The sequence below is a fragment of the Scyliorhinus torazame genome, chromosome 17 (assembly GCF_047496885.1).
Source record: "Scyliorhinus torazame isolate Kashiwa2021f chromosome 17, sScyTor2.1, whole genome shotgun sequence".
NCBI classification, from domain to species: domain Eukaryota; kingdom Metazoa; phylum Chordata; class Chondrichthyes; order Carcharhiniformes; family Scyliorhinidae; genus Scyliorhinus; species Scyliorhinus torazame.
Window position 1 is genome coordinate 171,771,130 of NC_092723.1, and position 288,358 is coordinate 172,059,487.

Consider the following 288,358-nt stretch of genomic DNA (forward strand, 5'->3'; position numbering starts at 1 on the left):
TATGGTGTGATGCACCCCGCACCAGACAAAAATAGACTCACATTCACCACATCAGCAGATGTCACAGGCTGTGGTGTTCTGTAATAAGTTGGAGCTTGTTGAATGATGGAGCCTGGTGGAGAATTCATTGTTTGGAATTATACAATAGAACCATTGATCGATTGTAGTACAGACAGAGGCCATTCGGTCCATCAAGCCTGTGCTGGCTCTCCGCAAGAACAAGTCAGCTAGAATCACTCCACTCCTCTTTCCTCAAAGCGATGCAAATCTTCTTCCCTTCATACACGTATCTATTTTCCCTTGGAAAGTCACGATTGAATCTGCCTCAACCGCAGGAGGGGGAGGGGGTGGTGGAGGGTGTGTGTGGAAAATCCGTTCCTTCACGACTTTAAACAACTCAATCATATCTCCTCTCAATATTCTCTTTTCTAAGGAGAACAATCCTAGCTTCTCCAATGTGTGCGCGCGACTAAAGTCCCTCCTCCTTGGAACCATTCCAATAAATCTTTCTGCACCCTTTCTATGACCTTCACATCTTTCTTAAAGTGCGGAGCTCGGAATTGAACACAATATCCCAGTTGATGTTGAACCGATGTTTTAGACAGGTCCGTCATACCCTCCTTGCTTTTATACTCTGTGCTTCTACTTATGAAACCCAGGAGCCCCTGTATGTTTTTTAACCACTTCCTCAACCTGCCATTGCCATTTTCAATGATTTGAGCTCTCTTCTGCCTGCACCCTCTTTCGAACAGTATCCATTAGTTTATATTGTCTCTCATTGTTCTTCTTACCAAAATGAATCACTTCTATGGGTTTAATTTCAAATGCCAGGTATCTGCTCTTTCCACCAGCCTGTTTATATCCTTTCAAAGACTACAGCATTATCTGTGGCTCATTCCTGCAGAACAAAGTTCTGTGTTCATAGTTTATCAAAGAATTTACAGTTCAAGTTCCACTCCAGGGTTTCAGCACAAAAAATCCAGCCTGCGCCCAAGTACTGAGGGAGCACTGCACTGGGAGGGGGGGGGGGGGGGGGGGGGGAGTGGGGAGTGCTGTCTTCCGGACCTGACAATAAACCAAGGCTCTGTCCTCAATGGGTGTAAAGGATCCCATGGCACTGTTTCGAAGTATAGCAGAGGTCCCGGCCAATATTGATCCCTCAATCAGCATCACAAAAACAGATGGTCTGGTCATTATTGTATTGCTGATTGTTGGAACAGCTGTGCACAAACATTCTGACGAGTCATACAACTAGGGTGATAGCGATGGCTTTAAACTCGTAGTAGCAAGGGATCACATGAGGAAGATGTAGCAAATTAAAAGCAAAGGACAAGGCAATATAACAAGGTAGCAACACGATAATGGAATCAAATTGTGGCAGTAAAGGACAGAACATATAAACTTAAGAGTGCAACAGCAGATAAGGCCAGAGATTGCAAAAAATAGTTTAAAAATCAGAGCTAAAGGTTTTGCACTTAAATGCCTGTCACATTCACAATAAAACAGATGACTTGTCAGCACAAATAGAAATAAACATGTAAGATTTGAGAGTCGTTACAGGGACATGGTTGCAAGGTGACCAATGCTGGGACCTGAATATTCAAAGATGTTATGTGCCTGGGAATACATTCTTGCTGGTTCTACATCACATGATATGTAGTGGCATCAGCAGAGTGTTTTCATGGGCTTTGAGTAGGTTACCCTCTTGATTGCATTGAGCAACACCCTCAATAAACCTCTCATCATGTTTTACAAGAATCCAGAGCATGGCACCTCCATGCCTTTTCTCTTTGTGGCAACAAAGAAATATAAAAGGAAATAAAACTGGCGACGAGGATTGAGGCAGGAGAAATCAACGGGAAGGAGTTTCTCATCAACTGATAATGGGATGGCACCAGGGACATCGGAAGATTCTGGGGACCGGACTCGCGCGCACACATACATCAGGTGACGCACTGCCGGCGATTTGACGGTTTAACAAAAGTTTTTGACAACAATTGTGAGTAACAAGACCGGCAGTCGGGGAAGACTTGCTTACGCTGGAGTAAGTGGGGTCGCAGCTTTAGCAAATGTGCATGTGGGGAAGCTAGACGGGCTGCGGGGAACGGGGATTTCAATGTCTGCTGACTCTGCATGGGTCACTACACGGGCAAAAAGTGTAGGAAGTGTAGACCCTTCAGAGCCGGTTTCCAAAAATGGCGGGAAAATTGGGCATCGTGGACATGTTTGATGAGGATTATGAAACATGGAATTCATATGAAGAACGATTCCAATTGTTTTTACTATCTAGTCAGACACCAGAGGACCTAAAGGTCGCAACATTTCTTAACTCAGTTGGCGTAAAACGTTTATGCTGCTACAGAATCTTGTCCGACCAGCAAAACCAAGAGATATGTCCTTCAGTGAATTAATGAAAATCTTAGAGGGAAATTTCTCTCCTAAACTGTTACTGATTGTAGAAAGGTTCCCATTCCACCGCCATAGTCAGGAAGAAGGTGAAACCATTTTATAGTTTATAGCGTCTTTGAGATGATTGGATAGATATTGTGAATTTGGTTCAACACTTGATGATACTCTTCAAGACAGGTTGGTTTGTGGGTTTCGCAGTGAAGCAGTTCAGGGGAAGCTGCTTACTGTAACTGATTAAACTCTGAAAGCTGCTGTATAAGTTGTCACATCTTTGGAGCTTGCACCGAGAGAAACTTCACAGATAGAAGCTAGAGCGAAGATCCATAAAATGGATTTGTCAAGGAAAGGGCTACAAAGGTTCGATCATGTCACCGTTGTACACAGTTTGGACACTCAGCAAGGGAATCCTGGAGTAAAACGAATACATGAAAGAACTGTGGTAAGAAGGGCTGTATTGCCAATGTGTTTTGAGCTCACAAAACATCTCCCCCACCAAGAAAGTGCAAGAAGAAGAAATACAAGGAAACAATTTAGTTGTGTCTACAAATTAGTGGTTGAAGCTTAAAATCACTCAAAAGACAGTGAAACCGAGCTACAGCAAGAGCTAACGCTAGGTGTCCTATCAATGCAGAAGATCACCACTGATCTGGGCATATCTAAAACTCAAAATTAAAATGGAAGTGAATTTGGGTGCAGCAATATCGCTAATGCCTGAGACAATTTATCATCTTTAAGACTGTCAAATGTGATCCTAAGCATGTACATTGAAGAAGTTGTACCATTCTAAGGATACATTATGGTGAAAGTAGAAGCAAATGGGCAGACGGCGAAGTTGCCCCTTCACATTGTCTGTGGAAACTTTCCTGCTCTATTTAGCAGAGCATGGTTGGCTAAGATTAGGCTTAACTGGGAAACTGTCAATCAATTAATGAATTCAAAGAGCAATTTAAACAGCTTCTGAAGTATGAGAAGGTGTTTAAAGATTCACTAGGCTCTTTGACTGGAGTTGAACTACACCTAAAAATCAAGCCAGACAGCACAGCCAAATGTCTCAAAGCTAGAACCGTACCATACGTCTTCAAGCCTAAAGTTGAAGAAGAACAAAAAAGATTAGTAAGAATAGGCATCATTGAATCTGTTGCTATAAGTGATTGGGCAACACCAATTGTTCCTGTAATAAAACAGGATGGCTCAGTGTGAATTTGTGGAGATTTTAAAACTAATATTAACCCAATTCTTTGTGTATCCACTGCCGCTGATTGAAGACTTGTTCGTTGGACATTCTGGAGAGCAGAACTTCAGGAAAATTGATCTTTCACAGGCATATCCGCAGATGAATGTGGTTGCCAAATCACAGCCACTAGTTACCATTGTGATGCACAAAGGTCTGTTTAATTACAGAACACCTTCTGGAATAACATCTGCATCTGCTCTTCTTCAAAGATTCATTGATCAAATTCCAAGTGGGCTACCACTTTATGGGCATCATTTTACCCTTTAGATGGATCATTGATATTGTTGCCGCACACTTACGATATCTAGTATTGCATATCCCAGCAGAATGCAAATACTGATGCTTTATTAGAATTGCCATTACAAATCAAGCATGTCCCAGGAAAAGATTTTGTCAATATTTTGTATTTCTCACTTGTGGAGAGTGTAAATGTGACTTTATCTCACGTTCAAAGATATATGAGAACTGATCCAGTGTTGGGGAAGGTGATGGACTTGGTCCAAAAAGAAATATTGTCAGACATTCACAGGAAAAATCCAGACCTCAAGCCCTACTTCACACAAAGACTTGAGTCAACATTATAGAATGGAGTTAGCTCTATTGTGGGGAATGTGCCTGATTATTCCTCTGTGCTTGCGTAGTAGAGCCCTTGACCAGATGCATGAGGACATCCTAGTGTGGTATGGATGAAGGAATTGTCACGCAGTTATTTTTGGTGGCCTGGATTAGATGCTCAAATTGAAGAGAAAGTTGGGCAATGCAAATCTGGTGCAAAAACTAAGGAACATTCCATCATTACAACCATTACATCCATGGGAATGGCCGGCACCTGCCGGGCAGAGAATACACATCAATTATGCTGGTCCACTGGAGGGTCACATGTCCTTAGTGGATATGCACTCAAAATGGCCAGAAGTCACGATAATGATGTCAATGACAACTGAGAAGACCATTGAAAAATCAGATGCAATATTCACAAGATTTGGAACACAGGAGCAGATTGTCATAATGGTGATAATGGTACGCAGTGATAATGGGCGGCACGGTAGCATAGTGGTTAGCACCGTGGCTTCACAGCGCCAGGGTCCCAGGTTCGATTCCCAGCTTGGGTGACCCTCTGTGTGGAGTCTGCATGTTCTGCCCGTGTCTGCATGGGTTTCCTCCGGTTTCCTCCCACAAGTCCTGAAAGACGTGCTGTTAGGTGAATTGGACATTCCGACTGGAGAGAATGGCTGGAAAATCCTCCCCCAAGAAATATTAAAGGTAGGAAGTTAATTGTGCGAGGAGCTTATAGGCCTCCTAACAGTAACAACTCTGTTGGATGGGATATGCAGGGAGAAACAATTGGGGCTTGTAGGAAAAGTACTGTAATAATCATGGGTTATTGTAATCTACATATAGATTGGACAAATCAAATAGCCCGAAGATGAGCTCATGGCTCGTTTGCAGGACAATTTCTTAGAGCAACATGCTTTTCAGCCAACCAGAGAGCAGGATATTATGGTCTGGTATTGTGCAATGACGCAGGATTAATTAATGACCTCATCGTAATAGAGTCCCTCGGTAATAACAGTAATAATCTTCATTATTGTCACAAGTAGGCTTACATTAACACTGCAATGAAGTTACTGTGAAAGGCCCTTAGTCGGCACACTCCGGCGCCTGTTTGGGTACACTGAGGGAGAATTCTGAATGTCGAAATTACCTAACAAGATGTCTTTCGGGATTTGTGGGAGGAAACCGGAGCACCCGGAGGAAACCCACGCAGACATGGGGAGAACGTGCAGACTCCGCACAGACAGTGACCCAAGCCGGGAATCGATCCTGGGACCCTGACGCTGTGAAGCAACAGTGCTAACCACTGTGCTACCATGTCACCCATGGTAGTAATGATCATAACATGATTGAAATTCACATTCAGTTTGAGGGATATCTAAGACGAGTGTTTTAAACTCAAATAAAGGCAATTCTGAGGGTATGAAGACAGAGCTGGCTAAAGTGAACTGGGAAATTAGGTTAAGGGATAGGTCAGTCGACATGCAACGGCAGACAGTTAAGGAGATATTTCACAACACTCAGCAAAGATACAGTCTGGTGAGAACACTTCTAGGAGAAGGATGTACCATCTTTGTTAATTAAAGGAGTTAAAGATAGTATTAACTTGAAAGAAAAAGTGTACATTTCTGCAAAGATTACTGCAAGGTTAGAAGTTTGGACAGAATCTAAAAAACAGCAAAGAATGACTAAAATTGTAATAAGGAGGGAGAAATGAGAAGATGAGAGAAAGCTAGTGAGAAATATAAAGACAGATAGTAAGGGGTACTACAAGTATTTAAAAGAAAAATAACAAGTAAAGTGAGCATGGACCCTCTAGAGAGTGAGTCTGGGAAATTGGTAATGGGAAATAAGGAAATGGGAGATGAATGGACCAGATATTTGTGTCCGTCTTCACTGTAGCAGACACAAAGAACATTCCAGAAGTACTTGTAAATCCAAAGGTGAAAAGGAGGGAAGAACTTAAAACAATTTCAACCACCAGGGAAAGGTTATTGGAAAAACTATTATAATTAAAGGCCGACAATTCCGCAGGAAGTTCCGCGGAGTTCACCCAAAGTCATAAAAGGAGTGACTGCTGAGAATAGTGGATGAGTTGGTTGTTATTTTCCCAAATTCCTGAGATTCTGAAACGGTCCCATTGGAAAATAATGAATATAACTCTTTCATTCAGGAACAGAAAGAGACGGAAAGCAAGAAACTATAGGCCAATTAGTCTAAAATTTGTCAGCGGTCAATGTTAAGAGGTTATTGCAGGGCACTTAGAAAACCTTAATGCAAACGGGCAGTGTCAACATGGTTTTGTGAAAGGGAATTCATGTTTGATTAATTTATTTGAGTTCTTTGCAGAAGTAATGAGCAACATAGATAAAGGGGAAGATATAGATATGGTGTACTTGGATTCCAACAGGTGTTTGATCAGAGTCCGCATCATAGGTACTACTCTAAACAAGAGCTCAGGGTATGGGGATATCAGAGTAATAGAAGGTTGGTTAGCTAACATGAAGCAGAGAGTAGGGATAAATGGGTCATTTTTGAGTAGGTAAGTTGTAAATTGTGGAGTGCCACAGGGATCAGTGCTGCCCCTGGGGCGGATACCACAAAATACTCACTTTTCCCCAAGTTCAACTTATACACCAAAACCGCCCCAAATCTTTGCAGCAAACCCATTATGTCCCCCACCGAAGAGCCTGGCTCCGAAATGTATAACAACAAATTGTCCACATAGAAGGACACCCAATGCTCCACCACCCTCTCACTATCCCCTTCCACAACTCTGAGTCCCTCAACACAATGGCCAAGGGCTCTATTGCTGACGCAAAGAAAAGGGGGTACATGGGGCATCCCTGCCTCGTTTCCCGATGCAGCGGAAAATACCCTGAATTTATATCATTCGTCCGCACACGTGCCATTGGGTTCTTGTACAGCAACTTCACCCATGCCACAAATGAAGGCCCAATCCCAATTCTCCGACACTGCAAACAGATAGCCCCACTCCACCTGATCAACCGCCTTCTCCGCATCCAGTGCGACCACCACCTCCAACTCACTTCCCTCTGCCGGAGGAAGTACCACATTCAGCAGCCGCTGCATATTGAACCACAGCTGTCTTCCCTCAACGAACTCCTTCTGATCCTCCCCAATCACCCTCAATAGGCACACCTCCAGCCTTGGCGTCAGCACCTTTGCCATTATCTTAGCCTCTACATTCAGCAGAGATATGGGCCTGTACGACCCACTACTCCACTGGGGCCTTATCCTTTTTTAGAAGCAACGAGATGGAGGCCTGTCCCATTGTACGCCCTCCCTATCCCGAACTTGAACTACCCCCCTCGCCATTGCCCGCCTACGGAGCTGCCCTGCCAACATACGGCCGGCCTTCTGCCAGATCCATTCTTAATCCGCTGAAATTGGTCCTTCTTGAATGAGTAATTTTTACTCTAGGTCGCGCCTTGTCCTTTTCCAAAGCTGATCTAAATCTTCATCCTTTAAATTTTAAACAGTCATTTGAACCGATCACTTGTGTTTCAACAGCAGGGCGGGAGATACAAGAGTCCTATGTCCTGGAAAGTGACGTTGGCTGTGCAATAGAAAGCTCAGTTTAAGATGAAAGACGGAACAGAGGTTGATGCATGAAAGGGAAGACAGGGTGATTGATGGAGGTCAGAAGTTAGTGACAGCAGAAAAGAAACGTAAATGCCAGTCAAAAAATTATTTACCATTTTTTGTCCTCATTGACTATAATACTTTGTTTAATGCCATCTTTATTGTCTATCTGATGCAACCTTCATAATGACTGATATCAGTGTACGTAAAGGTAATACACCATCTGCACACCAGATGGTGCTCTTCAAGGATGTTATGTCTGTAACAATGCCCGAGCACATATCTGAGATTGGAGATGACACATCAAAGGGGGCTGAAATGGAAACCTCTTTTTACTGGTTGGAAGGATCCTTCGTGAAATGTGTTTAAACTGCAATCTAAAAATGCCCCAAATTTGCCACTCAACTTGCAAATTTGCACAGTGAAGTCATTAAAGAAAGGCTGATTTGAAAAGTGCAAAGATGCACTAATACGGTAACATTTTGAGAACAATTGGTCCAATTAACCACAAGTTAGATTCAAACGAGACATATCAGACAGCCTGGAAAATTGTGTTTGCAGATTATTGATTGAAATGAATGTGCAGTTAAGAGGACAGCCATTGATAAAATAGACAGTAAAAGGAAGATAAAGTAATAGCATTAGATTTTTATTTAAAAAGCTTTAAATGAAAGGGACATGACTTTAAACCTAATGTGAATGCATGAGTGTTATTTCTGCAAATAGAAACAGTGTGTCATCTTCCTGCTGTGGCCAATGGGTCTATATTAGCAGTCGTTGGCTTGTTAGCAAAGCTTTCATGGTTAATTTGAAGTTGGGTTGGGAGAACAAAGGCAAGAGGGGTCCTCGAAAGTCCATGCCAGCAGGGGAGAATAGCTAAATCCTGCACCTCCCCTTCAAATGTGTCATTCCATCCAGCCGTGCAACATTAATACTTTGACATCTTGCTTATCCTTCTCGTTACTGACTCATACATCTGTTATGAGTAAATAGCTAAACTTCCTTTATTAGCCCCAGCTGAGACATTGTTTGCGATTTTGTGTCAATTGGCCCATAACTTGTCTTTTTCTTTTGGTCTCCCTTCCTCTAAGACGCTTTTGGCCATGGGGAAGGGGCGGGTCAGCAGACATCAGTTAGAAGGGAGGTCTGTAGGATCTTTGAGAGCTTTACTGCAACTCTGCTGAAGTTAGCCTCGGGAGGCCCAATATGGCCACAGCAACAACTTACTTTAATGTAGCTTCTTTCTCACAGTAAAAACATCGCAGGAGCCCTAGCAGAGAAAGTCTGTTGCTGAGCATTATGAGGAGACATTCAAAGACGGAGCACTGTGTGCAATTCTGGTCGCCACATTATAGGAAGGATGTGATTGCACTGGAGCGGGTGCAGAGGGGATTCACCAACATGTTGCCTGGGATGGAACATTTAAGCTATGAAGAGAGGTTGGATAGGCTTGGGTTGTTTTCAGTGGAGCAGAGAAGACTGAGGGGCGACTTGGTTGAAGTGTTCAAGATTATGAAGGGGGTGGATAGGGAGCAGCTGTTCCCCTTAGTTAAAGGGTTGGTTTCGAGGGGACACAAGTTCAAGGTGAGGGTTTAGGGGGGATTTGAGGAAAAGCCTTTTTACCCAGAGGGCGGTGACGGTCTGGAACGCACTGCCTGGGAGGGTGGTAGAGGTGGGTTGCCTCACATCCTTTATAAACTACCTGGATGAGCACTTGGCGCATCATAACATTCAAGGCGATGGGCCAAGTGCTGGCAAGTGGGATTAGGCTGGCAGGACAGGTTTTTCATGCATCGGTGCAGACTCGATGGGCCGAAGGGCCTCTTCTGTATTATTATTCTGTGATTCGGTGGGTGAGTACAAACTTGGTCAAAGGGGTGGGTTTGAAGGGGTGGAAACCCATGCAGCTACAGGGAGAACGTGCAAACTCCGCACTGACAGTGCAGTGTTGATATTATTTACACAGTTTACAGCACAGAAGCAGGATATTCAGCCCAACTGCTCCACAACTGTGTTCATGCTCTGAATGCGCTTCCTCCCATCCATTCATCCATCCACATCTTAGCCTACCAAGGCAACTTCCTAGTCATTGCTCCCTCATGTGTTCATTTGGCTTTCCCTTACGTACATGAATTCCAATTGCCCCAACTATCCCAGGTGGTAGCAAGTTCCATATTCTAACCACGCACTGGTAAACCTGTTCATGAATCAACCTATACCATTATTATACCATGCGAGAGGGGGGCGGAGCGTGTAGAATCCAACGGTGAGAAACACTCATAGGATACAAAGATACAGATTTGTTAAGATACACAGCTCCCAGGCCCCAAAAGGGACATCCTCCCCTGCCTGCTCCCAGGCCTGGGTTTTTATACTGTGGATCCTTCCCTGTCCACTTACCGGGGAGTTCATGCTCGTTATGAGTTAATGGGAATCGGATGGTGCACACTCCCTTATTTCCCAGGAGGTCATAATACCCTTTCCAAATCCAGAGAAATGTCCATGTCCTCTGGCTGGTCCATTTGTCCGTTTTGTCTGCTGTTGGTCTTCCGGCATTGACAGGGTTGGCTCAGGAGGCGTATCCCTGATTGGTGAGCAGTACTTCTGTGGCGAGCGTTGAGGCTGGACCGGTGGGGCTGGAGTTCGGAGAGGAGCGGGCATGGGCATGGGTGTGGATTGTCGCGGATCTGTGAGTTCCTGTGGCTTGTCCAAGTTGGAGTCCGAGATGAGATCTGAGAAAACTGTGTCGCACATCATGACCTCCAGGCTGTTGATGGTCAGAGCTTGCAGCAGAGGTTGTGAGTGGGGGAATCCGCGGTATCTGGGTGTCGGCTGTGGGCACTGGCAACTCTTGGAGGCGACCACAGTTTTGGTCCACATGGCGGTTAGATTCCTGGCCCAGTGCCTGTCCAGAGTAAGATACCGGCCTCGTTTTGCACGGCATTATCCCTAGGATTCACGTGGCTCCAACACAGGAACTCTGGATGCAGACGGCATTCCCAGGAGTGAAACTGTGGAGCGGCCTCTGACATCCTGCATCCGCTTCGGACTGCTCTGGACCCTGCTGGACCTTCTTCCTGATGTTTGGATTGACCAGGCTTAACTGCATCCGGAGGCGTTGACCCATGAGTAGCTCAGCCTGTGGTCACATGCGGCGTGGTCCTGTAACTAAACAGAAAATGGGCCAATCGGGTTTCCCAGGTTCTGTTGGTCAGCTCCTTCATGCCCCTCTTAATGTTTGGACCTAATGTTCGGCTAGTTCGTTTGAGGCCTCCTGATATGTGGCCGTCCGCATGCATGGGTTCGGATCCTATCCTCATCGCCAGTGTAGAATGCGACGGGCATTCTGGTTTTTCCTCATAGGATGCATGGTAGGATACAAAGAAAGATTTATTAAGATACACAACTAAACTCCAAGGCCCTGAAGGGTCACCCTCCCCGACCTGCACCCAGGCCGGTGTTTTTGTACTGTGGAACCTTCCCTGTAAAGGGGAATGCTCCGCTCCCAATTACTGGGGGAGTTGATATTCATTATGAATTAATGGGAATCAGATGGTGCACACTCCCTTACTTCTCAGGGGGTCAAAACAGAGTGGAGCCATGATTTCCTCCTCTTCACTCCCCAACTCAGCAGTACAGCTGTTGAGGGGACTGCACTTATTGTGCTCCCAGGAATCTTTGTTGCCATCATCGACTCCAGGGTCAGTAAGCTTGTGCTGTCCTGGACTTCACTTTCAAACTAGGTAAGTCTCGTTCCCCAGCTCAATTCCTTCGCTGCCAAGTCGATGAAATCTTGGACAACCCAACGCCCCAGTCAGCCAAGTCTAGTCACACCATGCTCACTCTTCCTGGTCCCCCTAGTTCTCCAAGTCTCTCCCAGGTTACCTCTTCTCTCTCGAGATGAGCTCGACACAAGCCTCTTAATAAATGCAATGCTGATGTCATCTCTCACACAAAAGGAAAACTCCCCGCAGAAAGCAATCTTCTATGCAATGGGGTAGGAGGAGAGGAAAAGGACTATTATTTTCATGTCTTAAATAATTAGTAGTGAGGCTCATGTTCCATGTGGTGAACTAACGGTCAGTGAGTTCCATTCTATTAAGAAGTTACCCTCTGTTTGTTTAATTAATTTTCGAAGAATCAAAATGTATTTCCTTCATTTCATGTGGTTGAGGAAGCCCGCTGTGTTTGCTCTCCACTGCAGCAACAATATGCTGACAATTTAGCTCTTGTGTCGACATAGCATCTGAGGGCAATTAAGACAATGCTCTTGTTCTTTTATGAGTCATCTTGAGCGAAGATAGTTTGCAAAAACTTCATCTTTTATGAAATCGGGAGGACTTTTCAGGCCCCCGATTCCACGGAAGATCACGCTTAAAACATTTTTCTCTGCGACATCATTTAAGACCACCCAGTAAAAGAATTGTGTGCAGAATGCCAGAGAATTCTGAGGACATTTGGAGAGGGGTGAAGGAAAAGTCCTTTTAGAGAAAGACTTCCTCTTATTTGTGTCCCCCCCCCCCCCCAACCACAACCCCCGCCATTTTGTCCACTTCATTATTTTCCCGTTTGTCCATATCCTACACAACCCCCCCCCCCTGATGAGCTGGGGTAATAGGTGACTTACTTCCAGATGTTAGACCTTGAAGCAACAAAATGCAAGAGGATGGTAAGGGTTAACTTGTCCCCTGACTTTCCTTTACCCTGGGAGATCTATTTTCCTCAATGCTCTCTCTGATGGTCAAGCCATGATTAGTGCCCATGTAGAGAAAAGCTGTGAACTCACTTTGCTATCACCCCTGCTGAGATCAATAACTTTAACCAAGAGATTTGAATTCCCACTGACCGACTGAAAGGATCACACATGATTTCAAGTTAAGACTTTTACTGTAACATACAAACTAAACCAACATCAGCTAAACACGACTTAATCGGGCACTGACATGCTAAACATAGAAAGATATCCCATTCCTTTTTAACTTTTCATGCATGACTAAAAACCCCATGCCACTGTCATACTCTGCAGATTTAACAGGAACCAGTCCAACATCAGTCCCGGCTTCCAGCGGGATTGCTTCCCCTCATTTCACTGAGTTGTAATGTTGAGTGACTGTCAGGAGGCTTCTCTCAGTTTTCGGAGAAGTTCTGAACCAAATACCAGCAGTAAGGGATATTCTGGCAATTAGTTTTCCCTTTGGCCATGCCAGAATGAATCTCGTGGATTCCTTGGATTTTCGCGGGCTGGATCATAAGGCCATAAGACAGAGGAGCATTTAATCCATCGAGCCTGCTCCACGATTCAATCATGGCTGATATGTTTCTCATTCCCGTTCGCCTGCCTTCTCCCCATAACCCTTAATCCCCTTGTTAATCAAGAACCTATCTATCTCTGTCTTAAAGACACTCAGTGATTTGGCTGCCACAGCCTTCTGCGGCCAAGACTTCCACAGATTCACCACCCTCTGGCTGAAGAAACTCCTCCTCATCAAAGTCTTAAAGGATTGTCCCTTTAGTCTGAGGCTGTGCCCTCGGGCCCTAGTTTTTCCTACAAGTGGAAACAAGGGGCGAGATTCTCCGACCCCCCCGCCGGGTCGGAGAATCGCTGGGGGCTGGCGTCAATCCCGCCCCCGCCGATTGCTGAATTCTCCGGCACCGGAGATTCGGCGGGGGCGGGAATCGCGCCACGCCGGTTGGCGGGCCCTCCCCCCGCGATTCTCCGGCCCGGATGGGCCGAAGTCCCGCCGCTAAAATGCCTGTCCCGCCGGTGTAGATTAAACCACCTACCTTACCGGCAGGACAAGGCGGCGCGGCAGGCTCCGGGGTCCTGGGGGGGACGCGGGGCGATCTGGCCCCGGGGGGTGCCCCCACGGTGGCCTGGCCCACGGTCGGGGCCCACCGATCTGCGGGTGGGCCTGTGCCGTGGGGGCACTCTTTCCCTTCCGCCTTCGCCACCGTCTCCACCATGGCGGAGGCGGAAGAGACTCCCTCCACTGCGCATGCACGGGAATGCCGTCAGCGGCCGCTAACGCTCCCGCGCATGTGCCTCCCGGTGATGTCATTTCCACGCCAGCTGGCGGGGCACCAAAGGCCTTTCCCGCCAGCTGGCGGGGCGGAAATTCGTCCAGCGCGGGCCTAGCCCCTTAAGGTTGGGGCTCGGCCCCCCAAGGTGCGGAGCATTCTGCACCTTTGGGGGCGGCGCGATGCCCGACTGATTTGCGCCGTTTTGGGCGCCAGTCGGCGGACATCGCGCCGATACCGGAGAATTTCGCCCAAGTTCTCCACGTTCACTCTATCCCGGCCTCTCAGTATCCTGTAAGTTTCAAGAAGATCATCCCCTCATCCTTCTAAACTCCAATAAGTACAGACCCAGAGTCCTCAACCCTCCTCAGATGACAAGCTCTTCATTCCAGGGATCATTCTTGTGAACCTCCTCCGGAGGCTTTCCAAGGCCAGCATGTCCAGACCAGACACTGACCTTCGTCCAGCATTCTCGCCTGGTAGCTCGCAGATATCTTTTCTCTGCTGACCAAACTAGCTGCTGCCTTTGTCTCTTCTGCGAGGCCTCTCCCTGTCTCTCTTTTCTGTCCAGAAACTTGGAGACTGAAAAGTCTAATCACAGTCAGCACTGCTGCTCTTGCTATTGAGGTGTAATCATCTTGGGCGGAATTCTCCCCCCCCCCACGCCGGGTGGGAGAATCGCGGGGGTGCAGCATGTGTCCCGCCACGCCGCCCCGACGCCCGCACGCGATTCTCCCACCCCTAACCGCCGCGGCGAGAATCACGGCTGTCCGCTGGGAGAATCGCCGCTTGCCGTTTGCAACGGGTGATTCTCCAGCCCGGATGGGCCGAGCGGCCTGCCCAATACGGCCGCCGTCCACACCTGGTCGCTGCCGGCGGGAACAACGCGGGAATGCTGGGGGGGGCGGCCCATGAGGGTGGGAGGGGGGGGGTTTCCTGCACCGGGGGGGGGGCTCAAATGGGGTCTGGCGCGATCGTTGCCCACTGATCGGTGGGCCGTCCTCTCTGAAGGAGGACCTCCTTTCCTCCGCCGCCCCGCAAGATCCATCCGACATCTTGCGGGGCGGCCTCGGGGAGGACGGCAACCGCGCATGCGTGGGTGATGTCATTTACACGGCGCCGTTTTTACCTGGCGCCAAGGCCCGGTGTGCGTAAATGATGCGATGCCGCTCCTAGCCCCCCGGGGGCGAGAGAATAGGGGGCTTGGAGCGGGCTCCGACGCGGAGTGAAACACTCCGGTTTTCACTCCGGCGTCGGCACTTAGTCTCCCGATGGGGGAATTGCGCCCCTTGTACCTACTCCTTGTGAGTCTCGACCTGGGCCTCCTTGTTCCAACGGTTAATTCCAATAATTATCCATTGAGGAAGTGTGAGTCTAAAGCTCGGCAGTAAAGCAAACCCACAGACTCTCCCAGTTCCTCCCCTCCCGAGTATTCGAGCCTTCCCCATTTATAATCGTTTGATATAACAATTAACACAAATTAATCAAAAGCAAATGGGGACGGAGTGGGGGGGGGTGGGGGAGGGGGGGGGGGGAGGGGGGGGGGGTGGCAGGACGGTTAGTCCCTTGAAGGGACACTGTAGCTAAAACCAAATTACAAAGGAAACACAGCAAACTTTAAATTGAAATGTCACTTGTGGGGATGATGATGCACCCTTTCCCTATTTATAATCTTTTGAGAAAACAAGTGAACGAATCAAGGACAAATTAAAAGGATAGCTGCTTAAGTGGATACTGGAAATGTAATTGCGGGGCTCCAGCCCAGCTCCCATGTGCCCGAGCCCAGCCCCCATGGTGCCCGAGCCCAGCTCCCATGGTGCCCGAGCCCAGCCCCCATGGTGCCCGAGCCCAGCCCCCATGGTGCCCGAGCCCAGCTCCCATGGTGCCCGAGCCCAGCCCCCATGGTGCCCGAGCCCAGCCCCCATGGTGCCCACAAGGTAAGGAAAGCATCCACATTTGTACGCTTTTAATCATTAACTCCAGATTTTTTAAATTGTTGGCCTCTGGATTACTAGGCCGACAGTCCGGTAGTACTGACAGCGCCACTGGGAACAGTGGCCATTGCTGGTTCTGCAGTGAGGCCGGGAGGAATGTGTGATGTACTGGAACTGGGACTGGAGGTATGTCTGGTCTGGGGTCTTGTCAGTGCCAGGTGGGCAGGCCCCAGTGTGGGGGTAGAGGGTGAAGGGTGGGGAGGGGTGGTAGTCTGTGGTTCACAGGACAGAGGGAGGGAGAAGGGCAACCTGGAGGCATGCAAAAATCTTGGGGGGGGGTCTTCCACTGGGCCCAGGGGACCCATTGGGGAGGCACCTGCCCCCTTGGCCTCCCCACAGTGAGAGCTGTCTGGGTGGATGCTTGGTGTGTGCCTTTCATCCTGCTGGTTCAATCCTAATAGTGACAATAGGCCCAAGGGTAAGTTGGCCATCCGACAACGCCCCCCTCTGCTAATAAAAGTGCGGTGAGGCGGGGCCAGGCCAACCTACCACATACAATCCAGCCCTTTGTTGATTCAGTTTGGAGAAATGGTCCTCCATTACCTTCTGGGTGAACTTAGCCTTCACTTAAATTACACCTCTTGATTCAGCACAGACTAATTAAGTTTCCCGTCTGTCAGTGTAAGAGATGTCGGGAGAAAAATGGAAACCAGATTTGATTTGGGATTAGTATTTGGGGCAAATCTTCCTCTTTATACGGGAGGTTGGGTAAATTCGCAGATTCCCTACAGTGCAGAAGGAGGCCATTCGGCCCATCAGGTCTGCACTGGCCCTCTGAAAGAGCACCCTGCCTAGGTCCACTCCCCCTGCCTTATCCCCGTGACCCCATCTAACCTGGACATGAAAGGGACATTTTAGCCTGGCCCATCCACCTAAATTGTGCATCTTTCGACTGTGGGAGGAAACCGGAGCACCCGGAGGAAACCCACACAGACACGGGGAGAATGTGCAGACTCCGCACAGGCAGTCACCCAAGGTCAGAATTGAACCTGGGCCCTTGGGTGCTCTGCCACACAGATGAACCAACACGGTTGTGAATGGTACAACGCAGTTTTATTTCATGCAACTATTTACATTGGTAAGCTGTTCACTAAGGTTCGATCATGACCCTTTGATTCTGCGGACCTATTCCTAATTCTATCTTGTGGTGGCACTCACCACATGGTGGATTCTGAGTGGCCTGCAGTGAGCTCTGTGCCCTGAGCCATCTCCTGCTCGAGTGCCCAAGAAGTGTTGTGTTCCCTGTTTTGTACTATGTATGCTCTTGCCTGTGATTGGCTGTCGTGTTGTGTGTGTTGATTGGTCCGTTGATCTGTCCATCAGTATGTATGTATGTATGTGCTATGATGTGTGCCTGAATATCATGACATCCCCCCTTTTTTACAAGAACATGTGCCTACGTGGTCATAAATAGAGATGTGTACTGAGTGTAGCTAAATGTGTGTGTGTGCAACATTTACAGCATGTACATGGGGTTAAACTATATACAAGGGGCGATGTCGGGTGTGACATAACCACGAGGTTGTACCATAAACAAAGAACGGTTGAACGATAAAACAAATTCCTGTAACGATAAGAACAGAAACATATTAACACAGTGGTAGTATGAGTTCAATGTACAAGCAGTCTCATAAGTCCAGTCTAGTAGGTGGGCGACGAATTCGGGTTGACCGCCTCAAGGGTAGGTCTGGAACCACTGGCTGAGGAATGGGCCTGGCCACGGGCGATGACGGAAGAGGCATGGTGGCAGGCAGCTCCATGAAGTCGATGTCAGGAACAACAGGAGGGCGCGGTGTCGGTGTAAGTTCCTGTAGCGAGCGCGGAAGCAGGCGAAGAGCCCGGCGATTGCGCCTGTGAATGGAGCCATCAGGCATGCGAACCAGGAACGAGCGGGGAGCCACGCGTCGGAGAACTTCGGCAGCCACCTTCTGGTAGGTGGATGCGGACTTCGCCTCCAGGGGCCAGGGCAGGAAGATCATTTGCCCGTGTGTCACATGCCCTCTTCTGGCGACCTCGCTGCAGTTGCATCCTGTGCAGTACCGGAGCATGGTTGGTTGTGGGTGCCAGAATGGAAGGCACAGTGGTCCTGAGGGTGCGACACATCAACAGCTGGGCTGGTGAGAGGCCAGGGGCTAGTGGGACCGAGCGATAGGCTAGCAGGGCTAGGCAGAAATCCGATCCGGCAGCAGCAGCCTTGCAGAGGAGCCGCTTGACAATGTGAACGCCCTTCTCCGCCTTTCCATTGGACTGGGGATGCAGAGGGCTGGACGTCACGTGTATTAAACCATACGAGGCAGCAAAAGATGACTATTCCTGGCTGGCGAAACAGGGCCCATTGTCCGACATGACAGTCATCTGAACGCCGTGGCGAGCGAAGGTGGCTTTGCAGGCCCTCATGACAGCGGATGATCCAAATTGTGCAGGCGTATGACCTCCGAAGAGTTGGAGAAGTAGTCAACGATGATGACATAGTCCCTGCCGAGCGCGTGAAAGAGGTCCACACCCACCTTCGCCCAGGGGGATGTCACCAGCTCATGGGGCAGAAGCGTTTCAGGAGCTTGCGCCGGTTGAAACCTGTGGCAGGTGGGGCAGTTGAGCACCATATTGGCAATGTCATCACTGATGCCCGGCCAGTATACCGCCTCTCGGGCCCTCCGTCTGCACTTCTCGACCCCCAGATGGCCTTCGTGTAGTTGGTCGAGGACCAGCTTGTGCATGCTGTGCGGAATCACAATCCGGTCCAGCTTTAGAAGGACACCATCAATGACGGCCAAGTCGTCTCGGACATTGTAGGATCGTGGGTACTGCCCTTTGAGCCACCCTCCCGTCATGTGGCGCATCACACGTTGTAGAAGGGGGTCAGCCGCAGTCTCTCGGCGAATACGGGCCAGACTGGAGTCGTCAGCTGGCAGATTTGCCGATGTGAAGGCCACCTGCGCTTCGACCTGACAGACGAACCCCTCCGAGTCGGGCGGTGTGCTCACTGCTCTAGATAGGGCATCCGCAATGGTAAGGTCCTTACCCGGGGTGTAGACCAGTTGGAAGTGATATCTCCTAAGTTTAAGTAGAATGTGCTGGAGGCGAGGGGTCATCTCATTTAGATCCTTGTTAATGATGCTGACCAGGGAGCGGTGGTCAGTCTCAACGGTAAACCGGGGGAGACCATACACATAGTCATGGAACTTGTCTATTCCGGTTAGCAAACCCAGGCACTCCTTTTCGATCTGCGCGTAGCGCTGTTCTGTGGGGGCCATGGCCCGTGAGGCATAGGCGACTGGGGCCCATGACGCAGTGTCATCCTGCTGTAGGAGTACCGCCCCAATGACGGACTGGCTGGCATCAGTCGAGATTTTAGTGGCACGAGATGTGTCGAAGAACGCCAACACCGGGGCTGTGGTGAGCTTAAGTTTGAGCTCCTCCCATTCCTGCTGGTGTGTGTGTATCCACTGGAACTCCGTGGACTTCCTGACGAGGTGGCGCAGAGCTGTCGTGTGGGAGGCAAGGTTGGGAATGAACTTCCCCAGGAAGTTGACCATGCCTAGGAAGCGTAGCACTGCTTTCTTGTCTGCCGGCTGCGGCATGGCTATAATGGCGCTCACGTTGTCTGCATCCGGACGGACCCCTGACCGGGAAATGTGGTCTCCCAGGAACTTCAGCTCGGTTTGGCCGAAAGAACACTTGGCTCGGTTGAGGCGCAGGCCGTTTTCGCGTATGCGCGCAAAAACGCGCTGGAGACGATAGATGTACTCCTGTGGTGTGGTGGACCAGATGATGACGTCGTCCACGTAGACGCGCACCCCTTCGATGCCTTCCATCATCTGCTCCATGATCCTATGAAAGACCTCGGATGCCGAGATGATGCCAAATGGCATTCGGTTGTAGCAAAACCTGCCGAAAGGGGTGTTGAAGGTACACAGCTTTCGGCTGGACGGATCCAGTTGGATCTGCCAAAAACCCTTCGAGGCATCCAGTTTCGTGAAGATTTTAGCCTGGGCCATTTCGCTCGTTATCTCTTCCCGTTTGGGTATGGGGTAGTGTTCCCTCATAATGTTGTTGTTGAGGTCTTTTGGATCAATGCAGATCCGGAGCTCGCCGGAGGGCTTCTTAACACACACCATGGAGCTGACCCATGGCGTGGGCTCCGTGACCCGGGATAGGACCCCTTGGTCCTGGAGATCCTGCAGCTGCTGCCTGAGGCGGTCTTTGAGTGGCGCTGGGACCCTGCGAGGTGCGTGAATGACCGGAGTGGCGTCCGGTTTGAGCCGAATTCTGTAGGTATAGGGCAGTGTACCCATGTCCTCGAAAACCTCCTGGTTGTGGGCGAGGAGCGATTGGAGCTGTGCCCTGAATTCTGCATCCGGGAAGTCTGATGTGCCTTCTGGAGACAGAGCGTGGACTTGTTGCACGAGGTGGAGAGCCTTGCATGCCTGTGCGCCTAGCAGGGAGTCCTTCGATGAGCCAACTATCTCGAATGAGAGTATGGTCGTGCTTGTGTTGTGTGTCACCTGGAGCTGGCAGGATCCCATGGCCGGGATAACGTTCCCGTTGTAGTCGACCATCCTGCAACGGGACGGCCAAATTGGTGGTCTGACCTTCATGGCGTAGAAGGCTGACCATGCTATGAGGTTGGTGGAGACGCCAGTGTCCAGGCGGAACGTTATGGGTGATCGGTTGACCATTAGGGTGGCACACCATTCATCACCCGGATTGATCGTGTTAACTTGCACCGGCTGGTGCGTTATGGGTGGAGACATTCGGTTCCCATCAATGACCGCAACACGGAAGGCGTCCCGGTCGTCTGTGTCACTGGTCTGGACATCGTCTGGGCACGATTCGTAATACGGAGGTTGAATGGTCCGCACGTCCCTGCGAGGTTGTCGGAGTTGGGGAACATTGACAGGTTGAGCTGCTCAACAGCAAGCAGCGTAGTGGCCCACCTTGCCACAGTGGAGGCATTGTCGGGTTCTTGCGGGACATTGCTGCTTTAAATGTGCGGCTCCACAGTTGCCGCACGTCGTGACGTCATGGCGTTCATTGCGCCACTGCGCATGCGCGGTTTGGTCTTGCGTCGAGCGCACCTGCGCATCACGTCCCTCAGTGTTGCCGTAGGTTTTGGCGCGCACAAGCGCGGGAGGCCTCGAAAAGCGCGTGAAATGTCCGCCCTCGTCCGGGCCGCGGGCCGTGAGGAACTCGATCGCCTGGACCCGTTCGGCCTCGTAGGGCGCCTGCCTCACCGATCCGGCCGCGTAGGACCCCTGTCGCGCCGATTCGGCCGCCTGAAATTGGGTATAACGGCTAGTCGCGTTTTCGTGCAGGACACAGGCTTCGATTGCGGAGGCTAAGGTGAGGCCTTTTATTTTTAAGAGCTGCTGGCGTAGGGTGCCCGAGGTGACCCCAAAAACGATCTGGTCCCGAATCATGGAATTGGAGGTGGTGTCGTAACCGCAGGACTGCACGAGGATGCGGAGATGCGTCAGGAATGACTGAAAGGGCTCATCCTTACCTTGCAGGTGCTGCTGGAAGAGATACCTCTCGAAGCTCTTATTGACCTCGACGTTGAAGTGTTGGTCGAGCTTGAGAAGGACCGTCTTGTATTTGGTCTTGTCCTCGCCTTCCGCGAACACCAGGGAATTGTAAACATGGATGGCATGTTGACCTGCCGTGGTGAGGAGGATGGCGATCTTTCTGGTGTCCGAGGCGCTGTCCTTTTCGTTGTCTTCCAGGAAGAGCTGGAAGTGCTGTTTGAACAGCTTCCAATTAACGCCGAGTTTTCCAGCAACTTGTAGCGGCTGCGGTGTGTTGACGGTGTCCATGGTGCAGGATGGCAGATTCCGGAGGATCTTTAGGTAGGTACCAAATTCACTCCTGGTACTATGAAGTGTTGGGTGCTCTGCCACACAGATGAACCAACACGGTTGTGAATGGTACAACGCAGTTTTATTTCATACAACTATTTACATTGGTAAGCTGTTCACTGAGGTTCGATCATGACCCTTGATTCTGTGGACCTATTCTTAATTCTATCTTGTGGTGGCACCCAGCACATGGTGGATGTCTGAGTGGCCTGCAATGAGCTCTGTGCCCTGAGTCGTCTCCTGCTCGAGTGCCCAGGAAGTGTCATGTTCCCTGTTATGTACTGTGTATGCTCTTGCCTGTGATTGGCTGTCGTGTTGTGTGTGTTGATTGGTCCGTTGATCTGTCCATCAGTATGTATGTATGTATGTGCTATGATGTGTGCCTGAATATCATGACAGGCCCCTGGCGCTGTGAGGCTGCAGTGCTAACCATTGCGCCACCGTGCCCCCCGTTCAAATCCTGGAGTAGGAGTTCAACACGATATTGTTGTGGATTGGAGATATTCTTTGCTGCAGTCCCACAGTGCATTTCTAGCAGTCTGCAGGTGACTCAGATTTAAAAAGGAGTACAGTTGTTTGAATCACCGGGGTACATTAGACAGTTGATTGGTAGTTACTGGAGACTTGCTCATAGCAGTTACTCTGACAGATGCGCCCAAGCCTTCTGTCACTGGCTTTCTGTCAGGCACCTGCTAATAATGTCAGCCAGACTCCCCTCTATAACAGGATAAATCTTGGAATATTTTATAATATTGCTACTTTCTCCAGTACCTGACAGTATTAAATTGTGTGTGTGTTGGAAGATGTGTTTAAAAGGATTAAATGACTTATTGCAGGCAAGGATGCTTTTAGGTCAGTGTGCAGTCTGTGCCTCACAATAGGTTATGCCTTGACTCTGATATTATGATGACTAGAAATTTAAGACTGACTAGTAGCTCCCAGGATCCTGAATATGTAACATATGGTTGGATAGAGGTGGAGTTTATAGCTCAAATCCATAGTTAATGAAACCATTGTCAAATACATTCTTTATAGCTACATATATCATGAAGGTGGTGTTCTGGAGCATATGGATAGTGTCCCGCCATGTGGTTCAGAAGCTTTGGTTTGAGTCCCACTACAGGATTTTGTGGCCATGAAATATGCATTCATAACGTAGCCAAGCAGGTTGAATATCAACTCGTAACGTTGACTCTGGGCACGATCTAATGGCCTCTTCGTGCCTAACTTGGTGATGCGACAAGGCCATTATACCTTGCGATATGGATTTTGCTTTCGCTGTGAGGATGACCAGGTGGTACTGCTAGTCTGGCAGAGGAACTGCCAGGGTGCCAGGCGTGCTGTGCCAAGATACCCGGAGGCCAGGTTGCCCGTGCCAGGGATCGGGGTGCCTTACTCTTAAGAGTTGGGGTGAGGGGAGTGCTGGAGGACCCCTTAAGAGGTAAGTCGGGGCAGTAGCGGGGGCGGGGGGAGATCTGGAGGCTGCAGTGGAGGAGTGTGGGGGGGGGGGGAGGGGTCCTAAAGATCGGGGCAGCATTTAAAAATCCTGATCCGGGAATCATCTTCCTGTACTGGCGAGCTGAGCTCGTCAGTGCAGGAAATTAAGTAAGCACGACCTCGATGGGGCATTCCTGACCGAGGCCAATAAATGTGGCAGAGTCCCATTAGATAGCGGGGCCATTAGCAATGAGAAACACTCCGCTATACATGCCAAAGTGGGGCTCTGTTTTTTGCACGTTAAATCTTGCCCTCTGGTTGTCTTTCCCCACAGATGCTGCCAGACCTGCTGATCCAGCGTTTTCAGATTCCAGCATCCACAATTTGCTTTTATTTCAGAGTTTCTGTTCTCCTGCTATGGGCACTGTACATGCACAAAGACAAGCCCCACTTCTCAAGCTAGAGAGCACAGCTGTCTTGCCGACAACAGCTGTTGTCAGAAAGGCGGATTGAGATATGAATGTTGAAGTGGCAATGGGAGAACAGGCAAACTGTTTCCTGTAACTTCATTCCCGACTGTCCATCAACCTCTGTTATGTAACTAGAACCGTGAGTTTCCCCTAATTATATTTTATTGGAAACCTTGAACGATGCCAAAAGAGCCCAAATATTTGTTGGAAATACTAAACCCAAACCAACAGGCTATTTATTTTATATTTCAATCCTTCCTCAGAGTCACAAAGTCAATCGCAGAAGGTTGACTGGCATAGGTGTCCACCTCTGTGCGTCCTGTTCTGCCACTGAACATTCCACATCAGTCAACTCCAACCAGCCCGTTTTATCAATCAGCCATTTCTCTTCTGCTTCCCTCTCCTACCTTTGCCCTCTATCTTTCCCACTGATAATTATCTCTGCCCACTGCCTGCTCTAATGAAGTGACCAGTTCTTCTAAACTTGTTGGGAGGCCCTGGTCATACAAACAACTGACCCATTTTCTTGGGACTATAAGACCATAAGACACAGGAGAAGAATTAGGCCACTCGGCCCATCGAGTCTGCTCCGCCATTCAATCATGGCTGATATTTTCTCATCCCCATTCTCCTGTCTTCTCCCCATAACCCCTGATCCCCTTATTAATCAAGAACCTGTCTATCTCTGTCTTAAAGACACTCAGTGATTTGGCCTCCACAGCCTTATGCGTCAAAGAGTTCCACAGATTCACCACCCTCTGGCTGAAAACATTCCTCCTCATCTCTGTTTGAAAGGATCGTCCCTTTAATCTGAGATTGTGTCCTCTGGTTCTAGTTTTTCCTACAAATGGAAACATCCTCTCCACGTCCACTCTATCCAGGCCTCGCAGTATCTTGTAAGTTTCAATAAGATCCCCTTTCATCCTTCTAAACTCCAACGAGTACAGACCCAGAGTCCTCATACAATCCTCATACGACAAGTTCTTCATTCCAGGGATCATTCTTGTGAACCTCCTCTGGACCCTTTCCAAGGCCAGCACATCTTTCCTTAGAAATGGGGCCCAAAACTGCTCACAATACTCCAAATGGGGTCTGACCAGAGCCTTATACAGCCTCAGAAGTACATCCCTGGTCTTGTATTCTAGCTCTCTTGACATGAATGCTAACATTGCATTTGCCTTCTTAATTGCCGACTGAACCTGCACGTTAACCTGAAGAGAATCATGAACAAGGACTCCCAAGTCCCTTTGTGTTTCTGCTTTCTGAAGCATTTCCCCATTTAGAAAATAGTCTATGCCTAGATTCCTCCTTCCAAAGTGCATAACCTCACACTTGTCCACATTGTATTTCATTTGCCACTTCATTGCCCACTCTCCTAGTTTGTCCAAGTCCTTCTGCAGCCCCCTTGCTTCCTCAATACTACCTGTCCCTCTACAGATCTTTGTATCATCAGCAAACCAAATCTTTGATGCTTTGTCCCATTTATGGCTTGCACTACAATGCCACCCACCTATTCCAAAGGATACTATTATTTGTCAAGCAAAATATGAAAACCTTCACAAATTTTATTCCATGTTGTTCGTCCAATTAAAAATTTTGATTCAATTATTTCATAACAAGGAATAATTAAGAAAGAGTTAATTTACGCATGTTAGTTGGGCCTTGATGTGGTTCATTGAGAAGTAACGGTGCATCATATGCAGAAATGTCGAATTCCAATCCCCTGCGGCAATCCTTCAGGCTGCTAAGAGTTCCCTAATTGGCTAAGTTAGAGGTTGGATCACAATGGCAGAGAGTGGAAATGGTGGGCGACGTCGCCTTGTCTCTTATCAAAGGGAGAAAGGATCTGACAATTCATTTGTTAGAAATGTAAGCTCTTAAGAAGTTGTGTTTATCTCTCATCCAAGTCACGACACATGCTCGAAGCTACAGGTTCTCATCTGTAAAACAGATGCCCTTGTTCTGAGCATCTCAATTGCTTTGTCTGGGAAAGTGAGCCAACCTCAACGCATCTCACATTCCACAAAGGAGGTGTCAGTTTTTCTTTGTGAATGATTATTCCATTAAGAATCTAATTTTGATGAATCCTACCTGATCTTGAACTGTGGTAAATCCATAACACCGTTGCAACTAATTTGAGGACCTTTGGCAGCGATGTGTACCATCCATAGCAACTTCACAAGGGTTCTTTGGCAGCGCCCCTCAAACCCAATCGAAAGGGCAAAGGCAGAAGGTGTGTGGGGACGACGTCACCTCCCAGTTCCCCTCTATCACACGCACCACCCTGACTTGGAGATATATTGACGTTCCTACATCAAAGCTGTAATCCTACTAAAGGTCACTGCGGTGGCACCGTCACTATATAGGTGGCAGAGGTTTGAGAAAAGGGCCCAATACTAGCTTTTGTAATGTGATGGTGGTTGGGCAGCACGGTTAGCACTGTTGCTTCACAGCTCCAGGGTCCCAGGTTCGATTCCCGGCTTGGGTCACTGTCTGTGCGGAGTCTGCACGTTCTCCCTGTGTGTGCGTGGGTTTCCTCCGGGTGCTCCGGTTTCCTCCCACAGTCCAAAGATGTGCAGGTTAGGTGGATTGGCTATGATAAATTGTCCTTAGTGTCCAAAAAGGTTAGGTGGGGTTACGGGGATAGGGTAGAGGTGTGGGCTTAAGTAGGGTGCTCTTTCCAAGGGCCGGTGCAGAATCGATGGGCCGAATGGCCTCCGTCTGCACTGTAAGCTCTATGATTCTATGAGAATAAATGCTAGCCTTAACCATTGACAACCACATCCCTGGACAGAAAAGTCAAGCGCTTACTGACAAAGAATATTGAACAACAGTTATTGTACTTATGGGAAGGTCTTTAATAATATTCAAATACTCCCCTACTTATGTGGAACCTCTAATTTTGATACCCTCAAACGTATGATTGAAACTTGAGACAATCGATTTCTCCTGCTAATGTATCTCATTACCGACACAATGCCGAAGGAGACCAGATTGCTCTCTTCCTTTGGGATAACATTGGCTTTTCCTGCACCTCAGCAATACAATTGGCAGCCTGGTTTTAGCAAGATTCTCGAACTGCTCCTGAATATTTAAGGAGTATTATTTGTCTCGCATTGAGTTGGCAGTGTACTGTCAAGTTCGTTATCCACCCTGTGCATTATATATTCTGTTCCATTTTAATTTCCATGACAACGGTTTACCCCTCATTTTCCGTCCCATGCCATCTAGTTTTTGAATAGAAGAATAGATATCTTGACTGTCAATCAGAATGGATATTTGATATTCTGAATTGTGTGTGGATTGCGCTCCTTTTGTGCTTTGTGCTGTGTCTTTATTTTTTGTACAGATGAGCAGTAATCAACTGCCTTTGATTAATGCTGGATCTTTGCTGAACCAGCGACGTTTCACTTTGCATACTTGGAAAGTAGAATTCGAACACAACTGGAATCCAGGCCTGGATTGGAGCCCAGGGATTGGGGAAAGAGGAATTACAGCAGCCTCCTGACACACAAGGGGGGTGGGAGTGGCGGAGAGGTTGCCACATTCCTTTTCAGTGACAGCACCCTACCAGAGGCCTTGTGGTGCAGTGGTAGCATCCCTACCGCTGGACCAGAAGCTCTAGGTTCGAGGCCTACGCCGGGACTCGCTGGCCATGAGGGGAGTGTTCAACACCGTTCAACAGGCTGATAATCAGCTGGGGAATCCTTCCACTTCTCCCCCACTATTCACCAAAGAGTAAAAAACAGAGTGGACGAGAAGATACGCTAAAAAACATCAGCACCCATCGACATCAGGCTGTTCAGCTTACCAAATCACTTCCTTAGCCACCAGAAAGGTAGTGGATGCTGGAGAAACATCTCCATGCTTTTGCAGACCCTTTTGTCAATGATTCTCCTCCTGACCCCAAGAACCTTGGCAGGGATGAGTTCTGTGATGGGTGCAACCTCAGTGTAGCAATTCGTATTTCTCCCCACTTTAACTTTTTAAGCCTGGTGACATAATAAATACAGAAAATGCTGGATAAACTCAGCAGGTCTGGCAGCATCTGTGAAGAGAGAAACAGAGTTAACGCTTCGAGTCCACTGACCATTCTACAGAATTGTGCTCCGAGCTGGGATACGTACTAATGGGGGCTGTAAGTTGGAGGGAGGACATTGACATTCACGACTCTCCTCTGGGAGTATGGGAACCCAGAATTGCATCAGATGGGAAAATTCTCCACTATTTAACGAGCCCAAGTGCCTCTCAATCAGGGCTGTCAATCAACAGTGAGCAAAAACATATGCACCAGGAAAGTTATTGTGCAGAATGTCAATGAGCATATTTTGCCAAGTTCAGAGCACCCATTAATGCCTTGACCGTGTAGAAAGCCTTATAGCCCGGACGATTTTCAGCTTAATCAAGAAGACAATCGAGAAACCTGCTGTGCTTCATTCTGAAGACTGATGTGAGAAGGCAGCTTCAATTTTACTTCCTGCTATTTCAAAAATGTAAAGCAGATGTGATGCTTCACCATTGACCGTTACAAGCCCGTTGGTCTGCATGTGGGAGATAGGGCAAAAACCTTGTAGCCCCATTCATCCTGCCCTCGGCTGAATTTGCTCTTGTGTGAGTTGAATGCTGATATTTCCCGTTGTATTCAAATGATTAACCGTTTCCTTTATCGTCTTCACAGACATAGCATCCTCACAATTCACATCTTGCCGCGAACAAAACATTTTCCTCTCTCTGTCGTTAAACGTGTTGTTCATTGCTTTCTTATCGCTGGTCCAGTAATATTCGAAAGACAAATTTTATTAGTGATGACGTGTTACGATTGTGTCAAAATCCACAAACTCTCTATTTATTAAGGTCACAAATTTGTGGACGCACCAAACCTATTTTTCTTAAATATGTCGCAGAACGTTAATTGCTGCAGGTATTTCTGAGCTCATCTTTAATCCGACACCAATAACCTAATGTATGGGAAAAAGAATTCCCGTAAAACAACTCTGCAGATCATTTGAAAATCAATCACTCCAAAAGAAATTTGTGGGGAGGGATTCTCCGATGGCGAGTCAGAGTGTCCGCGCCGTCGCGAACGCCCGCCGGCAGCAGCGATTCAGGCCCCGAAAAGGGGCCGGCAGCGGGGCTGCGAGAAAGGCGGTGGGCGCGGCGCCAGAGCTGCGCCGTCACCGCCCGGATGACATGGCGCCGCGTAATTTTATGTGCGCGATCTGCGCACAGGCCCCGACACAGGAGAGATGGCTGCGCCCCGCCTTGCCACTCCCAGGTTCTGGGACAATGACCTGGAGACACTGCTGATCGCAGTGGAAGAGCGGAGGGCGATCCTGTGCCCAAGACGTGGCCACCGGCACCCGGCCGCCACAGTCAAGCGCAGCTGGCGTGATGTGGGCATCGCTGTTGGCGCTGTGGGGCACACCCCACGCTCGGGAGAGCAGCGCCGCAAGAAGTTCCACGACCTCACGAGGGCAGCCAGGGTAAGTACCCCGAGAGTCCCCACGGGCCACACTTCACCCCTCCCTCTCCCCCACCACGTACCACGCGACCCACATGGGCACCATGCCGCCCTTGCGAGCTGCCATGGCGTGGTGCCCAGTGCCCCTCCCCCAGTCATAATGTTGCCAAGATCTGTGCGTCTTGCTGCTGACCGCCTAATTCTGATGCTTCCCCCCCCCCCCTCCCCGCAGGATAAGACAGCCCACAGCCATCGTGAGTGTGCAAGAACCGTAGGGGGATCACCTGTTCTGCACCTCCTCACCGTTGAGGGGGAACCTCAAACTGGGGAAGCCGCCACCCGGGAGGTAGCGCCATGCCAGGAGGCGCAGGAATAAGTGAGACTCCCCTGCCTGGCTACACTCCCTCAGCCCCTCACCTCCCTCACACTCCACCCCCTCACACTGCCCCCTCCACCCCCTAACCCCCCTCACACTCCACCCCCTCACTGTCCCCTCCACCCCCTAACCCCCCCTCACACTCCACCCCCTCACTGTCCCCTCCACCCCCTAACCCCCCCCACACTCCACCCCCTCACACTGCCCCCTCCACTCCCTAACCCCCCCTCACACTCCACCCCCTCACTGTCCCCTCCACCCCCTAACCCCCCTCACACTCCACCCCCTCCCCCCCACCCCTCACACTGCCCCCTCCACCCGCTAAACCCCCCTCACACTCCACCCCCTCACACTGCCCCCTCCACCCCCTAACCCCCCTCACACTCCACCCCCTCACTGTCCCCTCCACCCCCTAACCCCCCTCACACTCCACCCCCTCACTGTCCCCTCCACCCCCTAACCCCCCTCACACTCCACCCCCTCCCCCCCACCCCTCACACTGCCCCCTCCACCCGCTAAACCCCCCTCACACTCCACCCCCTCACACTGTCCCCTCCACCCCCTAACCCCCCTCACACTCCACCCCCTCACACTGCGCCCTTCACCCCCTAAACCCCTCACACTCCACCCCCTCACACTGCCCCCTCCCCCCTCACACTGCCCCCTCCATCCCCTCAACCCCCCTCACACTCCACCCCCTCACACTGCACCCTCCACCCACTAACCCCCCTCCCACTCCACCCCCTCACACTGCTCCCTCCACCCCCTAACCCCCTCACACTCCATCCCCTCACACTGCCCCTCCACCCCCTAACCCCTCCTCACACTCCACCCCCTAACCCCCCCATACTCCACCCCCTCACACTCCACCCCCTCACACTGCCCCCTCAACACCCTCACGCTGCCCCCTCCCACCCTCACCCTCACACTGCCCCCTCCACCCCCTAACTCCCCCTAACCCCCTCACACTCCACCCCCTCACACTGCCCCCTCCACCTCCTAACTTCCCCTCACACTCCACCCCCTCACACTGCCCCCTCCACCCCCTAACCCCCCTCACACTCCACTCCCTCACACTCCCCCTCCATCCCCTAACCCCCCTCACACTCCACCCCCTCACAATGCCCCCTCCACCCCCTAACTTCCCCTCACACTCCACCTCCTCACACTGCCCCCTCCACCCCCTAACCCCCCTCACACTCCACTCCCTCACACTGCCCCCTCCAGCCCCTAACCCCCCTCACACTCCACCCCCTCACATTGTGCCCTCTGAAGTGTTGGGTGCTCTGAGGTACAGACGAACCAACACGGTTGCGATTGGTACAACGCAGTTTTATTCCATCTAACTATTTATACATCAGACCTGGTGCTCAGCACGTTGTGACTGTGTGCGTGTCTTGCTATGAGGTCCTGGCCCTGTGCTGTCTCCAGATGGACTGCCCAGAAAGTGTCGTGATTCTTGTCTTATACTGTGTCTGCTCTTGTCTGTGATTAGCCGTTGTGTTATGTGTGCTAATTGGTCCATTGGTCTGTCTATCATTATGTATGTCTTATGATGTATGTTTGAATATCATGACACCCTCCACCCCCAACCCCCCTCACACTCCACCCCCTCACACTGCCCCCTCCACCCCCTAACCCCCCTCACACTCCACCCCCGCACACTGCCCCCTCCACCCCCTAACCCCCCTCACACTCCACAACCTCACACTGCCCCCTCCACCCCCTAACCTCCCTCACACTCCACCCCCTCACACTGCCCCTCTACCCCCTAACCCCCCTCACACTCCTACCCCTCACACTGCCCCCTCCACCCCTAACCCCCCCTCACACTGGCCCCTCCATCCCCTAACCCCCCCTCACACTCCACCCCCTCACACTGCCCCCTCCCCCCTCCCCCTCACACTGCCCCCTCCACACCCTTACCCCCGTCACACTCCACCCCTCACACTGCACCCTCCACCCCCAACCCCCCCTCACACTGCCCTCTCCACCCCCTAACCCCCTCACACTCCATCCACTCACACTGACCCCTCCACCCCATAACCCCCCCACACTCCAACCCCTCACACTGCCCGCTCCACCCCCTTACCCCCCACACTCCACCCCCTCGCACTGCCCCCTCCACCCCATAACGCCCCTCACACTCCACCCCCTCACACTGCCCCACCACCCCTAACCCCCCTCACATTCAACCCCCTCACACTGACCCCTCCGCACCCTAACCCCCCTCACACTGCCCCCTCCACCCCCTTACCCCCCACACTCCACCGCCTCACACTGCCCCCTCCACCCCATAACCCCCCTCACATTCCACCCCCTCACATTGCCCCCTCCACCCCTAACCACCCCCCCTCACACTTCAACCCCTCACACTGCCCCCTCCACCCCTAACCCCCCTCACATTCCACCCCCTCACATTGCCCCCTCCACCCCAAACCACCCCCCCCCTCACACTCCAACCCCTCACACTGCCCCCTCCACCCCCTAAGTCCCCCTCACACTGCCCCCTCCACACCCTAATCCCCTCACACTCCATCCCCTCTCACTGCCCCTGCCACCCTCTAACCCCCCCTCACACTCCACCCCCTCACATTGCCCCCTCCACCCCCAACTCCCCCTCACACTCCACCCCCTCACATTGCCCCCTCCACCCCCAACTCCCCCTCACACTCCACCACCTCACACTGCCCCCTCCACCCCCAACCACCCCCCTCACACTCCAACCCCTCACACTGCCCCCTCCACCCCTAACCCCCCTCACATTCCACCCCCTCACATTGCCCCCTCAACCCCTAACCACCCCCCCTCACACTCCAACCCCTCACACTTCCCCCTCCACACCCTAAGCCCCCCTCACACTGCCCCCTCCACACCCTAACCCCCTCACACTCCATCCCCTCTCACTGCCCCTGCCACCCTCTAACCCCCCTCACACTCCACCCCCTCACATTGCCCCCTCCACCCCCAACTCCCCCCACACTCCACCCCCTCACATTGCCCCCTCCACCCCCAACTCCCCCTCACACTCCACCCCCTCACACTGCCCCCTCCACCCCCAACCCCCCTTACACTCCACCCCTCACACTTCCCCCTCCACCCCCTGACCACACCGCTCACACTCCAACCCCTCACACTGCCCCCTCCACCCCTAACCCCCCTCACACTCCAACCCCTCACACTGCCCCCTCCACCCCCTAACGACCCCCTCACACTTCAACCCCTCACACTGCCCCCTCCACCCCCTAACCCCCCATAACATTCCATCCCCTCACACTGCCCCCCCACCCCCTAACCCCCCTAACAAACCACCCACTCACACTGACCCCTCCACACCCTAATCCCCTCACACTCCATCCCCTCTCACTGCCCCTGCCACCCTCTAACCCCCCCTCACACTCCACCCCCTCACATTGCCCCCCTCCACCCCCAACTCCCCCTCACACTCCACCCCCTCACATTGCCCCCTCCACCCCCAACTCCCCCTCACACTCCACCACCTCACACTGCCCCCTCCACCCCCAACCACCCCCCTCACACTCCAACCCCTCACACTGCCCCCTCCACCCCTAACCCCCCTCACATTCCACCCCCTCACATTGCCCCCTCAACCCCTAACCACCCCCCCTCACACTCCAACCCCTCACACTGCCCCCTCCACCCCCTAAGCCCCCCTCACACTGCCCCCTCCACACCCTAACCCCCTCACACTCCATCCCCTCTCACTGCCCCTGCCACCCTCTAACCCCCCCTCACACTCCACCCCCTCACAGTGCCCCCTCCACCCCCAACTCCCCCTCACACTCCACCCCCTCACATTGCCCCCTCCACCCCCAACTCCCCCTCACACTCCACCCCCTCACACTGCCCCCTCCACCCCCAACCCCCCTTACACTCCACCCCCTCACACTTCCCCCTCCACCCCCTGACCACACCGCTCACACTCCAACCCCTCACACTGCCCCCTCCACCCCTAACCCCCCTCACACTCCAACCCCTCACACTGCCCCCTCCACTCCCTAACGACCCCCTCACACTCCACCCCCTCACATTGCCCCCTCCACCCCCAACTCCCCCTCACACTCCACCCCCTCACACTGCCCCCTCCACCCCCAACCCCCCTTACACTCCACCCCCTCACACTTCCCCCTCCACCCCCTGACCACACCGCTCACACTCCAACCCCTCACACTGCCCCCTCCACCCCTAACCCCCCTCACACTCCAACCCCTCACACTGCCCCCTCCACCCCCTAACGACCCCCTCACACTTCAACCCCTCACACTGCCCCCTCCACCCCCTAACCCCCCCTAACATTCCATCCCCTCACACTGCCCCCCCACCCCCTAACCCCCCTAACAAACCACCCACTCACACTGACCCCTCCACCCCCCAACCCCCCCTCACACTCCACCCCCTCACACTTCCCCCTCCAATAACTAACGCCCCCTCACACTCCACCCCCTCACACTGTCCCCTCCACCCCCTCACACCCCCTCACACTCCACCCCCTCACACTGACCCCTCCGCCCCTAACCCCCCTCACACTCCACCCCCTCACACTGCCCCCTCCACCCCCCTAACCCCCCTCACACTCCAGCCCCTCACACTGCCCCCTCCACCCCCTTACCCCCTCACACGCCACCCGCTCACACTGACCCCTCAACCCCTTTACACTCTCACACTCCACCCCCTCACACTGCCCCCTCCACCCCAACCCCCCTCACACTCCACCCCTAACCCCCTCACACTCCACCCCCTCGCACTGCCCCCTCCACCCCCTACCGACCCCCTCACACTCCAACCCCTCACACTGCTCCCTCCACCCCCTAACCCCCCCTAACACTCCAACCCCTCACACTGCCCCCTCCACCCCCTAACCCCCCTCACACTCCAACCCCTCACACTGCCCCCTCCACCCCCTAATCCCCCCTCACACTCCATCCCCTCACACTGCCCCCTCCACACCCTAACCCCCTCACACTCCACCCCCTCACACTGCCCCCTCCACCCTCTAACCCCTCCTCACACTTCACCCCCTCACACTTCCCCCTCCAATCACTAACGCCCCCTCACCCTCCACCCCCTCACACTGCCCCCTCAACCCTCTAACGCCCCCCACACTGCCCCCTCCACCCTCTAAACCCCCCACACTCCACCCCCTCACACTGCCCCCTCCACCCTCTAACCCCCCCCACACTCCACCCCCACACACTGCCCCCTCCACCCTCTAACCCCCCCACACTCCACCCCTTCACACTGCCCCCTCCTCCCCCGAACCCCCCTCACACTCCACCCACTCTCACTGCCCCCCCACCCCCTAACCACCCTCACACTCCACCCCCTCATACTGCCCCCTCCACCCCTAACCCCCCTCACACTCCACCCCCTCACACTGCCCCCTCCACCCCCTAACTCCCCCTCACACTCCACCCCCTCACACTGCCCTCTCCACCCTCTAACCCCCTCACACTGCCCCCTCCTCCCCATAACCCCCTCACACTCCACCCCCTCACACTGCCCCCTCTACCCCCTAACCCCCCCTCACACTCCACCCCCTCACACTGCCCCCTCTACCCCCTAAGCCCCCCTCACACTCCACCCCCTCACACTTCCCCCTCCACCCCCTAACTCTACCTCACACTCCACCCCCTCAGACTGCCCTCTCCACCCTCTAACCCCCTCACACTGCCCCCTCCTCCCCCTAACCCCCCTCACACTCCACCCCCTCACACTGCCCCCTCCACCCCCTAACCTCCTCACACTCCACCCCCTCAGACTGCCCTCTCCACCCTCTAACCCCCTCACACTGCTCCCTCCACCCCCTAACCCCCTCACACTCCATCCCCTCACACTGCCCCTCCACCCCCTAACCCCTCCTCACACTCCACCCCCTAACCCCCCCATACTCCACCCCCTCACACTCCACCCCCTCACACTGCCCCCTCAACACCCTCACGCTGCCCCCTCCCACCCTCACCCTCACACTGCCCCCTCCACCCCCTAACTCCCCCTAACCCCCTCACACTCCACCCCCTCACACTGCCCCCTCCACCTCCTAACTTCCCCTCACACTCCACCCCCTCACACTGCCCCCTCCACCCCCTAACCCCCCTCACACTCCACTCCCTCACACTCCCCCTCCATCCCCTAACCCCCCTCACACTCCACCCCCTCACAATGCCCCCTCCACCCCCTAACTTCCCCTCACACTCCACCTCCTCACACTGCCCCCTCCACCCCCTAACCCCCCTCACACTCCACTCCCTCACACTGCCCCCTCCAGCCCCTAACCCCCCTCACACTCCACCCCCTCACATTGTGCCCTCTGAAGTGTTGGGTGCTCTGAGGTACAGACGAACCAACACGGTTGCGATTGGTACAACGCAGTTTTATTCCATCTAACTATTTATACATCAGACCTGGTGCTCAGCACGTTGTGACTGTGTGCGTGTCTTGCTATGAGGTCCTGGCCCTGTGCTGTCTCCAGATGGACTGCCCAGAAAGTGTCGTGATTCTTGTCTTATACTGTGTCTGCTCTTGTCTGTGATTAGCCGTTGTGTTATGTGTGCTAATTGGTCCATTGGTCTGTCTATCATTATGTATGTCTTATGATGTATGTTTGAATATCATGACACCCTCCACCCCCAACCCCCCTCACACTCCACCCCCTCACACTGCCCCCTCCACCCCCTAACCCCCCTCACACTCCACCCCCGCACACTGCCCCCTCCACCCCCTAACCCCCCTCACACTCCACAACCTCACACTGCCCCCTCCACCCCCTAACCTCCCTCACACTCCACCCCCTCACACTGCCCCTCTACCCCCTAACCCCCCTCACACTCCTACCCCTCACACTGCCCCCTCCACCCCTAACCCCCCCTCACACTGGCCCCTCCATCCCCTAACCCCCCCTCACACTCCACCCCCTCACACTGCCCCCTCCCCCCTCCCCCTCACACTGCCCCCTCCACACCCTTACCCCCGTCACACTCCACCCCTCACACTGCACCCTCCACCCCCAACCCCCCCTCACACTGCCCTCTCCACCCCCTAACCCCCTCACACTCCATCCACTCACACTGACCCCTCCACCCCATAACCCCCCCACACTCCAACCCCTCACACTGCCCGCTCCACCCCCTTACCCCCCACACTCCACCCCCTCGCACTGCCCCCTCCACCCCATAACGCCCCTCACACTCCACCCCCTCACACTGCCCCACCACCCCTAACCCCCCTCACATTCAACCCCCTCACACTGACCCCTCCGCACCCTAACCCCCCTCACACTGCCCCCTCCACCCCCTTACCCCCCACACTCCACCGCCTCACACTGCCCCCTCCACCCCATAACCCCCCTCACATTCCACCCCCTCACATTGCCCCCTCCACCCCTAACCACCCCCCCTCACACTTCAACCCCTCACACTGCCCCCTCCACCCCTAACCCCCCTCACATTCCACCCCCTCACATTGCCCCCTCCACCCCAAACCACCCCCCCCTCACACTCCAACCCCTCACACTGCCCCCTCCACCCCCTAAGTCCCCCTCACACTGCCCCCTCCACACCCTAATCCCCTCACACTCCATCCCCTCTCACTGCCCCTGCCACCCTCTAACCCCCCCTCACACTCCACCCCCTCACATTGCCCCCTCCACCCCCAACTCCCCCTCACACTCCACCCCCTCACATTGCCCCCTCCACCCCCAACTCCCCCTCACACTCCACCACCTCACACTGCCCCCTCCACCCCCAACCACCCCCCTCACACTCCAACCCCTCACACTGCCCCCTCCACCCCTAACCCCCCTCACATTCCACCCCCTCACATTGCCCCCTCAACCCCTAACCACCCCCCCTCACACTCCAACCCCTCACACTTCCCCCTCCACACCCTAAGCCCCCCTCACACTGCCCCCTCCACACCCTAACCCCCTCACACTCCATCCCCTCTCACTGCCCCTGCCACCCTCTAACCCCCCTCACACTCCACCCCCTCACATTGCCCCCTCCACCCCCAACTCCCCCCACACTCCACCCCCTCACATTGCCCCCTCCACCCCCAACTCCCCCTCACACTCCACCCCCTCACACTGCCCCCTCCACCCCCAACCCCCCTTACACTCCACCCCTCACACTTCCCCCTCCACCCCCTGACCACACCGCTCACACTCCAACCCCTCACACTGCCCCCTCCACCCCTAACCCCCCTCACACTCCAACCCCTCACACTGCCCCCTCCACCCCCTAACGACCCCCTCACACTTCAACCCCTCACACTGCCCCCTCCACCCCCTAACCCCCCATAACATTCCATCCCCTCACACTGCCCCCCCACCCCCTAACCCCCCTAACAAACCACCCACTCACACTGACCCCTCCACACCCTAATCCCCTCACACTCCATCCCCTCTCACTGCCCCTGCCACCCTCTAACCCCCCCTCACACTCCACCCCCTCACATTGCCCCCTCCACCCCCAACTCCCCCTCACACTCCACCCCCTCACATTGCCCCCTCCACCCCCAACTCCCCCTCACACTCCACCACCTCACACTGCCCCCTCCACCCCCAACCACCCCCCTCACACTCCAACCCCTCACACTGCCCCCTCCACCCCTAACCCCCCTCACATTCCACCCCCTCACATTGCCCCCTCAACCCCTAACCACCCCCCCTCACACTCCAACCCCTCACACTGCCCCCTCCACCCCCTAAGCCCCCCTCACACTGCCCCCTCCACACCCTAACCCCCTCACACTCCATCCCCTCTCACTGCCCCTGCCACCCTCTAACCCCCCCTCACACTCCACCCCCTCACAGTGCCCCCTCCACCCCCAACTCCCCCTCACACTCCACCCCCTCACATTGCCCCCTCCACCCCCAACTCCCCCTCACACTCCACCCCCTCACACTGCCCCCTCCACCCCCAACCCCCCTTACACTCCACCCCCTCACACTTCCCCCTCCACCCCCTGACCACACCGCTCACACTCCAACCCCTCACACTGCCCCCTCCACCCCTAACCCCCCTCACACTCCAACCCCTCACACTGCCCCCTCCACTCCCTAACGACCCCCTCACACTCCACCCCCTCACATTGCCCCCTCCACCCCCAACTCCCCCTCACACTCCACCCCCTCACACTGCCCCCTCCACCCCCAACCCCCCTTACACTCCACCCCCTCACACTTCCCCCTCCACCCCCTGACCACACCGCTCACACTCCAACCCCTCACACTGCCCCCTCCACCCCTAACCCCCCTCACACTCCAACCCCTCACACTGCCCCCTCCACCCCCTAACGACCCCCTCACACTTCAACCCCTCACACTGCCCCCTCCACCCCCTAACCCCCCCTAACATTCCATCCCCTCACACTGCCCCCCCACCCCCTAACCCCCCTAACAAACCACCCACTCACACTGACCCCTCCACCCCCCAACCCCCCCTCACACTCCACCCCCTCACACTTCCCCCTCCAATAACTAACGCCCCCTCACACTCCACCCCCTCACACTGTCCCCTCCACCCCCTCACACCCCCTCACACTCCACCCCCTCACACTGACCCCTCCGCCCCTAACCCCCCTCACACTCCACCCCCTCACACTGCCCCCTCCACCCCCCTAACCCCCCTCACACTCCAGCCCCTCACACTGCCCCCTCCACCCCCTTACCCCCTCACACGCCACCCCGCTCACACTGACCCCTCAACCCCTTTACACTCTCACACTCCACCCCCTCACACTGCCCCCTCCACCCCAACCCCCCTCACACTCCACCCCTAACCCCCTCACACTCCACCCCCTCGCACTGCCCCCTCCACCCCCTACCGACCCCCTCACACTCCAACCCCTCACACTGCTCCCTCCACCCCCTAACCCCCCCTAACACTCCAACCCCTCACACTGCCCCCTCCACCCCCTAACCCCCCTCACACTCCAACCCCTCACACTGCCCCCTCCACCCCCTAATCCCCCCTCACACTCCATCCCCTCACACTGCCCCCTCCACACCCTAACCCCCTCACACTCCACCCCCTCACACTGCCCCCTCCACCCTCTAACCCCTCCTCACACTTCACCCCCTCACACTTCCCCCTCCAATCACTAACGCCCCCTCACACTCCACCCCCTCACACTGCCCCCTCAACCCTCTAACGCCCCCCACACTGCCCCCTCCACCCTCTAAACCCCCCACACTCCACCCCCTCACACTGCCCCCTCCACCCTCTAACCCCCCCCCACACTCCACCCCCACACACTGCCCCCTCCACCCTCTAACCCCCCCACACTCCACCCCTTCACACTGCCCCCTCCTCCCCCGAACCCCCCTCACACTCCACCCACTCTCACTGCCCCCCCACCCCCTAACCACCCTCACACTCCACCCCCTCATACTGCCCCCTCCACCCCTAACCCCCCTCACACTCCACCCCCTCACACTGCCCCCTCCACCCCCTAACTCCCCCTCACACTCCACCCCCTCACACTGCCCTCTCCACCCTCTAACCCCCTCACACTGCCCCCTCCTCCCCATAACCCCCTCACACTCCACCCCCTCACACTGCCCCCTCTACCCCCTAACCCCCCCTCACACTCCACCCCCTCACACTGCCCCCTCTACCCCCTAAGCCCCCCTCACACTCCACCCCCTCACACTTCCCCCTCCACCCCCTAACTCTACCTCACACTCCACCCCCTCAGACTGCCCTCTCCACCCTCTAACCCCCTCACACTGCCCCCTCCTCCCCCTAACCCCCCTCACACTCCACCCCCTCACACTGCCCCCTCCACCCCCTAACCTCCTCACACTCCACCCCCTCAGACTGCCCTCTCCACCCTCTAACCCCCTCACACTGCCCCCTCCGCCCCCTAACCCCCCTCACACTCCACCCCCTCACACTGCCCCCTCCACCCCCTAACCACCTCACACTCCACCCCCTCACACTGCCCCCTCCACCCTCTAACCCCCCCACACTGCACCCCGTCACACTGCCCCCTCCACCCCCTAACTCCCCTCACACTGCCCCCTCCACCCACTAACCCACCCCTCACACTCCACCCCTTACACTGCCTCCTCCACCCCCTAACCTCCCCCTCACACTGCCCCCTCTACCCCCTAACCCCCCTTCACACTGCCACCTCCACCCACTAACCCCACCCTCACACTCCACCCCCTCACACTGCCCCCTCCACCCACTAACCCCACCCTCACACTCCACCCCCTCACACTGCCCCCTCCACCCACTAACCCCCCCCACACTCCACCCACTCACACTGCCCCCTCCTCCCCCTAACCCCCCTCACACTCCACCCACTCACACTGCCCCCTCCACCCCTAACCCCCCTCACACTCCACCCCCTCACACTGCCCCCTCCACCCCCTAACTCCCCCTCACACTCCACACCCTCACGCTGCCCTCTCCAACCTCTAACCCCCTCACACTGCCCCCTCCTCCCCCTAACCACCCTCACACTCCACCCCCTCACACTGCCCCCTCCACCCCCTAACCCCCCTCACACTCCATCCCCTCACACTGCCCCCTCCACCCTCTAACCCCCCCCCCACACTGCACCCCGTCAAACTGCCCCCTCCACCCCCTAACCCCCCCTCACACTGCCCCCTCTACCCCCTAACCCCCCCTCACACTCCACCCCCTCACACTGCCCCCTCTACCCCCTAAGCCCCCCTCACACTCCACCCCCTCACACTGCCCCCTCCACCCCCTAACTCTACCTCACACTCCACCCCCTCACGCTGCCCTCTCCACCCTCTAACCCCCTCACACTGCCCCCTCTACCCCCTAAGCCCCCCTCACACTCCACCCCCTCACACTGCCCCCTCCACCCCCTAACTCTACCTCACACTCCACCCCCTCACGCTGCCCTCTCCACCCTCTAACCCCCTCACACTGCCCCCTCCTCCCCCTAACCCCCCTCACACTCCACCCCCTCACACTGCCCCCTCCACCCACTAACCCCCCCCACACTCCACCCCCTCACACTCCACCCCCTCACACTGCCCCCTCCACCCTCTAACCCCCCCCCCCACTCTCCACCCCCTCACACTGCCCCCTCCACCCTCTCACACCCTGTGGTGATGTACATCACTGTAAATATACAAGGGGTTAATGTAAATACACTTAGACTAAATAAACACTTGAGGGAGAACCAGAGACATCATGACACACAGACATTCAACCAATAGGTCAGTAAGATAGGACACGACCAATGGGCAGTCAAGACACCCAGAGGTGACGCGACCACAAGGGGGTCAGGGACAGGGCACACATGCTCTTTCTCTTTCCATAGGCGACACTCAGAGAGACAGGGGCAGATCAGAGCATCACACCCACCGCATGGCTTAGAGCTGACTGGTTAGTTAATGATAGTTACTATAGTTAGATTAGCAAGAGAGTTGAACTCAAGTAGGGGAATTGTTAACGGTTCAATAAATGTGTTAAAGCTATCTCCAATCTGAACCTTCCTTTGTCAGAATGTACATTAAGGAAGCAGCTTGTGCTACGTCAAGAGCATAACACGCCACACCCGACTCCGTGTTTCTATCGATACATGCTTTATTGTGTACTCCAGGGCCAGCCGCCGATCGTCCTGGAACATCTCAGACAAGCCACCGCCGTCCAAGTCGACATCCATCCGCCCACAGGGACGCACCCCAGGGAGGGGAAGGAAGACGGACAGAGGGCCCTCTTCCCAAGCCGGGCCACAGGAGACGGACGCACAGAGGACCGACACAAACGACACTGACGAACAGAGGACGGACAGTCAGGACACTGGCAGCCAAGAGACGGACGAAGAGAGGACGGAGAGCCAGGACAGTGATGGACAGAGGACGGCCAGACAGATGATGGATAGACCGGACACGGTCCCGCACATGGGCCGGAGACAACATCCATCGGTCCAAGGCTCGACCCAGGAGATCCCAGACCTGGGGTCCGATGAGGACATGGACCTTGCGTCACTGCTGTCACCCACACCCTCCACCACCGCAGATACACTCACTTCGGTTGGGCACATTAGCGATGAGGTTTCTGGGACACTGACTGGTGCGCACCACACAGCCGAACTGGTACAGCAGGTGGAGGTAGGAGCAGCCGAGGGGCTGGACGGTCGGAAGGGCAGGCCAGGCCCAGCACCCAGCTGCCGCCCAGACGGTTCCCCGGTTCCTGGACTTACCAGACCCACCCACAGACCCAATGCGTTTGGAAACCCAGGGAGTGGACAACGGGATGATGGCTGCCTTCCAGCACCTGCAGAATCAGTTGGAGGAGTCCATCCGCGTCCAGGAGCAGGGAGTGGTGCTGGTCATGGCTGCCACCCAGGCCGACACCGCATGAGTAGCGTCCGCGGTGGAGGCAATGGGGGCAACGGTTTCCGCCATGGGTCAGGTTCTGCAAGGCGTGGGGCTTGATGTGCACGCGTCATCCGTGGCCCAGGACAGGGCTGCCCTCCCACAGGCAGCCATGCGCCAGAGCCAGCTGGACATTGCTGCTGTCCTCCGGGTTCTGGACCAGTCTCAGCAGGCCATGGCCCTGTCCCAGCAGGCCGTCGCTGAGAGCATCGGCGGCCTTGCCCACGTGCTGGATGGCATCGCACAAGCCCAGAGGAAGGTTTCACTGACAGGGATGGCGCACTCCCTGAGCTCCATCGCTGCGAACGTTCAGACCCTGGTCAATGCCACAGCGGGCCTCCAGGACTGGCAGCGCCAGATGTGGGTGGTGCCACGGTGCCTGTGTCCGCTCGCACCACTGTCCCGTAGTGAGGCCCAGGGGCCACTGGGCTCCCTGAGGGAAGAGGAGGTTCTGGGGCCCGTCCCGGTGACTCATGCAAGGGAAGTCCCGGAACACTCGGACTCCCCCCGTTCCGTCCCTGGTGCATCTGGTGGGCAGCGGGCAGAACAGGGTGGCACCACGCTGTCGTGTTGGGTGCTCTGCTCCACAGATGAACCAACACGGTTGTAGATGGTACAACTCAGTTTTATTACTAACAATATTTACAATGGTAAACCGGTTACTGTGGTTCATTCATTACCCTTGAATCTGTGGACCTATCCCTAACACTATCTTGGAGTGGCACTCAGCACATGGTGGATGTCTGAGTGGCTTGCTGTGAGCTCTGTGCCCTGAGCTGTCTCCTGCTGGAATGAGCGGGATGTGTCGTGTTCCCCGTTTTATAGTGTGTATGCTCTTGCCTGTGATTGGCTGTGGTGTTGTGTGTGTATTGATTGGTCCGTTGATCTGTCCATCAGTATGTATGTATGTTTGCACCATGATGTTCACCTGAATATCATGACACACGCCATGCAGCACGCCCGCCGAGCAGCCTGGCCCATCCAAGCCGGGCTGCCCCAGGAAACGCGCGCCAACAGGGAGCCAAGTCGCAGGGCAGGAGTCTCAGCAGTCCGCTGTACCTCTGGGGAAACACCAAGGCTGTACCAAAGGCGAGTGAGCCGCCAAGGGTAGTGACTCTGTGCTTCCGTAGGTACAGTGTGAAGGAGAAGGTCCTGAGCTGGACCAAGCAGAAGCGGGTGGTGAAGTGGGCTGGAGCTGGTATACGTGTATACCAGGACTTTATGGTGGAGCTCATAGATTTCATAGAATTTACAGTGCAGAAGGAGGCAATTCGGCCCATCGAGTCTGCACCGGCTCTTGGAAAGAGCACCCTACGCAAGGTCCACACCTCCACCCTATCCCCATAACCCAGTAACCCCCACCCAACACTAAGGGCAATTTTGGACACTAAGGGCAATTTATCATGGCCAATCCGCCTAACCTGCTGGCGAGGAGGCGGGCTGCCTTCAACTGGGTGAAGCGGGCACTGTACATTAGCAAGGTGCAGTGCAGCATTGTATATCCAGCGAAGCTGAGGGTGACTTACAAGCTCAACGACTTTTATTTTGGAACGGCGGAAGCAGCGGAGGAGTTTGCGAAGGCAGAAGGACTGTGGCAGAACTGACAAATTGAGGAATGGCCATGTGCCGATGTAACCTCAGGACTGTATTTTCTTCTTTTTTGTATCACTGCGTGCGGGTGTATGGGCTAAAGGAGCCAATATTGTATATATTTGGACAAGGGAAGTGATGGGACTTTCACTCGAAAGGAGGGCTCTTTGGGGTGTAGGTGGATATGTGGGGTTTGTGTGCTAAAAGGGGATTTCTGGGCTTTCCTAGGGCTGGGCAATGGGGAAAGGGACCCGGGCGGGGACCTCCACGCTGGCCGGTTTAAGCCAGCCAGTGAACGGGAGTGAGGTGGGGGGAGGGGCTGCGGCCATCGGAGCCTGGCAGAACAGAGTCCGAGTGGTCTAGCCGGGGTGGAAAGTTGGGGGGGAGGAACCGAGGTTGGGGGGAGGAGTTTTACAAGGGGCAGTGGATGGGAGGAGTTGGAGAGGGGGGAGGGGGGGTGTTTACAACTCTTGGGTATCATGTACGGTACTCTTTCAGAGGCTGGATGGCATTGACTGTAGTGGGGGGGGGGGGGACTCTATAGGTCCCCCCCTGGGCGACCATGGGACCATGGGCGGTCCCGGACTCCTTTTTCTTTTTCTCCTTTGTTTTTTGTTTCCACCGTGGGAGGGTTTGTTTTATTGGATGCATATATTGACAGGTGGGCCGTTGTTTGGGGTGGTGGGAGGATAGGATCGTTGTTATTGTTAAGGGGATTGATTTTGTATTTGTTACCATTTAGTGTCTGTGGGTGGGGTGTACATTTTGAAGGAAAATGCGAAAATGGAGAATAAAAACATTTAAAAAAATAATAAAGTCACTGTTACACCAAACCTAGATGCCTCTGGCTATGTCCTGTGCCTGAGGGGTCGTGAGGGGGACCGAGTGGCGCTGGGGTCGAAGTTCGGTACAGCGGTGAGTTTGGGTGTGTGTTCCCTCCCCGCCCCCAACCCCTCGTCATCCTCGGAACACCGACGCCAGCTACCCCACATGGCCATGTGATGGAGTGTCCATGACGCATACAGGGACCACCCAGGTGGAGGGTGTAGATGTGGCCATGACTCAGACATTGTCTAGCAATCCGGAGCTCACAGCTCATCGCAGAGCGGGTTGTCATCATTCAACATGGCACTGATCACACCCGCCGACACAAGCAACTGTGTGAGACCATCCCGTTGTGCCACAGGTGTAAGGTGCTGTGAAAGTGGTGGTGTGGGAGCTAGGGTTGTCGGATGGCGCGAGAGGTGGGGAGTGTGTTTGGGCGGAACGGTGGTGCGAGTGCCTTGCTCAGCGATACCCTCCCCCTAGTTGGTGAAACGTGCGGCGATGAACGCCTCGCGTGCTCGCTCGCCAAGCCAGTGGCATCGTCCCTGTTCTCCGATGGTGGATACATGGTGACGTGCACCCCATCAATCACCCCCTGGACCATTGGTATCCTGGCCAGGGAGGCAAATCCCGCTGCCCGGGCATCCTGGTGTGCACGGTCCTCTGGAAACTGGATGTACCGATCGGCGATGGCATGCAGGGTGTTGGTGACTTGCCGGATGCACTGGTGCACCGATGCCTGGGAGTCACCGGACAGGCCTGGAACCACCCCGTCGCGTAGAAGCTGAGGGCAACCGTCACCTTGACGCCCACCGGGATAGCATGTCCTCCCCCCCATTCCACGTGGTGCCAGGTGTGCTCTGAGCCGCCTGCATCGATGCTGCCAAAGGACCACCTGCTGGGCAGCGGCTCCCGTCATGGCGGCAAACATCGCTGGCTGGTGCCTAAACATTACGATCTGCAGGGGGGGGGGGATGGCGCATTGACACCTCGACAGCCAGGTGCCATGGGATGCATGTGTGCCCCGGTTGGCTGGTGTCGCTACAGACACGCAGGCACCCTGACCCCTGCCCACAGTATCCGTCCACTGCCCAGTTTGCCCGTTCTTCCTCATTGCGCCACCGTGGGCTGGATGTGCCCTCACGGGGGCTGGCATGTGTGTCACCTTGACTCTTCCCAGAGGTGGTCTCCGTCAGCTGTCACCTGTGTGTGAGAGGGGGGGGGGGGGGGGCTGGACACACCCAAGGCCAAGGCGTGTGGCCACGCGGGATGGCGGCACCAGTGGCCTTTGCCCATCAGCATGACCTCAATTTGCAGGCCGGCTGGCATGTCGCTCCCACGGGAAAACCCTCCCCTCTCCCCTTCCCGGAACATGGAGGCTCCCTGCCCCGAACACCCCTCCCCCCGAACATGACTGCATCTTCCCCCCCTCCTTCTCCCCCGCCTCCCTCCTCCTCCCTCCCCACTCTGCCTCCCCCACCCCCCACCTCCCCTCTCCTCCTTCCTCCTTCCCCCCTCCACCTTCCCCCCCTCCTCCCCTCCTCCCCCTCATCCTTCTCTCTCCTCCTTCCCCCCTCCTCCTTCCCCCCTCCTCCTTCCCCCCTCCTCCTTCTCCCCCTCCTCCTCCACCTTCCCCCCTCCTCCTTCCCCCCCTCCACCTTCCCCCCTTCTCCTTCCCCCCTCCTCCCATCCTTCCCCTCTCTTCCCTCCTTCCCCCTCCTCCTTCCACCCCTCCTCCCCGCCCCTCCTCTTTCCCCCCCCTCCTCCTCTCCTCTCCTCCTCCTCCTCCTCCCCCCTCCTCCCCACACCCCACTCCCCCGCGCATGGCGGCACCCTTCCCCAAAACCCTTCCCGCCCCTCCCGCCAGCACCGGCCGTGGACGCCACAACATGCTGCTTCCGAAAACGCTAGCCGCTCACCCCCTCACTCCGCACCGTCAGCCAGCACGACTGGGGTCACGGCGTCGGGACTTCGGCCCGTCCGGGCCGCCGAATGGCGTGGGGCCCGGAGAATCGCAAGACTTAGCACCTCGGGCGATTCTCTGGGATTGCTTCAGGATAATTTTGCACATATTCTCATTCCTTAAACGATATTTATTCCTGTTTATGTGGGCGAGAGCAGGAAATATTTATTTGCAGGCCGGTCACATATACTAAACAGCTACTAATTAAAGCTTATCTTGATCTTTTTGGACACGGCCTCTTCAAAAAATGCATAAATTTCAGTTGCACTGTGTGATTATCTTCTATTGCATGTTTATTGCATGTTTATTGCATGTTTACTGCTGGCATGTGGAAGCCTGACCCACGGCAAGCTGGCAGGGTTAAAATCTCCCAAATAAATAAATAAGAATGACCAGGGTAGTTCAGCTGCATCGCTGCATAGGCTCTTAAAGAGCTTGGCTGCTTAAACTAATTGACAGAGTAGCTTGATCGATATTGACTGGGACATCTTCCCATTTCGCCTGCAGGCATAGCAAACCTGTTACTGGGTTACCAGACAAAGAACTGGAAGGGAGACAGGATTATCTCGAGTTCGGAGGGCAGGCACAAAATTATTCATTTTGTGCGAACTCTGAGATTCAATTTTGGGCTCCTTGCACGAGGGGCATTGCCTTCAAAAGCCTCCTGTTTCTATTTTTTTTCAGCAAATCGAGGATTTGTGTTGGACTTGCCCGTTAGTGATATAACATCAATAAGTAATGCCCCCATGGATACAGAATCATGAATTACAGAAGAGGCCTGCACCGACCCCCAAAAAAACCTACTCTAATCTACACCAACCCCACTTTCCAGCACTTGGTCCATAGCGTTTCCAGCGCTCATCCAAGTACTCTTGACGGGCTGAATGGCCTCCTTCTGTGCCAGAAAGCTTTCCGCTCAATATCATAAAGGAATTAAAATAACATGTTTCCGTTTTCATTACATGTGCTGATTTTCAAAGTTGCCCTGTGAGGTAACATTGAATTCTGTAGATTACATACTTTAAATTTAATTTTACAGAATCTCGGTGGGTTTCTTACCCCTCCCAAAATTGTTACAAGACTTTGTTATAAAATATGCCGCATGATTATAAAGGCTGGGCCTTCACCTTTTGTGAAGGTGTACAATGGCTGCTTACTCTCCATCACCCTTTCAGTAATATTGCACAAAGATATATCTCTGAATCTGCCTATCCTACACCAATAAGAGTTCAATTCAAATTAAACAAACAGAGGTGCAAATGTGTTTATTGAAAATTGGAGCACATGCTAAAGCAGAACACTTTTCCCAGCAGCTGGACCACAGACTGAGCGCTGAAAGACCGTTTTTAAGCACTCTGTAAGTAGTTGTTTATCGTTGGAATAAAATGTTGGGACCGATCGAATGGCCTCGTCATGCCCGACCCGTGACGTGCCAAGGCCATTATATCCCGTGAGAGGCCTCTCGCTGGACTTGCAACGCTCGGGATGCGTCGCGAGATCACCCGAGATGTTGTGATCTTGACCTCGTGCTCACTGGGCAGGATCCCGATTTGCACATTTAAGTCAGCAGTTAGCCTTGCTTAAATATGTTGGCGCTGGAGTCTCCCAAGGCCCGGGATTGAAGGCCAGCGCCCGGGAGATCTTGCCATGGTGCCGTTTAGCACTGGTACACACAAACGTTGTTGGGCTCTGGCAGGTTGGTATCCTGGTGCTCCTGCTGGCTCCTGGGCACCTTGGCACTGCCAACCTGGCACCCTGCACCTGCCAGCTGGGAACCCTGGCAGTGCCACTGGGCACCCTTATATTGCCACCCTGGCATTGCCAGAGCACCCAGGTGGCACTTTCAGGGTGCCATACTTGCAGTGCCTGGGTTAAATCGTACCCATTGTTTCTTATAAGTTAACTGTTGGAGTCAATTCTTGAAGCGATTTCAGGCCCTGAAGCCTATATACATCCTCCTAGACTGCCTATAAAATGACCCACATATTTACCAGAGAACCAATGTCTGTGCAAATTGGGGGCAGTCCATTTCACAGTAAAATGGATATACTTTGCACATGTTTTATGCCCAATAAGAAAAGCGGGCATAACATGTGCCAACTTCTATCCCACTGATAGGTTTTGACAGGTGGAGAAACACAGCTGCTCAATATTTTGCAGGGCATCAGGGACTCATAGTAAATGCGCAACCTATTCGAAGACAGACTTTGCATTTGCTGGCAAGGGCAGCGGGGTAAGATAACCCAGCTGATACATCATCATTTTTATCCTCGTTCGACAAAAGAATCCGGCATCCCCGAGAATTGGATTCCTGCCTGTCCCCCGAGTACAGGGAAGCAGAGATACATTTTGGGAGAATACTCTCCTTACCCCCAGATTAGGCAGCAGCTAATCTCCAGAGTGCATTCACCAGCACAGCAGCAGATGTGGCGCGGGATAAGGCTCATATCTCATTTATACAAAGCTTTAACGGCTCTCTGCAACGTGCAGAGGTCAAGTGCTAAAATGGAACCTTGTTCCCAGAAACAGGCGGGGTGGAAAACAGTCTGAGATTCCACATCAGCACTGCTGAGAATGGAATTGCTCTGAATTGTGTCCGTATAAACTGGCTTACCACAATATCCATTCGTCTGGTTTCGTCAAATGTTTCTTTTTTAAACTTTACCGGGTTAGTAACAGGTGGACAGAGATTTAACATAATTGGCAAAACAGTCAGAGGTGAAATGAAAAGAATATGTTTATGTAGCTAGTTGTTATGATCCAGAATGCACTGCGTGAGAGGACGGTGAATGCAGAATCTAAAACGTGATGTTCCGCACTGGTCACAGAATTGGGCAATTGTCAAGTTTAATTTTGTGCATTAATTCTGAATCCCTTATAATAATCTTTATTATCACAAGTAGGCTTACATTAACACTGCAATGAAGTTACTGTGAAAATCCCCTAGTCGCTACTATTCCGGCGCCTGTTCGGGGACATCGAGGGAGAAGTCAGAACGTCCAATTCACCTAGCAGCATGTCTTTCGGGACTTTGTGGGAGGAAACCGGAGCACCCGGAGGAAACCCACGCAGACAAGGGGAGAACGTGCAGACTCCGCACAGACTGTGACCCAAGCCGGGATTCGAACCTGGGACCCTGACACCGTGAAGCAACAGTGCTAACCACTGTGCTACCGTGCTGCCCTTATAAATGAATCCGTGTAGAGGGATTGTCTCTTGCACTCTATATACAGTCCTAGTGCACCCCTTTTATTACTTTGGGGCATGTGAATTCTCCTCTTGATTGAACATACTTGCTGAATATCACTTCTATCATTAAATTGACTGTGCGAGACATGGAAGATACATTGATAGGCATACACCTCTGATCAGGCAAGAGGATTGACATCAACAGAGAATGCTGGAAAGCAAAGTCATTAATAACATTTAACATATATAAATGATGGGAATCGAGCGGGGGGGGGCGGGGGGGGGGGGGGAGGGGGTGGAGGGAGTGACTCTTAACTCTGGCCTTCACCCCAGGTCAAGGTTACAGCTTGAAACCTAAAGGCTGGGACAGAGATCTACTGCCAGCATTTTCCCCAAACAGCCATTATCCATTGTGATGGTTTAGGTGGGCCAGCCAGTGTTTATCTTAATACCACAAGAGGTTTCACAGGGTGTTAAACATGAAAGAGGAGGCAGTGGAGTGCTACAGAGATTAATGGGACGGACAGCAGTATTTAATTTTCATGCATAAACATACAATGGCGCAGTTAGCTGTCCTGAATCAGCAGACATGTAGTGCAACAAAAGGAGCATTTTAAGTCAACATTACGTTGCACCATATTATTGCAAGTGTCATTTTACATTGCCCTAATTCTACAGTTTGCTAATGGCTAATAAACATCTTGCTGCTTTCCAAGCCCTTCAGATCATTCCGTACATTTTGTCACATCCCAATAAACATCATGGGTTCAGATAACAGACGGGGAGAGCATGCCAGACAGTTTCCCTAACTGTGGCCCATAAACTCCGACTGAACAGGAAAAAAGACATTTAAACTTATTTTTCTTTCTCCCGCTGGGGACAGGTCCGCAGTGTGCGCCTGTCCCTTTGATATTCTGCCCAGCCCAGCTGTTCTGTGCACATGGGGAGAGAGAAAAAAAAGGACACCAATTTCAAGCTATTCAACCACAGGTGGCATCACAGCCAAATATACAATCTGCACACACTCCCCAGTAAGGCTCACCCTGCAGCTATCAGGAGCCACAACCTGACTGATTGGTCCTTGATTCTAAGGACACTCGGAACATTGGGTTATTTCAGGCAGAATCTCATTATTTTAGACAGAGGATAAGGAGGTCTGGGACCTTTTTGTTGTTGCATAGTTCCCTTCCACACTGGGGCAGTGTGCTTCCCAACTGGTCCGGAACCAATGTCATAATTTTTGTCCGAAGGGATGATTATGATTATTAAACAAAATCAAATCTCACCCTTCTCATTGCTGGATCCTGACCAATAATATCCCTCACCACCTAAAGCAGTTTCTGTGATCATTATCACATTGCTGTTTTCTTTAATCGTTCCTACGGTATGAGCTTCCCTGGCAGGGCCAGCGTTTATTGCCCATCCCGAATTTCCCTTGAACTGACTGGCTTGTTAGACCATTTCAGAGGCTAGTTTAGAATCAACCTCTTCGTTGTGGGCCTGGAGTCACGTGTAGACCAGCCCAGATAAGGACGGCAGATTTCCTCCCTGCAGGACATTAGTGAGCCAGATGGGTTTTTACAACAATCAATGATGATGGGATTTGAACCTGGGTCCCCAGAGCATCACCTGGGGCGCTAGAATTCTAGTCCAGTGACAATACCACTACCTCCCCACTGCTGTGTGCAAATTGGCTGTTGCGTTACTTCCATTGCACCAGTGACCCTGGATTTTCCAGTTTCGCCCCCAACTTGACCAGAAATTCCCGCTGAAAGTCAATGGAATTTTGGCAGCCTCGCCAGATTTTCCGTCCCATCGACGGAGCATCATGCTTCGAGCGGCGCAGGAAAATCCCAAACTACACTTCAAAGTACTTCATTGGTTGTCAACAACTTTGGGGCATCCTGAGATGGAAAGGCTTTGGGCGCGATTGAACCACCTCGTCGCGCGTGACTTGGTGACGCGATGAGGCCGTTAAATCTCGCATGAGGCCTCTCGCGAGATTTGCGACGTTTGGGACTCCTCGCAAGATCTAACGAGGTCTTGTTAGATGTCACAATCTGAATCTCGCCCTCACTGGGCGTTATCCAGGTTTACATTTTTCAGTGAGCAGTTAGGCTCACTTACATATGTCTGCACCAGATTCTCCCAAGGCCCGGGAATGAACACCTGTGCCTGGGAGAGCTCACCAAAGCGCCGTTTAGCGCTGGTCCACACAGACCTGAACCAGGTGTGATGGCACCTGGCAGGGGGTCTCCAAGGCCAGAGGTCCCAGGTTAATCGGGCTGTAGGCATGGTGGCATCCTGGTACTCCTGCTGCCACCTGGGCAACTTGGCACTGCTAGCCTGGCACCCTGGCAGTGTCACCTAGATGCTCTGGCAGTGTCTTCCTGGCACTGGCAGGATTCCCAGATGGCACTGCTAAGCTGGCAGAGGCACTGCCAGGGTTCCAGGTTGGCAGTGCCAAGGTGCCTCAATGCCAGGTTGCCCGTGCCGGGTATCGGGCTCAGGGGTGCCCTGCCCTTGTGAGGTGAGGTGGGGGGGGGGGGGCTGGTGCTTGAGGATTCCCTAACAGGTAAGTTGGAGTTTGGATGATCCGGAGGCCATTGTGGAGGGGGGGGGGGGGGGGTGTCGACAGATTGGGTCGACAGACCGGAGTAGCATTTAACAATGGCAAGCTGAGCCTGTCAGTGCAGGAAATGAATGTAAGTGCGGCCTTGTCAGGGAGTTCTTCGCCGAGGCCAAGTCCCCTTTGATATCGAAGTCACTCTCAGCACTGTGGGCCCCAAGAAACACCTCGCTAAACGTGCCCAAGACGGGTCTCTTTTATCCCCCCCCCCCCCGTTAAATCACGCCCTTTATATGAATGTCCTTTCTTTAGAATTGTGAATAAAATGAAATGTTTGCAATTCTTTAATGGATAACTCCACCATTAATTCCACCAGCTTAGACAAAGCGTCATCCAGACTCGAAGGGTTTGCTCCCTTCTCTCTCCACAGATGCTGTCAGACCTGCTGAGATTGTCCAGTATTTTCTGTTTCTGTTTCAGATTCCAGCATTTGTAGTAATTTGCTTTTATCAACCATTGATTGCTGCCCAAAGGTCACTTTTCTTCCTGTTATATAAAGGGTAAAATGTTTGGTGAGGTAGCAACACACAAGAGATTTAGTTGACATTATGGACCAGAGAACAAAATGTAAGTATGTTTTGAGGTTTCTAGAATGTTCTTGGGTTACTCAAGATTTAAGACACGATTATTCAATTTTTATAAAAATTTAGTCCGTACGTATTTCTTCCATTACCTCCAAAAGGTTTTACCGTGGAGTCGGTTAATAATCTTGGACGGGTTTTTCTACCTCCCACCCCCAACTCTGTGGCGGGTTTTATGCCCTTTGGCCAGTGAGTTTCCCGGTGGCGCGGCCGACAATCAGCGCAAATGGCTGTTGACTTCAGCAGGACAGAAGATCCCACCACCGACCAAGAGCGATTTGCCTCTGCCGCCACTTTATACACAGAGTGGTGAGAACACAGGGCACACCATTGCTAAGGGCAGGGGCTGGCGTAGTGGTATTTCCACTGGGCTAGTAAATACAGGGATCTAGGGCAATGCTCCTGGGACCTGGGTTCAAATCCCACCATGGCAGATGGAGAAATTTGAATTCAATTAAAAACATCTGGAATTAAATGTCTAAAATGATAACCATGAAACCATTGTTGTTGAAAACCCATCTGGTTTACTAATGTCAATAATGTGATATGCACATCTGTATATAACTGTACAAATGTGTAAAGCCATTTATTAATGTATGTAATCACAGGTATGACCTCCTGCCAATGGATGGCGTTGGACATGCATCATGTGACTGATGGGACTGGACAGTTGGTGGTAGGATGGATAGTGCCATGCGGAATAGCCTAGCAAGCCACTCGTTCATGGGCAATTAGGGGATGGACAACACGCCCACATCCCATGAATTAAAAAGAAAACACAGGGAGTAGTTGGGAATTGCATAGCTACATTTGGGAGAAGTGAATAGATGGTTATCCTGATAGCTTTAGATGAGGAAGGATGCGAGGAGTCTTGAGTGGAGCAAAAATGCCAACATGGGCTGGTTGGGCCAAAAGGCCTGTTTCTGTGCTTCATATTTGATGTAAATATTATCTTCTTGCCTTTTATTTTCATGTTAATTGTCGCTTGGTAGCACAGAACTTGAGTATTGCTGAAAAAGATACATGCTGTCAAAGCTTTTTATCTTACACTCATCAGGAAATTTCCAACCATAATGGGGGAATAACAATGGATACTTCATGTGAAGAGTGTGCTGATTGGTTGGCTCTGATTGGTGGAGTCAACGTTAATGTTGCCTGAGTTGAAATTTATTTTTCTCTCAGCGAGAAAATCTATTGCTTGAATGTTCAGCCATCCCATTTCACGTTTTCTCACCTTTAGAATGAGGTGAAGAAGTTCTTTCACATTGCCTACCTTTGGTGGGAATTAAAAGCTGCCAACCCTTCAGGATTATCTATGACCCTCCAGGACCTAGTGATGAATTTCCTGGATACTGCTGCAACCGTGGAGGAAAATCATAGAGGCCTTGAATGAAATGTGTTTTTAAAAATTTTCTTGGAACATTTATTACTTCGGGAAAAATGGACTATTTGATTGACAGCCAAGAATCATCAGGTAATGGACAGCCTACTCACTTTCCAATGGGTGTGAGAAGGCTAGTGAGGATGGATATGCCCAATGACCAATGATGGGATTGAGGGGGGTGGGACAGTTGGAAGTGTGATCTCGTGCATTGAAAGCTCCAGGAATATGTCCAACCAGACTGGGAAACCCAAGTGGGAATGAGACAATCAATGAGGGTCAGCATCCAAAACCCAGCTTCGATGGAGATGAAATAGTGTGACACGGAATTACAATGCAAAGCTTGAGATTTCTTCATCTTGCTCCTCAAAACTGGAGAAAAGGTCATTAGAACATCACATTACCTTTGATTATTATCCTTAAACATTTTAGATCTAGAGCATTGGAAAAAACACCAAATTTGATTATTTCTTTGCACACCGCATTTAACAAGTACGTCTTTCCGGACTTGTGGGAGGAAACCGGAGCACCAGGAGGAAACCCACGCAGACACAGGGAGAACATGCAGACTCCACACAGACAGTGACCCAAGCCGGGAATCGGACCTAGGACCCTGGAGCTGTGAAGCAGCCAGTGGGTAGCACTGCATCGGGTGTGCTCCCAGAGACAGCCAGGAATGACCAAACCTGACGGGCACCTGATGTTTTAGTTCATTTACAGTCTTGAGGGTGTAACTTTTCTTTGTATTGTTAAAAAAAACCTCATTGATTTGAAACAATGGCGGGAATGGGGGGGGGGGGGGGGGGGGGGGGGGGGGGGGGGGGGAGAGAAGGTGCCAGGTACTCACTATTGCCCCCACCTAGAGTGTTGTCAGGCACATCTGGATAGAATTCAGTGCAGGATCCAGCTCTGTGACTGGCGGTGTAGTTTCCCCTTCTTAGCTGAACACATTATTATAAAGGCATGTGACCAATCTGCCCCATTTATGATTTGCAAGCACCACACAAGTGCACAAAACCCAAGTGCATGTAAGCTGCACAGCCATTAGCTGATGAACTGAATCTGCCATTATCAGTAGTTAAAGCAGCGAACCTCCGATTCAGTGACTAAAACCAACACACTTAACCCACATCTTTCGGACAGTGCTGACCGGTTGGCTGCTTTAAAGTTTGGTTCCAGGGCTTTAGTAAAAGACCCATATTTCAGTTTCTCAGTTGGTAACCTACAGATAAGCCATGGAAAGCAGCCGCATTTTTTCCTTGTAACACAAAGGTCGAGCAAGTGAGCTGTGCGTACTTTTGGGGACCTTTGCAGGGAGACTTGTCTATTAAAAATGCTTGTGTCTAAATCACTTTTGTTTTTTGATTGCCCTTTTTCCATTGTTGCCCTTTTTAATAATGAGGCTCTATATATTGCTTCAACATGCAAACACAATATCTACTACGAGTTAAACTACACCTAGCAGCTACAATAACCTATACTTAACTTCAGGGCGACTGGCACTGTGCAGATGGATAAGGCCTTTATCTTGATCTCACGTGGCTGGTTTGAAGAAGTGACTCTGTCTCTGCTGGGCTCATCCGTCAGGTAGCGATCGTTGGTCTTGAACTTGGCTGGCTGTTCTTGCTACAGTTGGCTGGCACAGGCCAGATTCAAAGGAGGCAGAACACATGGCTGTGTCCCCTTTTATCCCTCTGGGATTTCACGCTCTTTGGGGCGGTCCTTGATCTTGGACCCAATAGTTCGACAGGGCTCTGATCATTGCCTTCGATTTCGGTCAATAAAGGGGCGGGTGCCTTGGTAGCTGGGCGGGTCCTTAGCGGTCATTGACATTGGCAGTTGGGCTCTCTGAGTAAAGGGAGTGGCGCCGATCACTCCGTGGCTGTATCGGTTTCTTGAGTGCAGTCCTATTGTTCTGGGGAACGGGCCATTAGAATGCAAACGAGCGGGGGTTTCGATCAGGTCTAGCTACCTGCGTTTCAAATACACAGAAGCTCTGTATCTGTCTGAGTCCTGGGTTGGCCATAATTCCCATGGTCCTTTGCAGGTGGCCATCTCAGATGGCTCCACCATTAACCCCCTTTTTACACTTAGAAGGGTCAGTGAAGTGTTGGCTGAGGTCATTTGCAACAGACCTGTGGTACATCGGTGCACCTTTATCAAGTAAAGTGGTGTAAAAGTTGAGAGAAAGCAAAATGGAGATATTTCAAATGTAAAAGCCAGTTATTTTCTCCCAGGCTGTCAGCTTTCAGCGACTTGTCAGCGGTAAACTGCTGGACATCGACACGTGCCAGACAGTCTGGATTGACGGCGTCTAATTCTGAGGAAATAAATGTTGTACTAAAATTGAATCATTTTTGTCCACCTCTTACTTTGTTTCTCGCATCATTTACATTCCCTGTCCTTCCTTGAAAATTCTGGGACTGGAGCACTAATCCAGGTTAATAAGTGTTGAGATAAATTGCTAAATTAATGAATTTTAAATAGCATTGGTGAAGAAATGTTAACCGGGATCATGCCTCTTTCGTATGATCATTGGCTACAATGACCCAGCCAATATTAAGGGCTGGTTGGGCCAGCAATGATTGTCCATCCCGAATTGCCCTTGATTTGAGTGGCAGAGTGAGCAGTTAAGAGTCAATCACATTGCTATGGATCTGGAGTCATATATGTAGGCCAGCTCAGGTAAGGGTGGTAGATTTCTTTTCTTAAAGGACATTAGTCAACCAAATTGATTCTTGGCCATTGTCAGACTTTTAATCCCAAATTTATCAAACTTAAATTTCACCATCACCATCTGTCGTGGTGGGATTTGAACCCATGTCCCCAGGGCCTTGCTTTGGGTCTCTGGATTACTAATCCAGTAACAATACCACTACACCACCACCGCCCACATTATTGCTGAGGCTCACTGTGCACAAGTCAACTCGGTTTCCACATTGCAACACTGCCTGGACTGCTTTATTTGCTATAAAGCACTTTGGGAGGTTCTAAGATCATGAATTTGGTTTCATGTTTTACGTTTAATTTGAGATTTGCTTTTTGGTTCAGAGGCTACGTTAAGGGGCTACGTCTTTAAATTGTTGCTCAATTTATTTGATTTAGTTTAATTGGTTATTTGAATTATCCAAAATAGACCATAAGGCCATGAAAGGTGTTATATGAATGTGGCTGCAGGAATGCCGCACTACCAGAGACTCAGTTTTCTGAAAAATAATAACAAGGTTCAGATGAACACTGACATCTCAGGCCAACACATTTGGTGAGTAGAGTTTTTTTTTCTCTCCCCACTGCCATGGGCAACATTTATTTAAGCAACACTGTGAAAATGATCTTTTTGCAAATACGGTGCAAACTGGCTGGCACACCTGGCCACATACCAGTCACTGCGCTGTAAAACAATTAATTACAAAATGAATTCAGTAATTCCTGTGTCTTAAGCAGGAAGCTGTACATGAAACGAGTTGGAGGTATAGGAGGACGGCCGGTTAGCTCTAATTCCCTGATGCACTCGCCCTTTGAATGCAAAGTTCCGCTGGGAACACCTCTTTTGGAAGTGTGGATCTTTTGGGGTGTGGCTGTCGCTGGCTAGGCCACATCCCTGCTTGCCCTTGAGAAGGTGGCGGTGGAGCTGCCTTCACCCTTATTTGCCGCTTGGACATATCTAAGCTCAGTAAGTCTCTTCCGTTAGACAGGAAGATCTGTGAATCTGAAACAGAACTGCAAACATGTCAACTCTATCAGCATTTAATAGAGAACAACTGCCGGGTTAAGCTTTTGGGGATAGATCCTTTATCAGAATCATTGTGCCTGACCACATACTGAAACATTAATCCAGAGTTTTCAGAACTGTCCGTTTCCAGTAGTTTCTCATTTTTTAATATTCTTTTTTTGTTTTTTCAAAGCTTCATTAACGTAGTTATTTTTGTAATTTGCTTTCCTTCATTCTTCCTTGCACCTTGTACTTCTGTTGCCAGCTTTCACTGTGTAAACTCATCAATCATTGATAGGCACTTTGCCGCACTTCTTAAGACTGCCTGAGGTTTGAATCCCCCCTTTTTCTCTCTCTTCTCTTCGATCTCAGTTCTTCACATCTCCTCTCTCGCCCCCTTCTCCTACAGATGATATGCTGGAGTTGGGAAGTTCAGCTGTGCCCCATCGCCTGGTGGTTCTAAAGGTCATCGCTTTGATCCTGGTGCTGTTCTTAATTAAACCACCCCCCTCTCTCCCCCTCCCCTTTTTTTTTTTGGAAAGCTAAAGGTTTTAGTCCTTGACCGCATTTAATGTTGGTCAGGTCGGTTGATATTGTTTGAAAGATTCAACCATCGCTATCAGTCACCACCACAACAGCAACAAGGGATTGTCAAAGTCATCCTTTGACTTTTTCCCGAAGTTTCTGAAATTACTTTTGAGTGCACGCGTTGCGTAAACTTCCTGCTGATGTTTTTATGGATCTGTTACTGGGCTTTATTCTATGGGCTCTCCTCACTCAGTCCATATCAGCCTACCCACTATTTGCCAACAATAATAAGCGTGTGTATTTACTTAGTTTAAGATTTAATTCATTCCTTCTTTTTATTATTCTTAAAAATGTTGCCGGCTACCAAAAGGATCTTTCATGTCCTTATTTCTACAATTTCCTTTTATTTAAGTAGAACCCAGTTACTGAAGTATGATCCTAATATCACCACTGCTAAACGAACAACCCCTTGAGCCTCATGTTTCTTTTGCAACACTTAATACAATACAGGAATGATTCAGCCTGGACTTCTCACAGGCCTTAACTCTTTGAGTGTTCAATTTCAGCTGGTTGCTAAGATGAGGATCTCCCTTTCAGTTTTGAATGTTAAGAGCCAGGATGTAAAATGTTACAGTCGATCTCTGTTCAATTTGCCTGAGAACTCTTGCTCCCGACTTGGGGTAATTGGTCAGTGCGCTCGAAGTGGCTCATTTTGAAGTCCTAGACTTATCAATAACCAGCATAAGCCCTCAAAGCCCGGAGGAAGCTCTGATGACCAAGTCATCCTTGATACATATAGACCATAGAATATACAGTGCAGAAGGAGGCTATTCGGCCCATCGGGTCTACACCGACCCACTTAAGCCCTCAAATCCGAGACAGCTTTCCGGGGGGGGGGGTTTAATTAAGAACATGTGAAACTGGGAATAGAGGGATACGGCCCCCAGAAGTGTAGAAGATTTTAGTTTAGACTTGCAGCATGGTCGGCGCAGGCTTGGAGGGCCGAAGGGCCTGTTCCTGTGCTGTACTTTTCTTTGTTTGTTCTTTGTTCCACCCGATCCCCATAACCCAATAACCCCTCCTAAACTTTTTAGTCACGAAGGGCAATTTATCATGGCCAATCCACCTAACTTGCACGTCTTTGGGCTATGGGAGGAAACCGGAGCACCCGGAGGAAACCCACGCAGACATGGGGAGAATGTGCAGACACCGCACAGACAGTGACCCAGCAGGGAATCGACCCTGGCGTTGTGAAGCCGCAGTGCTAACCACTTGTGCTACCATGCTGCCCATGATACGAGTCAACTAAACCAAGAAACGAGACAACTAAACCAAGATACGAGACAACTGAACCAAGATACGAGACAACTGAACCAATCAAAAAGTAAGTAAGGCAAAGACAGACTTGCATTTATAGAGTGCCTTCCACAAACTCCAAGATGCCCTGAAGCGCTCGGCACTTTGAAGTGTTGCCACTGTTGTAATGTCGAAAATGTGACAGTCAAATTGCCCATAGCCAGCTCCCACACACAGCAATCAGATAATGACTAGATAGTCATTTTATTTTATGATACTGGTTGAAGGATGAATGTTGGCCAGGACGCCGGGGAGCACTCCCCAGGTCTTCTTCAAATAATGCCATGGGAACTTTGACAACCACCTGATACCACAGTATGGGCCTTGGTTTGTTGTCTTATCTGAAAGATGGCACCTCGGACAATACAAGTAGAAGTTGAGTGATAAAAAGGAAAGATAGAGGTGGGGGTATTGCAGAGCACAGGAGAAGATGAAAGCAACGTGAGAATTATTTAACGGCTAAAGGCATGAGATTAATCCATTCATGCATTGAAATCTCTGTAAGGTTAATTACAGGTGAATCGCAATTAGACAAGGTGTGAAAAGGAATGGGTGTGATTCTATGAGAGTAACCATTTGCCACTAATACACCATCTGCCAGAAATTAGGATAGCTATCTGTACCCACAATTCCTCATAGGTTCTCGTGTGGTAGCAACCTACTTGTCCAGCAGCTTTGAAACAGGTCAAGGGGGTGTGTTGCCTACCATCATCTGTTGCTGCAAACTGCCTAGCTCAGGCAAACTAAACCGCCACTCTGACTTTACATCTTCCAGAGTTACAAATCTTCAAATGCCCCGAGCTACTTCTCCCTTTCCTTCCCTATGGATGCACAACCACTTGACTCCTGTGTCTGCCCAAGGCGAATTCTTCGCAGAGTAACCCAACCAATGCCATATACCATGACCCTCCTCCGCCTGGTTGAACAAATTACAGTAGGGCCTGCCTCGGAGGGGTGTCAAGAATATTGGGCTCTGTTGAAGGTCCTACTTCATTTTCACTGGACTATTAACTGATGGTTTTGGCCGAGGTAGATATGGAGGTATGCTAGGTGGTTCTGGGTTTGGGAGGTGAGCATTTATCAGGCCTCCATCCCTTATGCCCTTGCAAGGCCCTTCCATGCCAAGTGTGAATCAATGGTGAGGCTGTTTGCAGACTCGTATCAAACATAGAACATACAGTGCAGAAGGAGGCCATTCGGCCCATCGAGTCTGCACCGACCCACTTAATCCCTCACTTCCACCCTATCCCCTTAACCCAATAACCCCTCCTAACCTTTTTTGGACACCAAGGGCAATTTAGCATGGCCAATCCACCTAACCTGAACATTTTTGGACTGTGGGAGGAAACCGGAGCACCCGGAGGAAACCCACGCAGACACGGGAGAACGTGCAGACTCTGCACAGACAGTGACCCAGCGGGGAATCGAACCTGGAACCCTGGCGCCGTGAAGCCAAAGTGCTAGCCACCTGTGCTACCGTGCTGCCCTAGTTTCAGCAGAGGAATTAATTCTATATGGCAAGAGAGCCTGTCCCTGGAGGTTAAGTCTTGAATTTTCAAAAAGGGCTGGCAGCAACTATGCTCTATTGCACTTACATGCAGAGCTGGGTCCCAGGAATGTCAAGGCCATCGTAGGGAAATATTGGTATTACATTTCATTTACAGCAAAGGAACTGTGCCAAAGTTTATGCTCCATATGAACCTCTTTCCACTATACATTACGTCAGCCTATCAGCATATCATCCTTTCCCTTTTATGTACTTGTTTTTCCTGCCTTAAAATACATCAACGTTATTCACCTTCACCACTCCATGTGGTAGCAAGTGCCACATTCTCACGGCTTGCTAGGTAAAGAGGTTTCTCTGGAATTCCTTACTGACAGGTTTGTATTTATCACCACCAGTCTTGGACAATATGTAGAAATTAGAGAGAAAATGACATCTTTTTGGCACATCAGCAGATCAAGTGGTTGAGGTGGTGATGAAGAATGAATCAGATGTGTGTTTGCCAATGATGCCCTTTATAAATTTAATAAATTATCAGGACCCGAGTCAGGTTAATGTTTGGTACAAATTATATTAAGAAGTCTTACAACACCAGGTTAAAGTCCAACAGGTTTGTTTCAAACACTAGCTTTCGGAGCACTGCTCCTTCCTCAGGTGAGTGTAGAGCAGCGCTCCGAAAGCTAGCATTTGAAACAAACCTGTTGGACTTTAACCTGGTGTTGTAAGACTTCTTTACTGTGCCCACCCCAGTCCAACGCCGGCATCTCCACATCACAAATTATATTGTCCAACTTGTCAAGGCGTTTTACTGAGGGTAGATTTTTGTGTTCTGCATTCTTCAATGCAAATTGCACCCTCCTCAAACAACCTTATCTGGATTGTGCACTTTCACTTCGTACGTTCTGTCGAGGTGTTGTTTCCACACCTCTGCTGTCTCAGCATGACATATTTGGCTCAAAAAGATGTGTTTAGTCCAAACATGTATATTTCTGGCAAGCAGAACAATGGAACCAATAGACTAGGCAATGTTTACTCTGAGAAATTACCGCTTGAACATGGTACAAGCCACTGCTGAGATAATTGACAATGTTCAGCTGAAGACTGGTTTTGCCAGCATTCTCCTTGCTCGTTAAAGATTGGCTGTGCTAAATCGCCCCTTGATTGGAAAAAAATAATTGGACACACTGGGCGAAATTCTCCGGAAACGGCGCGATGTCCGCCGACTGGCGCCCAAAACGGCGCAAATCAGTCGGGCATCGCGCCACCCCAAAGGTGCGGAATGCTCCGCATCTTTGGGGGCCGAGCCCCAACCCTGAGGGGCTAGGCCGGCGCCGGACTGATTTCCGCCCCGCCAGCTGGTGGAAAAGGCCTTTGGTGCCCCGCCAGCTGGCGCGGAAATGACATCTCCGGGCGGCGCATGCGCGGGAGCGTTAGTGGCCGCTCACGGCATCCCCGCGCATGCGCTGTGGAGGGAGTCTCTTCCGCCTCCGCCATGGTGGAGACCGTGGTGAAGGCGGAAGGGAAAGAGTGCCCCCATGGCACAGGCCCGCCTGCGGGCCAGGACCCCGGAGCCCGCCCGCGCCGCCTTGTCCCGCCGGTAAGAGAGGTGGTTACATCTACACCGGCAGGACAGGCATTTTAGCGGCGGGACTTCGGCCCGTCCGGGCCGGAGAATCGCAGGGGGTGGCCCGCCAACTGGCGCGGCGCGATTCCCGCCCCTGCCGAATATCCGGTGGTGGAGAATGCGGCAACCGGCGGGGGCGGGATTCACGCCAGGCCCCGGCGATTCTCCTACCCGGCGGGGGGTCGGAGAATCTCGCCCTCTAAGTTTATTTTAAAAAAATAAAAATAAAAAGGATCTGTAATAGCGCAGCCCCTTTAAGCAGTTGGGTTCCATGGACCATGTGACCGGCTAGGGGCCAATCACGCATGAGCGTGCGAACCCTGGCCAATAGGGAGTTTGTGCGGGGCCCTGGGAGCAGGACCCTGGGCAATGTGGAGCCCGGAGCCGAAGTGTTAAGACCTGTTATATTGTGTTCTGTGCCTGTTACTGACCTACCTCTGCCTTTCATCAACAAACCCCTTTGCGAAATACTGAAGCCTCCAGGGTATGACTTGAGCCACTACATTGGCGATGAGGTAAAACTTTTAGATCTCGGCAGACAGACGTCATGGATTGAGAGGGGAAAGGAAAGAACAGTTTAGAAAGCAGAGAAGCTCCATTAAGAGTCCAGAATCATTTAAACTGTGAGTGAGAATGCCTATCTTTAGTTAACTAGACCCAAGGGCAGCACGGTAGCACGGTGGTTAGCACAGTTGTTTCACAGCTCCCGGGTCCCAGGTTCGATTCCCGGCTTGGGTCACTGTCTGTGCGGAGTCTGCACTTTCTCCCCGTGTGTGCGTGGGCTTCCTCCGGGTGCTCCGGTTTCCTCCCACAGTCCAAAGATGTGCAGGTTAGGTGGATTGGCCATTGTAAATTGCATTTAGTGTCCAAAAAGAATAGGTGGGGTTGCTGGGTTACGGGGATAAAGGGGATAGGGTGGAAGCATGGGGCTTAAGTAGGGTGCTCTTTCCAAGGGCCGGTGCAGACTCGATGGGCTGAATGGCCTCCTTCTGCACTGTAAATTCTATGATCTATGATCTATTTGACCAAATGGCTAAGGATTGGAGTCAGTACATTGAGAATAGCTCCGCTATTTTTTCATTACAAATGAGATCACAGGTGAGGACAAGCAAAATTTCTGACAGCTTGCAGGCCCCAAAAGTATCATTTAATTCGGAATATCACATCCCCGGATGTACCCGACTCCAAGACCTTAGACCAGATAGTGAAATTAGTCAAAGAACATTTCAACCCAAGGCTCTCGATTATCCGCTAATGTTATAAGATTAACTCTGCAGTGAGGGACCATGAAGAGTCTGTCTCAGCCTTCATAGCCAGACTTTGCCAGCTTGCTGAGCACTACGAGTTCAGGACCGCACTTAGTGATGTGTTGTGCGATCGACTGGTTTGTGGGACCCGTAACCTTAATATCCAGAAGAGGTTCCTGGCTGAAACCACTATAACATTGGAAAAAGCGATCGTGGGAGGTCAGGTGATGGAGTGCGCTGCAAAAGGCTCAACTGAGCTCCAAACGGTGGCTGACGGGAAGGTTGACCAAGTATGGGACGGTCTGCTGCAAGGCGCACAGCAGGATCAACAGGCAGAGCGGAAAACCAGACACGGTCCTCGGGACCGGACCGGGAAAAAGACGGGACGCCAACCTAAGTCTGAAGTGGACTGATTTTGTTGTGGGGGAGACCATCCTCAGGAGACACGTTGTGTTTGGGATTTTGTGCATTTCCAATGCTACTGAAGGGGGCATATTAAAGCATGTTGCCGCACGAGGCAAACCGCGCCAATGCAAAAAATCATCATTAGCAGTAGCAGTCCACAGCACAATTGAACATAGTGATGAAGGGCTCTGAAAAAGCCATGCAATGTATCGGTTGAATGCAGTCCAATTGAATTCACCATCCCCGATTGAAATTGTTTTGAGGTAAACTGAAGGCTCCTTAAAGTGGAAGTTGACACCAGGGCTTTGATGACTATAGTGGGCGGATCAGACTTTCCAATATCTTCATGCAGGAACTCAGTCTTTAACCTTGAAGAAAAATACAGCCTAGCTCTGATTATTCTTGGAACTACCAACACACCAGTGGTGTACAAAGGCCAGGAGGCCAATCTGCCTTTGGTTCTCGTTGACGGACACAGGCCCAGCCTGATGAGAAGAGACTGGTTACAGAAGATTCAGCTCAATTGGCTGGAAATCATCAAAATGTCCAATGAAATGAAATGAAAATCGCTTATTGTCACAAGTAGGCTTCAAATGAAGTTACTGTGAAAAGCCCCTAGTCACCACATTCCGCCGCCTGTTCGGGGAGGCTGGTACGGGAATTGTACCGTGCTGCTGGCCTGCCTTGGTCTGCTTTAAAAGCCAGCGATTTAGCCCTGTGCTAAACCAGCCCCGGCGTTGTCTTCCAAGATGCCCGAAGGAAGCATGAAGACATGTTTCACAAGGAATTGGGTCGGATTAAAGGCGTCAAAGCCAATATCTATGTCAGTACGGATTCAACGGCCAAGCTCTTCAGAGCCAGAGGAGTGCCAAACGCATTGCATCAGGAGGGTGAAGCAGAGCTAAAGAGACGGAAGAGTTCAAGCCAGTTCAGTTTTCAGTGTGGGCAGCATCAATAGTCCCTGTCCTTAAACCAGATCGTTCGATAAGAATTTGTGCAGATTATAAACTAACTATTAATCAGGTTGCCCAATTTGATCAGTATCTGATTCCCTGAATCGAGGACCTCTATATCAAGCTGGCGGTGGGCCCTTACCTATTCAAAATTGGACCTTAGTCATGCTTACCTGCAACTAGAATTGGATGAAGGGTCTAAAGAGTTTTGCTACAATAAATACACACAAAGGCCTCTTTCAATATACTAGACTACCATTTGGCATTGTTTCAGCCTACCTTACTTTCCAGCGTAAGCTGAAAATCTTCTCCAGGGAATTCCCAAGGTGATGGTCTACCTTGACGACAGGGTCATCACCAGCAGTACCCCAGAAGAACACATGGTCACCCAGTATGGAAGAGATTTTTGGGCGCGGGGGTCCACCTCCGACACGAAAATGAACTTTACAGGCCTCAGACGTGACGTACCTGGGGTTTCTTGTTGATACCACAGGGTTGCGTCCCCTGTGAGAAAAGATCAAGGACGAGAGACACCGCCTTGCACTCAAAAATGTCAGTGAGCTCAAATCCTTCCTCGGTATGGTAAACTATTGTGGAAGGTTAATTTAAAATTTAGCCATAACATTGGCACCATTACACCAACTACTGAAGAAGAATCAGTGGTGTCAATGGAGGGAGCCTCAAGAGGAAGCTTTCCGAGTCCTCGAACCTCTTAGTGTATATCAATCCAGGAAAATCATGCTGACCTGTGATGTGTCCCCTTACAGCACAGGGACAGTTTTATTCCACAAAATGGGGAATGGTTCTGAGCACCGATTTTGTGGGGATCACAAGTAGTCGTTATGCCCATGCCAGGGGGAAAGATCTACACAGCATCCACCCAGGGCGGGCAAAGATGAGGATGCTGGGACCACAGGTGGGCTTTCACCATTGGGGCCCCGCGCTCTCCCTCTTTGCGAGGCCCCTACGTCATGCCCCTAGGGGTCGAGTCGCCTCTGCAGCTGATCCCCGTCGGTGATCTAAGCTGACAGGTACACTAATGGTGGCTCACTGGCTGCCTGGTCGTGCTGCTGGCTCTTTGATCTGACCTCTGCTCTCGCCCTCTCCGGTCCAGTGGCTGCCCAGCCTCTCACTCTCAGCCCTGGCCTCTGGTTGAGTCATCCCACTGCTCCCCGAAAACCATAACGCTGGCGCCGGCTTGGTCCTCGCACCTCCTGACTGCTCACATCTCTTGCTCACATGGCCAAACCTCAACAACTGTCTGTGCCCCTGGGTGATTGCCTGGCTGCTCCTGGCTATCTGCCTTGGCCTACGCTCTCTCGCCTTCGCTGGTCTGGTTACTGTTCAGCCCTCTCACTTTCAACCCTGGCCGTTGGCTCTGATCATGTGACCCCGCTACTTCCCAAAAACCATGATGGCGCTTGCCTGGCCTTCACACTACCTGACTACTCACCTCTCGCTCTGGTTGCTGGGCTCCCCTCAATGAGCGTTGGCCAGCGCCTCCACCTCACCACGCTGATGGCTTTGCAGCTTCACGCCCCGATGTTCGTTTGGCGACCTCACTTGTGCCTCAGGCTGCCCGCTGGGCCAAATGTCAGAAACATGGCTGTAGATTCATTGAATGAAAAATTCAGAAGCTTCACTTCAATTCAGGAGAAACCCACCTGAAGTGCTCTAAGTCTCCACCACCTCTCAACATCTGGCCAACGGTTTTCCCACTCTAAAGGGGAGTCCACCAATCAGAGCACAATGTTGTTCACTATTGGCTGTGAGCCTGCCTATCAACAAATTCAGAGATACCAGGCTCTGATTGGTGCTCCAACACTACAGTCACCTCTCAGTATGGGGCCCCCCCCATTGGCTGCAGCTCCGCCCTGCAGCAATGTTTGTTTCATTGCAAGTCCGCCTTTGGCTGGCACGCAGCTAAGTCCGGTGGCCAGGCATAGATAAAGCCATTGAGGAATTGATGCAACAGTGCCACCCATGCCAAATGCAGCAGTCCTTGCCACGGCCCGCCATGATTCACCCTTAGGAACGGTGGGGTCGCCCGTAGACCCAGGTCACCATTAACTATGTGGGTCTTTTTATGGGCAAGATGGTTTTAATCCTGGTGGATACCCATTCTAGGTGGCAAGAGATGGGAACCACTACCTCGGAGGCCACGGTGGATGTCTTGCACCTAGTGTTCGCCATCCACGGTCTACCTGAATCAATCATTTAAGACAATGTCACCTCTTATACTGGTGATGATTTCCAAGCTTTTGTACGAGGAACTGGAATACAACACAGGAGGACAACCCCATACCTCCCAGTGTCTAACGGTGTGGCTGAGAGGGTCATTCAGACCTTCACAAATGCGATCCAGACCGATTAATGTTTTGATGGACTATCTTGCCCTGTTGTCTCTTATAACATTTGTAACTTTTGCATGTAGTTTTTTTGAGGGCGATATTTGTAGTAAGGGACTTTAGGGTGGGGATGTGGTAGCATGAGCCCTTTAAAGGGGCAGACACCATAGACCATGTGACCGGCTCGGGGCCAATCGTGTGGGAGCCAATAGGGGGTTTGCATGGGGCCCTGGGAACAGAACCTTGGGCAGTGTGGACCCTGGAGCCAAATGCTAGCGTATTATATCGTGTTACTTTGCTGCCTTTGCCTTACATCAATAAAACCCTTTGTAGAGTCTCGAGCCACAGGGTCGACTTGCATTTATATAGCATCTTTCATTTCCACAGGACAAACAAAGTGCTTTACAGCCAATGAAACACGTTTGAAGTCCAGTCACTGTTGTAATGTAGGAAACACAGCAGAAAATTTACGTGCAGCAAGCTTGCACAAAGAACTTCGGGATAATAACAGTAGTCCAATCTAAATGTGGCATGACCTGGACAATATCGTAGAATTTACAGTAGCAGAAGGAGGCCGTTTGGCCCATTGAGTCTGCACCAGCTCTTAGAAAGAGCACCCTCCTAAATTCATGCCTCCACCCTATCCCCGTAATCCAGTAACCCCAACTCACCTATTTGGACACTAAGGGCAATTTATCATGTCCAATCCACCTAACCTGCACATCTTTGGACTGTGGGAGGAAACCGGAGCACCCGGAGGAAACCCACGCACACACGGGGAGAACGTGCAGACTCTGCACAGACAGTGACCCAGCAGGGAATTGAACCTGGGACCCTGGATCTGTGAAGCAACTGTGCTAACCACTGTGCTACCGTGCTACCGAGGCTTTGGCTGAGAAGGGGCAAGCAAAATTCATATCCCATAAGTGCCAGGTAATGAGGCTGGGAATCCTGCGGCGAGCAACTCACCCCCTGACTCCCCACATCCTGTCCACCAGCTACAAGGCACAAATCAGGATTGTGATGGAATACTCTCCACTTGCCTGGATGAGTGCAGCTCCAACAACACTCAAGAAGCTCAACACCATCCAGGACAAAGCAGCCCGCTTGATTGGCACGCCTTCCACAAACATTCACTCCCTCCACCACTGCACAGTGGCAGCCGTGTGCACCATCTACAAGATGCAATGCAGGAACTCACCAAGACTCCTTAGACAGAACCTTTCAAACCCACAGCCACCTCCATCTGGAAGAACAAGGGACAGCAGAAACCTGGGAACCCCACCACCTGGAAATTCCCCTCCAAGTCACTCACCACACTGGCTGGGAAATATATCGGCCTTTCCTTCACTGTCACGGGGTCAAAGTTCTGGAACTCCCTCTCTAACAGCACTGTGGGTGTACCTACACATCCTGGACTGCAGCGGTTCAAGAAGGCAGCTCCTAACCCCCCTTGCTCAAGGGCAATTAGGGATGGGCAGCAAATGCTAGCCTAGCCAGCAACGTCCACACCGCATTAATGAATAAAAAAAAGAAATAATCAGATAATCTCCTTTTGCGATGTTGATTAAGGAATAAGGGACACTTAACTCCTGAACTCTTCAAAATAGTGCCATCCAATCTTTCCTGCCGACTGGAGAGGGATGGGACTTTAATGTCCTATCCAAAAAACAGTCCAGTACTCCCTTGGAGTATTAGCCTCAATCAATGTTTCTGCTCGCGGGAAAAATGTTGCTCAGGGAAAAAGATTTCAATAAAATATATATTTTTAAAAAAATCAATGTTTCTGCTCAAGACAGACTTAAACTGTGACTCAAAGGTGAGGGTGAACTTCACTGAGCCACAGCTTGAAGTCAGCTGACTGATTGAAGGGCTGTGTTTCTGTCTGTTCTTCACACCATGTCTGAAAGTGAACCAGAAGAATCCAGAGATGGACATGGCAATTGCATCTTAGAGATGATGGGATAGTGTCATAACCCTCATTAGGATCACGAGGAATCGCTCATTGATCTCCCTGTGTGGCTCGTTGTGTACGGGTTCCCATGGTAACGGGCTGAGGCCCTACCAGCTGGGACTCGTTATCGAGCCTTTTAAATACCGTCGCAGACACAGACGGAGAGCTCGTGTTAGTTCCTCGCTGGGACACTAGTGTTGTACGCCATGGGTGTGGCTATACTTCTGAGTTCAAAATAAACTTGGTTTAACCTTAATCTTCGTGTCTCATGGATTACTACAGATAGCCTTTGCAATTGGGACTGTTTCCTTCAAGTGCTTGTTTTACAATCAATATTGAACTCAGCAGAGAACGTGGCTGTGTTTTGTACGGGTTCCATTTCTGTCTTTAAACCTTCGACACAAATTGCAAGTTCTTTATCACATTGGAATTCTATTGCTGATAGCCTGCATTCAGTCCTAAAAGATTATTGCGTTTTGCCATCAATTCATGCCGACTAAAACCAAGGTTAAAGTAGACAGAATCCGAATATCTCTGCCCTTCACCAATGGTGACCTGAAACACTTAAAAAAAAAATTGAAGGATGTGGCTCCATTATTTGTACGCATGAATATTTTGCCCCCTGAAATGTAAGAAGAGTTTATTTGGCCTTTAAAAGCTAGGAGAGTGTTAATTCCTTCCTTTACAAGGCTGACTTCTCCACTGTTGAATGTTTATACAAGAAAACGCTTCGCTAGTAAAAGTGTTCCTCCTTTTTATAACCACACTTCCCTCTCTGGGACAAATTCCTTATCATATGTTCTTTTCCAGGAAGAAATCTTTACCCCCACCCCCCCCCCCCCCCCCACCCCACACATGCCCGGATAATTTTCCTTGAGTGGAGATTTTTCTGCTCTTCCTTCTGAGCAGATGTACAGAGCTTTCGATTCACATTCCATGTGGCCCTCAAAGGCCTGGTCGAAGAAGGTTTTGTTCTGTAAAAGGGGACATCAAATATGAAACAGCGGTTTTATGTTGAATGATTATGCAGCTGACATGTGTGTTGCATCTGTCTCACTGCCGGCTTCAGGCATCTGCCATGCGTGCGTTCAAATTTGATTTGTTTTCAAGGAATGTATTACTCAGGACTAGTCTCCATAGAGACAATGAGGGTGACATTCCATTCACTTTTAATGAAAAGCAACAGAATCTCTGTTTTCCCCTTGTAATTAATGATACGCTCGCTAAACCGGATTTTCAGATACTTCAAAGCTGAATGTTCCTGTGACTTCATCAATGATCTTTAATTTCCAGGGAATGGGCAGCACGGCGGCGCAGTGGTTAGCACTGCAGTCTCACGGTGCCGAGGTCCCAGGTTCGATCCCAGCTCTGGGTCGCTGTCCGTGTGGAGTTTGCACATTCTCCCCGTGTTTGCGTGAGTTTCGCCCCCACAACACAAAGATGTGCAGAGTAGGTGGATTGGCCACGCTAAATTGCCCCTTAATTGGAGAAAATGAATTGGGTACTCTAAATTTATTTTTAAAAAAATGTTTTTTCCAGGGAATGCAGAAATTCCCCCACTTCTTGTTGAGTGGAGTCTGGGGCCCTATGTTTAAATGAACGGGAAAGTTATTCAGATATGCGTTGGCAATGATCTGTGTCGAAATACTGATGACTTTGTGGCTGCTCGTTTTATGAAGTCGCCATAGTCTCAGAGGACCATAGGCTGCCCTCCCCTTTTCAGGGAGAGAGAGCTGACTGGTGATGATTTAACCTGAGAGTCACCACACCTCGGGCAAAGTTGAGAAGGTGGGCCTTCATTGATAACCTCAGCTGGTATGGGAATTGAACTCACGCTGTTGGCATCGCTCCACATCACGAACCAGACATTCAGCCAAGAACAACGGTGGGAGTGTAGGGGTCGTTAGCACTGCTGCATCACAACGCCAGTGATCTGGGTTCAATTCCGCCCTTGGGTGACTGTCTCTGTGGCGTTTGCACGTTCTCCCCGTGTCTGTATGGGTTTCCTCCCGGTGCTCCGGTCCCCTCCTACATTCCAAAGATATGTAGGTTAGGTGGGTTGGCCAGACTAAACTGCCCCTTAGTGTCCAAATATTGGTTGGGGTTTACGGGGATAGGGTGGGGGAATGGGCCTTTGTAGAGTGCTCTTTCAAGAGGGTTGGGGCAGACTCGATGGGCCAAATGGCCTCCTTCAATATTGTAGGGATTCTATTCTATGAGGGGATGCCTGGGGGCGGGCGTAGCAGAGGGGGACGATCTTGGTGTCAGTGGGTAGGCCGGTGGGAGGGAAGGAGGGAGGGACATGGCTCACAGGCCCCTGAGGGGAAGCTGCCCTAAATCTGAGACTGCCTTCCGATTAAGCCCCCCTGCCATCCGCTTCTTACTTTAGATCACGATTATTCACGTTCTCTATTTGGCACCTTGATCCAATCGACGCCAAACAATCTAAAAATTGAGGCTGGGCAGGTAAAGGTCCTTAAGCGACAATTAAGTAAGCACGCCCCTGGTCCGAGGCCCTGTCCACCATACTGTGGAATTGCGTCTGGTTTGGGACGGGCTGGATCCTGGAGGGAGGGGCTTGGGTGAACAGGTTGCTGCCCTCCCCGAAACCAGGAATAAATGTGGCATGGGGCCGACCTGCTCAATGCCATCCTGCCCCACAAGCCATCATGTGCTGGGGGTGGGCGAATAGGCTGCCAGTGGGGCTTCCGCCCCCCCTCACTCGGGAGGACGTCCTGCCCTCGTAAGCTACCAGATCACCCGACTGGCTGGCAGCACCACCAATCCCGGCAGTGCCAAGAGTGCATTAGTAGGCACTGCTGGGGCTGCAGCCAGTAAGGAGAAGGAGGCGCTATGTATCCCAAAGAGAGTTGAGCCTCGGGTCTCGAGCAGGGAGGGTTCGGGCTGGTTAGGGAAAGTGGGAGTGGTGAGTTTAACACTGCAGCCGATTAGGAAGAAAGGGCGAGGGTTCTGTCGCAGGCAGAGCGGGGGAACCCCAATCTGCAAACGGCAGTCCCCAAAGATGGCACCACCATCCTCCCCACCTTTTGAAAAGGTTTTTAAAAATTGCTCCTTGAATATTTATTTGAATATGGTGAGTGGGCTGCGGGTCTTGGCGGACACACCCATCATATTGCGGGGTTGAGCTTGGGGGTGGATGGAAAGGTGGTGGGGTGGTCACCTGCCCTATTTTATGTGCCCTCTACCCTCTGCCAAAACACACATCAGTGGGAGGCACATAAAATGCAGCCTCAAGTCTCTGGAGTTTAACTTAAATTGATGGGGCAGGATTCTCCGTTTCTGAGACTAATCCCGCCCTTAATGTTGATGCCGGGGCAGGATTCGTGGACAGCTATGACAGCAAACCTGGCGCTGCACCTGGACCTTTTCAGTGACCTTTGAGGGGCTGGCACCGGCGCCACGTGGAACACAACCAATTCCAATGGCAAAACGGTGCCGGATTCGCCAGGGCCGTGATTGACACTCGGGAGGCTGACAGGCTGCAGACCCGCATACACATTACACTCCCCACACACACACACTCACCCCAGCCAACAAAATGGTATTGGTTGCGCTGGAACGCGTCCATCCCGTTGATGCATCGGCTGGGGCCAGAGGGCATTGGGAGGGGTGGGGGTTGCCCTGGAGGGACACCCATACGACCCATGGCACTAAGTCCACAGTGGGCAGTCGGCGGCATGCACAGTTGCAGAGCTGCCTTTCCGGCTGTGGCAATGGTGTTCCGTGCCCGTCCACCCGACCTCAGAGCACACCTCCTGGTCACGCCCCGCTAGTCCTTCTGGCCCTGGCAGAAGTCCTCCGGCCAGCGGCTCAACTGTCAGCAAACTATGGCTATGTTGGTCACTTTCCGCACCCCCTCGCTCCCCGTGACCCGCGCCTGTATCACGATTTCTGAAAGCACAAGTGAACCGCGCCATCGGGAATTACCCCCAGTGGAGGTGCAGAATCGCGGAGGCCTTGGAGAATACCGGGTCAGGCCCGCTAAAGATATACAAACAGCGTTTACTGTACGTGTGGAGTGGAACGCATTGGCCACTGTCGAGGCACCGGAGAATTGCGATTTGGCGGGAACCTGGCGCCTGCCACGGTTTTGGCGTGAAAACCGATTCTCCGCCCAATTGCGTTTCCCGATTTCGGCCGATGGAGAATCCCGCCCATGATCTTCTGAGGGGTGAACATGCTAAAAAAAAAGAGCAAAGATGTCACCCTAAATCTGCACGGTCAGCATCAGACTCCAGCTCTCTCCCTCTACCACTGCCTCCAAAGGGCTGGAATGGCTTTATCCGACCGTACCTCTGACTTAATTTTGTCTTTATTCTTTCACCAGGGTGTCAAACGCAAAGCCGGCATCTATTGCCCGTCTAAACTGAACATTTCAGAGAGGAGAGTTAAGGCTCAACCACATTTCTGTGGGCATGGAGTCACATGTAGGCCAGACAAGGACGACACATTTCCTTCCCTAAAGGGAATTTTAAAAAATTGCTGAATGGACCGCTCACGTCGCTGGCTGTGCCGTATTTGCTGCCCTAATTGCCCTTGAGAAGGTGATTTCTTGAACCGCTGCAGTCCACGCGTTAGTGAACCAGATGGGTCTTTACAACAATCATGATCATCATCACTGAGATTAGTTCCAATTCAAGATTTATTCACTGAATTCAATTTCCATCAGCGGAATTCATGTCCGTGTAAAGCATTAGCCTGAGCCATTGGATTGTTCAGTCACATTACCCGAATCCACCACCTCCCCCTCCAAGGTTTGTGATTTCCTCTGTACACTGCTGGCAAAACCGAGACTCTTTGTGGATGGGGTGGTGTTGGAGAAAGGGAATGTTGTGTTATGTTACCTCGGGTAACATAAGCTGCCACTTGATGTCGGCTCTGCTGAAAGATGCTCCAGACTGCTAACTATACAAGCTTGCTCTCGACCATGTGCTGGGGTGTGACGTTGCTGATAATCAACCCTGTACTGCTCTCTTGGTTTCTGCCGGTGGAAGAGGCAGAGCCTGTGTGCCTTGTCCTTTTTATATGGGTCATGTAGTGCCCCCTTGTGGTAATGCCACCTTTGGGTGTCCTGATTACCCATTGGTTATGTCCTGTTCTAAAGACCCATTGGTTGCGTGTCTGCATATCATGACATCTCTGGTGCTCCCTCTAGTGGTTACTTAGTTGTAGTGTATTTTTAACCCCTTGTATATATACAGTGATGCATATCACTGCAGGGAGGGGGCAGTAACTCTTTGCGTGCTTGTCTGCCAGCTCTTCACTACTTATGGGTGGAAGCAATGTAACAACATGCAGTACACAGCCAAAAGTTTAATGAGGACACGGGGAGTCCAAACCGAGTGAAATAAGAGACAAAGGTTATTTACACAAACGATTTGGACACTACCCGATAGATCCCTCCCGGGTTCCAACTGAGATCAGTGCCTTACTGGCTGACCTTCTATACATGGATTATTTGAGACACCCCGCCCCTAACAGGGGAGATCATACTCCGCAAGGAGCACGGGGAAGATGAGCATTCCCGTCCCGTAGGTTCCGTGCGGGATGTCACAAAACAATTTCACCTCAGGAATATTGGGTACACGGACGGCCTTGCTGCCATTAATGCCACGCACATCTGAAGTGTGGATTTGAAAGATAGAGGGCGAGATTCTCCCAGCCCGGGGCCGGGCCGGAGAATCCCCGTCGCCGGCACGCGATCCCCCGCTGTACGCGGCCGGTCTGCCGATTCTCCGGGCCGGATGGGCCGAGCGGCCGCTCTCAAAAGGCAGAGTCCTGGCGGCGTCGTCCACACCTGGTCGCAGCCGGCGGGAACTCTTCGTGCAGGGTCAGGGGGCAGCCTGTGGGGGGGGGGGGTTCTGACCCGGGGGGGCCCACCGATCGGCGGGCCGGCCTCTTGCCCCCCCCGGGCCTATTTTCTTCCGCGGCAGCCCTGAACTCCTGCGCAATGTTGCGTCGGGGCCGGCGCGTTGAGGGAGGCCACCGCGCACGCATGGGTTGGCGCTTGCGCCACTGCGCATGCGCGGAACCCGCAGCGCACAGTTCGCGCCGGGACGGGAGGCTGGAGCGGCGTGAACCGCTCCAGCGCCGTGCTGGCCCCCTGTAGGGGCCAGAATCGGTACTCCTAGCGGCCCGTTCATGCCGTCGTGAAACACGATGGCGTTTCCGACGGCGTGGACACTCTGCCGCCGAATGGGAGAATCCCGCCCTAATCTCATGCACATTTCTGACAATGTGCAGCTTGTGATCAAGGTTTATTCCGCAGCACACTTTGCTGTTGCTCACCAAGCTACATTGGCCACCATATCTGGAGGTCGAAGAAACTGCCTTTAAGCAACCCCAGGAAAATTGGCAGGTCAGTCCTCACGGAGAGTGGAATTCCTGCCTGAGCAAAGATTCCGCCTCAGCTGTTTTAAATGTTTATGTTTTTTAAGCATTCCCATTTTTTTTTGTCTCCACTCGCCTTTCCAAGAGGACTTGTGTTGACTGCAGCTGCAAGTGGCTGGCAAACTTCGCCCATTCTGCTGCCAATATCGCACTGATCCAGCTGCCAGCGATGTAGCCTGGCGTCAATTAACCTTCTTGCAGACTGGTGGCATGCGGTCGGCTGCTTGCGATCAGAAACTCAGCGGATGAAGAAATGTTATGACTCGTATTCAGACCCGTGTGGGCCCAGAGCACGAGTGGACATACTGACACTGCACCGCTGCCCTGGAATGTAGGGCTTTCACCATTTTCCTAAAACCCAGCGCAAGTGTACCTGGTGGTCAAGCTGGTAAATGCACTTAACTGTCCTGGCTTTGGGCCATTGATACTCCCATTGAACCGCATTGAATGCCTGGTCTGTGTTGAGTTAGCTGAGATTGGCAGTGGGGACACGACACTTGACTTGGAAAAGGCAATTTTCAGTTTGATGAGGGAGGAGATTTTTTTTGTTGCTCTGCTGTTGTATTCCCACAAGTCAGAGTAATGGCCCAGAAAGGCACAGAGGACAAAATGTCACGCAGCTCCACTGAATCCTTCTGTCTCTGCGCAGACTGACATTCGGGTTAATTAAAGCCTGCGCAAGAACAAATATTTGGCCTTTCTACTTATAGCTGAAACTAATGTTTTGTTCAGTGGAAAGTACAGCGTCTTATGACGACAGAGACTTGAACACGTAATCCATGTTAACATTCAGTAAGGCAGGGCTGCACTGTCGAAGGTGCCGCCATTTGGATCAGGTGCCTTGTCTGCATTCTCAGTTGCAAGAGATGCGCTGGCAATATTTCAAAGAGCAGGGCAGTTCACTTGGCGTCCTAACCAGAATTTTGTGTTTGGCCAACATCAGGAAAACACATTGGCGGGAATTCTCTGACCGCGCCCACGGCTGGGGTTCTCCCGTGAATGGCGGACTTGACTGAACGCCAAACTCCATTCCCGCTGGCAGCGGTGGCGGGGAGAACGGCATTGGAGAATCCCGGCCATTACCTCACCACCCTGACTTGGAAATGCACCGTCGTTCCTTCACTGTCACTTGGTCAAAATCCTGGAGCTCCCTCCCTAACAGCACTGTGGGTGTACCTACACCTCAGGGACTGCGGTGGTTCATGGAGGCAGCTCACCGCCACTTTCTCAAGGACAACTATGGATGGACAGCAAATGTTGGCCTAACCAGCGGCATCCACATCCTATAATAGCATTTTTTTAAAACGTTACTACCCCTCAGAAGTGTTTCATTGGGTACAAAGTACTTAGGGATGTTCCTGGGGTTCTGAAAGATGCTACAGAAATCCAAGTTCTTCCTGAATGAGGTTCTATAGGCTGTAATCAACAGAGATTTCTTCAGGTTTTCTTTTTGTTGATATGGTTTGGAATAATTTTTACTTCTGCTTTACTTTGAAGGCCTGTTACAGCTGCAAGGGTTGAAATTATTCCACAACTTTGTTGAATCCGATGTGGGCTATTAAAGCCACTTCTGCTTTCACTTTCTTTGTGTTTTCTTTTGTTATAGTTCGCATACATATCAAACTTTGTTTCGTTTTGAATCGCACACATTTTATTTATTTCTCACTTCCTTCCATTCTTAGGTCTGGGATCTTTAACCCCTAGTTGGCTTTGGGTGGTGAGGTGAGGAGGGGGAGTGTAAAAACTACTTGCTCTTTATAACTTCAGGCTTGATTCTTGAGATATTTTAACTCCCAGGTACCTTTATGCCAACCACCTGCTTCCTGGTGGGTGAGACATGACGTTTGGGTGGTTCATTGGTCGAAGCAAACCTTATATTCAATAGTGTCCCCTAGGTGGCCCGCAGGTGGACTCCAGGACAGAAGACAGCGGAATTTCCCACACGAGGCCTGAGGAAACCCCTGCTCCTCACGGGCTCCACAAAGTCCCCACACGTACCATGAGAAGTCTCTTCTTCCTTGAGCTACGAATCCGCTTCAGCTTGGTTCCCAAGCAGAGCGAGTTAGAATTCTACCTCCTCCTGCTTTCCCTTGGTTTCTGTTTCTCTCTCCTTGCGTTATTTTGGTCGCTATTCCTTATTCTCCTTTTCTCCCTGGTCTTAATCACATCCTGAGGGCAGAATTCTCCATTTTTGAGACAAGGTGCAGTGGCGGGCAGCTCCGGTGGCGCACTACCCGCTGGCCAGAATGGCGGGAATCGCAATCAGCTGACAGACTTGAACTCCCAGTGCCATATTTAAACAACAATCCAGCTCACCCATCTTACTCACTCCAGCCCACCTGTCTTGGCCAGCTCGAGCAGGAAGTGAGCAATTCAGAGGGAAAAGGCTAGCAACCTCAAGAGGTGTGTTCCTCGATTCAATCCCCCCCCCCCCATCACCTGTGAGGCGGCCATGTCCCACTTGGACCTTTTGCCACCTCATCGGAGTCTTCATCCATCCCCTATCAGTAAATGATGTGGTATCCCTTCGAATCCCTTTTTTGTGACCCAAGCCGGGAATCCAACCTGGGACCCCGGAGCTGTGAAGCAACTGTGCTAACCACTGTGCTACCGTTGTGTCCACTAGTAATTGACCCTTCAACTAAGGGGCACAGCTGCTCCCTAACCACCCTGTCCATGCCTCTCATATCCTGTGCACACCTGGTGACACAGGAGGGTCCCAGGGTCCAGCAGCACAGTGCTGTCTATGAAGACTGGCTCGGTATGGAGATGGAGGGCAGAGTGGTATACCATGCTTCAGGAGCAGCGCAGCACCACGGCAAGTAGGTATGGAGATGGAGGGCAGAGTGGTATACCATGCTTCAGGAGCAGCGCAGCACCACGGCAAGTAGGTATGGAGATGGAGGGCAGAGTGGTATACCATGCTTCAGGAGCAGCGCAGCACCACGGCAAGCAGGCTTTGTTGCCCTCACCCCGAAGTCTCTTGTGAACCGAAGATCATTCTATGCACGCCACACTTTAGCAATCGGATTTTAGACCGATATAATTTTATGTTGGCGAGACACAAGATCGAAAGGCCTGCTGGTTGTTTTAATGAATATTCCTGCTGCAAATATGATGCAAATGGCCTTCACGCCGCCAGCCAGTGTGGGTTGACCAACTCGCCATTAACTAGCCATTGGGTGAATTGCAACGTGAGTGTTCAGTGGTAGGTTTCAGATATTTTGGCTCCTGATCGATTCTCTGGTCTCGCGCACCAGCAAACCTACCGCGGAGCGGGATTGGAAAATTCCACCCTCACCTGCTGGCTAGCCGGGAGTTGCCAAGATCCACAAATCAATTTTCTGTGAGATTATTGAACAAGGTGACCCAAACCCTGTTGGTCTCCTCCTCATAAGATACTTTAGATGCTGAATTATCGAATCACCACTAACTGGGCGGCGCGGTAGCACAGTGGTTAGCACAGTTACTTCACAGCTCCAGGGTCCCAGGTTCGTTTCCTGGCTTGGGTCACTGTCTGTGAGGAGTCTGCACGTTCTCCCCGTGTGTGCGTGGGCTTCTTCCGGGTGCTCCGGTTTCCTCCCACAGTCCAAAGATGTGCAGGTTAGATGGATTGGCCATGCTAAATTGCCCTTAGTTTAGGTGGGGCTGCTGGGTTACGCGGATAGGGTGGAGGTGTGGGCTTAAGTAGGGTGCTCTTTCCAAGAGCCGGTGCAGACTCGATGGGCCGAATGACCTCCTTCTGCACTGTAAATTGTTTGATTCTATGAACTGGGTAACCTCTGCTGTGCACTGTTGAATATTCTACAACAATAGACAGTGCAAGATAATGAATAATGATCACAAAGAAACTCATCACATTTGGTGGGGGTAAGGGATGGAGTGAGGTGGGAGGAGGGCAGGTGGGGGCCATAAGAAGCAGGTTGCTGGTGGTGGAGAGGAAGTGACTCCATATTATGGAATGGGAGCAGAGAAGTTGCCCATTAGGATGCGGCAGACTCGGACATTCCAGATTATAGGATGAGTAGAGAGGGTCACCCCGCATTATGGGATGGAGGCAGACAGGCCGTCTCTCCACTTTATAAGAGGGAAGCTGACCATGGGGAGGGGGAATTTATTAACTTGCTTATAAACTAAATGAGAAACTGGTATTACTGCTCCACATGACGAGGCACGAAGTGACACTCCTCAGCCATAAGGAGGGCTCTCAAGACTTTAGGCCTCATTTTGAGAGCCAAGCTTCTGTCAGATGAGGCCTTTTAGCAGGAGAGGAACAGAGCCTGATAAAGTAGGCCCGATAGCTACAGGACACACGATTAAATCAAACGTGAAACCCTAAATAGCAGAATAGCTCTTTACAGAACAGAACTCAATAAAACAGGACCGATAATTAAATATTTGCATTGTCAATCAATTAACCTTAATGGCCATCAACTGCTTTGAAGCACAGAAGCCAATGTAGATCATTTCATAATGACTTTATTCCGATTACATAAAACACGTGAGTTTGGAAGGTGTCAATTCCCCCCCCCCCCAACACGCCAAGCAATCACAGTCAGGAGGCCGGCAGATTTAAAAAACACCTGCTTTTTGCTTTGTGGTACTGTTACTAGTATCTTTCTTTAAACTGCAGATGGTAAGTGAGACAATACCTGAGAGGACAAGTTCACTGTTCGTCAGAGGAAGTCGCCTGCCAAGTGGGTTAATAGCCGGGCGGACACTGTGCAGAAGCAAAGAGATGCAGGGTGGCCAGGAAAGGATTTATGTTTAGGCCTGGCAAAGGGTTAACGTCGGCTGGCTGAAGCTGCTCCATATGGCCCCAAATTACATTGGACGGGTAATAGTTTGCAGATGAATTGTTTACCACTATTAAGCATAATAGCCATTATTTATCAGTGTGATGTCAGTTACCATGAAGAACGCTGAGATTTGGCAGTGGGTCACTGGGGCTGGGGATTTTTTTTCTTCTCTAAATATTTGGTGACTGCTACAAATAACATGAAGCCGGGACTGTGCAATCGTTAGGGGCAAAAACGAGCTGAGCAATAAGGAAAACAGGTCCACAGTAGGAGCACCGAGAGTATTGGATCTCTTGACTGGTTGTGTAGCCCTCCCTAATAAAGACAGGAGGACCCTGTCTAAGCGTGACTGACGGGCAGCAGGCAATCCGCACTTTTAGCTTTGCTGACCTCCGAACCCTCAGGAGTCATAACATCAACACCATCTGTTACACAAGCTGATGCAAGGGGTCGGAGGTCGCAGTCCTGGCGCACCAAACCTGTGTCGATTTTCAGAATATTTAAACAGTGCGTCTATTACAATCTTTCTCTCCTTCTCAGGCACGCCTGAAAGCCACTGGAATTTTAATGGTTTTCGTGCGCCGTGTGCTTGGGGGGAGTGTCGCAATCAAAACTGTTTCCATCTGTGAGCTCTTTGTTTAGAAGATACTTAAAAGGTGCCAACCAGAAAGGCTGCTGTGCTCCAAGGGTTTTGATGCACTATCAATTACCACAAAGATGAGAGTAGTGGAATAATCGAGGCTTTATTGAGCAAAGATGTTGTGCCTCCTGTAGCTGGAACCAGAATGGCTGCAGCACCGGTGAGCACACACATTTATACTCCGCCTAGTGGGCGGAGCCAGCAGGCAGGGATTTACCCATGTACCTCCATTATACGTGTCTTACCGTAATACATATAATACTGCCAGTGTTGACTACCACATTCATCCCCTGTTAAAAAAAAGAGTCCGGTGGGGGTGGTGGAAAAAAAAAATTACAAGTTCAGTCTGTCGGGGGCCTTGACCCTCCTCTGCGATCGCCTCAGTCCTGGTGGTGATGTGGGCGCCGACTTGGTCACCTGTGACTCCGGGAGCGTGTTGGCCTCGTCTTCGTCACCCGAGTGGAACCAATGAGAGGGCGGATCCTCCTGGGGCGGGGGCTGCGGTGAGGTTCGCTGGGAGGAGGGGGAGTGTCGCAGGGGTGATTGAGGCAACCGGGGGGAGGGGGGGGTGGCGGTGTCAGGTTCAGGGGCCGTGGGTGGGGATCCAGAAGGGATCCCGGAGGGAGACTGTGTCCTGGCGCCCGTAGGCGTACTGCGGGTTCGCGTGTAGGAGGTGGACCCTGTCGACCAAAGGGTCCGACTTATGGGTCCACACATGCTTCCGGAGGAGGACGGGTCCAGGAACTGTCAGCCATGTTGAGAGCGAGACCCCGGAGGTGGACTTCCTGGGGAAGGCAAAGAGACGCTCATGAGGGGTCTTGTTAGTGGCGGTGCAGAGGAGCGACCAGATGGAGTGGAGCGCGTCGGGGAGAACCTCCTGCCAGCAGGGGATCGGGAGATTTTTAGACCGCAGGGCCAGCAGGACGGCCTTCCAGACCGTCCCGTTCTCCCTCTCCACCTGCCCGTTTCCCCGGGGGTTGTAGCTGGTCGTCCTGCTCGAGGCGGTGCCCTTGCTGAGCAGGAACTGACGCAGCTCATCACTCATAAAAGAGGATCCCCGATCGCTGTGGACGTAGGTGGGGAAACCGAACAGTGTGAAGATGCTGTGAAGGGCTTTAATGACCGTGGCAGAAGTCATATCGGGGCATGGGATGGCGAAAGGGGACCGGGAGTACTCATCGACCACATTCAGAAAGTACGTGTTGCGGTTGGTGGAGGGGAGGGGCCCTTTGAAGTCCATGCTGAGGAGTTCAAAGGGGCGGGAGGTCTTCACCAGGTGCGCTCGATCTGGCTGGTAGAAGTGCGACTTGCACTCCGCGCAGACCTGGCAGTCTCTGGTGACGGTCCTGACCTCCTCAATGGAGTAGGGCAGGTTGCAGGCCTTGATGAAATGGAAGAACCGGGCGACCCCCGGGTGGCAGAGGTCATAGTGGAGAGCCCGGAGTCGGTCCACTTGTGCGCGGCACATGTACCGCGGGATAGGGCATCAGCGGTCTCGTTGGGCTTCCCCGGGCGATACAAAATCTCGTAATTATAGGTGGAGAGCTCGATCCTCCACCTCAAGATCTTGTCGTTTTTGACCTTGCCCCTCTGTGTGTTATTGAACATGAAGGCAACCGACCATTGGTCAGTGAGGAGAGTGAATCTCCTGCCGGCCAGGTAATGCCTACAATGTTGCTCAGCTTCCACAATGGCTTGGGCCTCCTTTTCGACAGAGGCCTTGATGATGTCTGCCTTGATGCGGTTGAAGGCCTGGCGGGCCTCAGCCGTCAGGGGAAAAACTGTGGACTGAATGAGTGGGCGGGCCTTGTCTGCATAATTAGGGACCCACTGGGCATAGTAGGAGAAAAACCCCAGGCATCGTTTCAGGGCCTTGGGGCAGTGGGGGAGGGGGAGTTCCATGAGGGGGCGCATGCGGTTGGGGTCAGGCCCTAGAACTCCATTTTCCATGACATAGCCAAGGATGGCCAAGCGGTTGGTGCGGAACACGCATTTCTCCTTATTGTACGTGAGGTTAAGGAGTTTGGCAGTCTGGAGGAATTTCTGGAGGTTAGCGTCGTGGTCCTGCTGATCGTGGCCGCAGATGGTGACATTATCTAGGTACGGGAAGGTGGCCCGCAGTCCGTACTGGTCAACCATTCGGTCCATCTTACGTTGGAAGACCGAGACCCCATTAGTGACGCCGAAGGGAAGACTAAGGAAGTGATGGAAGCGCCCATCTGCTTCGAACGCAGTGTATTGTCGGTCCGCCTTGCCGATGGGGAGCTGGTGGTAGGCGGACTTCAGGTCCACTGTGGAAAAGACCCGATACTGCGCAATCTGATTCACCATGTCAGATATGTGTGGGAGGGGGTACGCGTCGAGCTGCGTGTACCGATTGATGGTCTGACTGTCGTCGATGACCATCCTGTACTTCTCCCCAGTCTTTACTACTACCCCTTGAGCTCTCCAGGGGCTGCTGCTGGCCTCAATGACCCCTTCCCGCAGAAGCCGTTGGACCTCCGACCTGATGAAGGTCCTGTCCTGGGCACTGTATCATCTGCTCCTGGTGGCGACGGGTTTGCAATCCGGGGTGAGGTTCGCAAACAGGGAAGGTGGATCGTCCTTAAGGGTCATGAGGCCGCATATGGTGAGGGGGGGTAGGGGTCCGTCGAATTTTACGGTTAAGCTTTGGAGGTGGCACTGGAAGTCCAGGCCGAGTAACAGGGCAGCGCAGAGGTGGGGGGAAGGACACACGGAATGGGTTCCGGAGGCCAGGGAGATTTTCTGGATAACGGTGTGTACCGCGAGGGAGCAACGCCTTACTGTCGTGGGGTGGATGAAGCTCTCTGTGCTCCCGGAGTCAAAAAGGCAGGTCGTTTCGTGCCCATTGATTTTCACTGTCATTGTTGCTGTCGCGAGGTTGCGGGGCCGGGACTGATCCAAGGTGATTGAGGCGAGCTGCGGCAGATGCTGGGAGGTCCTGGGCTGGTCAGCGGTGGTGGAGGTAATGGCAGGCGATGAATGGCCAGACGAGCAGGGGTCCTGAGACACCATCCAAAATGGCGCCGAAGATGGCGGCGCCCAAGGGGCGCACTTGGCGGGTGGCATCAAAGATGGCAGCACCCACGGGCCACACGTGGCTTGCGAGGAGGAAAATGGCAGCGCCCCTGGGTCGCACATGGGGGGTGCAGGAACGCTGGGCCTGGAAACAGCGGCGACCGACCGGGCCTGGCAAACAGAAACAAAGTGTCCCGTCTTTCCACATCCGTTGCAGGTCGCGCTCCGCGACAGGCAGCACTGCCGGGGGTGTTTGTTCTGCCCGCAAAAATAGCACTTGGGCCCCCCAGGGTTGGCTGGCTGCCGCGCGGCGCAGGTTTGCGGTGAGCTGGAGTCGGCAGCTGGTGGGGCCCACGATGCCCACGAGTGTGCCGCATGGTCGGGGACGTATGATTGGACGTTACGGGAGGCCACTTCTAACGAGTTACGTATTACGGTAAGACACGTATAGTAGAGGTACATGGGTAAATCCCTGCCTGCTGGCTCCGCCCACTAGGCGGTGTATAAATGTGTGTGCTTGCCGGTGCTGCAGCCATTCTGGTTCCAGCTACAGGAGGCACAACATCTTTGCTCAATAAAGCCTCGATTATTCCACTTACTCTCGTCTTTGTGGTAATTGATTCATTAACTCCAGACAGTTTTCAGAGTTGTCCTGTGTCAAGCTGCCCAAGCTTATTTTGCCGGGGTCTTCTTTGGCTAGGGGGCTCACTTGGCACAAGCGTAGCTCACAAAATGTGGCTTAATACTCTTAGTAAGGGAAGGGAAACGGTTTGGGAGGGAGTGCAATGTAAATTCGCAAGGATGATACTGGAACTAAAGTTAAAGTCTGAGGCTTGCAGAGACTAAACTTGCATTTCCTCCAGCACAGGCGGTTAAAGGGTGATCTAATTGAGGTGTTGAAGATGATTAAAGGATTTAATAGGTTAGATAGAGATGACCAATTTCCTCTGGTGGGAGGTTCCAGAACAAAGGGTCATAACCTTAAAATTAAAACTGGGATATTCAGGGGTGATGCCAGAAAGCACTTTTTCACACAAAGAGAAACTGGAAACTCTCTCTCCCCCAATAAACTCCTGAGCTCGGGGATCAATTGAAAATTTCCAAACAGTAATTGATTGAATTTTGTTAGGCAAGGCCATTAAGGGAGCTGGGGTCAAAATGGAGCTAAGATTCAGATCAGTCATGATCTAATTCAAACGCAGATCAGTTTTGACGGGCTGTTTGGTCTCCCCCGACTGCTAGGGAAGTTGAATCCATTTGTTTGTTTTGTATAACCCAGTTGAGATTTCAACACTGTCACTGCTCCTCTCCACAGAGCTGTTCAATTGCGCAACTTCTAAAAGATGTCCCCCCCCCCCCGTCATAGAGCTAACTGTACAATGAGCGGAATTTTCCAGCCGTTCCAGTCAGCGGGACGTTCCAGTCCCGCCGACGGCGACCCCCGGCCGCAGGTTCCCCGGCGCGGGGTGGATGGCGCGAACAACGGGGAAACCTTTCGGCAGGGGTAGCGCTGGCCAATGGCATCTCACCTCCGCTGCTGCAAAACAAGGCTAGGCCAGCATTTTTTGGTCCATCCCTAATTGCCCTTGAGAAGATGGTGGTGAGCTTGAGCCGCTGCACCCATTTAGTGTAGGTACACCCAAAATGCTGTTAGGGAGGGATTTCAGATTTTTGAGCAGTGACAATCAAGGAACGGCAATATGGATTTTATCTTATGCCATTCTCAAAGTCCACATGCAAAATATCGACAGACACACCCCTAAACCGTCTCACTGCTGAGTGACCGCCTTAGAAAAGTCAACTGGATCAGTTAGAGAATGAAGATCTCACCCATGCAGACCAAGCTGGTCGTAGGTTCAACTCCTGGTCTGAGTTCAAGTGGCCGATCCGAGCAGAAGTGATAGGATGCTGCACATTGACTTTAGTACTCCAGATTAAGTAGGTACAAATTGGTCACGTCTCCTGTCTTTGATCACTACCCAGTCACCTCTATTGGATGAATGCTGAGTGAGGATAGTCTTGGACTTGAACATAATGGCTCCAAGGACTAAAACCATACTGATGCTCACAGTGAAAGATTCACACATGAGTAATAGTCACTTGACTGGTGCCAAGGGATCAGTGGGATTCTGCAGGGATCAGTGCCAGGAACTCAGCTCCACATTATACTGCATCTTCCGTGCATAGGCCCACTCACTCAGCCTGTCCAAATCAAGCAGCTTCCCTACTACCGAGGTTAGGCTCACTGGTCTATAGTTCCCAGTTTTCTCTCTACCTCCCTTTTTGAATAGAAGGATTATATTAGCGACTCTCCAATCTGTAAGAACCATTCCAGAGACCGAAGAATTTTGGAAAATGAACACCAATGGATCTACAATTTCTCGGGCCACTTCCTTAAGCACTCTGGGATGAAGATTATCAGGCCCTGGCGATTTACATACCTATAGAAACTTTTACAGTCAGTTTTTATGTTTCGCGCTAGCTTACTTTCATATTGCATTTTCCCCTTCGTAATCAATCCCTTGGTCTGTCTCTGCTAAATTTTAAATTTAGACCCAATCGTCAGGTCTATTGCTTTTTCTTGCTAATTTGTATGTTTCTTCTTTGAATTAAAAACTATCTCTAATTTCTCTCGTTTGCAGTCACTTAACAGAGTGACCAGAGTCAAATTCTACCAAATCATTGTCGTCGCCACCCTGCTGTGCAGTGCACATTCCTGGGTCTACTCTAAGGTGCCACATCAAAAGGTGGATTTTTAACATTTTTGCGCAGGAACATTACAGCACAGGAACAGGCCCTTCGGCCCTCCAAGCCTGCACATGTCATGATACTAACCTTGGCCAAAACCCTCAGCACTTCCTAGTGCCATATCCCTCTATACCCATCCTATCCATGTACTTGTCAAGATGCCTTTTGTACACCATTAATGTATCTGCTTCCACAACCTCCCCTAGCAACGCGTTCCAGACACTCACCACCCTCTGTGTAAAAAACCTGTCCAAAAAACCTGCGGCATATTGCACGGGAACACACAAAACACGACCAACGGAAAAAAGCGCGTGGCCCTGGGAGAGGTGTCCCGGGCAGAGTGAAGACCTGTTTAGTGACTCTGTGCCTGTGTATAGTTTATCGATAAACCTTTGTTCAGTTATACTGGGAGATTCCCTGGTATTGCGTCCAGCCACCACACGTTCATAGAGTGAGACAGCAGTCTATTATTTTAATTATGAACACAACTCTTATATTCCTATAGTGCCTTTCACATCCTTGGAATGTCCCAAAGCACTTTACAGCCAATTAAGTACTTCTGAGGTTTGAAACAATAACTCCTATCTGCTATCTTTATCAATACCAATCTCAGGTAGAAATACACTTTTCAATACAGTTAGCAGACCCAGGAATATTTTCTTTGTAGAGATATCATGGATACCCTGCTTTGAGAAAGAGAGATCCTTCAGGAACCAGCTTGTAGATTCTTGCCTGTCACAAACTATTGTTTAACCTGTCAGCCTTTGAGAAACTGCTCCTGCCCATCTCGCAGGCAAATCTTTAACGCACTGTTTTGAGAGAAGCAGCTCCTGTTCACAGACAGGTCGAAATTCACTGTTTTCAGAGAAGCTGCTTGTCTGTCCACATCCCAACCTAAAAACTGAATTTCAAAACTGAATACTCAACACCTGACAGCTTCAGCCACTGGATCCCTCCATTAAGTTAAACACAATGGGCCAGGTTCCCGTAGTCCGACGCCGAAATCGTGATCGGCGATCGAGCGGAGAATGGATTCCAACACTGGAATCAGGGCTGCCGCCGGTTTGACGCGGTCCGCCGCCCTCTGCCCCTTCAAATCCAGTGTCACCATGACGCGCGCCGCGCGCCGTTTCAACGCCGTTGCCGTGTCAGCGGTCGGCCCACCTGAGATGCTCCGCCCTCGATGGGCTGAATTCCCCACGGCGGGGACCACGTGTGGTCCCAGGGATTGGGAGCCCGGCGTGCCGGCTGTGGACAATGTCCAATGCCACCACACTCGGCTGGGATCCATGCCACTGGCTGGGGGGACCGGTGGGAGGTCGCCAGGGGGTGGGCTGTGGGGTTGCAGTTGGTGGGTTAGGGTTCACACTCGGCCCGGGACCCGGCCATTCCCTGGCTGTTTTCAGCGTGATCCACAGGGGTTTCACGCCCGTGTTCGCCCCTCACTGGAATCGGAATCAGTGATGGGCTTGCGCCGCTTTTCCTGTCATGAACCTCCCGCGGAGTCTCCGTTCGTGCCAGCACTCAGCCTCAGAAATGGCGAATCCAGCCCAATGTCTCTGATTATCTACTCCCCAGGGAACTCACTCTTTAATCAAACAAAATTCCAATCACCCAACTTTTACGATGCTTTAATTGCACCGCTGTCTACAAAGATCCTGCCGCCTTTCAAACCAGGATTTCACACACTGACCCAGGAGTTTAACGATTGCTGCATCGACTACATATAAAACAATATATCTGAAATTCCTACTATCATCATAATAATATGTGTTAGTGTCCCAACTAACATAGGTAACATGACCACTTGGACTGTTTACTGAAGGACCACTTGTTCCTCTGATCCAGGGTGAGTCTTGTTCAACAACATATTTATAATAATCTTTATTAGTGTCACAAGTAGGCTTACATTAACACTGCAATGAAGTTACTGTGAAAAGCCCCTAGTCACCACACTCCGGCGCCAGTTTGGGTACACACAGGGAGAATTCAGAATGTCCAATTCACCTAACAAACACGTCTTTGGGAGGAAGCCGGAGCACTCGGAGAAAACGCACCAAGACACGGGGAGAACGTGCAGACTCCGCACAGACAGCGACCCAAGCCGGGACTCCGACCTGGGACCCTGGTGCTGTGAAACAACAGTGCTAACCACTGTGCTACCATGCCGCCCATGCACAACAATCTCAAGGCACTTTACTGGAGCGTAAATCTAAACAATAATTGATGCTGAGCCAAAACGTGGTCAAAGGGGTAAGTTTTCAAGAGCAACTTGAAGGAGCCGCGAGTCCTCCCAAGGTGGATGTGGAGAGGATTGCTGATCTCGGGGGCACTATCTTCAAATTAGGGGTCGCCCTTCTGGGATGGAAATGAGGAGAATCCCTTTCTCTTTGAGGGTTGTGCAACTTTGGAACTCTGCCTCTGAAGGTTGTGGAACAGGGTGATTGGGTTTTTTCAGATGAGGAAGATAGATTCTTGTTAGGCAAGGGTATCACATGTTATTGAGGGTAGATGGAAATGTAGAACTTGAAACGTAAGCAGGTCGGCCATGATCTTATCAAATGGCAGAGCAAACTCGAGGGGCTGAACGGCCTACTTCTCCTATCTCGTACGTTCCGAGATGGCGAGGTTTAAGGAAGTAATTCCAGAGCTCGGGGCTGGACGGCTGAAGGAAAGGCTGCCAATGGTGGGGAAGCAGTAAGTGTAAACAGAACAGGAGAGGTAAGGGGAGAAAACGAGGAGGGAAAATTAACCTCCTCACCAGTCAAAACGAAACGTGCAGTGTGACTGCACTTTTGAACTATTATTACTAAATCAATTTAAAGCAATATGTCTGTCAATGAGCATGAACCCTGCCAAATAACTTCAAAAATGAAGTAAGTTCCCTGTGAATGACACAGGCTCAAAGTAGCCCCTAAGGACAATGGGGCTATATTGTCAAAAGAAAATACTTCATACTCCGTGGCAATGTCATTTGTTCAATGTCTTGGAGTTCAAAGCAGTGTAAACTCAGCACCCATGATGGGCGTAATTTAATTAAACAGACAGCTTTACTTTTACTGTGTAGGACCCCACATTAATAGTAATGCCTGCGGTTCTGCCTGTTAGATATTACTCCTGTGTCCCACTGTGGGGAGAAATTAAAGTACCGCTTGCTGAATGACCTGTAAGCACTCAGCTCCGAGTGAGCATAGAGGTGATATATTACACGCAATATTGCAGGATCTGCAGGGAATTAAAACATTAATAAAATTACAAGATACAGCAGGTGTAATCTTTCAGGGCATAACTGGTCTCTGTCAACCGAATAGCTGTGGTTGTTTTGAGTAATAATAAATGAATCAAATTCAGTTTGCTGACAATATGATAACTGTGGCGGAAATGAAGAACTCATTTATCGAACTGCGTCACGAATCGCAAAGTCACCACCACTGTACCTTTCGGAAAGTGCAACACTAATCTAACTTTACACCTGTGTGGCACAGATTTCTGTGTGCAGCCTTTTTATACCTGTCTATTTACCAGGAATGCACTTAGCCCACCTCTGGGGTAGATTTTGACTTTGCGTGATAAGGTACAATGGATGATGGCGATTCTGCGACCTTCTTCACACCTCCGCCCCCACAATTTCTTTCCTGCTGACTTCAATGGAATTGGACACATACTTGAAGGGGGAACGATCTGCAGGGATATGACCTTGCAGGGAAAGGTCAGGGATCTAACGTGGTAGCTCGTTCAAAGAGCTGGCACTAGCATGATGGGCCAAATAGCCTCCACCAGTTCTATGGAAAATGGGCTGCCGATCTGTTCCTGTTCCTTTGACGCCATCCCACACAGTCAGAATCCACCCATTGTGGGCCTATAACTAGTAGAGAAACAAATGTGTATTTAAATGGTAGGTGCCATGCAATGTCGCCTTTGGAATGTAATTAAAATCATAGAATCATACAAACCCTGCAGTGCCTAAGGAGGCCATTCGGCCAATCGAGTCTGCACCGACACTTTGATCGACCACACTACCTAGGCTCAATTCCCCATCCTATTCCTTCAACTCTGCCCTCAGGAGCAGTTTAGCATAACCAATCCACCTCACCTACACATCTTTGGACTGTGGGAGGAAACCGGAGCACCCGGAGGAAACCCACTCAGACACGGGCAGAAAGTCCAAACTCCACACAGATAGTTCCCCGAGATCGGAATCGAATCTGGGACCCTGGCGCTGTGAGGCAGCAGCGCTAACCAGTGTGCCACCGCGACGCCCGATTATCGTGCTCCACCAGTTTTAGCCATCCTCTGGGCTCTTTGCATTTCTTTGTGCACTCAAGCATGTGTGGTGTTTATCACAGAATAAGGCTTGCATGGTGCGTTTCAGCTGCTGTATGGCTATGTATCCACACAGCGTGGCAGATACATTGGTGCCATGAGATTGTAAGGTGTACAATCTCTACTCTGTTCTCGAGAGGTTGCCGCAACTGGTGTTGAAATTGAGCGCATGCCTCTGTCTGAAAATGGCCTCTCTAATTTCATTGAACACATCCTCCAATAAATTACAGCATTTTTAAATGTTATTTTGTCCACTTTTACTTCCAGCCTAACATTTCAGGTCGATGACCCTACGCATTGTATCTCTCTCCTCAAATGTCACCTGACCAGCTGAGTATTTTCCCTTTTTATTTCAGATTTCCAGCACCTGCAGTATTTTGCTCTTAGTATTAGGTTACCAGGATAACCAGGTCACCTCCAACAAGAAAAAGGTACACACTATTTAGCGTGGCACCCCATTTTATTTGAATGCGGGGTCGAGGGGGAGGGCTCCTGTTCCCCCCTGCTCCACATTCCTGGCTGCGGCCTGTATGTTCCCTTTGAGGCCTACCTGCTAGGTCCCATGTAGGCCAACTTTTCCTGAGTTGGAGCTGGCACTGGGCTGCTTCAAAGACAGGATAGGGAGAGATATCATGGACCCTGGTACATCTCTTGTTTCTGGTCCCCTTATCCCACCCCACCCCCCTCCCTTTCACATCCTTCAGGGATCCAGAATTGGGAACCATGGTCAAAGTAAAGTCAATTAAATGTTTCATATGGTTTGACAAAGCTTCTTGGCTTTTGTACTCTATGCCTCTAAATATAAAGACCATCGAAAGTTCAGGTAACAGTATTACACACTTTACAACTATAGGTCTTCAGACAATTCCACACAATTTTTGGTTTTTCATATTATGCAACAAATCTCTTTGAATGTGGGCCGACACAATATCCAGGCAACATCATCCAAAAGACTTGAAAATCAAGCAGTACAAACAACAATCCTATGTGCAAATGAGAACATTTGAACTAACAGGGACACATTATATTGGCTTCCAAGTTTAAAAGTGGCAAAACCTTCCAGTAAATTATTCAACTACAATAATGGGCTATTTCTATCCATACAAGGGGCTGGTTTAGCACACTGGGCTAAATAGCTGGCTTGTAATGCAGAACAAGGCATCAGCGCAGGTTCAATTCCCGTACCGGCCTCCCCGAGCAGGCGCCGGAATGTGGCGACTAGGGCCTTTTCACAGTAACTTCATTGAAGCCTACTTACAATCTATGTCCTGCTAATGTCTTTAACAAGCAACACTCGTTCATTCACTCAGCCACCAGGCCCAGGAGGTTTGGAGATGTCCCTGCTGAGGTGGCATTCAGGCGGGCTGTGATGGTGAAAAGACGCATTGCCTCAGGGCCCTGCCTAACCCTCCAGCTGCTTCTCCTGGCCTCCCCGGCCGCTTGGGCATCTTGACCCCTGTCATCCTTTCGTGGGCCATGCCGGTGTGGGAGGATGAACATGTGGGCCAAGGGTGGACTGTATCACCCAGAATGCATCCTGGCTGTAAAGACAAACAGCTGTATGCATTTCGGTCCTTGCTCCAACAAACCATTTCTCCAGCAGAACTTTTTCCCGGGGCAGAGTGCCCACTGCACACCTGTCCGCAAACACCTTGAGGCTGGCTTGTGACCACTTGAGAGAAAGAGAGAGAGAGAGGGGTGGGATGGTGCTGCCCAAGCCAGGTGCCCTCCCAAAGACCCTGGTGATCAGCACCATGAGCACCCCCCCCTCTCCTGGGCCTTGCTTGGGGACAAAGAATCTTGCAGTTTGGACATGAAACAGGCTCTCATTCGACTTTGCAATGGGCCTATCATCTACTTCCGATTTGTGATTCCTTTACCAATATGGCAGACATGCATTTCCTGTTTATTTGAGCATGCTCTTCCTGTCGCCATGTTGCTGGCCTCCCTGGGAGACTGTTCAGTGTCTAAAAGAATTGACACTGTACAGTTTGAGTTCTGCCAGGTTACCGCATTTTCGTAAGGACGTTGCGAAACAATAATCTTCTCAGTTTTAAACTCCCATACACGGTAAGCCTCTATCACATGGACAGATATCGTTCAACTCGGTTAACGGCAGGTTAACTCCGCAGATTCATGTAAACTAGCCAACTTCAACTTTGTCTTGAAGTTAAACAAGCTCCTTCACCAGCGGGAAAACTGTTCTGCAGGAAGGTTAAAGCTCGTTACAATCACAGTTCGCACCAATAAACATTTACAGTTTGATCCATTTACTGCACAGGTGTGGAACAAAGAGAACAATTTCTGGGAAGTGGATAGTTGAAAATCCAGAACAGTTTTCTACCTGCCTGAATTCTGTTCCAGTCACTCACTTTGGCGAACTGGATATATTTTGCCTCAATTACGTGTTTTGCTCCTTGTAAACATTTCTCGTTGCTCACAATCCTCTGGCTGACATCTGTTATCCAAACAATCTAACAAAAATGCAGGAAGCTGGAGCCAATCATTTTCCATTTAGGACAATCTTCCATTGCAATGAAAAGTCTGCCAGGAATTGCACAAAGGACAATTACTATTGATACTCATGTGTAACACCAGAAAGTTAGACCACATTCTGTGGAGGGTTGATTATATTTTAGTTCATTTTAGGGAGCAGAGCCAGTTCTGCCCCTCCCCAGGCTCATCTCCCTTAACTGGCTCCTATTCTGATAGCTTTGCCTTGCTCTTTCTCAGCCCTTCTTCTGACCTTCAGCCTCCCTTTCTCTAGCCCTGCCTCTCTCACTACTCCCTCCAGTCCCTCCTTCTCTCACTGCTCCCTCTCTCTCAGCCTGTGATTCCACATTCCTCTCTCATGATTTCTGTCTCTCTCTCCTGATCTTTCCAGCTTTCTCTCTCTCTCTTCACTGATCTCGCTGTGCTCTCTCTCTCCTGATTTCTCCCTGCTCTCCCTCTCTTCTTGACCTCTACCTGCTCTCTCTCCCCCTGAACTCTACCTGCTCTGTCTCCCCATGCTCTCTCTTTTTCTCCCGATCTCCCCTGCTCTCTCTCCATTGATCTCTCCTTCCTCTGTCTCTCCCCTGATCTCTCACTGTTCTCTCTCTCTCCCCTGATCTCCCCCTGCTCTCTCTCTCACTGCTTTCTCACTCTCCCCTGATCTCTCCCTGCTCTCTCTCATTCTCTCGCCCCTGATCTCCCCCTGCTCTCTCTCGTTCTCTCTCTTGATCTCTCACTGCTCTCTCCCTGCTCTCTTTCTTGATCCCCCATTGCTCTCTCACCCCTAATCTCTCCCTGCTCTCTGTCTCAATCTCCCTGCTCTCTCTCTCTCCCTCTCTCCCCTGATCTCTCTGCTTTTTCGAATCCTGATCTCTCTATGCTCTTTTATTCTCTCCCAATCTCTCACGCCTCCCTTTTGCTCCCCAATCTCTGATGGCTCTCTTTCTCCCCCGATCTCTCCTTTCTCTGTCTCTTCCCTGACCTTATCCAGCTCTCCCTCTCTCTCCTGACCTCTCCGTCTCTCTCCTGACCTCTCCTTGCTCTCCCTCTCTCTCTCCTGACCTCTCCCTGCTCTCCCTCTCTCTCCTGACCGCTCCCTCTCTCTCCTGACCTCTCCCTGCTCTCTCACTCTCTCTTCTGACCTCTCCCTGCTCTCGCCCTCTCTCCTGACCTCTCTCTAACCTTTCCCTGCTCTCTCGCTCTCTCTCCTGACCTCTCCCTTCTGTCCCTCTCTCTCCTGACCTCTCCCTTCTCTCTCTCTCTCCTGACCTCTCGCTGCTCTCCTGCTCTCTCCTGATCTCCCTGCTCTCTTGCTCTCTCTCCTGACCTCTCCCCTCTCCCTCTCTCTCCTGACCTCTCCCTGCCCTCCCGCTCTCTCCTGACCTCTCGCTGCTCTCTCGCTCTCTCCTGACCTCTCGCTGCTCTCTCGCTCTCTCCTGACCTCTCGCTGCTCTCTCGCTCTCTCCTGACCTCTCGCTGCTCTCTCGCTCTCTCCTGACCTCTCACTGTTCTCTCCTGGTTTCTCACTGCCATCTCTATTGGTGGGGAGAGATTTTGTTTATTCTAAAAACACATAGGGTTGGATTCTCTGACCCCGGGGCCGGGTCGGAGAATTGCCAGGCCGGGTGCGATTCACGCAATGCTGCCCGACACCAGTCCCCTGATTCTCCGGTCACCGGAGAATTGGCGCCGGCACGGCGCCGATCGGGGGCTGCTTTACGCGGCCCCCCAGCGATTCTCCGCACGGGATGAGCCGAGTGGCGGCCAAAATAACCCGAGTCCCTCTGTCGCCGTTCACATGTGGTCTTACCTGGCGGGACCTCGCCGCCCATCTTGCGGGGGCCAGCCTGGTGGGAGGGAGGGGGGATCTGACCCCGGGGGGGGGGCCCTCCAAAGTGGCCTGGCCCGCGATCGGGGTCTACCGATCGGCGGGCAGCTTCTCCTGGTGGGGGCCTCTTTTACCCCACGCCGGCCCCTGTAGCTCTCCGCCATGTTGCGTCGGGGCCGGCGTGGGGAAGGAAGCTACCGCGCATGCGCGAGTTTGGGCCGGTCGCAGTGAGCATGCGTGCATTCGCGTCGGCCGCAGCGCGCATTCACAGACCCGCGGCAGCTGGCCCCCTGTAGGGCTCAGGATCGCTGCTCCTGGGGGCCTGTTTATGCCATCGTAAAACGTGACGGCGTTTCTCTGATCCTCAGGATCAGAGAATCCCGCCCATAATGCCTGGACATATTCCTTTAGCCTGCAGAGGACAGGTCACTGTATAAGAATACATGTAGCTTCTAGCAATTATAAGTGAGACATATAATGAAGGAAAGCACGAGGAACAGTAGCTCCCTGGTGCATTCGCTGTGGCCACGTCTTGACCAATTAGAGCCAAATTGCCAACCAATCAGCACCCTTATCTCATGCAGAGTAAATTGTTGTTCCCTTTGAAATTTGATATTCTTGCATCTGTCCTGATGTGTGGGAGACAGAAAGCTTCAACATCATGTCTCTTTTTTTCACGTAACACTCAGGTACCGAATAGCAAAGTGACTATTTGTCCTGTAGGCTTGAGTTTAGCTTCAATGAGTAGGATGCAATCAAATATTTACACACCAAACAGGGAGAGAGTGGGGGGGGGGGGGGGGGGGGAGGGGGGGCTGTTTTTAATACATTGTCACCATTCTGTCAGCTCGATGTATTTAAATAATGGACATGCACATCCGATAATGGAATTGGTGTCTTGTGCTGGTGATAAGCTCAAATCATTCACCTAATGGAAAATCCCCCAACATATTTTCATAAATCGCCCCTTAGCTTCCACTGTCACTAAACAAAGCTCAAATCTTCATGGCAGCAGCCATTTCTAGGGCAAAGGTTATTAAGACACAGTTCGGATGTGCAATCACTCGCCTTTCGAATGGGATCCCAATTTCTTTTTCCTCTCCTTTTCGAAACAAATTGCATCTGTGTTTCTGAAGGTGGTGCGAGCTTTGTTGGCATTAATACAGTCCCCTGGCTAATGTCCTCAGCCAGAGTAATTTGCGGTAGATGATATCAGGAGCTAGAATTAACATTTTCTTTCTGTGCGTAAAAAAAAAGTAACACCTGCAGCTGTAATAATAACCACAGGTTAAACAAATTGATTGCTTTCAAAAAAACGGTTTATATGGGGGTCGTAACTCAATTCCGTGATCGCAAACTGAAAGAAAAACACAGGTAGCGCACTCATGGGTATGTTGGGAATTTTAAAAAATATTCATTCCATTGACTTATGGGCAGACTGAAGAAAGGCAGTGGGCTAACAGCGATAGAACAAGCTAGCTTAATCAGCGGCAAAGTCCGTTTAGAATCGCAGAAAAATGTACAGCACAGAAGGATGCCATTCTGCCCATCGTGTCTGTGGCAGCAGAAGGAGCACCATCCAGCCCAATTTCACTTTACAGTTGTGAGGCTCTAGTCCTGCAGGTTACGGCACTTTAACTGCGTACCTGAGTGTTTTATTTTTAAATGCGATGAGGATTTCTACCACACTTTTAGTCAGTGAGTCCCAGACCCCAACCGCCCTCAGGGTGGCAACTTTAAGCCTCAACTCCAGCTCAGAAGCAGAAACACGATCATAGGATCCCTACAGTGCAGAAGGAGGCCATTCGACCCGTCGAGTCTGCACCAACCTTCTGAAAGAGCACCCTACTTAGGCCCAATTTCCCACTCAATCCCTGTAACCACAACCAACCTTTGGACACTATTTAGCACGGTCGATCCACCTAACCTGCACATATTTAGGCTGTGGGAGGAAAGCGGAGCACCCGGAGGAAACCCTCGCAGAACGTGCAAACTCCACGCTGACAGAGGTCCCGGGTCCCTGGCGGTGTGAGGCAGCAGTGCTAACCACTGTGCCACCGTGCCACCTGCCTGTCACTTCTCTGCAATTGGAAATAAGTCTTTCCCATTCACTCTGCCTGGGTTCCTTTAACGCTATACACCTCAGTTAAACCTCCCCTCAGCCTTCGCTGTTCTGAACAAAATATCCCCAGCCTTTCCAATCTGTCACCACAGCTTCAGTCCTGACAGCTTTCCTCATCAATCTCCCCTCACATCCTTCCTGCAATGCAATTACTCTCACATGTAAAGAACTTGCATTTATACGGTGGCTGACCTCAGGGTGTCCCAAAGTCCTTTGCAGCCAATGACATAATTTTGGAAGTGTAGCCGCCATTGGGTGGTAGAAAACACAGCCGCCAATTTGTACACAGCAAGCTCCCACAAACATCACCCACCGCGATAACAATTGGGCAGGCCGTCACGTTTTTTAAGATATTGGTCAAAGGATGAAAATAGGCCAGGACACCAGGGATCTCCCCCGATCTCCTTTGAAATAGTGCTGTGGGATATTTTATAAGGGATTTCCTCTGAAAGGCAATTGTAGAAATTAGTTTTATTCATTCATTGACAAAGGACCATGCTAAGCTTGTTAACTGTAGCAGTGTTATACATTACTGTACAGTTGGAATAAATGTGTTTGGATGCTCGAACTAGGAATACGTAATTGTCTGCATTACTTGTCTAAAATTGCTGCTCAGTTAATGGATTGGAAATCTTGTTTTTCTTTCGAGTCTGAATTGCTCACCAAGGAAATTAGTCACCGAGGTGGCAGCTCTCATTTAAAGGCTAATAAAGCAGCATAATGGAGCTGATTGAAGAGGAGTGATACCCATTATAATTCCACTGGACTCTCTACCTACCTTCTGTTGCTGTGACTATAATGTCGTCATGAAGGACATGGCCAAGGAAAATCCATTCAGAGTTGCGTTTAAGGGGCACTGGCTCCATTTTGAGTCTGAGATTGCTTACAGGTAGAGACTCTGGGTTTGTACACGTTGGAGTTTAGAAGGATGAGGGGCGATCTTATTGAAACTTAAGGATACTGCGAGGCCGTGATAGAGTGGACATGGAGAGGATGTTTCCACTTGTAGGAAAAACTAGAACCAGAGGAAACCATCTCAGACTAAAGGGACGATCCTTTAAAACAGAGATGAGGAGGAATTTCTTCAGCCAGAGGGGGGTGAATCTGTGGAACTCTTTGCCGCAGAAGGCTGTGGAGGCCAAATCACTGAGTGTCTTTAAGACAGAGATAGATAGGTTCTTGATTAATAAGAGGATCAGGGGTTATGGGGCGAAGGCAGGAGAATGGGGATGAGAAAAATATCGGCCATGATTGAATGGCGGAGCAGACTTGATGGGCCGAGTGGCCTAATTCTGCTTCTATGTCTTATGGTCTTATGGTCCTATATGCCAAGTGAAGACAGTGAAAGTCCACCTCATTGTGTCCAAGTGTTAGCTATTGTTTATATTCTCACTCCAACCTGAGCATTGAAATGTGAGATTCCTTTATGTTGCAGCCGTCGGGACTCAATGTTGGGTTCGGCAGCGTTAGGTTGTGACCTGTCTCCTTCATCTTGAACCCCTTTTTTCCAAAATATCCCACACATGTATTGCCTCAATGAAACCGCCTGCCAACCTCAACCAAGTCATCTGTCTTTTGTACTTAAAGTTGCTACTTTTTGTTGCAATCTCAGCTACACTTTAATATCTAACACATTCTCCCTCCCTTCAGTTCTGACTAAGAGCCAAAGGACTCGAAACGCTAACTGTGTTTTCTGTCCTTACAGATGCTGCTGATTTTTCCAGCATCCTCTGTTCTTGTTACAGATTCCAGCATCTGTGGGATTTTGCTTATTTTACCCTGAATGAACGTGCTTTAAATATTCCTATTATTTGAAAAATGGACCCATTCAGAATTGCGAAAAGGTTCCCCCTACCTTATAATGGGTGACTACACTTAAATTATTTCATTGGCTGCAAAGGGACATCCTGAGATTAGGCACTATTTCAATGCAAGTCATTCATTTCTTTATATGCAGGGATAACTGCATTACAGGAAAGAGGCGATCGATCGTATGTGAGAGGGCAAAAAAGGGTTTGTTTTCAAATAATAGTTAAAAATGCTCAGTGCCTGTTCATTAAAGGTATTTTACATTTCTATACACAGGTTGGAGAGAGGGTATAAACAATAGACATAATGGGATGGACCTTTTACCTCTTAATGCACCTTTAATACTGCAATTTATAGAATCCCTACAGTGCAGAAGGAGGCCATTCGGTCCATCGAGTCTGAACCGACCATCTGAAAGAGCCCTATCCCTGTAACCTAACCTGCACATCTTTGGACGCTAAGGGGCATTTTATCATGGCCAATCCGTCTAACCTGCACCATCTTCGGACTGTGGGGGGAAACCGGAGCATCCAGAGGAAACCCACGCAAACAGGGGGAGAACATGCAAAATCCACGCGGACAGTCATCCAAAGCCAGAATTGAACCCTGGCACTGTGCTAGTGGCAGTGCTAACCACTATGCCTGAGGCCTTAAGCGCTCCTGGCTCCACAAGAAACGTTTCTGGCTGGCTACCTTTCCATCAGTGAAACTACCCCCCCCCCCCCCAATCGCACCTCCTGCCCCCCCCCCCCCCCCCCCACCGCCCCCCACCGCCCCATTCCACTCCTCCCTACGCCATTTGACTTACCCTCATTCTGATGGTCAGGTTGCTGGACGCTCTGAATTGGATTGGCCCAAAGCCGGCAAGGTTTCCCTTTCTACCTGCTGGGCGTACAGTGAGGTGCAGGCCTTAACCTGATACCGTTGGGAGGGGTTGGCTTTATCTTCCTGTCTGCCTGAAACCTACTCACAGTTAAATTGCCCCCTCCATTGAGTAGAAGACCAAAGGCACAAAGAAAATGAAAGCAGAGACACAGGGTTCAAAGGCAAGGGAGGTAATGGTGAAATTGCGGGTTCCAGTACTGAGTGTCACATTTTTGGAGGTGATTTGAAATTGCAAGGCGATGGAAAAAGAGACAGGGAATGGGACTCTCTTGATAGTCTTTATAAAGATCTGACACAGGTACGATGGGATGAATGGCCTCCTGCTATCCTATAAGACACCATTTGAAAGCAATGAAAAAGATGGAGGGAGGCTCAAAGTTCAATCCTTTGTTTCAACTAAAGTTGAGAAGCCTGAGGGGTCAGGTGATGGAGCCTTTCAAGGCCTATGCGAGGCACGTGGGGCTGGTTACAATTCTGTCCAACAAAATTGTCAAAGCAGTCCACACATTCTTTCAAAAGGAAATTAGATAGATGCCTGAAAAGAAGAAATATTAAAGGCCACAGGAACCGAGCAAGGGAGTGAGGTTAGAGAACATGGTTCATCAGGAGGAAACTCCCAGTATGGACAGGAGGGGCTGAATGGCCTGTTTTGGTGCTGCAACTCTGTGTCTCTGTGGTTAGTCAATGTTGCCACAGCAGGTTTAAACTGTGTCTAACTTATCATCTATCATGAACTGCTGTGACAACTGAAGAATTGTCCTTCAGAAGAATATTGAAGACAGGTTACAAAAGGGGCCCATGCAGATTGGGCGTAGGCTGCATGTTTCCACAGCTAAGGTGGTATGATGTGCTCCAATCATAAAATGGTTGAAAAGCATACCCATTTCGATCATTATCTAGTTCACTGGAACCTTCGATCAGGACATGATTGCAAAGGCCGGACATGGATGGTGAACATGTTTCTTGTTCTTTATATGTTACTAGACACCATCCTTGCCCATTTCTCAACAGGCCAGCATGCTCCAAGAAGGGACACTGTGCAAACACAGCCATAAGACCCCGAGACATAGGAGCAGAATTAGACCATTCGGCCCATCGAGGCTGTTCTGCCATTCAATCATGGCTGATATGTTTCTCATCCCCATTCTCCAGCCTGTGGGTTTGCGGGATGGTTTCAGACTGTCACTCATCAGATGACCACACAAACCCCCACCTGGGGGTGTGGTGAGATTGTGTGCAAACCACGCAAGGTGCAGTAAGGCTAAAAGAGGCACAACTGTTACCTGTAACCACACGATGCGCATGTGCAGTGAAGTAATCAATAAGCAGCTCATTTCAAATGCAATGTGGAGCGTACGTTTCCTGAATGATCGTTGTTGCTTTATAAATTCTCAGTTTTGAAGAATTGAGACATCTGCAGTTATCCTTAGTCTCGTACCTGCACAGAAAAATGACAGGCAGGAAACAAACAGTTGGTCCATCAAACCTCCCCACACCAGGATGCCTGCAGCACCATGACCAGATACGTTCCTGAACTCTGCCCTCCACAGCCATTCTGGAGCGACAGGAAAAGCCAGGGCCAGTTCTGACAATTAGGTTTGAAACGCCCAGTTCCTTTGTGCTGACGCTCAGAGCATTTCCAAAGTGTTCTTCACATGGAATGGCATGGCCGTTTGATGTAATGGGCAGAATTCTACCAGCCCACACAAGTAACACAGTGGTTAGCACTGTTGCTTCACAGCACCAGGGTCCCAGGTTCAATTCCCAACTTGGGTCGCTGTCTGTGCGGAGCCTGCACGTTCTCCCTGTGTCTGCGTGGGTTTCCTCCGGGTGCTCCGGTTTCCTCCCACCAGTCCCGAAAGACGTGCTTGTTAGGGTGAATTGGACATTCTGAATTTTCCCTCTGTGTACCCGAGCAGGTGGCGACTAGGGGCTTTTCACAGTAACTTCATTGCAGTGTTAATGTAAGCCTACTTGTGACAATAAAGATTACTTTACTTTAAGGCACTAAGGCGGTGTTGTGGGGGGCGGGGGGGTGGGGGGCGCGTGTGGCGGGGGCGTGAGTGTGTTGGTGGTGCATGCTGTAATGGTGGATTGGCTCCCCAATCACGATGGGCCGAAGGGTCTCGTTCTGTGCTGTAAAACAACTCTAACCATATCCTGCCATTGGGGAATGTCAGCGATGGAAGGGTGTTAGTTTAATCTGAAGTCAGAAGGTGAGGAATGAATGATACATCAATCCTTTTTCCTAATAATAGATCTATTTACAGAATGCAGCATTACAGATGTCTGCTTTTTGCCCACTACCCACAGTGTGCAAGCATTTTCTATTTATAAGTGTCTGAGGTGCTTCAAAGCCCTTCGCCTCCATATCTCAACAATATAATTAACACAGCATAAATGGCGAGAACAGGATGGGACAGTCACGAGGAGGAGGAAGTTAAGTGTATTTGGGACCATTTTACCAGGTCCTTGGCAAGAGGCTATTGATGGATCCTCGTTAGATGGCTAACGTGGCGGTAGCTATTTAATTAGCCTGCAAAATGAGGAAGGAAGGGCCGTCGAGGCATGTTTTCGACACGCATTTCTGGCTGATGCTGGGCATTGGGGGATTTGGTGAAATCCTTCTCCATGGTTTATACCGTATTGTGTATAATCCATTGCTTCTGGTGACAACAACCCATGATAACTATAGTCACCCTGACCAATGAGGAAAAAGAGAGCAAGGCACTTCCCCTTGGCTAAAGAAAGTTTAATTACCAGATGATTAGGATTAATTGGACATTTTTGCAGCATGATATTCAATATGGAAAACCGTTTCCAATTGACATTGCATTTCAGAATCTTAAATTAGCTGAACCAAGAGGGAGTTCCACTTCAGTAACCTGAGCCTCGTGATAAAAGGGATAAATAATTACAAACCTAATCAGATATGTGCCTGACTGTAAGACAGGAGCCAGAGTAATGGTTGGTAAGAGCCAGTGCAGCGTACACTGTAATATCAGCGATGGGATTCTCCGACTCCCCCGCCGGACCGGAGAATCACTGGGGGGCGGCGTGAATCCCACCCCCGCCAACTGCCGAATTCTCCGGCGCCGGAGTTTTGGCGGGGGCGGGAATCGCGCCGTGCCGGTTGGCGGCCGCTAGCAGTGCCCCCCCCCCGCCGGTGATTCTCCGGCCCGCGATGGGCCAAGCGGCCGTCTGTTTTAGGCCGGTCTCGCCGGCGTAAATTAGACCTGGTACTTACTGGTGGGACTTGGCTCTGCGGGCGGCCTCCGGGGTCCTCGTGGGGGGGGGGGCACGGGGGGATCTAGCCCCAGGGGTTGCCCCCACGGTGGCCTGGCTCGCGATCTGGGCCCACCAATCCACGGGCGGGCCTATGCCGTGGGGGCACTCTTTCCCCCCGGACCAGCTACTGTGGACCTCCGCCATGGCCGGTGCGGAGACGAACCCCCCTGCGCATGCGCTGGGATAACGCCAGCACACGCTGGCGCTCCCGTGCATGCGCCAACTCGCACTGGCCGGCGGAGGCCTTTCTTCTCCGGTTGGCTTCACGCCACTCCTCGGCGCCGCGACCGCTCACCCCACTGGGTAGGGGAGAAGACAGAAGACAGGGAATTATAGGCCGGTTAGCCTAACTTCGGTCATTGGTAAGATTTTAGAGTCGTTATTAAAGATGAGATCGCAGAGTACTTGGAAGTGCATGATAAAATAGGACTCAGTCAGCACGGCTTCGTCAAGGGGAGTTCATGTCTGGCAAATCTGTTCGAGTTCTTTGAGGAGTGTAGCCATCTGAGTTGGCCACTTCCCGACTTAAAATGGAGAACCGCAAAGGCTGAAGGGAAATTCAGTCAACACAGGCAAAGACTAGCAAATACAGAAATCATGTGTATTGGAACCTGGAAGGAACCAGACAGCATTGAAACCAGCAGCCATCTGCATAGTAATGTAGCAGCCATCTACATAGTAATGTGCGATTCCCAGGCACAATGGCAACAGTTAAGGTAAACAAAGCCAAGCCAGACCCCTCGGCGCCAGCAGGAGCCAAGACAAAGGAAGGCCAACGGACATTTAGGGACCGCCCAACGACCAGGGAACGACTCCAGGATTGGAGAAAACGATCCAAGTGATCGGAAAGTAGTCCAATCACTTGGAACCAGGTATGGGGTCCTCCCCGAAGGGCGGGAAGCCCCTGGGGACTATAAAGTAAAGCCCCCAAGTTCAAATCGTCCTTCTTGGCAGGGTCACTCAGCAGCGAATCAACCCTTGAGAGTGAACTGCCCAAGCTGCCTCCAAGCAAGTAAGTCTCATAGAACATAGAACATAGAACATTACAGCGCAGTACAGGCCCTTCAGCCCTCAAGTCAACGCTCGCTACGAGATAGGCGCTCCTAGCTACCAGTCCATACCAGCTTTTGAATCCCGTAGACTCAGGACTTGAAAGAAAGGCCATTTGTTCCCCTGATCTGGTGGGCCAGTCCAAAGCTAAATATAGGCCTGTTAGTTATAGAGATAGTTTGTTAAGTAGAATTTATGCATGAGTAGCGATTGACTGTGTATAATAAATGTGTTTTAATTTGAATCTTACTAATTGGTGTGTTGAGTTATTGATCAGTATTTGAACTTGAACCTCGTGGCAGTATCATAAAGATACCTGGCGACTCTAGAGCAAAGGTTATAAAACAGAGCCAATTGAATCAACCAAAAGTTAGCAACAGGAAGTAACAAGGAAGTTAGACAAAGGAGAACCAGTGGACGTGATTGATTTATTTAGATTTCCAGAAGGACTTTGACAAGGTGCTGCAAAGGAGACTGTTAAATAAGTTAAAAGCCCATGGTGTTAAGGGTAAGATCCTGGCATGGATCAAGAATTGGCTGACTGGCAGAAGGCAGAGGATAAAGGGATAAAGGGGTCTTTTTCAGTTTGGCAGCTGGTGACTAGTGGTGTACCTCAGGGGTCGGTGCTGGGACCACAACCTTTCACAATTAACGATCTGGAAGAAGGAACTGAAGGCACTGGTGCTAAGTTTGCAGATGATATCATAGAATTTACAGTGCAGAAGGAGGCCATTCGGCCCATCGTGTCTGCACCAGCTCTTGGAAAGAGCACCCTACCCAAGGTCAACACCTCCACCCTATCCCCATAACCCAGTAACCCCACCCAACACTATGGGCAATTTTGGACACTAAGGGCAATTTATCATGGCCAATCCACCTAACCTGCACATCTTTGGACTATGGGAGGAAACCGGAGCACCCGGAGGAAACCCATGCACACAAGGGGAGGATGTGCAGACTCCACACAGACAGTGACCCAAGTCGGAATCGAACCTGGGACCCTGGAGCTGTGAAGCAATTGTGCTATCCACAATGCTACCGTGCTGCCCCAAATGATACAAAGATATGTAGAGGGACAGGTAGTATTGAGGAAGCAGGGGGGCTGCAGAAGGACTTGGACAGGCTAGGAGGATGGGCAATCCAGTGACAGATGGAATGCAATGTGGAAAAGTGTGAGGTTATGCGCTTTGGAAGGAGGAATGGAGGCATAGACTATTTTCTAAATGGGGAAGTGCTTAGGAAATCAGAAGCACAAAGGGACTTGGGAGTCCATGTTCAGGATTATCTTAAGGTTAATGTGCAGGTTCAGTCGACAGTTAGGAAGGCAAATGCAATGTTAGCATTCATGTCGAGAGGGCTAGAATACAAGACCAGGGATGTACTTCTGAGGTTGTATAACAATCTGGTCAGACCCCATTTGGAGTATTGTGAGCAGTTTTGGGCTCTATATCTAAGGAAGGATGTGCTGGCCTTGGAAAAGGACCAGAGGAGGTTCACAAGAATGATCCCTGGAATGAAGAGCTTGTCGTATGAGGAACGGTTGAGGGCTTTGGGTCTGTACTCGTTGGAGTTTAAAAGGATGAGGGGGGATCTTATTGAAGCTTCCAGGATACTGCGAGGCCTGGATAGAGTGGATGTGGAGAGGGTGTTTCCACTTGTAGAAAAAACTAGAACCAGAGGGCACAACCTCAGACTAAAAGGACGATCCTTTAAAACAGAGATGTGGAGGAATTTCTTCAACCAGAGGGTGGCGAATCTGTGGAACTCTTTGCTGCAAAAGACTGTGGCGGCCAAAATCACTGAGTGTGTTTAAGGCCGAGATAGATAGGTTCTTGATTAATAAGGGGATCAGGGGTTATGGGAAGAAGGCAGGAGAATGGGGATGAGGAAAATATCAACCATGATTGAATGGCGGAGCAGACTCGATGGGCCGAGTGGCTTAATTCTGCTCCTGTGTCTTATGGTCTTACATTATATTGAGTAGTTTCATATGGGAGGTGATGGAAAAGATTAGGGCTTAATCTGGGTTGTAATATATGGGAGATTTTAAACTTCATGACTTGGAGTTGGAACAATCTGTTTGCATGAGGGAGTTTCTTGGATTATTTTGAATATCTTTTCCTAAGCAGTCAGCAAAGCAACACACAAGGTTGTATTTGATTTGCTGCTACAATATGGGGCAAGCAGAAGTATGGGAACATTTATGTTGTAGTGATCATCATGATATTACTTTTGGGTGGAAAGGAGGATCGATAACACAATAAACCGATTGAGAACTTGAGTCTCAAGAGAGAAGACTTTGAGGGAGTGAAACAATGTATGTAGACATCATTGAATCCCTGCAGTGCAGAAGGAGGCCATTTGCTTCATCATGTCTCCACCGACCCTCTGAAAGAGCACCCTACTTAGGCCCAGTCCCCCACGCTATCCCCGTAACCCTGAACACTAAGGGGCAATTTAGCATGGCCAATCCACCTAACCTACACATCTTTGGACTGTGGGAGGAAACCGGAGCACCCGAAGGAAACCCACACAGACACGGGGAGAACGTACACACTCTGCACAGACAGTCACCCAAGGCTGGAATTGAACCCGTGTCCCTGGCACTATGAGGCAGCAGTGCTGACCACTGTCCACTGTGCTGCCCCTAATAAAATAGCAAGAACTACACCAACAGAACCTACTTTTACGTCGCACATTTAAAGCAGCCAGAAAATGGGATCAGCGCCAAGCGCCAGACCTGTTCCCATTCTCTGCTCCCCCTCCTCCGGCCGTAGTGTGATACCGCACTGCGCCGGCGTGAACACGCAGACCACCGATCTGCATACAGTTCAATGCAATTAACGGGCTGAAAGCCCGATTATCCAACCTCCCGTTATGCTCCGCCCCTCCAAGCCAGGAGTCACATGGGTGTGATTTGGTACGAGTATTTACAAGCGGGGCCGAGGCGCCACGGCTGTGAGGGGGAAAAAGGAGTTACATTATTGGGCTTGCTGGTGTTATATACCTGGACCTCCGGGACTATGGAGGCCGACTTGGTGGCAAGTGTGTGGACTTGGGGTATCCCCCTCGGGATCAGGGTTCCCTGGCATAACCTCCCATAGCTGCTTTAACAGCGTTGCAATGCACCCCTAAGATGCAATTACAGGCTCCTGGCTGTTGACTGCTGACAGTATCCTAGAAATGCTTGGAGGTCTCCTGGTTAAGTGGAGACCCACCCAGCATGCCTATCTAGAGAATCTCCTATCTGCTGTGAAAAAGAGGAAGTGAAAGCACTCAGCTGCTTTTGATGTGGCGAGGAACTGTCGATCATAGCGAGAGTGTTTATAAACATTGTCGTTAGCATCAAAACAGGGTAATTGAGATACATTCAAGCGTGAAGGGAAAGATAGATCAACAATCCACCAAGCACTTGTCTGTGGAGTAATAGAATTGTCAATCACTGGCTAAAGCAATGTATTGCTGTGTGAAATTGAATGAAAGATTTGTATTTCAAAAGCTATCAAGGGATTTGAAGCCCTTTGAAGTGTTCTTGGCTTTCAATGAAGCCTCTGACACTTGTAACAGCTGCTGCTTTATACAGTTTTGTCCAAGACAGCAGGTGATAGGGAAGGGTAAATGGTGAAAATACAGTGACCATTCACTCTACTGCCAAGACTGCTCTTCAGCTTTCAGGCAAGGGTGACTGATGGGGCCCTTTGATGGGGATCTCTGTTGGGCATCCCCGATAGGGAGTCCCTGATGCGGGAGTTGGGGGGTTCTGAGGGGGGCAGTCAGGTCATGCTCATGTGTGCGTGCTGTGGGAGGGGGTGTGGAGGTACCCATTGTTCCCATGGTAGAGGGAGGATGCCCTTCCTTGCCAGCAGACTGGGGGACAGGATTTACATTGCGGGTGGGAGGAGGCCAGCTACTGGACCTCAGCATCGGGCCACCTGCTCAAATTGATGGCCTGATACCTGGATTCCGACAGAACCTGGCGAGCCCTCCTCCGCGTGTAAGTTAGCATGGTAAAGTAGAGGGAATCGCACATGTGCGTCGCTCCTAGTGCTAGCAGAGACCAACAGCAAGTCTCCACTGGCGGGAGTACTTAGGGCTGGTTTCTCTGATTGCCGACGCCGGAAACGCATTCGACGATTGGCCGGAGCGATCCGTTTTGAAGCTGAAATCGGGGGTAGCGCCGTCTTTCGGATGCTCCGCCCCCTCAAAAACGGCATCGTCGCTGAGTACGCCGCATGCTGCTGGGACGTCCTCTGGATGCCCTACCCCTATGCTTTGCCCCTGATGGGCTGACTTCCTGATGGCGTGGAACACGTGTGCTCACAGTTTTCGGGGACCTCGCGTGACGGCTGCGGATTGTGTCCAGCGCTCCAGACATAGCCGCAAAATCGGAGAATCCAGCCCTTAATTTCCATAACGGAGAATCCAGCCCACTGGATCTGTTTGCTGATGAGCTCAGAATTCGTTATAGTTTCTGCGTTCTTTGGATTACATATATTTGGAAACGAAACAGTTATTGCCCAAACAACCTCTTTGACTGAGATAACTGAGTTCTTTCGCTCGACAACCCCCTATTAGTTACATTAACACCAATTCAAATTTCACTGATATGAAACCATTCCACAAGGCTGTTTTTCTTTGTACTGGTTCCAAGTTGAGCTCCACCTTAGTGATTCATGTTGATTGTATTACAGAACAGAAGTCAGCACTTGGAGCTGGTGTGACCTCCCGGAGAACAGTATAAACAGGATACAAGTGGTTGAGAGCACTTGAAAATAGATTGTGTTTAGCTTTTACTTGCGCTGGCTTCATAAGCTTTGCTTACATAGGGGGCACACGAACACAGAATCAAAAACATACACACAAACCGAGTAAGGGCCTGAATGGAGACCGACTCTTATACGTTGGCGAATACTTGATGTGTCTGGGACTTCCTTTCTACCTCAGTATTAAACTAACCTGCCTGAGTTTGAGAAAGGTATTCACCAATGGAACAATAAAGACCACAATGTTAATGCGGATGATTCAGCGACCCCATTGCGCCCCGTTTAAATACCCAGACGCTGGATTCGCCCAGCACCCGAGTCTCACTGTCGTGCCTGGGAGACCTCGCCAGGGCGCTGTTTAGTACTGATCCATACAAACGCGGATCAGCTGTAATGGCCATCTGGCGGGGTTACCCAAGCCATTGGTGACCCCCGGGTGGTTGAGGGCAGAATGGCACCCAGGCACTCTCTCTGGCACCTGGGAACACTGGTACTGCCAACCTAACACCCTCAAAAGAGTGGAGGCTTGAAAGGCGGTGGATTGGGGGGGGGGGGGGGGGGGGCAGATCAGGGCTACTGGACAAAATGGCACCCGATTTACGAGGAGCCTTTCCGCTAGCAGGAATTCCCTCTAAGTGCGGCCTTCATAGAATTTACAGTGCAGAAAGAGCACCCTACCCAAGGTCAACACCGCCACCCTATCCCCATAACCCAGTAACCCCACCCAACACTAAGGGCAATTTTGGACACTAAGGGCAATTTAGCACGGCCAATCCACCTAACCTGCACATCTTTGGACTGTGGGAGGAAACCGGAGCACCCGGAGGAAACCCACGCACACACGGGGAGGATGTGCAGACTCCGCACAGACAGTGACCCAAGCCGGAATCGAACCTGGGACCCTGGAGCTGTGAAGCAATTGTGCTATCCACAATGCTACCATGCTGTCCCTGAGGAGGTTTGGTGAGGAGAAACTCAAGATCAAAAAAGACAGCAAAGTGCCGTTGGATAGCGGGGTGTTTCTTAGTGCTGCAATCGCCATGAAACACCCCGCTGAACTCGCCAGTCTGTGGACTTTAACTGCAGTCCAAAGAGTAGAGATGCATATACAACAACAACTTGCATTTATACGGCATCTTTCGCATTGTAAAATTCCCCCAAGGCACTTCACGGGAATGCTATCAGACAAAGTTTGACTGACAGCGACACAAGGAGATATTAGAATAGGGGATCAGAACGATCAAGGTGGTAGGTTTTGAGGAGCGACTCACAGGGGAAGTTGGAAGTTGGAGAGGTTTAGGGATGGAATTTCAGGTGGAATTCCAGGGGGTAGGACCTCAGCAGCTAGAGGGAGGGCCATCAATGATGCGGTGAAGGAAATGGGAGATGCACAAGAGAATGTCAGATTGGAGGCAGGTTACAGGATGAAAACAAATTATTGCGGATGCTGGAATCTGAAACCAAAGAGAAAATGCTGGAAAATCTCAGCAGGTCTGGCAGCATCTGTAGGGAGAGAAAAGAGCTCACGTTTCGAGTCCAGATGATCCTTTGTCAAAGCTAACAGACAGAGAGGCAGGATATGTTCTCTCGAGGTTGCGGAGCTGGAAGAGGATAGGGCGATGGAGAACGGTGAGGCCATGGAGGGATTTGAACACGAGGATAATTTAAAATCACGATTTTCCCAGGAACTGTGACATTCCTGGGAATTAGATACACACTCATTCCATTCCCTGGCAAGTTATATATAGCAACTGCCCTCAGGACTTACCTTGGTTCCCATGATAGCCTCGAATGAGCTGAATCCAGTCGGCTGCCATATATCTGCGAATGCTTTTAAATGCTGAATGGAGCAATGTGCAATAACAGTAAAAAGAAATTCCCTGCACAAACTTCACTTCCTGAGATTGCGGCTTTCCTCAGCCTAAGCTTGGAGATGATGGACCTGTGTCCACTGTGTAATGATATGTATATATGTAGATAACTAAAGGATTAATTTATTACATCTCAGTGTAACACAACCACTAGAGGGCAACATTGGATCCCACTATAAATAAGAACACCTAGAGGATCTTGGTCTCTCTTCCAACCAGGAAGTAGACAGTAGAGTGTAAGATAGATCACAGCATAGTTTAGCATGTGGAGTTTGAATTAGTTAATACTTTAATATAAATTACTTGATTACTAGTTATAGTTCTGTGGAGTGTGCAAACTCAATATTAATCAATCGCTACTCAATAAATTAGTTTGCTTTAAGTTGACAACTTGTGGCTTCTTCAGAATCACACCATCAGCCGGTTCTGGATAAGAAGCAAAGAGTAACGAGATATCTTACCGAAAGAGTAATATAACAGACTGCAGTTTAGAAGAATGAGAAGTGATCTTATAGAAACATAGAAGATCCTGAGGGGACTTGACAGCATGGCTGCCGAGAGGGTTATTCTGCTTATCAGAGAGACTAGAATGAGGGGCACCGTTTCAGAATGAGGGGTCTGCCATTCAAGGCGAAAGTGAGGAGAACTGTTTTCTTATTCAACTAGATGAACTGCTGTACATATTCAGCTGTGGGTATACACTATACTGATCTGACTAGTGACCTTGTAGTAGCCTGACCAGACTTACTAGCTACCGCATGGTGTTTGAACTTGGTAGCTCGTGGACTCTGACTGTCTCAGTAGCTGGGTCCCGAGAGAGCGGGAAACCTAGTGCCCTCTGGCTTTATAGTGGTCGTGCCCTGTCTGGTGATTGGCTGTGCTGTGATGTATGCTTACTGGTCATCCTGTGTGTCAATCACTGCCTGTCTGCATCTCATTATATACATGAGTGGATATTATGACAATCAAATCAGCCATGATCTTACCAAATGGGGAAGGAGGTGCAGAGGGGCTGAATGGCCTGCTCCTGTTTCACATCTTCGTACCTCTCACACTAACTCGTGGTCTGAGGGAATGCTTAGATTCTGAGCTGAAAATTCATCCGTCTGGTGGAAGCATGGCGGGGCGAGAGGTGGGAGCACGTTGAGTCTGGGGGGGGCGGGGGGGGGGGGGGGGGTGGATTGCTTCGGGAAATGATGTGGAACACAAATAGTTGTTTCAGGAAGGCTGGGAGTTGGCGAACAGCAGGAGCACAGGGACGCCTCCCTTAACTGTATTTAACTGCTTCAGTGGCCAAAATTAGCCTGAGGAATCTGACAGCAAGTCTCACTTTACCCCGCGAGAGGTTTTCCGACATCTGAGGAGACGGAGTTAAGGAAAGGTCTCTGCGTGGAAAAGTTATTTTGGCATCTGACCTCCGGCTCACTGATTTTGCTCAGAGGAGTAAGGATGTGATTAGAGCAGCAGCCATTGGAAACGGCAGTGCCTGGGCACAGAGGGGGCCATCCTGCCGAGGACTGTGGCTGCCCACAGCAAAAGCAAATCTAACTTTGAAAGCGCAGAAAACCTCAGAGGGCAGTTACAGCTGTTCCGCGATCGAAAAAGATGAAAGAGTTTTGGCCCAGTGAGGCTGTCACTTCAATGATCATTCTCCGGCTCAAGACTCTTGTTTTAACATCTTTCCAGTACTATATTTAGGTTCGAATAAAATACACCCCTGACCGCATTAACCTTGATTCCTCGTTGCAACGCCAAAACTTTCACTTTCCAGGTTGATCAATGAAACTGAACACCCCTGTGGCACTTTGACTAATGAAATTCACAGAAAACCGGTGGACTTAGAATTTTACTTTTGAAGAAAAAGAAAACAAATAAAAATTTGCCATTAACAGGGAAAGAAGGTCAATTAAATAGTCATGACTTTGAAACCATGGAGAATTTACTCATGGAGCAAAGCAGAATAGAAATCTGATTTACCTTCAAAACTGCACACTCGCGTGCCCTCCGATTATAACTCCCGAAATCGGCTTGGCTGGTGATCAAGGTGTTGGTTGGGGGCAGATAAAATGGAGTGGGGCGAACAGGAGATTCAGCCATTCCTCTCATACTCCGAGTTGGCTGAAGTGCACCAACTGGCATCTGATGAAGTACACTGGTTAGCACTGTTGCTTCACAACGGCAGGGTCCCGGGTTCGATTCCCGGCTTGGGTCACTGTCTGTGCGCAGTCTGCACGTTCTCCCCGTGTCTGCGTGGGTTTCCTCCGGGTGCTCCGGTTTCCTCCCACAAGTCCCGAAAGACGTGCTGTTAGGTGAATTGGACATTCCCGAACAGGCGCCGGAATGTGGCGACTAGGGGATTTTCACAGTAACTTCATTGCAGTGTTAATGTAAGCCTACTTGTGACAAAGTAAAGATTATTATTATTAATCTGAAGCCTGGGTAAATGGATGGGGTGATTGGCGTGGCCTAAGCTCATTGCCGTTCTCTGGGATCTTGCTGTGTGCAAACTGACTGCTGCATTTCCTGCATTGCAAAAGTGACTGCACTTCAAAAAAAGTACCTGGATCGTAAAACTGCATTTGGGATACCCTGAAAGGAAATGAAGGGTGTGATATCCATGCAACTTCTTTATTTCTTGTTTCGGTTTAATTGGAGGCTTGGGGGGGAGGGGGGCAGCAGGAATGTCCTCTGGCTCCCCCACCCCCACCCAGCGGAGTTCTCCCCCTGGCCCACTTGATTTCCTTTGGGGTGAAACATAGGGCTGGATTTTCCAGCCCTTCCCGAGGCGGATCCCCCGGTCGTGCCGATGGAGACTCCCCGGGGCATGTCCCCCGGCGGCGTGGCTGGCGAACAATGCCAACGAAGATCCCGCCGCTGGCCAATAATGAGCTTCCTCTGCCGCCAGAAAACAGGCCACGGAGGGCGTGGTAAAGCCAGCCCGATAGAAAACAGGAGCAGGAATCCATCATTCGGCCCTTTGAGCCAGCTCCATCCTTCAATATAATCATGGCTGATCCTTCATCTGAATACCACACTCTGGCACTCTCTCCAGTCTCCCTCGGTCTGTGGGGAAGGTTCCTGGCCCATGACTTGTTCAGCAGGGTAGCTCGTCCCCTGGTTGTTTTGGCGTGGCCAGTCGTAGGGTGACCCGCTTTTGAAAAGTTGGGACATTTTGAAAAGCCTTGGGAAGGCTCCGCGAAGGTGGCATCTCCAAGAATATGTCCAGCCACAGGTGACAACACGATCAGACACTCCGTTATTGAAGACAAGCAGCTGCAAATCCAGACATTTGTCTCAATGACATTTCTGCCTCATTTTCTTAAAAAGAACTAAACCAAGGTTTTGCTTGTCACAAGATGCCGGAATCGTCTATTCCGCTGAAACTTTACTGTGTAATGCACGATGATTAGGCCGATCTCCGTTTAAAAGCTCTGGCCAGGATTCTCCGTTTGGGTGACTATGCTCTCCCTCTGAAGGTGAATTGGAAATGATTTGTGCTCTCGCTGAGAGTGCAAATCAGGAACCAATTCAATAGCCCTCGCCTAGTAAATTCATGCATGGTGAGGAATATGGGGGATTTCTGATACAATCCGCCATTTTGAACAGGTGGCCCGATAACAGGTTCCTATGGCTGGCCAGTCCCCTGCATCACTAGGCAGCACCCCAGCCCCCCTGCATCTCTAGGCAGCACCCCAGCCCCCCTGCATCGCCAGGCAGCACCCCAGCCCCCGCGTCGCGGATCAGCTCCCCCCCCCCTCCTCCCCACCCCTGGGTTATCTGGGATCCCCCTCTTTGCCCAAGTGCGAGGGTGACCAAATCTGCCCGCCCCCCAGAGACTCCCTGAATACGGGGACCGTCCCCTGAGACCCCCCCGAATAGGGGGAACCCCCCACAGAGACACCCAGAATAGGGGAACCCTCCCAGAGACCCCTTGAATAGAGATACACCCCCCAGAGATCCCTTGAATAGATAAACCTCCCAGAGATCCCCTGAGTAGGGATCCCTCACAGAGACCCCCTAGCTAAAGGGACCACTCACAGAGACCCCCTAGCTAAAGGGACCACTCACAGAGACCCCTTGGCTAAAGGGACCCCTCACAGAGACCCCCTAGCTAAAGGGAGCCCTCACAGAGCCCTCCTAGCTAAAGGGAGCACTCACAGAGACCTGCGAGCTAAAGGGAGCCCTCACAGAGACCCCTGAGCTAAAGGGAGCACTCACAGAGACCTGTGAGCTAAAGGGAGCCCTCACAGAGACCCCTGAGCTAAAGGGAGCACTCAAAGAGACCCCCAAGCGAGAGGGAACCCTCACAGAGATCTCTTGGCTAAAGGGAGCCCTCACAGAGCCCTCCTAGCTAAAGGGACCACACACACAGACCCCCTAGCTAAAGGGACCACTCACAGAGAAAAAACTACTGTTGTAACACTCACCTGGGCATACAGCTGCTGGCTCAGACAGAGGAAACACCAAGAGAAAATCAGTGACCTGTGTTTAAACACCTCAGATATTTTAGCTACAAGTCCATTCATTAATTTCTCTCAGTGGGCTGTGATTGACAGCTTCCACAAACACACCTATGAGCCTTGTTTCGTTTGTCTGCCTTTGTGGATGAATAACTCTGAAGAGCAGTAACCACAATGTTGACAAACATCAACCACTTCAAAGAGAGTTAAGTGCTGACAATTTCCAGCTCAGCACTTCAATATCACTTGAGTGTGAAGGAGGGTGATTAGAATGCCTGTCTCTGGGGCGGGGGCGGGGGGGATTCTCCCTATCTAGGGGGTCTCCCTATGTAGGGGATCTCAGGGGGGTTGTCTCCCTATCTGGGGGTTTCTGGGATGTCTCCTGTTTTAGGAGGTCTTGGGGGAGGCTGTGGGAGGGGTTTTGTAGGGGAGGGGTGGGTAGGTTTTGCATTGTGGGAGGGGATGGTGGCCATTGAATGGACTTTGGGGTAACTCCTTACGCCCTTGGCCCACAGCAAGGTCCACCACGTCAGGGCCATGCTGGTAAATCCCAGTAGTGATTCCCGCCACCTGATTCCCATCCCAGAGGACCGGAGAAACACGTGGCATGGGGATTCTGGTGCCTGGCCTGCTATGGCTCATGAGGACGCATTTGCATCCATTAGTATCCTTCAGTTGGCAAGCGGCTGTGAACCCCGATCCGACTGCCAGCGGGGAGTGGGTTTGCAGCCATCCACGTTTCCACTGCCTCTGGGCGGAGAACCAAGGCCTCTCTTTATTTTCAGTTGTCCGTTGGATTCTGACCAGAGACGTTTTCAGTCAATGGCTGGATTTTAACCAGCAAATGCACCTCAATTGGACCCAGAAGCGCCGGCACGGAAGTGCACAATCTGTCAATGAGAAGTTTGACTGAATGTGGCACAGCCCAACCAAACTTTCCTGCCAGCTTCCTCAGTGCTGATTGGTGGTTTACCGATGGGTGTCGTCTGATGACCTCTTCAAGCGCGGCTCATGGTTGGCAGACACAGCTATCAATCTTCTGTCATCACCCAGAGGCTGATTCCCTCCCCGCTCCCAGGTGGTTGTGGTGATATGCCTGTAGATGGTGTTGTATATACTTGGTGGTGTGACCTGCAATCAGCAGGCGGCGGTACAGATCCACCATACAGTCTCGTGATAGTGGTCATGTGACAAGACACTCAGATAAAAGTCAGGGCAGATCCAGTGATCCTCAGAAGGTTGTAAGACGTGCATAAGGGTAGTTCTAGGGGAGTCTAAAGAAACTCTATGATAACTTGCTCTGTATCTGATCGTTATCTTCCCATGTATGCATTAATTAAAACACTGGTTTGGACAAGTCACCAGCAGTTCTGAAGATAGAACATAGAACATAGAACATTACAGCGCAGTACAGGCCCTTCGGCCCTCGATGTTGCGCCGATCTGTGAAACCACTCTAAAGCCCATCTACACTATTCCCTTATCGTCCATATGTCTATCCAATGACCATTTGAATGCCCGTAGTGTTGGCGAGTCCATTACTGTTGCAGGCAGGGCATTCCACGCCCTTACTACTCTCTGAGTAAAGAACCTACCTCTGACATCTGTCTTATAACTATCTCCCCTCAATTTAAAGCTATGTCCCCTCATGCTAGACATCACCATCCGAGGAAAAAGGATCTCACTGTCCACCCTATCCAATCCTCTGATCATCTTGTATGCCTCAATTAAGTCACCTCTTAACCTTCTTCTCTCTAACGAAAGCAGCCTCAAGTCCCTCAGCCTTTCCTCATAAGATCTTCCCTCCATACCAGGCAACATTCTGGTAAATCTCCTCTGCACCCTTTCCAATGCTTCCACATCCTTCCTATAATGCGGCGACCAGAATTGCACGCAATACTCCAAATGCGGCCGCACCAGAGTTTTGTACAGCTGCAACATGACCTCATGGCTCCGAAACTCAATCCCTCTACCAATAAAAGCTAACACACCGTATGCCTTCTTAACAACCCTCTCAACCTGCGTGGCAACTTTCAGGGATCTATGTACATGGACACCGAGATCTCTCTGCTCATCCACACTGCCAAGAATCTTACCATTAGCCCAGTACTCTGTCTTCCTGTTATTCCTTCCAAAATGAATCACCTCACACTTTTCTGCATTAAACTCCATTTGCCACCTCTCAGCCCAGCGCTGCAGCTTATCTATTTCCCTCTGTAACTTGTAACATCCTTCCACGCTGTCCACAACTCCACCGACTTTAGTGTCATCTGCAAATTTACTCACCCATCCTTCTACGCCCTTCTCCAGGTCATTTATAAAAATGACAAACAGCAGTGGCCCCATAACAGATCCTTGTGGTACACCACTAGTAACTGGACTCCAGTCTGAACCTTTCCCATCAACCACCACCCTTTGTCTTCTTCCAGCTAGCCAATTTCTGATCCAAACTGCTAAATCACCCTGAATCGCATGCCTCCGTATTTTCTGCAGTAGCCTACCATGGGGAACCTTATCAAATGCTTTACTGAAATCCATGTACACCACATCAACTGCTTCACCCTCATCCACCTGTTTGGTTACCTTCTCAAAGAACTCAATAAGGTTTGTGAGGCACGACCTACCCTTCACAAAACCCTGTTGACTATCTCTAATCAAATTATTCCTTTCCAGATGATTATACATCCTATCTCTTATAAACCTTTCCAAGATTTTGCCCACAACAGAAGTAAGGCTCACTGGTCTATAGTTACCTGGGTTGTCTCTACTCCTCTTCTTGAACAAGGGGACAACATTTGCTATCCTCCAGTCTTCTGGCACTATTCCTGTAGACAAAGATGACTTAAAGATCAAAGCCAAAGGCTCAGCAATCTCTTCCCTAGCTTCCCAGAGAATTCTAGGATAAATCCCATCTGGCCCAGGGGACTTATCTATTTTCACACTTTCCAGAATTGCTAACACCTCCTCCTTATGAACCTCAAGCCCTTCTAGTCTAATAGCCTGAATCTCAGTATTCTCCTCGACAACATTGTCTTTTTCCTGTGTGAATACTGACGAAAAATATTCATTTAGCACCTCTCCTATCTCCTCGGACTCCAAGCACAACTTCCCACTACTGTCCTTGACTGGCCCTACTCTTACCCTAGTCATTTGTTTGTTCCTGACGTATCTATAGAAAGCTTTAGGGTTGTCCTTGATCCTACCTGCCAAAGACTTCTCATGTCCCCTCCTGGCTCTTCTTAGCTCTCTTTTTAGGTCCTTCCTAGCTAACTTGTAACTCTTGAGCACCCTAACTGAACCTTCATGTCTCATCTTTACATAAGCCTCCTTCTTCCTCTTGACAAGTGTTTCGACTGCTTTAGTAAACCACGGTTCCCTCACTCGACCACTTCCTCCCTGCCTGACAGGTACATACTTATCAAGGACACGCAGTAGCTGTTCCTTGAACAAGCTCCACATTTCCATTGTGCCCATCCCCTGCAGTTTTCCTCCCCATCCGATGCATCCTAAGTCTTGCCTCATCGCATCATAATTGCCTTTCCCCCAGATATAACTCTTGCCCTGCGGTATATACCTATCCCTTTCCATCGCTAAAGTAAACATAATCGAATTGTGGTCACTATCACCAAAGTGCTCACCTACCTCCAAATCCAACACCTGTCCTGGTTCATTATCCAGTACCAAATCCAATATGGCCTCGCCTCTCGTTGGCCTATCTACATACTGTGTCAGGAAACCCTCCTGCACACATTGGACAAAAACGGACCCATCTGAAGTACTCAAACTATAGCGTTTCCAGTCAATATTTGGAAAGTTAAAGTTCCCCATAACAACTACCCTGTTGCTTTCGCTCCTATCCAGAATCATCTTTGCAATCCTTTCCTCTACATCTCTGGAACGTTCTTGCTAGACAACGAAAACCGAACACAAGAGTGGTCATAGGCTAAATTGGAGGTCATAGGAGGAAATTATTCCCAACGCCTCCTAGAAATTGCCCCCAATGCCACCTAGAAATTATCCCCAGAACCTCTGAAAATGAATGCAACGCACATTGGCCTCTGGCTCTCTTCCCGCTGGCTTCCTCCATGGAATGCCTCATTGACCAATCAGAGCGTTCCGATGGAATGGCCAACCAGGTAACTGAAAGGTGAACCAGCCAGACCAGCAAAAAGCTGTCCCATTGAGAACCATCCATTTTGGAATAGAAGCTCACCCCCAGTGCCGGCAACAGTATCAGGTGAGCAGGGTCTCTGCGAATGATAGAGGTTCCCAGCAGATCTGCTTCATGGTCAGTGTGTGGGCGAGAATCCGATTCGCGGAGTGCAGCCCAGAGAATCCTGCGTTTTGGGGTTTGCCGACAGTGAATGGGGCGTGAGGTAAAGGGGAGGGGAGAGGACGTGAAGAGCAGAGACTCTGATGCTGTGTGAAAAAGGTGTTGAGTTGATGAAAATGTCTGGATATGGTTCATGTAAAGAGTGAAAAGCTGAAAAATTGGATATTTGGGCTGTTTTGAGCGGGTTTCCCGGCCACCATGATGTCTAATGAAAAACTGAGACTTTCCTGGCAAGACCTGGATGTCTGGTCGTCATAGCAAAGGGCACTTTCACGAGACCCATCCATTAAAACAGGCTGAGCCTCCTTGCTGGCACTCCAAGGTGGGCCTGCTTGCAACGCTGCCTTTCCATGTGGAAGTTGAAATGGAGCCTCTGGTGCAGCACGCATTCTGGATCTGCAGCCAGATGGAGTTTTTAAGCAAAGAACAATGGATGAAAAATCAGAGGCAAAACCTTTTCGAACTGTTTGAACTTCTTTAGTTAAGTGGCACTTCACCAAGTAGAACCGATTCTTTGAAGAGGTGATGCCTTTGTGAAAGACTGCAATAATTTCCACCAGATGTTAGCACGTGTCAAATTCAAAATGGCCGCATGGTGTGGGAAGGCTCCCACTAATTGTTTGAAAAATATTTTTTGCTGTGTCCCAATGTTCATATGTCTGTCTTCCCGCCTGATTGTCACCTTTTAGGGCCTGATCAAGTGAATAGGTTTTGAGTTAAAATTGAGTCCTTAATTCCCTTCAAATAATCAACTGTGGTTTTCACCACTGAAGCTCCTCGTTATTTGTAGCCTTGCTCATAGCGTTGTCGCCACTTCCCATTCAAACCAAAGATTCCCTCCAAACTCTTCTACACCAAGTCCTGTGAGAAGACTATTGCAACGAGGGCAAAGGTTTGCCCTTGATGTCGTGCCAAGAATTGGTCTCCATTTGATAGTAAGCACAGAAAATGACAGAAGCACTCAGCAGATCAGGCAGCAGCTGTGGAGAGAGGAATTAGGAAAGGTTAGTGCTTCGGGTCCAGGGTCCTTCATCAGAATTCTGTATCAGGTTGTCTGCTTATTATACATCTTTCCCATGTTCCTCGCTAATGATTTCAATTTCTTTGAAAGTGTTCGTGATGAAAGGCTAATCCGCTAGTTATGGTACTAAATAGATAGGCACGACAGCCATTAATAGACTTCACTTGCAGTCCGCAAAATTCTGATCAGCTCATCTGAGGCAAGCTGTATTAGATGTGTACTTAAAAGCATTGCTCTCCACAAGCACAGTTCAGATTTCAAAGGTCTCTCTACTTAACTCCACTGAGTAGCCCTTAGGGGTGACACTCAAATGTCTTACAAATTCCGTTAGCTAAAACAAAATGCAGAAAAATGTTGAATTTTTGTTTCTGCTCCCTGGTGTAAACATAAAGTGATAAGAATCGCCTCTGGGAAGCCAACACTGCCTAATATGGCAAAGGTTCCCAATCTGAAGTTCAAAGATTTGGAAAGTTGGAGTGTTTGTGCAACAAACATCAAGCCAGAGCGAAAGTGTTTGCAGGATACTCCTTACAGAGAGCGTTTGGCCACAATCTGTGCTCCCGTCCATTTGAGACAGATACATTCGGAGTAATCCCCAGCTGAAACAGGGGTGGATAGCAGGACTATCAACCCTCCAGGATTAATCCAGAACTCTCAGAAATTGAGAGGTTAATCTCCTGAAAACGCTGCTGTTGACAATCTCGGAGAACACTCACGGGGGCATTGAAAAAACAACGTGAAATAACTTAAACCCTTTTTCTCACATGAGATATTGGAGATGGGGGTAAGAATGATAATTACTGAGATTCAAGAATTATCCAATTGGGTATTGAAGTGACAGTTCTCAATGGGCATCTGTTAATAAGTTGTGAGAATGGGCGTATCAAACTGCCAACAGAAAGGTAATGGGAGGAAAGAATGAATCCTCCAGGAATATGGCTAAGTAGGGATGACAATGCTAATAAAGAGTCATGTTAAGGTCTACACCTGGCTTCTATAATGACTGAAAGATAAAAATGGATGTATATTCAAACACTTGATCAGCACCCTACCCACCATCATCAACATTCCCACCCTCAACCTTCAGCAAGGGCTCGCAGTGGCAACTCGGTGATCCCGGAAGACGGAGGGGAAACCCATTCCCGGCTGCGGTTGGGCCCGGAGTGGAATTTCACGCTGGCTAGCAAATTAATAGGCCAGGGTGAAACTTGGTCTGTAAAAAGGCTGAGCGCTGCCGGCGATGGCTGAGGACAGGCAGAGTGCGGGCTGGCGCTTCGAATGTGTTTCCTTGGTGGGGGACGGCCGCTGCGGAGTCGTCTCAGGGAAATGCTGACCTGTGAAAAATAAATTGCGGTGAAAAACGATGCAGAGAGCATCTCGGCAACGCGGCCAAACACAAACCTCAGTCCCCACACACACATGTTTCAATTTTATTTGAACCCTGACAGTTATCCCTGTCTGGATCAAGGGTGAAGCTAAACGATAACGGCTGCCTGGCCCAGCGGTCCTCCCGCCGAATGTAAAAGCAAACAGGCTGCCTATAGTTACATTTTGTTGGCCTCCTTCAATGGCTAGGTTGACTGCTTGATAGTTGACAAGCGCGTTTCTTTTTCTTTTAAAAATTTTTTTTAGAGAACCCAATTATATTCTTTTCCAATTAAGGGGCAATTCAGCGTGGCCAATCCACCTAAGCTGCACATCTTTGGGTTGTGGGGGTGGAACCCACGCAGACATGGGGAGAATGTGCAAACTCCACACAGACAGTGGCCCAGGGCTGGGATTCGAACCCTGGTCCTCAGCACCGCAGTCCCAGTGCTAACCACTGCGCCATGTGCCGCCTGCAAGCGCGTTTCTGGCCCTCGCAGGTGCCCGACGACCGGAATATTGTGCAAGTCCACAATCATGGCAGGACGCACGCCCAATGTCTTTTTGCGCGACTTAACACATTTCCGGTCGGGCACCCTTATTGTGAATCAGAAATCTATCAATCTCTACCTTAAAATAACTTCCACGTACCTCTGCGGTAAAGAGGCTCATCGGAGGGATCTTGGACTTGGGACATAAAAGGCGGCCCAGGTGGGAGCTGTGCTGTTGTGTGAGTAAATTGTGCAAGTACATAGTTTACTCTGACAATAAACCTTTGCGTTGGACTCTCTTACCGGCTCCTTGGTGACCACTAAAGTTTCAATGAGATCGCCTCTCATTCTTCGAAACTCTAGACCAGTGATCGGGAGTGGGCCGCGTGAGTGGTCCTCCTTCATCTCAGTGGGCCGCAAGATTGAACTCGGACTTGTTCACTGACTCTGACCCTATGAATCAGATGAAATATATTTAATACATGCCAAATATTTCATAATGAGTTGCAGAAAATGCTTAGTAATTGATATATTAATAGGACTATCAACTTCAAATGGTAAAAACAAAAGAAATGTTTACACTTGATTGGAAGCAGAGGGAGGGCCCGGCTCTCACAGTCAATGTTGTGAGCAATCAGCACCCACCTCACTCCACACACCCTTGTTTTATGTGTGTATCACTTCAAGTGTACCGGGAGGATCAGAAACTATGCAGACAGAAATCAGCAGAATGTGGCAACAGTCAACAAAATGACTCGTGGGCCACGCTCAGAACCCAGATGGGATGCACGTAGCACCTGGGCTCCTGGGCCACAGATTGCCCACCAGAGCTCTTGGGAATACCGACATTTTGCATTTGCATTACACATAGTGTCAAACCTTTGATTAAATATGGACGTAGGTGAAATTCATACATCTCATTGTTTAACTATGGGCCAAAGCCGAATGACCATGGGCTGGAATCTCCGCACCCTCGCCCCGATATCGTGGCCGGCGCGGGGGAGGAGAATCCATGTTCCCGCAAGAAATCGGGACCGGCGCCGGTTCACCGATTCTGCGGGCCCCGAAAAGCGGCGAACTCAGGGAGATGTCACCTTCACTCACCTTTGGCCTGATGGCCCTCTGCGATCCTGGGCCGGTCTCTGATTGGATGGCAGCTCTTGGCAGGTGGGGTGGGACTTCCAGTACCTCAGTCATGGTGGGGGCCCGATGGTGGCCACTTAGAGTTCCTGAAGAGCATTTAAATCCGTTGGCACTCACTCACGGAACTGCTTGGAGCTCCACGCTGGTCCTCCAACTGGCGGATGAGACCCCCGTCGTTAAAATAGAACCCCGGGCTTGGGGTCACATTCTGTGTGATAGCACTCGATAAATGCCTTTGGAAGTTTTTTTAAAATTTAAGGTACGGAATTATTTTTATTTCCAATTAAGGGGCAATGTATTGTAGCTAATCGGCCTAACCTGCACATCTTTGGGTTGTGGGGGTGAGACCCACGCATACATGGGGAGAATGTGCAAACTCCACACGGACAGTGACCCGGGGCCGGAATTGAACCTGGGATCTCGGTGCCCCCGGATCCCTAACGCGTTTTGTTTTATTTCGCTAAACGTGCTGTGTAAAGTTTGTGTTGCTATCTGTGGTTGTGTGGAGAAAAGCAAGGGATCTAAATTTCCCCCTGGTTCAGAGATAGAGAAGGCAGCAGATGAAGTGGGTTGCCACCAGACAGAAACTGAAAATCAGGTAACTCTCAGTCCTCTCCCATCGATTACAGCAAACCCCATCTCTAGACTCGATCCACATGCCCACATTCTGTTCACCCATCAGTTTTTATTAGCACGTTGTTCCTTGATAGACGCGGGTTAAAATTGTACAGTTCTGATGCCATTTCCCATTAATTACCTGCTCATCCCCATTCAATAAGCAAGAGTCACTTTGCATTAATTAGTTCTTTAATGCGGAGCTCATCAAACAACATTAGATTGAGAGCACTGGGATGCCTGTGTCATCCGCCAGTATGCTTCCAAAGCATTGATGCAGCTTTCACGAGCATCACAGCGTACACAGAAGGATAATGATTGTACTGGAATGGCTGCATTTCATTTCTGATTCAGATTAAAGTTGTAAACTGCTCGGGATTTGCTCACGCAATCTGTGATGGCAATCAAATCTCTCGTCATTCTCAGAAGTGTACCATTCCTCACGTAATTAGTGGTGGTTCCGCTGTGAATTAATTACTCAGCAGTTCTTGGCAGGGTCACTCTGGTTCCAGTAGGGGTTGAGTTCCATGGGCGGTGTCAGATAATTCACCAGGGGACGGAATGCTATTTGCAGCTCTGGGTTGCGGGCGAGGAATGAAGCTTCATTGGCAGTGCCAACACGATCACAAGGGAATTGTGTTGCTCGCCAGGAGATCCCAGCACGGTGTTCCTTGAATTTGATATCAGAGAAATCCACATTGGCAAGCCCGGGGTTGAAAAATGTGAAAGGCAGATTACCCGCGTAGGCTATAACCCTGAAACAAATGACTCCAATGGACAGAGAACCCTTCAAAGAATGTCAGTGTTATCAAGACACGCTATTTGGTTTCAAGTGTTTTGTAAGCAGAAAGAATAACATGGTTGCTTCAGTGTGCTGGGAGTCGAATCCATTAGCGTCCATGTTGTACAGTAAGAAGTTTTGTGCAAGGCTGTTCAGACTCTGGGCGGAGTTTTACAGTCTCTCCCGCCAGCGGGATCGGAAGTCAATGGATTTTTGAACGGCTCGCTGCATTTTCCCACCCTGCCTTCGCCATGACGGGATATAAAGTTGGTGCGCAGGGAAGATTGATTATGGTAGAAATGTTGGTCACAGGCCAGGAGAGCTGCTACCCTTTGCCTGTTGGGTTCAATTCACTTCATTTAATCCCTCCCCCCTTTGAAGTGTTGATGCTTCCAAGCAGGACATTAACATGTTTAAATAAATTCCGGCAATCCAATAAAAGAGTCCGAAGCTAACAGCAAGTCACCAGTTGATTCGTGTTCACCTGTCATTATGCATAAACGTGCCTGAATTTGAGATCCTTAATGCCTCCCCCATTGAAGGTTTTCCATGGTTGTTAATCTCTGTTGTCCATCTAGGGCAGGTTTTAAAGTCTCCTACCTCGGGAGGGGTAAGGGCTCCAATTTTACCAATCAGATGATTCATCTGTCCTAGTTGGATAGAAACATAGAAACTAGGAGCAGATGTGGGCCATTCAGCCCCTCGAGCCTGCTCCACCATTTAATGTGATCATGGTTGATCCTCGATCTCAGCCATATTCCCGCTTTCTCCCTGACGCACAAAGACGAGAGTTGAATACAACTGAGGCTTTATTACACTAGGATGTGTGGCCTCCTACCGCAGCTGGCGAAATGGCTGCTGTATGAGGAGCACACATATTTATACTCCGCCTACTGGGCGGAGCCAGCAGGCAGGGACTATCCCCGTACCTGTAGTACAGGGTCTTACCACACATCTCCTAATATATACACACAGTGATGATTACCACACTCCACAAAACCCTTGATGGCATTAAAATCTAAACAAATGATCTTCCTGTATGCAGAGCGGAACGACACTCACTGCACTTCAAAGTAAATCAATCTACAGGAAGTTCTTTTCGCTGTTTCAGAGAGATATTGAAGAGGAGAAGGAGCAGGACCTGACAAATTGTTTACTTTGCTCCAGAAAGCCCCAACCAGAGGTATGGCCCCGTGTGCCGATCAGGATGGCCTCCAATTCTAGTGAGCCTGGGGAGGCGGTGGCCGAGTGGCATTGTCCCTGGATTAGTAATCCAGAGAGCCAGGCTGCTGCTCTGCTCCAATCCCACCCCCGCAGGTGGCAAAATTTGAATTCATTAGAAATCTGGAATGAAAGTGTAATGGTGACTGTAGACCGCGTGATCACGTGATGAGGTAATTAAGCAATAGGTCACATGACGAAAGCGCGGGCGTTCTCCCCGAGTGGAAGCGCGTAAGAGCTGTTCAGAGTACTTAGTAAACTATCGGTAATATAAGTCCTTGGTCGCCAGCCATGGTGTCAGAAGTGTGATGGTAAACTAAATTTGGTCTTAGTTGATTCGTATTCCGGTTGGTTTGAATCCGACTGCCCCCCAAACGTGAGGAGGAACAAAGTCATTGTGGTAGTATGTATTGGGGGTCATGTGGGACTGGAAGCCCTAATGTCATTGGCTGACAGATCCCGGGTCCTGGTTGGCCGTTGACCTCAAGCTCCGCCCTGAAGGCGGAGTATAAGAAGCCGGAGTCTTCCCCCGCAGGCCAGTTTACTATCGAGCTGCTGGGGAACAGACACGCTTAATAAAGCCTCATCGACTTCACTCTATTCGTCTCACGGAGTCTTTGTGCGCTACAGTCATCATCAAGCTCAAGAGACACTTCGCTACACATGGCATCCCTGGAGACTGATGACGGACCACATGGGCAATTGTCTCCACCGAGTTTGGGAACTTTGCACACTGATGGCACTTTGAGCATATCATGAGCAGCCCCCTATAGATCAACTGCCTGGTGGAACAGGCGGTATGCTCAGCTAAGGATGTTCTAGTGAAATGTGCCCGAGGTCAGACAGATTACTCTGCTGCACTCCTTCGCCTTTGAAACATGCCAAGACAGGGTCTGCACTCGTCAGCACAGCAACTATTCTCCCGGCACACCAGGACCACAATTCCTCCTGCCAAGGTTCCATTGCAGCCTGATGCACTAAGCGTCAAGAACCACAAAGACATGTGAGACTTTAACTAAGGCTTTAATACACTACATAGGAAGCTTACCCGACACAGACGACCCCAGACAAAATGGGTCCGGTCTCAGAAGTTGGGTCTTATACTTAACTCCCGGGGTAGTGGCTAAGGCGGAGCTCTCCATGGCCAGGTCAGATTACATACAGGTGACCTAACCTCTACAGAGCTACAGTACAATACACAGTACCATACACAGGATTACAGGGCCACGTTACACACAACTATTATATAACTATGTACAATGCTAGGGAAGTACAGTGGTGTATCACCACACAGCCCAAACTCAAATCCAACATGAGTGGTGCCCTCATGGAATGCTGATTAAGAGGGAAAAGGCACTATGACCATGATGCCCATAGACTCGGCCCTTTAATGCCTGGTCAAATGGTCAGGATCCAGATCACACATGCGTCAGGCAATGAATATCTCCAATGAGAGAGAATCAAACCATTGCCCCTTGACATTCAATGGTATTACCATCACCGAATCCCCCGCTATCAACATCCTGGGAGTTACCATTGACCAGAGGTTGAACTGCACTAGCCATATAAATGCTGTAGCTACCAGGAGCAGGTCAAAGGCTGGGAATCTTGCGGTAAGCAACTCATCGCCTGACTCTCCAAAGCTACCACCTACAAAGCACAAGTCAGGGTTGTGATGGAGTACTCCCTATTTGCCTGGATGAGTGCAGCTCCAACAACATTTACATTTACATCCAACAACATGAGGGCATTTAAAAGTTTATTGGATAAACATATGGATGATAATGGTATAGTGTAGGTTAGATGGCTTTTGTTTCGGTGCAACATCGTGGGCCGAAGGGCCTGTACTGCGCTGTATTGTTCTATGTTCTATGTTCTAACACTCAGGAGAAAGCTGCTCTTTTGATTGGCACCCCTTCTACAAACATTCACTCTGTTCAAAATCAACACACAGTGGCAGCCGTGTGTACCGTCTACAACTTGCACTGCAGGAACTCACCAAGGCTTCTGAGACAGAACCTTCCAAACCCACGACCACTACCACTTAGAAGGACAAAAGCAGCAGATACCTGGGAGCTCCACCACCTGTATGTTCCCCTCCAACTCACTCACCACACTGACTTGGAAATATATCGGCCGCTCCTTCGCTGTTGCTGGGGCAAAATCCTGTAACACCCTCTCTAATAGCACTGTGGCTGTACCTACACTACATGGACTGCAGGCAGCTCACTACAACCTTCTCGAGGGCAATTAGGATGGGCAACAAATGTTGGCCGAGCCAGCGAAGTCCACATCCTGTAAAAATGAAGTAACTTTTTTTTTAAAGTCGGTGGCGGTACACAGCCATGCCCAGCAGGCGAACAGTTACGTGGTAGCCTCAGATGGTGCGCACGATATATCAATGTGGTGTCACCTACTACAGGTATCAGAACCAGCAACAGCAAATGCCACACTGCTCCAGCCATCCAGCCTTTAACACAGGCCCCTTACACTAGTGGAAATGGAGGCTCCTCCAGAGGCCTAACCAGCAAGCTCTGTCCCCACTGGATACACTGAAGGAACGGCCCAGGTCATTCACACTGAGGACACCAGCCCGCGAGCGTCTCCAGCACAGCCAACTGGCACAATCACACGCTCGGGGCACATGACCAAACCAAATACACGGTTCCAGGACTATGTAATGAACTAGTCTACAACTGGTCTTCGTCTTACTTCTTTTGAATAACAAAATGGTGAGGGGTGGGGGGGGGGGGGGGGGGGGTCGGGGGGGGGGGGGGGGAGGCTATGCACCAGTTGCAAAAGCTTAAGCCAAGTTTCAGTCTATGTCAATAGTTATGTATTGTTCAATCGGTATGCTATAAAACGGTTTGTGCGCAGTGATTGTTTGCACACACTGTTACATCTCACTATCATTGGTTGTTCCAACTTAAACGGTGAAGATGTGGACCGATTGGTCACACGGTGACATGATATCTCACCCGGGAGTGCAGGAAGAGGGAAGAATGTAAGAGCTGCTCAGAGTACTTCATAAACTACTGTTGTTTTGAGTCCTGGTCGCCAGACACTGGGACCCACGCTTCTTGATTGACGTTATCGATTGGCGTTAAAAACCCATGTGGTTCACTAATAACCTACCATCCTTACCCTGTCTGGCCGGCATGTGACTCCAGACCCACAGCGATGTGGTTCGGGGCGGCTTTCCGGCGCCGTTGCTCCCGGCACCAATCCCGCTGTGCCAAGAATATACCGGGTGAGCCCTAAAATGGGATGAACCATGTTCATGGTTGGACATGAACCAGATGAGCATATTTGAATCTTCATTTAAACATACAGGGCACAATTTATTGGCCTCGTTGCATCTAACTTGGTGTTGGGATGGGGCCTTTGAATCTCACGAGAGGCCTTTCGCGAGATTCGCGATGCTTTAGATTTAACTTAACCTCACGAGACGTCGCAATCTCCACAAATGGAGACCAGACGAGATGACCACGCCAGGGGTGCTCGAAGGCCATTGTAGTCCCCGGGTAGCCGGGGACATGGCAGGGCAGTGCCTTGGCACTACCTCCTGGCACCCTGTTAAGGCACTTATAGGTTGGCACTTCCAAGTTGGCACTGCAAGGTGAGCAATGTGAGGGTGTTTGGAGCTACTGCCAAAGGGCGGGGCCTGAAGGGGCTGGGACATGGGGGGGTGGGCATGAGGGGGCGGGGCATAAATGGGAGGGACATGAGGTGGGCGAGGCATTTGGTGACCCCTTAGCGGAGTGTCACCCTCCTTTGGTGGGGGGGGGATTGGTACCAGCAATTTGTGGTGGGGGGGGCCTGATGCCGCTGATTGTCAGGGGTGGGGGCCCTATTGCCAGCGAGAAGAGGGTGGGTCTGAGTTCAGGGCGCCCTTTACAAATGGTGCCTCTATCTCTGAGGACCGGACATGCTGGCATGTTTGACCCTGCCCCTCTCAATGCTAGTCCAAATCACACCCTCCTCCAAATAAATGACTAAGTGCGAAAGATCGTGATGGAAATCATACCAACGCAATTCGCACCGATCTTTGTGCCCTAAATGACACCAAATCATTTTTGGGTAAAATTCTGCTCATTAACTCTCGGCCTGGCAAACCACCCAGTTCAGGGGTAATTAGGGATGGACACTAAATTATGGCGTTGGCAGCAATATTGGCATGCCATAAAGGAATAGAAAAACGACTCGTGTGGGCATATTGTACGCACATACAACAAAGAACGTACAAGAGGAAGGAACATTCTGGACTGGGGAAGGTTGCCCAAGGAAATACTGGCACCTGGTGTACCTCAGGTACCTGGCACTGTAATGAATGCCAATTGTAGTTCCTTCTCTCCTTGGCTCTGGCAACAAGTACAGCACTCAGGCAACCCTTCACCCGCTTGGCAAACGCACATGCATGTTTCCCATGATATCCTTTGTGTTTCTAAATGTTTTTGAAGTCTGCTTTTCATTCATGCTTCCCTCACTTCTGAGAATTCATTCTGTGCAAAGTATTTTGAGACATTTGGGAGAGAGGTGACAAGTTGCTTTATAAATACATTTATATCTATAGAGGGCATATTGTAACTGATGTCGAGACACAGTGAGGTTTCATGGCACCCTTGGCACTACGCAAGTTGCTCCAGCATATTGTTGACTGTGGGGCAGCTTTATTTGCCTTTATTTTAACATCAGAATACAACCAAAAATGTTTAAGGAACGACTGGCTCTGTTGGACCCCCAATAGTAATGAAATTTTAAAAACTATGCCTTAGTGTTTGTGGTTCAATGATATCTTGAATGTATTAAAGAAACAAACTAGCATGGACATGACTCCAAATGGCCTCCGTCCGTGGCATAAATTGTTCTAGGGTTCATAAAAGATTCCAAACATTCGACATGTGGACAATAATGGAATAGTGTAGATGGGCTTTAGAGTGGTTTCACAGGTCGACGCAACATCGAGGGCCGAAGGGCCTGTACTGTCCTGTAATGTTCTATGTTCTATGTTCTAAACCTAATGTGCCATACAAATCATTTTATGAAAGCCCTCAGCTATCTATTAATAGAAAGGGGCCTCGACTATTTGACCGTTTATGCTGGAGCTGACCTTAAATGTGCATTTTTCTCACCTTCCGTTGCTGCCAAGCATCAGAAGCTGATGATGGGGCCAGTGGAGGAGGCATATAGGGGAAGTGAGAGCATCAGTGTGGACCTCAATCTGCGGCAATCACCCATTTGCCCCGGGGAACATGGACGGTGGGTATCGACTGTGGCGGAGGGATTGTGAGGGTGGGCGATCTGTTCCTGGAAGGGAGCTTCCCGAGCATGAGGGCGTTGGAGGAGAAGTTTGGGCTGGCGGGAGGGAATTAATTTAGATACTTGCAGGTGCGGGATTTCGTGCGCAGACTGGTTCCGTCCTTCCCACGCCTCCCGCCAAAGGGGAGGCAGGACAGGGTAGTTTCTAGGGGAGAGGTAGGCGAGGGTAGAGTCTCAGATATTTACAAAGAACTAATGAGAGAAGAGGATACACAGACTGAGGACCTGAAGCTTAAGTGGAAAGAGGAGCTCGGGGGGGAGATGGAGGATGGTATTTGGGCAGAAGCCCTGAGCAGAGTAAACATGACCGCAACATGCGCCAGGCTCAGTCTGTTCCAGTTTAAGGTCGTGCACCGGGCCCACATGACGGTGGCCCGGTTGAGTAAATTTTTCGGGCCGGTGGACAAGTGTGCCAGATGTGCCGGTGGGCCGGCTAATCATGTGCCCATGTTCTGGTCGTGCCCTAGACTCGGGGGGTACTGGCAGGGATTCGCGGACATCATGTCACGGGTTTTGAAAACTGGGGTGGTAATGAGTCCTGAGGTGGCAATCTTTGGGGTGTCGGAGGACCCGGGAGTCCAGGAGGAGAAGGAGGCCGACGTCTTGGCCTTTGCTTCCCTGGTAGCCCGGCGACGAATACTGTTGGCATGGAGGGACTCAAAGCCCCCGAAGACCGAAGTATGGCTATCGGACATGGCGAGCTTTCTCGGTCTGGAAAAGGTTAAGTTCGCCTTGAGAGGTTCACTATCGGGGTTCGCCCGGAGGTGGCAGCCATTCATCGACTTCTTCGCGGAGAATTAATCGTCAGCAGGTGGGGGCCGGGGGAGGGGGGGGAGTGGGGGGAGTAGAGTAGGGGGTGGTTTAGGCAGGTCCTTGCGCGAATGGAGTCGTGGTTTGCACTATGTGTTATTTGCTTTTCCTTTTGTACAGTACTATACAATGTCATTGTTCTATATGCCCAAAATACCTCAATAAAATTGTTTATTAAAAAAAAAGAAGCTGATGACAATACCTCCTCTCTCTTCCCTGGTCAGGGCTTGGCCTGAAGGCCTTCAATGAAACCAGCTGTGTTCTGGGGCTCTTATTCACTGAGATATGGGGTAACAAAAGTACACTCCTGATTATCAGGGGTATGGTTTTGACTGTGGGTTAGTTTGGTGGTGTTAGTCCTGGAGAACATCTAAGGCATGCCTGAAATATGTAAAACCTAATGGCAGCCATTCAGGTTATTGATTTTCACTGGAGGCAAACATGATCCGAAATATTTAAAAATTAACAGCAGAGAAACAGTGGTACAGAAATTGGTTTGAAAATGTGGCAGGGCAAGCCAGTTGTCATCAATGCCGGCAACACCAGCCAATTATAATCATTTGTGCCTGTATCAAGCACTAACTGCCCCATTTGTTGACTGCATGACACTGGTGTTGAAGTGGGGTTGTGACCTTGGTTCATATTGGGAATCCAGGACGCTACTGAAGAGCAGACAGCTTAAAGGGGTAAGTGCCTTCGGTTTGCAGATTCAGTGGAAGAACTTGAGGAAGATCTGGCTGAGGAAGCAGGTAAGCGGGCATCAAGGTTCTCCAGTGCTGTGCTGGGGACAGTGGAGAGGAAGGGGGACATCTTTTATTTCCAGTGGACAGGAAACCCACCAAACCTCTGCTCAGGAACCACCAAGAAGAGACTGCAAAGTATTGCGACACTGGGCACTTAGGGATACAAGACCAAACTTTAATGTGGGGAAAGTGACTGAAAATCCATTTGTTCACTCAACAACTGCAAAGTAAGTTAACTTGTGGACTAACTTGAAGCCAGTGTGATTAAAGTGTGAAACAGGTTCAGCTTTCAGAAGGCTGGGGAAGAGTTTATATGAGGATGACAATGTCTCAAGGGTATCTCACTAGGTTATACATTCCTGAGTTACACCAGCACAAGTGGAAAAGGGAGGCTTGCTTTTCCATAGCATCTTTCCCAGCCACCAGCTATCCCAAAGCACTTTAGAGCCAGCACAGTACTTTGAAGTGCATTCACTGTTGGCAGAAAGGTGACAGTCAAACTTCCACCAACACTAATCTGATAATGACCAGATAATCTGATTATGTGATGTGGGTTGAAGGATAAATATTGGCCAGTACACCAGTACTCCACTACTCTTCTTCGAAATAGTGGCACAGCATCTTTTACCCAACCAGGCCGAAGGGGCTTCAGTAGAACATCCCATCTGAAAGACGGCACCTCCAACAGTGTAGCACTCCCTCAGCACCGGAACATCAGTCTTGATTTGGGTGGAGTGGGGACTTGAACCCAGAACCTCAGTGGCGAGAGTCACCGTGGGTAGCGATCGTGAAGGGCCTGTAATCGGTATTACAGGAGAAACCAGCAACACTAAACTGGGGAAAGTATCCAAGAGAGAGGCAAAGTTTGCAACACCTGGTCTGAAGGCCTTGCTAAATAGCCTGGAATAGTTACAGCTCCGTTTTCAATTTTCATTCTCAATTAGACACATTTCGTGAAAAAAGTGGCCTCAAACGTGACCTATTTCTAACAGATGAGACCATTGTCGAGAATGGAAAATGTCAAGTTTTCATAATAATGTGCATGCCTTTCCATTTTCTTTAGCTACAGGATTGCAATTTGGGCTCATGCAGTGAAATCAGATTTGCAAGGTACACATAGATTACATTGTAAATCATTCAGAATCTCTGAATCCGGCAGTACAATTGTGATATTGTGCGTGCTCCAAGGATTGAGAATGACTCAAACTTACTGCTTGTCTTTTTTTGTGAAGGTTCTCATGCAAACCTCATTGGGTGGAATTCTCCCATTTTGAGAGTAAGGGTGCGATGCTCCAATCTCGTTACGCTCTCACTCAAGCGAAACGAGGTCGGTGAATAGAGAGAGAGGCCGAGGACAAGAAGCGCGGCGGGCGGCAAACATGCAACCGGCCCGCTCCCGTCGGTGAAATCGGGATCTCGGGAATGGTCAGAAACCAATTATCACCACTTGAGCCCTATTTCCACACAATTAACAAGAGCCACCCCATATCCAATGGCCTCCTGTCATTCACCGGTCTCCCCAGCAAGTGGTCACGCTGCGCCAATTAGTACTCCTTTTTAAAAACGTGTACCTGCCGGAAGGGCTTCTGTGGGGAGCCAAGGAGGTGAGTAGCCATCTTTGCTCACAGGCAAAGAGCTCAGAGGTGCTGGATCTGCCACCCCAGTGCTCGGTGGGGGGGGGGGGTGCGGTCCTTCGGCTAGGGGGGAGACAGCCCCAGCTGGGGTGGTCTGCCATGGGGGGGGGGGCGGGGGGGAGGAGCTGGGGAGGCAACTGGGTGCAACCACTCGTGGCACCACTATGCCAACCCAAGTTTCATGTAACTTTGTCAGGCCCAACTTCCCTCCTGTCGGTCTTCTCTCAATTCAATTGTTCCGCTTCTTCACCCACCTCCTGACTCCTCTGTTTACCACTGTGAGCCCTCGCCCCCCTGCCATCCCCTTGGACAGCCTTCCTTCCAAATTGCCCCTTGTCTTCATCGTACACCACATCACAGCCAGTCACCCCCTCCCCCCCCTCACCCACCTGACCCAACCCCACCCCTTCACCTCAGAATTCGGACCATTGTTACAGGGGCTGCAGGAGTCCCACAGCACAGTGCTGTTCAGATAAACACTGTGGCGAGGGGGGGGGGCGGTCAGGGGGAACCCCTATACTTCCCAACCCCCAGGCACAGAACTGAACCGACTGGGTGACACAGGAGGATCCGTGGTTCCAGCAGCAGGGTGCTGTCCATTAAGACTGGCTCAGCATGGAGATGGAGGGCAGGAGTCGGTCTGTCCCTGCAGAGTGGAGAGCAGCCTGTCATAATGTACACCAGTATATTATGGTGCAGACACACACACACACACTGATGGACATGCAGTGGGACCAATCAGCATACACAACACCGCAGCCAATCACCAGTGAGAGCACACGCACTATAAAGACAGGGGACAGGAGAGTTCCCGCTCATTCTAGTAGCAGCCAGCTTGGAGCTGTAGCCACCTAAAATGGCTGATTCCCTATTAATTTGGCCGAAACCCGATTTAAAATGGCTAACCGGAAAGGCTGATGGGAAAAGCAACCAACAGGACACAAACGGACAGCTGCAGACAGAATAGCATATTCGGCTCTGGGGAAGTCGGCCCAGATCGATACTCAAGACTATTAGCAGCACATCAACCCAGACATCTGCAGTTTAATCGGCTATCCCCGGGAACAATTGCAACATATTAGCAATTGAATGCCGGGCCAGACCTGTCGGCGCCTGCAGTGGCCAAAACAAAGACAGGCGAACGACCACCCCCCAGATCGAGGAATCGCCCCGTTATTGGACGTATCGAACCCAGTGATCGGGAACAAGTCCAATCACTTGGGACTCAGGGTCAAGGGCCGCCCCGAGAGGCGGGAAGCCCCGGGGCCCTGTAAAGTGAGGGGCCAAGTTCAGATCGCTCTCGCTCTCTCCCTTCTTCTCCTGCTCGAGACCTTCGCAAGAACATCAACCAGAAACTGTAAGTTTGACTCCAGCGATCGCTACCCGATAAAGACTCTTAGCCATCGACCTATATCAGCCTTTTGAATCCCGCGGGCCAGATCCGATTCGATAAGCCATTCGTTTCCCTGACCTGGTGGGCCCTTCCTAAAGTTAAGTATTGGCCAGTAGTGGTAGGTTTCTATATAGATAGTAGGATTATTGTATAAGCATTACTTGTTGTAAATAATAAATGACCGTTGATTCAATCTTACTAAGTGGTGTGCTGACTTATTAATCATAACTTGAGCTTGAACCACGTGGCGGTATCAGAAAGATACCTGGCGACTCGTGAGCAAAGGTGACATAATCAGAGGTAATAAACTAAGGCTAAAAAGAGCAACAGAGCACAGAGCTCACAGAATGCAACACAGACATTCACCATGTGCTGAGTGCATCACCTGGTTAGGACTAGGCAAGGGTCAACAGTTAAAGCTGGTATTGCATTTACCCACAGTTCAAGTATGTTAATATAGTTAACCTTATAATAAAAGAGAGTTGCACCACTTCCAGTGTTGGTGGCCTGTTTGTGATCCAGAACACCCAACACATCACAGCCCATCAGGAGCAGCCCAGCACAATGGCAGAAAGTTGTTCTGTAGCCACCTGAGTTGGCCATTTCCCGACTTAAAATGGAGAACCGCAAAGGCTGAAGGGAAATTCAGCCAACACAGGCAAAGACTAGCAAATACAGAAATCATGTGTATTGGAACCTGTAAGAAACCAGACAGCACTAAAACCAGCAGCCATATGCATAGTAATGCAGCAGCCATCTGCATAGTAATGAGCGATTCCAAGGCACAATGGCAACAGTTGAGGTGAATAAAGCCAAGCCAGACTCCTCGGCGCCAGCAGGAGCCAAGACAAAGGAAGGCCAACGGACATTTAGGGACCGCCCAGCGATCAGGAAACACCTCCGGTATTGGAGAAATCGATCCAAATGATCGGAACGCAGTCCAATCATTTGGAACCAGGTACGGGGTCCGCCCCGAAGGGCGGGAAGCCCCTGGGGACTATAAAGTAAAGGCTCCAAGTTCAAATCGCCCTTCTTTGGCAGGGTCACTCAGCAACTTGAACCAACCCTTGACAGTGACCTGCCTCGCTGCCTCCAACCAAGTAAGCCTCAAGTCAACGCTCGCTACGAGATAGGCGCTCCTAGCTACAAGTCCATACCAGCTTTTGAATCCTGCAGACTCAGGACCTGACCGAAAGGCCATTTGTTCCCCTGACCTGGTGAGCCAGTCCGAAGCTAAGTATAGGCCTTTTAGTGATAGGAATAGCCTAGAAAGTAGAGTTTATGCATGAGTAGTGATTTACTGTGTATAATAAATGTGCTTTGATTTGAATCTTACTAATTGGTGTGTTGAGTTATTGATCAGTACTTGAACTTGAACCTCGTGGCGGTATCATCAAGATACCTGGCGACTCTAGAGCAAAGGTTAAACAAACAGAGCAAATTACGATTTAAGAGCCAACCAAAAGTTAGCAACAGTTCTGCTCACCTCGAGGCCTCTGATGGACCCAGGACCGCCCTGTGAAAGCCACCCATTAGCAATCATTGACGCCAATGTGATTTCCCACTGGCGTGATGTAAGATTGAAAGGACTGACGGGAATCCAGCGGGCAATGGTTTTAATGGGCATTGATGAGATCCAATTGAATGTAAATGGCATTCACGCCACTAGCCAGTGCGGTACAAACGACCCGCTGTTATCCAACCATTGGGAGGAATGTAACGTGATTTTACACCAGCGGGTATCGGACTTTTTGGCTCCCAAATTCAACCCATTTTATAACCTTCTAACTTGATGTCAGAGAATAATTAAGCCAAGTAAAGGGAGGACCTCATTCCAAAATATTTCATTGTCAGGTCAAGTTCTTTGGTCCGTTTTGAAGATGTGAAAGACGCTGGGCAGAATTCCCCCATTCGGGGCTGGGTCCAATGGGGGGAGGACGGGGGATGTTTCCCGCTGCAGAGGTCGATGGGAAATCCAATGTCAATAATCATATTGTTGGCGGTTTCCCAACATCTTGCGGGGGAGCAGGCAGGATGACCTGTGCCCCACATCATATCTGGACGCCTTATTTAAAAGGCTCCTGGATATTCCCACTGCCAATACCACCTATCGAGATGTCTGGAAGGAGAGGTGAAGGTCCAGCCCTCAAGTTCATGATGCCTCCCTGCGTGTCCTCCTTGACCATGTCAATGTTAGGAATGGTGTACTGTATCCATAAGACCATAAGATGTAGGAGCAGAATTAGGCCACTCGGCCCATCGAGTCTGCTCCGCCATTCAATCATGGCTGATATTTTCTCATCTATATTCTCCTGCCTTCTCCCCATAACCCCTGATCCCCTGAAAATCAAGAACCTATCTAACTCTGTCTTACAGACACTCAATGATTTGGCCTCCAGAGCCACCACCCTCTGGCTGAAGAAATTCCTTCTCATCTCAGTTTTAAAGGATCGTCCCTTTAGTCTGGGATGGTGTCCTCTGGTTCTAGTTTTTCCTACATCCAGCTGATGGGTGGAGGAGGCTGAGCAGGCAAGCTTACCCTGCGTGGGCACAGGGTAGACGGTGCTGTAAGTCAGCCATGCAATGCTGGAAACGGATGAACAACCTCAGTCGCTCCACCACGGGCCGGTGGGGGTGGGAGGGATGGTGCCCGCACCTGAGGGGTATCACAGAGTTCAACGAGAGGGTAAGTGTGGAATGGTACTGGACAGTTGGTAATGGGGAGCTTGGACTTGGAGTCCATCCAGTAAGGATCTGTCCATGGTATAGAAACCTGAGGGCCAAGTGGGCCTCCATGTTGTCACTCGCTCTCTCGTCTCACATTAATAGGTGCCACTAGGAAGAGGCCAATGCCTGAGGCTGCGGACTCCCTGCCTGACCTCAGCAGAAGCCCTAGCCCAGTAGGGAGGGTTGTACACCTGTTGACATACCTGGATAGGCACATGAACAAATGGGGTATAGAAGAACACAGGCAGTTGGTCTAGATAGGACACGTGATCAGGGCAGGCTTGGAGGGCCGAAGGGCATGTTCCTGTTCTGTATTGTTCTTTGTTCTTTTGTTGAGGCATCTCAACCGACACATGCACCTTCCACCAGCCCAACGACACACCCCTCGGAGGGTATTAGTTCTTGCTTAGGAAGGGTCTCACACTCTGGTGGTCGCCACATGGCCATGTTTCACAGCAGCAGGAGACGGGGTCAACTGAGCTCACCAGCCTCGGGGAACTGCTGGCGAAGAGGCCTCGTGGTTGGTGCACTGAGCTCTGGGAACTGGGCAAATGTCCAAGGCAGACAGATGGACTGAAACCTTATCTTCTTTGAAGACTCAGAGAACTCGGAGCAGCCCCCAGCGCACGTCCCCAGTGCAAATTAATGGACAACATAGACCTGCTCCTGAAATCCTCCAACCATGTAGTTCCATGAGGAGATGTCACTCAGGTGGATTCCGGGATGGACAGTAAAGAAGCCGTGTGAGCCAGAGACCGGTTTAAATGTGAGGACAAAAGGTTGTGATCGGTTCGGTGAAGGGCTCAGAGCGAAGCCATGGAAGTGGAAATATTGGAAGGATTCAGTTTGTAACAAGAAGCAGGTGGTGCAGGCTTGAAGGGCCGAATGGCCCACCCCTGCACCTATTTTCTATGTTTCTATGACATCCTCCTGCAGTCCACATATCCATTCCGTGACAACAGAACTATAAGTGCCTAGATCTAAAAAAAATGTGTTCATGGTATATGGGTGTCACTGATTAGGCCAGCATTTATTGCCCATCCCTAATTGCCCGTGAGAAGGTGGTGGTGAGCTGCTTTCATGAACTGCTGCAGTCCATGTGATGTAGGCACCAGTTCCAGGATTTTGGCCCAGCAACAATGAGGGAACGGCGATGTATTTCTGAGTCAGGCTGATGTGTGGCTTGGAGGGAAACTTGCAGGTGGTGGTGATCACATGAATCTGCAGCCCTTGTCCTTGTCTAGGTGGCCGTGGTCCTGGTTTTGGATGATAATGTTGAAGGAACCTTGATGGGTTGCTGCAATGCATCTTGCTGATGGTACAGACTGCTGCCACTGTGCGTCAGTGGAGGGAGTGAATGTTTAAAGTGGCGGACGTGGGCTGCTTTGTCCTGGATGGTGTCGAGCTTCTTGGGTGTTGTTGGAGCAGGCAAATGGACAGTATTCAATCAGTCTCCTGACTTGTGCCTTGTGGATGGTGGATAGGGTTTGGAGTCAGGAGGTCAGTTACTCGCTGCAGGATTTCCAGCTTCAAACCTCTTTAAACCACGGTATTTATACGGCTAATCCATTTCAGGTTCTGGTCAGTGGTAAACCACAGGATGTTGATAACACAAGGATATTTTTATAGCAAGGCACGTGGATGAAGTTGATACATAAATCTTTTATTTTTGCTTCCTTTGTAATTTAATTTGAATTTATTTTCTCGGTGAAAGCAGGGTGAGTGCGTTGTGGTTGGGAATCTAAATGTTCATTTAATGCATTTATTTATCAGAATGATTATGCAGTTGTCCATTGATGATTACATATTCTGGGCGGATGCATAGAGAGTGCTTGCTGTCCACAGAAAGTCTCAATGGTATTTTGTTCAATTACATGTAAAAAGTTGTGTAACGGTCCTTGTGAACACAAGCTTACAGCTGCAAATCATCAACTTAGTAAGATCATTTCCAGAACCTACATCTGTGTGCTTTAGTTGTACTTGCTGTGTACGTGGCACCACTATTCTATTGCCACTGCTTCCCTGCCGAATGACTATGGAAACTACTGGTCCTTTTATTTCCCTGCCGTTCTTTGTTACTTTGCGGTTTGACTATCCCAATGCTCTCCCAACCGGTCTCCCGCCTTCCTTAGGATGCACCCCTGTGTAATCTCAAGCTCATTGAAAGCTCAGCTGCCGGTATCCTTAACCAACTCTTTTTCACTCATCGCCCCCTGTGCTCGCTGACCTTTATTGCCTCATGGTCCAGCAATAACTCAGTTTTAAAATCCTTGTCCTCGTTTTCGAATCTCTCCATGGCCTTGCCTCCCCCCCCCCCCCCCCCCCCCACCCCCCCCCCCCTCATCCCCCACCCCCGCAACCGCCTCCAGCCCCACAACCTTCCGGGACACGCGGGCGGTTCCAACTCTGGACTCTTACACCGCTCCTCGCTTTATTTCTCGCCTTTATTCGTGGTTTTCAACAACATGGGCCCACAGCTCTGCAACTTACTCCCTCATCCTCACCACTTTTCTATCTTTCCCTCCTGCTGATGCATGACCCTTGAAACCTCCCTCTTTGACCAAGCTGTTGCTTACCCGTTCTAATATCTCTATGTGGCTCGGTATTACATTTTGTCTCGTGGTGTGTTTGACCACGCTCAAAGTTCCATACAAATGCAGCTTTCTCTTGCTGTTCCCTTAATTTGTTTTTACCATCCCCTCAACATTTCTGATGGCCGAGAGCTATTTGGCTAGATGCAGGTCATTGAGTGATTGTCCCCAGCCAAGAGTAGATCTAGAAATACTGGCATGTTTGGCGATGGCCTATATATTCGTGTAACACCAGAGACTAAACTTTCTATCTACACTGGTCTATATTTGGCCTCTTCTGCACCTCTGGTATCTTAACTCGGTCTGCAGGTCTTTTGTAACTTGATCCTAGGCATTTATTAACATTTGGGAATCTGTTTCGTCTGGCCAGAATATGAAAATGGATTCTGCTGCAGTAAAGCGTCTAATGATGAGTTAGACTTGCCCGTTTGCACTCTTCGGCTCACATAAGGTTGCTGAAAGTGCAATCTAATAATGGCATAGTGAGGGAAAGAGGCTTCAGGAATCTGAGGGAACAGGACAGGCAACAGGGCAGCATGCTGGCACAGTGGTTAGCACTGCTGCCTCACAGCATCAGGGACCTGGGTTCAATTCTGGCCTTGGGTGACTGTCTGTGTGGAATTTTCACTTTCTCCTTGTGTCTGCGTGGGTTTCCTCCGGGTACTCTGGATTCATCCCACAGTCCAAATATGCGTGGGTTAGGTGGATTGGCCATGATAAATTGTCCCTTAGCGTCCAAAGATGTGCAGGTTGGGTGGGGTTATGGGGATAGGGTGGGGAGTGGACCTAGTCAGGGTGCTCTTTCAGATTGTCGGTGCAGACTCAATGAGCCGAATGTTCTCCTTCTGTACTGTAGGGATTCTATGATATTTCCTAAAAGGGCTAAAAGGATTAGGAAATAAACAGCACAAGGGCTAAGAAAGTTGGGAGTGGATGAATGGGGGGGACGGGGGGGGGGGGGGGGGGGACGGGGGGGGGGGGGGGGGGGGGGGGGGGGGGGGGGGGGGGGGACTAAAGGAGGGGAATTCGATATTAAATTAGGTGCGGAAAGAGAAATAAATGAAGAGAGTTTAAGACAGATTGGATAAAGTCAAAGAGAAAAAAAACGCAAACAAAAATTTGATATTTTTAAAGCTAAAAATTCAAACCTGATGGAATGAGAGTCCACACTTGCAATAGTTAGCTTCAGTGCCAGAGAGATAGATTGGCAGTAATTACCAATTATCAAATTGTTAAAAGGGTACTTGTGCTACTAATTACTAGCCCTAAATATATGCAAGAGCTTAGCTTGTATCTACCATGCAAACACAACGACTTTATGATATTCACTGCATTCTAATGGTGAGTCAGACAGCCAAATCCCATTTTCACAAAGCTAATGGCAGAGTGTCACAACCCTGACATCAACATGTGTTGTTAACAGAATATATCCCAGATGCATATGTTAATGAAACCTACCTCTTTAAGGACTGATTGCAGAAGTAGGGCTGCACTGAGCAGAGCACATGGCAAGCCTGAGCCTCAAAGGTTTACCAGTCTTTGTTGCATCCTTACAAGTGGCTAACAACAAACAGGTCAGGTTATTTTTCCTTTATTATGACTTGGAGCTCGGAGGAGCAGGAGTGCTTCCCACAACTCCTAGGCACTCCTCAGAGCTGCAGCTAAGCTGCACAGTTCCCCTCCCTCTTTCTGCACTTCCTCCATGACCTACCTGAGGGCTGAAGTTCGAGAAACAGATGTCCCCAATTTGTTCATCTTAAAAACATCTCTGGAGGCTTGAGAGCAACCACAGCTCCCTGGTAATATTGAAATGAAGCCTGGAACCAGCTTCTTATATGTGAAAGAAGTGCAGCAGCCATTCTGTGCCTGAAAATAGATCTAAACAAAAATTTTACCTAATGTGTTTATGTTACATGAACTACAAATACCGAGTTATATGGGGAATTAGAACATGGAGGCAGAATTCTTAAACTGCATCCAGGTGAGCTTTTTGAGTCAGCACAGTAAGAGAGGGGGCAGTGCTTGACCTAGTTTTAGGGAATGAAGCCATAGAGGTGGTAGAAGTGTCAGTGGGGAGCATTTTGGTGATAGTGACCATAACTCAGTAAGATTTAGGGTAGTTATGGAAAAGGACAAAGAAGGACTGGAAATAAAAGTTCTGAATTGAGGGATTTTAATAGCATAAGACAGGATCTGGCCAAAGTTGACTGGGAGCAGCTACTTGTAGGAAAATCCACATCAGAACAGTGGGAGTCATTCAAAAAGGAAATAGAGAGAGTACAACGCCATCATGTTCCTATAGAGGTAACGGGTGGAACCAAAAGGCCCTGCGAACCCTGGATGTCAAGGGAAATGCAAGATTGAATAAGGAAAGAAAGGAAGGCTTTTGGCAGATACAGGGGGCTGAAAATAATGGATGACTCACAGCAGTGTTTTTCAAACTTCTTTTCCCTGGGTCACTTTTGTTAACTGATTGACCATTGGGACCCACACCGGCCGACCTTCAGGGCCCATGCTGGCCGACCCTTGCTACCCACGCAGCCGACCTTTGCGACACACGCCACGTTCGCTTACCTTTAATGCGAAATGGCACCTGCATGATCCTCACAATCTCACTCCAATCAAGTTCAAAGGAGGAGAGCACAATGCACATATCACATGCAGACTTCAGCCTGGTCCATTTGTACCGTCTTCAACTTTGTGAAAACGGAAAATCCAGCCTCGCACATATAAGCCGTCGTGAAGGACAATAGCAACAAAATGCTTGTTTTACTCAGCATTGGATACTCCTGGGAGTTGCTACTCCAGAATTTTGACAGCCTCATGGCTTTTGACATGTTTTTAATGTAGTATCACAAGTCAGGTACAGCAGTAGCCTCTTTTAGTTTGCAGTCAGCTGTAAGTTAATAACTGACTCAGGGGTCTCAACCTCAAAAGTAATTTTTCATCCTCCACTCTTTCAAAATCTGAAACTTCTCCTCGCATTTGTCAGTACTTCCTTGCATATAACACACATGGGCTTTGCCTCCTTATTTGCATTGGCACAATTGACAAAACCATACCTCAAGAAATCATCTCTATACTGCTTTGTTCCCGAGTTAAGTTTCTTCTTTGTAGGATGTTAACCAGAGGCCCTGGAGCTGTGCACAGAGATAACACTAGCAGTACTCTGTCCTGCCCTGGACTCTCCTGAAAAGCTCTCTCCAACAGATGCTGTTATGAGATCCCGCCTAGTATATACACTGCCTATTTGAGCCTCTGGCTGTCTCTTACTTGAAGAAATTGATTCATCTTCACAGTCCTCTTGCCTTGTTTGCCAGAAGCTAGAAAATGGAAGCAGCACTTCTCCGTGATTTGGCTCCAAAAGCATGTGCATAGAGGGCACTTGACATCAGGTTTACCTTCAGGGCTCATAACCTGCTCATTGCTGCCACTTCTGGCCGGAAGACTGCATGCAGCTTCATATCCTTTCATTTAAAAGGCGGCAGTGACCGCCACTCTCAATTTAAGCGCCGGTAACGGCCATTGGATGCTTCTCCCTCAGAACCACTGCGGAAACGTTCCGTCTGCAACCCTCCCGATACCTGCCCGCGACCCATACTTTGAAAACTACCTGCCTTAGAGGTGCATAGAAAGTGACCAGGGGAAGAGTAGGTCCCATTAGGGACCAAGGTGGTAATCTGTGTGTAGAGCTAAAAGATGTAGGGAACGTATTTTGCATCTGTATTTACTATGGAGAAAGATGATGTAGGTATTGAAAGCAGGGCGGGGGGGGGGGGGGGGGGTGCTATAATTGGGCAGATTAGCATTGAAAGAGAGGTGTTAGTGGTCTTAGCGGGCTTTTAAAAGAGGATACATCCGCAGGCCCAGATGAGGTGTATCCTGTGTGTGGCAAGAGAGGAGATTGCAGGGACTCTGACCTTAATTTTCAAATCCTCGCTGGCCGCTGGTGAGGTGCCGGGTGTGATGTTCTGTGTTGTGGCCGTGGTAAAGGTGCACACAGAACATTTAGTTCTTTGACTAGTAAGATAGTTTATTAACAAAATGAACATGTGGAAAGGAACTAACAAACTATAATACAAACGGTAACGAATATTTGCATTCTGCTGGAGCTACTTCTAATGAGGCTGACCTCTAGTACGACGTACTACCAACTCCCGGTTCTGTGGAGACACATGGTGGATCTCTGTCCACCTGCTCATCGGAGGTCATGTATTGAACTATATGCATTACTGCAGATATGCATATCACCATACCAGGAACTGAAGGACAGCTAACATGGTACCATTCTTCAAGAAGGAAAGTAGGGAAAAAACAGGGCCGGGATTCTCCCCTACCCGGCGGGGCGGGGGAATCCGGCGTAATGGAGTGGCGGGAACCACTCCGGCATCGGGCCGCCCCAAAGGTGCGGAATTCTCCGCACCTTTAGGGGCCAAGCCCTCACCTTGAGGGGATAGGCCCGCGCCGGACTGATTTCCACCCTGCCGGCTGGCGGGAAAGGCCTTTGGCGCCACTCCAGCCGGCGCCGAAAGGACTTCGCCGGGCAACGCATGCGCGGGAGCGTCAGCGGCCGCTCACGGCATCCCCGCGCATGCGCAGTAGGGGGGGGTCTCTTCCGCCTCCACCATAGTAAAGACCATGGCGAAGGCGGAAGAAAAAGAGTGCCCCCATGGCACAGGCCCGCCAGCCGAACGGTGGGCCCCGATCACGGACCAGGCCACCGTGGGGGCACCCCCCGGGGCCAGATCGTCCCCGCGCCCCCTCCAGGACCCCGGAGCATACCCGCGCCGCCTTGTCCCGCCAGTAAGGTAGGTGGTTCCATCCACGCCGGCTGGCGAGGGTTGATAGCGGCGGGATGTCGGCCCATCACGAGCCGGAGAATCGCCAGGGGGAGACCGCCGACCGGCGCGGCGCGATTCCCGCCCCTGCCGAATCTCTGGTGGCGGAGAATTCGGGACACGGCGGGGGCGAGATTCACGGCAGCTCCTGGCGATTCTCCGAACCGGTGAGGGGGTCGGAGAATCGCGCCCCAGGTGTGTGAGTCTAACATCAGTGACAGGGAAATTATAGGAAGAAATTCTGAGGGACAGAATTAATCTCCACTTGCAGAGGCAAAGATTAATCAAAGATAGTCAGCATGGCTTTGTCAAGGGGAGATCATATCTAACAAATTTGATTGAACTTTTCGAGGAGGTGACTAGGGTAGATGAGGGCAGTGCAGTTGATGTAGTCTCCATGGACTTCAGTAAGGTTTTTAACAAGGACCCGCATGGGAGACAGATCATGAAGCTAGGTCAGTAGGGATCAGTGCTGTTTGATCAGTAAGTTTGATGATGACACAAAAATTGGTGGTGTGGTAAATAACGAGGACGAAAGTCTTAGATTATTGGGCGATATAAACTGGCTGGTCAGGTGGGCAGTAGAATGGCAAATGGAATTTAACCCTGAAAAAGTGCGAGGTGATGCATTTTGGGAGGATTAACAAGGCAACACAATGAGCGGTTAGACACGAGGAAGTACAGAGGATCGCAGGGACCTTGGTGTGTATGTCCAAAAATCTCTGAAAGCAGCAGGAAAGATAGACAAGGTGGTTAAAAAGGCATATCGGTCAAGGCATAGAATATAAGAGCAAAGGGGCAATGATGGAGCTGTATAAAACACTCGTTAGGCCACAGCTAGAGTACTGTGCACAGATCTGGTTGCCACGCTATAAGAAGGATGTGATTGCACTAGAATGGGTGCGGAGGAGATTCACCAGGATGTTGTCTGGGCTCGAACATTTCAGCTATAAAGAGAGACTGATTAGGCTGGGGTTGTTAGAGCAGACAGGAACACCTGATTGAGGTGTACAAAATTATGAATGACGTAGATAGGGTCGATAGGAAGAAACCTTTCCCCTGAGTTGAGGGGTGAATAACCAGATTTCATGTAAGTGGCAGGAGATTTAGAGGGGATTTTAGAGAAAAACATTTCACTCAGAGGATGGTGGGAATCTGGAACTCACTCTGCCTGAAAGGGTGGAAGAGGTTAGAACCCTCTGTTATGGGCCAGGGTTTAGAGAACACCAAAGTATATCATGGAGTTCACCTGACCCACAACGTTTAATAGATTGTGGTATGGGGAGCACACGGCCCACTCTACAGGTGTGGTACAGCAGAAATGGAAAAGTATTTTTTAAAGCAAAACAATGTTTATTCCATGAACTCAAGTTAACCTTTTTAAAACATACAGTGAACATCTTAGCAACCATTAATTCAAATACAACCCCCAAAGAATACAACACTGGGTAATCCTTTAAGCTTTCCTTTTAACGCCCATAAGACTTAAAACACCTTTTACCAGAAGCACATCAGGTGAAAGTCACTACTGGTATTAGTTTTAAATCACCAGGATCGATTTACAGTCTTTAGATTACAGAGAGAGATTCATACACCTCTTCTGGTTGTGACTGCAGCTATCCAGCTCCGAAAACGTAACTAAAACGCACCCTGCAGCAAACAGCCTAAAACAAAAGTAAAAAGCTGACAGGCAGCCCAGCTCCACCCACTCTCTGACATCACTGCAGTAATAAACACCCATTTCTTAAAGGTACTCTCACTACAGATATTTATACACACCCATTTATAAACACCCATTTCTTAAAGGTACTCTCACATGACACCTCACAACATTTAAGAAGTATTTACATGAGCGCTTGAAATGTCATAGTATACAAGGCTACACACCAAATGCTGGATAATGGGATTAGAATAGATAGGTTCCTGGCGGCTGGTGCAAAGAAGACGGGCTGAAGGGGCTCTTTCTGTGCTGTAAATGTCTGACTCTATAACTCCCATACTCTTCTTTGTAATATTGACATGGGATCTTGCACATCCATCTAAGAGGGCAGATGGAACCTCGGTTTAAAGCGCCATCCAAAAATGGCACCTCTGCACTGCAGTGCCAGAGTGTCAGACATAGCTGGCAGACTCATACATCAGCTTACCGAGAACCGTTCGGTATAATGTATCTGTCCCAGGGCAGTCTGGTTAAATTTCATACCTGTTACTCTTCAGCCGCTGTCTCTGTCCCAGCGAATATGCTGCTACCCTCCATTGCCTCTAGATTTGACTATTCCAATGTACTCCTGCTCAGCCTTCTGCACTCTACATTTTAGGAACTTAGGGCCATCCAAAACTTTGCCTCCTAACTCATACCAAATCCCATATGCCTCTCAACGCCCCCCCCCCCCCCCCCCCCCCCCCCCGTCCTCGCTGACCTGCATTGGCTCCACCTTCAGTGATGCAGTGGTTTAAAATTCTCACCCTTGTCCTCAAAGCTGAGCCGCCCCACAGCCCTCACAAGCCACTGAGGCACCTTTGCTCCTCAAATCCCGACCAGTTAAAAATGCCCCACTTTAATCACCACACCATTGGTGATCATACTTTCAGCAACCGAAGCCAGAAGGTTTTGGAATTCCCAGACTCAATCTCTCTGTCCTTCTCTCGTTATTTCTCTCATCCTTTTATGATGTCCCTTGCAACCTACTGCCGAGACCAAGCTTTAGGTTACCAGATCTATCATGGCTCAGTGTCGAAATTTGTTTCATAAAGCTCTTCTGAAATGCAGTGGTGCATTTTACTGTTAAAAAAAAAAGGCGCTATGTGAATACATGATGGTATTGTTACAACACACGTAGATTCACAAATTAGCATGGAGCTGGCCAAAATGCCTACAGGATGCTTATTTGTTCCTCTACTAATTATTTTCCTTGCTGAATTTACTGATGTTCCTCATGCCCCTTGCATAATGATGTTCAGGACTAATGGTAAGCAGCTGCAGGCACAAACTTGGCAGATGTTGAAATAATTTTGAGCAACTAAAGCTTATAACTATATATTTTTTCTCAAGTGATCTCAGATCTATGGGGTAGATTAAATCTTTGGAATTTTTCATGCTAAGACTCATTTAATGAATGCTAATTAATAGGCTCCATACATGTTTTAAGTGATTACCTCATGCCTTGTTAATTTTGGAACTTTCATGATGTCCAATTGCCTGGCAGTAGTGGAAATCATGTCGGGTTGCACTGTTACAGATTCGGGAGCGCCCTGCCAAGACTCTCTAGCAAAGGACCAATTTTGGCAGACGTCAGTCTTTCCAGCTTAACGGACGACTGGAAAGGTTGTCATCCCTGCTCGAAGGTGCTCTCAGCACAAAGCACACAAAGAACAAAGCTGACATTTGCGAGGACAGTGCATCTTTCCGTCAATCGCAGACAGCTTGTGTTCTCCCTGTCATGTCATCCATCAGCTGGCATGCACTGGATTCAAAGATGGACATTCACCTCACTTTCGGCCTGGGTTTATTTTCGCCTCAGTTACTATCAAGTTGGCTGCTGATGTGTTAAATCCCGAAGTAAACATGCACCTTATGCTGAGCCAAACATTTGAGGTTTCCAGCTGTGGTTTAGATAGACGTAACTCTCCTGCCTCTGAATCGGATGGTCGCGTGTTCCAGCCCTGTACTCCAGAGATTTGCAGTACAGATTCTGAGCTGACATCTCATCGCAGTGCCGTTCCGTGCTGCATTTTGAATGCGAGACATTAAACCAAGGCTGTGTTTACCTTTGTGGTTAGATTGTAAAGGGCTCCATGATATTCTTCGAAAACGGGCTTGGGATTGCTCCCTCATATCTTGGCCAACATTTATCCCTCAACCGATGTCACTATCATGGTCATTAACTCATCCTGTTTGTGGGGCCTGGATGTGCACAAATCCTCTGCTGCATTTCCTACATTACAGTAGTGACAACATTTCAAAACTCTTGTCATTGGCTGTAAAAAGAAAAGTCTTGGCAGGCGTAGAGGTTGTGAAAGTGGCTATATAAATGAAGCTTCATTGAATAGTTTGATACCTCAAACTCTTATTCACATTTACACAGGAGCCAGAGGCTATTTAATGTCAGAGGGCCATTTATAACATTGAATGGGAGAGTCATTCGGCCCACTAAATGCATGCCGGCTTCCCAGCCAATTCCGCTCCCGTGTTTGATCCCGGTGGTCCTGCAGGTTTATTTTCTTCCAGTTTCCGTCCCATTTCCCTTTGAAGGCATTGATGGTCTCCACTTCCGCCACCCTCATGGGCAGCGGGTTCCTGGCCATTACAACTCACTGCGTAAAAACATTTTCCCTCACATTCCGCTTGTACCTCTTGCCCCAAGTCTTAAATTTTCCTCATCCTTCTACCATCAGCTAATGAGAAACATTTTTTTCAATGCCTACCTTATCTAAGATGTGGAGACGCCGGAGATGTGGAGATCACCTGAGGAAGGAGCAGCGCTCCGAAAGCTAGTGACATCGAAACAAACCTGTTGGACTTTATACTGGTGTTGTAAGACTTCTTACTCTATCTTATCTAAGCCTGCCATAACCTTGTGCACCTCTATCAAATTTCCCCTCAATCTCCTTCGCTCCCAGGAGAACATCCCCAAACTTCCCAACCTGACCTTGTGACTAAATCTCATCCCCGGAACCATCCTGGTAAATCTCAAGGGCCTTGCCATCCTTCCTTAAGTGTGGTGACCAGAACCGGACCTAGTTGGGGCCCAACTAGAGCTTTATAATCATTCAGCATAACTTCCTTGCTTTTGTACTGAATGCCTCTATTTATGAAGCACATTTTAGAAGTGTTGCTAACTCCTCACTGAAGTTGTCCTTCCATTTACTAAGATTGATGCACGTGCATCCCAGTTCCCAATGTCCCTGCACACACTTTAGGATTGTGCCACCGTGTCGATATTGTCTCTCTCGATCCCTTCTGTCAAACTGCACCGCCTCACTCTTCCCTGAATTTTACCTGCCACTTGTCTGTCCACATTCAGATAGGCCTACCTCTGGCCTGGTGCAGGCGATCCATCTCATCCTCAATGTTGGCCAATCCTCCCAATTTGGTAATATTGCCAAATTCTGAGATTTTACTCCGACTTCTCAGATTCAAGTTATAGCAAAAATGCAGTGGACCTTGCACTGACACTTGGGCAACACCGCTGTCTACCACCCTCCAGACTGAGAACAATCAACCGAGACTCACTGCTTTCTGCCATAACGCCAACATTTATTAACAGGTCGGATACTGATCCACCGATTCCATAAACCTCAATTTTGTTAACCAGCCTGTTATGTGGTACTTTACCAAATGCTTTCTTAAAATCTATGGAGATAATATCCACCACTATTCAATAATCTCTTCTGTTACTTCATCAAAAAAAATCACTTGGGTGTTGAAATAATTTTGAGCAACGAAAGCTTATAACTATTTTTTTCTCAAGTGATCTCAGATCAATGGGGCAGTTTAAATCTTTGGAATCCTTCTTGCTAAGACTCATTTAATGAATGGTAATTAATAGGCTCCATACATGTTTGAAGTGATTACCTCATGCCTTGTTAATTTTATAACTTTCATGATGTCAAATTGCATGGTAGTAAAAAATTAGGACATGCCCTTTCACTATCTCCACCCCCTTTAGTAACATGGCATGCAAGCCATCCAGACCAGTTAACTTATCAACTCAGACAAAGCCAGACTAACCAGCGCCATCTCTTTTCCAATTATCGATTGCCTCCATCATCTCCAATTCTACAGATATTTTGTCAGATTCCTCCTCTTTAGTAAGCAAAGAACTCATGATGAAATGAAATGAAATGAAAGTTGCTTATTGTCACAAGTAGGCTTCAAATGAAGTTCCTGTGAAAAGCCCCTAGTCGCCACATTCCAGCGCCTGTTCGGGAAGGCTGTTACGGGAATTGAACCGTGCTGCTGGCCTGCCTTGGTCTGCTTTCAAAGCCAGCGATTTAGCCTTGTGCTAAACAGCCCCTGTGCTCTAGCTTTCCGCTAGCTGCTCCTCTTTGTCCGTAAGAGGACCCTACACCGCCTCTTACTATTATTCTTATGCAAAATCTCCTCTTCCACCAGGAACAAATATTCCACTTATCCTTTTAGTTCGATGATTGTCGGAAAAATGATCTTTCACAAACTTGACATTGCCACTTTCAACATGTTCCTCAGTATTTTAAAAGTAAATCTAGCAAATTTGACTAAAACATTGCAGATTTTTTTTAATACAACGTTTAAAATATTCTGATCATTATTTAGCTTAGCCAAAAGGATGTTTACATGAGTTACAGGTGAAGAAAATCTGCATTATTCACTTTGAGTTGAACCTAAGAAGTTTGATTGAAATCCACAAGCATTCTTATCGTATGTGTGCAGACAGATGGAATCATTATTTACAATCTCTGCATCTCCTTTGGTATTGAGATAATTAGGGAAACATTTAAGCTTGAATCAAGATTGTGCATTTAAGTGTTTAGATCTGATTTAAGAATCCCGTGTAATAAGAGGCAAGCAGAAATGGTTTGGTGCACTAAGATATCATTTAAAGACCAGGTCCACATCTTGCTCGATTGTGAATTGATAAATGCCTTTCTGTTATAGGTGACAGTGGGTTGAAGATATTTCTGCAATGACCCCAGCTATAGATTTATCAATACATAGTACAATAAGAAGGATCTGAATTTATAAAATGCCTTCCAGCCCTCAGGTCATCCCAAAGTGCTTAACAACCAATGAAGTACTCTTTGAAGTGTAGGAAACAAGCAACAATTTGTATGCAATCGGGGATAATGAACAGACAATCTGTGTTCTCAGAGATGTGAGAGCATGTGGTGTGCATGGGTTAGAATCTTACTCAGATCTCCTAACTCTAGGAAAGACAGGCCTACATTTATATAGTGCCTTTCTCAATCTCTGAACATTCCAAGTAGCTTTACAGTGAATGAAGTGTAGCCACTATTGCAATGTAGGCAGCCAATTTGCATAAAGGAAGGTGACAATGGTTAAATAATTAGTTGTACCAATGTTGGTTGAAGGACAACCAGGACACTGTGGCGATCTCCCCTGCTATTCTTTGAAGTACTAACATGGGATATTTTCTCTTCACCTCAGAGGGCAGGCGGGGCCTTTGTTGAACAGCTCATGTGAAAGACACCACTGGAGTGTCAGCCTAGAGTGTGTGCTCATCAATAGTTGGGCGATGTGTTTTTTAATCGAAGCAATGCAGAGATTTACTCGTTTCAAAGTGTGCAACAAGACTTTTAAAACATCTCTGCACTCACAAGATGTCTGTGGTCATTCTTACATCTCAGCTTCTAGTAGCTTCCGTGGTGCCTGTTTACCTTGCCCGGAGACCACACCCATGCTAACCAGTCAAGAACAGTGAGCACAGGTCAGTTACCAGACTCTGATAATTGAACATGGAACATCTGAACCATTGAACACTGCGGGATTGCTACCCACTGAGTCACAGTGAAAAATATTAATCGGTGCAACATCAGCTGTAAGATGTCACTGCGCTCTGCAAAAGGACAATTACGGAAAATGATAAATGATCAATAGCTTTGATTTCTAAAATACCTTTGCAGAGCAATCAGCGATGAGAGCTACAGCCAGGATGGTGACAATATATAATAAAATCTTACATCAACATTTCCCCCTTCCTGCCTCCTCTCCAGAATTGTTCTGGAGTGAGGATTCACACACACAGGGGTGCCTGTCAGTGTTCATTATTCCTTTTGCCAGCATGCCACTATTTAGTTGTCCAGCTATTCACCCATGTAAAGCATCACAATTGAGACCAACAGCCTTCTCATTTGCTGGACCTTAGTCTCCCATCAACTCCTTAGTCTGGTGTCCTTTGCTGATGGCATCAACAAGTGCAGCATTGCCTGGGACTCCACACTCTAGGATGAATCAGAAATGTAAAAAAATTGGTTCCCCCCCCCCCTCATTTTTCCCCCAAATTAGTTACGGGCGGGATTCTCTGATCCTGAGGCTAAGTGTTGACGCCATCGTAAACGCCGTCGCGTTTCACGACGGTGTCAACAGGCCCTCAGGAGCAGCGATTCCGAGCCCCTAAGTAGGCCAGCACGGCACTGGAGCGGCCCATGCCGCGCTGGCACCAATGACGCTGATTCTCCGCTCTCCAGAGAATCGGCGGACGGCGGCGCGCGATTTGCACTCAACCCGGCGATTCTCCGACCCGGCCTGGGCTGAGCGAATCCCACCCTACAAAGAACAAAAAAAACTACAGCACAGGAACAGGCCCTTCAAGCCTGTGTCGACCATGCTGCCCGTCTAAACTAAAATCTTTTGCACTTCCGGGGTCCGTATCCTTCTATTCCCACCCTATTCATGTATTTGTCAAGATGCCCCGTAAACGTCACTATCGTCCCTGCTTCCACCACCTCCTCCGGCAGCGAGTTCCAGGCACCCACTACCCTCTGCGTAAAAAACTTGCCTCGTACATCTCCTCTAAACCTTGCCCCTCACACCTTAAACCTATGCCCCCTAGTAATTGACCCCTCTACCCTGGGAAAAAGCGTCTGACTATCCACTCTGTCTATGCCCCTGATAATTTTGTAGACCTCTATCATGTCTACATGTTTAACAATTTCACACTTGGTATTTGCAATATCCCTAACATGATAAAGCGCAGTTTCTGTCCCACTAGTTCGTACAATGCACCATTTCACACTGCAGCAGCCACTTAATCTCCATCCTACTTTATGCAGGAAGGGGATTGATTAAAGTGCAGGAAAGAGGCAGAGGTTATAACTGGGAGATTAAAAGATACCAGATTGAAATAACAAGAATAATATGATTAGCCATGATCACTCAACAAGCACAACCTGCTATGTTTCTCAAATCTATAGACATTTTCTAAAAAAATATTCAACCTCGTTGGGGCATTGTATTGGATTTCACTGCAAGGTCAGAAAGAGGAGAGCGAGTTTCAATATTGGGAGACAATTGTGCATTGAGAGTATTATTGATTTGAAGAAATATATTTGTGGAATACATCCACATTCCATTATCCAGTAATATACAACCCACCCCTTGTGAAAATGTAGTTAAAAAGTCCTCTTTCTCAGAAATTCAATTTGTTTCCAATACCAGGTTTGCTTATCATGAAAATTAATCTATAGTTTGTGGATGTGTGTGTGTGTGTGTGGAGCTCAAATGTCAAGGCAGAATAAAAGTCAATTTGAGTCACACATCATATTAACTTATCTGACAGGATTTAAAACCTTCCTGCGGCATCCTTGCCAATGATGTACCCTTCGTAGTCAAAGTTATATCAGATGTTATTTTAATTTATGTAATTCCTCTCTTTCTCATTAGCTCTCCGCGTCACGCTTTGTGTCCAGAATGGGTGACTGGCTCACACATATCCCTGTGCTATTATCATGCTCACTGAAGAATAGATTCCCTGACCAGGCGCAGGAGAAGACACATGGGGGACAACGATTAAAGGGAAAGGTTCAGCAAGCTTTAGAAAGATGTTCATTGAGGTGATCCAATGACACAAGTGGCATCATTTCATGACACCGATGATGAAAGCCAATCACGTCTCCTCTCACTCCTTTGTTTCATTGAGAACTTTGTCCAACCCTATCAGCATAACCTTCTATTCCTTTCTCCCTCATATATTGATCAACTTTGCTACGAGCCATTTCTGCTCATCACCTCAGGTAGTGCACGTGGTAGTGAGTTCCATATTCTATCCACTCTCTGGGTAAAGAACCTTCTGTTAAAGTTCCTATCGAGTTTTTTAAATTATTATTCTTTCATGGGGTGTGTGCATCGTTGGTTAGGCCAGCACTTATTGCTCTTGATGGTGGTTGTCATGATATCCACATTAGCATATCATGGTGCAATCACACACACACTGATGGACAGGTAGTTGGACCAACCAACACACACACAACATTGCAGCCAATCACCAGTGAGAGCACACGCACTATAAAAACAGGGAACACCACAGTTCCCGCTCATTCTACCAGGACATAGCTCAGAGCACAGAGCTCACAGCGCACCACTCAGACATACACCAGGTGCTGAGTGCCTCACCAAGATAGTGAAAGGGCTGGGTCCACAGGTTAGCCGGTGAAGCACGAACCTCAGCCAGCAGTTATTAGTTATAATTGTACAAGACAATAAAACAGAGTTGTACCATCTACAACCGTGTTGGTTCATTTGTGTATCAGAACACCCAACACGACATGATACCAGGTCTGGAAACTCGCCAGCGACTGTGAGACCTACCTGCATCTCTCCAGAGATCCGCCAACCTGCGCCATGGACACCATCAGCCCGCCGCAGCCGCTCCAAATCGCTGGAAATCTCGGCGTCAACTGGAAGCTGTTTAAACAGCGCTTCCAGCTCTTCCTAGAAGCCACAGACAGGGAGAACGCATCGGACACCAGGAAGATCGCCCTCCTCCTCTCCTCAGCGGGGCAACACGCCATCCACATCTATAACTCCCTGGAATTCGTGGAAGGCGAGGACAAGACGAAATACAAGACGGTCCTTCTAAAGTTTGAGGAACACTTCAGCGTGGAAGTTAATGAGAGCTTCGAGAGGTACCTCTTCCAGCAGCGCCTGCAGGGTAAGGATGAGCCTTTTCAACCTTATTTGACACATCTCCGTATCCCCGCGTAGTCCTGCGGCTATGAGGCCACCTCCGACTCCATGATTCGGGATCAGATAGTTTTTGGGGTCACCTCGGACACCCTACGCCAGCAGCTCCTCAAAATAAAGCGCCTCACCCTAGCGACTGCCATCAAGACCTGCGTCCTCCATGAAGGTGCGACCAGCCGATACTCCAGCTGGACAAATCCAGGCGTCCGAACCGGCACGGCAGGGGTCCTACAAGGCCGAGCGGGTCCAGTCGATCGAGTTCCTCCCGGCCCATGGCCCGGACGAGGGCGGCCATTTTGCGACCCAAAAGACCTGAACACTACCCCATACCCAAACGAGAAGAAATCACGAGCGAAATGGCTCGGGCAAAAATATTCACCAAGCTTGATGCCTCAAAGGGTTTTTGGCAGATTCAACTGGATCAGTCCAGCAGGAAGCTGTGCACTTTCAACACTCCATTTGGCAGATACTGCTACAATAGGATGCCGTTTGGCATCATCTCGGCCTCCGAGGTGTTCCATTGCATCATGGAACAGATGATGGAGGGCATCGAAGGGGTACGCGTCTATGTAGACGACGTTATCATCTGGTCCACCACACCACAGGAGCACATCAGTCGTCTCCAGCATGTCTTTGCTCGGATACGAGATCAGGGCCTGCGCCTCAACCGAGCCAAGTGCTCTTTTGGCCAGACTGAGCTAAAGGTTTTGGGGAACCACATATCCCGGTCTGGGGTGCGTCCGGATGCCGACAAAGTGGCAGCTATTGCAGCCATGCAGCAGCCGTCAGACAAGAAGGCAGTGCTGCGCTTTCTCGGGATGGTCAACTTCCTGGGGAAGTTCATTCCTCACCTTGCTTCGCACACGACTGCTCTTCGCCACCTGGTCAAGAAGACAACGAAATTCCAGTGGCTGCCCGCACGCCAGAGTGAATGGGAGGAGCTCAAGGTCAAGCTCACCACCGCCCCGGTACTGGTGATTTTCTATACCACTCGGGACACCAAGATCTCGACTGACGCCAGCCAGTCTGGCATTAGGGCGGGGTACTCCTGCAATGGGACAACACCGCATCATGGGCCCCGGTCGCCTATGCCTCGTGGGCCATGACCCCCACAGAACAGCGCTGTGTGCAGATTGAGAAGGAGTGCCTAGGCTTGTTGACCGGCATCGACAAATTTCACGATTATGTATATGGTCTTCCACAGTTCACTGTGGAGACCGACCATCGCCCCCTGGTCGGCATCATTCAGAAGGACATCAACGATATGACCCCTCGCCTCCAGCGCATTCTGCTCAAGCTCCGGAGGTGCGACTTCCAACTTGTCTACACCCCAGGGAAGGATCTCATCATCGCGGATACTCTGTCCAGGGCGGTGAACACACCGCCCGAATCGGAGGGGTTCGTTTGTCAGGTCGACGCACAAGTAGCCTTCACATCGGCCAATCTGCCGGCCACTGACGCACGTCTGGCCCACATTCGCCGTGAGACTGCGGCTGACCCCCTTCTACAGCGTGTAATCCGCCACATATCGGAAGGGTGGCTCAAGGGGCAGTGCCCACAATTCTACAATGTCCGGGACGACTTGGCCATCATTGATGGTGTCCTCCTGAAGTTGGACCGGATTGTGATCCCACACAGCATGCACCGGCTTGTCCTCGAACAACTGCACAAAGGCCATCTCGGAGTTGAAAAGTCCAGGCGGAGGACCCGAGAAGCTGTGTACTGGCCGGGCATCAGCGACGACATCGCCAACATGGTGCTCAACTGCCCCACCTGCCAAAGGTTTCAGCCGGCGCAACCCCCTGAGACACTTCAGCCCCATGAGTTGGTCACGTCCCCCTGGGCGAAGGTGGGTGTGGACCTCTTTCATGCGCTCGGCAGGGACTACGTCATTCTGATTGACTATTTTTCAAATTATCCGGAGGTCATACGCCTGCACGACATGACAGCATCCGGGCATGCAAAGAAACCTTCGCTCGCCATGGAATTCCGCTCACCATCATGTCTGACAACGGGCCTTGCTTTGCGAGCCCAGAATGGTCTTCTTTTTCCACTTCGTACAACTTCACACACGTGACGTCCAGTCCTTTACATCCCCAGTCAAATGGCAAGGCGGAAAAGGGCGCCCACATCGTGAAGCGGCTCCTCTGCAAGGCTGCTGATGCCGGATCTGACTTCTGTTTAGCCCTGCTGGCCTATTGCTCGGCCCCACTGTCCACGGGCCTCTCACCAGCCCAGCTGTTGATGGGTCGCACCCTCAGGACCACTGTGCCGTCCATTCATGTTCCTGAACCCGACCATGCTCCAGTAATGCGGAGGATGCAACAACAGCATGCTCAGCAGAAGGTTGCACATGACGCTTGGGCAATTGATCTTCCTGCCCTGGCGCCTGGAGACAACGTCTGCATACATCTACCGGAGGGTGGCTGGTCGGCAACTGCCGAGGTTCTCCGCCGTGTGGCTCCCCGCTCGTTCCTGGTTCACATGCCTGATGGCTCCATTCGCCGACGTAATCGGCGGGCCCTTCGGCTGCTTCCGCGCTCGCTACGAGATCATGCACCGGTGCCACGCCCTCCTGTTGTCCCTGATGTTGAGTTTCCTGCCACTCTGCCTATTCCTCTCTCGCCCGTGGCCAGGCCCATTCCTCAGCCGGTGGATCCTGACCCACCCTTGAGGCGGTCAACCCGAATTCATCGCCCACCTGAGAGACTTGACTTCTGAGCCTGTTAGCACATTGGACTCACTGAATTGTTTTACAGTACTGTTCACGTGTTTCTCTCTTGTCGTTCCAGAAGTTCTCTCTCGATATTTGCTGATTGCATTTGTTCTGTTATTGGTGCAACCTCGTTGCTCTGTTGCACCTGACACCTTCCTCTGTATATAATTTAGCCTCATGTACATGTTGTAAATATTGCACACACATACTCAGATGCACTCAGTACACACTAATATTTATTCGCATGTAGGCACATATCCTTGTGAAAAGGGGGGATGTCATGATATCCACATTAGCATATCATAGTACAATCACACACACACTGATGGACAGGTAGTTGGACCAACCAACACACACACAACATCGCAGCCAATCACCAGTGAGAGCACACGCACTATAAAACAGGGAACACCACAGTTCCCGCTCATTCTACCAGGAGATATCTCAGAGCACAGAGCTCACAGCGTGCCACTCAGACATACACCATGTGCTGAGTGCCTCACCAAGATAGTGAAAGGGCTGGGTTCACAGGTTAGCCGGTGAAGCACGAACCTCAGCCAGCAGTTATTAGTTGTAATTGTCCAAGACAATAAAACAGAGTTGTACCATCTACAACCGCGTTGGTTCATTTGTGTATCGGAACACCCAACACGACAGTGGTGACCCAAGTGACTATCTTACATCGATATCTTCTATTTCTTCTTTGCGTATTTCTCTTCAGGTAATTCAAAAGTGAAATTAAAGTCTGACTTTATGTTTTCACCTTCAGTGAATTTTAATACATTTAATTTGATCCGAAGTGATTAAAGAGTAGTCACCAAAGTCCCAGATGGCCAGAGGCTGCTTTTGCCTTTGAGGGGGAGAGCTGACTGGTGGTGATTTAACCTGAGGAACACCACACCTCAGGCGAGGTTGAGAAAGCGGGGCCTTCTTGAATAACCTCAGCCGGTACGGGAATTGAACCTGTGCTGCTGGCCTTGTCACGAACCAGCTGTCCAGCAAACTGAGCAATATAAAAGGGGTGGACAAAGTTCCACATACAGGGGGTGGGATGCGCCAATGGTGGGCCCAGAAGATCCCACTGGCAGAAACAGCCTGAAAATCCCACCTGACATCTCCAACTGTGCTCCTGCCTCTCAAGTAATACACTGGAGTGTCAGCCTAGATCAGTGATGGGCACCCGAGGCTAGTGAGTGGGCCATATGAGTGGCCCCCCTTTATCCCGGTGGGCCACAAGAGGGAAATCAGAGCATGTTCACTAACAGTGACACTTGAATAAAATTGAATACATTTAATATATTTTGTAACAAGAAAATGCTAAACCATTTATATATTGATAGAACTGTCATCAACTTCAAGTGGTAAAAACAAAATAAATATTCAACTTAATTGGACGCAGAGGGAGCGCATGGCTCTCACAGTCAATGCTGTGAGCGATCAGCACACGCCACGCTTCACTTGCCTTTGCTTTACGTGTGTATCATTTCAATCATACCGGTAGGGAAAAAACTACGTGGATGGAAATCAGAGGAATCTGACAACTCTGCACGCGGGAATCTTCAACAAAATGTCTCGTGGGCCGCACTCAGAGCTCTGATAGGCCCCAGGCCGCAGGTTGCCCACCACTGGCCTGGATTGTTCCCTGCACTGGGACTGGAATCCAAGCCTTTCTGGCTCCGAGGAGAAAATGCTTGCGCACATAAATCTTCAGACGTGTTGCAAAATGGTGAGGTGGAAAGAGGGAACGTGTTGGGAGGGCTGGCTGGCTGCCCCCCAGAGAAATGGCACTGGCTCTGAAGAACTGCGAGACGAGCTTTCTTAAACTAATAATGTTTGGGGGAAAAATGCAAGCATAAAATACAACAGGAATAAAATATCAAAGGATCAACATGGCTTGAATTTATCAATAAGGCCTGGGGAATAGTTCCAAATTCTGTGTCTGTATTGTTTTTGGAAATGCTGCTGTAGTCCTTGAGGTGTCAATGCCAGAACTCATTTTACTTGGGACCCATAACAGCCATGAGGGCTCTGAAACTAAAGTCCCAGATGTGAAAGGATTATACCTCACACCACATTGCTAATACGCCGTACCACCCAAATGCAATTCATGAGAACTTGAATAAGCATCAAACACTCCCGCATATAATGAAATTATCCTAATGCGAATGAGATCATCAAACGATGCTAATGATCCTCTTTTTCCTGAGTCTATTTTTTCGTTGTTGAATAGGCGATCATCACCCTGTAATCTCACCTCCATAGACCTCCTCACTGTCCATCATATAATGAGATGATGAATTATACAAAAGCACAATAGATATCATGTGCAATATATTTACCTATAAGTGGGTGCGATTACATTTTTTTTTTGCTCATTGCAAGCGTAAGTGCGTTTTCCTGGATTCCCACAAGACCTTATTGCAATAAGGCCTGTGGTGAACAATGTATCACCAGTCTGAATGCATGTTCAAATTGGATGCAGTTCTCCTCACTGCTAAGTTGGGTATTATTGTTCCCTCCTTTGAGCCCACTGTACAAGCACATCAATGTTATTGTTGGATCCCACTGCGGCCGTACCCATCCACTACCTTTCACTCTACCATCCATCCTGCATGGGATCTGGTTATTTCCCTCTAACCCCCCCCCCCCCCCACCTGGCTAGTTTAAATGATTTTGAATTGTTGCCACAAATGGTCTTCACAAACCTTGATGTTCCTCATTGATCGAAGTGCAGCTCTTTTTGTTCTGATGGTGTTCCCGGTTATTTATGAAGTCTAGTTTGCCAGCTCTCCATTTGTTTTCTTAATTTTACTTCTGTCCTCGTCTCCTTTCCCAACCATATGTGGAGATGCCGGCGCTGGACTGGGGTGAGCACAGTAAGAAGTCTTACAACACCAGGTTAAAGTCCAACAGGTTTGTTTCAAATCACTAGCTTTCGGAGCACTGCTCCTTCCTCAGATTCACCTGTTTTACCTGTTGGACTTGAACCTGGTGTTGTAAGACTTCTTACTATTCCCAACCTGGGAAGTGTACATTACTCGACATTCAGTTTTTAAGGCAATCCTTGTGTGTGCCTTTAAAGGCCTCTGCGATTGTTTTCCCTCAAGTTATTTGCTTCCCGTCAATCTATAGCACCGCCTGACCCCTTTAGTATCCCTTCTAACCTTTCCTCGTTGCCGTCACTCCTGGTTGACATCCCACCATTCCAGGGGGTTGTCTTTCTCTGACCTACAGAGCGCGCCTGAATCCAAGATCTCCTTTCTATTATTTTGAACGATGCCTGGAATCTAACAGAAAGAACTTGTGTTTTCTATAGCGCCTTCTATAACCTCGGACATCCCAAAGCATTTTACAGCCGATGAAACACTTTCAAAGCACAGTAACTGTAGTAACACAGTAAAAACAGCAGCCAATTTCCACAGTGTATCACTTCACAAACCACACGGAGATAATGACCAAATAATCCTTTTTGTGACGTTGGTTCAGAATATTGGCCAAATTACCAGGGAACACGACCCTGCTCTTATTCAAAATAGTGCCATGGGAGCTTTTACATCCACCAGAGAGGGAGGGTAGGCAGACTGAACTTTGGTTTAACACCTCGTGTGAGTTCCTGCAACCCTCAGTATGGCACCAAGTGTAAACATAGATTATTGACTCAAGACTCTGGAGTGAAGCTTGAACCCACAGTCAGAGCAAGAGTTTTTTTATGCGTATTGTATTCTTTGCATTGTTCTTCAGGATGGCGAAGGTTGTAGTGTTGACAAAGAACAGCAAGCAGTGTTCAACAAATAAAGCTAATTTATTACACTACACTGAATTAGATTCGAACATTTGCTAAGGAATTAGCTAAGTAAAAAATACACTACACTTCTACAATACTAAACTACGCTATCAGCTAAACTATCTCCCATCTACTCAGTCTGGCTCCCTTCCACTCTCTCCCAGAAGTCAAGGAGGCATGTGATATTTATATGGTTGCTCTATAGCACCATCTAGTGACTAGAGTAGTATCATTACATTAATCCTTTATGTTCCCTACAAAATCCACATATTGTGACAATGCATTTATGGGGTATGGGCATAGCTGGCTGGGCCAGTATTTATTGGCCACCCCCGAGGGTATTTAAGAGTCAACCACATTGATGTGGAGTCACACATAGGCCAGATCAAATGAGGACAACAGATTTCCTTCCCTGAAGGACATTAGTGACACAGATGGAGTTTTACGAGAATTGACAATGGTATCATGGTACTTTTAATTCCATGTTTTTTATTGAATTCAATTTTCATCATCTGCCATGGTGGGCTTCGAACCCCAGTCCCAAGTCCAAGTGGATCTCTGGATTACGCCACTGCCTCCCCCGAGTGCTACTAACTGAGCCACAGCTGACACGGGAAATAACCAATTCCTTAATGGGAACTTGCGAATACTTTACAGGCTATCTGGCCATTCCTGCTTCTTTTTACAAACTGGATCCTTCCAATATTTCCACTTCCATGGCTTCTCTCCGATCCCTTCACCGAACCGATCACAACCTTTTGTCCTCACATTTAAACCGGTCTCTGGCTCTCACGGCTTCTTTACTGTCCATCCCGGAGTCCACCTGCGTGGCATCTCCTCATGGAACTACATGGTTGGAGGATTTCAGGAGCAGGTCTATGTTGTCCATTAATTTGCACTGGGGACGTGCGCTGGGGGCTGCTCCGAGTTCTCTGAGTCTTCAAAGAAGATAAGGTTTCAGTCCATCTGTCTGCCTTGGACATTTGCCCAGTTCCCAGAGCTCAGTGCACCAACCAGTTCACAGTATAAAAAACATGTCAACGAGTGCATTTTGCTAATCTAAATAGCAAACCATTAAATAATGTAAACATGTGAAATCCCTCTTGGAATTCAGGCTTAGAAGTTGATTGGAAAGTACAGATTACTGGAGGTATTACTATGTTTTACAATGTGTGTCTCGGGAATCGAAGCTGTGCAGCATTAATACTAGACGTCTGGACTCCTGACCTATAATAACTACAAACATATCAAATGGCTGTCTTCACACTACTGTATGGTGACTGAGGTAGTTGGGAAGGTTCTGTGTATCATTTTGCACAAGAGATACTTGACTGTACAGGCAGAATAATCATGCCATTCCACCAAGAAATGCACACTCGATAATCATAGCACTCACACTTGAGTACACATTGTAATTGTAATGCCACATGCATTTAACCTGAGAACAGTGTCATGTTAGACTTTAATACAGGGATGATACCAGGACTGAGAAGTTAAAACTATCAGGGAAGATTGAAAAGATTGGGGGTGGGGTTCTCTGTTTGCTGATGCCAAATTCGGGAAACGCGTTTGGGCAGAGAATAGGTTCCGCAGCTAAAATTGAGGCAGGCACCAATTTGACGCCACATCACAATTCTCTGTCACCTCGATAGTAGCATCAATGCGGTCTGGAACGCACGTACAGTAAACGCCGTTGGCATATCATTAGTGGACCTGACCGAATATTCTCTGGGGCCTCCGCGATGCGCCGGCTCCGATGGGCCGAGTTCCCGACAGCGCAGTTCGCTTGTGCTTTTAAAGATCGTGAAACCGGCATCATGGCTGCTGAGGGAGAGAGAGGGAGCGTGGAAAGTGTCCAACATGGCCATAGTTTGCTGACAGTTGTGCCACTGGAGGGATCCCCTGCCAGGGCCGGGGGCAGTAGCGGGGGTTGGCCAGCAGGTGGGCTGTGGGGTCGGGGTGGATGGGCACAGAACACCATTGCCGCAGCCGGAAAGGCAGCAATGCAGCTGCGCATGCCGCTGACTGCCCACTGAGAACTTAGGGTCATGGGTCATATAGGTGTCCCCACAGGCCACCCCCCTGGGTACCCTCTGGCCCGAGCTGACCCATCAGCAGGATGGGCCCGCATCAGCACACCAGTGCCTTCTTGTTGGCTGGGATGAGTGTATGGGGGGGAGGGGGGGGGGGGGGGGGAGTGTAATGTGTATGTGCGGCTGCAGCTTGTCAGCCTCCCGAGTGTCAATAACAGACCCGGCGAATCCCGCACCATTTCTCATTGGAATCGATTGTGTTCCATGTGGCGCCGGTGCCAGCCCCTCCACAGTCGCTGAATCGGTCCCGGTTCAGCACCAGTTTTGCTGTCGTGGAACTCCACGAATCTTGCGCCGGTGTGAACACTTAGGGCGGGATTCTGTGATCCTGAGGTTAAGCGTTGACGCCGTTGGAAATGCCGTCGTGTTTCTCGACGGCGTCAACACGGCCTCAGGATCAGCACGGCACTGGAGCGGACCACGCCGCTCCAGCTGCTGATCCCGGCGTGAACTGGGCTCCGCGGGATCCGCGCATGCGCAGTGGCACTGGCGCCAACGCGCACATGCGCAGTGGTTCCCTTCAACGCGCCAGCCCCGACGCAAAAGGGCGCAGGACTACAGGGGCCGGCACGGAAGGAAGGAGGCCGCCGGTGGGTCCCGGTCGTGGGCCAGGCCACATCGGAGGCTCCCCCCCCCCCCCCGGGGTCGGACCCACCTCCGCCCCCCACAGGCCGCCCCCTGACCCTTCCACACCGAGTTCACGCCGGCTGAGAGCAGGTCTGGACGGTGCAGGCGGGACTCGGCGTTTTTACGACGGCTGCTCGGCCCATCCCGGGCCGAGAATCGACCACGCCGGCGCCAATGGTGTCGATTCTCCGCTCTGCGGCAGCTGGGTTCCCAGGTAGCTGGGCAGCTCCTGGACACTTATTTCTTCTGCTTGAAAGTTCAAATTTTGGTCATTGCCAGGATTTTTATTACAATGGAGACAAATATCTGGGTCTCTAATGTTACAGGTCCAATATGATTGTTCTAGATTGGAATTGCACTCAAAATGTTAACTCTGTTACTCAGCCAAAACTGCTGAGGGTTTCCAGTACTTTTTATTTAAATTTCAGATTTCCAGCATCCGCAGTATTTTTGCATTTATTTTAATCCTTTCCTATTTAGCTCATCTACTGATCAAACTCTCATGTATGTCTTTATCCTAGTGTCCCAATGCTCGCTTACCTACATTGACTTTCAGTTAAGCAGTGCGCCAATGTTAAAATTCTCATCCTTTACTCCTCATCCCTCCAATGCCTTTTCCCTCCCCTCTCTCTGAAATGACGTCCAGCCCCACAACCCTCTGAAATAACTGCACTCCTCTAATCCTTGAGCAACCCAGTTTTCAGCTGCTCCATTCCTGGGGGGGGCACACCTTCATCTGCCTTTGCCCCACATTCCGGAATTCCTCTGCTAACTCTCTCTATCTCTTTTTCCCCCTTTTAAACACTGGACAAGATCCCCCCCCCCCCCCCCCCCCCCCCCCCCCACCCGGCCATGCCGTGTTTTTCAATGGCGGGAGGCAGCCTACAATTGGCCACTGGCGGGATCTTCTGGTCCCACAGCTGCCAATGGGATTTCCCATTGAATGCGCCCCATGCTGCCAGGAATCCCGCGGCTGGGATGGGGGTGTTTGGGGGGGCGGGGGCGGGGGGGGGGGGGGGGGGCTGCTGTCAGTGGGACCAGGACCAGGAGAACCTGCTGGAAGACCTCGCCCAATTATTCTTCAAAAACCTATCTCTTTGACCAAGTTTTTTAATCATCACCTCAATATCTTCGCATGTGAATTGGTCCAACTTTTGTTAGAGAAGGTTCCTGTGAAGCACCTTGGGACATTTTACTATATCATAGGCGCTACAGAGAAATACAAGTTGTTGTTGTCAATAATGGGTCAGATGAAGCTGCATGCAAGGGGCCTTATGTGGAATATAAACATTGGCCCAGACAAATTGGGCTTAACTCTGCACTGTAAATTCTATGATTTCTGCCACAGATTTTGGTCATGGCCTTGCACCTCATGCCCAGAGACCAGTCCAGATGTGCTGAGCGTCATTCAGAGCATCAGGGAAGCCAGAATATTTCCTGCTCATTGAAGCACAGCGGATCAATCTAACAAACGTTGTTACCATGTCAACAGAGAGCGAGGGCAATCCCTCCACAATGGAGTGGTAATATTAAGAGAGGGTGATTCTATTTCATAACTTGTAAAAACAATGCATCCGGAACTTTTTGACGTTGGTAGATTTGTATCAATATTTCTACCATGGTGATTAAGTTGCTTTAAAATGTTCCATTTTGTAAAACGGCACTACAGAATTACAGGCTAGAATTTCACGTCCCCCCCCACCCACCCACTCGGCAGGTTCTGAGGCTTGGGGTGGGTGGGTTGGGGGCGGGGGGGGCGTGAAATTCTAGCCTGTAATTCTGTAATTGCACGGACAGGAGTCTCTCCAGGTTTGTGCCTCCCCGGCCCTGGTTGCAATTTTACGCTGGGTTGGGAAGGGCCTCGAACGGGAAGCCTGCCCTCGCCCCAGTTAAGACGAGGCCATGTAACGGCCTTTTCCCACCCAGCTAAATTTTTTAGGCCGGCAGTTCAGAAGGAAGCCCGGAAAAAACAACGCTCGATCTGAGGTGGGAAGGGGAGGGACGTCTTTATCAAAGTTGGGCTCCCTCCCCTTAAGACCTGGCGACTGACAGAGCTCCCTCCTGCCCCAGCCTGACACCCTCTTGCCCCCCTCTTAACTTCCCAGGTATTCTCTACCCTCCCCATCCTGGGACCCCTGCCACCTAACTGTCTTGATTGGCTGGCAACTCTCGAAGTTGGGACTTCCTCCCGAGTGAGGGCAGAAGTGCTGTTTTATGGCAATCAATGTTCGTTAGAAGGTGATATGTCATCGGGGTATGTTCCCCGCTGACTCTCCAGATGGTGCAGGCTAAGCCCTGCCATCCTAAAAATTCAGGCCTTACAGAATTTGCAGCTCCGAAACATGTCATTCAGTCCAACTGCTCCGCAAGAACCTCCTTCCATCACACTTCATCTAACCCTCACTGCATCACCTTCTATTCAGTGAATCTAAGCTATTCACTTAACCTCTCCATGTGATAGTGAGTTCCACATTCTCACTGCCCTCTCGATAGAGAGGTTTCTCTATTGGATTTATTAATCACCACCTTACATTTGTGACCACTAGCTTTTATTTCACGCTCAAGAGGGCATCTTCTCCACATCAACCCTATCAAATTCCTAATCTTAAAGATCTCGGGCTGGACTCTCCGTTCCTGAGACTAAGTGCTGACGCCAATGGAGGATCAGCGGAGTTCCACGACGGAAAAACCGGGGCCACACCCACATCCGATTCCACTACCGATGAGGGGCTAGCACCGGCGGCGCGTGACACACCCCCAGAACACGGAAAAAATAGTGGGGGAATTGGCGGGTCAGTGCTGGACACGCACTTAGCTGACAAGCTGCAGCCGCGCATACGCCTACACCCCCCCCGCGCAAGCAGCGATCGCGCCCGAAAAGATAGCGCCGGTTGTGCTGGACCGCGTACTCGTCCACCCGACCCCAGAGCCCACCTCCTGGCCACCCTCCACTACTCCCCCCAGCCCTGGCAGAAACCCCTCCTCCCCCCGACCAGCGGTGCTGGACACTGTCCGTACGCCCTCTCTCTCTCCGCAGCCGCCACGCCAGGCTCACGACTGTTGAGACCGCACGTGGCCTGCGCCATCGGGAACTCGGCCCATCGGAGGCGGAGCCTCGCGGGTGGGCCTGAAAATGATAGGCAAACACGGTTGCAACTGCGCGCGTCGCAATGACGCCGATTTGGAGGAGGCGGAGCACCGCGACCCGCCATCAAAATGACGCCTGCCGCGATTTCGCCGTCGGGAACTATTCTCCGCCCGATCGCCGTTCCCGATTTCGCCATCGGGCAACGGAGAATTAGGCCCCCCTTTTAGGTCACCCTTGGGCCTTCTCTTTCCTATCAAAAGGAGCTTGCTCAACCTTTCCTGGTAGTTATATGAATTAAGAAAAGTCTTGGTTTATGGGGGGGGGGGGAAGTAGAGATTTCAGATTGATTGCCACAGCAAGCCTGTAGCACAAACCCCAGTTTTGGAAAGTGACTGAGATGGAAGTCAGCTGCTTGGAGGTGATGGGGGTGGAGTAACAAAGCGTATCAGAAGATTGTCTGCAATAGAGATTTAGCACAATTAACATCCTTTCACCCCACCAGATGAAACCAATAAAAGTTTGTAAATCCTAGGAAGGAAATACCAGCTTCTAAGGTGTCCAGCTCTATTTTCGAGAGGCAGTGAGTGTTGCTCTGTAATGTGTTACCTCATGGGGTTGCAGTGGTGTTCTTTTACTGTAACCTACACCTGTCTCTCACAGTGAGCCAGTATTGGAAGGAATCCAGCACAATGCTTTCCATCTGGACAGGATCAGCAGTCCATATGGAGGTTGAAAATCAAAAGGAAAAAAGAGGCCCGAAGCGCATAGCCGGTGGCTGACATTCTCTGCAAGCTGCCACATGGCTAGTAACAAGTGTCAGAGGTTGAGTGTCATGTATGCAGAGCTTGGGATGGACAATGTGCGAGCAGCTGTTGTTTGGTGGTTGGGGTGATCAGGAGGCTGTGGGGAGGGGTTGGAGGGTGGCCGTGTATTGATGCGGGGGGGGGGGGGGCGGATTGGTCTTTTAAAGGACAAAACCAAAGACATTCCCCCTTCCTCTTTCAAATGGATTCAGCCTGCAGTGAGATATGATGTTGACCACTTTCCAAAGTAATTGATAAAGTGGTTAGTTTTCAAAGGAATTGGTACATAATGTCATGGAGCAGAGGACAAAAGGAGCAAAATAACCGTGATGGTTCCTCAGAACTACCGGTCAACTACCAGTCAACTACCAGTTAACTACCGGTAAACTACTGGTCAACTATTGGTCAACTACCAGCCAACTACTGGTTTATTACCGGTCAACTATTGGTCAACTACTGGTCATCTACTGGTTAACTACCAGTAAACTACTGGTCACCTACTGGTCAACTACAATGAGTCACTTTGAAAGTGTGAATTCAATTGGGTGCCTCTTTGAGGACTAACACTTTTCACAACCTATTTTCTACCATTTAATAGCAGGAAGATTATATTCCCAAAATTGTGATTTACACAGGACTTTTGGTGCACTGTGGGCGCAGAGCAATCTCCGACCCCGCGCCAGGTCGGAGAATCGCCGGCGGGCTGCGCGAATCGCGGCATGCCGCCCCGACGCCGGGACGCGATTCTCGCCATCGGGGCCGGCGTGGTCGGCGGGGCGACAGTCGAGCGCCCCCCCCCCCCCCAACCCCCACCCCGCGATTCTCCGGCCCGGATGGCCAAGCGGCCATAAAACTCCGGCGCCGTTCTAACCTGCTCTGAGCCGGCGTGACCACGGCGTTGAAGGGTTCGGGGGCGGCCTGTGTGGGGGGGCCTCCGATGTGGCCTGGCCCGCGATCGGGACCCACCGATCGGCAGGCCGGCCTCTCTGTCTCCCGGCCTCCTTTCTTCCGCGCCGGCTCCTGTACTCCTGCGCCATGTTGGGTCAGGGCCGGCGCGGACAAGGGAGACACCGCGCATGCGCAGAAATCGCACGGGTGGGACTGCGCATTCGGTGTTAGCGCTGGACACACTGCACATGCGCGCACCCCCTGCGCCCATTCCATGGCCGGATCAGCAGCTGGAGCGGCGTCGGGAAACGCGATGGCGTTTCCGACGGCGTCAACACTTAGCCTCAGGGTGAGAGAATCCCGCCCCCTGTGTTTTTCAGTTCATCGGAAGCATAAGTCAAGCTGGTCGAAACAATCTTGGTGTATTCAGAATACAAATACTGTACGCGCGGGCAGATTTCATTTTTAGTGACGTTAGAGCACCTTAGTAATGACTGGGAGGGTGGGGCGGGGGAGTTCATGTCACAGGGCTACAAGCATCGAAACTACAGCGCTTCTGTTAGAGTGGATACCAAGGCACCAGCTGGCATACTCAGAATATACTGCTACATCACAATGAAAAACATGGAAATATACATAGAAAATAGAAGCAGTAGGAGGCCATTCGGCCCTTCAAGCCTGCTCCTCCATCATTATGATCATTGACTTCAATACACTGATCCTGCCTTCCCCCCATATATCTTGATCCCTTTAGCCCCAAGAATTATATCTAATCCCTTCTTAATCTTTTTAAAAAATCTTTATTATTGTTACAAGTAGGCTTACGTTAACACTACAATGAAGTTACTGTGAAAATCCCCTAGTCGCCACATTCCAACGCCTGTTCGGGTACACTAAAGGAGAATTCAGAATGTCCAATTCACCGAGCAAGCACATCTTTCGGAACTTGAGGGAGGAAACCGGAGCACATGGAGGAAACCCACGCAGACACGGGGAGAACGTGAAAACTCCACACAGGCAGTGAACCAAGTCGGGAATCGAACTTGGGACCCTGGCGCTGTGAAGCAACGGTGCTAACCACTGTGCTACCGTGCCACCCATTGAAATTACACAATGATTTTGCCTCAACTACATTCTGTGGCGCACAAAGACTCCGTGAGACGAATAGAGTGAAGTCGATGAGGCTTTATTAAGCGTGTCTGTTCCCCAGCAGCCCGATAGTAAACTGGCCTGCGGGGGAAGGCACCGGCTTCTTATACTTCGCCTTCAGGGCGGAGTATGAGGTCAACGGCCAACCAGGACCCGGGATCTGTCAGCCAATGACATTAGGGCTTCCAGTCCCACATGACCCCCAATACATACAATACATTCACCCCTTGTCACCGGCGGGGTGATGCTTCGTATGGTGGTAAGGGTTTACAGGGCTGGTCCTGGGAGGATAGAACAGTTACATGGTAGTACAGTATTGGACAGTATCGTCCTGTTACAACTATTTACAGAGGGTATAGGAAAAACAAAATGTTCATTGGACAGTCCATCTTTGTTTTACATCGACGCCACGAGTCGGTCGGGCGGTCTGGTCGTCCGTGTCGATCGCCTCGGACCCGGCGGTGGTGGTGGTGCTTGTACCAGCGTTGTCGCCTCTGGGAGCCGCACGGTTTCAGCTGTCGGTGCAAAGGGGAGGGGGACTGATCCTCCTGGGAAGGGGGCGGTCGCGGGGTGCGGCGGTGGCAGGAAGGGGGGCGGTTAGGTTGATGGTGTCGGGGGGGTGTGCGTGGTGCCGGCGGGCGCCAGATCCCGCAGGGAGACCGTGTCCTGTCGGCCGTCGGGGCACTCCACGTAGGCGTACTGGGGGTTTGCGTGGAGGAGGTGAACCCTTTCGACCAACGGGTCCGCCTTATGTGCCCGCACGTGCTTTCGGAGCAGGATGGGTCCTGGGGCCGCCAGCCAGGTCGGCAGCGACGTTCCAGAGGAGGACCTCCTAGGGAAGACAAGGAGACGCTCGTGAGGTGTTTGATTAGTGCTTGTACATAATAACGACCGGATGGAATGGAGAGCGTCCGGGAGGACCTCCTGCCACCGTGAAACTGGGAGATCCCTGGACCGTAGGGCCAGTAGGACGGCCTTCCAGACCGTGCCGTTCTCCCTTTCTACTTGCCCGTTCCCCCGGGGGTTGTAGCTGGTCGTCCTGCTTGAAGCTATACCCTTGCTGAGCAGGAACTGGCGCAGCTCGTCACTCATGAAAGAGGACCCCCTGTCGCTGTGGACGTATGCGGGGTAACCGAACAGCGTGAAGATGCTGTTCAGGGCTTTAATGACTGTGGCCGCGGTCATGTCGGAGCAGGGAATGGCAAAATGGAAGTGGGAGTATTCGTCCACTACATTAAGGAAATACGCGTTGCGGTCGGTGGAGGGGAGGGGCCCTTTGAAATCGAGACTGAGGCGTTCAAAGGGGCGGGAAGCCTTAATCAGGTGCGCTCCATCTGGCCTGAAAAAATGCGGTTTGCATTCTGCGCAGATGTGGCAGTCCCTTGTGACTGTACGGACCTCCTCTAAGGAGTATGGGAGATTGCGGGACTTGATGAAGTGCCCGGGTGGCAGAGGTCCTCGTGGAGGGCTTGGAGGCGGTCAATTTGTGCGTTGGCACATGTGCCGCGGGATAGGGCATCGGACGGCTCGTTCAGCTTTCCGGGCCGGTACAAGATCTCATAGTTGAAGGTGGAGAGTTCGATCCTCCACCGCAAGATCTTGTCGTTCTTGATCTTGCTCCGCTGTGCATTATCGAACATGAAGGCTACCGACCGTTGGTCAGTGAGGAGAGTGAATCTCCTGCCGGCTAGGTAATGCCTCCAATGTCGCACAGCTTCCACTATGGCTTGGGCTTCCTTTTCCACTGAGGAGTGGCGGATTTCTGAGGCGTGGAGGGTTCGGGAGAAGAAGGCCACGGGTCTGCCCGCTTGGTTAAGGGTAGCCGCTAGAGCTACGTTAGAGGCGTCGCTCTCGACCTGGAAGGGGAGGGACTCGTCGATGGCGTGCATCGTGGCCTTTGCGATGTCCGCTTTGATGCGGCTGAAAGCCTGGCAAGCCTCTGTCGACAGCGGGAAAGTCGTGGTCTGTATTAGGGGGCGGGCCTTGTCGGCGTACTGGGGGACCCACTGGGCGTAGTATGAAAAGAACCCCAGGCAGCGTTTCAGGGCTTTTGGGCAGTGCGGGAGGGGAAATTCCATGAGTGCGCGCATACGTTCGGGGTCGGGGCCTATTATCCCATTGCGCACTATGTAGCCCAGAATGGCTAGCCGATCGGTGCTAAAAACGCACTTGTCCTCGTTGTACGTGAGGTTCAAGGCTTTGGCAGTCTGGAGGAATTTTTGGAGGTTGGCGTCGTGGTCCTGCTGATCGTGGCCGCAGATGGTTACATTGTCGAGGTACGGGAACGTGGCCCGTAACCCATGTTGATCAACCATTCGGTCCATCTCCCGTTGGAAGACCGAGACCCCGTTTGTGACGCCAAAAGGGACCCGTAGGAAATGGTATAATCGCCCGTCTGCCTCGAAGGCTGTGTACTTGCGGTCACTTGGGCGGATGGGGAGCTGATGGTAGGCGGACTTGAGGTCCACGGTGGAGAAGACTTTATACTGGGCAATCCGATTGACCATGTCGGATATGCGGGGGCGAGGGTACGCGTCTAGTTGTGTGTACCTGAGCCTGATCGAGTGTAACCGAAGCGAGCCGTGGTTGTAGTAGTGGGGTGGGGTCCGTTGTTGCCGTCCTAGATGGCGTCGGGGATGGACAAAATGGCCACCCCCATACATCGCACGTGGCTGAGGGGTCACAAGATGGCGTCGGGGGTGGACAAAATGGCCGCCCCCATGCGTCGTACAGGTCGGGGGCGGTCCAAGATGGCGGCGCCCTTCCTCCCCTCGTGGTGGTCAGGACCCAAAATGGCGGCGTCTGCGGGTCGCACATGGTGTGCTGGGGGGTCTGGGGAGCGCTAGGACCGCGCGGAGTTCCTGCATTGCGAGCGCCTGGGCCGCGGGCGCTAGGACCGCGCGGAGTTCCTTGACTGCGAGCGCCAGGGCCGCTGAGCTCCCTCGCCGGGGACAGCGGTGGTCGGGGCCCAGGGCCCAGGCCGGCGGGTCAGTACCGCGAGCGCTGGGACCGTGCGGAGCTCCCTCGCCGGGGACAGCGGTGGTCGGGATCCAGGTAGGTTGCGCCGGCGGGTCAGGCGTGGGGCGCGGGACGGGGGTGAGGGCCCAGGTCGGCGGCGCCGGCGGGTCAGTCATGGGGCCGCGAGCGCTGGGACCGTGCGGAGCTCCCTCGCCGGGGACAGCGGTGGTCGGGGCCCAGGCCGGCGGGTCAGGCGTGGGGCGCGGGACGGGGGTGAGGGCCCAGGTCGGCGGCGCCGGCGGGTCAGTCGTGGGGCCGCGAGCGCTGGGACCGCGCGGAGCTCCTTCTCCGGGGACAGCGGTGGTCGGGGCCCAGGCCGGCGGGTCAGGCGTGGGGCGCGGGACAGGGGTGAGGGCCCAGGTCGGCGGCGCCGGCGGGTCAGTCGTGGGGCCGCGAGCGCTGGGACCGTGCGGAGCTCCCTCGCCGGGGACAGCGGTGGTCGGGGCCCAGGCCGGCGGGTCAGGCGTGGGGCGCGGGACGGGGGTGAGGGCCCAGGTCGGCGGCGCCGGCGGGTCAGTCGTGGGGCCGCGAGCGCCGGGACCGTGCGGGGCTCCCTCGCCGGGGACAGCGGTGGTCGGGGTCCAGGTATGTTGCGCCGGCGGGTCAGGCGTGGGGCGCGGGACGGGGGTGAGGGTGGCGTTCGGGATGCGAAAAACTCCCTCCTCTCCGTGGAAAGTGTTGGCCGGCCCCCAAATCGGGAGCGCCGGCGGCGGGTCGTACATGGACTGCGGGGAGGGGGGTTGGGGAGCGTAGGCGGCGTGCAGGGCTCCCAGTTCTCCCGGGACCGCGGTGGTCGGGACCCAAAATGGCGGCGCCTGCGGGTCGCACATGGCGTGCTGGGGGGGTTGGGACGCATAGGCTGTCTGTAGGGCTCCCTGTGGCCCCGGGACGGCGGCGACCACGCGGGATCGGCACACCACCGCATAGTGGCCCTTTTTCCCGCAGCTTTTGCAGATGGCTGCGCGGGCCGGACAGCGTTGTCGGGGGTGCTTCGCCTGGCCGCAGAAATAACAGCGGGCGCCCCCGGTGTGACTCGGCGTTTGGACTGCGCAAGCCTGTGGGGTGTCCGGGGGGGGGGGGTAGGGGGTTTGCCGCGGGGGGTACGTACGGGACCCAATGGCCTGCCGCGCGGTCGGGGCCGTAGGCGCGGGTATTACGCGCGGCTACGTCCAGCGAGGCTGCCAGGGCCCGTGCCTCTGAGAGTCCTAGCGACTCTTTTTCTAGAAGTCTTTGGCGGATTTGGGAGGATTGCATACCTGCCACAAAAGCATCGCGCATTAACATGTCCGTATGTTCGTTTGCATTCACCGACGGGCAGCTGCAGGCTCTTCCCAAAATCAGCAGCGCGGCGTAGAACTCGTCCATCGATTCTCCGGGAGCTTGCCGTCTTGTCGCGAGCTGGTAGCGAGCGTAGATTTGGTTAACTGGGCGAACGTAGAGACTTCTCAGTGCTGCGAACGCCGTCTGGAAATCGTGGGTGTCTTCAATGAGGGTGAAAATCTCCGTGCTCACCCTCGAGTGCAGGACCTGCAGTTTTTGTTCGTCTGAGACTCGGCCTGTGGTCGATCTGATGTAGGCCTCGAAGCAAGTCTGCCAGTGTTTGAAGGCTGCTGCCGCATTCACTGCGTGGGGGCTGATCCTCAGGCATTCTGGAATGATCCTGAGCTCCATAGTCCTTTTTAGGCACGCTTAATAAATTGTGGCGCACAAAGACTCCGTGAGACGAATAGAGTGAAGTCGATGAGGCTTTATTAAGCGTGTCTGTTCCCCAGCAGCCCGATAGTAAACTGGCCTGCGGGGGAAGGCACCGGCTTCTTATACTTCGCCTTCAGGGCGGAGTATGAGGTCAACGGCCAACCAGGACCCGGGATCTGTCAGCCAATGACATTAGGGCTTCCAGTCCCACATGACCCCCAATACATACTACCACACATTCTATGATAGTGAATTCCACAGATTCACCGCTCTCTGAGTGAAAAAATTTCTCCTCGCCTCAGTCCTAGAAGGTTCACCCCTTATGCTCAAACTATGACCCCGAGTTCTGGACTTCCCCACCATCGGGAACATCCTTTCTGAATCGGCCCTGTCTAACGCTGTTAGAATTTTATAATTTTCTATGACATCATGTTGCTCTTTTTAGCCTTAGTTTTATTACCTCTGATTATGTCACCTTTGCTCACGAGTCGCCAGGTATCTTTCTGATACCGCCACGTGGTTCAAGCTCGAGTTATGATTAATAAGTCAGCACACCGCATAGTAAGATTGAAATCAACGGTCATTTATTATATACAACAATTAATGCTTACACAATAATCCTACTATCTATATCGAAACCTACCACTACTGGCCAATACTTAACTTTAGTAAGGGCCCACCAGGTCAGGGAAACGAATGGCTTATCGAATCGGATCTGGCCCGTGGGATTCAAAAGGCTGATACGGGTCGATGGCTAGGAGTCTTTATCGGGTAGCGATCGCTGGAGTCAAATTTACAGTTTCTTTGTTGATGTTCTTGCGAAGGTCGCAAGAGACAGGATCTTCGAGACAGGATCTACTCCCATTTGGAAGCAAATGGACGTATTAGTGAGAGGCAGCATGGTTTTGTGAAGGGGAGGTCATGTCTCACTAACTTGATAGAGTTTTTCGAGGAGGTCACTAAGATGATTGATGCAGGTAGGGCAGTGGATGTTGTCTATATGGACTTTAGTAAGGCCTTTGACAAGGTCCCTCATGGTAGACTAGTACAAAAGGTGAAGTCACACGGGATCAGGGGTGAGCTGGCAAGGTGGTTACAGAACTGGCTAGGTCATAGAAGGCAGAGAGTAGCAATGGAAGGATGCTTTTCTAATTGGAGGGCTGTGACCAGTGGTGTTCCACAGGGATCAGTGCTGGGACCTTTGCTGTTTGTAGTATATATTAATGATTTGTAGGAAAATGTAACTGGTCTGATTAGTAAGTTTGCAGACGACACAAAGGTTGGTGGAATTGTGGATAGCGATGAGGACTGTCAGAGGATACAGCAGGATTTAGATTGTTTGGAGATTTGGGCGGAGAGATGGCAGATGGAGTTTAATCCGCACAAATGTGAGGTGTGCATTTTAGAAGGTCTAATGCAGGTAGGGAATATACAGTGAATGGTAGAACCCTCAAGAGTATTGAAAGTCAAAGAGATCTAGGAGTACAGGTCCACAGGTCACTGAAAGGGGCAACACAGGTGGAGAAGGTAGTCAAGAAGGCATACGGCATGCTTGCCTTCATTGGCCGGGGCATTGAGTATAAGAATTGGCAAGTCATGTTGCAGCTGTATAGAACCTTAGTTAGGCCACACTTGGAGTATAGTGTTCAATTCTGGTCGCCACACTACCAGAAGGATGTGGAGGCTTTAGAGAGGGTGCAGAAGAGATTTACCAGAATGTTGCCTGGTATGGAGGGCATTAGCTATGAGGAGCGGTTGAATAAACTTGGTTTGTTCTCACTGGAACGAAGGAGGTTGAGGGGCGACCTGATAGAGGTCTACAAAATTATGAGGGGCATAGACAGAGTGGATAGTCAGAGGCTTTTCCCCGGGGTAGAGGGGTCAATTACTAGGGGGCATAGGTTTAAGGTGAGAGGGGCAAGGTTTAGAGGAGATATACGAGGCAAGTTTTTTACGCAGAGGGTAGTGGGTGCCTGGAACTCGCTACCGGAGGAGGTGGTGGAAGCAGGGACGATAGTGACATTTAAGGGGCATCTTGACAAATACATGAATAGGATGGGAATAGAGGGATACGGACCCAGGAAGTGTAGAAGATTGTAGTTTAGTCGGGCAGCATGGTCGGCACGGGCTTGGAGGGCCGAAGGGCCCGTTCCTGTGCTGTACATTTCTTTGTTCTTTGTTCTTTGTCGCGAGCAGGAGAAGAAGGGAGAGAGAGAGAGATCTGAACTTGGCCCCTCACTTTATAGGGCCCAGGGGCTTCCCGCCTCTCGGGGCGGCCCTTGACCCTGAGTCCCAAGTGATTGGACTTGTTCCCAATCACTGGGTTCGATATGCTCCAATAATGGGGCGATTCCTCGATCGGGGGGGTGGTCGTTCACCTGTCTTTGTTTCGGCCACTACAGGCGCCGACAGGTCTGGCCCGGCATTCAATTGCTAATATGTTGCAATTGTTCCCGGGGATAGCCGATTAAACTGCAGATGTCTGGGTTGATGTGCTGCTAATAGTCTTGAGTATCGATCTGGGCCGACTTCCCCAGAGCCGAATACGCTATTCTGTCTGCAGCTGTCCGTTTGTATCCTGTTGGCTGTTTTTCCCATCAGCCTTTTCGGTTAGCCATTTTACATCGGGTTTTGGCCAAATTAATAGGGAATCAGCCATTTTAGGTGGCTACAATCTTAATCTTCTAAACTCCAATGAATATTGGATTGGATTTTGGATTGGATTTGTTTATTGTCACGTGTACCAAGGTACAGTGAAAAGTATTGTTCTGTGTACAGTTCAGACAGATCATTCCATATATGACAAAAATACATCGGACAAACATAAATGCACATTGTAAATACATATGCAAAGGTGCCGGGTGAAGCATACAGGAGTGTAGTATATAATCCTGACTGGTTTAGTCTTTCCTCATATGACAGTCCCACCATCCCAGGAATCAGCCTGGTAAACCTTCTCTGCACTCCCTCCATAGCAAGAACATCGTTCCTCGGATAAGGACACCAAAATTGCACACGACCCTCCAGGTGTGGCCTCACCGCTGCCCGAGAAAATTTTAATAAAACATTCCAATTCCTGTACTCAAATCCTTTTGCTATGAAGTCCAATATGCCATTTGCCTTCGTTGCTGCCTGCTACACACTTACTTTCAGCGGCTGATGCACGAGGACACCAAGGTCTCGCTGAGTATCCACCTCCCTCAATTTACACCCATTTAAATAATAATCTGCCTTCTTATTGGTCGAATATATTTGAGTTTTACAGATGTAAGCATTTCCTTTACCATTATCCCATGAGGTCGCCTCAATTTAAAATGCCTATCACACAAGCCTATGCATGGCAACTACCCAAGCATGAAGTAATTATAATCAAAGTATTAATGTTCAGAATATTTAAGGGGGGAGCTAGGTGAGTAGATAAGAGATCAAGGAGTAAAAGGAATACTGGTAGCTTGGGATGAAGATGTGAAGCTTGTTCTCCCAATCATCAGCAAAATTGGCTCGGATCCCTACAGTGCAGGAGGAGGCCATTCAGCCCATCAATCCTCCAAAATATCACCCCACCGGGGCCCATGTCCCCGTAATCCCACCTAACCTTTTCGACACTGATGAAAAAAATGAAAATGAAAATTGCTTATTGTCACAAGTCGGCTTCAAATGAAGTTTCTGTGAAAAGCCCCTAGTCGCCACATTCCGGCGCCTGTTCGGGGAGGCTATTACGGGAATTGAACCGTGCTGCTGGCCTGCCTCGGTCTGCTTTCAAAGCCAGCGATTTAGCCCTGTGCTAAACAGCCCCTGATACTTACAAGTACAAAACTTTGGTGCTTCGCTTTATAGCCAACAGTGAACGACCTCCAGGACCAGAATTTTACGCTCCTCCCTCAGCGGGTTCTAAGGTGTGTGGGGGGGGGGGGGGGGGGGGAGGGAATGTGAAGTCGCACGGACAGGATTCCCTCCGCCATCCCGCCTGCCCTGACCTCCCAGTGGTTTTACGCCGGGGTGGGTAGGGCCGCAGACAGGAAGTCCAACTTTGTCTCAATTAAGGCCTTCAAATGGCGAATTGGTGACCCGTTTCCCACTCAGCCTCGTCTTCTAGGCTGACCGACGGATGACAACTCAAACAGAAAAAGCAGACATGAAGAGTGTTAGATCTCAGTGGGACTGTGGGGACACGACACAGAGAGAGGGTTGGCGCCTCCATCCCCAGCCCTCCCCATAAGGCCCTGTGACCTCCAGAACATCAGGCAGAGTCCCCCCACTTTACTTTCAAATAGCAGCAATGGAATCTTTCAGATTCCCCTCAGGCATGGCTTAACATCTCATCCTAAAGATGGCACCTCCAGCAGCACTACACTCCCTCAGCACTGCGCTCGACTGTCAACCTCGATTCTTGTGCTCCAGCCCAGGGAAGGGACGCCAACCTGGAGCTTCCTGGCCTGCGAGGCAGGAGAGCTACCCACTGAGCCCCAGCTGACACCAGTCCACGCCAAGGTTCCCTGTTTATTTAACGGACTAAAGATGAAATGATGATGGAGAAACAGTGGGACAGCGGTTTGCTCACTTTCTGCTGCTTGCATATCCTTTGGCTCCAGCTGTTGACCTCTTTAGTTGGATTTTCTGCCAACTGACTAGAAAACAGGCAGGATTCCAGCTTATGTTGCGTGCGGACAGTTGCACCCTTCATTGGTATGGACTTAATGCTCGTTTAGAACAGTGCTTACTCATAACCCAGCCAACGTGACCGAGGACTGAACTGTGCCACTCTTCCTCACTCTCCTACTCACACAGACCTGGGACCTATTACAACAGGGGTGTCTTCCAATGCATCCGTGAAGCTGGAGTGCACACGACAGGAAAGGTCTTTCCTATTGAAAATTGTGACCCCAATAAAAACGCGGCTGTATATCGAATAACAGACTCCCTTGGGAGAGAGGGTGGCCTGGGAATGTTGATGCTCAGCTGATAGAAAGCAGAAGTGCAAGATTCAACTGGCTTGCGAGCTCCATCTAAAGTTGGAATCACAATCTTTAACTCGCTCAAAGACAATTGTTGCCTTCTGTCACATATGCAAAATCGGTGCTGCGCTTCTGATAAGTTGCCACTTTTGCTGAAGGCATGCCAAGGGGTTTAAGACGGCGCTGAGTGCTTTGTGTGACTGACTACAAGGCAACGGAAACTGGTGCCAAATGTTTGTCACCTTTATTTGACCATTAACAAAGTGGCAAGGTTTAATACATCTGGAAGGAAATCATTTGGAGTTCAGATGATTGTGTAAAATGCACAGCATCCGATCATTCGTCCATTGTCCATCTTTCCTGATTTGTGTTTCCGTTGAAATCATTGACATTTGGGATTTTTTCAGTGAGTTTATGCTTCTCAGAACCAGAAAAATAACTCAGTCATAATGAATGAGACTTGATCATAAGCCTGATCTCTTCAATTTTATTTTCTGTGAGGTATATTTAAAGCTGACTATAGGACAGTGACTTATACAGCAGCCTATATTTTCACATACCACTGTGATTTATATCACATGCTTAAAAATAGGGAAGTGGCTTACACACCAGATTGCATTGGAATGTGTGCAGCACTCGGCATTCATGACTACAACAGCTGCCACAGCTCGCTGGATGCAACTGGGTTGCTGCCTGGAGCAAACTTGGATTTGCAGCTATCATGAAGTGGCATTGTTTGAATTTCAGTCTCGGGGAAAAGGACGAGGACTGACCACACCAGAGAGCAGATTGTGGTTTAATGATTACTTGGCCCGACATCAATTGGGCTCTTTTCTTCTCAGGGATGACTAAAGAGCTGGTCCCTCTTGTTACAATGTGCCTTTAGCAGCATTACATCACTAGAAGGGAAGTGTGTCATGCAATCCCATCTTAATTTTACTTTTGCTTCTGAGCAGAGCACACACACACACGCATAACTCTGCTGTTGGTGTCTTCAAGCTTTCTATCCATGAACATCTGTGCTCATATGTTCGTCTAATTAAATGAATCGACAACATGTTTACACAATCCCTTGAATGATTGGTGTCTATATATTATCATGATATATAGTCAAAATGCAAAAGCATTGACACAACATATACATACAACATATACACAAACACACACACATAACACACATGCACAACACACATACAAACAACAAACATGTATAACATAAACAGACACATATACTCGCACAACAAACACGTGCACACAACAAACAGGCACACACTCACATAATACGCATACACTCATAGCACACACACGCACATAACATGCGCACACACAACACATGCACAAAATACACACACACACTCACATAACATACATACCCAAACACATAACATACACATACACACATAATATACATGCACACACTCATATAACACACACACACACACACATATAGCATACACACTCACATAACATACATACACACACACACATAACACACATGCAAACCATAAGGTGGAATCTTACCAAAAATGGTGAAGTGTCAGTTCCGGTGAGATAAACTGCAAATCACGGCGTTGGCGGCAAATCTCAAGGCATATCATTGATCCCCTTAAAAAGTTGTTTTCTTCACGTGAGTCACGCTGTGCTCTTGGTGGCCTACTGCTACTTTGCTCGCCTCGGGGAAACTTAATCACTGTGATCACTGGGGAGCTCCATTTAAACGCCTCCCCAGCACTCGCCAAATCCAACTGAGCAGGTGGCAGCCAGGAAACTTGCTCCAAGATTCTGGAACTCCTGGATGGAGTTCAGCAGAGACGGGACCTCCTGTACCCGTGTCTAAAAAGGTGTTCCTCCAGCAAGGTAACCACCCTGGCAACTTTAGTCAGTGCCAGCTCCCTGCAGACGAGGATGGGGCAGCAGTGTCGGGATCAAAATTAATGACATTCTTTGCATGGTCATGCACCCCTCAATGTACTCCTCACACCCTCCTCACACCTCCAAGGTGTTCACTCACCCAGCCACCTCCTAGGTTGCCCACCTGTCATGAGGCCCTCTGGCCTTTCCCCCATCCCCATGGTGCCACTCCTCAACCATCTGAACTGGCCGGACTCCCACCTACACTCTCCCCATCTGACTCTCCGCAGGACAAACCCGAGGACAACCAGTGTGAGCGGGTCGAGCCATCCGGAGTCAAGCAGGTGGCTCTGCCCCCAAACCCCACATGAGGAAAGATCCCTTGACATGACCGGGGATGAGCAGATCCGTGCCTCTGCAAATGGAGAAGTGGGAGCAGCGAGCAAAAGTGGGAACTCTAAGGACACATAGTCATTCCTCAAACTTCACCTGAGTAAACATCTGACATCATTTATCCCCCGTGATGTGCTAATTCCACCTCCATTCCCTTGCAAGGTAATCAGGAGAACAGACTGGACCATCCTTGTGCCCGCTGGAAACTAAGGAGCCGAGCAGCTCTGAGGGAGAATTCTCGGACATCATCATTGAAGAGGTGTCATAGCTGTCGCCCGCACCCTCCACCGGTGCAGATCTTCACACCTCGGTGGGATTCAGTAGCTGGCGGACTTCTGGGTCACTCACTGGAGATCACCTCACAGCTGAAGATCCACAGCAGATGGAGGCAGGGATGTCCCACTCGGAGTGCTGTCGGAGCCCAGGACACTGCCGAACCCCTGGCCGATGGCGTGTCCCCCTGGTACGGTCTTCTCAGAGCTGTTGGAACTACAAAGGCAGAGTTGTGAGCGACAGGAAAGGATGACAGCATCCTTCCTTGGACTGCAAGGCTGACTGGAGGAGTCCTATCGCCGTCTGTCCGAGGAGATGGTGCCGCCACTCCAACGCAACGAGGCCAAGACTGCGAGGGTGGTGTCTGCAATGGGTACTTGGCGCAGGAGGTGCATTCCAAGGCAGTGGATGTCCACTCCATGGCTCAGCTCATGACCTCCATGGCTGAGGACATGAGCTCCATATTGCAAGGCTTCACTGGTGGGAAACCACGGGTGGGATTCTCCGGTCGGCGACGCCAAAATCACGTTCAGCGATCGGCTGGAGAATCAAAGTTTGCGCCGAAATCGGGGGCGGTGCCGCTTTCGCGATGCTGCACCCCCTCCAAAGTGGCATAGGAGTATGCCATATCGACGGCCTCAGGACGTTGCCTGAGGCCGTCCCCCTGATGCTCTGCCCCCGACCGGCCGAATTCCCCACGGTCTCTCTTGGTATTACTTGTCGGGACTCAGAGTGGCGGCTGCGGACTCTCCAGCACCTCCACAGTCGAGGGAGGGCCGATCCGCGGGCAGGGGGGACTTTGGCAGGGGCTGGGGGCGCTGTTGGGGGGTGGTCCGGGGGTCGGGGACTGTCCAAAGGGGGGGGGCACTACTTGCCAGGCCGGGTCTGCATGCAGCTGGTGCCATGTTGCACGGCGTGGTCGCCGCAGGCTGCCATTGTGCCGCCGCCATGGACCCGGCAATTCTCCGGCCGTATCAGCAGTGAGAGCCGGGTGCTCTACGCTGCCCGCATGCTAGCCCCCAGCCAAACGGAGGATCGGTGGTCGTTGTGCGAAGACTTTTTGGTCGTGAAAGGCCACCGTTCCCACGCTGGTGTCAGGACATAGCCTGAGAATCGGAGAACCCAGCCCCACGAGTGACTGCGCCAGGGGACGGCGGGCATTCTGCATTCCACTCCAGCTGCCCCTCTATCAAATGGAGGAGCATGTGGGCGCCTGGGTACCCGAAGGGAAGCACTCCACCATTGAGAAGGAAGCCTTAGCGTTGCCGCTAGCCCTTTAGAATTTTGAAATTTATATCTGGCGTGATAATAAGCAAAACCTACTCTGCACAGACTCGCATTTGTGGAAAAATTTAACACTCGGAAAGCAAGATTGTCCAGTTGGAGTTATGGTTGCAACCTTTCAACGTACAAATTGTGCATATTCCTGGAAAGGACAATGTTATTGCTGATATTCAGTGTTGATATAAGAATTGGGGGAACTTGTCTAGTGGGAAAGGAATGATGAATGAATATTTGTTTTGTAGTTTATGTCACATACCTTGTGATGAAACATCCTAGCAATGACGTTTTATCGCTCTAAGGGGGGAGGTACGCAAGAGTCCTTCCTGTCTATTTCCTTTGTTCCCATTTCTTTTATGTTATTTTATGATTTTGGTCTGTGGACCCATAATCGGAATGTGCCTTTAAGCAGAAGACTCAAGGTTGAAGCAGCCTGTTTGCCAGGAGACTGTGTTCCCAGGTTTTGTTTTTGGAGAGGAGAAGCGGATCCGAGTGAATCTTAGGAACCAGGTTTTGAGGGAGTCAGATCGATTGTTTGGCTAGCGGCTGGTGGTTGGGCCAGGGATGGTGTTCTGCCTGACAGCGGTTAGCGGTTGGTTCCTGCGTGATGCTTCCGAGAGAACTAGCTGGAAGCTTTTAGACTTTGGAAGTGAAAGGATCTCTCTCCCTCTCTCTCTCACTCTCTCTCTCTCTCTCTCTCTCGCTCCTCCTTGCTGAAGTGTCAAAACTGATTTATTGCTCTGAAAGCAGTGAGTGACCAGCACATCCTTTGCTGTGAACCTGGAATGATGCTGAGTCTGAGAACCTTACCAGAGAATCCTAGAAGGAAGAACTATCAAAACGAATGCTGAACTTCAGAAATTCACGAACTAGAAGTCATCCCAGTGCACCAAAGATCCTTGTACTGATCCTTTTATTTTTATTAATATTTTATTTCCCGCTCCATCACGGGGTTTCCCTTGGGATGAACCCCCAGCTGGCAGGAAACCCATGGCGAGGATGCACCATCGGCGGAACTGGAAGATCCAGCCAGTTTCAACAGCTGGCTGTTGCAGCCCTGGTATCCAGCAACGACACTAGTCCTCGGGTGGATGGCAACTCTTGGTGGGCGGGATTTCCAGTCGGGATCCTTGACCCTGGGGAAGGCCCATGACTGTTCGGTTAAGTGCTTGAGTGGCTGGAGAGCCGACAGGCGAGACCCCCATCACGTCCATTAAATACCACCCAATCAAATGGGTTATCAACCCATAAACCACCCCCTGCTGTTCCTTATTCTTTTACAGTGCTCTTAATTCGATGTCTAGGTTTAGCTCCAATGGAAGGACTTTTAGGATCCGATCTATTTTATATGTTCCGTTCATTTAAGTTACTTTATCTTTTTTTGTGTCAAATGAAACAAACAGAGAATGTGCCATCTATCACGTGAAATGAGCCAGTACATTTGAGCTGCAAAGATGTAAAAAGGAAACATGTAACATGAACCAAAAACGCTCATTTAAGAGAAGCTTGGAGCCTGAAGAAAATGAAGCTCTCCAAAGCAAAAGTCATTTTACCTGTTTTTTAAAATTGACAGCGTGCTATTGCAGGCCAGATGCACGAGGGTTCTTGAAAACCCAGCTCAGCTATTTTGCAAACAAATAGATTTCCCATCATCATGAACTAAAGAAAGACGAGTGTTTATATGGCGCTATCATGATCTCAGGTAATCCAAGATCGCTCAGCATCCAATGAAGGACTTTTGACGTGTGGTCACCGATGTAACGTAGGAGGCGTGGCACCCAATTTCCGCACAGCATGCTCCCACAAAAAGTTACAAAATGAACCAACCAGATCATCTGTTTGAGACGTTGGTTGAGAGATAAATGTTGGCCTCTACAATGGGTCGAACCCCTCTGATCTTCAATGTGGAGCAATGGCACCTGTGCAAGACAGAGTGGGCCTTGGTCTAACACCTCATCGTTAAGGTGGTACCTCTAGTGATACAGCATTACCTCAGTAATACACTGAACTTTCAGCCTCCTGATGTGGGCCTTGAATCTTGTGACTCAGGGTATTAGAGAAGGCTCTGTACTTTTGCTGCTACAGTTTAAGTCATAGATCGCAACGTTGCTGAGAGAGATTGAAAATAATAAGGCGTGTTCTGCAATGCGCTGTTCTACATCTGAATGTGAGTGTAGTCACAACCACAGCAGCAAATAAACAGGATTACACTTGCACATTGGAACATAATTCCCACTTAATACAGAGTTCCTGTTGAAAAGGACAGCCATAACTCCAAGGTTCCAATTGGACCAGATCCAGCCATTAGGCAAATACATCCTAAATTGGGTCACAAATTTCATGCTGTAATGAACCCGATACTAACGTTATCCCGCATTAAGATTTTATAGTTTTGTTTCCATGGTTTCTAGACTGGAACAATCTCAGTGCAGGACCACATTACTGCCAATACCAAGTCAATAAAACCTCTAAAATGCCTGATTTTAATAACTGCTTATAAAGCTAAACTTCATAATGATGTCGGGTCAAAATTGCTGTGTAATTGGTTATAAAATTAGAAAACAGAATCCGTGCAATACTTAAAATTGGGTACTGTGTGTTTGGCGAAATTGACAATGGCCGTAAAAGATTGCTTCTGTTTGTGTCGACTGGTCTGGAGTCTCTCATAATAAACCCTCAAATGATGACATGTGGATTTGCCCTGCTTAATATGCAGACTTTTCCATTAAATAAAACGTGCAAAGCTGGTGTAATATGCTTGCACAGTTGTGAAGCTCTTTCTCAGGAGATATGTGCATTTATATAGCGCCTTTCACAACATCAGGATATCTGAAAAATGCTTAACTGACAACCATTGAAGTTCACTGATTTCAGATAGAAAATGCATCAACCAATTCGCCCGCAGCAAGATCTCACAAACAGAAATGGGGTAACGACCGGATTATTTGGGGTAAATTTTGGCCAGTTCACCATGGAGAACTCTCCTCTTTTTTGATGTTGTGGTGAACCACTGTATTATATTGTACATACTGTTCTTACTTATGGTACTTACTGTTCTTACTGTTTGTTACTGCCTGCTGGCTCCGCCCCTCGGGCTCAAGTATAAAGGTAGCTAACCTCCAGCCCTGCCCTCATTCTGGGACCAGCTGCCAACAGGTGTCTTTTAACTGATTAAAGCCACAGTTTACTCTTCCGACTCTCGTCTGTCATCATTGATGGTACATCAATTTAATCAGCTAAAATTTTAAGATGGATCCATCACTCAACCCTGATTGCCTGGAGCTGGACCCCCAAGCAGCCGACGCCACTGCCACGTTTGAACGCTGGCTAAGCTGCTTTGAATCTTACATTGATTCCTCCACCGCCGCTGTCGCTGAGACCCACAAGCTGAGAATCCTCAACTCCCAGGTGAGTCCGCAAGTTTTCCTTCTTATCAGAGACGCTACCTCGTTCGAGGATTTGATAACGATGTTGAAGGGGCAGTATGTTAAGGAAGTCAATGAGGTGTACGCTCGGCATCTCCTTGCCACGAGGCGACAGTGCCCCAGAGAATCGCACGCTGAATTTCTGCGCGCCTTGCGGGTACTCGGCCGGAAGTGCAGTTGTAAGGTGGTATCGGCTGACAAGCTCACCGAATTGCTGATCCGGGACGCCTATGTCGCAGGCATAAAATCTAATTACATCCGCCAGCGCCTACTAGAAGGGGGTACACTCGACCTCCAAGACACAGTACAACTCTCGGACTCGTTGGAAGTGGCCTTCCATAACATGCCTCCAACCACGCAGCACCCTCGTGGACGTCGTGGGTGCCGCCATCACCCGACCCGGGGCGCCGCAAGCCAGTGCCGCGCAGCGGCCCGCCAACTCCGGAGGCCCGAAAAGTTACTTCTGTGGCCAGGGTAAGCACCCCAGACAACGCTGCCCAGCGAAGAGCGCGATCTGCAACGGGTGCGGAATGAAGGGCCACTTCTTTAAAGTCTGCCAGGCCCGACCTGTTTCTAAACCCAGCAGCGCTGCGTGTAGCCCGCGGGGACCGCCGCCATCTTCGACGCCACCCGTCACGTGTGACCCGTGGTGGCCGCCATCTTCAACGCCACCCGCCACGTGCGACCCGTGGGGGCCGCCATCTTGGAATCACCCCGCTGCCTCACAGAACCCCTGCTCACCAGATCGTACGCTGGCCTCCGCTCCCCTCGACCTCATCACCTCACCAAATCCATGATGGCCGTCCGGATTAACGGCCACGAGACAATCTGCCTCTTCGACTCCGGGAGCACGGAGAGTTTCATTCACCCAGATACGGTATGGCGCTGCTCCCTCCCAATTTTACCCGCGACCCAGAAAATCTCCCTGGTTTCCAAATCACATTCCGTGGAAGTCCGTGGGTACTGTGTCGCAACCCTTACAGTACGGGGCGTCGAGTACAAAAATTTCAAGCTCTACGTCCTCCCCCAACTCTGCGCTGCCCTACTACTAGGTCTAGATTTCCAATGCCACCTCAAAAGTCTTACCTTGGAGTTCGATGGACCCCTGCCCCCTCTCACCGTCTGTAGCCTCTCGACCCTTAAGGTCGCCCCACCCCCGCTCTTTGCTAACCTCACCCTGGACTGTAAGCCCGTCGCCACTAGGAGCAGACGATACCGTGCTTGGGACAAGGCCTTTATCAGGTCGGAGGTCCAGTGACTCCTGCGGAAAGGGATCATAGAGGCCAGTACTAGCCCCTGGAGAGCCCAAGTGGTGGTCGTCAAAACTGAGGGGAAGCACCGGATGGTCATCGACTACAGTCAGACCATCAACCGGTACACGCAGCTCGATGCGTACCCTCTCCCCCGCATATCCGACATGGTCAATCAGATTGTGCAGTACCGAGTCTTCTCCGCTATTGACTTGAAGTCCGCGTACCACCAGCTCCCTATCCACCTGGAGGACCGCCAATACACTGGCTTCGAGGCAGACGGCCGCCTCTACCACTTCCTCAGGGTCCCCTTTGGCATCACCAATGGAGTCTCGGTCTTCCAACGGGAGATGGACCGAATGGTTGACCAGTACGGGCTGCAGGCCACGTTCCCATATCTGGATAATGTCACCATCTGCGGCCATGACCAGCAGGACCATGACGCTAACCTCCAACATTTCCTCCACACCGCCAAGCTCCTTAACCTAACAGACAATAAGGAGAAATGTGTTTTCCGCACAACCCGCCTAGCCATCCTTGGCTACGTTGTGGAAAACGGAGTCCTAGGGCCCGATCCCGACCGCATGCGCCCCCTCCTGGAACTTCCACACCCCCACTGCCCCAAGGCCCTGAAGAGATGCCTGAGGTTCTTTTCCTATTATACCCAGTGGGTCCCCAATTATGCAGACAAGGCCCGCCCACTTATTAAACCTACCATTTTTCCCCTGACGGCTGAGGCCCGCCTGGCCTTCAACCGCATCGAAACAGATCTTGCCAAAGCCACGATGTACGCAGTAGACGAGTCCATCATGTTCCAGGTGGAGAGCGATGCATTTGACTTTACTCTGGCCGCTACCCTCAACCAGGCAGGCAGGCCCGTGGCTTTCTTCTCCCGTACCCTCCAGGGCTCTGAAAATCGACACTCCTCCGTCGAAAAGGAAGCCCAGCCCATTGTAGAAGCTGTGCGAGATTGGAGGCATTACCTGGCCGCCAGGTGATTCACTCTCCTCACTGACCAACGGACGGTTGCCTTCATGTTTAACAATAGCAGCGGGACAAGATCAAGAATAACAAGATCCTAAGGTGGAGGATCGAACTCTCCACCTATATTTATGATAGCTTGTATCGACCTGGGAAGCTCAATTTGCCCCCAGATGCCCTATCCCGCGGTACATGTGCCAGCGCACAAGTAGACCGACTTTGGGCCCTCCACAATGTCCTCTGTTACCCGGGGGTCCCTCGTTTTTTTCCATTTTATCAAGGCCGGCAACCTGCCTTACTCCATCGAGGAGGTCAGGACCATGACCAGGGACTGCCAGGTCTGCGCGGAGTGCAAACCGCACTTCTATCGGCCGGATAGAGCACACCTGGTAAAGGCCTCCCGCCCCTTTGAGCGCCTCAGCATCGATTTCAAAGGTCCCTCTCGTCCACTGACCGCAATGTGTACTTTCTCAACATCATTGATGAGTACTCATATTTCCCTTTCGCCATCCCGTGCCCTGACATGACCTCTGCCACAGTCATCAAGGCCCTGCACGGCCTCTTCACCTTGTTCGGTTTCCCCACTTACATCCATAACGATCGGGGTTCCTCCTTCATGAGTGATGAGCTGCGTCAGTTCCTGCTTAGCAAGGGCATCGCCTCAAGTAGGACTACAAGCTACAACCCCCGGGGAAATGGACAGGTGGAGAGGGAGAACGCGGTGGTCTGGAAGGCCGTCCTTCTTGTCCAGAAGTCTCCCTGTCTCCTGCTGGCAGGAGGTCCTTCCTGATGCGCTCCACTCCATCCGGTCGCTCCTGTGTACCGTCACCAATGTGACCCCTCATGAGAGGATGTTTGTCTTCCCCGGGAAGTCCACCTCAGGGGTCTCGCTCCCGTCCTGGCTGACGGTTCCAGGGCCCGTCCTCCTCCGGAAGCATGCGAGGAGTCACAAGTCGGATCCCCTGGTCGAACGGGTCCTTCTCCTCCATGCTAACCCCCAATATGCCTACGTGGCACACCATGACGGGCGGGAGGACACAGTCTCCCTTCGGGACTTGGCACCCGCAGGTTCCCCAGCGACCATCACCACTACCCCCGACTCTACACTGTCTCTCTCTGTTGCTACTCACGACTCTACACCGTCTCCCTCCGTTGCTACTTATCCGGAAGACGATACGCAGGTCTCAACACTTCATCCGACACCAGTGTCCTCACCACAGCCGGGACTGAGGCGATCACAGCAGAAGGTCAGAGCCCCCGACAGACTCAATCTCTAATTCAACCCGTCCACTTCACCCCCGCCGGACTCTTTTTTAACAGGGGGTGAATGTGGTGAACCACTGTATTATATTGTACCTACTGTTCTTACTTATGGTACTTACTGTTCTTACTGTTTGTTACATGTCTGGGTTTGTCCCTGCTGGCTCGCCCCTCGGGTTCAAGTATAAAGGTAGCTAACCTCCAGCCCTGCCCTCATTCTGGGACCGGCTGCCAACAGATGTCTTTTAGCTGATCAGAGCCACAGTTTACTCTTCCGACTCTCGTCTGTCGTCATTGATGGCACATCAAGAGCAAACGGAGGATGCTGGGAAAGCTCAGCAGGTTTGGCAGCATCTGTAGGGAGAGAGAAACAGAGTTATCGGGAGCGATTTATCGGCCTCCTTGTGCCCGACTTGGTGACGCATCAAGGGCGTTAAAGAGACTCGCAATGCTCGAGATGTCTCCCGAGATTGAACGGCATCTCGCCAGACGTCACGATCTGGATCTCGCCCTCACTGGGCAAGATCCAGGTTAGCATGTTTAAGTGAACCATTAGGCCCATTTAAATATGTCTGCGCTGGATTCTCTCGACCTCCTGGACCTAACGGCCTCGCCTGGGAGACCTTGGCAGTGCGCCGTCTATCAGTGGTGCACGCAAGCGTGGATCAGGAGTAACGGCAGTTGGGGAGGGGGTTCCCCAGGCCATTAGAGAATCCCGGGTGGTCGGTCTGGGGATGCGTGGTACCCTGGTACTCCCTCTGACACTCAGGTACCTTGGCACTGCCAGCCTGGCACCTTGGCACTGCCACCTGGGCCTTTAAAAATGGCGCTCCCATCCGCAAGTCGTCTTTCTGCACCGGCGAGCTGAGCTTGTCAGTGCAGGAAACGATGTAGCCACAGTGCTATCCACTTGTGCTACAGTGCTGCCCCTATACTGCCCGTGTTTTCATCAGGACGAAAGCGAGAAAATCTGTTCGATACTGTCCTGTAGCTGGAAGAGACTGCAACAGCAGTGTAGCAAATATAAGAATTAAAGATAGATGACCAGGTGTGGGGGACGGTAAGGGGGTGGAGTTCTGCTGCTGTGCTGAACAGTTGTTGAACCAATGCTACGAAAAAACAAGATATTAATCTCTCTGATTGTGGGGTCTTGCTTTGCACAAGAATGGCTGGCACACTTAAAGCCAAAGTAATCCATTGCATGCACTGAAATTTGGGGCAATGTGGCACTTTATAAAAAAGCTAATAATACTGATTTTTTTTTTTTAAATGAAGGCACAGAGGTGTGAAACAACGGAGAGGGAGACGATGGGGTAGTGGTAATGTCACTGGACTGGTAATTCAGAGACCCAGGTTCCTGCTGTGAGGACATGGGTTCAAATCCCACCGTGGCAACTGGGCTGCCATTTGAATTCTGTTAATAAATCTGGGATCGAAAGCTAGCCTCAGCTGACCATAATGGTCCAAAGGATGTACAGGTTAGGTGTGTTGGCCATGTTAAATTGTTTCTTTGTCCCAAAGGCTAGGTGGGGTTATGGGGTTGCGGGGAATGGGCCTCGGTAGGTTGTCTTTTCAGAGGCTGGTGCAGATTCGATGGGCTGAATGGCCTCCTTCTGCACAGTACGAATTCTATGATTCCATGATTCGATTGCTGTAAAAACCTATCTGATTCACCAATAAAATCTGCCATCCTTACCTGATTTGGCCTACATGTAACTCCAGCCCCACAGCAATGTGGTTCACACTTAGATGTCCTCTGAAGTGACCTAACGCGCCACTCAGATCAAGGGAAATTTGAGATGGGCAACTAATGCTGGCCTTGCCAATGAAACCCACAACCCATGAAAGAATGACGAAAACACAGAGGAAGAGAAATTGGTCCTCACTCCGAGAAAACAAATGCAAAAAGCACCAATTTCCTGTTGCCTGAAAGGCATTCAACTCCAAAATGGGCCAGGTGATTTATCAAGCGTCGACCACTGCTGCCCGATGCAAATGCCCCCTCTGCTAAATTGATTCGACTCAGGAATCATCAACTGTGGCCACGGTTACGAAGCTGCCACCCACAAAAAGGTTTTTTGTTTTGAAGGCAGGTGTGGACTGGGGACGACGTTCCTCCCAGCTCCACATCACGCCCAAGGACCGCTGCCAGACTGCGACCAGTCCCTCACTCCCCCTACCCACTGTCATCCTTTCCTTCTTCCGTAGACTGACGTAAGGGCTGCAGCAGATGAGGCAAGCCATTTGAACTTCGCCCTTTCTAAGTATAGGCCCCAGGTGCCTCAAGCACCGGCGACACCCTCAAATTAGTGAATTAAGGCCCAATTTTAGGTGAGTTTAGCACCTGCTGATTGGGTTACAAGTCGTCCACATGCCGTCGGTTATGCTTTCAAAGATCAATGACAAATTTCTATCCTCACATGGTAGTATGACTCGGAGGGCAGTCCAAGATCTGAGAGCCAGCCTCCGATCACAAATTCCGCAAAAAGATGGAGTTCCTGATCTCACCCATTTTGCCAGAGAAGTGCTTAGCAATGGAAGAAAAGAGACATGGGCCATGCTCCCAGTACTTCAAGTGTCTGTCCTCCTGACCAAAGAGGGTGAGGCCCATGGCAGCGTTTGTGGGTCTGCCCTCCTTTCAGTAACAAGTAACAAGTGGTGGGACGGTGGCACAGCGGTTAACACTGCTGCCTCACAGCACCAGGGGCCCGGGTTCGATTCCGGCCTGGGGTGACTGCCTGTGTGGAGTTTGCACTTTCTCCCTGTGTGTGCGTGGGTTTCCTCCGGATGCTCCGGCTTCCTCCCACAGACCAAAGATATGCAGGTGAGGGGGAATGGCCACGCTGAATTGCCCCTCGTGTCCAATGTTTGGGCGGGGTTACGGTGATTGAGCGGGGGAGTGGGTCTAGGTAGGGTGCTCTTTCGGAGGATTGGGGCAGACTCTATGGATAATTCCTCTTTGCAGCAACATTTGAAAGTAGGCAAAACTACACTGGACAGTCCTTGAAGGGTTAAATAGTTTCTTTATCCGACTTGTATAAACAGATTGCTCCTGTGTGTTGAGTAGATAGGCTAACAGTTACCAGATGCTCGATTCAGGAATTTAGAAATGCAGAGAGTAGCGCAGATGTGAAAATTCACAATACATCTCAAACAAATGGTAAAGGGAAAACAAATCGAGAAAATGTTAATGCCAGCTGAAAGCTACCAGAAATATTACTGACTGTGGTGCACGAATGACATGTTATCTGAGCCCCATCTGTTTACGATTCCCCCACATGTTTTTTGTACCCTATTGCTTATACATTTTTTCCTATATACCTTAATAAAGCGCTGTGGGGTTAGTCGCGCTTTTCTATTCGAAGGCACCATGGAGTTTATTGCTCAGAAAGGCAGCGATATAAAACACTGCAGCTGCAATGGATGGTACATTTCAACCTTTGCAGTTAATGGGGGGGGGGGGGGAGAAAAAAAAGGCTTTAACCTTCAAACGTTCTTTCTGTTGTCTAATTCAGTTTCTCTCATGCATCTCGACGGTGACACAAAGTACATCACGGCTGAAATTGAATTGCGGCCTCACCTCCTGCTTCATCGGGGATTGGACGTTGAAGCTCCACAGATGGGCAGGAAGATGAGCAAGATCAGAGCCAAGGTGATTGCGACAGACCGTAAAGGGCTGGGAAAATGGCCAAGCGGCGCATAGATTTGTTCAGGGAATCCTACCCAAACCAGCCAAAATATGCAGATAAATCTGCGCGTCACGTCGACAAAGATTTTGAATGGATTAATGTCATGTGTGGACTGTTTAGTGCAATTCTTTGTGAACTAGATTGATAGCCCATGGCATTGAGTCAGTGGGCTGATAAGTATCGCTCATATTTATTGCAAAAATATTGAATTGAAGCTGCATGTAATTACAATATATACGTGGAGAGAGGGAGCTGAATATGTGAAAATAATCCGAATCGAGATCTGCCCAGCTCCTGCGTCTTCCTAATGTCACGGTGTGGAATGTTTTGCACGTCTCGCCAGTGTTTTAGTTAAAATGAAGGAAGCTCGGCTCTGCCAATGGCTTAGCACATGAATGAATTTCATGCTCTGTTGTGTGTGTGTGTGGAATAGTTTAGAACTGCTTCAAATCCCAACAGTATGACAACGTGCCAACAAGACTCAAACCTCTGCACGATAATTCATAGCTGCAGTGCACAGGTGGGGTTTGGGAGCAGGGAGGCGGCCCAGCAGTTACCTGGGCAACTCTTGGCATGAATATTGCTGTGGGAGGAAAATGTAAGTTTCAACTAATGGCCACTGAGATTCCGAGGGACCAACGATTGATGGGCTGGCACTGGTTACCACAAATCAAACCAATCTTGGAGACGGGAACTCAAGCAGGCTATGTTTCAGCAATTGTTTCTTGTTTGTCCTTATTAAGTATGGCAGACCAGGTACCTGGGCTGTGTTAGGAACAAAAAAAAGTTGTTTTAAGGGATTTGTATTTGTACAGGTAAACATTAGAAATGAGGCATGGGGCTGGATTCTCTGTTTCAGCTGCTAAGTGCCAGCTGAAACAAAGAATTTGGGGGCGTTTTATGACACCAAAATCGGCGCCAAACCCTCACCGATTCTGGGACCGGTGAGGGGCTAGCAGTGGTGCCGGGTGAAACCCCCGGCTCCGGTGCTGAAAATGGCAGGGGAGTGACCGGGTCCCTGGCCGCACATGCACACGGAGATGACCTGTAGCTGTCGCGCCGTAGAGCATGGCGCCGGCCATGTGTGGTCCCGACCCGCGATCTACGACCCCACAGGCCACCCCCTGGCCCCCCCATGCCAGTCTCCCCAGCCCTCGTGGAAGCTTCCCCAGCCTAGCGGCACGGATCCCATCTGAGTGTGGCGGTGCTGGACATAGTCCACAGTTGCCACGCCGAGTTCCCGACCACTCAGACCAGACGTCAACCGCGTGGTCGGGAACTCGGCCCATCGGGGGCGGAGCATCGTGGGAGGCCCTTCCGATGACATGCCAACGCCGTTCCAACGGCATGTGGCGCGGAAGGCAATTACGCCACTTCCGAGCTGGCGGAGCATGGCTGACCGGTGTCAAACCGGCACCTGCCCCAATTTGGGTGTCAGAATGGATTCTCCGCCCAATCGTCGATTATGATATCGACGTCAGGCAACGGAGAATACCGCCATTTCAGGTGAGTTTAATTTAATGTTTCTGTGCCTGGAAGGGTAAACCCTACAGTTAGATTCAGGCTGGAAAAAGGTGTTTGTATGTGTAGGCGTTGGTTAAGTTCCAACTGTGTTTCTAATAATAATCTTTATTACTGTCACAAGTAGGCTTACATTAACACTGCAATGAAGATACTGTGAAAATCCCCTCGTTGCCACACTCCGGCGTTGGTTCGGGCCTCAAGGAAACTAGAGAAATGAAGCAAAGTGTCCGATAAGTCTGGAGTTAAGTGAACAGAGACCAAGGAATGGTTCAGAAGAATTCAAGGCAGAGTAAACAAAGTGTTCTGAGTTAAAGAGCCAATTGCCGTAAACAGATTTAAGGTGGGACAAATCAAATGTCTGATTCAATTTTAATACAGTCTGGGAATCGAGAGTTAAAGCAATTGTGAAAAGTTTGCACAGCAGCCGAGACAAATAAATCCTAAAGGGGTTGATGCAAAATGCTGGACTGGATTCTCTGTTAAAAGTGGAGCGGAAGCTTTGTTTAAAAGGGTAATTTGGAAAACCTGGTCTATATTTTGAATTGCAAACCACTAAAGGGAAGCATGCTTATGAAAGAAGATTTTAAAGTGCGTTTTCAGAGTGGAGTTTGGAAACTTTCACATGACAATCTTATGGGGGGATTCTGGGGAGACATCCACAAGCATCCACGTGGGGTTTAGAGTGGAGAGTGTATTTTCCCACAGTCACCTTGTGTGCTTAAAAGGGATTTAGTGTTAATGAGACCATTGTAGATTCAGGTGTACTTTGTAATCCATGTTAATCCTAAAACCGATGTGTAATTGTTAAGCTAAGGCGGGAGTAAAGGTGTACCATATCATCCAAACTTTTCATGTTTAATAAATGTTTATTGTCTTGTTGTTAAAACTAATTAGCAGTCCTGAGACTCGGTTCCTCCACATTGTATAAAAAAATAAATAAAAGTTACGGGGCGGGATTCTCTGGTCCGCTAGCCACGTTTTCCGGTGCGGTGCACCCCCGTTAGCCGTTCCTGCAGCTGGCCAATGGGGCTTCCTATTGTGGCCACCCCACGCCATCAAGAAACCCACGGGCGTGGGTGCACTGCCGGCAGACCAGAGGGTCCCGCAGACTGAGAATTCCGCTGATGGCCTTTTGAGCCGGTGTTCCATTCTGGGATCTTACCATCCAGTTGTAACATCAACAGCTGTGTGTTGTCTTTTATGGAGAACTAAATAAGCTGCTTTCCAATATACATTACATTGACATTAAGATCATGGCCTTGTTGCAACCTAGCAAATCTTCTCTGGACTGCCTCCAATGCCAGTATATCTTTGCTTAGATAAGGGGACCAACACTGTTCAGAGTATTCCAGATGTGGTCTAACTAGTGCCTTGTGTAGTTTTAGCAAAGTTCCCCTATTTTTTTACTCCATTCCCTTTGAAATCCAGGCCAACATTCCATTTGCCCTCCTTATTAATTGCTGATCTTGCATGTTAGCTTTTTATTATTAATGCGTAAGGGCCCCCAAATCCCCCTCAACTGCAGCTTTCTCCAATCTTTCTCCATTTAAAATCAATGCTTAATTTTCTTTCTTTGTCTCTGTAGTCTTGTAAGTTCGCACTTTTGGATCGCAACAGTTAATTAAATGGGGATGTAACATTTGGAGGCACAGAATATTGGTTGCCACATTCGATTCTGCCGAGGAACGGGGTTGGGATATTTTAATAGGTCACACAGATCAGTTCAAAGGTCAGTGAACAGCTGTTAGTGAAGAGTTAGTTGGGGGGGCAGTCAAAGAAGAAGGTGGTGAGCTCCAGACAGCTGAAGGGCTGCTGTTAGCTCTGAGGAGCTAGGTGCTCAGAAAAGACCCAGGAGCCTTTTGATAGCTCTGCAGAATTGAGGCTCGGGGAAGTCCTGGGGCACCTATGAGCTCAGTGTAGCGGAAAGGGAGCTGTCTGCTTACCCCAGTTGGAATGCCTGTAAGAAGCTGTCTGTTAGTGAAGCTGGACGTTGGGTAAATGAAGGTCCATGAGCAAAGGCTGTATTGCTTGCCCGGTGCCAGGGGTAAGATATCACCTTGCAGCTGCCCCCTGACTCTCCTCCCAAAAAGCCTGTCCACCATCTACAAGGCACAAGTCAGGAGCGTAATGGAATACTCTCCACTTGCCTGGATGAATGCAGCTCCAACAACACTCAAGAAGCTCGACACCAGCATTTAAATGGTCATTGGATAAACATATGGATGATAATGGAATAGTGTAGATGGGCTTTACATTGGTTTCACAGGTCGGCGCAACAGCGAGGGCCGAAGGGCCTGTACTGCGCTGTAATGTTCTATGTTCTATATCCAGTACAAAGCAGCCCGCTTGATTGCTACCCCTTCCACAAACATTCAATCCCTCCACCACCGATGAACAGTGGCAGCCGTGTGTACCATCTACAAGATGCACTGCAGTAACTCACCAAGGTTCCTTCAACAGCACTTTCCAAATCCACGACCACTACCATCTAGAAGGACAAGAGCAGCAGATACCTGGGAACTCCACCACATGGAGGTTCCTCTCCAAGTCACTCACAACCCCGACTTGGAAATATATTGCCCTTCCTTCACTGTCGCTGCGACAAAATCCTGGAACTCCCTCTCTAACAGCACAGTGGGTGTACCTACACCTGAAGGACTTCAGCGGGTTCAAGAAGGCAACTCACCACCACCTTCTGAAGGGCAACTAGTGATGGCAATAAATGCTGGCCTAACCAGCGACGTCCACGTCCCGTAAATGAATTTTAAAAAAGAATTACATGAAGTATCAATTTAAGAACATCAGTTCTTAAATATGCGATGACATATGCTTGTCAGAAATTACCTATATTCCTATGCAGGGGCCTGTCTACTGCAAACTAAAGGAGGTTGACCAGACTTTGCACTATTTTTGAATAAACAGAAGTCCCTGGGACAAAATCTCTCTGATGCATTTGCAATGGCCTCATCTGGACCAATCAACTGACTTGCCAACCAATCAGCACACCCTGTTTCTCAGGCAATGCAAATGATTGTTCCTTTTGAAATTTGCCATTCTTCCATCACTCCTGTTGAGTGGAAGGTTAAAGGCTTCAACAGCATGTCGCTTTCTTCAGCAATATTCAGATTCTGTACTACCAGGCAACTATTCGGAATAAATGATGTAAAATAATTAGGTCCAATATGGCGTTCCATGCAAGTTCGTCCTGTAGTGCCTGGGTGATTCCCGAATGCGATCTCAAGAATGTTTGTGTCAACAAGAAGATTCAATAATATAATCTGTGTACTGATGTTTCAATTAGTTTCGCCTTAGATGATGGATCCAGTCAACCATATCAACTGGAATTCCCAACTGCTAGCTTGTCTGTTTTATTTTTGAAGAGCAAATGAAATCTAACATGACAGTGGATTGTTTACATGGAAGAAGGGAATTCCTATCATGCCTCTACTATTCATAGCTCCTTACCTCAATTTCTGTTGTAGGCAGAATATTCTGTTACAAACTCTTTCTGCCAAATTTTGATTCAGGCAAAACCAACAGGGTTGAAAAGCATCTGAATTTGGTGATTATTGGGCTGAATTTTCCAGTCAGTGCCTAGAACCTGATATCAAGACCATTTGCGAGTTCCGAGCCGACACGTCTTGACAGTGCGCCCACCAGTGCAGGTTATGGGAGGTAGCCTACCAATTGACCATCGCCAAGTGCGCCATCCAATTAAGGATGGCAAGAGGAACAGGGCAGCAAAGTCTGGCCAGCATCTCTACTGGGAGAGTGCCAGAGAAAGAGGGAGATCTGGAGGGCACTTCAAAATGGAGGCACTCCAGAAGTCCCAGGATTTTGAAAGTCTTCAGTGTGCAGGGGGAACCCTGAAGCGTTGCCGATCAACGGACACACCGGGGACCTCATGTGACACTAGCCAGCTAGCATCACTGTCAGAAAACGGACCTTTATTGAGGCCTTAATGACCTTACTGCCCTGCCCGCCTCCATCTCCAAGAAGACGGCTCACCACTATCTTCTTGTAATGTTCTTGTTGGACGCCTGGTTTATTACAAGAACACTTGTAGCTAAGCTAGAAACTATTAACATAAACTGTGGGTAAACTATACACAAAACAATGGATTAATAGCAGTAAAATCATGCACAAGCAACCTCTCTCTTCAGCTTCCTCCAGCCTGTCTGAAGTCAGCTGACTTTGACATTCACTCATATTCTAGTGAGACTCCTAGTGGTCAGTCGGTGAATTACAACACAACCATAACATCACTACACTTAGCAAGGGGCATAGGGTTTTCGAGCTGAAAAATAATTGTATCCTTCCGAGTTGAAAGTACAAAAATCCTGGTAAATCTCATACACATTGACGACACAGATTTGACTGAATGACTCTTAAACTCCCCAAGGTAACGCCTTCTAAAAATGGAGGACGGCCTTTGGGATACCGAGCTGCTGAGAAATGTTTCGTTTTTTATTCACACCAGTGCTGTCACCTGCAGCGTTTTAATATGCAGGAAATGGGACTTATTAATGGGCAATAAGTTTGTTTGCTACTTAATACATTGTAATTCCTTTGGAGCTCTACAGCTTTACAAGTGTCTGGCAATGATGACTTTAATAGACAACAACTACCCAATGATGGCATCATTTAGATAACAAGTTTGATGTTGTTTTGCTGTAATCGCGTCTAATTAAAAGCTCTTGCTAAACGTGGTCAGACATTACAACTTCCTTGAATCGTGTGGAATTGAAAAATTATTACAGCAAAACCCGAGCACGTTTTTAGAATCGTACAGGGTGTTGATTTACAGTTAGAGTACTCGGCCACAATTCTCCCATTTGGGAGGATGCCCATGGTGGGGGCAGGAATGGGGAGCGTTTTTTTGCCGCGGAGGATGTTGGGAAAGCACACCAAATATTCCCGCCTCATTATCTGTGCCACTGAGTGTTTTGTGCTGTATTCCGTGGTGGGGCACACCTGGTGGCGTGAAGTCTGCCGCTGCCTGGGGCCACATTGACGAGGTGCCCAACATCACTAGCCCACTATTGAATTAAGAAGATGGACCTCCTGAAAGTGAAGATGGATTTCCAGGAAAATTTGGAGGCAATTCTCGATTGCACTGAATCTGGAAGATCCAACTTCAGATACGCCCCACACCCAATGCTGTTGGGTTCCAGGGTCCAGGTTGCTGGCAGCCGACATCTCGATCTCTGGAGACAGCCCCACGCGTCGTTCAGGTGAGTCCTGACATTTGCATGCCACATTGTTCCAGATGTGTTTCGGACCAACGGGTTTTCGCGCTGGCATCACGTGGGGTGAATATTCCGGTTGGGTTTTCACTTGCATTCTATCAGCAGGATGCAAATCAGTTTCATGCTAGCCCCCAGCGGGATTCCCACTCCACCATGGTGAGCACCAGCGGAAGATACCACGGGACGTTCACACCAGCGTGACAGCAAACCTTTGCAATCCTGCAAAGTGTTCCTCCCCTCCCCCGCCCACCTTTGAACCCGTCTGTGGGTCCATGGAAGAACCCGCCCTTTTTAACATTAACAGCTTGCTGTCTGAAGAAGACTCCATTCTCCAGTTTCCCCTCTTCTGCTCTCCCTTCTCTCTGTTGCTTTCCTGAAGGTGATAACTCAGGCCTTGGTTACGGGCCTCCTCCGGGATCTTGCCTAAGTGTCTTCAGATGTGAATCTGGACAGTGATCATTGGTAGGCTGGCCAACTGTGATAGTCATTACCTCTGAATCCCAGTCCTTCCCTTCCATGACTTTCCGGCAAGGGTCACTTCGGTTTTCCACTCAAGCTAAGGTAAAGAGTTACCTTTTGAACTGCAGGAAGATAGGGCTCCCCCAGGGACTGTTATTAGATCCCTGCTTTGCTTGATCTATGTTAAAGACCACTTTCAACATTTGAGGGTGACACAAAACTTGGAAGTATTATGCCCAGAGAGGAGAATAGTGATAGTCTTCAGGAGGGCAGTGATGTGCGAAGCGATTTATTTGGTAGGGAGAATGACAAGAAACATGGGCTGTAAATTCTTGGCTACCCATTGTCACATTTTTGGGGTACCCCAAAGGTGCGCTGGTGGATCGCTCTTGGATGTTCCAACGTAAGGGTTTACGTGGCAATTGTTCAGAAGGGTTAACTTCCCCTGGACAACTGGGCTGGAGACCATACGGCAAATCGCTAGTTACTCTGAAAGAGTTTGAAGAAATAATACCATTTCTAATTTCTGCGTAACTATTTTAAACACCCAGGCCGAGCCCTGCACCAGTCATCCCCATGCTCTAGACACCTCACCCCCCCCCCCCCCCCCCAACTAATCAACTCCCGGCGTATTCCCAATCCACCCCCTTCCCCTCCCCACCATGGGATTCCCACCCCTTGAACACCAGTCACACAGGACTCCCAAACCTATGGGCCTGACCCCTCTTCCTCTGGGGGGATCAGAGCCAACCACCACCATGACCACCACTACCGCCATGCACCCCCCCCTACCCCCCCCCCCCCCCCCACTTGCCCATCCGTTCAACCACACACCCCTCGCCCCTCCCTTTGGACTCTCCAAATTCCATCCCGTTACCTGGGCACTCAACCTCACCCTGACCTGTCCGGTCCACTGGGCCCTTTGAAGCTACCTGTTTTCCAACAGCCAGTGCAGTAAAAAAAAGGGTGTGTGGCCTGCTTGAGCTCACTGTAGTCATGCTACACTGGGGCCTACGGGAAATCCTTCACTGTGAACCCCTAGCAGCTCCAGTCAGCGGAGGTTATAGCAAAGTTTTCCAGAGGAGGTAAGTGCACTTTGTAATTCCAATGGACCAGGGCTTTATGTTGCTGGATGGGTTTATGACCCCTAATATATAGTAAAGAGTCCAAATCTAAAGGAGTTTGCAGAGAAGAGAGACCTGGGGGTATAGGCACATAAATCATTGAAGGTTGAGGACATGGTTAATAAAGCATTTGGGATCCTTGGCTTTATAAATGGGGCTTAGTGTACAAAAGCAAGGAAGCAATAAACCATCAAAAAACACTGGTTTCTTCTCAATTGGAGCCATGGAGACAAGTGGGGAGCATTCCATCGCACTCCTGACTTGTGCCTTGTGGAGGCTTTGGGGGGCCAGGAAGTGAGACACCCACTCTGCAATACCCAACCTCTGACCAGCTGTAGTAGGTATGGCATTTATAGGACTGGTTCCTGTTGGGTTTTTAGTCAATGGGGACTCTCAGAATTGTTGGTGAGAGGTTCATCAATAGTAATGTCCTTGAATGACACGGGAAGGAGGTTGACAGCATCCATTATGGAATGGAATGGACAAAGAGTCCCGATGAATAGCCCACACCTGTTCGCACTGTTACTGTATAAGGCCCCAACTTAGCCTAAAATGAGAGAAGGTAAACCAACAAGATGACACTTCAACTTGTGAAGTTGCTGGAACAATTTGTCAAAAGGGGGGAATAATGTCTGAAGGCAGACTCTTACAGCTGCAGATGTAGTAGCCCAGTAGAGCTTTGTGTTCAGAGTTAATTAGCATTTTGGCCTTGAGGAATCATTGCGATGGGAATTTTTGCAATGGAGTTTTTTCTCTCCCAGCTCAAAACTGTTACCTGGTAGTGATGAAGGATGAAGTGGGATGAGACAATGCACTTCATCTTGGAGGTTTGGACTCGACTTCAGTCCAGTGAGCTTTTAAATTTTCACAACACAGGGACAGGCACAGCAATGAAAATCAACACCGCAAATTTCAGCCTGCAGGCCCCCCAAAAAAGATCGGCTTGCTGCATATTCTAACGGAGACAGTAATCATGCCCCCGGGACTCAATTAATTGTACGGAAAATGGAAATGTCATTTATTACATTGGAGGGTAGCTGAAGTGAAGGATTAGGTTGCATAATTTGGTGAACATTTGAGGGATTTTGCATTACTGCCGGACATGCCATGTGTAACTGTTTTAATTCTTGTTGCTTCATGTGTTTGTAGATAAGAGTGGAGTCACCGTTGGAATGAAGATAGATATTGCATGCAATTATTGAAATGCTGCATTTAATTTGCTTTAACATTCATCATGCAGGTTAAGATTTTATCCCTCTCTAGAAGATACTGTAATTTCCCAGACTAACTGACTGTTTACAGCAAATCCAATTATTTTTATGTCTAATAGAAGCTAATCCTGCTCGCTAACTCTGCTTGAGCATTTTATAGTGTAATGACAGTCCGTCTGGTGGCCTCCCTCCTCAATAAATAACAAACAGCATCTCAATGCTTTTGGCTGGATACTGTTTTTGACACAATGGGGCTGATCTTTTCTGCTTAATATAGCATGGAGGAATATTAAAACTAGTGCAAAGTTAGGAGTAAAGCCCAAACTGTCAGCACTTCATTCTACCTCCTCAGAAAGAAAGGGATAAATTGATAATTTACAACAAAAATCTTATTAAGGCCTGTTAACACCTTGCTATTGAGATTTCGTAGGGAAAATGTGGCAGTTTTCTTTCCAACTTGATTAAAAGGCATACATTTGCTCATCAACGTGGCTGGGGTTAAGTCAATGATGGGGCAGCTAAATACTTTGGCAGAGGGTGCATTTGGCACGGGGTTTGCTTTAATTGTTGCATTGGTTGGATCAGCACTGCCAGTGGCAAGGTAGTGGTGTCCTGAAGCCTAACTCCACTTAGAGCATCCATCACCTATCATTGGGCTAACTTTGCTGCTCGCTGGCATGTTCTTTTGTTGTTTCATGGGGGTGTTGATATTTCTGGCCCATTCTTAATGTCCCTTGAGAAGGTGGTGGTGAGCTGCCTTCTTGAACCGCTGAAGTCCAAGTGGTGTAGGTACACCCACAGTGCTGTTGGTGAGGGAGTTCCAGGATTTTGACCCAGCGGCAGTGAAGGAACAGCAAAAGAGTTAGTTCCAAATCAGGCTGGTGCACGGCTTGGATTGAACTTGCAAGTGGTGGTGGTCTCCTACACCTGCTGCCTTTGGCCTTCTAGAGGGTGGAGGTTGCATGTTTCAAAGGAACCTTGATGAATTGCTGCAGTGCATCATGTGAATTGTACACTGTGTTGCCACTACGCATTCGCGTTGGAGGGAGTGAATGTTTAAGATGGATGGGGGTGTCAATGAAGTGGGCTGCTTTGTCCTGGATGCTGTCGGGTTTTTTGTGCATTGGTGGAGCTGCACTCATCCAGGCAAGTGGAGAGTCCTCCATCACATTCCTGACTTGTGCCTTGTGGACAGGATTTGGGGAGTCAGGAGGTGAGCTTCTCTTTGCAGAATTGTCAGCCTCTGACGTGCTCTTGTAGCCACAGTGCTTATACGGCTGGTCCAGTTCATTTCCTGGTCAAGGGTAATCCCAGGGATGGCGATAATGGGGTTTCAACAATGCTAGTGCCAGTGAATGTCATGGAGAGATGGTTAGATTCTCTCTTGTTGGAGACGCTCATTGCCTGCCACTTGCCTGGTGCGAGTGTAACTTGTCACTTGTCAGCCCAAGCCTGAATGGTGTCTTGCTGCATTTCAATCAACTGAGGTGCGCTGGGCTCAGAAGCACTTTAAACAGATGAGCAATAAACTCACAGAAAGCTGCTTAGCTTTGTACTGCATCCCCTTCCCACTGTAAATCAAAAAGGCAAGATTTTCATAGATTAATTAATGACCACAGCATGTAAAGGTGAAGCATCAATCAAGAAATTCATGTGCCATTTTCAATGCAACCTATATAAGTGGACAACAACGACACTCTTTAAAAATAAATGTCATGTTGTAGTTTACTATTTGTTTCTGGGGCGAAATTCTCCAGTATCGGCGCGATGTCCGCCGACCGGCGCCAAAAACGGCGCTAATCAGTCCGGCATCGCGCCGCCCCAAAGGTGCGGAATCCTCCGCATCTTGGGGGGCCCAGCCCTAACCTTGAGGGGCTAGGCCCGCGCCGGACTGACTTCCGCCCCGCCAGCTGGCGTAAAAGGCCTTTGGTGCCCCGCCAGCTGGCGCGGAAATGACATTTCCGGGCGGCGCATGCGCGGGAGCGTTAGCGGCCGCTCACGGCATCTCCGCGCATGCGCTGTGGAGGGAGTCTCTTCCGCCTCCGCCATGGTGGAGACCGTGGCGAAGGCGGAAGGAAAAGAGTGCCTCCACAGCACAGGCCCGCCCGCGGATTGGTGGGCCCTGATCGCGGGCCAGGCCACCGTGGGGGCACCCCCCGGGGCCAGATCGCCCCGCGCCCCCCCCCCAGGATCCCGGAGCCCGCCCGCGCCACCTTGTCCCGCCGGTAAGAGAGGCGGTTTAATCCACGCCGGCGGGACAGGCATTCTAGCAGCGGGACTTCGGCCCATTCGGCCCGGCGGGGGGGTCGGAGAATCTCGCCCCATTGCAAAATTCACATACACACACTAAAACAAACAATTTGGTTCTGGATGTCTGGACCTATAAATCACATTTTATATTCTGGAAATGGTTATGTCACTGAATCAGGCTACACAAGAACACTGCTGTGCTTAATTTCCTAGTTTCCTGCTTTCCAAAATGGATTTATATCCTTGGCTGTTACTGAACTGGTCAAATGACTTTCAGCCACTTGAGAGATATGGAAAGTGCATAACTTCTTGCTGATGCGCGTCGATTGTCCTGGGCTCTGCCAATTAAAAGAAGGAACTTTGGTTTATACAGACTGAGACTGGGACTTTCCAGCCCTTCCCGCTGCTGGGATCTTCCAGCCCCACCGAAGATGACGGGTTCCCCGGCTGCCAAGCTACGCAGCTCGCCATTGACTGGCAGGACCGGAAGGTCCCACCGGCAGCCAATGGCGAGTCACCTCAGCTAGCGGAAACCCCAACGCGGGTCGGGGGGGGGGGGGGGGGGGCTGGAAAATGCTACCCTCAGCCTTCCTTGTCCTGGGACATTCCCAAAGTGCTTACAACCAATGAAGAACTTTTGATGCGTAGTCAGTTGTAACGTACGAAATGTGACAGTCAATTTGCACACAGCAAGGTCCCATAAACAGCAACTAAATAGATGACCAGATCATCTGTCTTACCATTTGGCTTAGGCATTGGTCAGGCTATTATAATACGATCAAAGGAAACTAAAATGAATGACATTCCTAAATGCTGATGTTAAAACAAATTAAAATGCTAAGATAAACACCTGGGGTGGGATTCTCCGACCCCCCGCCGGGCCGGAGAATCGCCGGGGGGCGGCATGAATCCCGCCCCTGCCGGCTGCCCAATTCTCCGGCGCCGGGGTTTTGGCGGGGGTGGGATTCAGGCCGCGCCGGTCGGCGGCCGGCGGCTGTGGCCCCCCCCAGCGATTCTCCAGCCCGCGATAGGCCGAGCGGCCGCCCGTTTTAGGCCGGTCCCGCCGGCGTAAATTAGACCAGGTACCTACCGGCGGGACCAGGCTCTGCGGGTGACCTCCGGGGTCCTCGGGACATTTTGGGGTGATCTGGCCCCGCGGGGTGCCCCCACGGTGGTCTGGGCCGCGATCGGGGCCCACCAATCCGTGGGCGGGCCTGTGCCTTGGGGGCACTCTTTCCCTCCGCACCGGCTGCTGTCGACCTCCTCCATGGCCGGTGCAGAGATGAACCCCCCTACACATGCGCTGGGATGACGCCAACAGACACTGCACATGCGCCAACTCGCGCCGGCCGGTGGAGGCCCTTTGCCGCAGATTGGCGCGGCGCCAAACCCGGCGCCAACCACGCCAGCGCCGGCCTAGCCCCTGAAGGTGCGGAGGATTCTGCACCTTCTGGGCGGCCCGGCGCTGGAGTGGTTCACCCCACTCCTCGGCACTGGTACAGCCCGCCCCGCCGGGTAGGGGAGAATCCCGCCCCTGGTTCTTTAACAACAACAAAAATTCTTCCGATATTTATCATAGATTATCATAGAATTTACAGTGCAGAAGGAGGCCATTCGGCCCATCTAGTCTGTACTGGCTCTTGGAAAGAGCACCCGACCCAAGGTCAACACCTCCACCCTATCCCCATAACCCAGTAACCCCACCCAACACTAAGGGCAATTTTGGACACTAAGGGCAATTTATCATGGCCAATCCACCCAACCTGCACGTCTTTGCACTGTGGGAGGAAACCGGAGCACCCGGAGGAAACCCACGCACACTCGGGGAGGATGTGCAGACTCCGCACAGACAGTGACCCAAGCCGGAATCGAACCTGGGACCCTGGAGCTGTGAAGCAATTGTGCTATCCACAATGCTACCGTGTTGCCCATATTTATTGTAATATCTTACGTGCTCCTTTACCATAGAAAGCATCCTATCTGGCTGCATCACAGCCTGGTATGACAACTGCTCGGCCCAAGACCACAAGAAACTTCAGAGAGTCATGAACACCACCCAGACTATCTCACAACCCCGCCTCCCATCCATTGACTCAATCTACACCTCCCGCTGCCTGGGGAAAGCGGGCAGCATAATCAAAGCCCCCTCCCCCCCGGCTTACTCACTCTTCCAACTTCTTCCATCAGGCAGGAGATACTAAAGTCTGAGAACACGCACGAGTAGATTGAAAAACAGCTTCTTCCCTGCTGTTACAAGGCTCCTAAACGACCCTCTTATGGACTGACATGATTAATATTACACTCCTGTATGCTTCACCCGATGCCGATGTCTAGGTATTTACATTTTGTACCTTGTGTTGCCCTATTATGTATTTTCTTTTATTTTCATGTACTAAATGATCTGTTTCAGCTGCTCGCTGAAAAATACTTTTCATTGTACCACGTGACAATAAACAAATCCAATCCAATCATTTCAATTTCTCACACATTACTCTGCTCACTATGAAAATATCTGAATCGAATTAAGAGTGATGGTCTGTGGAGTAGGATGACTCCAATATGGAAAATAATTTGAGGTTTCTTATAGAAATGCAAATTATCGATAATGTTAAAGGGAAATCCTTTAATCTCCTCCATGTGTCGTGATACTTCCTGTTGGATCAACGTGGAGTCCACTTTAAATTGTGGATGTTCATTTCCTTTTCTGAGATGTGGGTATCATCGACAAGGCCTGCATTTTTTTTCCCATCTCTAATTGCCCTTGAACTGAGATGCGTGCCGTTCCACTTCAGAGGGTAGTTAAGGGTCACCCACATTGCTGTGGCTCTGGAGTCACACTAAGGCCAGACCAGATAAGGGTGGCAGATTTCCTTCCCTAAATGACTTTAGTGAACCAGTTGGGTTTTTGCGACAAGTGCTGATAGTTTCATGGTCACCGTTACTGAGACTAGCTTTCAATTTAAGATTTTGTTAACCAAATTTAAATGGCAACAGATTTGAATTTATGTCCCAAGTGCATCAGCATGGACCTCTCGATTATTAGTCCTGTGATATTAGCACAATGCCACCACCTCCCCAGGTAAAATTCATTAGTCTAAGCCCTATGGCTCGTTTGTTTAATCTATTGTGCCTGTCAGCACATGTATAGTCCCTCAAATCTCCTTTAGTTTACCCCCATATGCCCCTCAGTGTTTCAAATTACTGGATAAGTAATAATGGACACAGATTGCTACCACTCTTCAATGAGGGGCAAGTTGGCAACATGGAGATATCCATATGGTTGGATCGCTCCAGTGTGCCCACGTGGCATTCTTACGTCGAAGAAAAATGTAAGCGCTGGTGGAACCCAAGTGACTGGGTGGGGTGGATGTCAGGGGTGGGTGGGATCAGAATTTTGGCTAGAACCTGATCTGGGCTGGCTTTCACCCATGGGGTAGGGGGTGGGTGATTCATTTCCAAATGTCCACATTGTCTAGAGCACCTTAGAATTGTGGGTGTACCACTGCGTAAAACCTCAATTTAACCTTCACCGGCTGGGTGTCAGTGTGAGTTCCATTGCCAGCTCTGGTAAAGGTCTCAGCCTCAGGCCGTTCATGCAGAAGGGGGATTGGTTATCTTGATGAAAATACATTTGGGCTATTCCAACATCCATTGGCAGATTGGGGCAGATGACATGGCAGTGCTCTTAAAGGGACAGGTCAGCCTGTAACCCTGCAAACGACCTGGGTTGGCAGGAGGTGGTTTACAGCCACTCCATCATGGGTGAATGGAACTGGGGCCTGTGGGTTTAAAAACTCCCTTGGAGCATTAACACAAAATTGAAACTGCTCCCCTTGTTTCTACAAAACCATCTTTTCATCATGTTCCGCATGAAGTTTACACACATTACTGTAAGCTTGTTCTATCATTGATTTCACAGCATCGACAGAGAAATACATTATAAATCATATATCTAAAAAAATGTTTTTCACAATATTAAACACAATGAACTTCCCCTTATGTTGTTATTTCCTCGAGTGGGTAAACTAAGGATGGGAGGACTCGATCTTAAAATTAGAGCTAGGCCATTTCGAAGAGGAACTTTGCCACACAGAGAAGTGATGTGGAGATGCCGGCGTGGGACTGGGGGGGGGGGGGGGGGGGGCACAGTAAGAAGTCTCACAACACCAGGTTAAAGCCCAACAGGTTTGTTTGGAATCACTTTCTTTCGGAGCACAGCTACTTCCTCAGGTGAGTGAAGAGGTGGGTTCCACAAACACATATATAGACAAAGCCAGTGGTGCAAGATGATACTTTGAATGCAAAGTCTTTGCAGGTAATTAAGTCTTTACAGGTCCAGACAGTGCGACTGGAGAGAGGGATAATCACAGGTAAAAGAGGTGTGAATCACCTCAAGCCAGGACAGTTGGTTGGATTTTGCAAGCCCAGGCTAGATGGTGGGGGGGGGGGGGGGGGGGGGGGGTGAATGTAATGCGACATCAATCCAAGATCCCGGTTGAGACCGTACTCATGAGAAGTGGCAGAAATTTGGAATCCTCTTCCCCAAAAGGTGTAAATAGTGAATCAATCGGAGCTTTCGGGACTTGAGACCCACATCTTTGGACTGTGGGAGGAAACTGGAGCACCCGGAGGAAACCCATGCAGACACGGGGAGAACGTACAGACTCCACACAGACAGTGACCCAAGCCGGGAATCGAACCTGGGACCCTGGAGCTGTGAAGCAATTGTGCTAACCACCATGCTACCGTGTTGCCCATTTCATCTGGCCCTGGAGATTTATCTATTTTTAAGTCTGCTGGATCACTCAGAACCTCCTCTCTGTCTAAGTTAATCTCTTTAATTTTTTCACAGTCCTTCTCCCCAATTTCTATACCCACACTGTCACTCTTGCGAGTGATAACCAACACAAAGTATTCATTTAGAAGCCTCCCTATGTCCTAGTGCTCCACACACAAGTTACCACTGTGGCCCTTAATGGGCCCTACTCTATCCCTAGTTATCATTTTACCCTTAATGTACTTGTAAAACAACCTAGATTTTTCTTTAATTTTTGCCAGCATCTTTTCATGTCCCCTTTTTGCTCTCTTAATTTCCTTTTTAAGTTCCCTCTCACACATCCTATACGCCTCTCAGGCTTCTGCTGTTTTGAGCCCTCGATATCTGCTGTAAGCCTCCCTTTTACTCTTTATCCAGTGCTGTATATCCCTCGATATCCAGGGTTCACCCGATTTGTTGGTCCCACTCTTTTTCCTCATTGGAACATGTTGGTCCTGCACTCTCCCTATTTCCTTCTTGTGCCCTATGCATCTTTTTCAAATCTCTCACACCTATTCCAGACCTTCCACCTTGCTCCAGCGTATAAAATCCATCATGTTGCTCCCCTGCTTTAACCCGAAAGAAGAGTCATGCAAACATGAAACATTAACTCTGATTTCCTTTCCGCAGATACTACCAGGCCTGTTTTGTTTTTACTTCAGATTTCCAGCATCTGCAGTATTTTGCTTTTATATAAATATCTAAGCTGTGGTTCTAATGCATATTATATTTGATGTAACACTGCTGATAACACTACTGGGGACAGTCATCAGTGCATTTGTTTCAATGAGCCTGCCTCTTTCTTCTTGAGGAAAGAACGGTGGTAGGAGCTGCCTCTTCACTTACTATGGTGCACTTGAGAACAAAGAGGCAGACTGATTAAAGCATATCCGGTTAGAGGAACGGCTGCGACCCTGAGTTTATGGATTCCAGGTTGACACTGCCAGTGTCCAGCCCTTATAATTTGTCGGGCAGAGCCCAGTGTGACATGGAACAGCACGGACAATCCCATTTTCCAATAAGCTTTTTCCAAGTGTCATGGGGCGCGTGAGGGGGTGCACATAGCAGCAACGGGGACCAGTCCCAACTCTTTGCTGGCGGGAGCACTTAGATTCCGGGAGGGAGAATCCCAGCTCTTGTTTCCGAGTCAGAAGGCTGTGAGTTGAAGTCCCACTCCGGGGTTTGAGTACAAGGTTGGCACTCGAGTGCAGTACTGAGGGAGTGCTATGCTGCGTTTAGCATGAAACGTTAAACCAAGCCCCTGTCAGGTGGATGTGAAATATCTTATTTCACTATTCTGAAGATGGGTTAGGCAGGTTATTCCCAACATCCTGAACAATATTTATCCTTCAACCTAAATATCACAAAAAAGGGATTTTATGGTTGTTTTCACATTTGCTGTTTCGGGGAGCTTGCTGTGAGCAAATTAAAGTTGCATTTTCTACTTGATTGGCTGTAAAGTACTTTGGGACGTCCTGTATCCATGAATTTATATAAATCCGTTTTAAACCTTAATATACATTCTTTACCAGTGTGCATGTCTTCATGGAGCCTGTTCTAAGCTTGAACATTCTTGGAAACAAAGTAAGAAAGAAAGAGAGAAGGAAAGAATGTGAATTTGTGTCGTGCCGTGGAGCAGCACAGTTGCACCGTGGTTAGCACTGCTTCACAGTGCCAGAGTCCCAGGTTCGATTCCCAGCTTGGGTCACTGTCTGTGCGGAGTCTGCACGTTCTCCCCTTGTCTGCGTGGGTTTCCTCTGGGTGCTCCGGTTTCCTCCCACAGTCCAAAGATGTGCAGGTTAGGTGGAATGGCCATGCTAAATTGCCCTTCGTGTCCAAAAACTTTAGGTGGGTTACGGGAATAGGGAGGTGTGGGCTTAAATGGGGTGCTCTTTCCAAGGGCCAGTGCAGACTCGATGGGCCGAGTGACCTCCTTCTGCACTGTAAATTCTATGATTTAATGAGTTCACATTGCCCTAAAGACAATGACTAAGTTTATTAAGGTGATTCATTGTCTTAATGTCGGGCACAAGGGAACTATTTTCATAAATCTCAAAAGAAAAACCTTTAGAAAACTTCATGTTAGTCTGCTTTCAGATCGTCCAGTCAGACAATGGAGTCTGTTTGGAAACGGCAGTGATTGGAACATGGGCAGTATCAAAGTGAATCGTAATGCATGTATAATCAAAAAGATGAGGTTGATTCATCAATCAAACTGGTGCATCTCAGCTCCAGACAGATCTGTTTGTCTCAGTTTCCCAAATCCATATGGATTGTTTGATCGGAAAGCAGAGAGATAGAACATCTGGTTCACTTTGAGTCCCTGGATCATACTTCATTCTTAATTTGTTGCTGTTAAACCTGGTGCAGCTGTCACAGGATATTAAAGCTGCACTATATTAGAGAAACATTTTTCTTTGTAGCCCAGCCCCAGAAAAACTTGAAGCATCTGCAACATTTAACAAAGCCAGCTCTCTTAAAACAAGAAAAATCTGTATTTAAGGGGTCATCCTTAAATTATCAAAAGCCAGTAACATCAGACCTTTTCGGGGGAAGATACTTAAATTAATTGGTAAGGTTCATAGATAATTCTTCGGCCGTCCTGCTGGATATTACGATTCTGATTGGGACAATATGTTTGGAATGTGATTGTAAATAAACTCACAGACCCTGGCTGATCGGCACTCTAAGCTTCACATTCAATCTGAATCAATGGCAAACGTGGATTAACCTGTTTGAACAGTATTAACATCATTACTGCCCCCACACAGTCAGATTTTAGTTCTTTCTTTCTGCAGTTAATAAGTAATTGCTTCGGTGTCGAAATTGCAATAGTTCCAATTCCTCGAGGAATTTTAGTGAAGTCCAGTTGCGCAATCTAACATAGCAGAAGTTAACATTTTCAGAGGATTAGGGAGCCAGTCTGGAATTGACTAAAGTTCCCCCCCCCCCCTACCCCCCGCCCCCGGCCAGTGGGATAGGAAATGCTGGACCCCTGCCATATCTGGGATGTCTTGCCCTCAGCCCTGGTCTCCAGGCTGCTTCTATGGCTTGTGCGTTTGGCGGTGACGACCTCCTGCAATTTTAGTTTGTTGGATTCACTTTCTATTATGTCAAAATCTCCTGGTAAACTCAAACTAAAATCAAAAGGACTTTGAGGAATCCTGGATCACAATCAAGCAAATGCATGTCTGTGTGTTTGCGATTGTCTACATGCGTGTGTGTGTGTGCATGTGCCCGTTCATGTGGGGAGAAAAGTAGGAAGAATCTTCAACAATGGAAGCGCGTGAAGAGCCTGAACTATTTATGGAATGGATTTGCACAATTCACCTCCATATTCTGCTGTAAGTGGTGAAAATGTTGGGATTACTGTCCCATGGGGTATCGGCTACAATCGGCTGCATAATACTGTAACCTTGGGGCGGGTGGGGGGGAGGCGGTCACCTCCCCACTGATCTCTGAGCAATGTCTTCTCGAGTTCATTGCCAGCAGGGATGTGTGGCTCGGCTATGAGAAAGATAGTGGTGGAAAAGGACATGCAAGTGAGGATTTGTTTCAAAGCCCTTCCATATAGTTCCAAATCAGGATGGTGTGTGGCGTGGGAGGAACTTGAAGGTCTTGGTGTTTTCCCCTGTCTGCAGATCATGTCTCTCCCGATGGCTCGCGCTGTGGGTTTAGAAGGTGATGTCAAAAGAGCCTCGACAAGTTGTTCCGGTGTGTCTTGTTGGATGGTAACACACTGCTGTCACTGTGCACCAGTGGCGGAAGGAGTGGATGTTTAAGCTGGTGGATGGGGTGTCAATCATGCAGGCTGCTTTGTCCTGGATGGTGTCAAGCTTCTTGAGTGTTGTCGGAGCAACAATAAACAAGGCAAGAGTATTCCAACAGACTCCTGACTTGTGCCTTGCAGATGGTCAATAGGCTTTGAGGATTCAGGAATTTAGTTCCTTTTAGCAGAATTCCCAGTCTCTAACCAGTTTTGCAGCCAATGGGATGGATTCTCCGCCCCGTGACGCTGGCAACACAGATTGCGATCTGGCGGAAAATCGGGCGACTGGTCAGAATTGAGGTCCACGCCGGGCGCCTAACTGACCGCTATGCTCCGGACCCTTGCAGGCAATGAGATTGGGGTTCGCACCTGCACACCAGTGGGAGGGTGCTAATGGATGCAAATGGATATTAATGATCCTCCACATTAGGAATCACTTGGGCGCGGATCACTACATGTATCACCAAAGATGAACCTGATGTGGTGGATTTCACAATGCGACAAGTTGGTAACTCCTTAAGGGAGTTGCCCTCAAAATCCACCCAAGAGCCATCCTCATCCCCGACAATACACAACCTGCCCATAACTACCCTACCAGCCCACCCCCACTGACCCCCAGGGTCTCCCTAAAATGGGAGATCCCCCAGGGACATCCTAACTAGGGAGATACTGCAGGGATCCCCTAAATAGGGAGGACCCCTCCAGGGTCTCCCTAACTAAAGGAACCCCTCCAGGAACCCCCTATAAAGGGAGACCCCCCAAGGACCCTATAACTAAAGGGACCTCCCACAAAGACCCCCTAACTAAAGCCCCCCCACCAAAAGAAAAGCGATCCCTGTCTGGAAGCTAGAGAGCTGTCCAGACAGGGGCAGTGAAGTCAATTACAATTGTAATTTCGCCTAGAAGCACTATGTGCCCATTCCTAGAAAGAGAACAGCTGAGACCTGTGTTTAAACCCCTCACATCCCTTAGCAGCAAGCCATTCATCCATTTCTGGTAATGGGCTGTTTACAAACATCAACCACATCAAAGAGAGGTACGTGCTGTCAATTTCAGCTCAGCACTTCAAAATCATTCAAGCATGAAGGGGCATGACTGGATTGCACTTAACTCTCTTTGATGTGGTTGGTGTTTGTAAACATTGGGGTTACAGCACTTAGAGTGAAGAAGATGAATGAAGCAAGGCTAACAGCTGTCTTGTGGAAGCTGCCAATCATAACCCACAACCAGAATTAAATGTTTTCAGGCCGTGCTGCCCTTTGTTCTACTATTAACATGTACCTTTGCCAAGTTTTGTGCCTTTATTACTTTTCTTACCACTCCCTCGCCTGTGTTCCATGGCACCTTGGTCATTTTATCGCCCCGCTCTCGAACCTATCCCCAACTTCCTGTTTGCTCCATCTGCCCCTCCCCCTTTTCTAACAGCACAAAACCCATCACGTCCTGAACCCTCTTCAGTTCCGAAGAACAGTCAGATCGAACTCGAAACGTTAACTTTGCTGCTCTCGCCACAGATGCTGCCAGACCAGTGAGTTTTTCCCCAGCCCTTTCTCTTTTAATTTCCAATCTCCAGCATTTGCGGTATTTTGGTTTTATGTGGTTAATTATGCTTTGGACAATGACACCGACTCAAACGTTAATTATCTCACTTTCTAACTAGCTCCTTCCAAAGTGTGCAAGCAAGCGCCCACAAGCATAAGCAGGAGTTTACGCTCGAGGAGGATTCGGGGGCCGATGAAGTCAGCATGTGCCCTTCAGCTCTTTCAGAAAAGAAGAACTGTGAGCTCCCGCTTTTCACTCACGTTTTGCAGGTACAGAAGATTATGTAGCGATTTCCCCTCGGCCTGGAGTAGAACCTTGACCAGCCAGCGGTTAAAGGAAATAAATCTCACATTCTGGTAAATATATTATAGAACACGATGGCTGTCTCACATCAGAGTCACATTGCAAATGTTGTTCAAAGGAAAAGGTCATATGTGTTTCTAGAGCAAAGCTAAGTGGTTGCATTTGAAATGCAAATAAACCAGCCCTTGGGCTACTGAATGGGTCAAGGAAGCTGAGTTTGACTGTCACGGAATTAACGATGTGATAAATGCAAGGCAAATTGCTGTGCTAATTGTTGGAGATGGGCGAGGGCATATGCTAGATCCCTGCTTTCTCCTTTATCCTCCGGGTGAGTACCTGGGACATCCCATAGTTTGGCAGTGTATCAGTCCAGGTGATGCTAACCTTGTTAGTAATGAGGAAAGTAGCTGCTTCTCCTCTGCTCCCATTGGTTTAGCCACCTTGCTGCCTTCAAATGTGCTCACAGAAATGACAAATCAAGGTTATGAAGAATGCCATTAAGATGACGCCAACTTTGGAGCACCCACCCCATCCCCGTAACCCAGTAACCCCCATCAAACTTTTTTTGGACACTAAGGACAATTTAGCAGAGCAAATTCACCTAACCTGCACATGTTTGGACTGTGGGAGGAAACCGGAGCACCCGGAGGAAACCCACGCAGACACGGGGAGGAAGTGAAAACGCCACAGGGACAGTCACCCGAGACCGGAATTGAACCCGGGTCCCTGGACCTGTGAGGCAGCAGTGCTAACCACCGTGCCGCCGTGCTACTGGACCGCCACATCTGCACCTGCAAATACAACCGGTGTGAGGCCGAACTAGACGATCGATGTTTTTGGTCCAGATGAGAGAGTAAAAATTTAAACATCTGAAGCAGGAGCCCAACCCACCCCCCTCAGGGTTTGAATGGAGCCAAAGTGATGGTTGTTGGCCAACCTGGTCGCAGCAAGTGGGATAGTCAATTAAATAATGAGACAGCACCCCTTGATTTTAACTGTGATTTTTTTTTTTAAACACAGGTGGACAGTTTCCTCTGTCTTTGGAAAGCCTGGCAGGTGAAAGGAGGCTGGAAAGATTGGACCCATGAGGTGAATACCTTTATAGCACTGCTTGTGGGCCAAGAGCAGTTAGGAATGTTTCCTCCTGGCCCAAGCTATCTTGCAAATTAAATCCCCAACCCACAATCTGTTCACTCCACATCCCCTCACCATAATTGGGATACCAGTACACCCTGATTCAACGGCCATGTGCTCTTCCTGACCATAATCAGTCCCTCTCCCCCATATGACCAGACCCACCTCTGAGATTGGACGCCACTCCACCCCTACTAGGACTGCTGGCTCTTAGCCCAGCTCGAATGTGGGCTTATGCCTCAGGATTTCCTGCCCAACAAGCCTCCAACCTGGGAATTAAGCTGGCTGTGGCTGGGAAATCTACAAAAAGATGTATTTGAAGATGTATCGCTGCAGGATGTTCGGGAAAGCCGCCCTGCCGTGTTTCCGGACCTCTAGGCAGCCCCAATGCTCCCTCACCATCTATTTGTCAAGTGTTATCAGTTCAGGTTTCCAAAGGGAAATAAGTGAAAGGAGAAGATAGGCGGGAGTGAGAAGTGCCTTCAGAGGAAATTAAGAAAAACTGTTCTTTCCGTTTTTACATCCGATACATGGCACAGAAACAGCCCACCCGGTCCAATCCATGCCAGTGCTTATCCAAATCTATCACCAGAACCATCTCGTCCCTTCACCCTCACATGTGTGTCTAGCGTCCGCACAAATGGATCTATTTGCTGAAACCACTCCCTGTGGTAGAGAGAACCACACTTCCGCCTTTCTTTGGGTAAAGACGTTTCTTCTGAATTCTCTGCTCGATGTCGTGGTGATTATATCGATAGCCTCTAGGTATACTCTTCCCCACAAGAGGAACCATTCTCTCCGTATTCACTTCATTAACACCCTTCCGAATTTTAACGACCACTATTAGGTCACCTCCTCAGCCTTCTTTCTTCAACAGGTCAGAGGTGCAGCTTGTCAACCTTCCCTCATGATGTGTACCCAAGCATTTTCTCCATTAGTCTCTTGTCCATATTAGAATTTGCTCAACGCTAGCTCCCAAGATGTTTTCTTAAATTCTGTTTTGCAATGTTTAAAAGAATTGGCATAGAAATGATTAAAGCAGAAATGTCCAATCTGAAGGTTTCATATGTTGGCTATTGTAAACCATCAGGTACAGACTGTGTCAATGTGAACATTACCCTTCATATGTGAAAGCACTGCTTTTGCTACTATTGAGAAAACCGGTGGTTGAAAGTGTATTGCTTACACAGTGCGAGTTGTCATGTGACTTTACTGCTTTATTTTCAGTACCAGCCTCTCCTGAAGAACTGCATCAAAGGCCTCATTGAAATCCAAATTGACAATTTCCATTGCCTTACGTCTGCCAAGCTGCTCTGTCACATCTCAGCACGGTAGCACAAGTGATTAGCACTGTGGCTTCACAGCGCCAGGGTCCCAGGTTCGATTCCCCGCTGGGTCACTGTCTGTGCGGAGTTTGCACGTTCTCCCCGTGTCCGCGTGGGTTTCCTCCGGGTGCTCCGGTTTCCTCCCACAGTCCAAAGACGTGCAGGTTAGGTGGATTGGCCATGCTAAATTACCCGTAGTGTCCATAAGGGTTGGGAGGGGTTATTGGGTGGAAGTGAGGGATTAATGTGGGTCGGTGCAGACTCGATGGGCCGAATGGCCTCCTTCTGCACTGTATGTTCTATGTTCTATCTCGATTGACAAGACCTTCCCAATGTGAACCTATTTTGGCTGATGTTTGTGATATTTTCCTGTCCAGACACCCCTTGCGTTTCCCTAACGTTATCCTCAGTGAGGACCGAATGACTGGTCCGAAAATCTTTGGGGGACTTCTGATATCTTTTTAAAAAAAGAATAACACCTACCTTTCTCCACTCCCTTGACATCGGCACGGTAGTACAGTGGTTAGCACTGTTGCTTCACAGAGCCAGGGGAGCCAGGGTCCCAGGTTCGAGTCCCGGCTTGGGTCACTGTCTGTGCTCCCCGTGTCTGCGTGGGGTTCCTCCGGGTGCTCCGGTTTCCTCCCAAAGTCCCAAAAGACATGCTGAAATTTGGACATTCTGAATTCTCCCTCAGTACCCGAACAGGTGCCAGAGTGGCGATTAGGGGATTTTCACAGTAACTTCATTGCAGTGTTAATGTAAGCCTACTTGTGACAATAAAGATTATTATTGTTATAATAAAGACTATTATTACTATTATTGCTATTATGGAACGATTTCAGAAAGACTTGTGGCACAGTTCCTCTAATTTCCGCCCTCATCTCTTTAAGGATCTATGGATGCATCTTACTGTTCAGTAACCACACTGGTAGTAATATGAATCATGTCATAACTTATAGCTCCAATGCTTTCTATTTATGTTTTGCACACCAAATAAGTTAGCCGCCTCCTTCTTCATCAAAACTGAGGGAAAAAACCCGTGGAGCACTTTTGCGGCCTGTGTGGCATCGGCTGTCATTGCCCCCACCCACCTCACCTGTTCTCTGCTGCGTCTCCCATTCTCCAGCGAAAGCCATGGCAGCATTCAAAACTGACAGCACAAAAGAGGCCCAGGCTTGTCTGTATCTCCGTCCTTTCCACACCTCCGGAATCTTAACTCCTTGATTATAACTGAAAGAAAGGTATCATACATTTATCCAATGGGCAGGTTTGAATATAGCTGTGCTTATTCTGGCCTGTCGTACTCAATTTTCCAAAGGGCTTTTAAGAATTTATCCCCCAGGTACATTCTGTGTTTCTCTGATGGCTCCTTTCACTGATCCTTTCGTAGGAAGACTGAAGTCTATGATGCTTAACCCTCTCACCCACACTTCCCTTCGTAATAATGATCTTGTAAACAAGGCTGTGGCCTTGTGCGTGGATGGGATTTCTGTCAAGGATCCGCTTCGTTGGGGTTTTGTCCTGACGATGAAGCCCTTGTTTTTAGAAACCTGCCCTCCAGACCTGCACAGTTCAGGCGGTGTTGCCTGAGAAGCCAAGATTTGCAACAAGAGCACTGCATGCTCCTTAATTCCTCACAGATGGTGGGTTTTAGAAAGAGACTTGCACCGGGCTAAATTCTCACATGAGAGCTCACAGGCAGTATTTAATGGATATCTGAAGACGCTTCGGCAATACGAAAATGCGCCCCCTTTCTACTGGACCACTGCACCCCATTCCATGTGGAACTAAACGGCAAAACAAGTCCTGAGCCCCATTTGCAGTGGGCTTTCACACTTGTGCTGACTGCAGATCCTGCAGCTGATTTGCATTCAAGTTTTGTTGCACAAATATTATCTGGGTTCAGCTTTGCGTAAAGAAAATTTTCAGCCACATATGCTTCCTATGTTTGTGGAATTCTACTGACAGCACAACATTGTGGGGAATAAAATGGTCCATTTGTCATGTGGGATGTTGATATTTGTCCGTCCCGCCAACACTAGATTCTGGATGGTAAGCTGTTGATATGAACATATATATGAACGTACGAAATAGGAACAGAAGCAGTCCATTCGGCCCCTCGACCCTGCTCCACCATTCAATAAGGTCATGGCTGACCTTTTAGATGTTGAATTAGAGATCCCCCATCTACCCCTCAATAACCTTTGGTGCCCTTGCCCATCACCACCTTAAAAATATTCCGTGCCCACCGCCTCCACCGCTTTCTGAAGCAGAGAATTCCAAAGGCGCACAACCCTCTGAAATAAAAATAAATCTTCTCATCTCTGTCCGAAAAGGGTGACCCCTCATTTTAAAATGATGTCCCCTAGTTCTGGACTTACTCACCCACAAGAAGAAACACCCTTTGCACACTCACCTTGTTAAGACCATTCAGGATCTTTTGTCAAGAAATTTAGAGTACCCAATTCATTTTTTCCAATTAAGGGGCAATTTAGCGTGGCCAATCCACTGACCATGCATTTCTTTGGGTTGTGGGGGCGAAGCCCACGCCGACACGGGGAGAATGGGCAAACGCCACACGGACAGTGACCCGGGGCCGGGATCGAACTGGGACCTCGGCGCCGTGAGGCAGCAGTGCTAACCACTGCAGCACAGTGCTGCCCACCATTCAGGATCTCATATACTTCACCCCCTCACTCTTCTAAACTCTAGTGGAAACAAGCCCAGCCTGCCCAACCTGCCCACTCATTCCAGTCAGCCTTCTCCAATGGATCCTTTCTTAAACGAGGAGACAAAAGCGGACGTCAGAATATGTTGATTTAAGGACACATTAAATATAATTGATAAGAAACTGCATAAGAAACAGCACTTTTCCAGTGCTTCTGATGGGCAAGGCAATGTACAGCTGAATCAAATAGCGTAGGAACATCCTCGAAGCAATTACTAATTGACACTGAGTTAACTCAGTTAGGGTGCCACTAGGAGCAATGGCTTAGGTAGAGACAAATTTGCTAGGGGTTCCAATTCCCTGATTCCTATGGGTAAGACTACATGTGGAAATATCAGGTAGGTACAGCATCGGATTTGGGGCCCCTCTCCATCTCCGTGTCTAGACTCAGCCACGAGTCTCATGGCGAAAGACATTTGAAACCCCCAAAGCAACGCACCAGAAGAAATTCTGCCTGCAGAAGGAGGGAGGAGAGAGAAATTGGAAAAAGTGGTGAGGTACTGGAGAGAGAGGAGTGAGAGATGGAGGTGGCTTTGTGTCATTTAACGGGAGCGATGCAAAGCTGCAAACTGCAGGGAATAAGTGTTTTTAAAATAACGACGTTTTGCAGCATTGGCAACAAACCACCGACTATGTCCGAGCCAGAGAGCGGATCACGTACCTTGATAATGTGAAAGCACTAAGCCGTATTTCATAGAGGCACTGGGACACGCCCACCTGCTAGAGAGCCAGTGAGAGTCCTGTGCCTCCTCTTTTCAGAAGGCCCAACGAATTAAGTGGCAGGGCAGCAGCAGCCATTCCCTGGGATCCAGGACCCTGGAGCGAGACGCCCCACCTGCTGAGAGTCATTGGCCAATCAGAGACCAGTGGCTTTTCATTGCTTGACAGTGCTATGGGGGGGACAGTGGCTGCTGCCAGTACTACACCTACCCAAGGCCTAGGGTCAGCACAGGCCCAGGTACTGGTAAGTAATGGCAGGGGGGAGTAGTGGGGTGGGAGTTGCGGGGAGAATGGGCGCAAAGGTCAGAAGAAAGGGCAGGGTGACTTACAGCAAACTAACCCCCCACCGCCTCCCAATGCTGGGTCCCTTGATCTGAGTACCTTTTAATGAGAGACCCCCCCCCCCAAGTACCTTTTAATGAGGGTCACCCCCTGCCACCACGGGAACCCGCATGCAACGGGACAGGATTTACTTTTCTGGCCCTGTACGTCGCGAGACCATCCCGCTATTGAGTTAATACCAAGAATTGGTGGCGAGGTGAGAAGACCATTAATGGGCCTTCCCACCATGACCTTCCCACCATGAACTTAATCAGGGCAGTGAGCCCCCAATTCCCAACCTCCCCTGTGATTAAATACCGCCCCCCGCTCCCCCCCACCCCCCCACCTCCACCACCAAACCCGTTGTGGGGGAGGGCGTTTAATTCCACCCGCTCTGCCTGAAAGCATCAGGATAGAAGAGAGTGTGAGAGGTGCCTTCCTTTAACTGAGACATTTGTGACTGGAAAACATTTTTTCCTTCCAATCAAGTGGGGTTGTTTTTGGCAGAATTAACATTTTTCAGCTTCCAAGGAAATTGGGAAGAATCTGAGATCGGGCTAGGATGATGTAAACAATGTCACTCAGACCAAACCGCCTCATTGGCTTTTCAGCACAGGCAGTGCACAGGATCACCAATAAATTCTATTTTTCTTCACTTCCGGGATGCGAGCATCGCTGGCAAGGCCAACATTTGTTGCAGAATTGCAGAGGGATTGCAGAAACCTTGGTAGGTTGGCCTTTATTGGGAGAGGATTGGAGTAAGAGTCAAGATCTTGCTACATTTCCACAGGGTTTGGTTGAGACCACATTTGGAATACTATGTGCAGTTTTGGTCTCCACATTTAAGAAAGGATATACTTGCAGAAGAGGTCTTTCAGCAAAGGTTCACTAGATTGGACCCTGAGATGATGGGGTTGTCCTATGATGAGAGGATGAGTAAATTGGGCTTATATTCTCTGGCGTTTAAAAGTATGAACATAGAACATACAGTGCAGAAGGAGGCCATTCAGCCCATCGTGTCTGCACCAACTTAAGCCCTCACTTCCACCCTATCCCCGTAACCCAATAACCCCGCCTAACCTTTTTGGTCACTAAGGGCAATTTATCATGGCCAATCCACCTAACCTGCACGTCTTTGGACTGTGGGAGGAAACCGGAGCACCCGGAGGAAACCCACGCAGACACGGAGAGAACGTGCAGACTCCGCACAGACAGTGACCCAGCGGGGAATCGAACCTGGGACCCTGGTGCTGTGAAGCCACAGTGCTATCCACTTGTGCTACCATGCTGCCCGATGAAGAGGTGATCTCATTGAAAGCTGCAAAACTCTAAAGGAGTTTGATAGGGTGGACGCTGAGAGATTGTTTCCATTGGTCGTGGAATCTAAAGCACAGGGTGGGATTCTCCGCCCCGGCCACCCCCGCACCATCGGGAAACCCGTGGGCATGGGTGCATTGCCGGTTAAGTGGAGGATCCCGCCGACGGCGAATCCCGCAGTCTCAGGATAAAGGGCCAAACATTTAGGATTGAGATGAGGAGAAATGACTTCACTCAAAGGTTTGTGAATCTTTGGAATTCTGCACCCCAGAGGGTTGTGGAGACTTCATCATTGATTACATTCAAGCCGCAACATTCAGATTTATGGTCTTTCGGGGAAATAAGGAATATGGGAGCGGGGTGGGAAAATGGAGATGAAGCCCAAAATCAACCATGATCATATTGAATGGGAGAGCAGGCTCGATAGGCCCTAGGCCTATCCTGCTCCTATTTCTTGTGTTCTTGTACCCCTGTTTGCCCCTGAGAACGCGTTGGTGAGCCGCTGCCTTGAACCACTGCGATTCCTGGGGTGTCGGCACACCCACAGTGCTGTTCGGATGGGGAGTTACAGGATTTTTGAACCAACCACTGAGGCCAACTTGGGTTCAACCTGGGGCAGAGCAGGGCGCAGCTGGGCAGATGAAAGAAACACAGCATCTGGTCATTTAACGAATTAATCGTCACATGTGCGTTTAATCCATTCCGTGTGTGCTTGTACATTGGAGCACGCAGAAATGTGCTTTTTTCTTTACTCAGCTCGTGAGACTAACCATAAATTAATCTTGGGCAGTAACATAAAATGGGCCCCTGTGAATGGACGGCTCATTATGCACTCCACCTGACATTCTTTTCCAATGACTTTAACTTCAATCGATTCCACCAAATGTACATTTAATGGATTTCGTGCTTTTTCGCTACCTCGCCGTTTCTTTCGACTGTGTCTGCTTGCCTCTTTCTGTCGCTCCCTCCCACCCCCTCATTGTTGCTGTAAAATCAAATCACTCAGAATTACTTTCGCACCAGTGTTATTAATTAAAAAGAGGATTGGTCTCTGCTTTTAGCTAATGCAACATTTCATGTTAATATTTAAACTGAGAGAAGCAGTTTAATAATGTTACATTAACACCGCGGTGTTAATGTCAATATCTACCCCATTAACCACACTGCTCCAGATAGGAGGCTGCCGCCTTACAATTAGGGGATAACCTTCAGCCAGATCACTCACACTGGAGCATGGTGACAGGTAATAACATTAAGGAAAGTGAGCTGCGAAAAGGAAAATGATTGCTGTTATGATACACGGTGCCTTCACTTTTACCTCCGCCTGTCCGTCTTGCAGATACGCCGATGAGGAGACCTGCTGTAATGGTCTGTCAATAACGTCGGTCTTGCGCCATCCTCACACTGTAGCTTATCCGCTACCGTCCTTTAAACGTCCGTCACCCAACTGCGCATTTTAGTTGGTTAAAGGTGCAGTATAATTACGAGTTGTTGTGATTGCTGTCATCGTCTAATGCTCTGGAGTCACTTGTAGGCCAGACCGGGTAAGGACAGCAGATTTCCTTTCCTGAAAGGATCTTAGTGAATCGCGACAACCGGCGACGGTTTCGTGGTCGCCGTTACTGAGACTTCTTTCCAATTCCAGACTTTTTGCTGATTGGATTTAAATTCCACCAGCTGCCGCGGTGGGATTTGAACCCATGCCCCCAGAGCGTTAGCCTGGGCCTCTGGATTACTGGCCCAGTGACATTACCACTACGCCACCATCTCTCTGACATACTGCAAAAAAACTTTCATTCAGGCTCTTTGTAGAATCTATCATAACTTAAAATCTACAGAATGAATGGGTAACAATGACCACTGAGGTTTTAGACAATGAAACAATCTGTCACATACGTAAAGTGCTTGTTTTCACCTGCTTTCGAAACTTAATCACAGGAGGACAAGGTGAAACATGGACACCTACAGTTAACAAGATGAAGCTTTACAGATAGGCAGGCCAGAAAAGTTTAGAGTTGAATTGCCTGATCTAAATTCCGTTACAAGCATCTGTCCACGCGCACCCAATGACCTCAGTACTCGTTGCAAAACAACATAGCGATGACCCCCCTTATTTGAGTTTTTTTATGAGCCACAAAATGGACCACAAAACTATTTCTTCATCAGTCCAAACTCAGTTTCTTTTGACTGGTTGCTCACACCTCCAGAACAAATCGAAGATGCAGAGTTAACAAACAAACAAAGAACAAAGAAATGTACAGCACAGGAACAGGCCCTTCGGCCCTCCACGCCCGTGCCGACCATGCTGCCCGACTAAACTACAATCTTCTACACTTCCTGGGTCCGTATCCTTCTATTCCCATCCTATTCATATATTTGTCAAGATGCCCCTTAAATGTCCCTATCGTCCCTGCTTCCACTACCTCCTCCGGTAGTGAGTTCCAGGCACCCACTACCCTCTGCGTAAAAAACTTGCCTCGTACATCCACTCTAAACCTTGCCCATCTCACCTTAAACCTATGCCCCCTAGTAATTGACCCCTCTACCCTGGGGAAAAGCCTCTGACTATCCACTCTGTCTATGCCCCTCATAATTTTGTAGACCTCTATCAGGTCTCCCCTCAACCTCCTTCGTTCCAGTGAGAACAAACCGAGTTTATTCAATCGCTCCTCATAGCTTATGCCCTCCATACCAGGCAACATTCTGGTAAATCTCTTCTGCACCCTCTCTAAAGCCTCCACATCCTTCTGGTAGTGTGGCGACCAGAATTGAACACTATACTCCAAGTGTGGCCTAACTAAGGTTCTATACAGCTGCAACATGACTTGCCAATTCTTATACTCAATGCCCCGGCCAATGAAGGCAAGCATGCCGTATGCCTTCTTGACTACCTTCTCCACCTGTGTTGCCCCTTTCAATGACCTGTGGACCTGTACTCCTAGATCTCTTTGACTTTCAATACTCTTGAGGGTTCTACCATTCACTGTATATTCCCTACCTGCATTAGACCTTCCAAAATGCATTACCTCACATTTGTCCGGATTAAACTCCATCTGCCATCTCTCCGCCCAAGTCTCCAGACAATCTAAATCCTGCTGTATCCTCAGACAGTCCTCATCGCTATCCGCAATTCCACCAACCTTTGTGTCGTCTGCAAACTTACTAATCAGACCAGTTACATTTTCCTCCAAATCATTTATATATACTACAAAGAGCAAAGGTCCCAGCACTGATCCCTGTGGAACACCACTGGTCACAGCCCTCCAATTAGAAAAGCATCCCTCCATTGCTACTCTCTGCCTTCTATGGCCTAGCCAGTTCTGTATCCACCTTGCCAGCTCACCCCTGATCCCGTGTGACTTCACCTTTTGTACTAGTCTACCATGAGGGACCTTGTCAAAGGCCTTACTGAAGTCCATATAGACAGCATCTACTGCCCTACCTGCATCAATCATCTTAGTGACCTCCTTGAAAAACTCTATCAAGTTAGTGAGACACGACCTCCCCTTCACAAAACCGTGCTGCCTCTCACTAATACGTCCATTTGCTTCCAAATGGGAGTAGATCCTGTCTCAAAGAATTCTCTCCAGTAATTTCCCTACCACTGAAGTAAGGCTCACCGGCCTGTAGTTCCCGGGATTATCCTTGCTACCCTTCTTAAACAGAGGAACAACATTGGCTATTCTCCAGTCCTCCGGGACATCCCCTGAAGACAGCGAGGATCCAAAGATTTCTGTCAAGGCCTCAGCAATTTCCTCTCCAGCCTCCTTCAGTATTCTGGGGTAGATCCCATCAGGCCCTGGGGACTTATCTACCTTAATATTTTTTAAGACACCCAACACCTCGTCTTTTTGGATCACAATGTGACCCAGGCTATCTGGGTCAGATCTAGTTAAGAAGATGCATTGGCGTAAATATTTGAAGTGCTGTTTTCTTAAATAAAAATTGTTCCCCAGGGAGGATTCTCTACCTTTTCCACAACTCTTACCCTAATTGCCATTTAGCATTTTAATGATTGATTGGAAGTTCCTCCCCTTTGTTAGGAAATAGAGAGTTTAGGAAATTTATATATTGTGTATGTCAGAGATAAGGTATAATTTTAAGTTTCTGATTAATGTGTGTTTCTGTATTTGTACGGTAAGAAAGGGATAATAACTTCAGGTAATCTTCATGTTAAAATACAAAAACGGTGCTTGCAAGTCTGTAAGTTTAGTTTCACTTTAAACTTTGCCGGCATTGTAATAAAAGTTTTGCGACATACAAGCAATTGCAGGCTTTAAAAAAATCACAAGCTGTTGCTTAGCAACCAGAGGTCCACACTGAAAAGCCGAAGCACTTAGCATAGAATCATCGAATTTACATTGCAGAAGGAGGCCATTCAGCCCATTGGGTCTGCACCGGCTCTTGAAAAGAGAGCCCTACCAAAGCTCACACCTCCACCGTTAACTTGTAACCCAGTAACCCCACCCACCCTTTTGTTTTGGACACTAAGGGAAATTTACATTGGCCAATCCACCTAACCTGCACATTTTTGGACTGTGGGAGGAAACTGGAGCACCCGGAGGAAACCCATGCAGACACGGGGAGAACGTGCAGACTCCGCACAGACAGTGACCCAAGCCGGGAATTGAACCTGGAACGCTGGAGCTGTGAAGAAACAGTGCTAGCCACTGTGCTACCGTGTCACCTTGAAACTTGAGTTTCAGTTTGGAACTAGGCAACACAGAGGCAAGAAACATTCCACAGACACTGTTCGAACAGGCAGGCCAATGCACAGAAAAGCCAGTCCCAAGATAAAGAACAGAAAGGTTCAGAAACTAGGAAATGGGCAGGTGAAACACCCAGGGGACGGTGAAGTTAAAGGACGTTAAATTAAGGAGCAAAGAGATGCAAGGTGTAGATCTGGAAACATCAGCTTGTGAGAAGCCAAACATCCGAGGTGACCCTAAGGTTGATGACACATTAATACAGCCTGCAAAGCACTGGTGTTCCGTTGATGGCTGGATATTTGTGAGATTGCATGGAAGCTTGATGCATGTGGTGATTGAGGGCAGAGGAATACTGAAAAGAGAGGTTGAAATCCTGGAGCTGGATTCGTGGTGAAGCTATCCGAGAGAAAGCGTTATTTAAGAGGAGATTCAAAGCTATGTTCTCCGAGAACAGAGTTTGGAAACCCTCATGTGAAAGTCCAGTGAGACCAAATGTGATGGGTGTCAAGAGGGATTTGAGGAGAAATCTGCAAAAAATGTACTGGGTGGAATCTGTCACTTGGTTTCAGAGTCGGTGTATCTGACCACAGTTTGCCTATTGGTTTACATGGACTGTGTACTTACTGACAACATTAGAGGAAAAGATACACGTTGTAACTTGTGTTACGCCGACAAATCTGTATATATCTATAAAGGTTCGCTGGGATGCAGGAGTAGTATATAATGGGCAGGATTCACCGTTGGCCGACGCCAAAACACAATTGGGCGGAGTATAGCCTCCGACGCTGCAATCGCGGTAGGTGCCGGCTTGACGCCAAATCAGAATCCTCCGGCACCCCAAAAATGGCGTAAATGTGTCACTCGCCGCCGGTTTTTAAGCACCGTTGGCATATCATTAGCGAGCCTGAGCCTCTATTCTCTGGGGCCTCTGCGATTCACCACCACCGATGGGCGAGTTCCCAATGGCGCAGTTCACTTGTGGTCTCAGCGATCGGGTGCCCGCTGTGGCAGCTGCGGACTGTGTCCAGTGCCACCCCAGTCGGCTGGGAGCCGTGCGGCTGGCCGGAGGGGGCTTCCGCGAGGGTTGGGGTGACTGGTGGGGGGTGGTCTGGGCGTGTGCAGGGGGGCAATGTACGGCAGGTCGGGTCCGCACACGGCCGGCGCCATGTTTTACGGCGTGACCGCTGCAGGTCATCGGCGTGCACATGCGTGGACAGGGACCCGGCCATTCTCCAGCCGTTTTTGTCATGGGAGCCGTTTGGGTCACATGGGGGGCGATAGCTGTCCGTGCTCCCCTGAGAGGGAGCTTTTATATAGTTATGGGGGAGGGGGCCCTTGTTTGGGAACCCCAGCAGTCAGCCAGCAGCGCTGTGAGACCTTGCCCCCCCCCCCCGCACCTTGGCTGCCTCCTGGCACTGGGCTGTGCTGGAGAGGGGGGGAGGGCCGTGTCCGCTGGGTGCACTCACCATTGTGGTTGCTTTTGCCTATTGCTCTTTGTCCCTGCCAGTTCCCTCCTTCTACCTGTCCTGCGTTTCCTCTAGTGTCTTTCTCCCACACCTCCTGTGCTCCCCCCCCCCATCCCGTGTTCTCCCTCCCCGCTCCCCTCCCTTTCCCCTCCTTGTTTCAGGCTCTGTTCTGGTGTCCCGACCCCCCCACCTCCTCCCCCCCAACTTTATTGGTTGCTGGTTACAAATAGGTCTCAGAGCAAGTTGGTGAACAGCCTCCACGTTTTGGGGAAGCCTTCCTCCGATCCTCTAATTTTATTTTCCCCAGCTCGAGAAATTCTGCCATGTAGGACAGCCAGTTTGCAGCCTTGGGTGGTGTTGCTGATCGCCAGCCGAGCAGGAGACTCCGGCGGGCGATCAGGGAGGCAAAGGCCTGGGTGTCCAGCCCTCTCCCATGAAGAGCTCTGGCTGTTCTGATACCCTGAAGACCACTGGTGGGCAAGGCTCTACCCTCACCCCCACAACCCTGGATATGGTCACAAAGAAGGACGTCCAGTGCCCGACAAGTCTGGAGCAAAACCGGAACATGTGGGCATGGTTTGCCAATCCTCCCTGGCACCGTTCACACTCATCCTCCACCTCTGGTGTGCCATGTGCACCACCTTTAGCTGTGTTAGGCGCAGCACTGGGCATGTGGAGGTGAAGTTTGCCCTGAGCAGGGCTTTGCTCCAGAATCCTCCCCCATCACACTGCCTAGATTTTTCTCACATTTCTCCCTTGTCTCGTCCAGGGCTGAGCGTTACCTCCTCCAGTAGTCATCCAAACATGTCCACACCATTCCCATCTCCTAGCTCACTCGCAGTCAGTAGTCTGTCTCATAGTGAGTAGCCTGGTACCTGGGGGGAATGTAGCTGTCTCCTTGCAGAGGAAGTATTTGATTTGATTTATCTTAGTTTGTTCCCTGTTGGGAGCTGAAACTTGACCATGAGTTCCCCTAGGGTCGCTATCCTGCCTTCTATGTACATGTCTCCTACTGCCAGAGTCTCTTTGTCCCATCTTCGCCTTTTGAAGGAGCCATCCATTGATGCAGTGGTGAACTTGTGGTTTCCGCAGATGGGGGCCATAGTGGACATCTTGGTGAGACCGAAGTGGTATCGTATTCGGTTCCACGTTCTCAGCGTGGCTACTGCCACTGGGTTTTTGGAGTATTGGGGAGGGGATGGGGGTACAGTTGTGGCCAGTGCTCGGAAGGATATCCCTGTGCAGGAACTCTCCTCCATTCTGACCCATTCTACTCCTGGTTCCTTGACCCATCTCCGCACCCTTTCTGCAGTGGCTGCCCAGTGGTAGGGCTGGAGGTCCGGGAGGCCCAGGCCTCCCACATTCCTTCTTCTATTCAGGACCTTCTTCCTGATCCTCGGGCTTGTACCTCCCCCCCCCCAAACACACACACAAACATAGTTAATTTGTCAATTGTAGTGAAATAGGCCTCGAGGGTGAAGATCGGGAGGGATCTGGTTCGGAAAAGGAACCTCGGCTGTACGTTCATCTGAATCGTCTGCACTCTGCCTCTCTATCCTTCCGTGGACCCTCTACACAGTTAAAGTCCCCCCACCCATACTGAGGCGGTGGGAGTCTATGTCGGGGATTTCTGCTATTGTTTTCTTTATAGGGTCAGCGTTGTCCCAGTTGTGAGCATACACGTTTACCAGCACCACTTGTACCTTTTCCAGGACACCGCTCACCATGACCTTCCCCTCGGGTCCGTACCTGTCATTGTCGCGGTGAATGCCAGTCTCTTAGTGAGTATATAATATTTTCTTTTCTTGCTCAATAAAAGTTTTATTCTAAAAATTCACCAACAATCCCGTGACTGTTCATCTACATCTCTAAATAAAAGGTTAGGGTTCCACTCTGGGATTTGACTTGTCCCAGTAGTAACATCAGCTGTGGCTGTAACACCTTACGAGGTCACGCAGGTTCTCGCCATTTGCTGATGGGATGTGCTGGAATTCTGCTGGGATTGTGATGGGCGTCTAACAAAACCCCCATGGAACTGTGAGAGCTCTTTTCTTATTTGAGTGTCATGATGAAGAGGGAGGCTCTGCAATCTCTGTGAACCTGTTGGCGGGATAAAGACTCAATGAAATCCATTTTCTTGTTTTATTTTCCATGTCTATCTGGCATAATCATCCATCGAGCTCTTCCTGTAGCACTGAGGTTTGCACTGCTGGAGATGGGCAGGCACATCCCTGAAACATTTTGCCTCAACCTTAAGTACGTGTATCTGATGGGATGCTCAGTCGAGTATATCAGTAGTTTGCTTCGCACAGTGTGTTAAAGAGGCAGTCCCTAATTACCTCATACTTTTCCCTCTAACGCTGTTCCACTTGAACTGGATTTCTCTATTTTATCTTTGAAATCCCCATGCTTTTTATAATATCAACTCTACTGCCATCCCTCATGAATAAACTCTGGGTGAAAATTCATATTTGGTGTTGGGATAAAGGGTGGTGGTGATGGGGGGTGGGGGGGGGGGGGGGTGATGGGGGGTGGCATTGGCTGCCTGTTATAAGTGCCAGCCAATATTGAGTGCTATTGAAATAAAGTGGGGGTGAAGTGCATGAGGAACAGCAGAAATGCTAGTGTCTGTTTTGTGCAAGTGGCAACGACCAATTTTGACCCTTTGTGTATACTTGTTCAGCTTGGCCCAGTGCTCGATGGCAGTAAAATCAATCCATCAGATATGATAGCAATTCCACTTCCAAAGAATAGGAACAGGGGGATTTTTTTTGAGATTCAATTGGAAAATCTCCAGGATTTACTTTATCTTTGAAATAATCTTTGTAATTCGGTTATTTTCAGATATGAGGCAGAAAGGTCACAAAGTACCATTTTATTCCAATAGATAGGAAGCGGGGATTGTAAAGAAATGGTGTGTGGAGAGCGTAGGCTATTCCACCTTGCATTTTCTCCAGCTGATCTTATTATTTTCAGGTGCTTTTCCATAACATTTGTTGGCTTGTCTTGTCGACTGCACATTTCTGAACTTCAAATTTTCCATCCCAGCAACCAAGTTATAATTTCTGCCTCTCGCTGAGTGGTTGTGATGTAATCAGTGGTAATGGCAATAACAAGAGAAAAAAGATCACTGGAGTATTTCAACAATATAAATGGACATTCAAAACAATCTCGATGTAAAAATCAAAATCAGAGATGAGAGTTTTCTTTTCCAGCCCCACCTTGTGCAATGCTTATGTTATCTTTGTGTTTTGTTTATTCATTTATTCTCAGGATGTTGGGTGTTTATCGAACACCTCAAGTTGCCTGATAAGGTGCTATCAGAGGGCACTAAAGAGTTAACCATGTTAGTCCGGGTCTGGAAGCACACATCAGCCGAAACTGGATAATGTAAGGAACCTCTTCTAAATGACTGTCAGATCCTTGTTTCCCTTTTAATTCTTGTCTTGCTGGCTGCTTCAATGTTTTAATTTTGCGTTTACATTGCAGTCTTTGGTTTAAACCTGAAAACACTCTTGTTTAATATGCTTATTGAACTGGCCCAAGGGGATTCCCCTCCGTACAGTGGCATAGTTCCATGATGTCACGTTGATGGACTTGGCTAGCAGCCAATCGACTCTTCTGAGATTTTAGGTCTTTTTCAATTCTCGATTGTGATTGGTGAAATTCTTCAGAAGCTTCCAGATAATTCTGCAAAGAAAGGCAGGCTGGCTCTTAAGTTTTAGTTTTGTTTTTGGGACATAGTTGAAGAAGGCGTTAAGCTCTTGCTCCCTCAAGGGGGTGGATCTCTTTCAAAACCCCCAGTTGGAGGTTCTGTTTTCACCTCAGCCGAGCTGGTAGGCATTCTCTGTGAGACTGTTTTCCAAGTTTGTTTTTGGTTGGATCAGGAAGCTGGTGAGTACAAGCCCTGATCTCTCAGATCTGATGTGTCTCTGTCTGAAGACGCAAAGTGAAGACATTTCTCTCTTTACAGTCAGATTGACCAAAGGAAGGTCAGTCCAGCGGCAGCTGCAGGCAAGACTAGTGGTTTAAAAACCCTCTTGTAAGTTCTCATGTTGAGAGCTTGAGATTGACTTAGGATAGCTGGTAGTCTAATTAGTGGATGCAAGTTAGAATTGCACAGACCTGATGGGAATCTTCTCTGTGAAATCCCAGGTCAGTGGAAGTGAAAACGGCTCCAGAGGAAGCCTTACTGCCCGAGAGTTCTAACTGAAAGTCTATCCGAAATGATCCAAACCAACCAATGGCTTGCAACACCTCACGTTTGGAGAAGCTCATCACCTACAAAGACCACAATCTCAGCAGTGGAGATACACATCTCAAACCTTGCGTTTGGAGAAGATCATCATCCACAAAGACTACAATCTCAGCAGTGGAGATACACATCTCAAACCTCGCGTTTGGAGAAGATCATCACCTACAAAGACCACAACCTCAGCAGCGAAGATACACATCTCTAACCCTCAGTTTAATCCCCGTTATTTTGAACCTTTTCTACTCCCCCCACCATGTGTCTGTCTTATGTGTGTCAGGGTGGAGGGTGGGACGGTGTTAGGGGAATCATTAGATTAGCAGTCCATTACATGTTTATCTCTTCTCTTGTCATGAATAAACAGTTTTTTAAGGGTTTACTTACAAATATGGTGTCTGTAAACCATTGGGTAAATCGAAGGCCAACGATCTCAGAGAAATATACAAATTATTGATCAATACATTTCTGTTGGGACTCCGGGGTCTGCGGGGCTAGAATTGAGTGTGCACTAATCCAGGGTGTCACTACAGTAAGGATATTAGGTCTCCATCTGCATTGCTGAAAAAGATTTGTCCAACCTTTTCATCTTATCCTCATCAGGACAATCACAAGAATACCAACATCAGGGAAAACAACAACTTTATACTGTACGGGAAGAGAGTGCTGGTTGGTTGGCAAGTGGACGCTGATTGGTAAAGGCATTGTCATGGAGAATGCACTGGTTAACTTACAGTTAATTGCCAAGCATGGTTTGAAAATTTAAACCGGACAGCTTGACTCTGATTGGTCAAGGCATTGCCCTGAGGAATGAACCAACAAATGGCTATCACTTATTTTGTTTGGCTGAAACAGGTGCAATATGTGTGCATGTTCTTTCTGTCTGTAAAGATTAGGGCTCTGAGTATTAATATATGTAGTTTCCAGTACACGCTAATGTCCCACACTGCGAACCCGATTGACAATTTTAAATTGGTTATCAGCGTAATTTTTAGCACATTGAGGATCATTTAGAAAAAATGTTGTCTAATAACCAGAATCACATCTAATGTCGGACACTATGTTTTGAATTTTGAAAGCACAGGCTGGTTGAATACAGTCTGTACTTTGCCCATTGTGAACAACGGATGGGATCTGCTGTTTGATACAATCTGCCAGTCTTTGAATGTACAGCCAACACACTTCCTACAGCCTAAATCACACAAGAATTGAAATTCATGTACGATATTACTAATTTGTGGTAGGCAGAACTAAATTAGAGTATGAGGGGAGGCTAGCTAAAAATGTAAAAATAGATAGCAAGAGTTTCTACAGGTATTTAAAAAGGAAAATGGTAAGTAAAGTGTGTACTGGTCCTCTAAAGAGTGAGAGTATAAGCTAATAGCAAATAATAAGGAAATGGCAGATGAAATGAACAAATATTTTGCTCCTGCTTTCACTATAGAGGATAGAAAAAACATTCCAGTAATAGCTGTAAGTCAGGAGGTGGAAGGGAGAGAGGAACTTGGTGAAATTATAATCACTAGCAAAGCGGCACTAAGCAAATTGATGAAGCTGTGGGATGACCAGTCTCTAAATCCTGACGGGTTTCATCCTCGGGTCTTAAAAGAAGTGACCAATGAGGTAGCAGACGTGTTGATTGGGAAGTATGGCGGCACGGTGGTGCAGTGGCTCGCACTGCTGTCTTACGCACTGAGGACCCGGGTTCGATCCCTGCCCCGGGTCACTGTCCGTGTGACGTTTGCACATTCACCTTGTGTCTGCGTGGGTCTCACCCCCACAACCCAACGCTGTACAGGGAAGGTGGATTGGCCACGCTAAATTGCCCCTAAATTGGAAATCTTTTTAAAAATGTTGACTGGGAATTTGAATTGGTTTTTGGAGCAGGCAGGGAGCTGGATTAGGGGTTTGCCCCTGTCCGCACTCTGAGCTCTGGCTTTGTAACGCTGATAAAGTAATTTTTTAAAAAGCAGCAAATATAACTCTTCTATTCAAGATGAGAGGGAGGTAGAGACCATAGGCCAGTTAGCTTTACAGCTGTTGTGCGAAAGGTGCTAGAATCGACAATTAAGGAGGTTATAGCTGGGCACTTAGAAACACAAGGTAACTGGGAAGAGGCAATATGGTTTGGTGAAAGGGAAATCATGTTTAACCAATTTATTAGAGATCTTTGAATGAGTAACATGTGCTATGGATAAAGGAGAGCCTGTAGACGCACTGTACTTGGATTTTCAGAAAGTATTTGATAAGGTAGCACACCAACGTTATTGTGGAAAATAAAAGCTCATGCTGTAGGGGATAACATAATGGCATGGATAGAAGATTGGCAGGCTGGCAGAAAACAGAGAGTATGCAGAAATGGATCTTTATCTGACTGGTGAGATGTTATAGGGGCTGGTTTAGCACAGGGCTAAATCGCTGGCTTTGACAGCAGGCCAAGCAGCGCAGGTCCAATTCCCATACCGGCCTCCCCGAACAGGTGCTGGAATGTGGTGACTTGGGGCTTTTCACAGTAATTTCATTTGAAGCCTACTTTTGACAATAAACGATTTTCATTTCATTTCATAAGTGGCATCCTGCAGAGACATATGCTGGGGCCTCCACTTTTTACAACTTACATGAAAGACAGGTGGGAAAGCATGTTGTGAAGCAGAATAAGGAGTTAAGGATATGGGTTGGTTAAATGGCTGGGCAAAACCTGGCAGATGGGGGAATATGTGAAGTTGTTCATTTTGGCATAAAGGATAAAAAGGCAGAGTTACTTCAATTGATTATGACAGGGCAGCACGGTGGCGCAGTTGTAGCACTGCAGTCTCACGGCGCCGAGGTCCCAGGTTCGATCCTGGCTCTGGGTCACATTCCGTGCGGAGTTTGCACATTCTCCCCGTGTTTGCGTGGGTTTCGCCCCCACAACCCAAAGATGTGCATGGTAGGTGGATTGAACATGCTAAATTGCCCCTTAATTGCAAAAAATTAATTGGGTACTCCAAATTTTTTTTTTTTTTAATTGATAATGACTGCAGTATTCCAAGGTGCAAAGGGATTGATGTGTTGTCGTACATGAGTCACACTATATTAGTGCAATGTTTTTCAAACTTTTTTACAAAATGGCCGACTCTCGCCACGTTCACAATAGATTCTCCAGAGTTACTTGTAAAAATGTCACATTGATTGTTGGCACTTCTGTATTATTAAATGTAAAAATTGTAAATTGAGCTCCTGTTTCATGTTAAAGGACAGTTCTATCCTGACACCTTTCTAAAGGGTGTCATTCAGGATAATCTGATTATTTTATATCCTCACACCCATTGTTAGCATTTTTTATTTTTATTTAGAGTAGCAATTCTTTTTTCCTAATTAAGGGGCAATTTATCGTGGCCAATCCACGTACCCTGCACAGAATAATAATATAATAATAATCTTTTATTGTCACAAGTTGGCTCACATTAACACTGCAATGAAGTTACTGTGAAAAGTCCCTAGTCGCCACACTCCGGCGCCTGTTTGGGCACACAGAGGGAGAATTCAGAATGTCCAATTCACCTAACAGCAGTCTTTCGGGACGTGTGGGAGGAAACCAGAGCGCCCGGAGGAAACCCACGCAGGCACGGGGAGAACGTGCAGACCCCACACAGATAGTGAGCCAAACGGGAATCGAACCCGGGTCCTTGGAGCTGTGAAGCCACAGTGCTACCACTGTGCTACCGTGCTGCCCTCTTTGGGTTGTGGAGGTGACACCCCCGCAGACACGGGGAGAATATGCAAACTCCACACGGACAGTGACCCGGGGCCGGGATCAAACCCGGGTCCTTAGTGCCGTGAGGCACCAGTGCTAACCACTGCGCCACCATGCTGCCCTCCCCATTATCAGCATTTGAAGAATTGCGTGCAAGTGTTGGAAAGATTAACAGGCTCAATATTACACAGTTTTAATAACATCATGTTGACTCTTTCAAAACCTAACACGACCTTGGATAGGAAATTAAACTCAAACCTTCTACTTCAGAAACAGGAGCTCGAACTGCAGAACCCAAAACACGATCAGACAGAATGTCACTGGGCGCTTGTCAGTCCCGTTTCCCAGGTAAATCTGTAACAGACTAAAAATATGCTAAAAAAACAATGCTGGGCACAATGCAGCTGACCAACATGCAAAACCTTGTGGACACATTCCATTCCATACACCTGCAACATTTTACCAGCTTCTATACACACGAGTATAGGTCAGTCGGCAGCTAATGTCATCCTAATAGGCACATAATTGAAGACCTGATAAAGATAGATGCAAATGTCCTTGAGGTGCAGGAACCAACTCAGCTGATCGAGTACATGTAGCCACACGGCAGTGACAAATGCTTGGGGACAGGTACCTGGGACGAGGGGATGGTGGAGGAAGTGGAGACGAGAAAGAAGCGTTCTTGAAGGACAAGAGGCACTGGTGTGGAGGGACAATTTGGAAGTGGAGGGAGTGGTCCCAGGGGCTTGAAGGGGTGGAGGAGACTGTACCTCCAAGTTAACTGAGAGAACGATAAATGATGCATGGAGTATGTTAGAGGCACATTGAAACCAGAAATAATGCAGATCCCTACACTGAACACAGGAGCAGGAAATGCCACTCAAAGAGAGTTTTACAGATCTCTGCAAACTCCCCCAACTACAGTCTGGCTCAGAGTGGCAAGAAAGTCCATGGCATCAGCTTCTCCATTAGCCTCATGTGGTCATACACGGTACTGCAGTGAGAAGTTATCCAGAGAGAAATTGGGGAAAAATGGCCAGACCGTCTTTGCGGAGCATTTGTGGCGACCCCTTTAAAATCATCCCACGACCCACCCTCGGGTCACAACCCCCACTTTGAAAATCACTGAGTAGATATGCAGGTACAGCATGTAACCAAGATGGCTAATAAAATACTATCCTTTATTACAAGGAGAAGTGAACATAAAAGTAAGGATGTTGCGCTTCATTTATACAGGGTACTGGTGAGACCGTACCTCAAACACTGTGTACAGTTTTGATCTCTTTATTTAAGGAAGGATGTAAATGCATTGGAGGTGGTTCAGAGCTGGTTTACTAGATTGATCCCTGGAGTGAACAAGTTGTCTAATGAGGAAAGGTTGGACAAACTACATTTTTTCCCACTGGAGTTTAGGAGAGTAAGGGGGTGACTTGATTGAGGTGTAAAAGATCCTGAATAGTCTTGGCAGGGTGGACGGGAAAAGGATGTTTCCTCTTGTGGGTCAGTCGAGAACTAGGGGGCGCTGTTTTTAAATTATGGGACACCCACTTAGGTCAGAGATGAGGAGAAATTCTCTCTCGGAGGGTTGTGCGACTTGGAACTCTTCGAAAGCGAGGGGGAGCGGGATCACTGAATATTTTTATGGCAGAAGTACATAGATTCTTGTTGGGCAACGGAATCAAAAGTTATCGGGGGTAGATGAAAATATGGAACTCGAAACACAAACAGATCGACCATGATCTTACTGAATGACAGAGCAGGCTTGGGGGCCGAAACGCCTACTCCTGCTCCTGTTTCATGTGTTCTTATGTCTTTTTGGATTGATGATACATCCTGCTCAGGCCAATGCTGCTCATGTTTTTATTGCATAGTCGCAGTGTGAAACAGCTAGCTTCACCTTCGCTCAGATTTTTGAGACAGCTCGCCCTTCCAGGGTAATCTGAGATGGATGGATACTTTTCAGGTCTGAAAATACCAGCCCTAGGCCCGTTCATGGGTTTGCGTGGTATACAGCGGCAAATGACCTGATCATTGGTTATCACGCAGGATAATAATAATATAATAACCTTTATTGTCACAAGTAGGCTTACATTAACACTGCAATGAAGTTAGCGTGAAAAGTCCCTAGTTGCCACATTCCGGCGCCTGCTCGAATACACAGACGGAGATTTCAGAATGTCCAATTCACCTAACAAGCACGTGTTTCTGGACTTGTGGGAGGAAACCGGAGCACCCGGAGGAAACCCACGCAGATACGAGGAGAACGTGCAGATCCCGCACAGACAGTGACCCAAGCCGGGAATCGAACCTGGGACCCTGACGCTGTGAAGCAACAGTGCTAACCACTGTGCTGCCATGCCACCCACAATATCTTTGATATCCCTACTTCAGCATCAAGATTGCAAGCTGAACACGTGTGTCAGACCTGGTTTACAAGGTTGCTCCTCAGGCCAATCTTACAACGTGTGGAACTGTAAGAATCCTAATGTGTCCACTGACCACTGAAGGTAGCCTTGCGATTGACCGTGTGGTAGAGAATCTCCTGGCAGATTTCACAACTACTACGACAAGAAAGAGGAGCTCATTTGACCACTCAATTTCGAAGGTGAGTTTGAGCGCAGGATGGTGCCCATTAAGACATGCAGGGAAATTATTACATGCTTCTATGGATTTAGATACAGAAAATGTATCATCCACAAATCGGAAATATGCACGGGGGTTAGGAGCTGAGGTGTCATTCCATTGAAGACACATTTCTCATAGAACCCAACAAGACGTTTGCGGGAGATGAGGCTAGGGGATCCCATGGCAACACCATCTATTTGGGCATACATGGTGTCATTAAAGCTGAATTCAACTGCATGAGTTGCTACGTTCATTAGCTCAATGAACACAGATTCACGCAATGGTGGCCAATCAAGCTCAAAATGATGTTGAGCTGCATTGGGAATATCCTCAAATGGATGTTATGATGATGGATAAGGACCCCTGAAATTGTGCCAGCAAATATTGGACTTTAGAAAAGACCTGAGTTTTATATTTTAAAAATCGACACAGACCCCAACCACTGACAGGAATGGCTGTAGGGGTTTCTAGAAGGAACCCCTCCCTGTGGTTCCAGACAAGGTAGTTCTAAAAGAACCCAAAGACTGATAACCAGTTTTGATAAAGGTATAGGAACATAATGGCTATCTCATCCAGAGACCCGGAGTATATTTCCTAGACTTACCAGTGGACTCTAGCTCAACTGCACAAAGACAGGGGTTAAAAGCTATCCAAGAGAGCTACCCATGGTCTGTCAGTCTATTCCGTGTTTGCGTGCTGTGAGATAAACAGTTGGAGATTTTGCTACGCTGAAAGTGATGCAGTAACTGAGGCAGGGCCCCTGCAAAAAATAACCAGCTTTTGCAGGAACATCTAAAACTCTCTCTCAGACAGTGAAAGTCAATCAACCGGCAGCTGGAAAAAGAACTGAAATCTCTCTACCAAACTGCAGAACGCCTGAACAAATTTTAATTTCTAAATTCTTTTTCAATGAATTCCCAGACTGCCAAGGTTGGCAGATTCCTGGAACTATTAGTCAAGGCCTCTGATGCCTTGAACCATCATTCCTTTTTATCATTTAATTACTGCTTTCTTCTGCCTTCACTTTCCCTACCTCTGCATTTCTTATAAATAGTTACATTTCGAAAAGCTGCCAGTCCTGACAAAGGAACGTCGACCTGAGATGTTAGGCGGGACTGTTGGCTGCTCTCTGAATTTTCCGATCCTTCCCACACCGATTCCCACCATAGGTGGGACCTGAAAATTCCGTCCGTTAGCTCTATTGTGGCCTCCAGAAATGCCTCCTGACTTGCTGAGTATTTCCCAGCAGTTTCTGTTTTTATGCCTGGATCACTAGGCCAATCACACTAACAAACCCATTTTACCTTGACTGCATCAGGATTTCTACAGTCAAAATCCCTGTCAAGTAAGAGTGGGATTCTCCAGTCTCGTCGATGGTGGAACCTATTACGAGCGAGAACAGAAATCTTTTTTTTTAATATAAATTTAGAGTAGCCAATTATTTTTCTTTCCAATTAAGGGGCAATTTAATGTGGCCAATCCACCTAACCAGCTCATCTTTTGGGTTGTGGGGGTGAAACCCACGCAGACACGGGGAGAATGTGCAAACTCCACACGGACAGTGACCCAGGGCCGGGATTCGAACCCAGGTCCTCAGCGCCGCAGTCCCCAGTGCTAACTACTGCGCCAAATGCCGCCCTGAGAACAGAAATCTTGACGTTCCAGCTGAAACTCCATTCGCTTTCAGTGGCACCAGAAAAATCTCAGCCGTGAGCAAAGATTTCGGCCACTGTGTGATGGAATAGATTTGATCCTAATTAGAGCCTGCTCATTTCATGCGCAGTCAGACTTTAGGGGACTATTTATGTTCCTACTCTCTGGCGTATGAAGTTAGGATGTGAATACGCGCTTGAGTGTTGAAAAATAACAGAGACCAATCGAGTCCGCATGTTGACAGACAGAGAGCATGACGCTTATGGCTTTGATAGCAGTTCAGCCTCCCGGCAGCACTGTCTCTCCTTTGTACATGGTGTGCCTGTCACAGCGCTTCACCCCGACTCAATTTACATCCACAGGGCAGCAAAGAGGCTGATAAGGAGACAATCGACCTCGGAGCAGAGGCCACGTGCGCAGACGTGTGGCATGCCAACCTGCTGAGTGAAAGGCCCACGCCAGCCTTTGGGTCGTGCCCGCGTGTGTGCAGGGGGTGGGTTGGTCACCCGCTGAATGAAGAACATTCCTGTTTCCCAGCCTGAGAATATTCATGTCTGATAGTAAGCCAAAATATTCTTCAAATAATTTTTCACTCGGAATCAACCTTGTCGTTCCTCTGTGAACTGTTTCCAGAGCTCGAATGTCTCTTCTTATTTATTGGCAACCAAAGCTAGTTGCAGTATTTCTGGTTGGGGTCCGACAATAAGGTTTGATAATTACCCTCTCTGACTTATATTCTACAGATTGGGCTATGTTGTTCAACATCTCATTGGCTTTTGTTATTCTGCTCTGTATTGATTGGACCAGTTTAGCACAAAGGCTACTTAGACTCCCAAGACTCTTTCAGCAACATCTGCAGCTATTTGAACACAATTCATAAAACCCAATTCAATCGTAAATTTCAAAAGGGAATTCGATAGATACTTGAAAAGGAAATGGAATAGCACAGCAAGTGGGGGTAAACAGCTGCTTCAAAGAACCAGCACAGGCACATGGGCTGAATGGCCTCTTTAATGATATGTAGAATATCATTTGTGTATATAACATAATAACCGAACTGTAGATAAACATTCGTGCCTGCATGCAATGCTTAAAATTCTAGCATCCGACCACAGGTGGCGTGGCGACTGGAGGACGTCACTGGAAGACACGCCACATGGTAGACAGGATGTATTCTAGCATCCGACCACAGGTGGTGTGGCGACAGGAGGATGCCACTGGAAGACACCCACATGTCAGAGACTGAACCTGGACAGCACAGAGACACAAGCTGCACAGCAGGCACAGACTGCAGTCACAGATCAAGCAGCTCCTGAGTCAACAATAATTAATAATAGTTCATCATAGTTTGTATTTAGCCGTCATATCCAACTGTAATCTTAGTCGACATCATAGAAACCCTTTAGTGTTTTAGTTAATTAATAAACAGTTTTGTTCAGTTACAAAGCCATATGTTCTCTGATCACTTCAACGACAAAAACCTTGCCATCCGTGCACACAGAGAACATTACAGCTTCCTTCAGCGCAGTGAGGTTCGATGAAGTGTTGGTGTCTTTTTTCCCTTCTGACATATATCAAATGCCCAAATCAGGTCAGGGTGTGACTCGGAGCAGGGGGTGGAAGTTAGAGGTAATCAAGGGTGTCGACGCACCTCTTGCCTCTAGTTGGTGGAGGCCCAACTTGGGCTGGCTTTTATGTGTACTCTTTAATGAGCTCCAGCTGGGTGGCCTCCGCCCCCTACCCCGGGATGCTCGTACTCCACAGGTCCCATGGGAAGATTGACAATGGTTTCCCCGTGATTCTCGTGGGGGCCTGTGTGAGATGAAAGATGGGGCACAAGCTGAAGCCATTCAAATGAGAGGAAAGGTATGCCTTTCTAAATAAACCAGGAACTACCTGCATTTGGGCCGCTTTCAACTTCCAGTATCCATGCTCCAAGCCAGGTAATTTATCATTACCAAACTGCGATTTGTGTGTGGCCAATTATTTCAGATAAAATGTCATGGAACCACGTGACCTGGCCCCTCAAAAAAATTAGTTGCGTTTGACTCACAGGACCTACGGCGGCAGAATCAAAGCCTCAGAGCCAATATTTTCTTCGACTAAAGTTTTTCTTGGCTCCAACAAGCCGAGAGGGAAAAAGAACGTTTGCTGGATTGGCCTTGAGCCAACACAGTGAACTCGGAGCCAAGTTGCTCTTGGTTGTGGAGCTGAAGTAATTGAACTGGTTTGGGCCAATCCCCCTCACACTTCTCCTCGCGAGTTTAACTAGCAGCGACACGACCTTTAAAGGCAAAGTTAACAAATAGCCGATTGTGTGAACTAGTCAAAATATCCATCGCATTCCCAACTCCAACCACTTCAGTGACGCTCGGGTTAGTAAAAAGGAAAATGCTTTTGAAGAGAACAGTAAATGTGAATGATTCCTGTGTGACTAAATGATTGATTTTGGAGCCAAGGCTGATACCTGCTTGGCTCCATCATTATGTATTGGCCACCAAAGAAAGAACAAGTTATCACAGTCCACCCCAGTGCATCACTAACAGACTTCCTTTCCTACCCAAATGCCAATAAAATCAAATGTTTTTTTCAGTAGGATAGAAAAGTATTATAGTGCAGTAATTATTATTTTTATCAGCACAAACCTTCTATTTATTTTGCCCGCTGCTATTCCAGCCTTGGTATGGCATCATTACCTTGTCAGATGGGACTATAAAAAAACGATGCCAACTTATCGTTGAAGCGGATCTCTCTTCCTAAACAACAGGATGATGGAAAAGGACTCGACATTCTGTCTTGTTTAGGGATAGCTGACTTGGATTTTGATCAAGTTGTGGCTTGTTGTCAAGGTTAAAGAAGGTTTCACAGTTTCTGGCATCATGTAAGTTCCCTCCCTCTTTCCCCCTTCCCACCCTTGCAATAAACCCCGTGCCATCCTAGGGAGCAATGAACTATAATATTGCAAATTGAATTAAATAGCTGTGGCAAGTTTAGTTCATCTCCTTCTGCCACACCAATACAGAAAATCACATGGCAACGGTGAAGCAGATGGGGAAATATTGTTTTTGTAAAACCGAAGGCTCACAGAGCCACTGTGAAAGCAGCATTTCGGTATTTGCCTTTCATGCCACATCTGCTCCTTGCCTGACGTTGCTGCACTATGTGCGATTAAATAACAGCGCATCCTATTTAGCCTCAATGATATTTTGACCGCAAATTCTGGCTCATAGGTTTGTGACTTTGAATGAATAATTTTAAAAATAAATCTTCCATTGCAAAGTCCTCACACCTATCAGGTACAAGATTAAATAGCTCTCTTTTTCTTTGATAAGACTCCTTCTGTATCTTGTGTGTAAACTGCACCCTTTCCTCGGGAGGCACATTGCTGCTCCTGAAAGCAGTACATTGCAAGTACAACAGCCAATGTAGTCAATCCGCATACAGTGGACAAAATGATTTTTGGACGACTAGCAACCTTACTGCATGTTTAAGCCAGGGAGGAAAGTTGCTTTGAGTATATAGTGACACATTTTAGTGTTATTTTCACAGGTCTGTATTTTACAACTGAGGTTTCTGTTCCTGGATTGGGAACACTAATGAAGTCAATTATTAAGTGGTAGATTCCACTGGAATAATCTCATTTCCTATTTTTGCATTTTAATTATATTAATTCCCTATGAAGTCCAATTTCAATGGGCTGTTAATGCGTTTCAGTCCATTAAGGTGACAGGCAAATCTTCAACTAGGCATGAATGTGGATGAGTTTTTTAAACTATAAGTGGATTGTAAATCACTCTGATATGATCTTTTGAAAAATATGATGAACATCATTAAATATATGAATTCAATCTGTTGCGATTACAATATGACTGTCTTAATTAAAGAGTAGGACCAAACATGTCTTTGACCTGTAGGCAATATACAGCACGAAGAGAGACAGGCGTGAAATATGGAAATCAAGGCTTGGGACATAATAGAGTGAAGAGACAAAGAGCACCGAGTGATGTCACAAAAGAAATGGAAAGTGTTTGGATATTGAATCGATGAAGCATACATTTTTCAATTGGTGTGTAAATGGTCAGATTCCTCCTTATCTACATAATGTCTATGAAATGCAGCATAACATGAACTTTCCTTCCAGAAAACCCCACTACAATGTCAGCATTGAGTGAAATGGCAGACCAGAACTTTAACAGAGTTCCCATGGTGGAGGCTTCATGGTTTGCGGAACTGCATCATGAGCAAGTTCACCAGGAAGGAAAGTCCAGAGTGAAACGTCAAGCGTTTTTACGCTGGCGCGGGGACATAGCCCCATTTTTGGAGAATCCAGCCCGCATCTCTTACCGCTTGATATTACACCTTCCCAAGTATGCTATCTTACTTTGTAACAGCAACATGAAGCTGTTGTCAGGGTCTTCCAGTCCTGCTTGCCGCTTGCTTCCGGTCCCACCAATGGTCAATGGACTTTTGGCTTTCACACCGTATCCCCCCACCACGGGGTCCCATCACAATGGAACCGGAAATCCCCACTCTATGTGTTTAACTATTTACATTACATTGCTGCAACTCCTTTTGTGACAACTACTGATTCTACTCAACTCCAAATCCAACTCTTCCCCTCCACAAGACACAGTCCGAGGAGATTCAATCTCCCTCAGTATTCTTGGCTGTCGGGGAAAATGCCTTGGAGGCACGAGAACTTTCTTCTTCCTCTGGAAGGACATCGCCATCTGCAGAATGGGACAACACTTCAGCATCACTGTTTTCAGCTTAGCTGGGGAGCTAAGTGTAGGTTCCAGAATGACTCAACTGCAAAGACTTTTCAACTGGAAACTGATCCAAAAGAGAAGAAATTAAATGAAAATCACTTATTGTCACAAGTAGGCTTCAAATGAAGTTACTATGAAAGCCGCTAGTCGCCACATTCCGGCGCCTGTTCGGGGAGGCTGGTACGGGAATTGAACCGTGCTGCTGGCCTGCCGTGGTCTGCTTTCAAAGCCAGCGATTTAGCCCAGTGTGCTAAATGGAACACCGGACCCTCTGGGGCTAGAAAAGAAGAACTCAAGACCCTCTGAAGAACTTGTTGCTCCTTTGAATGAATCTAGGAAGAAGCTTCAGAAGAGGAATGATCTTCAACTCTTGGGAAGACTGTCACCGCTCTTTCAGAAACCGTTTCAGAAAAGACTGAAAAGGCATTGACGATCTGAGATTTCAATGAACTTACATTCTGAAGGAAAAGATAACCAATCTCCTGTAAGACAGTGAGGAAAAGAGGAAGAGATGATTTCTGAATGATATTTCGGGAGGACTGTCAACTTTCAGTGGGCTATGTTTAGAGAACCACACTTCTCTCTGCAAGGTTGCTCCACTAGAGACGATGGGAAGAATCGCTGAGGATACGGAACCAAGACAGCCTCATCTTCTGGAATGAGCCGGGTTTCCTGAAGACAGTCAACTCTGGGACAAGATTGCTGTCCAGGATTAAGCAGCTTCAGAAGTGCTGAAGATTTTTCCAATGCTTCTATGCTGATGTCCAGCTCTGGAGAGAAGACTTTAGGCTCAGACTGAAGTCTGGATGCGAATTAATTTAGGACAGTGCCAGCTCTCTGACACTGTGGCCCTCTGTGGATTCCAACCTGGACTCAGGCTAGTATCCTCTATGGGAGGCTATTCCTCGACAACAGGAGATAAAGTAGGCAATACATTGGAGATTCAGCAGAACTAAGATGCTCAGCCTCTAAACGTACAGCTGAGAAAAGGCAGAGACTTTATAAGGTACATCCATCAATGGGAAAGATGGAATCTTTCTCTAAGATCTCAATCTCCAAGAGATCACTCATAATTCAAGGGATTCTTTCTCATCATTCTCTCGGATGAGCCAACGCAAGTGCAACGGGGTTTTTTTTTGCAGATGGTCACCGTTGCTGCAGTACCGTTTGTATCAACCATCTCTAGCTTTTCTTCACAAAGAATGGAGAGATTCATAACTGTCATGTCTGCAGGGCAGCACGGTGGCGCAGTGGTTAGCCCTGCTGCCTCACGGGGCTGAGGACCCGGGTTCGAGCCCTGGGTCGCTGTCCATGTGGAGTTTGCACGTTCTCCTCGTGTCTGCGTGGGTCTCACCCCCACAACCCAAAGATGTGCAGGATAGGTAGATTGGCTACGCTAAACGAAATGAAATGAAATTGCCCCTTAATTAGAAAAAAATAATTGGGTACTCTTAAAAAAAAAAAAAAATTTTAACTTTCATGTCTGCCTTGGGCCTAGTCGATGGTGTTGGTGCGAAAGAGAGGAACTTACTGCTGAGTGTATACACTTCCTTATCTTTGAAGACTGAATTTCCACTGCTTGTAAATAAAAGGCTGAAGATTATACAATGAAAGACAGTGAGCCGTTTGAACGATGAGCATTATCTGTTTTTCTAGGATTTCTAGAAATTGGCCAAAATCGTGAAAATTGTGATGGACGGAGAGAGAACCAATGATCTGCCGTCTCTTGTACCTAAGATGAGCAATAATACTGTCTTTGAATGGAAGGTCAATGCCAGCTGGACCTTGGCACTTGATATCTGATGGATAAAAGGTCATTGGTTGAAACTAGTCAAGTTCTTTGGTTACTGTGCTAACAGATGCTCCACTATCAATTTTAAGAGAAATATCAAGGCTTTGAACCTGGGCACTAACTGACCAGTAGTCTGAATTAAGATTTCCCCTTGAACCTCTGTAATTTCATCTTTTTCTTGACTTTCCTTTTCTTGGAAGGAATGTGCTTCAAAAATACTTTCTGGTCTGTGACTTTGATTAAAATTGCTGGATTTACAGAAATGCTTGAAATCTGCCCACTTGAGGCATTCTGTGCCCCCTGCTGGGCAGTGGTGGCATTCAAGCTGCGCTTTCGCGCGAGAATGGAAGCATCTCAAAATGACTTCCGGAGTCTCCCACCCTTTCAGTTTGTTTGATGGCCTTTCGTACGGCTGGGGCCTGTGGGCCTACCAAATTTACAAAGTCATATGAAGCCTCGGTATCACCACAAATTATAGCCCAATTATCTCCTCTAAACTTGACTGCCTCACAAACTGGAATCTAGAATCATAGAATTTACACTCCAGAAGGAGGCCATTTGGCCCATCGAGTCTGCACCGGCCCTTGGAAAGAACGCCCTACTTAAGCCCACACCTCCACCCTATCCCCATAACCCAGTAACCCCACCTAACCTTTTCTTTTGACACTAAGGGCAATTTAGCCTGGCCAATCCACCTAACCTGCACAGCTTTGGACTGTAGGAGGAAACCAGAGCACCCAGCGGAAACCCATGCAGCCACGGGGAGAACGTACAGACTCTGCACAGGCAGTGCTACCCAAGTCGGGAATCGAACCTGGGACCCTGGTGCTGTAAAGGATCAGTGCTAACCACTGTGCTACCGTGCTGCCCATCCAAAGTAAGGTCATTGTTTGTCTGGTGAAAGCCAGCAAGTTTTTCATCCTGAACGCCTACGACTATGCGCTCATGAATCAGCTCTGGTGCTCGTCCAATTACTGAATTTTGATTTGGGCTAAAATAGGTGTCAGGGGCTTTAATGATGGAATGAAAATCTGTGGGTGACTCTTGCACACCATGTCTTAGGAGAACGTCATCTGCTACTAGACGTAGTGCATGAAGAAGGGAACTGATTTGGATCTTTGGCTCTTTTCTCGTGAAGATTTGGCACTGCTCAGTAATGGAGGAAGTGGCATTTCCATAACTCCCACTGCACACCTCTCTGTGGGCCCTTGAGGCAGTCAACCCAGCGGGGCCAGGGCAGGGAATGCTCACTCGGTGCGGTCATCATTACCTCTCTCCAGTGTGCCTCATTCAACTGCCAAAATTTCTCAAGCTTCTTTCAAAGGTTTCTTCACTCTGTGGTTCCTTCGCTAACACAGCTGCGCCTCTTACAGCGAAGTCTCCACGCTCTGAGATTGCCTCTTTTCTTGGACTCCCGTTGCGGGACTTGGTTCTTTGACAGACGGCAAACACACTCTGGCGTCTGTTTAACAGTCGTTTATTAGTATGATTTCCAAACAGGTGCCAGCGTGTGCAAGTAGCTCTTAAGCGTGATTCCAACCTCTCTCTCTCGAAAGAGAGAGATAGAGAGAAAGAGAGCTGACTCGCGTCAGTGCTACTTCATCATATACTTCTTACATTAACATATCCCATCTGTTAATCCTTTACACTGCAAAGGAACAGCAGAAAAGTTCTCCCTAATGTTCTCGCTGATATTTATCTCTGAATCAACATCACCGAAACACATTATCTGGTCATTATCACATTGCTGTTTATGGGATCTTCTTGTGCACACATTGGCTGCTGCATTTCTTATGTTACATCAGTGATTACCTTTCATCAGTGTTTCATTGGTTGTGAGACACTAATGGACATTCTGAGGCTTTAAAAGGCGCTATCGAAATGCAAGTTCTTTCTCTTGCTTTCTCTTGACATTGCAGTACCTTAGACAACATGATGGCCCAGATCTTTTGTTCTTTGGATTGTCAGAGACCAGATGTATGGCCCAAGACGCACATTGGGACCTTGTGGAAGTCCTGACATACTAACCTCCACGGAAGTTGCCCTGGAAACCTGAACTCCTGACAGGCAATCCCTCTGCTCCCCGGAACCCTCCACAAAAATCTCCCACTCCGGGTTAGAGTCAGAGACTTCAAACAATTCCAATTTGCTTACCTGAATAGTTACCCAGCGACCTTCGAGAGAAACATCCGACTCTCATTCTGAGTAACTCCAGAATTGACCATCCAAACTTTCAAACTGACCTACCTACTAATCCCCCCCCCCCCCCCCCCCACTAACTTCCTAACCAGCCCCTGATCCACTGGCTACCCACCTGACCCCCTGACTGACCCCTGACTAACTCCGTGACCTCCTGCCTACCTCTGACATTCAACACCAGTCCACCGGACCCCTGATCAACCCCCGGTCCAACCTGAACTGACTACCTCTCTCCACCACACTAACCCCCCAGTACCCAACTTCACCCCCCCACCCCCCCCAACCACCACCACCACCACCACCCCTACCCTCCCCAAACAGAACAGACTAGTTCATGAATTGACTATACCAGCCCCCCACCCCCATGACATGACCTGGTTTTCCTCGGTCCACCTCCCACCCACCTACCTACCTCAACCACCTACCACTTCACCCACCCACAAACCTACCCACCTATCTACTTACCTCACCTACCTATCCACCCTACCCACTTGTCCATTCACTAACATTCACACTGGACCTAAAAACTTATCTAATAGCAGCCTGTGCCGTTAAAAGCAATGCCCCAGAACTGCGATGAAGATTTTTGTTGGACTGTACGCTCTGCATTCCTGAAGAAGCCAGGCTCGGAAGATCCAGCCAGAAATATGCAGCGGGAGCAGGATGCATAGAAGAGCAAAGGGAGCGGCAATCCGATAACGTTTGTCACTTCGTGGAAAGTCCAGGCCAATAAAGCAGGATGTATAATGGCCTTTAGATAACATGCAGCAAATATTGATTGAGGTAAAAGATTTGATTATATCTTGCTAGAATTTGCCTCCTTCTCAACCAACAGATGAAGTCATTTGGCTTATTTTTCCTTTGAGTACATGTAGGACCTTTTATAAGGGAGGCACCATTTCTACATCCTCTTCCAAAAAGCTTTCAATTGAGACCAGTCCTCCTACATCTTACTGACATAATTTGGGCACTGGTAATAACCCATGACTTTTGACATCCATTATAAACAAAACACTTGGCGCCTTGCTGGTTCAGTCCTGGGCAGCTTCCTTCTTTTTCATGTTTATTTTAATCTGTGCAAGTTTGTCTTCACCTCAAAAATGTGGCTTTGGTTGCAGTTGCCATTTTCCAGACTTACGTCAGGTTCACTGGCAAGAGGTCAAATGGCACATTTTCAGTCAAGTTCTACGTTTACAAAACATCAGCAGACTTCTCCTCTTAAAGCCTCACCGTACGGCCAGCCGTAAGCTCAGAGGCTTGACGGGGAGGAAGAAAAACTGCATCTTTTCCATTGGGTGGCAAGTGAGAGTATTATTGACCCATTATCATCTTGTGTCTCAGGCCCACTGATCTTGACGGGGGGCGGGGGGGGGGGGGGGGGTAATCGAAAATGAAATTTTGGCAAACCAAAAGAAAAGTTACCCTTGCTATGTTTGTCACCAATATGAGCAAGGACGGGGTGGGTGGGTGGGGGGGGGGGGGGGGGTTGATTTAACAGATTCTTTACCTCGCACAAGATTCGGGCCCGCTGGAAGGAGTCCGCCTCACTTACTTAATGACGTACAAAGTTCAGCCGATAGTATAAATAAAAATACATAGCAGGAAGTGATTTCATGGCTGGAATCTAATCACAGGGCTCCACCTCTCCTTTTGCCATTTTATGATGCCTTCTGAACCCTTTGATTTGATTACAACCTGCCTAACTATGTTTATTATTTCATACTCAGAACACTATATTTTCGGGATTGAACAGCGACCCACAAGTGGTATTAAATATTATAGTCTGGCGCTTTCACTTTTTACATGGCTCGTTATTTATAGTCTTGGCACCTGACCAATTAAAACATGTCACTGTACACCTCACAAGTGAACAAATAACAGCCAAGAGATTTGCCACTGCTTCCTCAGAGAAACTGGGCTGCTCATTCAGAAATTCTTTGAATCTTTGCCACTATTAGCTGTTTTCTTTACCTGTTTTTCCATATTTCCCCTTAATTCCTCCTCTAAACCTCTAAGTCCTCCTGCAGCTGTGAGCGGTGGATGCGGCTGACAGGACAGAAGACCCGCAATCCAGTTACTCAGCTGAGAACTGATTAGGCCTCACCACAGGCTCATGGCACAAAGACACAGGCCAGCCCGTTGCCAGTGTCCGACTGGGTAACACAACAGGCCATTGAAGATCGCAGGAGTCCTCTCTCGAGTTTCCTGACCCTCAGAACCTCTCAGGAGATTCAACAGAATCTCGCGAGGTGTTGCGAACTAGATCTCCAGATCTCGTGGTCCAGATTGGCATATTTAAATGAGCCATTGTGCTCATTTAAATATGCGCTCGCGGGATTTTCCCAGCACCCGTGACCTGAGTGCTGCCCCTGGGAGACATCGCCAGGGCAGCGTTTAGTACTGGCCCACACAAACGTGAACCAAGTGCAATTGCACCTGCAGGGTTCCCCAGGCATTGGAGACCTCTGGGTGTTCAGGCATTGGGCAGGGTGCCACCCTAGCACCTTGGCACTGCCGCCCTGGCACCTTGGCACTGCCGCCCTGGCACCTTGGCACTGCCACCCTGGCACCTCGGCACTGCCAACCTAGCACCTTGGCACTGCCATGGTCACGCTGACAGTGTCACTCTGTCTCTTCCAGGCATTGCTAGGCTGGCTGGGTCACTGAACGGGTGTCAGGCTGGCAGTGCCAAGATGCCCAGTGCCAGGTTGCCTGTGCCAGGGGCAGGCCCAGGGTGCTTGTCCAGAGGATGTGGGGTGAGGGGGGTTCGAGGACCCAAGAAGAGGTCGGTTGGGTACAGTGGGGCAGTCTGGATACCGCGGTAGGGTCACTGAGGGGGGGGGGGTCAAAAATTGGGGCTGCCATTATAAATGGCCTCCAATCCATGAGAATGTAAGTATGGCCTTGATGGGGCATTTAGTACTGAGACCAAAAAAGCAGCAAAATGCCGTTGAAGAGCGGGATCTTTCTTGGCGCTGCAAGTGCTGAAAAAAACCCCGCTAAACGCACCCGGAACAGAACTCTGTCGATGTCCCATTGAATTGCGTCCATAGTTTAGAGATTCTGTAGTTCGTAGAATCATACAGCACAGAAGGAGTCTATTTGCCCATTATATCTGTGATTGCTCTCTGAACAAGCTATCCAGTTATTCACTGCCCTGGTCATTGTTTGTAGCTCAACAATTTTCTCGCCTTTCCAGTTTCTATTTAATTATCTTTTTGCAGGTTACCAATAAATCTGCTTCCACCATCTTTTCAGGCAGTGCATTCTGTTGTCTGAGCAATGCACAAATGATACAAGCTTCTAAGTGTTGAACAGGTTTATTTGTAAGAGTTTTAAAATATCACTTCAATCACAAAGTGTCTGGACTCATGCTTACAGCTCGGTTTCTAGTGGCTTCTGCGGTGTCTGTTTACTTTGCTCTGAGTCCACACTCAGGCTAAATCAATCAATCACAGTGAGTATAGATCAGTTACCAGACTCACATAATCAATCCAGAACAATTAAACAATTAAACACCATAGACTCCAGGTCATAACAACTTCCCCACATCTGCCCCTCACCTTAACTCTGTGCGCCCTGGTTACCAACCCTCTTGCCAGTGAGACCTGCTTCTCCCTATCTACACTATCATAAACCGTCATTAACTTAAAACACCTCCATAAATCTCTCCTTGTCCTTCTCTGCTCAAAAGAGTTCCATTTAAAAAAAATTAAAGTTGTATTAAAGCCTGAAAAACAGGATAAATGTCACCAAGCACTAAATCCCTGTAGGAGTGAAATGGACTCCCACATCATGGATATCATAATAGCACTGAGCACACTTCCATACGGCCTCACCTCTCCGTAGCTCTGTAATCTCCTCCAGACCGACAGCCCTCCAAGATATCTGTGCTCCTCCAATTCATATTCCCTGAGCATCCCTGATTCCAATTGCTACACCATTGACAGGGTGACAGTAATATCTGTACATGAGCAATGAGAACCATAATGCCTTCAAAAGTAATAGATTCTCACGTTATTCAAAATGTTTTTATGGAGTGGCAAATAGCTACATTTAAATTGATCTACCTTCATAAACACATTCCCATAGAGTACAATCATATTGCTGGAATAGGGAATATTCCAGCCAATGGGCAGCACGGTAGCATTGTGGATAGCACAATTGCTTCACAGCTCCAGGGTCCCAGGTACGATTCCAGCTTGCGGAGTCTGCACATCCTCCCCGTGTCTGCGTGGGTTTCCTCCGGGTGCTCCGGTTTCCTCCCACAGTCCAAAGACGTGCAGGTTAGGTGGATTGGTCATGATAAATTGCCCTTAGTGTCCAAAATTGCCCTTAGTGTTGGGTGGGGTTACTGGGTTATGGGGATAGGGTGGAGGTGTTGACCTTGAGTAGAGTGCTCTTTCCAAGAACCAGTGCAGACTCGATGGGCCGAATGGCCTCCTTCTGCACTGTAAATTCTATGATTGACAGCTGTGAATGTCGGTGCCAGGTGCGAACATCAGGAATTCCCTCCCAAAAACTCTTCACCTCTTTACGTCTCTCTCTCGCCCTGTTAAGATGCTCAGTGTCAAATTCTGTTTCTTAACGTTCCTGTGAGACAACTTGGGATTCTTTTTTTTAAAATATTTTTATTAGCCGTTTTCAGTTCATGAACATAGCAACAACAGCAAAACAATAAAAGAGAACAACAAGCTAAATTACATAACCCCCCCGTTCAAATAAAATGAAAGAAGGACTCTCCCACGCTGTAAGAACAAGAACATATCCCCCCACGCTGTAAGAACAAGCCCCCCCCCTCCCACCAATCAGCTAACAGTGACCCAACAACCTGGGATTCTTAACCATGTTAAAAATGCTATGTAAATTCAAGATGTTGTTGTTTCACGATCGGAATGACATGAAAACTGACCAAATCATTACCGGGTCATTGATTAAACTCTAGCCGGGTTTCTTACTGCATCACGGGATGTTTTGTCTTTTTTTTGTGTTGGGAAACATTAGAGTTTGCCTAATTCCTCTTGTAATGAAAATCCAGCTGTGGAGATTATTAGCTGGAGAAGTATAAGAGCCAATATAAACTTCATAAATAAATAATACTTGATTTTAAATATCTCTCGCTGCAGTGCCAGTGTTTTTCTAATGAGTGCGTTTTGTATGGAAATGTATCAAATGCCTTCCTGTATGTAGTGAATTGTCATCAGGTGTAACTCTTTCAAATACCTTTCACCACTTATTCTGAGATTTCCGCTGAAGTCGAGGTATGGTCTACTTGAGGTCATTTTAAATGCCATTGCCGTTTTTATTTCACTTTTTGCAAAGGAAGAACATTTTTTATTGAGTGCCAAGTAGGTAAATTCACTTAATGAAATTCCTTTATTTATTTATGTGGTTAAGTTTCCATTTGCAAATTTAGTTTACTTGTCAAAAGATCAGAGGCCCAGCTTTAACCCTGTCTACCTGTTAAAATGGCTACTGCCAATTTTGTCCTCGGTCCTTTCCCTCATTGATACATCACTAAATGACGTTTCAGTCAGTTAAGGCCCAAGACCTCCTGCCTCAGGATCAACCAAACCCAACCACTGGGGAAGGAACAATCTGTTGGATCAAAAACAGAGAATACTTGTCAATCACAGCAGGCCTGACACCATCCGTGGAGTGAGAAGGGAGCTAACATTTCGAGTCTGGATGACGCTTCAAAGATGACAATTATTTTCTTAACTGTTCGAGGCGTGGCTCGAGTTCCTGACACGAGCCATGAGCCAAGTGGAAAGGAGGAATACCCCCATCGCCAGGCCGCCAACTTGACATTCAATGTTAGAGAGGGAGTGGGGGTAATGGTAGGCGGGATGGTGGAAGATTCTGGCAACGAACAGAGGTGCCTTGACTGCTGCCTGAAAATGGGCCTGTGGAATATAATGCCCATCATGCATGAGGTGGAGACTCAGGCATTCAATTCCTTTCCATCCCACCTCTGAGTCACAAGGTGGGGTGAGGGGGGCTCGAGGACTCCAGAATCCTGAGAGGCCTACATAGAGTGGACGTGGAGAGGATATTTCTACTATTAGGAGAAACTAGAACCAGAGGGCACAGCCTCAGACTGAAGGGACGATCCTTTAAAACAGAGATGAGGAGGGATTTCTTCCGCTAGAGGGTGGTGAAGCTGTGGAACTCTTTGCCGCAGAAGGCGGTGGAGTCCAAGTCACTGAGTGTCGTTAAGACAGAGATAGATAGTTTCTTGAATAATAAGGGGATCAGGGGTTATGGGGAGAAGGCAGGAGAATGAGGATGAGAAACATATCAGCCACGATTGAATGGCGGAGCAGACTCGATGGGCCGAGTGGCCTAATTATGCTCCTATGTCTAATGGTCTTATGGTCTTATGGGTCTAGGTTCAAGTCCCACTTCAGGGTTTCCAGTGCTGTTCTGAGGGAGTGCTGCACTGTTGAAGGTGCTGTCCCTTGGGCGGGACGTTAAACCCAGGCCCCATCTGCTGGGTTGGGTGGATGGAAAACATTCCATAGTACTATTCCAAAGAAGGGCAGGTGGTGGGAGTTAGTCCTCTGTGTCTTTGTCACTTTTGCCAATTATCATCCCTGAATCATCATCACAAAAACAGATTTCCTGGTCATTGTCACCTTACTGTTTGCTGTGTGAAAATTGGCTGCTCTATTTCTGACATGGTAACACTTCAAAAAAATACTTCCTTGGCTGTACGGCATCTTGAAACAGCCAGTGATCATGTAAAGCACCACATTAAATATAATTCTCCATTTTAATGAACGTAAATATTTCAATGGAGGTAATGGTCCCTGTTTTGATCACTGAGGATTTCACACTAGAGGCATAAAGAAACTGGTTATATATTATCAAATTAACTATTTACACCATGTACACAGGCGCCAGTCCAGAGGCCCCTGCCCTTCAGTGGGGAAGCTCATGCTCGACAAAACTCATGGGGAAACTAATTGGTCTGACCCTGTGATTCTCGTGAGGGTAATATCCGCCCCTTTAAAATTTGTTTCAGCAACCTTCTTCCAGGCTCCGTCGTGGTTTTTTTTGGGCCGGCTTAAGAATTAACAAATCAGGGTCTTGCTTAGAGAGAGCAATTTCAATATAAGTAGTCCCAAAACCGGTGAAGGACCCTGATTAAAATATTTTAATTGGCTGAAAAATAACTTCAGGCAAGTGAGTGGGTCAACTAAGTGTCTTTGGAGAAAAATGGCACTTTTGGGGCACATTGGCTGCACGCAATCGCCCCCAATATTGTTTCTTTATACCTAAAGAAATGGGCAGAGCCTGGGCAAATTTCTCCCCATCGAGGTTGGTTCTGGCTCCCCTTTAGGCCTAACATTGTAAACACTGACCATCCATGGGATTGGTGTCCATCTCCAATACACTCACCGTCACTCATGCTTATCTGGGAAGGAATGGAATAGTTGGCTCATCTGACAGTCAGAATGAAGGACTGGCTTCAGCTTTGCATCTCTGGAGCTGTAAGGCCGTCGCAGCTTCATTACTTTGCTGTGAGGCCCTGCTCTTTTGCATGGGATATTTGGCCTTACACAAAGTGGGGACAAAAAAGCCCGACACTGCAGGTGATACTTTGCAGCTGTCATTCTGAAGTGCCCACACTGAATATTGTGTTACACCAGACGGATCACAAATATGCCAAACCTCACCAGTATGCAGTGTGCACCAGTTCGAAAACCCAGATAATAACGATCAATTGTAATTGTTGCTTTTAACTCTTTCCATCCCAGGGAAAGCTTTCTGAGCGCCAGTCCAAAGAGAGTGAAGCTCTTACCCGACATTTATAGGTTAGTTATGTGGGACAAAGCCACCATCGATGCTCTCTCAGTGAGGTCAATGTGGACTTGCTGATTTCAGAACAAGTTAACTCTCTAATAAGGAGTCAATATAGATTTCTTGAACTGTGAACAGAACAGTCACTTGACAACATGGGAAAGAACACTTTTCGATAGAGTAATGATCATTTGCTGCGATTGATAAGTAGTTGCTCTGACCAGGTGAGAAGGGTTGAACTGGCTCCCCTCTATGCAATCTGACTGGTCGGTCGCAACAAAGGTCTCAGTTTCTTTGTCACCATATCTGAATGTATTTGACTATTTATACAGTGAGCAATAAGGAGCCAATCAAGCAAGGGTTTCCTGAGTTAAATAAAGAGCAAATTTATTAGCCACTAAACGTGAGAGAAAAATGGAATAAAATCACATCATCTCACAAACACGGGTATCAGAAATCAGGGAGGTTAGAGTCCAATAGAAAAATGTTGAAAGAATATACGATTAAGTGTACTTTGATTTTCTTTCAGGCGTAGACTTTAAATGTTCTGGCCGATTTAGGTTCGCTGGTTTCTTGGATGAGGTGGGATGTAGAAAATGTTGCAATTATTACGAGATGCTGATTCACTGGTTGACTTCTCGGATATGGTCATACACTTGTTCTAAAAGAGGAAAAAGGAGCGAGAGAGCTTCCAGCCTGTGTCTTCTCCTGACGTCTTTCTTGAAATCCCTCTATAATGGCTGCAACCTGGCCTGTTATACTTCACCCATTGTGTAATCCCAGGGGTTTTTCGATGGGCTTGTCTCTGGCAGCTATTGTTTCGATATCCAGGGCTTTGCATTTTAATGTCTCTTCCTTCCACAGTGATGAGTTTTGATGAGTCTCCGAATCATAGGAAATGCCTCTCTTCACACTCCTCTGAGGGTGTCTTGTTTATTTTTCTACCTTCGCCTTGGAAGGTAACCGTGCATTTTTAAGTGCTTTGTTCTGCCTCATTTCAAATTGCCAAATTCCCAGTCAGTTGAAAAGTCATATTTTCAAATATAAAGGGGCATAGTCTTGTGACATAGTTCAGCGCATGTTATTGCTGTATGTTCTCCGAGCTTGTGGAGATGATAACTGCTGCTTTCCAGATGTGTAAACCTAGTCAACCAGCAATGACTGCCTATCACTTCACCAAGCCTTACCTCAACAATCCCACAACCTAGTCCCTTTGCTCTAGGAGAGCACTACTTCTTCCAGAACAATTCTCATGGCGACATCATATTCTGGTCAACTCATCATTGTTCCTCACAAGCACTGTCCTTCTTTATTAACCTTCATTAACCATCCCAGTTCAAGCTGGCTCTCTTCCCCCTCTCTCCTCTCAGCTCACCCTGGCATTCTCCTTTGTCTCCCGATCAGCTCAAGATGCAACCCCTCTTCTACTACTGCTCAAACTGGCGCTCTTCTCCCTCCCCTTTTCACCTAAATCCAGTCTGCTTGGCCCTGGGCACAGACTCCACACCATCCATCTCCCCTTTAGTCTCTCATAATCTTATTAAATGGGGGAACAGTCTTGCAGGATTGTATTGCCTGCACCTGATCCTGTTTCATGTGCTTATGTTCTCAGTGCTGTTTCGACATGAGTTCTGTTGAAAGTGAACGCTGATTGATGAGAATTCCCACCTACAGGGTGCAGTGATCAGAAGCCCCAGGCAGCAAGATTCGCAGAGAGACTTGAAGAGAAGGACCCAGTAGGTGGTGATTTGTCTCAGTTATAAAAGGCACATTGACCAGGCCATTAAAAATCTGACTCGAAGCGACACATGCTGATGGCAGGCATTTTTGGCTCTCTGATCTATAATTCTACAGTTAGAATTATAGTCCTATCATTCATTTGGAGTTTCTGCCAGCCTTTTTGCTGAGATGTTTAAGTTCATTGTTACCCTGCTTTGCCTACCTTGTTGTGAAATTGCTGACTGAAAATGATAGAGATGAATTTAAAAAAACCCTGGCAAAACATTCACTGGAATGACTTGGCCAAGGAAATGGGTTCTTCGTCTTGTTCCCCCCCTCAGAATCTAAAGCAAGAAATGTTAGACAGTCCGAGGTGCTTTGCAGTATAATAAAGGGTCATTGTCTCATTCATAGTTTTAACTGCACGTATTAAGGTCAGCTTAGCTCAATCCACAACCTGTTGTATTTATAATAGGGGCTGGTTTAGCACACTGGGCTAAACAGCTGGCTTGTAATGCAGAACAAGGCCAGCAGCACGGGTTCTATTCCCGTACCGGCCTCCCCGAACAGGCGCCGGAATGTGGCGACTAGGGGCTTTTCACAGTAACTTCATTGAAGCCTACTTGTGACAATAAGCAATTATTATTATTAATGGTGATCAGCGCAACTCTGGTTGTTTGACTTCAGAGTGTTGGTGCCTGGTGTTGGGCATTTAAATAGTTAACCAGATAATCTGGATGCTATCTGAAGTATGCAGTGTGTACAAGGGTGATGGGAAAGACTCTTGCCAGCCCACACTGATTACAAACCACACTTTGTGATCTTTAGAGCAACCCCTGCAGTGACTCGGGTAGAAGCCTACAGTTAGCAGTCTTTCAGTGGCACCAAGAGTAGCACCATGACAGACTGTAGGTTGAGGACCAGTGACAAGATATAGATTCGATAGCTACTGATGGCACCTTCTATGAGTCTACTAGTTTAAGTCTATGTAGCAAATAGGGCTGGTGGTATTAAATTACACATGCATGAAGCAAGGGTCCCATTGGGGAAAGTTTAAGCCACGTAATTGACACGTTCATCACTAACCTCGCTTCCCACACCACGGCTCTCCGCAACCTAGTTAGGAAGATGACGGACTTCCAGTGGCTTCCCGCCCGCCAGCGTGAATGGGAGGAGCTCAAGGTCAAGCTGACGACCGCCCCGGTATTGGCGTTTTTCGATCCTGCACGGGAGACGAAAATATCAACGGACGCTAGCAAATCTGGTATAGGGGCGGTGCTCCTGCAATGAGATGACGCCTCGTCATGGGCCCCTGTTGCCTATGCGTCACGGGCCATGACCCCCACAGAGCAGCGCTATGCGCAAATCGAGAAGGAGTGCCTAGGCCTGTTGACCGGTGTCGACAAGTTCCATGACTACGTGTATGGCCTTCCCCAGTTCACTGTGGAGACCGACCATCGCCCGCTGATCGGCATCATCCAAAAAGACCTCATTGACATGACCCCTCGCCTACAACGCATTCTGCTCAAGCTCCGGAGATACGATTTCCATCTCGTGTACACATCGGGTAAAGACCTGATCATAGCCGACGCTCTGTCCAGGGCAGTCACCACTCCGTCCGCCCCAGAGGGGTTTGTTTGCCAAGTCGACGCCCATGTGGCCTTCACGGCCACCAATCTGCCGGCCACGGATGAACGCCTAACCCACATTCGCCGTGAGACTGTGGCTGACCCCCTGCTACAACGTGTGATGCGCCACACGACTGACGGATGGCTCAACGGACAATGCCCGCAGTTCTATAATATTCGAGACGATCTGGCAGTCGTTGATGGCATCCTCCTGAAGCTGGACCGCACAGCATGCATCACCTGGCTTTAGAGCAGCTGCACGAGGGCCATCTCAGCGTAGAGAAGTTCCGACGGAGGGCCCGAGAGGCTGTCTACTGGCCTGGCATAAATGAGGACATTGCCAACACTGTGCTCAATTGCCCCACCTGTCAGCAGTTCCAGCCGGCCCAACCACGGGAGATCCTTCAGCCCCATGAGTTGGTCACGTCCCCTTGGTCTAAGGTAGGTGTGGACCTGTTCCATGCGCTCGGCAGGGACTATGTTCTCATAGTTGATTATTTTTCCAACTATCCCGAGGATGTACGCTGCATGACATCACGTCATCGGCTGTTATCCGTGCCTGCAAATAGACCTTTTCAAGTCACGGCATCCCACTCACTGTGATGTCGGACAATGGCCCCTGCTTCACGAGCCAGAAATGGTCTAACTTCGCCAGCAGGTACAACTTTGTACACGTGAATCCAGTCCCCTGCACTCCCAATCAAATGGCAAAGCAGAAAAGGGCGTCCATATCATAAAGAGGCTCCTCTGCAAGGCTGCTGATGCAGGATCCGACTTCTGCCTCGCCTTGCTGGCCTATCGCTCGGCTCCACTGTCCATGGGCCTGTCACCAGCCCAGCTGCTGATGGGTCGCACCCTCAGGACCTCTGTACCGTCCATTCACGTCCCAGACCTCGACCATGCTCTGGTCCTTCAGTGGATGCTACAGTCTCACGCGCAGCACAAGGCGGTGCATGACGCTTGAGCGACTGATCTTCCTGCTCTGGCGCCAGGTGACAACGTCCAAATCCATCTTCCGGAGGGTGGCTGGTCTGCGACTGCTGTGGTTCTTCGGCTGGTGGCTCCCCGCTCATTCCTGGTTCGTCTGCCTGATGGTTCCATTCGCCGCCGCAATCGGCGTGCCCTTCGTCTGGTTCCACGCTCGCTACGCGATCCTCCACCGGTGCCACGCCCTCCTGTTGTCCCCGACCTGGACTTTGTAGACCTTCCGGATACTCTGCATCCTCCTCACTTGGCCGTGGCCTGGCCCGATCCTCAGCCGGTGGCTCCTGACCCACCCTTGAGGCGGTCAACCCGAATTCGTCGCCCACCTCAGAGACTTGATTTATGAGCCTAACAATGTTAGACTCAGTGCTTTGTTCTTTCATCGTGTTTCAGCATTTCACTAGTTTGTTTATAGCATTCGTTATTAGTTTTGTTGTTGGTGTAACACCTTGTTTTTCTTTTCTCTGCACCAGGCACCTTCCCGTGTATATAGACTAGCCTCATGTACATAGTTATGTAAATACTGCACACACATGGTCAGATACACTCATTACACGTTATTTATTCTCACATAGGCACATGTTCTTTGTGAAAAGGGAGGATGGCATAATATACATCAGTACATTATGGTGCAATCACATACACACACTGATGGACATGCAGTAGGACCAACCAACATACATCCCGTAACAGCCTCCCCGAACAGCCGCCGGAATGTGGCGACTAGGAGCTTTTCACAGTAACTTCATTTGAAGCCTACTTGTGACAATAAGCGATTTCATTTCCATAACACCGCAGCCAATCACCAGTGAGAGCACACGCACTATAAAGACAGGGGACAGGAGAGTTCCCGTTCATTCTAGCAGCAGCCAGCTCGGAGCACAGAGCTCACAGCCTGCCTCTCAGACATTCACCATGTGCTGAGTGCCTCACCTAGATAGTGATAGGAGAGGGTCCACAGTTAAGCTGGTATTGCTTATACCCACGTTTACAGTATGTTAGCATAGTTGAACAGTTAATAAAATAGCGCTACACCACTTCCAGCGTTGTTGGCTTGTTTGTGAACCAGAACACCCAACACGACAAGATTGAGATATTGTTTTCTCATGGCTGGGGAATCCAGAATGCAGGTAACGGTCTCAGGATAAGGAGATGATAATTGGCGACTAGGATAAGGGGGGATTTCTTCATCCAGCGAGTTGTGAATCTCTGGAATTCTTCACTCCAAAGAGTTGCGGCTGCTTTATTTTTAGATAGATTTAAGGCTGATTTAAGACAGGTTTTTGGTCTCTCAGGGAATCAAAGGACGTGGGGAGTGGGTGGGGAGAGTGCTGCTGAGGCAGAAGATTAGTCAAGATTGTATTGAATGACAGAGCGAACTAGAGGGGCAGAATAATCCGCTCCCATTTCTGCTGCTCTTTTGATCTTTTTGGCTTATAAATTATTGGGAAACCCATAGGTTTATGTGTGGGCTTGTACTCCACTTTGAGATTGGTATTTCACACACTTTTTTTTATTGCCAAGTCCACTGAATAATAAAACGCAGACCGGATTACCTCTTTCCATGCAAGTACAATACCAGAATTATCAACCAGACGATGATGGAGGATTTTCTGAACTTCACACTTTATGGCGGAACAAATCGAATAGCTACACTGAAGGTGTGATTTCAGTTGGACAGTAACACTGATGTGTACTGCAAAGGGTCCCACAAATTCTGTTAATGACATGGTGTGTTACTGAAATGAATGAAGCCTCAACAAAATATAGTAGGCCTGATTGTCGGCAGACTGCGCAAATGTTACACTGCACTGCAATGTTCCCTCTAAGATATGCGCAAATCGCTCACAAGTTGACCCCTTTAAAATACAGCGAATGTATGACAGCAAATATAATAAACATACCATTCATCGCCAAATGAATAGGCTGTGCACAATGAGAAACATCTAGAGGGAACTTTGGTTGTCTAATGGCTGGGTTTGATTGTTCTCAATAAGGTGGAGTTAAATCATAAAACATGGTCCAAATGCGTTTTGGTCTTTGCAACAGGGTAAACGCAGGGCATTCTGAACCAGGTGGCAAATAAACTTTCTAAAACTGCCTGGCATGGCATTCTTGTCCCAGAAGTATTCCCACCGATCTTCAGCGTCACTTTCCTGGGACTCCAGAGTTTTCAGTCAAAGCACTGACAAAGTGCATTTGGACATTTATGGGCGTAACTTCACATATTTTCTTTTAAGTGCTCAGGCCAGTCCCTTTTGAAGTTTGTAAACTGGTTGCTTGAGCTTGCTGAACTGCAGAATCTAGTTCAGTCTTGGCTTATTCATAGCATGGCAACTTGTGCCATCTGGGGAGGGTAAGGGTGAATAGGGGGATTACCCGGCTGCAGGGGAACTTGCAGCATTGGCCGTGATGTGTGGAGTTTCTGAAGGCAGTGAAAATCCATCTGGAGATCGAGAGAAAGTAGCAGATAATAACAATGTGTAGTACACCATGGGGAACGAAATACACACACATTCTCACCCATCTGATATAGGCTGTCTAGACATGTCTCGATGGCAGCTTCTGTCCTTGTACAGTATTTCGCCACTTTAGTAGAAAGGGGCAGTACTCGAGAAGAGCAACCAATGCGGATAGGCAGTCCTGAATCCATACAGAGAGATTACCCATTCCATGCTGTTCCCCCGTATAAATGAAATATAGTGGCCATGCAGCACATGTGTTATGGAAGCTTTGACTGGTTCAGTCTGTAGGCCATGTGCATGTGGACAGATGTTTGCCAATCTTCAAACTACAAGGCTATACCTGATATGGACATGTAGCAATTGCATTTTTAAAAATCAGCATTATGATGGCTGTTCCTCATTTATGCTGCTTTGCCCGAACATACTGCAAAGATTCCAGGTTCTGAAAATGGGTCAAGTATTCCCCCATTAAAGGAAAGTGGGATTATGGCTTTACTTTGGGAGTTCTATCCTTGAAATTGGAGAATGATTTTAAATTCTCGAACTTAAGAACGGTGATATTGGTTAGAAGCCCATTTTATACTTGGAGAGGCAACGGTAATCATTAAAAAAAATTTTTTTTTTTTACCAGTACCTGACTGCCGTTCTGAATTAAAAACGTGAATTTATCATGTCAAAAAACTAACGCAAAAAATATACCTTTGAAGTTGGAAGTGCCGTCCTGTCTGCAAGGACAAAGCAAATCCTCTTGCAATTGTGGTTAGTCTCAAAGTAAGAGCCAGCTGGTGCTTTTTATGTAAAATCTCTTGCTTCACCTGGCAAATTAACCCCTTTGATTATGTAGATTTAGCATAAATTACATTTTTTTTTCAGGGGTGGGGGGGGTGTGGCGAGAGGCATGTTTTTTTGGAAGGCCAAGCAACATCGCCTTTAAAATAGCTGCTTGGGTTGGTTCTTTTACATTTGTCTGAAAATAAAGCATGTTTATGGCTAAGTTGGGTCCAGTGGGTTAAAAGTAATGAAGGGGAACGTGCTTGGTTTTGATCTAAGCATGGGCAGTGAGGGGGAAACCAATAAATGATGCTAGAATTAGAACCGCTGTGTTCTGTGGGAAGGTTTTGCTGTGTTTGACCTTTACTCGCGGAAGACAAGCAAGTGTGAAATTCACATGATAGGTAAGCAGCTGATAACAGTTCAGTTTACAAAGGGAATATTTTGCCTCTGTCTCTCCCTCGCGTGGGTTTTTTAAACTTCCTATCCTTGGGTTCTTTTTGCATGTTTTCCCTTCCTTTCCTCCCAGCTTCCCGCCTGTAACTGGAGGTGAGGGAAAAAGTTCTGGTTTATTCCGGCACATTTGCTAACAGAAGTTCGGGAGGCATTTGAAATGAGTTTTTTTTAAATTTCCAGTGAGCATCTCTCTCCTCTCCCTCTCTCTCTCTCTATCTCTCTCCAGTCATGCATTATCGAAGTGAGCACAACTGTTGGTCTTAGATCAGACAACAGATTTGACCATTACAAGGGAATCGGCCCTTTTTTGTATTACGACGACCCCAATTCCGCTCCCTCCCCCCAAAAAATGACTTGACAAAAGAAGTCCTGCATATTTTGTTTACACAGCAATTATTACTAAAAAAATCTATGATGCCTAAGGGGTTTGTTACCATAGTTACAATGGGGTTCTAAGGACCATCATCTGCTCTCTGCATCGTCCAATCAGGTGGTGGGGCTGAAGCTGTACCATGAAAGTACAGGAGACGCACATCTTCGAGCAGAACAGCACTTAGAAAGAGAACCTACTTCAGGAGTACGGGAGGACGTGGTCAGGACAGTAGAGAGAGAGAGACAGACAGACAGAAAGACAGAGAGAGGAAAAAAAGCCAAGCACTCTGCACACTCACGGCGGAAGACGCCATCCAGGAGAGAGGAAGAAGACAGCAGGACACGCAGGTGAGAAGCACCACCACCCAATCCATCCCTTCCCCTTTATTGTTCCGATATTACTCTCCGAAACAACAACAACAAGAAAAAAGAGCGAGTAGAAAGCAGATTGATCTTTTAAGACCCCCCGCTCCTCCGCTCCCCGCTTTGAAAACCGTACCTTTTTTTCCCCCCCATTTTCTTTTGAAATGATCATCGCAAGCATCTCGAATCACATTTCGTTAAAAAAAATCGTGCCATCAAAGCCCTCCAGCTGGGCTGTTATATAGTTCCGATAATTTTCCAGTTCTCAGATGTGGAAAGCATTCAGTGCAAAGTCAGTTCAGCTCAAAGGGCGGGTAAAAAAAAAAAGGCAGAGGGCCTACATTGATCATAGTATTCCAAATCTCATTACTTGGAACATCTGATGAAAGATATTTTCAAAAGCCTCCATTTAGAAGCTGTAAATGGAAGCTTCTAGCAGATCAAAGGCAACGAACTGGGACGAATTTTTGTTTGCAGTTGTGCTGGGGTTTTTTTTTAAAAAAGAGCTAGACGCAAGCAGGAAATCTGCAGGGTGGCGCAGCACAGCTTGGGCTCCATATTCTAGGGTTCCCCCACCCCCCCCCCCCACCTCCCAACCCTCTTCTCGGCCCCCCACCACCACCACCCCCCGCCTCACCACCTCCCACCGTTCCCCTCCTGCTGTGCAATCCATGTAGCTGTCGATACTGCAAAGTGATGTCAGTCAGGAGACAGAGGGAGGGAGCGGGGGGTGGGGAGGGGGGGGGGGGGGGGTAGGAGAGAGAAAGAGAGAGAGAAAGGGAAAGGAGAGAGAGATAGAGAGCGTGTCCGTGCCCCGATCAACAGCACGGATAATAAAACATGGATCCGCTCATTGCCTTTCCTCAACAAAAAAATGGCAGCGCTTCCTGACGCGGTCCCCACAATCCGACGGGCACCTGCTCTGCAGGAGCGTGATTTCACCGCCGGCTGACGAAAATACGGATTTCAAAAGTTTTTTTAATCTCACTTTTTCCTTTCAAAGAAGTGAGACGTGGCGGAAAAAAAATTACATTTTGCGCATGGCGACTATAACACGATATTGGCATTCCGAGCTCCTCCGCGTTGTCAAGCTCTCCTCCCTACCCTAACATAATCCTTCTTTGTGAATCATTTTTTTTTTTATATACCATCGGTTTGAAAAGAGCGATTCAGAAGATGTGCCTGTTTTTGTCAGCGATCAATGTGTATCCCACTGTGATGGGGAACACCAGACTAACTGCTATTAAGTTTCTTTTTTTTTAAAAAACATAACTCTTCGCACCCTCTCGATTGGAACTCCTTTCACACAACAAAGATGCTCAGGCGCCAATCTCGGGTAAACAAAGAATCGCCCTCTTTTCCACAAATTCAACTTGCATCATTTTGATAGTATTACAGTTTTCCCCCCCCCTTTTAACAAACATATAAACCAAAGGCTACTTTATATTTGTATTGTCTTCCAGTGTTTGGGCCTTTCACTGAAGCTAACCTTCTGAGAGAGGCACTAGCTGCTAAATCTCTTAAGCCACTGTGGCTAATCCACTCTTGATTTTGTTAGTCACAAAATGTGCCAAAACTGCATGACATCAACATGACAGCTACATGTATTTCAATAAAGCCGTTAAATAACCCCCCCCCCCTTTTTCTTTCCAAATTAAGTTTGATATTTTACGTAGCGAGGTGGGCAACCTAACTTTACATTTTCTTGTACGCATCGATATTTCCCCCTTTCGGACGTTTAACGCGCTGTGCACCCTCAATGGAGTTTAAATTAAAAACTAAACTACGCCAGGATTCCTCAGAACCCTCTGCCTCTGTGCAACAGGTCTTCACCTATTTTGGTGCTAGCATTGACCCATAGTGACTTTGTCTTAATAGGCTTACAGTCTCTCGCATGCAGACCATCCTTTCCTTCAGAACAGCGTGACTGAATATTATATTTTTAAAATTTCCACAATCAACAATGCTGTTGCAGAGTACAATCTGAGTATTATGATGTTAACTGATACTTAAAACGCCATTGCCATATTGCAGGCCTGTGGTTAACAATATTGCCTATTCCATAATGTCGCAATTGCATTAAACTTGACGAAAGGAGTTGGTGTGGTGCTAACTAAAATCCAAGTAGGCCTGACTTAGCTGCCCATTAAAAAAAAAACTCCGGTAGCCTTCACATGGCAACCCGATTCCTGACTTTATTTCCGAGGAAGCTTTCAGAATAAGGAGCCAGCCCATTTACAAAGGTGTGAACCAAGTGTTAAAAAAAATATATAGAAAACTAGCACAGTCGTGTCTCATTTTTGCTGGATTATGTTTTGGCGTGCGTGTTTATATTACACTGCATCCCATTAGACATAACGTTGACATTAGTTCGAGCCAATCTGTTTAGCACATCTAAATGCGCTATGTGGCGTGCTATAATCTGCGAAATGGGCTGTTAGTATTAAAGCGATCAACATGGAGCCATTTGTTCCTTTCTGAATCCTGCCATCGATTCCGTCATGGTTAAGGGTAAAGAAAGACGCTGATTGGTGGACAGCCATTGCGAGCCTCTATCTCTTCCACACCCGGCTCCTCCCGCCGCTCCCCCCCCCCCCCCCCCGTTAAATAATTTTGCAGCTTCACCCAGCCTCATTGTTCTGCCTCAGACCTGCTGCTGTGCGTTCGTGACCAATAACCCAAGCAGCGCTGAGCTCATATGCTCCAGCTTGTCTGGTGTCCATTTTAGAACTCAGCTGCGCCTCATCCCAAACAGTCCCTGAGATGCTAAAACCCATGCTAAATGGACCCCCTCTTGCTCTTGGAGATTACAAAGGGAGCTCAGCACAATGGGAGAGCTCTGATGATGTCATGGACCGCAAGCACAAAGCAAGGACAGACTCTCGAGGCGGACCTGAAGCCAGAGAGAATTGTTCTGGGACCAATATTATTTTTCGGCCCAGCGATTTTAAAAGTCTGAGGTTCACTGGCTCATTGATCTCAGAGCGGAACGATTCTGCGCCCGTAATTGTACATTATTTGCCCTTTTACCACGACTGTACAGACCCTGGCGCATCCCGGGCGATAAGTAGAATTCGTTTCACAAGGAGATTTCCCCTGCAGCAGGAGAACAATCTGTTTGCCAGTTGGAATATACCTCCTTTCGCATTGCTGAAGACCCCGCAGAGCCATTAAACCCTTCACTTTTAAAAATGGAGTCTCCCTAAAATGGCCGGGCAGGGAATGAATGAATCCCGGTGAAGCAGTCGAGACGTGTTACACACTGAACATGATAACGCCCTGTTGGAATCAGAACCTGCAAGCTTTTTCACTACACTTAGTCAGTGGGAATCTTTATTGTTACATTCCCTATGCGTTTGCCCATAGAAACATCAAAGTGAGGAACATCACAGAGCTCACAGAACTGTACCAAATACCTATATCAAAGGGCCTCAGAGTACTTTTGATTCATTGAATTCCTCCTTGTCGATGCAATGCAGAGTTTGGAAACATTCTGCCTGTGACTAACCACATTACAGCCAGAAATTCTTGATGTCTTTTCAACAATAGCTGGTTCGCCTGCAGCTTTACATAATGACATGAGGGGCTGAGAAAGTCTCCTAAAATTGGTCAGTGACATTGCAGAGTTAGTTCTGAAATTTCAAGATTGAACCTTTTCAAAACTTTTTTTTTGGGGGGACTGAAATCATCATCGGCTTTGATTTATTAAGAATCCCGCTCCTCAGCCACAAGAGGTGGTGGTAAAACCATCGACCATAAGGCAGCGGAACAGAAGTAGGTCATTCGCCCCATCAAGTCTGCTCCACTATTCACTGAGATCATGACTGATCTGATGTGACAATCCTCAACTCAACGATCCCGCCCTATCCCCATGGTCTTAGTAAGCGCAAGTAATTAAAGTCCAGCTCCAGAATGATTTTGTCCAATATGTGGTCCTTGATATTAGGGAGTACAACTGATATTTCAATATTTGAAAATCGCACGTCAAAAGGCATTTCTGAGGAGCAACGTTTCAATTTCAAAATTCTCACTGTTGTTTCCAAATCCCTCCATGGCTCCAACCTTTCCGATCTCTGTGACCTTCTTCAGCCCTTAGAAAGTAAAGTTGCCATAGTCCCAGATGACCATAGGCTGCTTTCCCCTTTGAGGGGGAGAGCTGACTGGTGGTGATTTAACCTGAGAACCCCCACATCTCAGACGAGGGGCAAGGTAGAGAAAGCAGAGCCTTCAGGAATAATCTCAGCTGGTACAGGAATTGAACCCATGGTGTAGGGTCTTGCTCTGTGTCATGAACCAGCTGTCCAGCCAAATTGGCACCCTTCAACCCTCTAACTCACCCAGATATCAGTGCTTCTCCAACTCTGTACCTTGGCCATCCCCAATGTTGCCTTCAACTTCTGAGTGCCTCAACTCTAGAATTCCCTCCCTAAAACTCTGCTTATCTGCTCCTTTAAGATGCCCTGAAACCCCTCCTGACCAAGCTATTGATTAGCTGGCTTAATATCTCCTTATGTGGACTCAGTGTCAAATTTTGATTGTTGAGCCTCTGGTAGTGCTTTGGGGCATTTTACTACTTTAAATATAAGTACAACTTGTTGTCATCGTTAATAAGTGTATCATATCCTACACAGAGTTGGTATGAGAAAATGCCCGGTCCTTAGACAAAGATTTGCCTACCGTACTGAAAAACAACCGTCCTCTATCATAACAAGACTTTTCCAGACAGCAACAAAATTACACCTTTCTACGTGAAATGTTCCTCACGTTTTCAAATTAATGGTTTTCTTGGTAAACCTCCTCCTTTTCAATAGTTTGGCAAATCGTCAGCCTGGGAAGAAACCGCGCCCTCATTTTCTACTTGTACTGAATATTCACCAAATGACGAGGAATTTGCTCCTCTTCCACTTTCCCATGAGCAAGCTGAATTGGCCCTTCAAATAACGAGCACTCACCACAAGCGTTTGTGACGGGGCAAAGAAATGTGGGCATTTTATGGAAAATGCAAGTCAGAGACAAAACTAACAGCTGGAATATTGCAATCTTCCCCACGCGAGTGCGCGGAGAAATCCTACGCTGCAGAGATGGCTACATTTCCAAAGCGCTTCACTGACTTTAAAACACCTTGAGGCATCCTGAGGACTTTGGAGAAATGCAACCTTTTATTTTCCCTTTCTCACTGGCGGGGATCCCCCCCCCTATTAATCGGTTCCTGACGAAGCTAAGATTGCATATCCTATGAACGTCAAAGTCACAAGTGAGTCATACAAAAGGTGCTAGATTCAGCCAACTGGTATTCGATTTATCCCAGGTATTTAGCGTGCCTAATTTCAAGTTCCGGCGATCTGATAGGCCGGCTCTCATCTCTGAGTAGATATTCGGATGGAAGATTTTCCCGAACAGCAATCTCAATGGAGCGGTTGTTTCGCCACCCCCTCCCTGGCTTGGGCTCTAGATTTACACTCAAGTTCTGCACCATGATCACTGGATACAATTACCCAGTGGCCAGAAAGATGTGCCACAACATTACACCTACACCAAGCCTTATCTCTAAATCGAGCATACTGCCCATGCAGCTTTCTCCGCACACCTCAGACTGTGAAAACCACCAACTTTCTTTTTCGGCGTTCTTGGGATGTGTGTATCACTGGCAAGGCCAGCATTTACTAATCACTGCTAAATGCCCTTGAAACTGAGTGGTCTGTGGGGCCATTTCAGAGGATAGTTAAATGTTAACCGCATTGCTGTGGGTCTGGAGTCACAAATAGGCCAGGCTGGGTAAAGACAGCAGATTTCCTAAAGGACATTAGTGGAGCCAATAATAACAATCCAGTCGTAGCATGATCATCATTAATTAGTATTCCATTACAGATTTATTGATCAATTGAATCGGGGGAGGTGGTGGTGTACTGGTATTGCCACTGGACTGGCAATCCAGGGTAATGCTCTGGGGACCCGAGTTCGAAACCCACCAGGGCAGATGGTGATGTTTTAATACAATAAAAAAATCTGGAAATGAAAGTTTAATGATTACCATGAAATAATTGACGCAAAACCCATCTGGTCACGAGTGTCCTTTCGGGAAGGAAACCTGCCGTCCATACCTGGTCTGGCCTTCATGTGACTCCAGACCCACAGCAATGTGTTTGACTCTTAAATGCCCCCTGGAATGACCCAGCAAGCCACCCAGTTCAAGGCAATGAGAGATGGGTAATAAATGCTGGCTCAGCCTGTGATACCCACATCCCTTGAGTTAATTGTTAAAATGTAAATTCCCCCGTTGGCATGGTGGGTTAACTCATGTTTCCCGTGCACAGATACAGGCCGCTGGATTACTAGCTCAGTAGCATTACCATTATCCTGTTCAAAATGAAAAGTTGCTCAGAGAACACAGGGTGGGGGGAGGACGGAGGGGAGGCTCAAGAAATTGATAATTTTAGTGGCAAGCTCTGGGAGATAGTCATATTCATCATTCTTACCTTAAGAGATACCTAAATAGATGGAATGCAGTGGAGGTTGAGCAGACTAACCCCTGGGATGGGTGATTGTCCTATAAAGTGAGATTGAGTAGACTGGGATTGTATGCTCTAGAATTTAGAAGGTGTAGAAAGTTCTTACAGGGTAGATGCAGGATGAACGTTTCCACTAGTGTGGGTGGGGGCTGGGCGGTGGGGAGGGGGGTGGGGGGCGGGGTTGTCTAGAACCATGGGGCACAGTTTCAGAGTAAGGGCAAGACGTTAAGGATCAAGATGAGGAGGAATTTCTTCAGTCAGAGGGCGGCGAATCTCTGGAATTCTCAACCCAGAGGGCTCTGGAAGCTCAATCATTGAGCAGGTCCAAAGCCCGCGGTCAATAAATTTCTAGTTGCCGATGGCATTAAGGGAATTGGGGATAGTGCGGGAAGATGTTGTTGAGGTGGAAGATCAACAATGATCGAGTTGAATGACAGAGCTGGTTCGAGGGGCTGAATGGCCTACGTTCTCCTATACACATGGAGGCCACTTGCCTTCATTAATCATGCCTTAAATTTAAGGTGTGGAATGGGTCTGTCCACAGTATTGCTGACATCAGTGCCTTTCACTGCTTCGGTAGCACAGTGGTTTGCACTGTTGCTTCACAGGGCCAGGGTCCAAGGTTGGACTTCCGGTTTGGGTCACTGTCTGTGCGGAGTCTGCATGTTCTCCCTGTGTGTGCGTGGGTTTCCTCCGGGTGCTCCAGTTTCCTCCCACAAGCCCCAAAAGATGTGCTGTTAGGTGAATTGGACATTCTGAATTTTCCTTCGGTGTACCCGAACAGGCGCCGGAATGTGGCGACTAGGGGATTTTCACAGCAACTTCATTGCAATGCTAACGTAAGCTTACTTGTGACAATAAAGATCATATTAAATCATAAAGCATTTACAGGCAATTTACCGGTTACAATGTAATTGCTCTTTTGTTGTGCCCCCTTCTTTTTGACCCCAAGCTTGCACGTTGTGAAGTTCTGTAGATTCAGTGCGCCCATGCAGAGTAGAAAGGGCAGTGAAACCCACCTTTTCAAGGACCAATGGGATGGTCAATAAATGCTGGCTTACCAGCGACAGCCTCAGCTCATGAAGGAAAGAAAGGAATTCTGACGTGGTTTACCAAGGAAGAAAGGCCATCCACTGCTGGTGTAAACTCAATTAAAGAAAGGTTAAGTAACATTGACATTTACTTAAACTCTTTTTTGCTGCCTTAATGAATAGCAACAGCGCCATGTGTGACTGGAATATTTATTTTGAATAGAGGTGGCAAAGAGTGCAGTTATAGAAACAGGGGAAAAGAAAGGACCTAATAAGGAGCAGAAAGTTGTCCCTTACGACAATAAAAAGACAGTTTGTGTGGGATTATTTGTATTATTACAGTGACTTTCAACACCTCAAAATGTCCCAAAACACTTTAACGCCAATGAAGCCACTTTGAATTGTAGACACTGTTGTAATTCAGGAAACATGGCAGCAAAGCTGTACTTAACCATCTCTAACAAACAGCCGGGAGATAATAACCTGTCTCTTTTGGAACATTGGTTGAGGGATATAATTTGTCAAGGATACCAGGGATAACTCCCGTGGTCTCTTCATTGAATAATACTGTGTGATTTCTTTTTACCTCCACCAGAGAGGGGTAGACGGGGCATCATTGTCGTGTCTGAAACACGGCACTGGCGACAGTGCAGCTCTGTGCCAGAAACACGTTCTGAAATGTCAGCCTCGACTTTCGTGCTCACATCTCTGGGGTCGGACCTTGTAGTGACCGGCTCGTGAGATGTTCCATGAGTTGCACGCAAGACCCTCTGCAATAGCAGCTGTGCCCACCTGGAGCTGAGGAGCTCACTGCAATCACGATGTGCTATGCCGTTGGCTACTTTCAGGCTGCATCAGCAATAAAGGAAATATCGGGCAGCCAAGCATGTCGAGTTACAGGCAGGAGGGTATCGATGGACCAACGCCAAGAGCTTTCTGATTATAATCATTGTTTTGAAATGCGAAGCGGCAGCACTGACGAAAGGTTCTGCTCCACAGTGGGCGTTGCGAGCATGCTTAAAATTTTCCAACGCACGTGCCAAGCTGTCCTCCCTTCCCGCCCCCCCCCCCAGGGTGGGGTTGTCTACAACTATGTACCAAATAACCAAGCTCGATGCGTGGAATCCTCTGAATGCTTGAGATGTCAGACTGATGTGGATGACTATCGGGAGAATATGGATGTGGCACTATCACGAACGATGGCCCCACTGAGAAATCCATCAACCCAACCTCACAGAAGTGGACAAATATTAATTCCCATCCCCTGAGCTGATTCAAGAGGTGCACTGCGGTGTGTTGCGCAATACATCACGCAGAATTCTTGGAGTGCAGTGAACGCGGATGAGCCGGGCTGAGTCTGTGCTGCCCTGTTAGAGGTGCCGTCTTTTAGATAAAGGACGTGTCTGCTCCCTCAGGTGAGTGGAAAAGAATCTGGGAGAGTATTTCAAAAAAGGGTTGGGAGGTTTTGCCCGGTGACCTAGCCAATATTTATTCCTCAACCAACTTTGTTGTGGGGCCTTGCTGCGCACAGATTCACTGCCTCACTTTTAAATATTGCATCAGTTTTATAAAATGGATTCCTTTGGCTCTAAAGCACTTTGGAACATCCTGTGGTCATGAAAGGCATCATATAAAGTGAGTCAATTTCTTTCTTTCTCTTAAATGTTTAGAATGAATATGTAATGAAGAATATTTACCTCACAAAATTGTGGCAGCCTCTTTAGGCAATTAATGCATTTGCATATAAAGGGTTGATTCTACCCATTTAGGTCGCCATAGTCCCAGATGTCCATAGGCTGCTTACCCCTTTGAGGGAGGGAGCTGACTGGTGGTGATTTAACCTGAGGTCACCACACCTCAGGTGAGTGGGCAAGGCTGAGAAGGCGGGGCCTTCATGAATAACCTCAGCCAGTACAGGAATTGAACCCGCGCTCCTTCTGCATCACAAACCAGCTGTCTAACCCACTGAGCTAAACCGGCCTCCGTGTGTACTGCCATTAGTGAGGAAATTGCTTCACTATCACCTTCCCCAGTGGATGACTAAAGTGGACAAAGACATTCCAAAGAACCTTGACCGATGTTTCAATGACTCGTGTAAGAAAGAACATTAACCTTTGCCTTTGGTCCAACGGAGGTTTGGGAGTTAATAACGATTCCCACGATTCTTTGTTCTGGGCAGTGAGTGGAGACACTTGGGAGTTAATGTTGACTTTGGGCAACGCTATAAATTAGGTGATTTTGTTTCAGCATTTCTCCTGATTCAGAAGGTGTAGAACAAACAGTTATATCATTAACAACATTTTCCATTATTTCCCAATGCCCGTTACCAACCATTTAGTTTACACTTCACTTGTCTGCTAACCATGAGAATGACCCTATTCTATGATTCTGGGAGCATGCAGAGTTTTTTTTGTTCATGGGTTGTGGACTTCGCTGGCCCGGCCAACATTTCCTGCCCATCCCTGATTTCGCTTGAGAAGATGGTGGTGAGCTGCCTTCTTGAACCGCTGCAGTCCCTGTGAGTCCCTGCAGCGCATCTTGTAGATGGGACACAGAGTTGCCACTGTGCGTCGGTGGTGAAGGTGGGGGATGTTTGTGGATGGGCTGCCAATCAAGTGGGCTGCTTTATCCTGGTTGGTGTCAAGCTTCTTGAGTGTTGTTGGAGCTGCACTCATCCAGGCAAGTGGAGAGTATTTCATCACACTCTTGACGTGTGCTTTGTAGATGTTGGATAGGCTTTGGGAACTCAGAACTCGGAGCCTCTGACCTGCTCTTGCAGCTACATTTATATTGCTAGTACACTTGAGGTTTTGGTCAATGGTAACCCCCAGGGTGTTGATAGATGGTCATGCCATTAAATGACAAGGGGCAATAATTAAATTTTCTATTGTTGGAGATGGATGGTGTCTGGAACTTGTGTTGTGTGAATGTTACTTGCCACTTGTCAACCCACACCTGGATTTTGTCCAGCTCTTGTTGCAAACAGATATGGACTGCTTCAGCATCTGCGAACTGTGCTGAACATTGTGCAATCACCAGCGCGCATCCCTGGCCTTAAGATGGAAGGAAGGCCATTGATGAAGCAGCTAAAGATGGTTAGGCCTAGCTGGGGGAGTCAGGCCTAGTTGGTTAGGCTTAGCTGGTGCTCTAAGACACCATGAAATCAGCGAGAGCTCCTTTAATGCCTCGTCTTTCTGAAACTACTCAATTCCATGATGACATTTGGAAAGCATTCATCCATGATTTACTATCCAAATATCCTGAGACTTTAATGATGCCATGTCTTAAGGCTGGCCCCCTTTGAGTATAAACTGCTTAGTTCCTATATCCTGATATTCATATCACTTCCGCTCATCGCGAGCAGGCATTTTGCAATGTCCACTGAATAATAATAATAATCTCTTTATTGTCACAAGTCGCCTTACATTAACACTGCAATGATGTTACTGTGAAAAGCCCCTAGTTGCCACATTCCGGCGCCTGTTCGCGTACACAGAGGGAGAATTCAGAATTCTCAGCTGGTACGGGAATTGAACCCGCGCTGCTGGCCTTTTTCTGCATCACAAACCAGCTGTCTGGCCCACTGAGCTAAACCAGCCCCCTTCAGCAAAGGCGCTTTGGGGCGGCACAGTAGCACAGTGGTTTGCACTGCTGCCTCACAGCGCCAGGGACCCGGGTTCAATTCCGGCCTTGGGTCACTGTCTGTGTTAAATTTGTACGTTCTCCCCGTGTCAGCGTGGGTTTCCTCCGGGTTCTCCGGTTTCTTCCCACATTCCAAAGATATACAGGGTAGTTGGATTGGTCATGCTAAATTACCCTTTAATGTCCAGGGGTGTGAAGGGTAGATTATGGGATTGCAGGGATAGGGTGGGATATGGATCAGTGCAGCCTCGATGGGCCGAATGGTCTCCTTCTGTACTGTTGGGATTCTATGAGTTATGTGAATTGTGATTTTATATTTTGGAGACTTGTTTATGAGACAGCCCTCTATCTGCCGGGATCCATTGGCCTGGGCTTTCCACCTACAATTGGTAACCCATTAAAATGAAGACGTTATCACCAGTGTTGCACCAGACACCCTCAGATAATACATCAATATTGCTGTGACTTAGTTAAGGTTCGGAGTATTGCCAATGTTAAACCTCCATTTAAAATCAATTAAAAGGATAAATGGGCAACCATTTTCCAGCCATCGGGATTCTTTTTTCCCGCTGGCAGCGCGCACACCTCCCCCGACCGCCCCCCCACCCCCCCCCCCCCCGCGAGAGAACGGCGCGCCGCCGAGGAACACGTGACTGGGGGACCGGAGAATCCGCCCCATGATGTTTACCCTAATACTGCCAATAGGCGAAAATGGAACAGGGGATAAAATTAATATTTATCTCGATACACATGGGTTAATCTAAAAAGGGGTTTGTTTAAGACAAATCACGCCAAATAAATTCATAAAGAGTTCTTTTAGGTATATAACAAAGAGTTATTTAGGGGAAAACGAAGAAGAATTTTCAAAACACAAATTGGAGTGGTTTGATTTCTCCCTTGTTTTGATTGGTTTATTTAATTTTATTCCCCCTTAGCAGCCTCACTGGAGACTTACCTACTCATTATTCTCGTGTTTAATTGATACATTCACTTACGCCAATTGTGTCGAGACACAGAATTTCTGTTTATGCAAGTGCGATGTTCAAATATATGATAAAAGATTTTTGAAAACTTTGGCAAATAAATTGCACCCTTAATAAAATGTGTAATTATTTATAAATGTGCTACTCCAAGCACCAATCTAGAAGCCTATAACTAAAAGCATTTTTTTCTAAACTTAATGTTGACTTGTAAGACTTTACAGATTTGTAATATGGAAATTCACAAAGTATAGGTGTTTTGCCAATGAAGTTCAAGAGCGCGTGTTACAATTCAAGCTTTCTCCAAACACTTTTAAACTTGTAGATTAAAGCAAATTACTGCGGATGCTGGAATCTGAAACAAAAAGAGAAAATTCTTCAGCAGGTCTGACAGCATCTGTGGAGAGAGAAGGGGGCTAACGTTTCATGGATGACTCTTTGTCAAAGCTTTTAAAGATTTTTAAACTTGTGTTCACATGGAGAAGGCATTTTCTGTCAGAAGACCAATGTGTAAAATGAACTTAAACTTGCAAACTAATAGATGCCTTGTATCATATGTAGCACAGTACAGGGTTTGACAATAGCTCTCCCACCGTTGTGTTACAACTTGTATTTACATCGCATAACAAAACAGCCCAAGGCACTTCCCATTGGCACTGTAAAACTCAGGCACTGAGCCACGTGAGCAAATATTTGGGCAGATGACCAAAAGAGGTCAAAGGTTTAAGGAGCATCTCAGAGGAAGAAAGCAAAAGAGTGAGGCCAAGAGGCTTCAGGAGGGAATGTCAGAGGTTAGGGCTCAGGCAACTGAAGGCATGGCCACCAATGATGACGAGATTAAAGTTGGGGATGCTCAAGAATCCAGGAATAGATGAGCATCGATTTCACAGAGGGGTGAATAGGTTACAGAACTAGGGAAAGACGAGGTCACGGAGGGTTTTGAGAACAAGGGTGAGAATTTTAAAATCAAAGGCCTACCGATCGGCGGGCGGGCTGGTTCCGTGGGAGCCTACTTTACTCCGCGCCGGGCCCCTGTAAGGCCCCGCCATATTGCCCGGGAGCCGGCGCGGAGAAGGGAACACCCGCACATGTGCGGAAATATGCCGGCCATTCCGCGCATGCGCAGACTCGCGCGGGCCATTCCCCGCCGGTTGGCGCTGCGGGGACGACTCCGATGGCAACCTAGCCCCCTAGAAAGGTGATGCTGGAGTCATTGGCGCCGGTTTTCACAGCATTGTGGAGACATAGCCCCATTATTAGAGAATCCTACCAAAGTGTTGATCAACTGTGTGCCAATGTAGGTCAGCGAGCACAGGGTGAATGGGACTTGGCGCGACTTAAGACATGGGCTGCAGAGCTCTGGGTGACCTCACGGGAAGCTGGCCAAAAGTGCATTGGAATAATGATGCCGAGAAGTAACAAAGGCATGGATGAGGATTTCAGCAGCAGATATGTTACTGAGGTGGAAATAGGCAGCGTTAATGGCATGGAAATGTGACCGGAAGTTCGTCATTACTGCCCAGAGGTACCGATCACATTGTCCTGTGCAATCCAAAATATGGTCAATATCACACTCCACATTCAGGCCAAACTAATGGATGGATTTATATACGGATGTGAAAATTTTAAAGAAGGTATATCTGCACTCAGAAGCTAATAGTAATATAATTGAGACTAGCGCTGTAATAAACAGCTTCAAAACAGAATTTTAGTTACATCTTGTTGAAAGCAATTGGAAATGTATGGACCTTGCCAAGAATGTCTTTCCGAAGCCTCATGCAGGAAGATTAAAAGCAAATGAGAAAATTGTGAGCTTCCATTAATACTCAGAAAGTTACATTGGTACATATAATCCAAATGAGAAATGTATCTGGGAATGAACTCATGTATAGAAGAGTGTCATCATGTAGTGTTGTCATGCTTTTTATAAAGAAATTAATGACTATCGATTAATGTTTCACAATATCCATGAGTTTCTGTAAGAAGGGCCGATCAATGATAAGTAACATTTCCCACAATTGGTACATACCAACATTAATGAATTGTTTAAATTATTCAATGTTCTTGCTCTATATTTAGAACAAATGGGGGAGGGACGCAGGTGAATGCAGAGATAAGAAGGCACGAGATAATGGATGCATTTAAGTGCCTGAATTGCTAAATGGTGCTCCAGCATAAGCTGAAATGTCAACTTCACAAGTTTCTTAGCTCAAGTGTAGAAGTTGGCCCTGATCTCTACTTTCAAAAGATCTCAAGACCCTATTTGTTTTGTTGGATTAAATGCCAAACAGCAAGTGGATGTGATTCTCAAAAGCACAGAATGTGAGATTGGAATTAGGAAATTGCAAGATTAGAATTTCAAGCAAGAGGATTGAAAGATGAAGAGTTGAACGATGGGTGGACTTGGGAAACGGTGGAAGTCACTCTGGAAGCTCCAAATGTGCAGAATGCGGGTCTGGAGGATTTGATGAAAGCAAAAATGCTTTCTGTGTGAGGAAGGGTTTGGAGACTCCATCTGCACGTTGACGAGTGAATTCTGAAGTCAAGAAGTTAAAGATTGAGTTTAGAGATAAGACTTGGGAAGTTGGAAAAATGTGTGACTGCAACATTAAGGCTAAAGGATGATCATACCGGAAGCTGTACAGGTGGGAGATTGGGAGTCACAGGGTTCAGCGAGGAAGGTTTGGAAACTGAGACGTTGAAGGATGAAGGAATGGAATTGTTAAAAATGAAAGAATTTAAGTTAAGCTTTGTAATAGGAGTGCCAATTTGGAACAAACTTTTTAAGATAAGATTTTTCTCAAGTAACAAGGATTATGCAGATCTGTGCAATGGAACAAGTGGTGTCTTTAGCCTTTGATCCAATTTATTGATCAGTCAGCAGCAAATCCACGAAAAAGTATTGAGGGCGATTTAACTGAGTGGGAACAAAGTTCCGTAGCCCAGCGTGTTTAGAGGTTTTTTCCTCAGCGTTCACAGTGTCGAGAAAAACAACATATCAAACATAACTTGGCATAGATGGGGGGGGGGCCTCAGTAGGGAATGCGCGGTCTAGTCTGCACATAGTCCCTTTTTCTGCACTGAGGAGCTCCACTCGATGTAACAAGAGATCGTCCCCATCTCTGGACCCTCACCGCGGCACCTTGCCTCCCCCCCCCCCAACCCACTATGAGGGGGTCCCCATGTTCCCCCCGCAACCCCCCAACACACTCCATGGCACCCACAACCCGATCACCACCAAGTGAAAAAGGCCATCTTGACCCATTGGCAGTGCCACTTGGGTAACTTGGCACTGCCAGGGTGCCAGGCTGACAGTGCCAGAGTGGCATCAGCAGTGCCAGGATACCATCCTGCCCAGAGGGCAAGCACCTGAGATCTCCAATCCCCCGGGAGACCCCCCCACGACTGCCGTTCTGTCTGATGCCCGTTTGTGGAGCCCAAGGTCTTCGAGGCAAAGGAGATAGATCCCAAAGCTTCAGGTGCCTCTGGAAACCGCATATTAGAGTGAGACTAGCTGCCTTGCTTTAATATGCAGATTTGCCAAAAAGTGATACCTCCCACAATGGGGGATTCACATCGCAACGTCTCGTGAGATTGTGTTAGATCTCTTGAGGCATTGCGAGCCAGGTAGATCCTGGGAGTGGGGTCTCTCGGCTTCTATCAGCCACATTGTGCCGTGGCGCGCTGCTTTTCTGGTGCAGCGTGGCCATTTGATTGTGCCCTATTAATTATATTGCTATTCACTACTTTACACAGTCCAAAGGTGCGCAGGTTAGGTGGGTTGGCCACGCTAAATTGCCCCTTAGCGCTCAAAGACGTGCAGGTTAAGTGTGGTTACAGGGAAAGGGTGGGGGAGTGGGCTTGGATCGGGTGCTCCTTCGGCAGGTCAGTGTGGACTCAATGGGCTGAATGGCCTCCTTCTGCACTGTAGGGATTCTATGGATTCTACATGAGTTAAACCAGGAAAATATTGCTGATCTTAATTAGCTCAAACTACAGTAATGATTGTGAAAGTCTTGATTCCGCTATATTCCTTGCTGAGATCAAAATCCTTTTTGTTAAGTTTAGTTCTCCTCATCCCGAAGATACTTGTCACACGTTTCTGGTGAATTAGCATATTAGAATCAGTCAGCTGATATATTCTACGAGCCCAGCCCCTTATTTTCCCAAAATGAGATTACCAAAAATGCAGAAGAATATGATGCTGCTAATTTTACAGAAGCCTGCACAACAAGCTGTGATAAACAATGAAATGTTCTTAACCAAATATTATGTCACTAAACATTAATTGCACAAACTTGACAGCCCTTTCACTGGTATGACCCCAAATTTCCATAGCATCCATAGAATCCCTACGGTGCAGAAAAAGGCCATTCGGCCCATCGAGTCTGAATGTGCACCTGCTGCTTTTGCTCCACTAGCTGGTGAAGCCTGTAGGTTTGGGAGGTATGATGCATGAAGCCCTGCCGATGTCGCAGTGCACCTTGTAGTTCATACACACTGCTGCCACCATGCACCGGGGATGGAGGGAGTGAGTGTTTAAGGTGGCGGATGGGGTGCCAATCAAGCGGGCTGCTTCGTCCGAGATGGTGTTGAACGTC

At 49.2% G+C, this 288,358-nt stretch overlaps 3 long non-coding RNA genes across 3 annotated transcripts; 1 reads left to right on the top strand and 2 right to left on the bottom strand.

The window, feature by feature from the left end:
• Positions 1 to 58,096: 58,096 nt before the first annotated feature.
• LOC140394412 (uncharacterized) lies at positions 58,097 to 200,413 on the top strand. The gene is made up of 3 exons (XR_011935875.1): positions 58,097 to 58,219; positions 197,868 to 198,004; positions 199,690 to 200,413. It is a non-coding gene; the product is annotated as an uncharacterized lncRNA (long non-coding RNA).
• LOC140394410 (uncharacterized) lies at positions 121,905 to 125,629 on the bottom strand. Its single transcript, XR_011935873.1, has 3 exons — positions 125,431 to 125,629; positions 124,630 to 124,779; positions 121,905 to 122,429 (listed from the first exon to the last, which is right to left on the bottom strand). It is a non-coding gene; the product is annotated as an uncharacterized lncRNA (long non-coding RNA).
• A 7,179-nt stretch (positions 200,414 to 207,592) lies between the features above and the next one.
• On the bottom strand, positions 207,593 to 220,317 carry LOC140394411 (uncharacterized). The gene is made up of 2 exons (XR_011935874.1): positions 220,246 to 220,317; positions 207,593 to 209,179 (listed from the first exon to the last, which is right to left on the bottom strand). It is a non-coding gene; the product is annotated as an uncharacterized lncRNA (long non-coding RNA).
• Between the last annotated feature and the right edge of the window lie 68,041 nt (positions 220,318 to 288,358).